The sequence below is a fragment of the Taudactylus pleione genome, unplaced genomic scaffold (assembly GCF_031769625.1).
Source record: "Taudactylus pleione unplaced genomic scaffold, aTauple2 ptg000092l, whole genome shotgun sequence".
NCBI lineage: Eukaryota > Metazoa > Chordata > Amphibia > Anura > Myobatrachidae > Taudactylus > Taudactylus pleione.
This window is the reverse complement of record NW_028284494.1, coordinates 5762476-6050833: the sequence shown is the minus strand read 5'-3', so window position 1 is coordinate 6050833 and position 288358 is coordinate 5762476. Positions and strand designations below refer to the sequence as shown.

Sequence of the window (288358 nt, the reverse complement as noted above, 5' to 3'; positions counted from 1 at the left end):
CATCAACAGGACCAATGCAGAATGGATCAAAGGCCGATCAAGTACTTACTAGCGAGCCTATATTAATATCCGTGTTATTTCACATGTATGTGTGCTATGATTTATTATGCACCATAGCTGTTTACTAAACAATCCCCTGTTCAAGGTCCTAAAATTAAAACTGCTAGCCTCCCGACCATGTTCTGGTCCTCATAGACTTCAGAGAAACATAACCATTTGAAACGATTCAACTAAATGGTTTCCCCAGTAGGATGATTGCTTGCTCAACACGGACTTGCAGTTGATATCATGCAGAGACCTGGAGAATTACAACAATATTATAGAATTATCTAATTTAAATTGCACTCTGTAAAGAAGTTATATTTGTATCCCCCCCAGCCCCCTCCAATATATATATATACCCGCCAAACACAAACAAGCAGCGGCACTCGGAAGCTAGTTATCAGTATAAATAATGTATTAAATACAATACATATCCTGTATCAACGTTTCGGGACACACACGTCCCTTTATATAATGTGTGTGTATGTATATAGAGAGCGATACTGTATATACATATAATCAAATATCAAAGGGCTTTTTTTTTTTTTTTTAATCATATAATTTTATTGGGGTATCAATACAAGAGAAACATAGAAAAAAAACAGTGCAGTCCCCAAGGGGGATTAAGGAACAAAATAAACAGTAAATATTCCTCATACAAATAGATATGTAACAAGTATAATGATATACTGATATTGAAAGTGAACTTTTCCCCTCCTTTTTCTTTGTAATTCCTTAAGAAAGTAGCACAGAACAGAGAAACAAAATATCAAGAGAAGAGAGAGAAAGAAAAAAAAAAAGAAAAAAAGAAAATAAAAAATATAATAATAATAATTGAGTAGGAAAGTAAATAAATAAATAAAAATTAAAAATTTTGAAATTATGTAGAAGAGAAAATAAAATAGAAAATAGAAAATAAAATAAAAAAAAAAATAAAAATAAAAAATGTATATAAATAAATATCTGGGAGTGGAGAGGAAGAGGAAGATAGCGAGCTGGGGGGATAGAATAAAGAATTTGAGAGGGAGAGGGAGAGAAAAGAGAAAGAAAAGAGAAAAAAGCAGAGGGCAAATAATTATGAAAGACCAGGAGGGGTCACACCCTGGGAGCCATACCAGGGAGACCAGATTGCGTTAAACTTGTCCACCGTGTTGTGTTGAAGGCTTGTGATATATTCCATCTTGGCCACAAACCAGACACAGTTGAGAAACTGTTGACGAGTAGGAGGGAGTGGTTGTTTCCAAGAGCTAGCAATCTGATATTTGGCGGCACAGGAGATGTGTAGGGCCAACTTATTCTCATGGTTGGAAAGTTGACAGATCGGGGCACACAGGAATGATGATGTTCGTCCATGCAAGATGACGTTTTGCCTCTTTCTGAGTTCCGTTTTTTTGGAGGGAAAAATCCGAACTCAACGTGCAAACTCGAACCTATCCGAGCCTGCACATCCCTAGTTATGATAAAGGGCCCTAATGGCCTGGAGAAATCTACCATGAAAACCGAAGCCAAGAAGAGTATTAATCATAAAGGGCCAAGAGACCCTATCAAAGGCCTTTTCGGCATCAAGAGCAAGAAGGAGAGAGGGGAGTTTAATAGAGTTTACATGATGTATAAGATCCACTGTACGCCTAGTGTTATCGAGGGCTTGTCGGGAGGGGACAAAACCTACCTGGTCCGGATGAATAAGAGAAGAGAGAATGGGGTTTAGTCTATTTGCCAATATTTTTGCAAAAAGTTTGAGATCCGTATTTAGAAGGGAAATTGGTCGATAGTTAGTTACCAAATGGGGGTCCTTACCCGGTTTCGGGATAACTGTTATTTTAGCCCTGGTGGTATCAGTGGGAAAAAAATTACCTTAAAAAATTTGATTAAAAGAGTTTGTGAGATGGGGGATTAGAGAGCTCTGGAATGTTTTATAGTAAGAAAAGGGGAGACCATCCGGACCAGGTGCCTTCGAAGGTTTCTGATGTTTAAGTGCACAGGTAACCTCTTCCTCAGTTATGGGGAGGTTAAGTGATTCAGAGGTGGAAGCATCGATGTGGGGTAGATCACAAGAAGTCAAGTAGTCAGTAATGGGGAGGGGGGGTGGGGACGGATCGTGATCTGTAAGGTTATAAAGATAAGAATAATAATCTTTAAAGATAGAATTGATTTTGGAGGGACAGTATTGAAGAGATCCAGAATGGTCCTTGAGCGCAGGAATCGCCATAGCAACCTTGCGGGCCTTTAAACGATTGGCAAGAAGAGTGTGCGCCTTATTGCTCTTTTCATAGAATCGCTGATTCAGCCATCTAAGAGATTTTTAAATTTTTTTCAGAAAGAATCGAGTTAAGGGCAGATTTTGCAGTGGTGAGTTGTTTATAGAGAGCATCAGTGGGCGTGCGCTTATGGAGAGACTCCAAGTGGTGAACCTGATCTGTGAGAGATCGGAGAAGATGCTTGTGTTCTTTATTTCTGTGAGAAGCGAAGCTGATGATGTGCCCACGAAGGACGGACTTATGAGCCTCCCACTCCATGGGAGAACATCCGGAGCAGGAGACATTAAGAGCAAAGTAATCCTTTAAGACACCTATAATTTTTGTTTGGAAGTGAGGGATTTTAAGGAGGGTCTCATTCAACCGCCAAGTGGGCCTGATAACCGGGGTATCTAAGAAATCGAGGGAGGAAGTAACGATAGAGTGATCAGACCAGGAATTAGAAATGATACTCGCATCTGTAAGGTGTTTGGAAATGGGGAGACTACATAAAATAAAATCGATTCTGGAATAAGTACGATGGGGGTTGGACTAGAATGTGTAATCCTTAGAAGAGGGATTGAGGGAGCGCCACGTGTCAAATAGACCAGCCGATTTCATATGTTTATTTAGAGTTTTAGATATAGGACAGGTGGAAGGGCGGGTCCGAGAAAGAGACTTATCCAACGTCGGATCCAGAACAGAGTTAAAGTCGCCACCAAGAAGCAAGTGACCAATACGATGTTTGTTCAGTATTTTAAAAAAAGAATTAAAGAAACGACATTGGCCTACATTAGGGGCATATACTGTGGCGATAGTCACCTCTGTGTGTCCGAGCCTGCCAGTGAGAATAATGTATCGACCGTCCGCATCGGTATATACAGATTCTTGGGAAAAAGGTAAGTTATTTTTAATGAGAATGGCCACACCATTATGTTTATACGTACTGGAGGAATACAACACGGTGGAGAAGTATCTGGAGGTAAGAGAAGGGTGGTTTGGTGAGCGGAAGTGGGTTTCCTGCAAAAGGACTATGTCGGCTTTTATTGATCGAATAGTGCGAAACAGGTGGGAACGCTTCTGAGGAGTATTGAGGCCGCGGACATTCATTGAGGCTATAGTGAGAGGCATATCGGGTCAGTTTTGTGTAGGCTAGAAAGGAGCAGAGGAATGGAAATAAGGGTCCCAGCTCGCAAGGGAAAATGTAGAGAAAAATAGAGTGAGGGAGAAAATAAGAAGGGGAGAGAATGAAAAAGGAGAGAAGAAGGAAGGGGAAAAAGAAAACAAAAAAAAACAAAAAAAAAAACCAACAACAACAACAGGAACTGAGTACGAAAACCCTACCTACAAAGAAGGAGGAGAATGTATTCAAAAGGTTGGACTTAGAAATCCAGAGAGGAGCAGGCTAAGAAAGCCAAATAACCCTCTAATAGAGTCGAACACAACAAAAATAACAAATGTTGACAGTGTCGTAATTAGAGAAAGATATAAATCTCCTAAAAAAGAGAAGAAAAGAACAGAGAAGGATTTGTATGGGATCAGAAGCATCCCCCGGGTGCAGAAAGGGGCGAGAAGGGGAAAGAAGTAACAGATTGGTAATTTCAATCACAAAAAGAGCAAAACTTAGAGAGACATACAAAAAAAAAACGAGAAGAAAAAAAAAAAAAAAAAGGGGAGGAAACATATATAGGGTGAAGTTATAGATTACAATTGTAGTAAGGAGAGCAAGGCAGAAAAACGCTACAATATTTCCATGCTCTAAACATCATAAAAGATAAGACATAATAATAATAAACAACTAGCAGCATAACAGATCTGTATTAGCTAGTATCTAAACTGAAAAAACAGCTAAAGATAATATACATATATGGGAAATAGATACACAACATAACACAGAGTTGTCCCAATAATAGCAACAAATGGTAACCATAAAGATTACTATAATTACAAAGAAAAAAAAGAATAAAGTAAATGAAAATATACAGTAAATAGCATCAGATCAATATTAGCTAGTAGCTAAATAAAGAGAACAGCTAAAAATATATGTAAAAAGAAAATAGATACAGAACATAATACCGAGTTTTTCAGATATTAGTAACAAATGATAACCATATCTAGAAAGTAAATAAACAGTCTACATCTCAACTATATTACCTAGAAGAGAGACGAGCAAGAAAGGGGAGAGGTACGGGGTGGGGTAAATACAGATCGGAAACCAGTAGTCAGATCATGGTTGAAAGTTAGTAAAAAAAAAAAACAAGACTTAAATGTGAAGAATAATATAGCAGAAACAAGGGACAATTGTTGATGGATAAGGCACTCACGAAACGTCGGGGTTCCCTTCAGGGGAGGGGCCCGATTCCTCTAGGTAGTGAAGCAAGTCCTTACATTCACGAAGATCTCGAATGATAACTGTCTTGCCGTTCAGGTCTACAATAAGCTTAAAGGGGAACCCCCAGCGATATCTGATTCTTCTATCACGAAGAGCCTTGGTTAAGTTCCGAAAGTCTCTTCTCTTGGCAATCGTCTGGGGTGAAAGATCCTGGTAGAATTGGAGCTTGGCTAATTCGAACAGGATGTGTGGTTTACCCTTTGTAGGGTTGAGAACGAGTTCTTTGTCCTTATACCTAAGGAACCTCATAATGACGTCACGAGGAGGATCATTGTCCCTGGGTTTCGGCCGAAGAGCTCGGTGAGCCCTTTCAAGTGGTAGTGAGCGTGAGCCAAGGTCAGGGAGTAGAAAAGCGAAATTCTATACAGATATGATTCCAGAACATCAGGAGAAACCGATTCCGGGATGTTACGAATGCGGATATTATTCCTACGTCCCCGGTTTTCCAAATCTTCGTTTTTAGAGCGAAGGTCAGAAAGTTCACTGACGACATGATCCAGGTCTCTGCTAGTTTCATTTAAGGCTTTCTGAAAGCCGTCCTGGCGAGACTCAAGTTTAGTGGTTCTTGCAGCCAGAGTTGAAACTTCAGCTTTAATAGAGGCAACTGCATTGTCGAGTTTGGTTTCAAGAGAGTCCTTAAAATCCGTAATGAGGGAGTGAAGAGCTAGAATGTCTTCTTTAGTGGATGGGGTGGGTGAGTGAGAACCATTCTTATCCATGGCAATGAAAGGGGGGGAAGGGGGACCCCTTTGTTGAGATGATTTCGTACCTCTCGTGAAGTTTTGCGAAATATCACTTCCCCCTTGTTTAGGAGTCTTGGTAGTAGATTTCTGCATGTGTGGGCCACCAGTGTCAGGGTTGCCGAGAGAAGAAAATATATATATATAAAAAATAAAAAAAAACAGAGAAAAAATAAAATATATAGGGGATTAAAGCACCCAGGGGATGGGGGACATGCCCACTTAATGTGTCATTTTATTCAATTAGTCAGGATTGAGGACCTGACAACTGAGAAATATAGAACCGTGAATAAGTTATATAGCCCTATTCAAGTGCAGCCTGTTAGTGGGTAGTAGGAGCTTAGTAAAGAAATACAATGGGTGGAGATATTACAGTGAGAAACCACAAGATGGAGCCTGAGTCTCCAGAATGGAATCTTATATTCTCATAAAGCTATTACTCCTATAGGCATAAAAATAGCTATATACACACACCCATAGATATAGATAATAATAAAAATGCCCCCCGACTGCAATATTCAGAGCTACCAGTATCACCATATAGTAAAAGTGCGTGGCCAGATGAAGTAGGATGGGCTGCAATATGGAGAGAGCACCCAGGGGCTAGGGGTGATCCAGCAGGCTAATAACCACTACCTGCACGCAGGGCAGAGAGGACACAAGCCTCTGACAGTGCCTTAGGGGTGAGCTGCGCTGAGGACAACAGACACAGGCCAGCCTACTATCAGTGAGCCCCAGGAGCAGGCCCCGACAGGCACACCGGGATTTAGCACAGCTGGGAGGACCAAGATGGCTGACAGTCCCCAGCTCCGGAGGTCAGCTCCGGCAGTGAGAGAGGGTCCAGATCCCGTGACAGGAGGCAAGGTACCTGGGGGGGGAGATCGCAGGTCTCTAATCAGGGCAGCCACAAAGAAGAGGGTGATGAGTTAGTGCTGCGCGCTTCAGCGCCGTCACCTCCGCGATCGTCAGGGAGGCTTCCAGACTCGAGGTCCCAGCTTGTGGAAGGGTGGAGGGCCGCAACCCGCGAGGAAGATAGGAGATCCTCCCCCGGCTCCGCGATCGCCACCACCCGATGCACGCCTGGTGTAGGATACCGGGGAGACGCTCCTAGAGCCAGATGGCAGCAGTGGATGTACTGTAGGGCGATAAAGAGAAGGTGAGCGCCGGGAGCCCCTGTGTTAAGCGTCTTCTCGGAATGGCTGCCAGGCCACGCCCCATCAAAGGGCTTTAAAGAGGAAAAATTACTGGGATAAGTTTTAGGAAGGGAGTGAAATAACTCCCCGACTATCGATGTAGCGTTAAAAGAAAGTAAAAAAACAGAATCAAGCCAAATGCTTCCACTTTACTTTCAATTAATAATATACAATAATAATTTGTGAAATATTATGGTGCTGCTAAATATACCATAAACATGAGAATACCTTTTGTATCTGTAACTAAGGAATTGGTTACAGGTACATAAAGTATTGTCAAGTGTGTATGTGTACATTTAGCAGTGCCATAGCATTTCACTAATTATTATTGTATATCAATTTAGTGAATAAACAGAAAAGAAATTAGATTGAAATAACACACAGCAATTCCAAAGAGAAAAGATATAAATGAATCTGACCTGGACCCCAAGCTTCATTTCACTATGGCTTCAAATCATTAAGTTTACATCATCGGCACAGACTAAAACTAACATGAATGCGGGGAAGGGGTGCATTAGGTTTTATAATGAAGTAGGAGGTGTTGGATATCTGGGGAAGAATTTCCATGGTTTTTAGTGGTCCACCAGCCACAGAGCGTTCAAAGATTACAGTAGGGAAGAGTTAAAGTAGGGTCAGAAAACTGGATTGCTTGGCCCCCTAATATACCATGGTTCCTAAAACAGACTTAGGCCTCTATTTACTACAATCCGCACATTGAATGCAGATTGTAGTGTGATATTATCGACTGAATTTGCATTGTGAATTCAGGCAATATCACAGGGATTTACTACAAATCCCTTGCAAGGACAGAGCTTGCGCTAAAGTTCTGTCCCTGCGAATCCCCTCTGCACACTAGTCACGGTATTTTCGCAAAAAATACAGTGACAAAGTGCCTGTGCATGCGCTGGCCGCCGCTGCTACCCCCACCGGTGCTAAGCTCTGCCCCCTCGATCGCGGACCCCTCCTCTCCCTTAATTACACTTACCTGCATGATCCGGGTTTCCGGTGATGTCCTCCATGCCTCCGATCAGGTGATCTCCCATACTGCACTGGGACCCGATCACCTGATGACTGGGCCGCAGTGCACTATGGGAGACCAGCTGACCGGAGGGGAGACCTCTCCGGAGGCCCGATCACCGGTGCCTGTCAGGTAAGTAAAAAATGTTTTTGACAATTTTTTTTCTGTTTTGACAGTAATCAGCTTGCAGTCTGTTTAGACCACACAACTGATTATTGGGACCGACTCCCGGCTCTGCTATCCTCGTTAGGGAGACCTTGGATAACGCCTCCAGGTGGCGTTATTATCACAGGGCTTTCCCCGATATTTTTTTACAACTTATTTTTTAGCAACTTTGGTCAGATCACATTTCCCATTACAATTATGGGAAATGCGACCTGCTTACTAAAAATAAGTGATACTTAGGGGTTGGAGTATAATTTTACGAATTCTACTCCAATTGCCCTTTAGTAACTATAGGTGATACTAAAATAATGTGAAAAGGGTGTGAAAACACCCTTTTTCACTTTATTTTAGTAAAAATAATGTTAATAAATAGAGCCCTTAATGTTTACTGTTATACCCCCTCCCCAACTAGCAGCATGTGGTCTTGGACTCCAAGGTACTCCCTCTTCTCTGTTAAGACTCCAAGGTACTCCCTCTTCTCTGTTAAACCTGTAATAATCTGTTGGTAGGTCTGAAATGCAAAATTAGTTTGCAATAGAAGAATGTATCATAACAGATGGGTCAGTAGGTCAAATATCTCGTGAAACATACTGTAGTAAGGGCCCTGGATATAGGCTATTTGCCAAGCAGTAACTTGTGGATAAGGGTGCTAGCATGAAATATTATGTTTAGTTAGACACAGCATTTGATCTGGGTCCCAAAAAAACTTTACTTACCTTTTGTATCCTTTTATGCTTAATACAAAATCCATGAAACCTTTAGACTAAAAATGTGGGTGTCTGCCCTTATTAACTGGCTGCACCTATTTTCTCTGTACTTTTACACTTGCCGTAAATGCCTTACATTTATTAGTACATGTTCAATATAATTTGTGCATGGTGACATTTAAGCAGGATCTTATTTTCCCTAATTCATCATACATAGCTGCAAGCTAATGTAATTTGCTACTCTTATTAGTTTTGCTGCTGTTTTATGCCTGCAATAGGTGTGTCTCATTAATTTGCAAGTACCTATTGCAGCGGCACCCTTGGGACACTTGCAGGGGTGCCTCAGGTTGGTGGTCCAGCACCAAATCAAATTATTTATGGTCAATGTTATGTAAATATGTCGACAAATAGAAGCGCAAATCTGTCCACCACCACATAACTGAGCCTAAGGATGATCGGTAAGCACAATTTACTTCACTTTTCTACTTCACTACATTTCTTTCTGAATTTCTCAATAACAAACATTTGGCTTAGGGGTGCCATGAATACAATGCTGATACACTGGGGTGCGTGATTCAAAAAAGTTTGGGAACCACTGACCTATTGTTAATACATTGCAGTTCACTTGCACACATAAAAGTAAACTAGCTTCTTGCTGGGGTGTTTATTAATATATTGGTAGCTACATATAATGAGTTAGAAAAATACATTAAACTTATATCAAATTCTTAGGTGTGCCAAACTTACATGGTCTAAAGCTGGGTACACACGTAAAGATTTTCTGTCCAACCATCCAACTAGTTGATTGGTTGGAATGAAAATCTGGTAAGGTATGAAAGCAAATGACAATCAGAAATTTGCTCCCAAATGCCGAAAATGGACAAAAACTGTTGTTTAAACAAATTGTTTAGATCAAACATTTAACAAACTTGTCAGATGACCATTTTCATCTGTTTTCTGGCATTTAGGAGCAAATTGCTGATTATCAGTTACTCCCATACGTTACCAGATTTGCATTCCAACCAATCAACTAGTTGGATGGTTGGACAGAAAATCTTTACGTGTGTACCCAGCTCTCAAACTCAGTCCTCAGGACCCCACCCAGTTCATGTTTTCCAGGTCACCAAGCAGGTGCACAGGTGTATTCATTATTCACTGACATAATTTAAAAGATCCACAGGTGGAGCTAATTATTTCACTTATGATTCTGTGAGGATACCTGGAAAACATGCACTGTTTGGGGTCCTGAGGACAGAGTTTGAGAACCTGCGGTCTAAAGCATAAATAGGTGCAGCAATTTTAAATATTTATCAGAGCCTTGACTCCTTTTCATACTGTGTTCTGCAGTAACATGGCCCAGACTTAAATGATCTGGATTATGTATAAAATTCTCCTACAGCCCCACACCTTACTGAAGGATAGAATAGGGATCTAGCATCAAAGGGGGACCGGGAAGAGTGGGATAAGTTGTTCCAAGTTATTACTGCATGTTCCTGCTGTGTTGAGATTCTAGAAACCCAATACAAAGTGCTCACCAGGTAGTATCGGTGCCCAGTAGCAATCCATACATTTGTCGAGTCTGGGTCCCCTCACTGCTGGAGAAGTGAGAAAGATACAGGTACTTACAGTATCTGGTGGGATTGTTCTCTTATTCTTTTCTGGACTAATGGGGGGCATCCACTAGACGATTTTATCCCTGTCCAACCTCTTAACTATTTTCCCTTGAAGTTTCCCTTGAAATATGATCTTCCACTCTGAACAATTTGCAAACGATTTGCAAAAGATCTAACAATAAACTATGTTGTTTTAATCTGTGATTGAGAGCTTTCAGCTATAGTGGGCAGACAGTGGTTCATCGTTTGATCGTTCAGCGTGAACAATGTGTAAACGATTTGTAAGCAATCAAGTGAAATTGACCTGCATGTTCAGTCGATGGAGTAGACAATCAAACGACCAGCGGGAGCGCGCATCGTACATCGTTAGAAACAATTACTGCACGATTTGCAAATGATGTTTGAACGATTATCGAATGATTTTATCATTATCGTTCAACTTTATTGTCTAGTGGATACCCCCCTTAAGATATTTGATCTGGCTACAGAAATCATTGGATGCTCTATTGCTTCTGGCCCTGGGTTTTGGATGTTGTCTTATTCAGACATCCCATTGGCCACATACAAAAAGTTATGTAAACATTTAACGCTACCAGTGTGGTTCTTCCTATTCGTTGGAGTTTACATACACCCCCACTCGCATGGGACTGGTGCCACACTTATACATGGCAATGTACCATATTTTTCTTTCAGCCTCAGATACCCCAAGTACCTTGCCACTTGTATATACTGGATAGAACTTAAGAGCTCTACCACCTATTTCCCGCTCATGTTAATCCTATGATCCCTAGCAATAGCAATAAGAGCGCTCTCTGTTCTCTTAAAACTTGGCCCTAGGTTGCAGTTTGCAATGATAGGGCCGCAATTGTCTCCTCTGGCAGAAACACTCTTTGTGCCTGAGAATCCAGAAATGCCCCCAGATGTACCATCCGCTGTGTTGGAGAAAGAGAGGATTTCTTCCAATTGATGATCCAGCCGTGCGTCTGTAGAGAGGCCATGGTTAGTTGGAGATTATGGTGTAGAACAGATGGAGACTGTACCAATATCAGAGGGTCGTCCAGATGTGGTACTATTCCAATTCCCTTATGATTGAGGTAGGCCATCATAACCACCATTATTTTGGTGAAAACCAAAGGAGCCATTGATAGACCAAAGGGCAGTGCCTGAAATTGGTAATGCTGTTGCAGGACAGCAAACCGCAGAAACTGTTGATGGGATGGTGTAATAGGCACATGCCGATATGCATCCTGAATGTTTAGGAAAGCCATAAAATCCCCAGGTTCCATTGCCAAAATAATTCACCGAAGAGTCTCTATACGGAACTTGGGTACACGGATGAACTTGTTGAGGGTTTTCAGAATTAGTCTAGGGCGATGAGACCCATCCGGTTTCTGAACCAAAAATAGATTGAAATAACAACCCCTTCCTTATTGACCCACAGGTCCTGGGATTATCACCCCAGCCCACAGGAGGGAGCAAATCGCCACCCGGAGGGCCAAAGCCTTGATAGAATATGATGGGAGAGTTGGGCAAAAAAAAACCTTCATTTTAAAACATTTAACATAGCTCTGAGCACAATATTACTATGTGGTGTTGTTCTGCACAGAAATTAAGAGTTATGGTACCCAAGATAAAAAAAGCTCCAACACATAATCAGGATAATAAAGATTTAATTAATAAATTGGAAAGTATTCTACAAGATTGCTCACATAAACTCATAGATTTGATTATTACTACTAGACAAAGGGAGTTAGAAACACTAGATTCAGAAATTGGGATACTAGATCAGAAACTAGAACCACATAAAACAGACGAGGAATATAAAACCTTAGAAACACTAATCTCAAATAGGTTAAAGAAAAGAGAGGATGACATTGTAGAGACGAAAAAATCCAAAATCCTAAGGGACAAATTTGGAGTCCGCAAACCCTCCCGACACCTATTGGGAATGAAGACAAATCAAATAAAAAAGAAAAACCCAAGCAATAGAAACATCAAAACGAGGAATGAAGGAACTCCAATATATAAAAAATTACGTTTAACATATCAACAATATATGACTAAATTGCATGCGAAACAACCAACAGAAATACCAGTAATAGACTTACTGAACCTCACCACACACAGTGAAGATGAAATAGACAGTTTTTCTATTTACACTATAGAGGATACCAGAGACAATGGAGATGACTATATAAACACGGTTAGATGTTCATTTGAACAAGGATGGAGAGATCTTCCTGTCAGCAACATTGAAACAAGTCATAGAAGACCAATAGACAAAGTTGATAAATTTGAATACGACATTCCAGGGGTCACCCACAAAAACACTACGCAAACTCTTTTTGAAACCATACAAGAAGATTCAAATACAGCTACAAAATGGTCAGATCATTTTTTAGAACTAGGGACCAGCATATGCATGACGGATCAAAAAACAATGACACCGAACAAAAGGAAATTAGAAGACATAGAAGGGGATGCAGGGGAGGGGAAAAAAAGCAGAACAGAAATCAAGGATTGAACAGCACTTCACCAATAGGTATTTTTAACCTGAGTAAGAAAACATTGACACCTTCCCAGATTACATTACTCAACAAAGGGTTGAAATTTGCCCCTAGTAATCAATTAGATAAGTTTGCCACATATTTAGATGTTAAGAACTTTACTCGGAAACTAGCTTTAAAAAAATATTTTATGGATCAGAATGCAGCTATCATGAGTAATCACCAAACAAATAAATATCAGCATACATATCTGAGGCCCCAATCCAAATTTAATCCGTCATCTAAAAGGGAATTTTGTGCAGACTTTTGAGAAAGCTGTTGTACAAGATTTACATAGACTCAACAATAAAAACACAGGAATGTGCAACAATTTAACGAAAAAAGAGATCCATGCATTACAGGAATTAGAAAAAGATAGCACAATAGTGATAAAACCCGCAGACAAAGGGGGAGGAATTGTGATATTGAATAAGGAGGACTACCTTAAGGAGGCTTACAGAATCCTTACTGATACAAACACGTACCATAAGATCAAGGGAGACCCCACTAGTAAATTTCAGGAAGAATTAGACAAAATTCTGCAGGAGGGGAAAACGAGCGGCATTCTGGACAAACATGAGTTTGAGTTTATTAGGAACAATCAACCCATGATCCCCGTGTTTTATTATTTGCCAAAAATACATAAGGACAGCAGCAATCCCCCAGGCTGACCCATTACATCAGGGATAAACTCACTAACAGCTTCACTCTCACAATATATAGATCATTTTCTGCAGAAATATGTCAAGGAACAGAAATCATATCTTAGGGACACTATGCAGACCCTGAACATATTACAAAATCTAGAATGGAGGGCAGAATACTGGCTAGCTACTAGCGATGTTACATCTCTATATACAGTGATCGATCATAAACAAGGTTTAGAGAGCGTCAAATATTTTTTAGAAGAAGATCCCGATCTTGATGAATTGCAGATTAAATTTATACTACAGGGCATAGAGTTTATACTCACCCATAATTATATGTGGTTTGAGGAAGAGTTCTACCTACAATGCTGCGGCACCGTGATGGGGGCCAAGTTTGCACCAAGCTATGCAAACCTGTTCATGAGCCTTTGGGAGATCAGGAACATATGGGTGCACATGAGCTTGGTGCAAACTTGGTCCTCTGGAAACAATACATTGATGACGTGTTGTTTATATGGCAGGGAGATGAGGAGTCACTACAAAAGTTCACACAATACATCAACTCAAATAATCAGAACTTGATATTCACCACCCAATATGATAAAGAGAAAGTAGAATTCCTCGATCTGGATATATACATTGAAAATTCATGCATTAAAACAAGAACACACTACAAGAAAGTAGATGTGAACAGTTATATCCTGGCTGCGAGTAATCACCATCCAAGTTGGATTCGTAGTATCCCCCAGGGTCAATTTACACACATCCGCAGAAATTGCTCAGATATAAAGGAATACGAAATACAAGGACAAAAATTAAAAGAACAATTCTCAGCAAAACAATATGACAAACAACAAGTGGAGGAAGCTTTTGAGTATGTAAAAAAGAGACCAAGGGAGGAATTATTAATATATAATGATAAAAAGAAGGAGGAGGACACAAATAAGAGCAAAGTGTATTTTGTTACCAATTACAGCACATCAGCCCCCAAAGTCAAAAACATACTTAAAAAACATTGGCCAATTTTGCAATTGGACAACAAACTGTCAACCATCGTGTCGGACCAACCAAATGTAGTGTACAGAAAAGCCCCTGATTTGAAACAAAAATTAGTTAGAAATCATTTAAAGAAAACCAAATGTGGAATACAATACACATTGGATGGTAAATCCATCAATACCGGTTTCTACCACTGTGGACAGTGTCATCCATGTAAATCCCAAGGGTACCATAGCACCATTCCAACCAACAGTTTTTCCAGTAACATAACTAAACAAGATTATAAAATACGACATAGTTTAAGCTGCAATAGCAAAAACATCATCTACATTCTAGAGTGCCCATGTCGGCTACAGTATGTAGGACGCACCACCAGAAGCTTGAAGATAAGGATTGGAGAACACATCCGCAATATTAAGAAAGGGTTTGAACAACATAGTGTGTCAGAACACTTTAAGAATAAACATGACATGGACCAAAGGGACTAAAATTTATAGCAATAGATCAAGTTGCACCGAACTGGATGGGTGGTGACCACAATGCTAGAATTGATAAAATAGAAAGCAGGTGGATTTTCAACCTACATACTTTAATACCAGAAGGATTAAATATAGATCCATAACCAGTAATGGTAATCCATGGTTCATAGCAAAACATGGGGGATAATATTTAGGAGGTTCAGTATAATCATATATACTGTATAAACATATACATGTTCATGCAAATCATATAGTTTCTGGTTACGTTCTTTATTCATGTATGTATCTAAGCAATTAATTGTACATCTTACAATATAGGGTTCAAATTTCCTTATATCCCTGCATGCAGGATACTAACCGCACCATATAAACGAATTGGTTGTGGTATATACACCTATACAAATACAAACGAGGCAATTAATTATGAATAAGTATGTAATAAGTTGTATAAAGTACCAATATGGTTCAACAAGTCTAAAGCAACTTTTATGACATAAGGGGACAGGTTCATCCAGAAATCAATAATTTCAAATATGGTTATCACCATTAGAAAGAGAAGATGTTTTAAACAACACCCCATTTATTACAGTGTATCCAACCAAAAAGATGGCCACTACATACACATTAGCAATAAGTCTACACAGGACTATTACATTAGGAAGATTGCCATTATATGAGGGGTAGATACATGGTGAGGAATAGGACCACTTATTTACTAACATGGCCACCTTTGAATATCCAGCTGTATTAATGCTAATAACCATAGACAAGATGGCCGCTGGATTCTTTTGGGCACAACACATTAAGTCTAGTGCCAGTGCAACATTACTGACACTAGGATGCATCGTTATATACAGCAGGGACGATGACAAAATGGCCACCGGAGACCGCGCATGCGCGGTAGCAAGTTGAGGACTCCTATGCACACTCTAGTGCCAGAACTCACATAAGCGCTGGTAGGCTATGATGCGCATGCGCGCGTGACCCGGAAGCGCGCAAGGAACACACAGCAGCCCTGGACATGGACTAATGCTCTAGCTATATAAAGACACTGAATAGGAGGGTGGGCACCCTTGAAAAAGTCTGCGAAAATCGGATGAAACGCGTTGGACAATGCCCCCTATTGACAGAACTTTCATGTGAGACTTTATTAACAATACTGGTTATCTATATAGCCTCATGTTTCCTATGTACAGGAAATTTTTATAGACGATAGGACTCATTTGAGTCCCTATTCCACTGGCAATAAAGCAGTTTATATCAGACTAGAGTCTGTAGTTATTTATAGCATTAATCAGTGTGAAGCAGCCATTCCTACCCATTACATCCGCTCATAAACATCCACACGAGCACCGGGACAAGGAGAACCAGCAGGAGCATTACAGCATATGGGGTAAGTACCATTCAATCTTACCTACCTGCAATATAGCGTTTACCAAGATCCCTGATACTGTGCTACTGTATTATATTTGAGGTGGAGAGGAGGTAAAGGCATTTCTAATACCTTGAAGCATACTGTAAGAACACCCATCCTACAGATATTACAACATATTAATCGCTGGGACCATCTAAAGACATTACTTTAGGAGAGACAGCATTACTTCTGACATACTTTATCCCGGTCAGGGAAAAGCACCGTACACCATCCAGCCAGCTATTTAACAAGGTTTTAAAGAACACCCTGCCTACAGTCTGAGAGTTTCACAGCTTTAGAGTCGGGACTTTAGAATTCACCTGCGGGACACTGGGTATCTCAAGTACCAGCAGAGTTGCACTTTCATTTAGTTACATTTGCTTATGCATTATTGCCCCAGAGCACACCACTAAAAATCATTTAACTATTACTCAGAGAGGGCGGGATACCTCTACTAGTGGCGCAGCTAGGGACAATCCATATAAAAGGCCGAGAGCGCTGTAAATCCTCACTTGACTATACTTATGGTATAACATACCTTTGTTAACTCTTTTTCTTAGAGGTCCATAGGGTCCACAGAAATTACCTTGGGGGTATGTGGTTGGAGTGATCCAGGCACCAAACTGTTAACAGCTCTCAGCTCCCAGGATGCACTGGGTCCTCCATATATATCCCGCCCCTGGCTATAGGCAGTTAGTTTGTTACGAAGTCCAAAGCAGGAGAAGGAAAAAGATGAGGACGCACAAATGTACTTTAGAAACACTCTCTCTTAAGAAGAGGGAATCCTAAAAAATACAAAAGAAAAGGATTACCCAATAAAACCAGGTGTGTTAGGGCGGGTACCATATTGCCTTTTGAAAAAAACTCCTGGGAGAGGGGAGAAACGCGTGAAGTAACACTGTGGACTGCTATTCTTGTTCATTTGCCTTTGCCACTTGAATACACAATTGTGTGGTTACAGTGCACGGTCGACCTCCCAGATCTGTGGGATCTATACAGTGGTAGCACCATTGGACCCACAGGAGAGAGTTTCTTACCACACTCCGTGTGCCGTTTGTGGGGCCTGTGTAGACGCTGGACATGTTTTGCTGGGTAGCACATACTAGCTTTTAATTACCTGGCCGGGCCAGGAGCTGCAATTGCGGCGCTGCCACAAGTCAAACGCCAGAGTGTAAAACAAGCCAGGATTCGTACGTGCAAGCCTAAAAAAGGAAACTCGTTGCAGGTACCCTTAAGCATTAAGGAGTCCGAATATTGGGGAACCTCCTACAGGGTACCTATCACAGCTTCTTCAGTTGGTGGCTATACCCAGTTTACTTAAAAGGAAACATTTTTTTAGTGCCGGAAGTCTTTTTTGTCTTCATGTAGACATTGGAGATTAAGGGGCATATACAATTGGGCACGAGGTTTAGCAAGTTAAAAACCTCGTGCCCAATTCTGGTATACTGCGGGTATGCGCGCTCACGCTACCCACGGTATTCAATTAAAAAAATAGTGGTCGCTAGGTTTTCAGCTCTGAAAACCCCGCACCATATAAAAAAGAAAAATAAAACACCTACCTGGCAGGGGGTATCCGCAGCTCCCAGTGGCTTCCCCTCTCTCTTCTTACTGGGGAGGGGGCTGCTGGGAGGAGCAAGGGCTGCTGTGAGATGTAGTTCTCCTAGCGCCCATTCCAGGACACACACACACACACACACTGACATACTGCAGAAGAGCCGGTTCAAGACGCTGGATGCAGAAGAAGATGCAGAAGACAGCGCTTCGGAAGGTGAGTTATTAAGGACTAATTAAGCTAATTGGATACTTCCAATTGCTTAATTAGTCCTCAGGGGGGGTGCCGCGGGGGTGTCAGAGCAAGTCCCGGTGATTTTTCCTAAAATCATCGATTTTAGGAAAAATCACGCTTGCTCAGGAGGTGCGTGGTAAAAAACCTCCTGGTGCGTGTTTTTAAAAAAAAAAACCCACACCTGCAGGAAAAACCTCACAGGTGCAGGTTTTTTGCTATTCTCACACACACTTGAATATGCCCCTAAGTGCATGAACTAAACCTATTACTATTAAAAGATGTTTATGTCCCACAACTATTGTGATTTCCCCTGTGCTTCAGTTACATTGTAGCACTTCCAACCAAGTCAGGAGATAGTATTTATGGTCTATTGATATGTTTCAAAAGGTGATCTGCAGTTCATATGTATGTTGAATACATTTTTATATTGTTTATTACAACAGCCTTGGGGATTTTTGTATAGACACTAGCGCAGACACCATTTATACTTCTGCGGTAGGGTGGGTGTCCTGTGGACCCTATGGACCTCGAAGAAAGAGCTAACAAAGGTATTTTTATACCATAACTCTTAATTTCTTCTTCGGGGTCCATAGAAATTACCTTGGGGATGTCCCAAAGCAGTTCTCTTAAGGGTGGGGACACTCCTGTGCTTCACTGGTAAGGAGAATCCTACGCCCAAAGGAAGCATCCTGAGAGGCAAATGTGTCAAATGCGTAAAATTTGACAAAGGTGTGGACAGAAGACCACGTGGCTGCCTTGCAGTACAGCAGAGGCACCACAACGGAATGCCCACAATGGTCCCACAGATCGAGTAGAATGTGCTGTCATTGTGTTTGGAACAGAGAGATCAGCTTGTGTGTAAGCTTGAGAAATTGTCATACAAAGCCATCTAGCCAGAGTTTGTTTGTTAGCTGGCCAGCATCACTTATGACAGCCATACAACACAAAAAAAGAATCTGATTTCCTAATTGAGTTGGTGCGATCCACGTAGATTCGTAGGGCGAGTACAATATCCAGAGAAGCCTCACCTACGGAGAGGCCTGAAGAGTGGAAAGCTGGAACCACTATTTCTTCATTTACATGAAACCGGGACACCTCAGGAAGGTAACCCGCCCTAGTACTAAGAACAGCTCTATCCTGATGAAAAATCAAAAACGGAGAGCAAAAAGAAAGGGCTGCCAAATCAGACCCTACGGGCAGAGGTGTTAGCAAGAAGAAAAACTGTCTTTGCTATCAACCACTTTAGGTCTGTTGGGGTTTGAATGGGGGAGCCTGTAGAGCCTTGAGAACCACGGCAAATCCCATGGAGCTACCGGAGGGACAAAAGGAGGCTGAACCCTCAGAACACTCTGAATAAATGTCCTCCCATCAGGCAATGGGGCGATCCTTCGCTGAAACCAAACTGCCAGTGCAGATGTCTGAACCCTCAGGGTGGCCAGACGGAGATCCCGGTCTAATCCAGCCTGAAGAAAAGAAAGCACTCGAGAGACCCTAAACACTTCAGGATCATATTTTCTATGCCCATACCACTGAAAATACGAGTGCCAAATTCTGTTATAAATGCGGGCAGAGGAAAGTTTCCGTGCCCTAAGCATCGTCTTAATTACACAAGTGGAAAAACCTTTGGCCCTAAAAATGGAAGTTTCCAGAGTCACGTCATCAAAGCCAGACGAAGAAGGTCCGGATACAGGCAGGGACCATGTATTAACAGGTCCGGCCTTAGAGGAAGAGGCCATGGAGTCTCCCACCCTCCTGCTAGAATTTCCTGACGACCCTTCGAAGAAGGGAAAATGGAGGAAACAGATATGTCAGTCTGAAGTTTCACTTCACTGCTAGAGCATCCACAAACTCGGCTGCAGGATCCCTGGTTCTGGACCCGTACCTGGGGACCATGTGACTGTGGCCATGAGATCTACCTCTGGAAGACCCCATCTGTCCACTAGGCTCTGAAATACCTGTGGATGAAGAGCTCACTCTCCAGCATGTATATCCTGCCGACTTAGGAAGTCGGCTTCCCAATTGAGGACTCCTGGTATAAATACTGCAGAGATTGCTGGAAGATGACATTCTGCCCAGACCAGAATGTTTGATACTTCCGCCATGGCAGCCTGACTCCACGTGCCTCTCTGATGGTTGAGGTAGGCTACTGCGGTGGCATTCTTGGACTGTACCTGGACAGGCCTGCCCTTTAGTACTTCCTGTGCCTGAACGAGCACTCTGAATACTGCACGTAGTTCCAGGACATTTATGGACAGGAGACTTTCCCTGGTCATCCATTTTCCCTGAAATGTGTGCCGACCCGTCAATACACTCCATCCGCGGAGGCTGGCATTGGTAGTGAGGAGCACCCAATCTGGAATCCAGAATGGGTGACCCCTGGTAAGACGAAACGTCTGTAACCTCCATGACATGGACAGTTGCCCTAATGGCGAGAGACGGATTGTCTGTGATTTTTTTGGGTGGTACTCCCCGTTCCAATGTGAGTATTAATTGTTGCAATGGTCTGGAGTGGAATTGAGCATATTCCACCATGTCAGAGGTGGACACCATGGATCCCAGAACCTGCATTGCTGAGTGAACAGATACTGACTGGTTGTGGAGAAACCTGCATATCCACAACTGAAGGGCCACTATCTTGTCTTCTGGCAGATATATCCTCTGTGCCAGAGAATCCAAGCGTGCCCCTAAATGTACCATCTGTTGTACTGGGAGAAGCGACGACTTCTTCCAATTTATGATCCAGCCGTGTCTGTGTAGAAGGTAATAGTCAGTCTGAGATGATGCTGCAACACCTGTGGAGATTGTGCCAATATCAGGAGATCATCCAGGTATGGCAGTATTCTGACTCCCTGGCACCTGCAGGGCCGCCATCAGGGGGGGACTGCCGAAACTATAGTCCCGGGCCCGGACTGAAAGGGGGCCCGGGTAGCAGCGGAAGCAGTGTAGTGGACATGTGCCGGTGGTATTTTCAATTTGGAGCTTTCCGCAAGCTGCTGCAGCTGTAGCTCCTGATTGGCTGCCGGTCTGCAAGCTCTGATTGGCTTGCGACCAGTGCTATATTCAAAATGTGTTGCCTGCCCCCCGGGTCCCTCTCTCTCTGTCCGGGTAAATGTACGCGGCATGGCTGGAGCAGGAGGAGCAGGGAGAGGCTGTGCAAGGAAGACAGCAGCCGGGGAGAGAGGGAGCAGCAGCTGTGGGCGGAGATGCTATTTACAGCCGCCGCGTGTGGTGCAGAGGAAGGACGGCAGGAGCAGGAGAGGCTGGAGACTGACCAGGTACATAGACTCCAGCTCTCACACCCTCCCCCTGCTATCACACACTCACCCTCAACCTGCTCTCACACTCACACCCTGCTTTCACACCCTCAACCTGCTCTCACACACTCACCCTCACCCTGCTCTCACACTCACACCCTGCTTTCACACCCTCACCCTAATCTCACATCCTCACCCAGCTCTCGCACCCTCACCCTACTCTCACACTCACACGCTCACCCTGCTCTCACACTCACACGCTCAACCTGTTCTCACACCCTCACCCTGCTCTCACACCTTTACCCTCACCATCATGCTGTTCACCCACATTATCCACAGTGACGCCCACCTCTGACAAACTGCCCCCCCCACCTAAGGGGAGGGGCCCCATCAATACTGATGGTAGCCCTGGGCACCTGAGACAGGCTGTCATTACCGCCATGATTTTGGTGAACACCCGAGGGGCTGTTAACAACCCAAAAGGCAGCACCTAAAATTGGAAATGTTTCTGCAGCACCGTTGATGGGACGGTGTAATTGGCAATGAAGATTATGTATCCTGAATGTCCAAAGACACCATAAATCCCCTGGTTCCATTACCAACACAATTGCCTGAAGGGTTTCCATACAGAATCTGGGCACACCCCTGGATAAATGTATTGAGGCCCTTTAGCTTCAGAATAGGCCAGTGAGACCCATTGAGTTTTTGGATCAAAAATAGGTTGGAATAATAACCGTTTCCTAGTTGATTCAATGGAACCTGGATTATTATCCCTGAAACCAGCAGAGAATTAATGGCTTGCTGGAGGGCCAAGGCTTTCGCAGACTCCGCTGCAGGAGTTGTGCAGAAAAAAACCTTAGCGGGGGACTTCTCCAGAAGGTAAGGGCGTACCCTTGAGAGACAACCTCCCGAGCTCAGGAATCTGTGAGATGCCAGGGGGCATATACAATTGGGCGCGAGATTTAGCAAGTTAAAAACATAGGGCAGATCTGACAATCTAGGACCCGATGCACTGTAAAAAGTCTGACTGCAGGAGAGATCGTTTGAAGATTGGACACCAAATCGGATGGAGATCGTGTGCTGAGCTGCCGGGGAGAGTTTCAAGGGAAATCGTACACATCGGCTGAGTGTGGGTAGATTGGTATGTGTGGGCACCTTTCGTTTATTTGGATATAACAAAATCACTAATGCTATGCAAAGAATTTATACAATGTGACAATATTTCACACCCAAAATAACCCACACACGTAGCAGAGGGCTTAAGAGGAGAAACAGCAGTGATAGCTATAGCTAAGGCTGGTTAACCACGTAAAGATTTTCTGCCCAACAATCCAACTAGTTGATTGGTTGGAATGAAAATATGGTAACACATGGGAGTAAATGATGATCAGCAATTTGCTCCTAAATGCCAGAAATAGATGAAAATGGTCGTCAGACAAGTTTGTTAAATATTTGATCTAAACAAATTGTTCAAACAATAATTTTGGCCATTTTCCGGCATTTGAGAGAAAATTGCTGATTGTCATTTGCTTTGATACCTTACAAGATTTTCATTCCACAGAAAAGCTTTACGTGTGTATGCACCTTAAGTTATTCAGGAACAAAAAGGCAGTATAACACACACACACACAGCAGATTTCACAAGTCACATGCAACACAAAAGATACATACATACATACATATATATAAATATATATATATATATGTAATAAATGGGGCAGCACTCCACGGACTTCACAGCAACGATAGAAAATAGTGCTGTGAAGTCCGTGGAGTGCTGCCCCAATTATTACATTGTTGAATTTATGACTTGCCTCTGCCTGCCATAACGGAGCTTGCACCCCGGCTGTTGCACCTTTTATACGGAGTGCCGGTCCAATTGCTACAAATTTATTTTTATATATATATATATATATATATATAAGCTTGTTTAGTCAACTACGAACAGCTTCAGGCCAAGTAGGACATCGAGCTCTGTATAACCTGATCACCTAGGGAGAGGCATACAGGGCTACAAAGCCAACCTCCCGAGAACCTAGGCTACACAGCCACTGAGAGCACCTGAGAGTTGTCTCTGGCTGACTCATATACAGGGAGGCTGGGCGGAGTAACCCAGACGTGGGAAACCTCGACTTTGGACCAGCGTCTGGGTTTTGGGAGGGGCCACCGGGGAGAGCATACCTCCCCTCTGCTGTATAGATCCTCCAGGCACACTGACATGGCCACTGCCATTTACTTTGCCCCTGGCTGTCAGGATCCATCAAGTCCCAGCGGTCTAGAGTGGGAGGCAGTTTACCTAGCTCCTCACTACAGTGTCCTCCGGTGGGTCTCCACCGCTGGAGGAACGGACTGCCACGGGGAACCACCTTACCTGCGCCCCCGGCTGCAGTCCTGGGCTCAGCTTGACACAACCGCCGAAATTACCACTGGTGTTACGGCACCGGTGGGGGAAGACGGAGCAGCAGCACGGGTGTCCACCCTGACCAGGGCCGGATTAAGGTCTGTGGGGGCCCCTTATGCAATGTCCCCAGTAGCAGTGCCCCTTATGCAGTGACCCCAGTAGTGCAGTGCACACTGTAGTAATGCCCCCAGTAGTGTCCCCAGACCCAGTAGTGGTCCCCCCCTATGCAGTGCCCCCAGTAATGGTCCCCCATATGCAGTGCCCACTGTAGTAATGCCCTTATGCAGTTCCCCCAGAAGTGGTCCCCCTATGCAGTACCCCTTATATAATGCCCCCCAGTAGTGGTCCCCCTATACAGTGCCCCCAGACACAGTAGTGGTCCCCCCCTATTGCCCCCAGTAGTAGCCCCCCCCCCTATACAGTGGGGCCAGTAGTTGTCCCCACTATGCATTGACCCTAGAAAACACCCCCCAGTGCCCCCATGAAGCGGCCCCCTATACAGTGCCTCCTATAGCGGCCCCCCTATGCAGCGCCCTCTGTAGTGGCCTCCTCCCCTATGCAGTGTCCCCTGTAGCTGCCCCCCCACCATGCAGTGACCTCTATAGCGGCCCCTTCCCCTATGGAGTGACCTCTGTAGCTGTCCCCCCCATGCAGTGACCGCTGTAGCGGCCCCCTCCCCTATGCAGTCTCCCCTGTAGCTGCCCCCCCATGCGGTGACCTCTGTAGGGGCCCCCTCCCCTATGCAGTGTCCCCTGTAGCTGCCCCCTCCCCTATGCAGTGTCCCCTGTAGCTGCCCTCTCCCCTATGCACACACACACAAACAAAAAAAAATAAATCACCACTTACCTGAAATCCCGCTCCTGACGCAGTCGGCGCTGCCCGCTCCGAGTCCCAGCTCTTCCACTGCACTATGGGAGAGACGTCAGCGTCATGACGTCTATCCCATTATCAGCAGATGCGGGGGGAGCCGGAAGTCGGAGCTCATGAGTGAGCTCCGGCTGGCTCCCTCCGTTGTGTCAGAGTCTGACCCTCATCGGCTGCTGTAACATACACACAGCTGCCGCCGGCGGCTGTGTGTATGTCACTGTATAGTGTAGACTGCGCGGTCTACACTACACTAGCGGAGGGGTCACTAGCAGTGGGTGCAGACAGCGCACCGCTGCTAGTGGGGGCCCAGGGACGACCGCTCCTGTCGCCCCTCCCTTAATCCGGCCCTGACGCCTAGTGCTGCTTACTCAATGAAAAAAAAAATAAAATAAATGGTTTGGGACTGCTGCAGCAGTCCCACTGTTCAGTAAGGTGCACCACTGCGCACCAAACAAAAAATTGCCTGTAGCCAGGAGCGGGGTATATATGGAGGAGGACCCAGTGCATCCTGGAAGATGAGAGCTTGTTAACTGTTTGGTGCCTGAATCACTCCAACCACATACCCCAAGGTAATTTCTGTGGACCATATGGACCCTGAAGAAGAAAATCAGCATTTCTAACATTTTATTCCTAATGTTCTAACAAGGCAGATCTAGGATTGCGGCAGACAATGCTGTAATTTTAGACCAAACAGACAAAGATATTTCTGCACATTTGGGCCCAAAAAATCCAGCAATACAGACCAACATCTATAGGTTTACCTGAGAACTATGGTTATTTCATTCTCTAGATATGAACAAGCAGATCTATGTAAACTTGACCCACCTGATGTGTTCCCCATCCCAATTAGACCAAACCACCAGAAATCTGCCAGGGTAAGGCTGCCACTATAGCATGAATCCGCTTAACCAAATATATGGAGACAGACATAACACCCAGATGATGGTTATACAGTCTAGACCAGGGGTGGGGAACCTTTTTTCTGACGAGGGCCATTTTGATATATATAACATTATTCGCGGGCCTGGTGCAGACCATGCCCCCCTCCAAGTGACGTCACCTGGGGACGGGGCCACAATGCCAGGGATTACAGAAATGTCCGGAGCACCCTGAGGATGCTCCGGGGAGCTGTATGGGCAGCGGTGTGACTGTCTGAAGCGTCCTTAGATGGAACTGCTGCATAGATTCTGGCTGCAGGGCGCCATTCTAGGCACCCTGCTGGCCAGATGAGACTAGCAGAAAAAAAGCTCAGAGGGCCAGACCAAATGATTCCGCTGACCTTATACGGCCCCTGGGCCCGAGGTTCCCCATCCCTGCTCTAGACAGATACTGGCAGTGATATGGACAAAATGACCCAATGCATTACATGTGTACCCCTTAAATAAACAGGTTACTCAAGAATAATTATAAATTAAAAAAAAAAAAGACCTTTCATCATCAATGACATTGTCCCGTGTGTGGTTATCTCCTGACTGCTGACTGCAATAACAGACATGGGTGCGATCTGGGCACTACACAACAATATCTAAAATATGCCACACATGGTTGTGAAGTGGTCATATGACGGCCCTCAGGCAGAGTGGCAGGATATGAGTTGACAGCTTAAAGCAGGGGTCTTCAACCTTGGCCCTCCAGCTGCTGTGGAACTACGCATCCCAGCATGTACTGCCATAGTTTTAGCATGCTGTTATATCAAAAAGGTGGCAGTGCATGCTGGGATGTGTAGGTCCACAGCAGCTGGAGGGCCAAGGTGGAAGACCTCTGGCTTAAAGTATTGCATGGTTGCTGTGCAATAAAATTTAGCAAAACACATGAAAACCCACTTTTTACTTTGATGATGCTGTGAAAAGGTCATGTAAATGCTGTATTTCAACCGTAAAGGAGCCTAATAACAATTTTAAAATAAAATTTAGGTGATATTAGTATAAATAATCTTAAATGTTCAAGCTGTTAATTTTATTTAATTCTGTTTAATGTAATAGCTGATTAATTACAATCTTGTTACCTTTGTGCAACAACATTGAGGGGTACATTTACTAAAGTGGGTTTACAAGAGTAGAGGTGTTGCCCCCATCAGTCAATCAAATTATACAGTAGCTATCATTTTATAGATTGCACCAGATTAATGATAGCAAGAATCTGATTGGCTGCAATGGGCAAAACCTCCAATTTTGTAAACTCGTACTTTACATTCTAAACCTTTACTAAAGGGTGAATTTACTAGTCATTGGAAAAGTCCTCCTACATGATAAATATATATCCCTTTACCATAAAATCTTATGTTACAAGCAATGACTGGTTTGTCCAATTGGAAAGAAGTGTTATGTCATACTGGAAGAAGCGCAATTTTTATTTATTTTTGGTTATTATATTGCAAATTTATTTCAGAATTTAATGTAATATATAGATTATGTTAACACAATAACACTGCTGTAACATTACATTAAAGGTACAATTAAATGTATTTATATTAATACAGTTAAAACACTATGCAAGAGTTAACAAATCAAATATTTAAAGGACCAATAAAACCAATTATTGAAATGTACAGAGATGAACTATGCAGGTAAAATAAATTGTTCAGTGCTACCCAGATATTACTTTTTAGTTTAGTTACAAAGTGAAGTTACCTCGCCCGCTCCATACCAGACCGTGGAAGCTTGCACCATATTTGTTAGGGCAGTGTCGCAATAGAATCTTAAACAAAATCATTTAGTCGCAAGGTTCTGTCATATTAACGTCCCCTCTATTATGCTGTACAGTCAGTGTTCTAGGTAATACTCTGATCATTTTTGGTTGCATCTCAGAGTTGTATGCAAAAATTAGAGTCATTACCATAATTCTGGCATTTAAGCTGTCCATCCACTATACAATTTTCTGTCAGATATCTGTCCAATATGGCTGGTTGGAATGAAAACCTGGTAATGTATGGGAACAAATGACAGTCGATCATATGGTTTTAAACACTGAAAAAAAGACAAAAGAAAAGTTCAAAATGGTTAAATTTGTGTTTTAACCAATTTGTCTGAACGACCATTTTTGCCTATTTTCCAGTGTTTGAGAAAATGGACGATTGTCATTTGCTCCCATACATACCAGGTTTTCATTCCAACCACTCAGATTGGACAGATATCTGACATAAAATTGTATAGTGGATGGCCAGCTTTATTGTGCATACACACAGTCAGATTTTTCTTCAGATCTGAACGATAACGATTTTAAAAATAGTTCATATCTGAAGGAAAATCTGACATATCTGAACGATGAGCGTTCCCGATGGTCAGATAACGATATCTGACATCTGATGTGTTTGCAGTCAGATTTGGACGATTCCATTCATTTTAATGCAGTAAAAAATCGTTCATAGTTCAAATAGTTGGTCAAATCGTTCAGATCGTTCATCTGACACATCTGACCGTGTGTATGCTCTATTAGATTACAAACAACATTGGCCCCTAATTGTAACAACACTAATTGAATCAAGTCTGAATTGAATCCAGACTGCAAAGCTGTAAATCAAATGCTGTCTGCTCTCTTGGTGAAGCACCTTCCTCTTAACATGGCAAACTGCTGCAGAGGGATTAAAGAAAGCATGGTGGACAGTTATGCATAACCACTCCACTCCACTGTATATCAATCAGCTCACTAATAACCAGCCGTTGCTATATATTCATTAAATTGTGGCATCATTTGCTTTTTAACTGGGAAGCAAAACAATTACATTATATTTCTTCTTCCAATGGTTCCAGACAGACAGAATACAATTGCTACACACAGAGTTACAGGAAATCTTAAAACCAGAAAATGGCTGCCAGACTTAGCGGTTGGGCATTGTACTATATAAAAAAAAAATGCATTCCTTGAGATATGTTTTTCAGGTGTCAAGGTTGCTATCGTTGTCTATGGAGAAATCATGCCACCAGCCAGGGGTGTAACTAGGTATTAGAAGGCCCCATAACAAAAGTGTGTAAGAGCCCCTATGTACCACCCAATGGTGACAAATGTATATAACACATGTAACTTTGACAAGGAAGATGGGCCCCCCTCAGCTCTGGGCCCCATAGCAGCGGCACCCCTTGCACCTATGGTAGTTACGCCCATGCCACCAGCCAATTGCTACTACTTACATTACCTCTGTAGGCTGGTGCACTTTACTGGGCTACAATATGATGCCATCAGCTGTACTTACTATAACAGAACACTAATACATTACAGTTAAATCTTTTTTAAACACAGTATAAAAAGTATATTACACTTATTTTGAAATGTCATTCTCATACAAACCTTTCCTTTATTGCCTTTAATGCTACGTATTATGGAGGAATATACATTGTATATACTAGGAGCAAAAATGTACAGTTCACTTCATTTAATAACAAATGCACAAATATTACTGGAGTTGTAATACAGTACTGAAAGCCTGAATATGCCATTTTTTTTCAAGGGTATTCATTCAAAGCAGGCACATATGGCAGATAGAGCAGACCAGCAAGTCATGCCTGTGGGCCTGATGCAGAGGTGTTGTGGTTACATCTTTGCACGCAGCGGTACAGAGAAAATAGGCTAAAGCCGCAGTCTCTGGAATTTGTACAGAGACGCTGGATGGCGGCGCCTCTAATCTGCTGCTTGCGTACAAAGATGCAGAGTCGGTCGCACCATCAAACTTCTGAACCCCTCTATGGTTTGCCCAAAATGTCCATTGCAACTCTGCCAGCCAGTGAAACAGCGTAGAGAGACGCAGTCGCTGGCTGCGACACGCCCACATTTAACTAGTTACCCCCCCTTCATCTCCCATAAACGCTCACTAAATGTCAATCACTCTGCGTCCTAATCTTTACTATGACCGCTGTCCCTAAGTCATCGCAAAACACACGCGCAATGAGTCTCAGAAGCATTGCGCAGTACAATAATAAATAGTCATTGCCACCTCCGTATCAAGCTCTAGTTTCTGCATGATGTAACAAATGGATTGATACATAGGCCCCTTGGAAACTTAAGAAATGAAAATTGAATATTGTGTGAATGGAAATGGTGCAAAGCACATTAATATTCATTCGCATACCTCTTGTATATGATCAGCAATTACTTTTGTTTGATATTTATAGATCATGCTGTATTGGAAGAAAATTGAATTTAAGGCAATTATATCTTTGGTACTAGGCAATTGACGTTGAACCAGTTCTACTTTATGCCCTGGATAAGTCTCCTCTAGAAGTCAAAATGTATGACCTTAGCAATAAAACACAAAATGAACAACAACATATGAAATAAAAGTCAATAGTCCAAAATTTGGCGACACTATCTACTGGGGCAAATAACCTCCTCGCCTCGCAGTTTGTGGTAAATAGCTTTTCATGTCGTCACTTGCCAAGTCCATCTGTAAAATTGTCGGTTGACCTTCAGAATCTACATTTTGCCCAGCATTACAATCCCGAAGGTCCTCTTCATGATTTAGCCCAGCTAGGTGCTGGTTCTGAGCCAACTGCTCCTGAACAGGAATAGCAGGATGCTCCGGGGATAAGGTCTGAGGTCTGCCTCCATCCTCCTGACTACAGTTCTGTTTAAAATACTGGTTGGGTGAGGCTGAGGGACTGACTTTTAAGACCTCCACCTCATCAGGTCTCTCCTCAGAATCGAGCAGAGGCTGGGTTGACTCGGACCTGGAGAACATTGGTGGAACCGCAGCAGTTGGCTGCTGGCCTCTGTATCCACTGATAATGACTGTAGAATACTGCACATTGCTGGATGTGTTCTGAGCGGATTCGACCTCGTCTCTTTCAGAGAGGCTCAGCCTTTGAGAAGACATGCACGAAGAGCCTCCGATGCCACTGCTAAGGCCCTCCGAGGTGTTTTCTTTCGTTAGATCCACAGACTTTAAGTCTTCTTCACTGTAAGACTTCTTCTCATCGTCAGCGATCTCTACCACACTAACATCAGTAAAGCTGCCATCTTGAAATGGATGGCTTTTTGAGTCATGCTGCAGATACAAAAAAAATAAAATAATGATAATGTATTATATCAACTGTATACCACCACAGACAGCACAGTGTTAAGCACTTCCACAAGCATAGTGCAGCTACATCTGGGAACAGGGATGTTGTAGAAGCAGCTGTACTGACTTACTTGTAGGACTACTGTTGGTTGACATGGAAGACAGTTCTTCAAAAAGGATTTGTGAGAACTCAAGAAACAGAGGGAGATGTACTAAGCCTTGGGGGTCAAGCCTTAGACAGAGAAAGTAAACGGAGATAAAGTACCAGCCAATGAGCTCCTAACTGCCATGTCACAGGCTGCATTTAAAAAATGACAGGAGCTGGTTGACTGGTACTTTATCTCTTTCCACTCTATCTGGTCTAGGAAACAAGTTATACAGCCTAAGTTCCTGCAGAATCTATCTACCCTCGACTATAGCACAGCGGCTGAATTATATATTAAGACCTCTTTGAAAAGGCCTTTATACAAGTCCAAAACAATTGAACGACATTTAAGGTGGGAAAGTGCCACTCATCACAATTGTCTTCTATTGTGCCATTAAGGGTGTTCACAGAGGACCCAAATAGTGGGTTCTGGAACATTTCTTTCTGTATTTAAATAGAAAAGTGTGAGGCCTAAGTAGGTTAGCAGCCTCTTACCCTGCTCGGCGTGTGAGGGGACCACTGCGCAATGTTACTTTTTGATGGATCTGGAACATTCGGCCAAATGTGCTTCTTAATCCTAATAAGTAAAAGGAAAACGTGAAATGAAAACATTGTATGACACTTTGTGTGCATGATGTGGGGAGTAAGACACTAATAAATACAGTGACACTACCCGGTTTTCAGTGTAGTGTTTACAAATGAACAAGGGCTAGCAAATCACAGTGTACTTACATTTCTCTCTTTTTGCAATACAAGAGGCCACCAAAAAGCAGGAAGAGTAAGAAACCGAGACAAGTAGACACCACGATGGCTTCAATATCTCCAGTGTCTATAAGCAGAAGAGAGGGGAAAAAAAAAAAAAAAAAAAAGATTATAAACTATATGTAAAAGGAGTGGACTAAAGTATGGTGAACATGTTTATTTGGAACAAGTTTACCAGAGTTATTCGGCATTACCATATTAGTTATACGTTACTGATTAATAATGACATAAAAACGTTTTGCTGCGTTTCATAATAGTTTGGCCTCTGAGTGGCGCAGTCCTGCCTATGAATGTTACATCAGTGAACAAAGCAGCGTAGAAGCTCACACTATGGGGTATATTTACTAAAGTGCGGGTTATTAGAAGTATAGTTGTTGCCCATAGCAATCAATCAGATTCCACTTATCTATCTAGCTGCACCTAGAAGATAACAACTAGAATCTGATTGGTTGCTATGGCAACAACTACACTTCTAAACCCACACTTTAGTAAATATACACCCTATGAAGGGTATTCAAGTCAAATAATTTTCGCCTGTCCGACTTTTCGTCTCATTCGCCTGTTTGAGAGGCGAAATCATTCCATGCGCATCCCCGCTTTTCGCCTATTTCAATTGCAAAAGAGTCGAAAACGGAAATAGGCGAATGCGAAACAGGCGAAAAGTACTGAAAGAATTGGGGAAATCAGTCTGTACCCCAGAAAAAGATACACTAACATAGGAAATCAATATAGATGTGTACTAATAGCCCTAATAAAACTATTTGGGTACTTAAGTTGTGTAAATTGCTTGCAGTATTTTTTGGGTGAAGATAAGTAGTCCAGTCAACTTAGGGTACTTGAAAATGGGTGCTAGCATATTTTTAGGTCTCTAAAGTTAACTTTTTAAAAACGTGAAAAATCCACCTGCGGCATGCACCTGCAATCCCAAAAACACCTGACCCATCCTTGCAGCCCCACGAGAAGCCTATTTCGCTAGTTTTTATACTTGTCCCCCCACTTTTAAAAATGTTACCCCAAAAATGACATGTCTGTTTAGGTTTTTTTTTTTGCAGATTCGTCTTTTGGGGGGCTGTCCCAAGGGTTCTGAGCTGTTTCCCCACGTTTGCACCCCAAAATAAAGATTTTGCACTTCTTTTCACCTGCTATTCATTTGAGAATTCAATGCACAGAGTTTCCGCTTAGGCGAAATTGTCCTGGAATTGAATTTGGCAAAAAAATTTTAGGCAAAATTTTCGGGAAAAAAAAAAAAACAGGCGAAAAAGGCTTTTCGTGTCTAATTAAATACGGCCCAATTTGTGTCAGGAATCTAAATTCTCAACAATCTTATTCAGAAAAACGAGGGAAAGATCTGGGCAAATGTGGCAATCCGGGCGGCAGCCAAACAATAACTGCAATTAGTAGATTTATTCAAAGAAAGGCTTGTAATCCAAATGGGTGACCAAGAAAATTCCAAAATGTTTTGGGGGGGGGGGGGGGGGTATTGAATACTTTCCTCTCTGTTATTAAGACTATCTGAGAGTGATTTTTGTGTCTATGTTTGCCCCTCGCCCAGATCATGGGGAAGTGGAAGAAAACTTGTTTTTAGCATTAACACTAGATTAACTTTAGGGGGTATATTTACTAAAGTGCAGGTTTTTAGAAGTGGAGATGTTGCCCATAGCAACCAATCAGATTCTAGCTATTATCTTCAAGAATGTGCTAAATAAATGTTAAGTAGAATCTGATTGGTTGCTATGGGCAACATCTCCACTTCAGTAGATATACCCCTAGTTGTCCTGCATTTTAACAGTTTGGTGCCTCTTACCCAACTCATGTGTTGCAAACGAACTGGGGATCCCCTCCTTTCCTCCTTTGTCGTTGTTTGCGGTCACAGAGACACTGTACATAGTCTTACCAAGTAACTTAGTGAGAGTATACTCTGTCTGTGTGGCGTTAAGTATGATACCTGAAACACAATACAACTGTATTATTTATCTCCTTACACATTATCACACAACACAACATTCTGCTTCCCCCCACACTCGCGGTTTTAGTGGTTTCCCCTGCTCTGTGTTTTCTCTCGAGCCTCCTTCTATACCTTAGAGCAAACTGCCAAGGTTACCGCACACTGCAGCAGATGTATGAAGCTCTGGGAAGTGATAAAGTGGAGAGTGATCAACGAATCAGCTCCTATCTCATGTAACATGCTGATTGGTTGGTCGTTTATCACTCTCCACTTTATCACTTTCCAGAGCTTCATACATCTGCCCCAGGGACGCAAGTGCACACTTTGAGGCAGCAAAGAAACATTGATGGCTGTATGTATATTATTCCTGCATGCTCACATGCTCTTGTATCCTTATTGTCACAGGAGGCTTTGCGTTATAAAGATCAGTACTGGCCATGACTGCAGGCAATACCTACCTGGTTGTCCCTACCAAATCTGCCAATCCTTGACATTACAATGTTGTGGCTACATTGATGTGAATAGTTTCACAATGGAATCGGCTTTTCTGGAGTTTCAGCGATACAATAATCCCAAGGGCATACTATTCCGCACTGTATTAGGTGGAATGCATAGGCCTAAGAATAAAGCGGTCGAGTTGTTTGGTTATTTTGGAGATTTCCATAATCTCCACTGAGAAACTATTTCCATTACCATATACAGGTGCAGATGTATCAAATCCTGAGGAGAGATAAAGTATCAACTAAATAACTCCGAACTGTCTTTTTTCCAGCACCACCTGCAACAACAGTTAGAAGCCGATTGGATGAAACTTTAGGGGGCGCTCTGTGCCCCTCAGCCTGGGGCAAATCCAGGAAAGGGGAGGGGTGCAATCCTTTCAATGGCATAATTAATGAATGTCACCATTTACTGTGTCTTATGCATGAATTCACAATCTTACTCACGCCAACAGTTTTACATACATACTGTACATACATGCATGGGTCATTCATACATACATACGTCATTTATACATACGTCATTTATACATACAAGGGTCATTTATACATAGGTCATTTATACATACATAGGTCATTTATACATAAATCATTTATATCTACATGGGTCATTTATACATACGTCATTTATACATACAAGGGTCATTTATACATAGGTCATTTATACATACATAGGTCATTTATACATAAATCATTTATATCTACATGGGTCATTTATACATACGTCATTTATACATACAAGGGTCATTTATACATAGGTCATTTATACATAAATCATTTATATCTACATGGGTCATTTATACATGCGTCATTTATACATACATAGGTCATTTATACATAAGTCATTTATACATACATAGGTCATTTATACATAAATCATTTATATCTACATGGGTCATTTATACATACATAGGTCATTTATATCTACATGGGTCATTTATACAGACACTTACTTTCTTCTGCGCCATTTGCAGCGGAATATTTCAGAGTATAATTTCTGATGAAGCCATTTCGTTTCTCTAGAGGAAGAGGATCCCATTTCAAGACGGCTCTGGTCTTCTCCACGGTCTTTGAAGAAACATTCGGTCCAACTTCTGGTGCTGCAGAGAGCATGGGAATTAGGAAGAGTTTGTTATTGGGAAGTAACTGCCCAGGGCCCTTGCAGGCTTTACCTTTTGGTTCAGTGCCAATTGCTGGGATTAAATAGGCAAGCTAGATGTATTTCATGTGGAGGATATCCTTTCAGTAAAAAGTATAGCCAGGCTAATAGATTAGTTACTGAACTGCTTTAATAAAGAAGATACCATAAAAAGCTACATACACCTCGGTGTGCTCTACCCAGAGCGGCCAACAATCTGCAAATACGCACGTCTGTGCCTTTCTGCTAACAGACCACCAGCGATAAACAACATGTTGCTGGCAATGTAACTGATCAGCAAATAAAAGTCATATATCTCACCAAAACTTTAGAAGTAATGTTATAGAGAACAAAGATGAGATAGAAAACGACAAACAGAAAAAAAAACAATACTTGAAGGGGTAAAGTTATTCCTGTCATGTTTCTGTATTTTCTACCTGATTTACTTACGTTTTTGTTCAACATATGCCCCCACATATCTCGGCCTATCCTGGCCATCATTATACAAAGGATGAACTTGGATCAGATAGTATGTGAACCGTTGCAGATCACCTGAAAACAAAAAGATAAAAAAAAGTTAATATTTAACATAACCTGTAGTAACTATAAAGCACTTTCTGAATAGCAAACATTATTTCTTCATCAGACTCCATGGCATCCCAGACATATAGGTTAACGCTTGGTCAGAGGGGCATAGACCAAGACAAAAAAAAAAAAAAAAAAGGTGACCCGAAACTCCCAAAGGCTGAACAGCCCTCCAACAGCCCTCGTGGGTAGCAGGTTGTCAGGGTATATGGAGACCTGGATGCTTTCTACACAGGACCTTCGGTTCCAGGATACAAGATAGAATTCCAGGTAGTACCAGATGGAAACTGTTTGTGCTGCACAAAGCACAGGATAGCATTATGCAACGGCACACAAACCCTATTTAGGAAACCGGTGATTTCCACAATGCTACTTCCCAGAACAGGCCAGGCTTATTATCTAACTCCTGTATGGCAGAGGACCAGTCAGGAGACTTTCAGGAAACTCAATCAGTTTAAAAATACAAAACATTTTTGCATGGAGTCTCCGTTTCATCTTTTAGGGCTACAAAAGTTCACTAACATATTAAAATGGGCATAGACACCTGGTCACAGTCACAAAGGGGTCTATGTACTAAGCCTTGGAGAGAGAAAGTACCAACCAATCAGCTTCTAACTCTCATTTTTTAAATACAGCCTGTGACAGTGAGGAGCTGATTGGTTGGTACTTCATCCCCCCACAGTGTGTCAGCATTTTCCTGCTTGTAGCACCTAGTGTAAGTATCCAGTAACCAGGGCTCTGATACCTAGGCACTGGGCACCACTAGCCCAATAACTTTACAGAGAGGATGAGAGGGTGGAGGACCTTGCATGAGGCAAATGCAAGATTATTTTGACGACTAGATGGACCAATTGGTACTTTACAGCAGTCAAATTCTATGTGGAGAAATATATTTTTATCTAGCAAACAATATTCATATACACTGTACAATTGCTTCACATTTACTGTTATTACCTCTAAGAAATGCTCCCTGTGTAGAAAAGTGCTCCCGTTGCCATTGAATGTCGCAGTCCATTACTTCAGTATTACTACACCACTCAATCGCATAACCGATTACAGGTGTTCTTGGGGCACTCCATTCAACCCAGAGCTTCCCATCCTTGGGAAACGCCTTTACAGCAATTTCTGCAGGCTGTGCAGCCGCTTTAAAAAGTGAAAATAAAAACCAATGAAAAATAAAATTAACAGTAGACGCCAGTAACACTTCAGAACCGAATAGTCACTTATAATTGTGTTTTAGGCCGTATCAGTAACATGTCCTGGTCCTAATGGTCATAAAATATAATAATACCAGTAGCCCCAAATCTTCAGCATAATGGAATTAAGGATAAGGGCCCAGGATGCAGCCCTGGAGGCGATGAAGATTTTCTTGTGACTACATTTTATTGGTGAATTAAACAAGGTTTTCATCATGTTGAAGACAATCTGAAACAGCAATTACAAATAAATAACCACAACGATCGATTAGCTTTTATAAAAAGGAGAATGGTTAGGACAATGACAGTCATTATCTATGTATTATCCCTTATTTATATGGTGCGCACATATTACCCAGCGCTTTACATGCACTATATATGAATACATACCAAGATTTGTAGGTGCAATAATTAAAGTGGTTGCAGGAGAGGTCCCATAACTGTTAGATGCGGTAACCCAGACTTGCAAAGGGAATCTAGAGACTGTAATATCGTAGCTTGTACCATTTACAATGAACGAGTCAATTGCCTTTGTCGCTTTCTTAATGGTAACATTGTATGTCAGTATTATGCCATTAGCGTAGGATGGTAACACCTAGTAAAGGAAAAAAAAGAATAAAATTTTGTTTTACTTAGATTATAACCAAAAATATGATATAAAATGTGTATATATATATTATATATATATATATACATATATATATATATATATGTGTGTATGTGTATATGTATATATATATATATATATATATATATATATATGTGTGTGTATGTGTATGTATATATATATATATATATATATATATATATATAATTTTCTGTGCTGTAATGCGCACGTTTATGTTACACCTGAAAATATTGTGATATCTTCTAGAAGTGGGAGAATTGTAGCATGATCTAGTTTTTGCTGGAATGCAATAATATTATTATTAAGTTATTTATATAGCACTTTTCTCCTAATAGGACTCAAAGTGCTTGATATTTGCATTTAAAACAAAAGAAATATTATTCTGTTCAGAAACAAAACCAAAACCATGCTTGGATAGATTTATATACAGACGTGTCCTCATACATTCTTGCTGCATCGAACCCCAGCCTGCAATGTAATGCGACTAAAATGCACCAGGATACTGCAATGATTCATTGGATATGTGACCCTTATTTGTACGCAACCAAGTCTGAATCTGTATACGAAGTGCTACGATGCAGCGCCCGTGGCTTTTTTCCACGCCATGTTCTAATTGTGCGACTGAGCCTGTGTACAAAGCACACAGATATACAAGTGTCGCATATCAAACTAATCCACACAGTCTCCTGGTGGATCTTAGTACAGCGCATTTCCACTAAGACGCATTTTCGGGTGAAAAAAGTTGCAGCGTTTAGCAGAGTCGTGCTACATGGCATATTGAGGATAGATTTATGCAGAAACATCTGTACATAAAACCTCACGATCCCACCAGATAGTTCCCATACACAGTAAAAAGACCTATGAAAAATAATACAGAAAAAAAAGCATCACTGTAGAAAAATAAAATATTTTAGTGCATTATAGATATATCCATATCATCATCATCATCATCTATTTACATGGCTATCCATGCATTTACATACTGCACTATTATGCACCCTCTACATATTATTATGATATAAAATAGCCTGCTTTAGTTGGGCTACAAGTAAAATAAAATGTTTTACCTTCCACATCAACCGAACAGCCCTCTTCCCTTCATTGTCTTCATCACTGATCTTTCTCCACAATTCTGGACCTTGAGATGGTGCTGGAGAATATAAAAGAACTAGGTTAAGGCTGCTCTTCTTTTTCTTACAGTAAAACCTAAAGAGTGTGGAGATCTATTGGTGGCAGCAGTAGTGTGCCACTGAATTGTCCATCATTAAATCGTAACATTTAGGAACTCTAAACTTCTTGGCTTCTGTAACATTGCTGTGTGTGTGTGTGATGAAGAACAAGAGGACGAATTAGGTCAGTGGTACATATGGGGGGGCCAATGACAAGGAAGCCATGGAGATCAAAGGAGGAGCTTGGTTGCCCATTGATAATTCATTAAATAGGGGCAGCATCATTTTCCCAGCTTCAGAATGAATCACCACCTAATGTTTATAGTATGTTCTGACACTAGGAACAGTGCAGTACTTTTACAGCTCGCAGCTTGTGATGAGCGTGTATAGCACTCCGTGTGACAGACGTAAAAAGATGGATTTCAAGTACAAAATGTTTTTTTATCAAGAGCTCATGTGAGGCTATAAGGGAGTGGTGCATCCAGCACCCGATCGCAGCATGTGGAGTGGGTAATGAAAATATGTAGGAGGAATTCCTGATTGCAGTCCTGTTATGGGAATTCCTGCTGGCTGTCTGGCACAAATCATGAAATCAGCAACCTGATCTTGCAAGTGCCATTACTACAATGATGCCCGATCACAGAGGTCATGCAAATAGATTAGTTAAACTTGGGGACACAGAATGGGTCATCAGCTCCAACATCCGCTCTTCCACAAAGAGTAGTGAGCAGGATAAGAATCCATTCTGTTATTTGAATTGACAGACACCAAGGACCGAGTAAGGGAACACACCAAGGACCGAGTAAGGGAACACACCAAGGACCGAGTAAGGGAACACACCAAGGACCGAGTAAGGGAACACACCAAGGACCGAGTAAGATTTTGTAAAGAAAATACAAGACCCTGATTGTTAACTGGCCGACTGTTCTGTGTTCAATACAGTTCTGTTACAACTAAAGTGCATGGAGCCTGCACTTTCTTCTGCTGGAGTTGTGGTCACATTTCATGGCAGTGATGGGATTTATCAAAGTGAGGATGAGGATCAAAAGGAGCCGATACCACTATTTTTCCCGGAAATTTTGCTGATGCTGCATCATCAGAGAGTGAAAATGGCTGAACCCGGCCCCACTGACCGGTCAGATCAAAGAAGTCCTAAGTACTGAGCAATATGGGGATCTTGGGAATTTTCCAATGATTTGGAGGACTGATTTCATTTCAGAGAAACAGACAGCAGAAAGGGGAGAGGACATTATGGACAAAGGAGTTTGCACCAATTACTAGTGCCCCCAACAGTACAAGACCTGGTTGCCAACGGCCTAAGCAGTGCATATAGCAGGACATTTAGATACAATGTAAACCTATCACCAATCAAGACATTTACTGGCCTGTATTAGCAAGTCACACACTACAGGTTGAGTCTCCCGTATCCAAAATGCTTGGGACCAGGGGTAGTTTGGATAACAGAATATTCCGTATTTTGGAATAATTGTATACCATAATGAGATATCTTGGGAATAGGACTCAAATATACACACAGAAAGCATTTATGCATTATATACACCTTATACACGCAGCCTGCAGGTAATTGTATACAATATTTTCCATAATTTTGTGGCTCAAACAAAGTTTGTGTACAGAAATTAAATTCATTTATGTTTCATATACACCTTATACACATAGCCGGAAGATAATTTTATACAATATTTTTAATAATTTATGCCTTAGATAAAGTTTGTATATATTGAACCATCAAAAATCAAAAGTTTCATTATCTCAGTCATGCCAAAAAAATTCTGTATTTCGGAATATTTGGATATGGGAGACTGTACCTGTATTGCTGTACATCTGTTTCTGTCTCACACATACTAATCATTAAGAAGTTTTTCCAAAGTAAGGCTGTCAATAGTGGGACCTCTCAGCTAACCATCTTCACCTTTACATAACCCAATATCCTGAGGTGGAAGACAGAGGTCACGATGGTAGCCGGTGCCCTCATCCAAGCATTCACTTTCACGTTTGTACAACAATAGAAACCAAATGTTTTTTTGTGCTATGTGGGAGATGTCTTTGCACTTTCTTAAAAATGACCCTAATTGTAATTACCAAAGAGATTTTCACTTTTTCTACATAATTCCAAAAGACATAGCAATATAATTAATGCATCATCAATTCATAGGGCACCAGAAATGCCATAGCGCTGGTCAAAGCAACATACAAATCCATCATGCATGAATAGAAAAGCAAAAACAGAAGCACAAATACAACTAAGCATAATAGCAAATACATAAATATAGTTATGCACAATAGCAACGTCAGGTACAAATTGAGAATGAACAAGCTGTGAGCAATACAGGCACAAGTTTGATGCGTGTGAGTAGACAAGAGCGTAGCACGTTGGACATGAGACCCATGACCGCCTACATCCATGACTTACTAGATTCTGGAGTGGTGGCTGTATATTCCTTACTCCACTTACTCCAGAACCCATTGTCGTTCATTTGCTTACAACGAAGAGAAATGACATAGTCTGTGTATGGCTGCAGACCTTGCAGTATGTAGGAGGTTCTGGTTGAGTCTATGTCACTTGATGGAACCTGAGAAGAGAAATCCATGTTTGTCAGTACCAGGTAGCAGCTGCTGTAACAATGTAGCACTTTAGGACATTGTGAAAAAACAGAAGAGCAGAGTAGGGGGGAGAAGGGGAGAGATACACCTTACTACCACCAGTTGCAGACAAAACTGGTGGGTGCACACTGTACAATATATATCGCTCTGATGCATATCGGAACAATATAATCGCACACGTCGTACAGTGTGTACGCCGGATCAGTCATTCACGATGGTCGCTCATCGCATCCCGCCATCTGGTACGATGCAATGAATGACGAGGTGTTGTTACATGCAGCACGTAATGACACATTGCGCTGTTGTACACCGGATCATGCAGTGTATAAGGCGAGCACGATGTATCATTACTGGGTCGCACCATTCTATGGTGTGTACCCATCTTAAGTAACAACACTTAAGTAACATCTATGCTCTGTAATTCCTGATCACCCAAACAAGATAGTAGCAGCTTAGCTTAATTGCTACAGGAAAGCCCAACTAAAAGCAGCTTCCCTCCATTGATTTGCTTTTCCTGCCTGCAGACAGATGTAGGGGTTGGGATGCAGGGAGCGTCAGACTGCCTCCCAATATGTTATTTTAGTGCAGGCAGAAAGCTGTGTAACACTATCAGCACACAGAGGGACAATGCAGGGTGGAGATTAGGTCTATGTATGTATTTACAGGTAAATTAATGTGTCTCACTGTGGATATGTTTGTATGTATATTTTTTTTGTTCAGTCCATGTGGTCTGCAAAATGACAGCCAACAAACATTCTGTAGGACATTAAACAATATAAGGGATTCAGGCACCTAAAATATAATTCATAAGCCATTATCACACCTCCAGGGGCTGCAAGAACATATGTGGCTGCCGCGGTTAATGGGTGTCTGGTTGGAGCAACAATTAGACGCCCAGCGCTAACAATTGAATTCTCCTTAAAGGGGTTTAACTAGTAAAATAATACAGGTAGTATGCGAGCATAGTACAGAATTAACCAGATTCTAGCTGTTCATTACTGATAGGTTGCTATGGGTTACAGAAGCTCTTTACACCACTACACCATGAATTGCAGCTAGAAACGACCACGGATTAGTCCAGTGTGCATTTAACTATCAACGTAAACAATTTTCTGTCTGTTATCAGACATTTCTGCTATTTAACTAAGTCATGAAATAAATGGCCTCCATTACATTACACAACCTGAAGGGAGACAGCTACCTCATCCCATTCTGTGCTGTCGCTGGTCCGATATCGGAGGTTATATTTTAGAAGCAATTTGTCGGTGACTGGATTTGTCCACTCAATTTTCAAAGCCTTTTGTAGCGCTGCTGCATCAGATAACACCCGAATAATTTTAGGAGGATTGGTCATAACTTCAGTTAGATAAATAAAATAAAAAAAAAGGAGATAAAAAAAAAAAAAAAACACATTAATTAGGAATTTTGCTTTGTTAAGCCAGTCATTACTGCAAACCTCAACTTAATTTGCTAAACATGCATATTTATAGGATATAACAAATACCATGAGCAGCCACTGAATAATAAAGGCCCTGTCGCCGCAAATAAAGAAAAAAAAATGTATGCGGGGGCACAGCTTGGCGGCACATGTTCTGGCCAAGCACAGTCTGATTTGCCTGCTAGGGCTACTTTGGATCCCCTCGCCCTCTAGACACCTGGCCCGATCATTCTGGGATCTATGACCAGTCAGGTGTCCAGCTGAGCCTTATTTGAGCCTTCGGGAGCCACCTGATGCCCTCGTGACTTAGCCTAGCACCCAGCCGCATGCTCTCAGTCACAGCTCTCGCAACTGGGATCACCGCAGGCTCTGCAGTGGGCACCGGGATAGTCCTCACACTTTTTATGGCTGGGATGCAGTCTGCCCTTACTATATGTCATCAATAAAGTTTAATACAGCAGCAATAAGGCAGGTCAGATTGCTTGCTCACAAATTACGTGGCCAGCATGCTTAGAATAGAATTAGATGCCTTTTGAATTCCCCAAACAGGTCTTTAACCTTCTTGAGATTGCAAATATTTTTGCTACACATTATGTTAAACTTTATAATTTATCCTGAGATACCTCAGCCTTCTAGTGAAACCATCACCTCCTTTTTGTCTGGCCTCTCTCTACAGTCTAAGTGCTGATGACCTAATTGCGCTCAATGCCCCATGTATTTGGAGGAGGATGAATGTGTTATCAAACATCTCCCTATAGGTGAGGCTCCAGGCCCTGATGGTTTTATGAATTGCTATATTACTTTTTGTGATAGTTGGCTCCTATTTTGGTTGTCCTCTTTAACAAGGCAATGACATTAGGCTGTTTTCCCATTAAACTTTTGGAAGCCCAAATAGTTACAATTCCTAAGCCGGGTAAAGCTCGGACTGTGCAAATTATAGGCCTATAGTGCTCCTCAAAACGGATATCAAAATCTATGCCAAACTTATTGCCAGACATCTGTTCCTCCTCTTCAACAACTTGTCCATCCTAATAAGGTGGGATTTGTATTTGACCAACAATCTGACAATACTCGTAGAGTTCTTTACATTATTGAACTTATGTCAGAAACACAGGAACAGTGTGTTGCTTACATTAGAGACAGAAAAAGCCCTTTTCATGGTACATTAGGAATACATGCAACGTGTTTTATCCCTTTTTGGCTTTCAGGGTGCTATCCTTAAATCCATTTTACTGTAGCTGTTCATAAGGGTCCCACAATGAGGGTCTTTAGCAAGGGCTTTCTGTCTGGTTTATTCCCCACCTTTAATGGAATTAGACAGGGGTGTCCCCTTTCCCCTTTTATTTTTTGATCATTGGTGTATTTCCCTGGTTTCTACACTGAAAGTGGAGCCCCCATAGGGCGTATAAAAGTGACCTAGGCCAAATGCCCAGAAAGTCACTTTTACTTGTGGCATGGCCAATCTGCCTGCCTAACATGCCCCACAGGCCTGATTGCACCCCCAGGCCTAATGCCCAACACCTGGTGGTCTAGAGAGGGGGGAGTGGTAAATTACCAGTTGCCAAGGCCGCCTATCAGTAAGCTGGGAGAGGCTGCAGTGGTGAGCTTAATTTAACTCTTTGCTTCCCACCACCTGCAGCACTCTCTGGTCCTCATCTTCTCTCTTCTGCCGGTGGCCCGTCTTGGCCAGCGACACTGTCTTCTAGCCTCTTCCACAGCACTGGGAACTGTTCACATGATGTTCCCTTCTATTGACTGCCGCCACTGCCATACTGAAGGCTCTGCTTGGCAGCGTCTGACGCGGTGAGCCACGATTGTCTTGCTGCGGCTGCTTCATTGGCTACTCTTGCTGCTTACTGGTCACCAGTGCATTAGCCGCTATTGGCACACGGCCGGCACTTGCCTGGCGTTTCTTAAAATAGTGATTGAGATGGCAGCAGGTCAGGATAGCACCTCTCCAGGACTCCTGCAATCAGGTGAATAGTGATCATTTTGGGGCCAGCACTAGTTTATGTCCTCAGGAAAAGCTTTGTATTACCTGGAATATGATATTGCTCACATCTGCACCAATGCAGAATATTACCCCAGCAAGTTGGACCTCAACTACAATAAGATTTGATATTATTGCGAAATTAAACGATGAAAAAAAAAAAAAATTAATTCACAAAAAACACCCTGATCATTCATGAATGAAGATTGTTCTGTAGGAAAATATAGCAGTATTAATAATAGGAACACAATTACACATGAAGAATATGCACTTATTTTCCTCCATCATCATAGTCCTAAAAGGCATTCACAATAGAAAAAAAAAATTGTCAATCAGCCAATCAGAAGCGGTTAGCTAGTGCTGGTGACCATAGTTCTCTTTAGCGGTTATTTGCACCTGTCACCAGGCACTCATGATTGATAATTTTGTGAAAGGAGCATTAGTGTCTCTGTGTAGGTCTGCGTCTGTGCCTACTTCAACTTCCTGGCTGGCCCCTTTATTGCCCCTGACAAAGTCTACACTTGCGGTTGGCTACAAGGCCACCCGCAAACCGAAATAGGCTGCAAATTTGCCACAGAGGAATAGAGAGCAGCTTGAGCATGCAGCTCACAAACTCCAACAAGATAGTGGCACATCATCCTAAGCACTGCAGGGAGGGGGGAGGATTCACCTAAAAGTCTCACCCTTAGAGTTGCTATTGCTGGGACCCAGGTGGGGATGGGGCTTGGCAATGTTATCACATAGGGGCCCACAATTACCTACTTAAGCTCCAAAATCTTTTTGTGCTTATGACATGGTTGGGTTTAAGTATATCTGATATAACCATGACAGAATGCTGGCGCATATTCCATAGGGGCAAACCATGACATCCTGAGAAGCGCCCAAAGGCGCAAATGCATGCAAATATGCTATGGTCACATTTTTATTTTGTTTTTATGCATAGAAGTCCAACTCCGCTCCAAAATCCTTACTACCTTACAAGAATTAGCCTGCTGGACAACAAATACAAATAACTACAACTTACATCTGTCAGAAGTGGTTATCAACCTCAACCCACAAGTTTTCCCAACAGGTCAAGTTTTTAGAATTTGTCTATTGAACCAGTAAAAATAGATTAACTCACCTGTGCACTGTTAAAGAAATCCACAACACCTCACCTGTTGGTGGTACTTCAGGATTGGAGACCCCCTGCTGTACACCATATATACTAAGCTCTGGAGAGTGAAACTACCAACCAATCAGCTCCTCTCATTTTTCAAACACAGCCTGTAACATGACAGTTAGGAGCTGAGTGACTGGTAGATTATCACTCTCCTCTTCATCACTCTCCAATTTATCATTTTCCAGAGATTAGTACGTGTCCCCCCCCTCCAAGAATGAACACTTAATTTCAAAATAGCTCTTCAAAAAGGGGGCTTAAATCCTGCCTTTGTGTAACTTAAGTGAGATGAAGGGGAGGCCAACCTACCTCCAAGCATAACTAGTGGGCCGATACGTTTGTAAGCATTCATATGGATTACCTATACCTAGCGCAAATACATAATTTGAAAGAAAAATACACAGGATTAATTTCACTACAGTACAACTCCATTGGGAAAAATCTTGAAACAATTATCCTTAATACACCTGCCATCAAGATCCTAATTATTATTATTATTTTATTTTTAAAACAAAACAAGGTGCTCAATGTAATAGTTATTCCGGCAGTCACTAGTTGAACTACATATTGCATTCTGATCTGGGTGATGGAGAAGTGTGTAAAAATTACTAATTTAGTGAAAAAAAACAAAGAGACAAAAACAGTGTGGCATGCAAGCGAATGGCGGCCTATTCTGAACGGACTAGGACAGTGTCCAAAAATTATATATGAACACAGGAAATGTCTTATAAGGTTTCAACATATTGACAGCTCACTCACCAGGGAGATGGGGGCTACGGTTGTAAAAATATCCTAAATGCCGTTGTTACAGGCATATTTGCCAATAGCTTAAGGTCTTTACAATATATATGCATACTAACTGAAAACATGTATGTAGCACACTAATCCTGTTTATTGATCAGAGAATACATATAAATAAATAAACTAAAAAAGAGGAAAAGACAGCATTTTACATCTACAGTATATATACTCTCACTCACACCGTTTATACCATGGTTAGGTGAATCCCACTTTAAAGAAAATGGCCCGACGTTACAATAAGTAAAAAATAAAACCTTTGTATTCATATGTGAGATACAGCATACCCCACACACGTATGTATTATGTGTGTACCTACATATGTACCCACACATACCGTACATGACGACTAACAGAATGGATATATAGGAGAGGAATATTTACCTATTTGAATAACATCTAACATTATCGGGTCTGATTCAGCTTTGCCAAGTTCATTCTTGGCTTCCACCCAGAAAATAGTGTCTATGTAGTGCTGGAAATTTGGGTATGTGAGTGTGCAGTAATTGTTCAGTCCTTCAGCTATGCAGTCCTTCTGTGGTTTATGGTCTCTCCTGCAAAGAAGATAAAACATGGAGAAAGTCTTGTTTGATTTATGCATTAGAGATTATTACATCATCAACACCAAAAAAAAAAAAAAAACTCACTCACAAAATGTACAGAATGGTTTATATACTGTATATTGGCTTCAGGGATTCATGGAGAGAGGAAATGAAGAATTCCTGCACCGCCCCAAAATACCTTGCTTGAAGTGAAGGTTGTACATATGGTCATGGGCAGCATGCCCCCTCCTATGATCGGAGGAAGGGAATGCCAGCAACAATGTTGTGAAAGATGGGAAATATTTAAATGTGCTAGGATCATAAGTGTGATTCCTAAACAGGGCCCTATCTGTGTGGGGTTTGTATTGTCTCTCGGTGTTTGTGCTAGCTTCCTCTGGGTCCTCCCACACTCCAAAAGATACTGGTTAGCCAATTGGCTTCTAAAATGTGTGTATTCTAGGGCACAGGTTCTCAAACTCAGTTCACAGGACCCCAAACAGTGCATGTTTTCCGGTTCTCCTCACTGAATCACAAGTTAAATAATTAGCTCCACAAATGGATTTTTCAAAATGTATCAGTGAGTAACGAATACACCTGTGTACCTGCTGGGTGACCTGGAAAACGTGACCTGTGTGGGGTCCTGAGGAACGAGTTTGAGAACCACTGTTCTAGTAAATGTGGGCTGTAAGCGCCAACGGTGCAGGGACTAATGTGAATGACAAATATTCTCTGTAAAGCACTGTGCAATCGGTGGTGTTATATAAATAAGTTTATAATGAAAATAAAGATACTTCCCAATCCAACAAGTCTTACTTTGTTGGGACATCTCACTAATTAGTAGAGATGTGCATGAACCCATGTGTTTTGGATCTGTATTCATCTTTGTTTATTGGCTTTGCAAAACCACCCTTGAGTGTTTTGGTTTCGGAAAAAAAAAAAAAAAATATCTTGATAAAAACAGCTAAAATGTCAATCTAAAACCAAAGTTCTGTTTTTAAATCAGAGATCCGAACCGGCAACACATTCGAACCGGGACTCTGTTCGAACTTAACAAAAAAGTGAATCCGAACCTTGACCTGGTTTTATTCGAAACCCCTAAATTCGGGTGTTACGATTTCAGAAATCCAGACCCGCATATCTTTATGATTACACATAGTGGATGCCCACATGATGTGGACTGAACTCCAAACACCTGCAGGAGGCACCTTCATTTCAGTAAAGCCTCCTGGACTTTGGCAAAGTAGCATGGGTTTAGATGGCAGCTTTTGGGAAGAGCAGGACTATTTGCAGGCAAGGGGTATCAGATGGGTAGAGTGTGCACATGGTAGGGCCGTGTACTGCACAGTGGAGAGAATAGGTGGCGAGCGAGCATTATTAGGGGTGTTTCTTGCTTTGTGGAAGGATGTACAGCGGTTTATACTCCACAAATAGATTTTGTGCTGGCTCACAGATTTGGGTCTTGTCATATATATATGGTGAAATTGTACCCCCTAATTTAAGGAATATTTCAATGTGCAGATTGAACAATGTTAATACATACAAAAGGTATAAGTTATTATAAAGAATAATTTCGGCCATAAATGTGGCACAATATAGTAATATTTTGAGAGATAAAAGGAAAGGTTTTATTTAATGAAAGTGGCAGCATAAATGGACTTTTCATGTGATATTTTTATTATTGCATGATGTGACTGCCTTTCTGCACACCTAGATGAGTCTGTACACAGAAACACCCGAGGGGAGAGCGGGCACACTGACCTGAGAGAATGACATGACCAAGGTGTACTGTAGTAGGCACCCTGAGTGCTTCATACATGAGACCCGGGGGGGAGATTCATCAAATCTGAGAGAGAGAAAGTGGGAAAGTTGCTCATGACAAATAGGAGCTGATTGATTGGTACTTGGGCACTCTCTTTCTTCCACATTATATCTCACCAAGATTTGATAAATCCCCCCCCCCCATGAACTAACACGCACCTGTCACCTACACATTATAGCAGCATTCTTGCCCACTTTCCAGGAACAAAACATGGAAAAACTTCTGCATCCCGACCACTTTCTGAGGGCGTGATGACGGGGCGCTCAACCTATCCTACCATGGACCACCCACACTGGCCCACTCCACCTTGCCACTGGTATAACCCAAAATGGCTGCCATCACTGAGCGTAGGCAACAATTGAATTTACAACAATATAAAAAAAGAAATGTCAGTCATTAATGTAAATAACTGGAACTGAAGGAATAAACACACACTTAATGGTCATGGCTCGCTTAGAAGCTTACATCCTGAGACCATCTTACCTTGGTCTCCGAGTTTTGGGATACTCATATTTGGAAAGGATCCTCCCTTTTGCCATAGCAGCAGGGTAGCTAGTTAGGTTGCTTTGCATCAATGCAGGGCTATTGTCCAATACCTTCCTATAGTACAGCAGCAAAGACAAGCACACACAAGAGGGAGACAGCCGAGAGGGTTAGACAGGCTACAGAGAAAGCATGGACAACATTGGTTACAGAGAAGGAGAAAAGTGCACGAGGTTAATAAAGAGCGGCAGGAAGCCCAAGCACGGCTCAACGTCTGATTAGAGGAGAACTAGAGAGAAGAGGCTGCTATGGCATACAAGCTATGGTAGGACAGTAAGGTCTCATTCCATCTAGGGCGGTCAGAGGATGCCCCAAGCTGCATTCTGTATGCAAAAACAAAAGGAAGCTGCAAGAATAGTGATCACTGGGTCCTCTGTATGCCGATCACATTGTAAGTAATAACAAAAACCTGAATGTAACACAAGTATGTTTTACCAGCAGTATGTTCTGACCCATGGATTTACGTACCACTCATGTGAACAGCAGAGATAAATAATCCCTACTCTACATGTAGTATTTCTAGAGGGATTTCCCACCTCAGCCGGAACACTTCATAACAGTTTCAGCTAAAAAGCACTGAGCCTGATTCAGACCCGCTCGCAAGCAGGTCGATGGTGGGGCACCGCGCACGCGCCACGCGTGCGCAAGCCCTGTAGCGAGAGAAAAATTCACTCGCTCCGGGGCTCGCTACAAACGGGGCGGCTGTCGATGTTGATCGACAGCTCGCTCCGTTTTGTAGGCTGGGTGGGAGGGGTGGCTGGACAAATGGAGGCGTTCCTGAAGGAACCCCTGTCGTTTGTGGGCGGCCCTACTGACATCATTCGTGATGTCGGTAGTGAGCTTCCTGCTCTATTAGAGCAGGAAGCTCACTGGGGCTTGCAGGAACGAGATCCTACCACAAGGGTCTCGTCGCAAGCCCGATGGTCGCGACCATCATCTGGCCGCCCGCTAAAGCTGTGGGTGGTCACGCAGAGCTTAGCGAGCGGTCAGGAGGCCGGTTTTTTTTTAAAAAAAGCGCCCGCCCTGATTCAAAGCGAGTGCTTGCTATTTGCTAGCGCCTCTGAATCAGGCCCACTGTCTATAGAAGCCCTGCATCCCTTTAATTATTGTTTAATAAGCAATATTTTTCTACGTTCTCCTCGAACAGTTGAAAAACTAATATCTGCTGGGTGGTGGGGTGGGGACGCCTTTTCGCTTCCTTGTCATATTTCTTCAGGTAATAATGGGGGATATTCACAGGCACGGTATTTATGGTGATGCGGGAAGCTTAGCTTATCCCATGCTTGCATACTCCAATCTCATATTCACATTATTAAATTTGGTTACTGTGCGTGCACAGCCTTACGGCTCACGCATGCAGTGTCTAAAATTGTCCGATTGTTTTTGTTACACGTGCGCAGGCCAAAATTGGGGATTTGGTAAATTTCTTAGACAATCAAAATTGAAATATTCAAAAAATATACCAAAATGTTGACAGGTACAATATTTAGACAACCAAAATGTCAACACGGATTATATGTAGACATTCAATATCGCGACATCCGCAATAAGTGATGGAGGCCCGTGGCACTCGCGGCCAGCACCAAAAACTACTGACTAATGCTGGGTTCACAGACGATGTGTACCCAGCCCAACGTTGCGGACTGGCCTGCGGCAAGGGCACACACACTTGCTGTTGCCGGATCCAAAGGGGGGGTGCAGTAGGGCTGACGTGGGTTGTCGCAATGACTCGTGGAAGCGCGTATATCATGGGTACACATTAGATGATGTACCTCATATGTCGCTCCGATCGGACAACATATCGTCTATGTGTACCCAGCTTAACTCCTGTCACTTTGGACAGGAGCTGCAGCCAAAATAAAACAAATTAATTCCCTCCAATGGGTCCGACTTAAGTGTTTCATGCAAGTGAATTTGTACGACGTAATGAGAAGTCTTGGAGCGGATGCAAATTATCCATGAAACAAAAGTAATAGTAGCTATTTTTTTTCTATCATAGTATGGAAATACACAAAATTATATTTAGCAAGAAGCTGCTTAAAATATACACATTGAAGGCAGCCATTTTGTGGGATGAGACAATATACATGAGTATGCAGATGTCCTAATAAATTATTTGGCTGCATTCTCATGAATACTTCCAAGACAAAATGGCCGCTTGTACAGTGTGTAAGAGGTCAACCATCTAGGACAACACGTCGCTTTACAATTCTGCTTCGTTTCACTTAGGAACAGTTTGAAGCTTTAATTATCAAATTATCGCATATAACAATCCAAATCCAAATCAATTGCATCTATAACCAAACTTTCATTACCATGTTTGTTTTACAGTATATTGCGTGTCAATTATTGTTGGTCTCCCTGGTATCCATGTACAGGTCAAGTTCTCTAGGTTATAACAAATGCAGGACAGATTCCTAGGCTTTTCTGGAGGTACTGCAAAATACAACAAACAGATATTAATCACATGGAGGAGTTTTAGAATTTATTTGTTTATTAACATTTATATTGCACCAGCTTTACAAGTGGGAACGAAAGAGTAATAAAATGAGACTGGGTAAAAATAGGCAAAGACATAGGAGGTAATTGAAGGTCATTTAAAGTTATGACATTTTATTATCTTCTCGCCGTATTCCATGTTTAAGAGAGTATTTATTCAATAGCTTGTAGCTTTAAACAAAGAATTGCATGATTTTTCATGCTAATCTTACTACAGATGGCACTGATCCATTGGGGCATATGAGTATTAACTCGTTTCTATGTTCTATGCAAATAAAAGCTTGCAGCCCTTAAAAATGTACCTGACAGCTACACACAATGGGGGCAGCCATTTTGTGGCCTGAGCTAATATTTACAAACACCATATTCTCTAGATTCAGTGACCTTTTGGAGACTTGACATTTGTAACAAAAAATAAGCAAAATAAAAATCACATTTATACTGTTGGGAATCCCTTTTATTATTATTGATAATTATAATTAGGTATAGAACTCGCGGTCAGTTCAACATAAATTAATGAGGCATGATGACAGTCTCCAAAATGTAAGTATCACTTCCGAAAAGCTGCTCGGTCTGCGGGGAGAGCTTTTTTTTTTCCATAAGTGGGTGTCCCTTCACCTTTTTCCCTGCTGTTCCGTGTGCCCGGAGCCCTTCACTACTTAACCCTCCCGGGATGGTGCCTAACCCTAATCCTCCCCTTCCTCCGACGTCTAAGCGCCTACACTGCCCTGCTTACCTTTGTTCTGGAAGCCATCTGTCTAGATTCCGGCGCTGGGATCTAGACGGGCGTTGGGATTTCGACGCCTGTCTTTAGTCCCGCGTCGAGATTTAGACGCCGGGATTTAGTCAGACTGGCATGTTGACCACTTCCTGTGCCCACATCTGCTCTCCAATGTCTCGTCCCCACTCCACCCCTCCCCCTCTTCCGCCGCCCTCTCCCATGACCTCTGCTCTGAAGGAACCTTCTCATGTCTGTCCGCACAAGAAACTGGCAGCACGCTGCTGGTGAGCCGAGATGATGGAAGTGCAGAGCAAAATTGATGGGGTGATGGGAGCTGGCATTGGAGGGGTGGGGAAGCGGGTATGAGACACCGGAGAGAGGACGTGGTGTGGGAGTGTGGACACTGGGGAGAGGATCTGAGTGCAGAGATCCCCCTGTCTGCAAGGGAAGGTCTCCCTGATGCCGTTTCTCCAACACTCCGATCACCGTGGTGCTCCATGTCTATGAGGCCAAGTCTGTCATTGCGTAAACGGCAGCTTTGCACGCCATTTCAGAATGGGGTACAGTAACACTAATAAGTTCAGGAAAAGATGCTTTTTCGGAACTTGAACTAAAGTATGGGGACTGTGGAAGTTATCGTGGTACAATTGTAACCAGAAGACATCAGTGATATCTCCTGCGTTACACAGTTAATGAATGGCCTTGGAACTTAATATCTACAAAAGTAGGTGAAAATGGTCATTTTCACCCACTTTTGTAGAAACTAAGGGAGGATGAATCATCTCCTAAGTCTAGAATACATAACGGAGACTGAATACCATAAAGCAGAAGTAGTTTGCATATATGCTTACAGCCCAAGGTGATAAAGATTCCATGAAGTGTGGTTTTAATCTGTCCATGAAGATCAATGCTGCATGTGAGTGCAGAGCCCATAGCCAGAGTGGGCTCAAAAGTCACACTAGAGACCGTCTCATTTATGATTGTGTACTGGCTCTCTGGAATCCTCTGAGAGTGAACTTCCCAGTATAGTTCATCGCTACGGGCCTTGTGGTTGTGCTGCTGTAAACAGGTCTGGTTTAGAATGCAGTAAGCTGTGAGGTTGGTGTAAAGCTCCACAACCGGTGACTGGGGAATGATATCAGCACACAGATTGACTGAAGATCCACCTGAAATAAAGTTTCAAAAGAAAATAATTTGTTAGGTGACATTATAATTACATTACAAGGGGTGGGGTACAATTCTTAGGCAGTCAAAATGTCGACAGTCATAATTTATACACCAAAATGGCGACAGGTACAATACTTAAAGCCCCTACACAGTACGATTTTTTTTAAAAAAGATATTGAAGTTTTCAACTGATTGGAATAACAAATAGTTTAAAAAGTGCCATGTGTAGGCACTATACCGATGCAGATGCAACGTGTCTTTCACAATTTGACGAACGATGGACGATACAGATGCACGCACAGATCACTGCAACCCGTGCACCTGTGATAAAAGACACAGAAGCATGGACGGCTCAGCGAGATCCGTTCGTGCATCTGTGTACAAAAAATATATATATATATATATATATATATATATATATATATATATATATATATATATATATAATCACTGACCACTGATCCACTGGTGTTCAGGGGCAGGCTAGGCCGGTGTGGGCATCTGCTCGGGCTGGTACAATTCTGCAGTGCTAGGGCCGTCAGGCACAGTAAGGGTTGAGCTTATTTCCCCTTCGCACTAACAACCTGAAAGGGACGTGTAGTGAGGGCGGAAGTGCGGGTTCATGCCCATAAAGTCAACCTAGAGTACAAACTTATCCCCTTCGGGCACTGTGGTGATTATATTCCCCCTCTATGTCCACGTAGATGGTAGGGAATGACGTTGGACAGTAGCTGATAACGTCAGGGTCCTCTCCATGAAGGGCATCTAGACACTACTGCACAGTAAGTGCTGTCACAGTGTAATACCCTGCAGCACCTGGCTTAAGCTTCACCCCACAATTATGCCCCACCTCCCAGTGCTGCTGCAATTAAGCCCCGCCTTTTGGTGACATCATCCATCAATCACCGAGAGGACAAGGGGAAGCAGGCTGCACAGGGGCGTGGCCTCACATGTCTAGAAGGGGCGTGACCTTGCTGCAGGCGCCATCATGTCCCGGCAGTGGCTGCAGAGAAGTGGATAGATCCACTTCAGTTTCTGGGCCCTAACGTCATCGTGACTGTCCAACGTCATTCCCTACCATCCATGTGGGCATACAGGGGGAATATGAACTGTGCCGAAGTGCGGCGAGCGAACTAGTTTCTTTTTTTGGTGGACTGTATGGGCAGGAAACCGCACTTCCTCCCTCACTGACGTCACTTCCAGGTACAGAATCTGAAGGGGAAATATACCTTTCTGTGGCTGCAGCCTGTGATGTCAGGGCCATTCTTTAAAGACTCAGGTTCCTGGCGTCCTCATGACGGAGGATGGGTATTTTGTGCAGGGGCTCCACTAAGCAAGGAGCCCCTTTGCATTCATTCCCCCAATGAAAAAGAATTGGGAAGCTCTGTATGTTAAAGGGCTCCTGTGAAGAGTACTATAATACCCAGTGCAGCAGCTACAGTAAGAGGTCTGCAGTGAGGGGGAGAGTCCCCTGCAAAAGACAAGAGGTGGAGTGATATTTGGCTGTGGCATACCTGCAGTGAGGAGGTAGCTCCTGTACAGCAGACCAGTGAGGATTCTCCTGTGAAGATACAGCCCATGTGTATAGAGGGGGTGAGTGTCTGATGTGTACAGTGGCAGTTCTAGACACGGGCTAGCAAGGCCGTCGCCCGGGGCGCAGCCCTGCCTGAACGTGCCATCACAGTACTCTGTGCTAAGCAGGGTTTCACAATACCACCGAGAATTTCTCTGGCCACTGCAGTTACGCCTCTGCCTGTGTGTCCCGAACCCAGCATCCTACGGGCACAACTCCTGCCAGCCTAAGTCTTTCTACCACGCTGTCACACACCTCCTTAACCCAGGGTGATCCCCATTGACTCAGAGCCCCGCCCTCTACTGTGGGAGGGCAGGAGAGCTGTCCCAACACCTGGCCGCAGCAACGCACTACCCGGCGGCATACGCTAGTGTGAGTTCTCTCATGACACACAAGGGGCAAATGCAAATTTTATGAGGAGGGGGAGGATGGGGGTCCTGCATATGTGATATATAGATCACCTTTCTGCTTGTGTTTCTTTCTTTGAAGTGAGTGCAGCCTAATGTGGGTATATACATGGAACTGTAATCTGCCTGGCAGGTCCATACACACTTGGACTGCAGACTGCTTGCCTCCACACTCTCCTCTCCTCCCCCCCCCCACACTTGGACTGCTGCCATTCCCCCACCCATACTTGGACTGCAGATTGCTACCCCACGCACACACTTGGACTGCAGACAAGCCCCACCCCCTACACACACTTAAAACTTGTTAATAAATGAGGCCCTATCACCAGAACGAGTGATAAATGTCACTGTGTATGATAATGGTGCTCCAACCAATCAGCTCCTAACTGTCAACTGTTAGAAAAATGACAGTTGGGAGCTGATTGGCTGGAGCACCATTTATCATACACAGTGACATTTATCACTCGTTTTGGTGATAAAACTCATTAGTAAATGGGGGCCTTAGACTGCAGAGTGCTACTCTCCTACATACCTGTACTGCAGACTGCTGCCCTCCAGCCCCACCCCCACTGACTGCAGACTGCTGGCCTGCAGCCCCCCCCCCCACACACACACATATACACTTGGGCTATCATCTACGGGCTGTTGTGTTATGTGACGGTCAGTCCGCACATGTGCATTACACTTTCACCTGCCAGGGGCACAGCAAAGAGTGCCCCAAAAAGGTAGTTTTTGTCTTTTGTTGTTCTCCGCGATTACTTTTTCCACAGCAAAGCCTGCAAGGCTTCCCTGAAGCCGGAAAAGCTGTTGCTGGGTCCTCAATGCCTGCTATGGGGACCGCATCACTATCGCCATGTATAGATGGTGCAGGCTGCTTGTTAAATAATTAAAGGAGACCATAACCCCATTAGTAACTGCTAAAGGGATTATGTTTCGTTGTTAAATGGATCCCCATATTGTCTCTTTTTCTGAGAAATATTCAACATTTTATTTACTTCTTATAATGTTTTATTTATATAAGTGTATGCAATGAAATGGACATCCCTATGCGAGTTATTGATTAGGACACTCATTGTTCAATTGTGCCGGTCGGTCCGTGCGCGAGATCTCGCCATCTCTATTTAAGGATGAGCCGTTACTTATGGGCCAGTGCTCTGGACTTCGCCCCCAGGCTAAAAAGTTGCCAGCCAGCCCCTGCCGCGTTAGTGACTATTTCTTCCCTCTAAGCCCTCCCTCTAGTGCCTAACCTTAACCCTTCCACCCGCAGCCTAACTCTAATGAGAATGTCGACAGTTCATAAGGTTAACATTTGAGAATGTCGTCATCGTAACTTAACATTAGGCATCGACATAGTCAGTGTAGACATTCTCAACCTACTGTTTACATCCCAGTTATGTTGTATGTATGTTTACCTTATTAGTCTTCCTTTAAAAAGAATTTAAATATCCGCATATAATTCTTACATATGAAGGCTGGGTACACACTAGGACGACAGCAATCAGTACGGTGGTTGGGACGAATTCCCTTCAGCCCGGACAAAGCGCGATGGCCCGTACACACTGTGCAATCCTATGAATGACGGAATAATAGCTCATTCAGTCCTTCATTGAACTGCACCACATCGTAGACAATATCTTCTGATTGGCCGTGCAACACGGTGAACCTGAAGTTATCTTACACGACCTGCGGGAGCGCGCGATCGGACGTACACACTGTACGATCCGCACCATATGTCGATCCAATTTGCCTGGAAACGACATATCATGCAGATATCGTCCTAGTGTGTACCGGGCCTAACACTTGGTACAGTTCGCACGATGAGGATACACGGCGATCACAAGAGAACAGAAAACACATACCAGTCCTGTCAGTGCAGAATCTTACATTTTTTATTCTTGCAAAAATAAGCTTCAGCCCAACCTATAATCTATTCAAATTGATCAGAAACCATAATCTATTAATTGTGGTATAATACACTCCAGCTAAAACAACCATAATGAGGACACAAGGAAGCCAGGAAAGGGGGAACAGACAAAAATTTCACAGTGCATGAACATTATTATCACTAACAGCCAGATAATAGTACAGATGATAAAGGTCTACGATTCAGACCCTCATACCTTCTCTTCTCCCTGCTAACAATATGTAGCAGCAATTCACAGGTTATCTGTTGAGATCTGCAAAATACTGAAAATCGCCACGTTCCACCTTACACATAAAATCATGGCATATAATGCAGTGCATGTCATATACTATTATAAATGAACATCCACCAACATTGGAATCCATTTGAACTGTGAAGTGATTGGTCACCATTCTGCAATATGCAATAAGCAAGAGAGAAGGGTTTGCTCAGAAGCCAGTATGCCCTGGAGCAGTTATAGTGCAGTCTGCTACCGGAAGGGAACTCACTACGTCTCTCTCTGCACTTCGGCTACTGTGATATCTGAAGATATCTGCCCGGAAGAGAGTCTAGGACATAAACATCAGACAGCTGGGTCGGGTTTGCGCATGTTTGTTTTCGAGCTGTGCATGCCTCTGAACCAAGGATATGCAACTACGGACGAGGAAGACTGATACACAACTCTGGGAGATATATATGAAACCTTAGAGATAAAGTACCAACTAATCAGCTCCTAACTAATTTTACAGGCTGTGTTTGAAAAATGACAGTTTAGTAGCTAATTGGTTGGTACTTTGGGGTCTATTTACTAAGCGTTGGATGGAGATAAAGTACCAGCCAATCAGCTCCCAACTTATATATGTACTGTTATCATGCAGTACATCAATTGTAATTATATGACCCAGAGTGGGTGCTACCATTATGTAGCAATAATTATTTAGGGGTGAGCGTTTGGGAGTGGGGACCCCTGGGGGGGGGGGGGGGGTTATGACTGGGCCTTTCTCATGGCATCACCACTTAATTCACATAGAATACTGTTTGTACATTATTTATGTCATTTTAATTCTTTATCATTTCATTAACACTTATTGATTTAACTTTACACATCTTTTCTTTATACTTCACTATCACCTTTTTCCCTTTTTCGTGTGATGCCCTGGGGATGGCCCTTGGTTGGAATTTTTTTGGGGTGCCTCGCTTCTCGGACGTGAACCCCTTAATGCTAGGGACGCCAGTATAGAGAAGCCTTGACGATTGGCCTGGCGCTTATTCATATATTTGCAAATGTGTGTAACTAATACCTCTAAATTTCTATTATCATGTAGGATTTAAGTATTGTTTTTGCTGCAGTGTGCTGGGGGGCAAATCTCTCCTTTTTTCTGTAATCAGCTCCCAACTGCCATATCACAGGCTGTGTTTGAAAAATGACAGTTAGGAGTTGGTTTGGCTGGTACTTTATCTCCGTCCACTTTATCTCCGCCCAAGGCTTTAGTAAATAGACCTCTTTATCTCTCTCCATGGTTTGATACATCTCCCCCTCTGTCTCATTTCCACTTCCGGGTAAGAAGGTGAAAACTCATTTGTTAACAGAGCATTCTCATATAGGCAAAGTTTTAACTGTAGTACATATCTCCGCTTTGAAGGCAATGTTATTATACAGAAGTGCAGTGGCGTAACTAGGGTATTTGGAGCCCAGGGCAAATTTGAAAATGGAGCCCCCCTATGTGCGCGGAAAAATGGGTGTGGCCACTGAAAAATGGGGCGTGTCAGCATGACACACACCCCTTTCTTGTCACTGGGAACATTTCTTTCCATTTGTACCTTAATGCAGTGCCCCTTATACAGTTCCCCCCCTATAAAGTGCCCCTGTAGTGGTCCCCCTTATGCAGGCCCCGATTAGTTCCCCTTATACAGGCCCCCAGTAGTGGTCCCCCATATGCAGTGCCCCACACAGTGCCCCCTGTAGTGGTCCCCCTTATACAGTGCCCCCAGTAGTGATCCCCAATATACAGTGCCCCCAGTAGTGATCCCCAATATACAGTGCCCCTTACACAGTGCCTCCAGTAGTTGTCCCCCTTATGCAGTGCCCCCTGTAGTGGTCCCCCCTGTGCAGTGCCCCCAGTAGTGAGCCTCTAGTTACGCCACTGCAGAAGTGTCAAGAGTACAAAATCAGCTTGGTCTTCTCTTCACATACCTTGTGCAATGTAGATTGTCGAGAGGACACAGAGAAAATGAAGCCGAATCATGTTGGCAACTGAAAGAAAAAAGGTAAAATGTCAGTAAAACTTTCCAAACATCTATAGATACATAAGAGTTACGCTTATTTTACCTGTGAAGATGGCTACAGTCTTCATATTAGTGCTTGCCCTCTACAATCAATTATTTATGAATTAATATCTTTTTAATCCCTATTACCAATGATATGTAGACAAAAGTGATTGGACACCGCCCGCATACCATGCGTACCATTGCACACGAATTCCAAATGGACACTAATGTGGCAGTTTTGGCAAGAAGACTTTGTAGGGAGGCCCATGCACTTGCAGTTCTATGGAAACAACAAATGTTTTTAAAAAGACGGCAATGCCAGCTGTCACGTTTCCAAGGCGACGCTGGACTGGTAAGAAAATTCGGTAACCTGGATGGTCTGGCCAGCTCAGAGTCCAGATCTTAACCCCAATGAGAATTTCTGGGACGAATTGGAGCGACAGGTGCGTTCTAGGCCGACTCAACCTTCTTCAGTGTCACAGCTGGTCACTACTTAAGGCGGAATGGCAAAACAAACTGCCTGCTGTTGTCCAGGAACTTGTGGACATTTTGCCAAGAAGGGTATCCGCTGTAACCACTGCACGTGGTGCAGGGCCAGCTCCAGGGGTAGCCGCGCCCTGTTTCGGCTCAGTGTAATGGGTGTGTGGCCTAACTACCATAGGTTATGCCCCCTGAGTGACGCTATTTGGGGGAGTGCCTGCATGGCACGCCTCCCATGTAATGTCAGGCTGGGGAGAGCCCAGCACTCAGTCACTAGCTGGGCTTTCCCCAGCACTGAATGTATGCGCGCTGCATCCAGTCAGCTACTCCGGGGTCCGGCACTGCCGCGGCGGTGGGGGTGCCCAACCTCCCAATTTGACCACCCGCGGGACACTTTGGCCCACGGGTGGAACAGCAGGGCAGTGCTGTCCCGCTGAAATCAGGATGTTGGGAGGGGTGCGCCCTCTGTGGGGTGGTGCCCGTTCGACTGCACTGGTCGAACACCCCTAGAGACGGCCCTGCCGTGGTGGTCCTACTGAATACCGATGTCAATAAAATCTCTTGATCTATTTACGGTCGTTGTCCAATCACTTTTGTCTACATAGTGTAAATAGATACGTACATAAATATCCACACTTGCCATGAGAAGCCTGTGGAGGAGTTAAGTGGAGCGAGTGCATGCGCAAATGGTAATGATATAGTAATTATTGCTAGTTGGCCTGTTACACCACTTCCCTCCTATCTGGCCCAAAATCCTTCATCACCTGAGGAAGCAATAATGTTCCATTTGTAAAAAATATCTGAGTTATATACAAAGATCATCAATATTACATATTGCCACAAAATAATACAGAGTGATTAAGTCAACAGACATGACAGGAACAAGGGGCCTAATTCAGACCCACTCGCGAGCGGGTGTCCGCTCGCAAGTGGGTCGATGGTGTGCACTGAGCATGCGCACGATGGAGGGAGCTCCGTCGTGCGCATGCGCGAGACGCGACGAGCGAAGGACTTTCCTTCGCTCGTTGTGTCTGATCAAAGGGGGCGTGCTGTCGATGTTGATTGACAGCACGCCCCCTTTGGTGGGCGTGCCTCCCAGACGGGGGCGTTCCAAAGGGAACGCCTACCGTCAGAAGCCGGCCCACTGACATCACTAGTGATGTCAGTGGGAGTGATTTTGGCTCTGATAGAGCCAAAATCACTCCAGGCCTTGCGGTTGAGAAACTCAACCGCAGGCTCCGGCTCGCAGTGGCGATGGTCGCGATGGTCAAGACCATCGCGACCATCAACCTGCACGCTCGTATAGGCTGTGGGTGGTGACCCACAGCTATACGAGCGTCCAGGAGGACGCTCCATAATTATGTAGGACGGCCCTCATTCAGAGCGAGCGCTCTGCTCAGAGCGTCCGGCTCTGAATGAGGGCCAAGACCTTCTTAGGTCCTTCCACACAGTAACGGATGTTAGCTTAGGCTGGTTACCCACTGGCACAGAAAAACAAGATCGCATTTGGTATGAGGTGGTAACCTGCACATTTACTTGATGTCAGGTTGGGTGGGGGTCACGGGAATATACTCCATTGCATTCACTTGTAGCAAACCTTAGTAAATAGCGGAGAAAGTGTCCAAACTATGAGTGTTTGGGATCGCTGTAAAAGCATATAAATATATGGGGAGTAACTTTACCAAACTACTAAAACCACAAAATGTATTAATTACGTCTGTATGTTAAGAACCTTAGATGCTTTGACTGGTTGCTATTCCCTTCATGTATGTGTGTGAAAGCATGTAGACAATCACCTTGTAGCCATCATTTATCTAGCACAGTCTATAAAATGACACATGCCGAGTGGTTGCTAAGGGCGACTTCTCCACTTCATCTCTCTCGAAGGTTTGATACATATCTCCCATACTGGAGTGGAAGTTTAGAGGTGAGGGTATGGATAAGGTGATTAAATTAAATGTGATATTTCTACAATTCAAACGGTGGGAGAAGTGGCTGTAGTACATACAGAACCACTTTGCGCACACACACATATATACATACACACACACTGTATATTTAGACACATACTGTATACTAGCGATGTGCAGGCTCGGATAGGTTCGAATTTTCCCGCCAAGTTCGGATTTTTCCTGCCAAAAATCGGGTCTCAGAAAAAGGCAAAACGTCATCTTTCATGCACAAACATCATTATTCCTGGACAAAAGTCCATGGAAGATGATGTTTGTCCATGAAAGATGACGTTTTGCCTCTTTCTGAGACCCAAACCTGCAGATCCCTACTGTATACATATATGCCTATCTAATTACTGGATTTTATTTCTACTAATCTGGCGAGTGCATACCAATTCTAGTTCTATTAATGGATGGACGAATGTTCTTCTCACATGTCTATTTTGTACTGCACCCCGCAATCTAATTTTTATACAGTATATGTTAGTGCGCAAGAGGAAGAGGATAAGGGAGATGTGTGTGTGTGTGTATATTATACATACTTACTTTTGTCATCTCCTCTCAGTCTATTCATCATCACTAAATTTCTACAATTGCAGGTGAAAATGTTATTGGGCCATTCATCAAGAAGGTAAGCAGGAGTTATCACAGATATCTCCTGCTTACCTTCCTCTGGCGGAATAGCCTGCTGTCACCATACACTAGTATCACAGATATCTCCTGCTTACCTTCCTCTGGCGGAATAACCCGCTGTCACCATACACTAGTATCTCAGATACGGTATCTCCTGCTTACCTTCCTCTGGCGGAATGGCATGCTGTCCCCATACAATAGTATCTCAGATACGGTATCTCCTGCTTACCTTCCTCTGGCGGAATGGCACGCTGTCCCCATACACTAGTATCACAGATATCTCCTGCTTACCTTCCTCTGGCGGAATAACCCGCTGTCACCATACACTAGTATCTCAGATATGGTATCTCCTGCTTACCTTCCTCTGGCGGAATGGCATGCTGTCCCCATACAATAGTATCTCAGATACTGTATCTCCTGCTTACCTTTCCCTGGCGGAATGGCATGCTGTCCCCATACACCAGTATCACAGATATCTCCTGCTTACCTTCCTCTTGCGGAATGGCCCGCTGTCTCCATACACTAGTATCTCAGATACAGTATCTCCTGCTTACCTTCCTCTGGCGGAATGGCACGCTGTCCCCATACACTAGTATCACAGATACGGTATCTCCTGCTTACCTTCCTCTGGCGGAATGGCATGCTGTCCCCATACACTAAGATACGGTATCTCCTGCTTACCTTCCTCTGGCGGAATGGCACGCTGTCCCCATACACTAGTATCACAGATATCTCCTGCTTACCTTCCTCTGGCGGAATAACCCGCTGTCCCCATACACTAGTATCTCAGATACGGTATCTCCTGCTTACCTTCCTCTGGCGGAATGGCATGCTGTCCCCATACACTAAGATACGGTATCTCCTGCTTACCTTTCCCTGGCGGAATGGCTGCTGTCCCCATACACTAGTATCTCAGATACGGTATCTCCTGCTTACCTTGATCTCGCGGAATGGCCCGCTGTCCCCATACACTAGTACAGGGCCAGGCTGGCCATCTGGCACATGCCTTCCCGGTCACTCAAACTAGACATACAGAGAGATCACTTAAAGCCCCGCCCCTTAGTGTATAAGGCCAGGAAGGAAGAGTCACTGCTCTGCGCTGTTCTAAGCATCAAGTTGGAGGGGGGAGGGGGGAGAAGAAGCCTGACCAACCCTCTCTGACATGCATCAGTCATTGCGGAGAACAGACAGCAAAGCAGGCAGGAGAAGCAGCAGAGTGGGAGGAGAGGTGATTAGGTGAACTATCAGTAAAATATGGGAAGGAGTCCCGGTTTTCAAAGAGGGATCCTCTCTGATCCCTCTTCCAGATGTCGGGGCTCTTGTGTGCATGCGTGACCTGTAGGCAGGGCAGTTTGTAGGGGCGGGTGCTCCGCCTCCGACCCCTGCTGTGGAACGCTGGCCTCTGAAGCGACCGGAGGCTAAAGAAGCCTCCAATCGCTTCAGAGGCAAGCGTTCCCATTCATGAAGTCACCCGCGACGCGAGGAGCCTGCCCTGCGCGCCTGCCCGATCTAGTTAGATACAGTCAGAGCGGCTGACATTCTGTGGTCTTTTGAGACCACACCCCTCACGATGAGGCCACGCCCCTCCCTGATATTACTACTTCTTCATGTATGCACAATGGTCTCACTGCTCAGTTATCCACACGTACACTATACAATTGTTTCTTCTGATCCTCCTATTTATCTGTCCCAGTGATCGGAAGGAAAGATCATGTCCCTGTACACACTGCACAGATTATCTGTATACAGTAGTGACGCCTAACCAAAATAAAATCTGTCGCCAGCGCATACACACTGCTAAATGTTTACAAGGGATGCGGTTAAAATTCCGACCGCAGCGATTTCGGCGCTCAGAATGACGGAATCCCGACACAAGTATCCCGAAGGTAAGTATCGGGGTTAGGGGTTAAGATTAGGCACTAGGGGAAGTGTTAGGTTTAGGGTGCGGGGAGGGGGAGGTTAGGTTTAGGCACCAGGGAGGGAGGTTTAGGATACCAACCGACTGGTGTCGGTATCCTAACTGTCGGGATGTCGGTATCGGGATTCTGACCGCCAGCATCCCGTACCCAACCCATTTACGATACCGTGACCAGCTTTATTGCATTTTATGAGCATCCTAGAAGATGCGATCATGTGATCAGAATGATTTACCCTAGATAAGTGGAGATTGTATGTGCACACACATTATACAATCCTTTGTCAGAGCATAAAATTCTCAGATGATCTGACAGATAATTGTACAGTCTGTACCCACCGATTCAGCAATCCCTCTCCATGACTTCACCATCCCTAATGATCCTGCACTCCAATCCCACCAGGTTTCCTAGCTCTCTATATCATAGGCAAACTATGAAGGTCATACTGAACAAAGCATATTCTGGCTGTGAGAGATTGCCAATTCATACTGTAGGTCAGCAGAAGTTACCTAATCTCTGTAATGCTGCTGAGGTGCACTTCTAATTGTGCCCAGCAGGCAGTCAGTGTACAGGTGTTAAGGTGCGTGCACACTTGACGCTGTGCTCACTATGCAATATCGTGAGCAATTTCCCTTGAACTCTCCCCGGCACTCCAGGATACGATGTGCAGCAAAAGCTACACGATGTGTCACAAGATCTATTGTGCACAATCTAAAGATTGCTGATCCTTAGATCGTGCAGGATAGCAGACAGATGCTTGCACGGATCAGGGATATCCGTGATGCATGCATCTGTAAAAAAAATAAACACAGATGCACAGATGGATCAGTACAAATCATTTAATGGCGCGTCTCCTGCCTGCCACAACCGCTACTGGGATATAATAACCAAGACGGTGTGTGTGCGTGTGACTAGATCAGGCTGGAAGTGAGAGGTCTGGCTAACCTTTGTGGCTTGAGGTTGTAATGAAGTGCTGAGAACACACACGACAGGCTTCTTTGAGATCAAGACAACTGTGTGTGCACCACACGTTATACGCACAGAGATATGTGTGCCCTGTTATATATAAACATATATGTACACATATAATACAAGATGGTACTTTACAAGCGCTAAACCCCAAGTGGATATCTGTGTAGGTTAATCTTCATTTGTAAAATCGGTCTATTCCACTATAATCCTGTAAACACGGTGGCAGCTCAATGTTCTCCAATAAAACCGTTGTTGTAAGGTTCCAAGATTTATTAAATAGAAAGGATGAGAACAAGCGCCATATAGTGTAGTAAATCTTACAAGTTCGGTGCAACGCTTAATACTAGAATATGTACTGTGTACACCTATTTATATAGGCATATAGTGTCTTTCCCTAGATCCAGCGATTTTTCTATCACAATTCTGCAAACTGCATGTGATCGAAAAATCGCTGGATCCAGGAAAAGCCACTAATTAAGGCCCATATTCAATTAGGAGCAATAATCAGAGGCCCGACTTTTCGCAGTCATCGGAGGTTTTGCCTGCGAAAAGTTATCGCACGCGTTCCCATATTCAATTGCAAATGTGTGAAAACGGGACCCGGCGAAACTGAAATCGGCTAAAAGTTCGGTCAGTTTTGGGAAATCAGGCTGACACCCCCCTAAAGATGCTCTGACATGGGAGTTCACTATGGGTACCCCGGAATAGCCCTGCTAAAGGTATTTGGGGTTTTTAAATGGTCTCAATAGGTGCTATTTAGCGTCTTTGAGCAAGTGGTGAAGAATAGCATTTTGCTACTTTTTTAGGAGAAAATAAGTATTCCCATCAAATTTGGGGTACATGAAAATGGGTGCAAGCACATTTTAAAAAGGTCTAAAGTCAAGCGTTAAAAAGCACCCAAAACACACCTTCAGCAAGCACCTGCAATCAAAAATACACCTCCCCCTTACTTACAGACCCCCCCAAAAGCTATTCCGCTAGTTTTTGATCCCCACTTTGATTTTTTCGCCCACTTTTTCAATGTGCTTTTTTGGGGTGTCCTTTGTGGGTTTTTTTTTTGCGCGTTTGACGCAGGTCCAAAAGGGTGAAGGGTGGTTCAAGCAACATTGCACCCCAAAACCCCAATTCTGTACTTTTTCCCGCCGGTATTCATAGGCAAAACTGTTTCGCCTATTACATTGCGTTATCGCGCCGGTAAAAAGACGCTACAATTGAATACGGGGATAAGTTGAAACCAGCGAAAATGACGTCAATGGCGAAAAATTTTATTGCTGAAACAGATTTTTTGCTTCTAATTGAATACGGCTCTATATGCCTATATAAATAGGTGTACACGGTACGTATTATAGTATTAAGCATTGTACAGTACTTATAAAGATTTACTACACTATATGGCGCTTGTTCTCACCCTATTTCATATATGTACAAATACTTTTAATCTGGAGAATAGTTCTAGTGCTGTGCAGATCTGATGACATCATTAAACAAGGACACATGTACATATTCAAAAGGAAAGTTTAAGTTTGATATCCAATATAGAAAAAATAAAAAATTATATATATATTTTAAAATAACAAAAACAGCATGCAATAGGATTGTTGAAAAAAGGCCCATCAGTTATACATGGATGTGTATAACTTGCCCAACACTGTTCAGAGATTTGTACGACACAGGAATTGTACTAGTACAAGGGGTCAAGCCCTCAAAATGCAAAATTGTCAGTATTCCAAGCACAATTGCGAGAGACAAATATAAAAATAATAAAAACAAACAATGAAGACAAACAATACAACAAAATAGTAACAGTCTGAATGAATTAGATACAGAAAGCACGGCGTGCATCATCAGGAAGTAGCAATGGAAAGAGATTTGCAGCTGATGATGCAATACAGATTTCTGAGAACAGGGAGGGTAAACAGCGATCAGCAGTACTAGTACTGACAGGGTCCATCAGAACTATTTACTACTGTAGGAGAAAAGATGAGGGACTGTGGGATTTCCCGTAGGGGAGATGCATTGGACCAGAATGGGGGGTTGGCAGTGCGGATCTCATGCTCATGGCCCCGTCTCTATGATGCAAATCTCAGCATCCTGCACATAGGGCAGGACCACAATGGCGTGATTGGCCAAGAATCGTGTCATCACACTCCCCTTTTCCTGCCCATTTCACAAGGAAGTGGGTGAGATGTGGGAGGGTGACCTGCTCTCCTAGGAGTCTAGCGGATGTTCCAGCAGAGAAGGCAAGTATGAGTCCTTAACCAGGGATCATAGAGTGGCAAAAATAATCTGTGTGCATTTTAAGTGTACACAACAGCCCTTCAACCTTTTGGAGCAGGTACACTGCAGGTTAAAGAAATAGAGATTGGATTTTCAGGTGTCCATTTACTAAGCCTTGGATGGAGATAAAGTGAACGGAGATAAAGTAACCACCAATCAGCTCCTGTCATGTCACAGGCGGAGTATGAAAAATTACAGTTAGGAGCTGGTTGGCTGGTCCTTTAACTCCATCCAAGGCTTAGTAAATAGACCCCTAAGTGGAGTAGTTGCCCAAAGCAACCAGTCAGTTTCTGTAATTTCAAAGACTGTGCTAGAAAAATCACAGATGATTGGTTGCTTTGAACAACTTCTTCTCTCCCTCTCTCCCTCCCTCCCTCTCTCCCTCTCCAGCCATAGTGCAGATATTGTCCCAGATATTTTTGGACAACGTCAACAATGTTTTTTTTTTCTCAATTCTTTTCCACACTATTCAGGAATAATCTTCTCAGGGACAGCGGTTGTGTTAACCGCTGTCCCTGTGAAGTCCCCCACAGGCAGTCTTTTTGGTTATCTCTACAAACGCCCCATCCCTGCACTATATATTCATGCATATGGGTACAGTGAAGTGCCAAAAAAGTCACAGGCTAGATAAGATGCCTAGTATAGTGTAGGAGTCTCTCTAGCCCGGCGAAGTGCAGCAAATCGATGTGGCATCGATTGCACAAGTGGGTGGAAGATGTCTGGAGAGAGGTTGACCCTTGCCATCTGGATAGCTTCGACAGCTCCCTGATATTTATAGGTGCAGGATCTTGGTGCGAATTTACCTCTCCACCAGGTCCCATGAACGCTCGATTGGGTTCATGTTGGGCGAACATGGTGGCCACACCACGTCTGAACTCTTTAGAATGTTCCTCGAACCAATTCTGACCAACTTGGGACCAATGACACGGTGCATTATCCTACTACAATATTGATTGTTATGGGGTACATGAAGGGTTGCAAATGCTCATCATGCAATGCAACGTAACGTAACAAACCAGCGGACCCAACCCATGCCATGCGAACATACCCCACACCATCATGGAACCACAACACCTTGTTGACAACTGGGATCCATGGCCTCATGGGGACTTCGCTACACCTGAACCCTACCACCAGCCTAAAACTACTGGATCTGTGACTCCAGAGCTGTAACTAGACTATTTGGTGCCCTAGGACAGAAAGAGCATTGGCAACTCCCTCCTCTATTTTTCAACTAGATACATAAGGCTCGCACCCAAAAAAGGGATGTGGCCTCATAGTTAAGGGCCATGACAAATCTGATTGGTCCTTGGCAGCACCCCCACTCATTATTACAAATTCCTGTTATGAATATATAGGATTGGGATTAACGGATTTAAATTACCTAGTGCAGTGGTTTCCTCTTCCCCTTCTCCCTTGATTTTGTACAAATTTGATTGGTCCCTGTGACCAGATAACCTCACTTTACCGGCCGATCGCAGATTGGGTTTTGATCCCCACTGGATCTTGGGGTATCAGGGATTCCCTCTTAAAGTCAGTAACAGCCTTTTACAGACTACACCCACTGAGCTGTGGGAGTGTAACGTTGCTGCCACCACCAAACTCCTTTAAATGGCGTTTGGAACCACTTATTGCTGTGTATGCGTTGACGAGCTGTGGCCACACTTCCTGATTGGTGTCGACTGATACCCACTGATCCCTCACAATGGACCAGGCTCTGCATGGTAGCTGGCAGAGGGCTTGAGCGTGGAGACGCTGGGCTCAATCTAGAACAGCCGGAGAATAGAATAGCGTTGGGCACAATTCTGTTGTTGCAGGACTCATGCAGTCGTTGTAAAGGCAAAGATGTTTATTGCTCAATAGTATTAAAAAAAAAAAAAAAAAAAAAAAAAAAGAGACTCTTCCCTCAGCTTTAAGGGGATACAGCATACAAAGATGTTACAGAAGTTCTTCCTTCTTGATGTACAAGATACACATACATAGGGCTCACATGCACTCTTATCCTACTCCAATACACATTACTACAGGGGGTAAGTCCGCCCGATGGTTTTCAACCAATCAACTTAAGTGCACGTGCTGCCTACATGCACGTTTACCATTGTCCCCTATGGACAGTGGGGAGTGGTCACTCCCCTGTGCCTGAGCCCACCTGGTGTTTTAGTCGCCACCCAGGAGTCGGCTTGTCTAGGGTTGGGGAAAGTTTTCCTCCAAAACGTACTTCCAGTAATCTGCTAAAGGGACAAAGCCTGCTACGTCTACCTGAATCCGAGCTCCAGATGTGGGCAAACAAGGTCCCCAGGCAGGGTTTCCTGGCCACGGAGTGAAAGCTCTTTGGGGTCTCCCTGAAACAATTAGCTGGCTGCATTATGCAGCCTTACCTCTACCTTCTGATGCCACTTCCAGTCATGAGGCCATAGAGGAAGGCATTTAATTCCCCTAGGAGGGAGGCTGGACGGACCCAGCAGCCCACATAGAGCTCCGGTTCCCCCTGGCCCTCCACAGACCAAAGGTAAGTGTATTTTGACTTTAAATTATACATTTAAAAACACTTTAAATCAAATACCATACATTTAAAATACATTCTCTGTGCCTGGCGCCCGATACCAGGCTTTTACACACGGCAGCATTGCTGCTCAGGACCTGCCTCCCTGGCTCCCAGTTCTGTTAAGTCTGCAGCCACGGGGCTCTGTCTAGGCTGCAGACACTGCTCTCTGCACTAAGGTACGGGGAGCGGGCTCTCCCGATCCCCCAGTGTGCTACCACTCTACCTTGGATTGCTGAGGTGCCAGGAGCTAATCTCCCTGCCCTCATCATTCAACGCCCAGTCCCCCCCGGGGCTAACTAGTTTAGTGCGGGGAACCGGCTAGCCACTTGTCCCGGCAGCAGCGACCTCCAGGAGCTGTGCTCTCAGTCCCCAGCACCCATCCCTGCAGCCCGGGACCAAATCCTGGCTGCAGTGGCCCCTTACAGGTGTGTGTATGTAATATAATATATATATATATATATTCCAATGGATTGCACAAATTACATTAATCCAGTTTCCACGGGTGCCAGGCCACAAACATAATACAAATTCTCCGTCCACTTTATGCTGTCACAAGGTAGAAATTTCAGCCAGCACACCATTTAAATAGTAACATGACACTTCCGGTGACAGGGAACCTTGGGAGTCTTCCCTGGAGCACCTGTGTGGGTACGCTGGTTCCGCCTGCCAGCATGTTATATGGTGTCAGGCAGCGTCTGTGGACACCGTGTGCTGCCGGAGGAAGCTGTCCCTGAGCTTACCTGGTGACACGGTTGGTGGGTGATTCATCACCCAGGTGAGTCCTCTTACTTGTCTAAGTATTGTGGGTTTATAAGGCAGATTATGTGAGTAATAGTTCACAGCAGTCCTCTGAGGAAGGAGGAAACAAATCAGCTGTTGGGGTTTATTTGACTGGGTTGAGAGTTTGACTCCCCAGTGATTACATGGGAAACTGCACGCTAAGTATTTGATTTGTTTTCCCTATCAGTGTTTATTGTGATGACTTTTCACCCTGGAATGGGACAATATTAAATGTCATGTTACTATTTAATTGGTGTGCTGGCTGAAATTTCTACCTTGCGACAGCAAGAAGTGGATGGAATATATATCTATATATATATATTATATATCTCCAATTATTTATATAGCACACACATACTCCGCAGCGCTTTACAGAAAATGTTTGGCCATTCACATCAGTCCCTGCCCCAGTGGAGCTTACACTCTATATTCCCTATCACATGCGCACACACATACACACTAGGGTTAATTTGTGTTGGGAGCCAATTATCCTACATACATACATACACAGATAGATAGATAGATAGATAGATAGATAGATAGATAGATAGATAGATAGATAGATAGATAGATAGATAGATCTATCTATCTATCTCTCACATACACTGAACAGCTGTCCATCTGTTCTTTGATGAGGTTGCTGGTGAATGCCTTGTGAAGTCAACATAGAGACTCCTCTTGAGTCCCTTAAGGTTTACGTCATACACCTGAGATGCTTAAGGGACTCAGGAGCCGCTCTGTAAGCTGCACTAGGCATTCAGCAGCAGGAGTCCCCGTACGGCTGCCGGAAATTAAGTAGGAGACTGCCAGAAAAGGCAAGTAGTAAGGAACTCTCTGTCAGACAATAGGGGAGTGTGTGTGTGCGGGAACACTTGGAAATATTATTATTGGGGGCACTAGGGTTTAATATTAATATGGGGGCCCTTTCTGGCATACTAAGGGGCCTAATGTTAATATGGGGATCTGTGTGGCATAGTTGGGGGTGGCAATATGTGGCATTCTGGTGGGCACTAGTACATAATATTAAAATGGGGGCTCTGTGTGGCATACTGGGAGGCACTGATGCATAATAATATAGGGCTTGTGTGCGCCATACAGGGGGCAATATGTGGTGTACTGGGGGACACTGGGCATAATATAAATATGTGGGCACTATGTGCCATACTGGTGGGCACAGGAAACTAATATTAACATGGGGCACTGAGTGGCATACTGAGGGGGCAATATGTGTCACAATGGGGGGGCCTCAAGGACATAATATTAATATGATGGGTTCTGTGTGTTATACTGGGGGGGGTGGTGGCAATTATAGGTGGATTTACTGGTGGCGGGTTTTGCTTGCCTCAGTGTCACACTTAGGGCTTGATTCTACGTCGGACCCATCCGCGGCGCCTTTCCATTCGATTGCGGCTTCCTACATACTCCCTTAAGCTAATATGGAAATCCATGGAGCTGCATGTGGAAGCCTATCCTGCCCACTGTTTTGCCTTCCACAACCATCATCATTAGTATCTGGACTAGAACCCACCTCAGGCTGGGGAAAAAAGATTGGTTTGAAACAGACGCCCCATCTCCATGCGGTAATCGAGCAAGGAAGTCCGCTTAGAGGCCCACAACACAGGACAGTTTTGTGCGACGCGAAAAATAAAACTAGAATCAAATTCAGTTCTTAGGCCTTTTTTGTGTGTAAAAACAGTATTTGCGCAGACTTTTGTTGTCAATATAAGTGGTCGGAGCAGAAACAAATTAAGGGCCAAATGGGCCTGGGGCTGAAAATGTTCAAGGGCCTATACTGAGAAGGGGAAGAGCTGTGACTTGTGCTGTGTGGGTGTGGCCAGAGCCACGTGGGTGTGTACACCCTCTGTATTATCAGTCCCAATGTCTCCCTAAATACATAAAAAGTGTATAATGTTGCGATAAAACTAAAAATACAATTAATACTTATGATTTATGGCCGAATGTGTGGCCAGCTAGGAAGATTCCACGATGAAGGGTCTATTTTTATATAGAGGACTAGAGCTGCAGCTCCATCCATCCAATTGTTAATCTGGCCCTGGGCCGGAGACCTGGCACACTTAGTCAAGATTGCGGCACGGCACTGAGGGGGTCAATCTCTTCTGCTGCAGCGCCATTTTTTTAAATTAAATATTAGAGCTAGGTGCCATGTACTGCAGATGTATATATAATAATTGAGTTTTAACATGTTATATTTAATGTGCTGTGTGCAGTTGTAGAATGTGAAAGCATGTTTAAATGTATGGGCTGTGAACGTTTAGTAATTTATTTCAAAGATATTTTATTGTATAAGGAATCACCTTGTTTTCTGACTGTAGGAAGTGATAATCATCCTGGCCTAGCCTGCAAATTAACACATTGATTCACCACAAGCGCCAGAGCATTTCATCATTGCTCTAGTGCGGAGACAGCTGACCCAAAGATTCCGCAGCACCTAACAAAGGATCAGACCAAGATAACAATGACTTACAGTACAAGACAATGGCGGACAAAAACATGGTTTATAAACATTGCTGCATCAGTGGTCATAACACTCAAATAAGCAGCAGGGCGGCAGATACCAACAGTTAGGTGCCATTGTAGGGAGTATGGAGTAGATGATGGTATAAGTAAGGGAAGGAAAAGCACAATGGGAAGAAGCCCCTGCTCGTGAGAGTCTGTATCATACTTGCCTACTTTTGCATTCCAAGGAGATTGTGAAAGAAACACCTATGAACGCAGCGGTAAGTGGGCGTGTACTGCTACATATGAGAGGTGTGTCATAAAATTGATTTATATCCAAATGTAAAAGAGCCCCAAAGCTGTTATAGTAAGACCTACTTCATACTTGCCAACTCTCCCTGATTACTACTATTTCTGGGAGTCTCCCTGACAATCTCCTAGTTTAGTAATCTCCCTGATTGCACCTTACCCCCATAATGTAGCCGTTACATACTTAAGGGGGGAAAAAAAAAAAATCAGAGATATACAGTATACATTCAAATGGTATAATCCGTGCCATTTCCCTGCATTGGTTGTACGGCACAGTGATCCCTATGGCTATATGCATTTTCATATAAGGTTTCTCTTGGATACTTATATGGAAGCCCTTGTAAAACACAATATATGTGCAAGCCCTGATAAGTATCAGTGTGTTTTCATCAACAAATAGATCTTACTAACTGCTCTGGGGCTCGTTTACTTATGGATGAAAGTAAATTTTTATGACACGCCTGATGTAGCCGTACACGCCCACCTTACCACCGCGCTCATAGGTGCTGCTTTCACAATCTCCCTGAAAGACTTTGCAAATGTAGGCAAGTATGGATTCTACTTTTCACGTCTTGCTCATGTATTGTGTATTACAAGTGGTTCAATATAAGTGGTCATGAGCAACCATATACAGTCTTCCCGCTAGGCTGTTTTAGCAGTGCGCCACGCCCTGCCCTACCTGCCGACGCCCTGCTTATTGCAGTCCCCCGGTGAGCCCTTCATGCCGCGGTCAGACACCGCTTTCCTCTTGAAAATATAAACAATTATATGGAGTTTTAGGTTCTTTTTGGTATATTTACACTGGAAAAAAAAAAACAGGAATAAAAAAAACTTTGAATTCCACCAGAAAGTTTATACTATAAACCATAAACCTATTTATAAGTGCATTGTGATCACAATGATCACTATACTAATGTAGGACTAAGCACATTTGCAAAAATATAACCCTAAGGCTCAGTTAGCCTCAGGGCCGAAACTAGGGAGGCTCTTTCTGGCACATGGCACCAAAAAGTCTAGTTACGGCTCTGGTTAGCCTACATTGTTATTTTGACAGTGTAAAAGAAGAACTACTAAAACACATTACAAAACTACACAATAAGCCACAGTGTGTCACGTCTTTCTCTGACACAGACAGCTCACCAGTAGCAGTATCCTCTATGATGTATGTATATATGAAAATGCTGATCTTGTTCACCAGTTATAGCATATTAGATATTAAATACATTACTTGTGAATAATATTCTAAATGTAGAGGACTCAAGAAACCTACCCTCCTTGACAGATGTATTAGTTACACAATATCATCCATCCCCCACCTTGTGTTCCTCTAGGTTAATTTTAGACTCATTAGTAACCATGTTTACTTAACAGTCACGCTGGTCAGATGTAGCAAGGCTTCACTCCGATAACTTACTAAGAAACTGATGCATGTGCAGGAAACTCCAGGAATATACTCTATTGTATGGTTAAAATGTTGCCAGACGCACCTGGATTTAAAAAGGACCCCCCAAGACATCTACCACACATACTTTCCTACTTTTTGGATCCTTCCCACCAGGAGAACCAAGGGGCAAGTGTGCCATTAATGCTCCTCCCCGTGCTGTGCAATGCTGTGATCAGAGATGGTAGCCAAGTCCCCTAGGAGACTCGCCAACATTCAGGAGTCTTCTGGACAATCTATATATGAAATCTTACTATACCAGATAAGATGACCAGAGGTGATATTTGTTGAGATCATGAAGTATCCAGCAATCCATAGTCTGGTCTTTTCTGTGTGTTTGTTAGGTTTCTTTTTGGTTATTCCCAAAATATTTTTAAGTGCAACAATAGTATTATTCTTACCCCCATGCATTCTTTCATTTTTTTTTTTTTTTTACTTTGATACAAAAAAAACTACTGCCTCCCTGAACCCTAATGATTATGGATATATTTTTTATCTCTAGTGTTTTTTTTTTTTTTTTTTTTAAAGAGCTAGATATTCACAATACACATTATGTAGACAAAAGTGATTAGACACCCCCACGCAAACGAAATGCATACAATTGCACACGAGTTCCAAATGGCCACTAATGTGGCAGTTTCGGCAAGAACACTATGTAGGGAGGCCCATGCACTTGCAGTTCTACAGAAACAACAAAATGTTTTTATCAGGATGACAATGCCACCCATCATGTTTTCAGGACGACCTTGGACTGGTATACAGAAAATTCGGCAACCCGAATGGACTGGCCAGCTCAGAGTCCAGATCTTAACCCCATTGAGCACCTCTGGGATGAATTGGAGTGACGGGTTGGTTCTAGGCTGACTCTACCTTCTTCAGTGTCACAGTTGGTCACTGTACTTAAGGCGGAATGGCAAAACATACCGTCTGCTGTTATCCAGGAGCTTGTGGACAGTTTACCTACAAGGGTGTCTGCAGTAATCACTGCACCTGGTGGCAGGGGCGGATCTAGACATTTCCTATCCCATCAGCATGCCATACTTCTTATATGAAAGCATACTGTACAGTGTATTACTCTGCAATGCATTGAAACAATGGTTGTTCTGTGTGTGTCCTTTTGTGTCCCGCCACAGATTCAGTCATATCATCAATATTTGGAGGACTCGGCAGCTTTTACTACGTGACTGTGTCAGGAACAGCTCTAAAATGACCTAAAAAACCTGACTGGGAACCAGGCCTACCTCTCCCTCTGCTACTGGAGTCCTGCTGCGCCCTTTCCTGCTACTCTCTACCCTCACTGCGAGGAGCTGTAATGAGTAGGACTCCGGCAGGAGAGGAAGGCAACCCTACCCAGGGGCAAATGCAGTTTTTGTAGGGAGGGGTTTCCATATACACCCTTCATCTATATAACACATATACACACGCCCATATTCCCACATTAGAAATCACACTCCCTCTCTCATTAAAATTTATACCATAGATCTGCCTCCCCACTCACTCAAACATCATACCCTAAATCTTCAATTTATCATCCATCATTGAAAAACATACCCCAAATATGCAATGCCCCCACTCACTGATTAAAAACCCTGCACTTCCTTCCCCTCTTGTTAAATTTCAGAATGTCAATCTTTAAACCTCACCTGGCTGCCTTTGGTTGGACCCACCATCTCTCAGTGTTGCTCTTGAGTCTTGACGCCTGCAGCTCCTGCGTTCTGATAGTTCCAGCCATCCACCAGTGTTTGACTACATCCCACCACTGTGATTGGTGGATGGCTGGAACCACTAATCAATCAGCATTGCACAGCGGCACCCACTGACTGCACTGCAGCCTAGCAGTCCACCGAATGCTGCGAATGCAGTGTAAAACAGCGCATTCGGGGGTGAATAACAGCTACCAGCTACTGCCACCGGGTACCTCTCCAGCACATCCGGCAGCCACTCTTCCTGTTCTGTTCCCACCTTCCAGAGATCCCGTGTGCAGGATCCGCTTCTAAGGGACTGAGGAGCTGGGATAGGGGTATATTGACCTGCTCCGGCCGGGTGCCACTGCCAGTTCCTCGGGCTGGGCTGACTGTACGTTCCCGAGTGGCCCCAGCTAACCTATCTACCCGGAGGCGGAGCTGCACTGCTGCAGCATCAATACAAGACTTTCATACTGCGGTAGCTGTGACTGTGTTATGGTCAGGGGGGAATGATCGCCCCCCCTTCCCCTGGATTCGCCACTGCCTGGTGGTCCTACAAAGTACTGATGTCAATAAAGTCTCGTTGATCCATTTGTTGTTAGTGTCCAATCACTTTTGTCTACATAGTGCAGATCAACAAACTTAATACATTTAAATCATCAAATAGGACAAAAAGACAAGGAAAAGACAGGGAGCGCTAGTATGTAATGCACTAGTGGACCTAATATTTGATAGATTCAAATTAAATCTGAATAAGTCAGAATAAACACAACATTTTATAAAAATTGATCTGAAGAATAATAAACATAGTATTTGTACAATGACACTGATAAAAGAACAATATATCAATGAAAGTAAGAAATTATACTCATAAATGAATAATGAAACAAAAGGTTGGTAAATAATGTTTAAATAATGGTTACCGTCCTGATGTGAGCACCTGCGCTATAATCACAGTTCGTCCCGGCCGGGAAAAAATGATGATGGTAAGTATGTGGAAAGAAGGGTATACCTTTTTGGCAGCTTGTAACAATGACAATTCTCTCAAGATGTATATGATGATCAGAACAAATGCTGGTAGCTACTATGAGATAGTCTTTCCCAATAGGAGCTATTCGTGATGGTGGTGAAGATCCGATATCCCACAGGTGTCGGACAAATTGCTGTGTGTCAACAATAGAGTGATAACACAGGAAGGCTGCTCCGTATATCCAGCAAGCCGCCCGGTGGACAAATAGGAGCAATAGTTAAAATGCCTTGAAATTCAATATGCAACTTCACAGTAGTAGAGCAGCTACATAATTAGGAGTATCTCAATACCAAGACAGCCCAATCAATCAGGTACAACACCATTCATTATTCACAGTCCAGCCGGTATGGAATGCAATATGGAAGTCATGTCTCTGTCAGGGCTCTCTCCCAGAATATGAAACTAAACTCTTAAATGGCCTAGTAGCAGCATCTCAGTGAGTGCTTAACCTAAAGTGGAGAGAGATAAAGTACCAGCCAATCAGCTTCTGTCATGTTAGAGGCTGTGTTTGAAAAATGACAGTTAGCCGATTGGTACTAAATCTCCCCCATAGTACACCAATGTGCGTTGAGACAGCATCGCACCATACATGCAGCTTAATCTGACAATGTGACTGACAACCGCATCCCGCTGCATGGAGTTGTCAGTCACATTGTCAGATTGAGCTGCATGTAGGGCAGACATATCGGCCGCTCGAGCACCGGATCGTGTAGTGTATACCAGCCACCCCATATGTTGGCGGGGGTCGTCAGTCACATCGCTGGGTACACATATCGTTAAGTGTGTACCCAGCTTTAGTCACTGCTTACAGTTAAAGCCAATACACAAAGTACAATACACAAGTACTAGACTAGGATCTGAGATTTTATCCTGCAAACTAACAAGCGCAGGATTCCATCTGCTCCAGAATAGTACTTCTGTAACCTCTGTTAATCTGCCGGATGACTATAAATTTAGTCAGAAGTAAACGGCTTCAGTCACACTTGATTGACACTGGCAGCACTTCGCGCCCACGCTAAACACTTACAAGAATCCTTTGCACAGGATGTTGTAACATTACTCTGACAGACACAAACGTACAATATAAAGACATGAGTCAACTCTAAAATACTGGAACTCTTAAGGGGGTATCCACTAGGTGATTTTAGCAAGCGATTGCATGATAACGACATCGTTACCTTGCAATCGCTTGCAAATCGCGCATGCATCGAGCAGGTGTTGGTCGGAAACAACCAGCGATGCGCGTGCCCGCTGGTCGCTTCCGACATCCATCCATCCATCGGCATACATTGCCACTTCATCAGTGTGGGGTTACTGTGGTATAATGTGAAATATGGCTTCTGTGTGGCAGAATATGGACTGTGGGGACTACAGTGTGTTAAACATTTGAGTACTTACATATTAAACTTTTTAATAACACCACCAGCATATTTTATCGGTAGGGACCACCACAAAACTTAATCCAGCCCTTTTACAATCGTAAATGGCCAAGATCCCTGATGTTTTTAGTTTCCACTAAGTGTGCCCTCAAAATCCATCTGAGACGCCTTGGTCGGAGCTGGAACACAGTGGGTCATGCACTAATGTGATCACAAGTTGGGTACAGGATCCCGGCAATCAGAATGCCGGCAGCGGCATCACGACTGGAAGAATCCCGACAGGGTTAGGTAAGTATCCTCACCCTACCCCTAACTCTCCTTTTTAAGCAGTCTAACCCTAAACCTCCCGTCCTACAGACAAACCCTAATCCTCCCCCCCTCCCCCGCAGGCTAATCCTATCCTTCCCATTAACCCTAATACTGGCTACATCTCGTGCATTAAATACACCTTTACCATACAGAGCAATGATTTCTATGGTAACGGTGATAAACACAGCCAACAGAGTATTTAAAGTATATTTAGTGGGCAATTCAATTGTTTTAGCGATCCCGCAGCTCCTGTCGCGCTATGCAGTGGACGCGAAAGCCAATGTTTTGGGCGGTGCAATTGGACGCGACATGAGCAAAAAGTAATGGGTGCCCACCGGCACAAAACAAATGGATCCCCATCCAAAGTGAAGGGAGATCACAGCGCAAAAACAATTGAATCCCCCTCAATGTTTTCCTGTACTCGGGTACATACATTGCAATTGTGTAATCAACAAAAATATACATGTACAAAAAAAAAAAAAAAGGAAGATAACTGCCCTCACATAAGCAAACAGAACACGATTTAACGGTTTGGTCGGCTAGCTCACTTTGTCTGTTCGCCCTCCCTACACTCCACAGAGCTTCAGGGTCCCAAAGTCTCATCTCATCTTTATAAATAAATACACTAATATTTCCAGTAAATATGGAGGATCATTGATTTTTATTTTACATACAGTATGCTGGCAGACTTGAATATAACCTGTTGCCCTTGCAGTTCTGCTGTCTCAGACCAGTGCTTACGTGGAATGAATACTTGGCTTTAGACAATGGAGAGCAGTTCTGGAAGTGGCAACTTAAGGATAGATGTATTTAATAAACAAAGGGGAATACTGCAACAGAAGCATAATATAATTAAAACAGAAAAAAAAGGCCTTTAAAGGAAACGAGGTCTTCCCCACCACAGCTACTGGAAGGTATTTAAAATGTACTAATTCCACAAAGTGATAATAAATAAGAGTGACTTTCTTAAAATAAAAATTATTAATATAATAAACAAATATTTTACAGCGCTTTACAGAGTATATCTGGCAACTCAGTACCTGCCCCGGGACGGAGTCAGTAGGTCAACATTCACAATGTCGAAAATTGGTGCAAGATTACAAAAAATCTCGCACCTGCTGGGTTTTTCTCGCAGATGCAAGATTTTAGGTATTCAATTGGGTGAGTTTTTATTTATTTTTTGACCGCCTCCAGAGCCTGTCCAATTTTTCCTAAAATCAATATTTTAAAAAAGACAAAATTGATGGCACTTGCTCTGAAACCCTTTGGACACCCCCCTAGTAACTAATTAAGCAATCGGAAGTTTCCATTTAGCTTAATTGGTCCTTAATTACTCACCTTCTGCAGCGCTGTCCTTCTCCAGTGTCGCAGTCAGCCTCCATGGACCAGCTGGACACAGAACAGGTACTAACCCATACCCTGCAAACTCTCCCCGCACACACTACCTACACTATACTACCGCCGCTAACCCTGCACACACTACCCTTAACCCTGCACACACTACTTACACTACCCCAAACCCTGCACCCGCTCACACTACCTACACTACCCCTAATCCTGCACCAGCTCCCCGCACACACTACCCCTAACCCTGCACCCGCTCACACTACCCCTAACCCTGCACCCGCTCCCCGCACACACTACCCCTAACCCTGCACCCGCTCACACTACCTACACTACCCCTGATCCTGCACCCGGTCCCCGCACACACTACCCCTAATCCTGCACCTGCACACACTACCCCTAATCCTGCACCTGCTCCCCGCACACACTACCCCTAATCCTGCACCCGCTCCCCCCACATACTACCTACACTACCCCTAATCCTGCACCCGCTCCCCGCACACACTACCCCTAATCCTGCACCCGCTCCCCGCACACACTACCCCTAATCCTGCACCCCACACACACACTACCTACACCATACTACTGCCGCTAACCCTGCACCCGCTCCCCGCACACACTACCTACACTACCCCTAATCCTGCACCTACTCCCCGCACACACTACCCCTAATCCTGCACCTGCTCCCCACACACCCTACACCTAATCCTGCACCTGCTCCCCGCACACAGTACACCTAATTCTGCACCCGCTCCCCGCACACACTACCCCTAATCCTGCACCCGCTCCCCACACACACTACCTACACTAGCCCTAACCCTGCACACACTACCCCTAATCCTGCACCTGCTCCCCGCACACACTACCCCTAATCCTGCACCCGCTCCCCGCACACACTACCTACACTAGCCCTAACCCTGCACACACTACCCCTAATCCTGCACCTGCTCCCCGCACACACTACCTACACTAGCCCTAACCCTGCATCCGCACACACAGTATCTACACTACCAGAACTAACCCTGCACCCGCTACTCGCACACAGTATCGGTAGCCGTCTGCAGGCAGAGTTACAAAATAAAATTAATAATAATTCCCCTCTGGCTGCAGTTTTTTTTGTGGGCAAAACCCTGCCAATTTTTTTTTGTCATCGGATACCATGGGCATCGGGAGCGTGCATACCCGGGGTAATCCAAAATTGGTAGCGAGGTCCAGGTAATTAATTTTTTGCGGGGAAAACCTTGCGACCAATTGGATGTACCCCATAATGTCAACAGTGCAATGATAACGACATTGTTAAAATGTAAACATACTCAGAATGTCGACTTAGGGTTAAGCTGCGGAGTGGGAGGGTTTGGCACTAGGGGGAGGGTAGGGTTAAGCACTAGACTAGAGGGAGGTTTAGGGGGAAAATACTTACTGGAACAATGCTCCATCAGATGTCTGCTCCACACATGACCACCGGGACTCGGAAGCCGCAGCTGCCGTTGGGAGCAGAGAAGTGACAGGGACTGTAAGTGAAGCTTACAGTTTTGATTCCCTACCACATGCATGCACACATACACAATACGGGTCATTTTTGTTGGAAGCCATTTAACCTACCAGTATAATTTGCGGTGGGAATTGAACCCAAGACCTCAGTACTGTGAGTCGGTAATGCTTACCATTACACCAACCGTGCTTTCAATAATCTCACGCTTTATTGCCATTATTAGGTTTCTTATTATAATGGTGCTGTGTAAATACTGCAGGTATACAATGCAATTACATTGCACTAAAATGTTGTAATTCAATAGGATATGTTAGTAAATTGGACACCAAGAAGGTAAAATTGCACAAATGTGAGACTGGGTGAGCAAACTACCTCTTTACTATATACAAATGTCAGCTATAGACTGCAGTCATGTGTCATGGCAGGTCACCACCTATCCGGATTACCAGCCTGCCAGATCAGTTCCAATTTCTATTGTAGGATGGGAAACGAACACACACACAAACACACAATCTATCTCTCGGCGATGTGCGTAGCCGCACATTGTGACCACACTTCTCTGTTAATTGAATAGTCCCCATTAAATAATAGGTTTACATCACTAAATAGGAACCATTTATTCTCTCATTCTCAGCTCTCCTTATGTAGAAAAATGGTCTTTGGGGGTGATTCAATTAACAGCAATGTAGGGGTGCACTGTGACTTTGTGTGAACTCTGACAGCAGCACCCTACATTGTGCATTTTACCTCGCACCCCCAGAGGGAGGTGCAGGAAAATGCATAATGGATGGTATGTTTCGGGTTATGTGTGCATTGCATATTGCCTTTACCTAGCACTGGATCATGTGACTAATCACATTAATCTAAACGGGATGTAGCGGAATCCCGGAAAGGGATTTAACATAGGCGTAGAAATACTGATGCCCATGTTAATCCTGACACCGGAACGGCGAGGGCACCAGCCCGAACGAAGGTATGTCCGGGGTGCCCTAAGTATTTAGGGGCTCTAGCGGGGTGTTAGGCTTGGGGGGAGATTAGGGTTAGGTACCCCTAGGGGAGAGGGTTAGGCACCACCGGGGGGGGGGGGGGGGGGAGGTTAGGGTTAGGCACAACCCCGGAGGGAGGGCTAGGTGTGGGTGGGGTGGGGTGGGGGGGGGTGGGAGAGAGGGGAGGGTGTCGGGATTTCATCCTCTCGGCCTCACGCGGTTGGGATTTTAACCGGCATTTCAATCCCATCCCCTCTAAACTGCCACCCTCAATAACTAAATACATAGCATCTGATGTTTAGAAAACTTTCACAGTCCGAGGGCCTGATTTGGAGATGTACTCTAATGCAATCACAACTGCACTCTCTCACGGATCGCAGTTGCTAAAATATGCTAATACCTTCCAAAGCATGGCTGAGCATAGGAGACACCCACTGCTGCCTTCCCATATACGTCCGACGGTGTGCAACTTGCTAAACATCGATAACATTGATGCAGAGCGGGCACCCAAGTCTGGCCAGCCGCAAACGCTGCAGTTCTTATCACGCGCTGAGAGCTCTCATGCTGAGGAGGAGATCGCAATGGCTAATTTACGCACGCCCGGGAAACGGCATTTAAACGGTCAGACACACCTACGTTTGCTTAACCATCCCCCGTTATTTCCCCCAAACGCTGACTACTCGTCACTCATTTTGCGAATGGATCCTCTGTGCAGGCGTAATCGCAAAACAATCGCTGCGTGTGCACAACGCGGATGACATGTGCAATGGCCAACAATCGCTCGATCTGCGTAAAAAATTGGCATTGCATACATCTCTTGAGTCAGGCTCTGGGTCCACCAAACCAATTACATTATGCTAATAGCAATCATTTGTAAAGGCATTACATGCATCAGAAAGTGCCACTACAATCAAAGCTAATCAAGGAGAATGACTTGCCAACGGTGTATGCATAATGAATAAACTACCCCTGCTGGTCTTAAGGACAAGTCATAAGCATTTTATGTATAATAAATTTAGAATATGATGCTTAAATCTAAATTTCTACATGTACTTTTCTAACTTGTGTCCAGTGCGTGCATAAATAATGTAAAATGAAGTACATTACTGCGCCAAATCAGCCAGTACATATTTGCATCTTACATGTGCTTACGTCGTGTTGCAGTGATGTTTTGTTAATGCTCCTTGTGCCATTGCAGTGTAACAGGCAGCTTTGATGCAATAAAAAATTAAATCAAAACTTTACATTTGCCTCTGAAGTAGCCCAGTGTAAACGCAATGAGATCTGGTTATGATGTTCATGTACATTTCCACAAGCATTTGGCTTTAAAAAAAAAAAAAAAGTTCCTGTTTTTCCACAGGCGCATGTTTAAAATATAATTGTAATGCACTTTAAAGAGGTTTTCGCTCACATTTTAACAAGCACCAATTTTTCCCCACGCAGGTTGGTTAGAAAATAACTTGTGATTAAAAGTTTAAAAACACACAGAGGAGAGGAGACAGCTCCTGCTGCTGCTCAGTGGCAGCAGTCTCCCTCAATAGGCCCTGATCCCACTGCAGCATTCGCTGGGCTGCTGACAGGTAAGGCGGAGGGGGGGCGGTGTTGGACCTGGGCCCCAGCTGGGCCCCTCCAACAAGCCTGGGTTATTAGTACCCGCTCCCTCCCCTCTCTGCTGCCCTGGTTAGGGGGAGGGTAAAGCTGCATACACACGTAAAGATTATATGTCAAACCAACCAACTAGTTGATTGGTTAGAATGAAAATCTGGTAACATATTGGAGTAACTGATGATCAGCAATTTGCTCCTAAATGCCATAAAACAGCTGAAAATGGTCATCAGACAAGTTTGAACAAATTGTTTAGATCAAACATTTAACAAACAACAGTTTTTGTCCATATTCCGGCGTTTGGGAGCAAATTGCTGATTGTCATTTGCTTTCATACCTTACCAGATTTTCATTCCAACAAATCAACTAGTTGGTTTGACAGATAATCTTTACATGTGTACGCGCAGCTTTAGAGTTAGGCTGCGGGAGGGGAGGTTAAGGGTTATAATACTTTAGGAAATTTTTCGGGATTCTGACTGCCGGGATTCCACTGTCGGCATTATGACTGTCAGGATCCCGTACCCAACCCATATTCCATACATCCCCACAAAGCTTTCATTATGCACATGAACATGAAGCATAATATCCCTGTTTTAATTATTCCACACACCCCTAATGCAAGGACTCACCCCAGTCAATTATTTACATAAACAGCCCTAACACTTCTATACTACATACAATACATCAAACATTTACTTACGTCCACAGAGAAGAAACAGAAAAGCAGCCATATAAATATTCCGGCTACAGAACAGCCTTTTATATTCGGGAGACTTTCTGGGAAAATGCATTGTACATGAGTCACAGACAGTCTACACTATTTACTGTATCTTACAGCTAGTAAAATTCCAGATAATCCTCACCCCCCCAAAGCGAGACCCAACTATGGAAAGATTGTGCTCATACTTCAAATGCCCAGTCAGGATTTACACTGAAACACAATATCTAAGGAACGGAACAGGTAAAATATAGCGCCTATAATACACCAACTACGGAATTAGTTCACCATGTAAGAATAAGGTCCTTAAAAAAGGGAAGACTACTTTTTTGTTGTGTCTCACAGTAAATTACAATCTCTGAATTAGTATGATAAATTAAGATTTAAAAACGTTCCTGCTGCCTTCTGGTGGAAATAGATCACATGGGAGCTTACAGGAACGTTTAACATGTTCCAGTTTTCAATGTTTAAGTGTTTATTAAAAAAAAATTCTTTACAATAAAAATATTTGCTCATGTTGAATAATTATAGCATTAAAAAATTGTGGTTTATCATCATTTTATTTTAACCAAGGTTGTCAGTCTTTTTTCTATACCCTCACCAAAATTATTCTATACTTTATTTCTTTTAATATACTACCTCCCTCTTTCAATGTAATAGAAAGGGGGTTTTTACTGCATACGCAATCACTTTACTTCCGGGTTCGGACCCCAGCCAGGCCACTGCTCAAGCGCAAGGCAAAAATATTTCTAGAATCACAAACAAGTAAGATCCCCTCTGGCATGGTTGGTCCAATGCAGTTAATGGGCTAAAGCCATCCGTAGATACATTGAGGGCAGACTTAGGGGGTCTATGTACGAATAATCGGTATTTTCATTATGAATTGAAATATACCCACTATGTACAAAGTGGAATAATATTTCTGTGAAATCTCCTGCATTGTGCTTTTAGTACATAGGAGCAATACATAAAATTATGCAGAAACTGCAGTTTTTGCATAATTGTATGTAACAAACAGACTGGTAAATAGGCCCCTTAACCTGCCCTCAAACATGCAGAAACACTCACTACCGATTACAGCGGCATTAGAGCAGAAGGGAGAACTGAGCCAGTTTGGGGAAGCCATTGGTATGGTCCTGGCATTCTTTATAGATACCACTGCGGTCAGCGGATGATGAACAGGAAGCAGATGGAATCTTCCAATCTGGTTTTTCTCTGAGTGGGAGATTCAATGAAATGCACAATGAAAAGATTGTTTGTTTTTTGCTCACGCTACGTGCAAAAATGTACAAGGTTATCCTGCCCAATAACCACTGTAGTATTAGCGTGCAAGGATCCAACATTAGTGGAGCAGTGGAGGTGGGTGCAGGTCATACTAAAGGGCCACTGAATGATGTGGAAAATCCACAAAATGCGGCGAGTGCTGATCCTTCCAAAATCGGTTAGTGACTGCTCCCTTGTCCTTAGTAAGCGTTTTGATTCTGCCCATATACAGTACACACTGACGTTTACAATTAAATTATTTTTGTGTTTACCGAACTCAATGTTTTCAACTGCAGAACAACGCAATGAAACGCAAATATAAAGAGGCACATATAGGGCAGGTTTCAATTGTTTGCGCCCACTTCGCGCCCGATGGAGCTATTCAATTGTTGCTCCTGTCATGCACGATCATCTGCTGCCGCTTCAGCTCACACCCCCGGGGTTGGCGAGCTGAAATGCGCGACAAGTGGCCCATTTGGGCAGCCAAACGGCACTTCACGATCGCGCCCATCACTTTGGTCGGGTATAGCTGTTTTATGCAGCTAAACCCGACCTCTATGGGCGCAATAATTGGCATCAATTGAATAGCGCCCCACGATCTCCCATCACTTTAGATGGGAGATCGGGCTAAAACAATTGAATTCCGCCCATAGACACGTATGTACAGTCTTATTTGCCACAATGATATATACAATACTGTCATTTAAATGTGCTGCAAAAGCATCATAAACAGAATTATAAGGTCAGTGTATAAGTAGCACAAGGTGCATTATATATGGGTGGTATTCAGCAATCTTGTAATGCCATTAATACCTACATACCCAGTATAGCTGAGGAATCATTGATGCTTATAGATACCATACACAGGATCTTAAAAAATGCATGGTATGTAAATAATGCTGCAACCAAGACTTTGTCATTATTGCTCTATTAGGAGTTTCTTTTCCACAAAAAATTCTTACCCACAGGCATCAATGTTGTGCTCATCTCATTGTTCACATGTGGATGAACAAGTATTATTATTTATGACTAATAGATAATGTATAGTACACCAATCAAATTAAGTAATGTTGTATACAGAATATCTATTATTCTATTCAGTCACAACTGTCCCTGCCCAATGGGAGCTTGAAGCGTAAATTGCCCCAGAACACGCACATATTAAGGAAAGTGTCTGTGATCAGGCAAACAGACGGAGAAACAATGAGAGGGCAGGTGACAGTGACCAGCTGGACTTTAGCCTGAAGTTTGGGAGAGCGGGGTGACCCATCGCCTGCAGTCTGGGGTAGGATCACTGCCAGGAACACCCACTTCCAAAACTAATTCAGTAGTTGTTGCCTCTCTAGAGCAGAGAGATACTGCGCGCAGTCAGGGGGTGGGAGTCCAAGCCATGCTGGGACTTGTAGTTTCCTGGCAGCTAGGGAGACATTATAACAACAATCCCTATTAGTAGCATCTACTGTACGTCCAACAATCAGGAGCTCCAGGCGAAGCAGCAGGGTGTGATCACCAGTCTGGCTGCCGGACACTGGCTTCTCCGGATGTTTATGGAGGCGCAGCTACTGACCAGCGACACAATGTAACAGTGCCCAGAACTCTCCGTGCTACAATGTAACAGCCATAGAACGTTCATGTACCTGACTTATACCCCAGACACGCAGCGCTGTATCCTTCCAGCAGAGTCCAATGACATGATCCCGAGGCCTTTCCCACAGCTGCCCAGCATCACAGTCACACAGCTCAGTCAGTCAGCGAGAGAGAGGAGCTATGCCAGCTATGGTCTCTGAGTGATTCCCAGCTCCCGAGCCTCCTGCCTGAGCGCACATTGGAGAACGCAGACACGTGACTTCCAAAACCTTAAAGCAAGAAAAATCAACCTCCTCCCCCTATTGCATCCTGCTCTGGCCGTCAGTCACAGCCTCAGCACACTGTGCAGCCTGTATAGCCGCCCCGCCCCTGGGCTGTCTCATCATCATTCGTTCACTTCCAGTAACACATCCTCATCATTACTGCAATGGGAGCACATACAGGTAGCAGTATTTCCACCCTGTGAGCTTTATCACTGACAGGAGATGAGCTCCCATTACAGGATAAAATGGGCTATTAATTATATCCCTAATAAAAGAATTAATATATGACTGTTATATACTATGATAGAGACAGACTCTTGCATGTAATTGTAACCCTGGTTAAGGGTTAAAATAAGTACCGTACTCATAAATGATTGTAATATTTATAAATGTACAATTTGTGAGGTAAAGTATATATTTTTTTAAATACATTAAATATATGTATATATGTATTTAATTGTATTCATGTACATGGCCCTTCTACAATTTAAGTATACAGGTATAGCTATTTCGTGTATTTACATGGAAGTTTATATGGTACTTCTTTCTTTGGTGGGGATGTGTCTCATTGTATGGGATAGTGATACATAAGTGGCCCATACACCAACGCGATCAGCATCCGATCCGATTCACATCGGATTACTCTGCAGTCCCGTCGTCACCATTTCTTTTTTTTCTTAGCACATGATCTGTCGTAAGATCGATCCTGTGCCTCTCGCGCTCATTAACATACAGTCATTGAACTGACTGTATTGCCACATGATGGATCGCATGTAAAAAAAAATGCCACGTTCTGAACACGATACGATGGAACATATGTGCTGCTCATATGATCATGAGATACGGTTGAAGGACCCACGAGAGCGCGCATCGGAAGAAAAATCGCATAGGTGTATGGGGGCCTTTACACACTAGATTAGAAGAAGGGGTGGAATGATCTAGCTGGGAATAGTTTGGTTCCTGTCAGGAAAAAAAGGGCAGGGCCAGAGAGATAAGAGGAGCTGCCGGCAGACTGAGAGGCTGGAGTGCTCACTCCCCTGTGTCCTGGGCCGGTTCTAGACACTGTGGAGCTCAGGGCGAAGGTTCCTATTTGCGCGACCCCCCCCGCAAAAAAAGTTTTAATAGATGGCGTTCCTTGGCGCGTGTGCTTATAGAAATGGGGTGTGTCCTTCCCCATGTGAATATCTATAGTGTCAGCCCTCCCCCTGTGTGTGTCTCTGTAGTGCCTGCTCTCCCCCTCTGTGTGTCTCTATACTGTCAGCCCTCCCCGTGTGTCTCTATAGTGCATGCTTGCCGACAATCAGTTCCCTCCTTCCCAGAGGGAGCTGATTGTCGGCTAACAGCGGGGGGCGTGCCCGGCCATGATGTCACATTTGGGGGCGGAGTTGGGGGTGGAGCTGCATGATCGCGTCATCGTAGCCCCGCCCCCTCTTCACAATGCCATTATTATTGGCATTGTGAAGCAGGGGGCGGGGCCACGATGACGCGATTCAGCGCGAATCGCGTCACCGGCCCCCCCGCTGCGGGGTTTTTTAGTTTATCCTGGGGGGTGGTCGGGAGGGTTGCCGGCTGCCGGGAGGCTTGTCTGCCTTTCCGGGGGGCCGGGAGCGGCACCCGAAAATCGGGAGGCTCCCGGCCAAATCGGGAGGGTAGGCAAGCCTGCTATAGTGTCAGCCCTCCTCCTGTGTGTGTCTCTATAGTTTCAGCCCTCTCCCTGTGTGTGTCTCTATAGTGTCAGCCCTCCCCCTCTGTGTGTCTCTGTAGTGCCTTCTTCCCCCCTCTGTGTGTCTCTATAGTGTCAGCCCTCTCCATCTGTTTGTGTCTCTATAGTGTCAGCCCTCTCCATGTGTGTGTCTCTATAGTGTCAGCCCTCCCCCAGTGTGTGTCTCTATAGTATCAGCCCTCCCCCTGTGTGTGTCTCTGTACTGTCAGCACTCCCTGTGTGTCTCTATAGTGTCAGCCTTCTCCCTGTGTGTGTCTCTATAGTGTCAGCCCTCCCCCTGTGTGTAAGAAGTGCTCAAGAAGAAGGCTGTGAGACAGTGGGGAGGAGGACCCTGCTCCTATGAGTTTACAATCCAGGATTTGGGCCCTAGCGTGTGGCATAATATGGATTTAGGCCCTAGGGTGTGACACAATATAGATTGGAGGCAGGTATGGGCATGTGGCAGAGTCTGATGACCATTGAAGGCACATTTTGGTCTGAAGGCATATGGGAAGGTTGAGGGGCATCGATGGGGCACGTGTGATTGTTTATAGAAGCTTTCATATATTTTGGTAGTGGATGATGGTCTGGCTCCTAAACTTTTAAGCTGGCTCCTAGAGTTAACAAAAATTTGTCAAGCCCTGGTATAGACTGTTATTGCTTGGATTTCAGCCAGAAACTCACCTTGGAAGAGATTCAGCATAAGTTAACCACAGAACCTAAAGCACTGACTTTATTTCTTATAGAGACCTGTATGTAGAGGTTATTGTAAAGAGAATATATAACTGTATATGTACAGATTTACTGGCAACACTACTGGAAGGAGCAGGAGAGCCAATGAAAAGGGCAGTAATAGAGGAAATTAGATGGAACAAATTTGTCAATGATTACTATCTCTAAGCTTTCAATATAAATTACACTCAGTTGGGTATTTTGTAAATAAACTCTCTATTCCTTTATTCTGGAGAATTTGGGCCTCATTCAGAGGCGGTCGTAGGATGTAAGCGGTCGCTCAGGGCGGCCGCTTGCATCCTGAACGGCCGCCTCCATGTAGGTCGTTAGGCTGTGGGTTAACACCCACAGCTCTAACGACCACTAAGGGAGATGGTCGCGATGGTCAAGACCATCGCGACCATCGGGGCTTACGACAAGACCCTAGGGTAGGGCCTCGTCAACCTTAAGCCCCAGGGAGCTTCCTGCTGTGTTTCAGCAGGAAGCTCCCTACTGACATCACTGATGATGTCAGTGCGGCCGCCCACAAAACGGTAGGCGTTCGTAAAGGAACGCCTCCATTTTGGAAACCACCCCCCGGCCCGCCCAGCAAACGGGGGCAGCTGTCGATCGACATCGACAGCCGCCCCTTTGGTAAAGAGCTCCAGAGCGACAGAGTTCCTCTGTCGCTCCGGGGCTTGCGCACGCGCAGTGCGGCTGCTGCACGTGCGCAGGCCAAACCATCAAGTCGGTTACGAGCGCATCGGCGCTCGCGACTGACTCTGAATGAGGTCCTTAGACTCATTGAAGGACATTGCTCTTACTACTACAGACTATTGAATACAAGAGTGTTTACCTTTATAACCCTTACTGTTATTTTAATTCTATTGGATGCAATTGATTAATTAATGTAGTCTGTTATGATATGTTCTGCTATTGTAAAGTGTGAACTGAGAAGTAGGAAATATACTGAATGTTATTATATAGTACATTGTACAAGTGATTGTTTACTAAAGGAACATGAAATATTTGTTAAACTAATAAAGGAATAGAGAGTTTCTTTACAAAATACCCAACTGAGTGTCATTTATATTGAAAGCTTAGAGATAGGGCATTCCTAGGCTAGCCCTGAAATACAGTCTAGGTCAGGGGTAGCCAACCTCGGTCCTCGTGAGCTACCAACAGTTCACGTTTTCCAGACCACCTAGCAGGTGCACAGGTGTATTCATTACTAACTAACACATTTGAAAAGATCCACAGGTGGAGCTAATTATATCACTTGTGATTCTGTGGAGACCTGCAAAACATGCACCGTTGGTAGCTCTTGAGGACCAGGGTTGGCTACCACTGGTCTAGGTGGAGGCGCTATAATAGTAATAGGGGGTACACCACCTAATAGGAGTTTAAGGCTGGGTAAAAGAGATAATGTGAAACCCTACTGGTAATGTGGTACACTTACATGGAGTACCTGAATACTGTCTCTTACCTCATCACGGTGACTCTCCTTTGTTCCGGCTATGGCGTGGGTATGGCATCCATGACCAGCAGGGTCCCCGAATACTCGGGTGCTTAGCACAAAGTACCTGATGGAGGGAACACATGTGGACAACAGGTGCAGTGCAGTAAAGAAATGTTGGGCGCCAGACCATCTCATGAGGCAATAACAGAAAAACTTTATTTACACTCCTCCATATTCTCCAGCACAAGAAGCGTAATGGTTACGAGCTCTACTTCACCAACTTCCTCCAGCACAATACTTGCAGCAGATGGTAAATGCTGTATTTTAAGCTTAATGGTTACAGAAGATTAGTTACGTTCCACTCCAAATGAACACCTCTAGCGCAGTCTTAAACATTTGACACAGCAGTGAAATAGTAGCACCTACCCGGTGTTACTGGACTCAGTAGTTCTACGCAAGTCAATCCAACAAATATCTCATACAGCATACAGGGGACTCCAGATTCGAAGTTCATTGCACTCGTCTCTATCCTCACGAGAGACTGCTAATGTGCGGCACATCCCATTACACAGGGACCCTTTCTCCTTCCATCACCCCACATACATCTTCTTCAGGCATACTAACGTCCTGTATATCCCAGGACTCTGCCCGGGAAATTTCTGGAAGCAGCCCTAATGGAGGTGGGTATGTTGAGAGGGGGCGGGGTCTGTAGAGGAGGGCAGAATACTCCCTTCTCTTAGGGGCCTGGAGGGGCTTTTGCAAACCACTGAGGGGAGCAGGGTCGGCAACATAAATCTTGGTCAATGATACACTCTTTTTGGGGCACCCCATCCCTCTGCACCAGGTCCAGGCCAGTCAGTTTTAAAGTCTTTTCTTACCCATATGGTGGTTTCTCGGCAACGGGGAATCTCTGAGGAATTTCAGCCTCACTGGGCAGCGCCTTCTGCAGGTATTCACTATTCATGTAGGAGATCACATTGAGTGGAAGATGTCTGTTTACGTAGAAACATAACCAATGTCATCATCATAACCAGTTAATATATAGTAAAAGAATGTTTTGTGCAGGGCAAAGTGTGAATTTCCCTGATCAAACAATTTCTGTGTCTCTCCAGGCCTCCCTATGTTACTCGAGACACCCTACGTCTCTCCATCCCCAGGTCCCCCTGTGGCTTTCCTGGACCCCTGTGGTTCTCCAGGCTCACTATGTCTCTTAATCTCCAGGCCTCCATGTCTCTCCATATCCAGGCCTCCTTGTATCTCCATCCCCAAGACCCCTGCTTCCCTCCAAGCCCCACTGCATCTCTACATCCCCGGGTCCACCTGTTGCACTAAGCCTCATTCCCCCAAACCCAGTGTGTCTCAGCCCCATTCTCCTGGCCCCAGTATGCATCTCTCAGCCCTATTCCCCCGACCCCGGTGTGTCTCTCTTAACCCCATTCCCCCAGCCCCAGTGTGCCTTTCTCAGCCTTATTCCCTTGGCCCCAGTGTGTGTCTCTCAACCCCATTCCCCCGGCCCCAGTGCACAACTCTCTGCTCCATTCCCCCAGGACCCTGTGTGTCTCTCAGCCTCATTCCCCCCCAGCCCCAGTGTGCATCTCTCAGCCCCAGTCCTCAGCATCAGTCCCCAGCCAGAGTCCCCAGCCACCAGCCCTCAGCATCAGTCCCCACTCCCCAGCCACCAGCACCAGTTCTCAGAATCAAGCCCCAGCCCTCAGCATAAGTCCCCAGCCACCAGTCCCAGCCCACAGCATGAGTTCCAAGCTACCAGCCCAAGTCCTCAGCCACCAGCCCCAGTCCTCAGCCACCAGCCCCAGTCCTCAGCCACCAGCCCCAGTCCTCAGCATCAGTCCCCACTCCCCAGCCTCAGTGCTCAGAATCAAGCACCAGCCACCAGCATAAGTCCCCAGCCCACAGCATAAGTCCCAAGCCACCAGCCCTCAGCCCCAGTGTCTGTCCGCGTCCGTCCACCCCCCAAGACTTACTACTGGTGCTCCTCTGTTTGGCTGCCCGCTGCTTCTCTGTGGCATGGCCGGCATTCCCACCATGCAGGGCAGGCTTGTTGCTGAGCTTGTCCTGGCGGCAGGGCCGGGACGCGAAGGGGCTAGAGATGGAGCCATCATCAGTGGTGACTGACAGGCTCCACAAAGGTTTGTGGGGAGCTGCTGTGGCTGGGGCTGGCATGTGCAGCAGCACCCCATAGCCAATTTTGTTTGTGCTATAGTGCTGCCCGATCGGAGCTCAGATCGCGGCAGCGGCCATGGGTGAGTGGAGGGTGGCCGCCAGTCACTGTAGTGACCGGCCCAGCGGGAACCGGCCCGGTGTCCAGGTGGCCCAATCTGCCCCTGTTTGCAGCAATAGCTCATAGCTCTAAAACTTACCTGAGCATAGGGACGTCCATCGCTGCCTTCTCATATGCGTACAACATTGCGTACCAGTGTAAACATCGGTATGATGGACGCACATCGAACAGCCATGCAGCCCTTGCGGAAGGTATCAAATACAGTGGCTCCCCTGACACGCAGAGAGCTCTCATGCTGCGTAGGAGATCGCGATGGCTAATTTATGCACACCCATGTAATGGCGTTTTAACAGTAAGACACACCTGCCTTTTTCTAACCCCCCCGGAACCTCCCCCAGACTCTGACTACCTGCCACTCACTTTGCGAATGGATTCTCTGTGCATGCGAAATCTCAAGACCATTGCAGTATGTGCGCAGTGCAACTTTGATGCATGCAACAACAATAATCGCTCGTCCTGTGTAAAAATTGTCATTGCGTACATCTCTGAATGCGGCCCATGGTACATAAATCTCACAGATGAACTGACTCTGAAATGTTTTTAAAGATGTATTACAGAGAAAACAGATCACATAACCAATGTTTCAGGACGATGAACTTTCCTTCAGCACTCACGCTAAGTGATGGAATTATGCCCTGGTGAATAATCGCCTGACTCAGAGGTGGACACAGTGTCAGTGTTTGCATAGTTGAGTGACTATTTGCTACTGTGCATTCTCAAAAAGTCCTGGAAACCCCTACAACACATATGCACCACTGAGTCTACACAGAGGCCCTGATAGCGAGCGGCCAAAATGATGGTCGCGATGGTGAAGACCATCGCGACCATCGGGCTTGCATCGAGACCCTGCGGTAGGGTCTCGTTGCCGCAAGCCCTGGAGTGCTTTTGGCTCTATCAGAGCCAAAAGCACTCCCACTGACATCACTAGTGATGTCAGTGGGGCCGGCCCCAGACGGTAGGCGTTCCCATGGGAACGCCTCCGTCTGGGCAGCCACGCCCCCGGCACTCCCACCAAAGGGGGCGTGCTGTCACTCACCATCGACAGCACGCCCCCTTTGGTGCGAGACCCATAACGACGGCTTGGCCGTCGTTATTCGGGTCTCGCGCATGTGCACGACGGAGCCGCCTCCTTTGTGCGCATGCACACTTGGCCAACATCGACCCGCTTGCAAGTGGTCAGCGCTCGCGAGCGGGTCTGAATTAGGCCCAGAGATCGCTGTTGCAAATGGAATCTCTCTGTTACAACTGCCAGTATTCCTCCTGCTCCTGACCATGCTTCTAGCTTGCCGGTTGCTAGGAGACACAGACGTCAGAGGATTTCACATGTTTCCTCCTTGTGTTGCCTGATTGGCAGCTGATCCTATTTGAACTTCCTGGACTGTCGCCGCCCTGTCGGCTATAGAGTTTTCATGTGGAATTTTTGGTTATGCAAGCTGCTCTCTGTGCATCCAGACTATATTTTCTACATGCTGCGTGTATTCTGCTCACCGGCTTTTAAGTGACCCAAGTACCCTGGGTCCAAGCATCGCTGCCTACAGAGCCTCCAGGCCATACATCTATCCTGCTTCTATACCACGGTTCAGGCATCGCTGTCTACAGAGCCTCCAGGCCATACAGCTATCCTGCTTCTATACCACGGTTCAAGCATCGCTGTCTACTGAGCCCTCTAGGCCATACAGCTATCCTGCTTCTAAACCACGTTTCTAGCTACGATGTCTACTAGGCCCTTCAGGCCATACAGCAATCCTGCTTCAACACCACGTCTCAAGCACCGCTGTCTACTAGGTCCTCCAGGCCATACAGCAATCCTGCTTCAACACCACGTTTCAAGCATCGCTGTCTACTAGGCCTTCCAGGCCAAACAGCAATCCTGCTTTAACACCACGTTTCAAACACCGCTGTCTACTAGGCCCTCCAGGCCATACAGCAATCCTGCTTCAACACCACGTTTCAAGCACCACTGTCTACTAGGCCCTCCTGGCCATACAGCAATCCTGCTTCTACACCAGGTTTCAAGCATCGCTGTCTGCTAGGCCCTCCAGGCCATACTGCAATCCTGCTTCTATACCAGGTTTCAAGCATCGCTGTCTACTAGGCCCTCCAGGCCATCCAGCTTCTTCACCACGTTTCAAGCATTGCTGTCTACTAGGCCTCCTGGCCATTTAACAACTTTAGTTTGGACTGTAAACCTACAGTATATTCTATTGACTGTCCTATGGTTTCAGCTCCTTATTGCACCATTGACATGTTGTGTTTTCACTGGTCCATCATATCATTTATTTAGTAAATTGCCATGATTTAACTATACTTCTTGTGTTTGTTCTTCGATGTGCCACGTATCTCCAACACCTCCATCTCAGTCCTAGCAATTGCTAGAGGATCGTAACACGCTCTCATTTGAGTTGGCAGTGGATAACCATGGGCATTCCTGGGCGATGTCTGGGAGGTGGCCTGAAGTGATCACAAAAAAAGGCTGTCTCATGGGCGTGTTATGGGTGTGTCAGTGAAAGCAGTGAAACACAGAGCCGCAGCCACAGAGGCCATGTTTAGAGAATGTTCAGAAGGAGACACTGTGTCAGCCATAGGCATCGTAAGCGTTGATGGTCATCGCGATAGTGTGCCGATGGTGGAATGTTTGAGTACACTGGTGCATGTTGCACAAATAAGAAAATCAGCTCATCAAAAAATGAGTGTAGCAAAATATATACAGGAGTTTTCCTTGTCACCCCAAGTGGATACAACATACAAGAAAAATGTATACTAATGCGCACTTAATTAGGATACAAATCATATGTTCCAAATGGCTGATGAAGGTAAAGTCATTTGACCCTTTGGGCAAAATAGCCATCTATAAACCAAGGAAAATAAGTCCACCAAGCATCAGATTTTGTGGTGTTTCTTCCAGTTTCACTTTCCCCTCCATTCTAGGGTATCTTGGTAAACACCCAAACACTCCACCTAGGATCAGGACATAGGAAACAAAACTGAAAATAGTGAAATAACGTTTTATACAAAGTGAAGAAATACACAGCATAAAGCACATAAAAAATCCACCATATACTGGTAGGGTTGGATTACATGCTAAGCGACCAAGGCCCCAGGGTGCACTGCTGCAGTGACAACTAGCGGGATAGAAGTTATACTTGCAGCAGGTAATCTGGAATCTCAATACACTGTTGCATGCCTCATGGTGCAGGGCCCTAGGGTCATCCTGGCCCACATGTGTACAGTTGGCCCCACCTCCTCTAGGGGTCAGGTTCCGGACTGTGCATCCATAGTCTACTCTTTGCATGCTATGTCCCCTCTAATAGTTGGCCAAGACACTCTGTGGTGGCTGGCCACACCCCCTCTGGTGAATAGTCACACTCCTTAAGCTTGGGCCCCTACCACTGCATTCTCTTGTGGGTCCTTTACGCTCCATGTCCAACACTGACTAGCCCCTCCCCCAGGACCAGCCACCAATACATTGCACTGTGTATCAATGATCTGTCCCTCTCCTCCATTCCCCATCCCTTCCTTTCCTCCAATAGTACCCATTGGATGGACACACACAGCTGTCTCCAGGGTGATGTTACCATGAGGAAAGTGAGCTTGAGCCCACTCAAACATTGTTACCTGAACATGATGTGCTGTAACTACAGGTGTAGCAAGTAGATCTTGAGTGCTGTTATTTTTCACACACACACATATACATACCCTCCAACATTTCACAGGGAAAACCCGGTACAGGGGTGTGGCCGCATTCAAAAGAGGGGCGTGGTTATATATAAAGGGGCGTGTCCACAGGGGGCTGTGCTCTATCGACTGAATTCAGAATCAATGGCCCAGGACTCTGGGAGAAGTGACACGCTTACCTTACCTCACTCGCTCCTACGTTCTTCTGTCTGCTTCGGGCGGCTCCTCACACGACACCACACACCCGCTGCGGCTCCTCTATCTCATTCAGTGTGTCCTCAATAAAGTTTTCCTTTGATCACTGAGGCCGATGCGGAGTGATCATGACGTCACGCCGTGCCGGCTTCAGTGATCAGAAGAAAACTTTATTGAGGGAACACCGGCCAATAGGTAAGGAAGCAGGCGGAGCGGGAGGGCTGCTGAGTGAGAAGTGACTCATGACGAGTCACTTTACTCACTCTATTGTGCAGCGGCGGGGGTGGGGCTTTCACTGTCTGTCTGTCAGGGGGGTAATAGCGGGAAGTAGTATCAGTGACGGATGGGCCCCCCTAGTGTCCGTGCCCGGGACACTGGCGGCCCTGCCCACCGGTACAAAATGGTACAGCCCCTGTTTGCCAGTACAGACCTTTAAAAAGCGGTACTGTACCGGCTAAATCGTTATAGTTGGAGGGTCTGCATATATACTGTGTGTGTGTGTGTGTATGTATATATATATATATATATATATATTACATTAGATTTGTGTATAATCAATGTCAGCAGTTTGTGTAACAAGGACATTTTAACAGGTAGGAGGGGACCTGAGCTACTGTTTTGTCTTGTTTAAGGCTCCCTTTGGTCTTTATCCGGCTCTGATGATAACAATTTAAAGGTCACTTTCAGTTTTGCAGCGATACAATTTGTATTTTGCAAGTCACATTCCTGCATGTTGCTGCTTTACACCACCATTAGGTGATCACATATCCTATATAACGACACACATGCATTATCCTTAGAATGATATAACTATTTAGTATTCAACACATACTTGCCTACTTTTGAAAACTAGTTACAGGGAGATTATAGTAGGTAGTAAAATGTGCCATACAAAGCACAATTGAGGGGGAGGGCCTGGCTACGCCCTAAGGGCGTGTCTAGCTCCAGCTATGAGTATATTTATGCCTTAATCCTTGTTGCAAGATATTTCTATGAGACATTAGTAACAATATATTTTGCAAGTATTAATACTAATATTGCTTCCTACAGTGTTCAAATTCTTGTTTGGAACTATTTTCTCGCTCACTGTTTTTTTGATGAAATCATTTTGGATAAGTTAAAATAGATGTTCCTCACCTAATTCACTTAAAAAAAAAAAGAAAATTTTTGGACCACTTTTTAGAAAAAAAAATCGTCAGTTAAGTGGTTAAACAGGCTGCTTATCGTCCACTACAAATCGCTATATTAACCAGCTCCATTAAATATAGCAATCCACACATACAAAGAAATCATACCATAGATGTCCATAAATTAAGTTATGTGTAATAATGTGAGATGACATTAGGGAAGAAGTATTGAACACATGAACAAAGGGAGGTGCAATAAGGCATGGAAAGCCAAGACACCAGCTGAAATCTAAAAGAGTATAGAGTTCCCCTTGGCGTTGAAAAGAGAGATTCTCACAGTGGTCAAGGTAAAATAGGGTTAATTAACCAGCAGCAAATGTTAGACGGTTGCCATCATCTAGAACTAGAATTATCTCAGAAAAAAAGAAAAAAAACACACTAGCGCTTAGTAATCAACCCTAGAGATTGCTCCAATAAAGGAGAAATATGATAGTAGATAAAAATCAACCACAGATGTATATAAAAAAGAATCATAATTTAATTGATACACAAAGAAACAAACAAATAAGGACAATTACATATATACAAATAAAACCACTACATTGTCTGAACAGTAGTACCACTGATTATAGGGGATATGCTTTTGAGGTAACTTCTATTTGCACAACAATAGATAAATCCTAAAATGTGCAATTTAGTTATCTCCTGGAATCATTTAATTGGTTGCAACTAAGTTTCCAGTATAAACGGCAATAGATGTATCCTGAAAGGGGAGCTGGCTCGTATAAAGCCGAGAATTCTCTAGACAGTTGTTGGTATAGTCTCAGATGTTAAATAGTAACTTTGTCAGCTATAAATCAACCCACTTGATGGTGTGTGGGGAATATTGAAAAAAACGCTCCTAAGCCCGGTGTTAATGTTACTGGAGTCACCCGCTGGTCCGTCACGTCTGAAACATCTGATGTCGGCTGAAATCTGTCAGCAGTTAGAAAGCAATCCTGCCCCTTGTCAATGCAAATTAATATAAACTGGTTCAGTCCCAACTGATAGACTATAAAAAGGTGTCTTATTACCAAGGTGTCACACAAGAAACATCTCATGATGGGTAAAAGCAAAGAGCTCTCTCAAGACCTTCGCAACCTTATTGTTGCAAAACATACTGATGGCATCGGTTACAGAAGGATTTCTAAACTTCTTAATGTTCCAGTGAGCACTGTTGGGGCCATCATCTGGAAGTGGAAAGTACATAATTTCACCATAAACCGGCCATGACCAGGTGCTCCTCGCAAGATTTCTGAACGAGGATGGAAAATAATTATCAGAAGAGTTGTCAAAGAGCCAAGGACCACTTATGGGGAGCTTCAAGAAAGACCTGGAATTAGCAGGTACAATTGTTTCAAAGTAAACAATAAGTAGTGCACTCAACCACCATTGCCTGTATGCACGCTCACCACGCAAGACTCCATTGCTGAAGAAAAAGCATGTTGAAGCTCGTTTAAAGTTTGCTGCACAACCTTTGGACAAGCCTGTGAAATACTGGGAGAATATAGTCAGATGAGACCAAAATTTAACTCTTTGGATGCCATAATACGCACCATGTTTGGACTTGAAATGGCACTGCACATCACCACAAAAACACCATACCAACAGTGAAGTTTGAAGGTGGGACCATCATGGTGTGGGGCTGTTTTTCAGCATACGGTACTGGCATACTTCATATAATTGAAGGAAGGATGAATGGAAAAATGTATAAAAACATTCTTGATATAAATCTGCTGCCATCTACCAGGATGCTGGAGATGAAATGAGGGTGGACATTTCAGCAAGACAATGATCCCAATCACACAGCCAAGGACACTCTCAATTGGTTTTAGAGAAAGAAAATAAAGCTGCTAGAATGGCCCAGCCAATCACCTTGCTTGAATCCAATTGAAAATCTATGGAAAGAACTAAAGATCAGAGGGCCTGATTCAGACCCGCTCGCAAGCGCTCGCAAGAGGGTCGATGGCCGGGCAGTGTGCGAGCCCCGGAGCGAGCGAGAAATCACTCGCTCCGGCGCTCACATCCAAAAGGGGCGGCTGTCGATGTTGATAACTCACTGCAGCATACACACAGACATAAGACACTGTGATCATCCTGGTGTGGCACCACCAAGGAGCTCGTGAACAAGGACAGCAGTCACAGTGACTGCAGAAAATTGCTGTCTTTGCTCAGAAACTCCTTAGTGGTCCCCTGGCAGGTTGAGTTGACCTGCCTTGAAGAACCCGGGATTATAATTTACAGTCCATGGCTGCAGGAGAGTAGACATTGATTCAGGAGCCTCCTGTAGGTAGGCACCTATTTATTCAACATAATCATAATTATACAACCCTTATCCCTGGCATACAGTAACTGGAGATTGGGCAGCTATGTAATGGCCATTTTATTTGCATGCTTCTATTTATATAGTGCAGAGGTTCCCAAATGTGGTCTTCAAGGCACCCCTACAGTTCAGGTTTAAGAGATATCCATGGTTGAGCATGGGTTGTTAAATTAAATTGACTGAGGTACTAATTAAGTCACCTGTGGTCAAGCAATGGATACCCTTAAAACCTGGACTGTTAAGGGGCCTATCCATTAGCAGATGTACTTCTGAGCGATGAAAGACAAAAGATATCCCTTGAAAATTCCAGTGGCTGTGCTGAAACATATCTGTCATGTACATGACAGATTTTGGCAAACGACGAACGATGAACAATATCGCATGACATCATTCAGGGAGTGGATTTTTTTCTCTGCAGCGCTCTGTAGCTGCTGCTAATATCTTTCGTCGTTCATCGTTTACCGCATATAAACTGCACGATATTGCTAATATCATACAGCTATATGCGATAATTGACCAACATGTTGGAGAGATGCTAGATGCGATTTATCGGCCGTGGGAGTGCGTATCTGTCATCGTTCATGGCCTATCCATTTGCAGATATAATGAACGATTGAACGATATATCATTCAATCGTTCATTTTATCTGCTAATGGATAGGCCCCTTTAGGGTGCCTTGAGGACTGACTTTAGCAACCTTTCATTTAGTGCATAAAACTGAATAAAAGCAACAATGTAAAAGTCCAAAATCATCCATTGCAGTAGTTATTGCCTGCCTGCATGCATGGTAGGAAGCATATAACTTTAAGGGGAGTTAGGCTCAAGGGAACTGATATACATGATGAATGTGAGAAAACTGTAAATCAATCAGTCAAATATTACTCTGATTATGCTTAGCAAATGCAGGTAGGTCACTGAACCAATTTGTGTCTGTAGAGTATAGACATTGCACAGCTCCCAACATTTATATAGGCAAATTCAGACCCACAGTTTGTGCAAGTTATACCCCCTTTCAGGGGCGGACGGACTCTATAATAGTTGGTAAGCAGCACACCGAGTACACTCCCCCCACTGATACTGGGAGAGGGATGCTATGTACTGTACCTGCGTGCAGGGAGCATTTGCAGGGTCCAGAGGCAAATTGGAGGCCCTGGGATCCTTTCTCTGACTCTTGCATACTGGGATGTGGCCAGGCTGCTCATTCAGGGAGCATTTGTCTTGTTCCAGGATGCACCCTGTGCAGCCCCTACACGCCAATGTAACCTGAGTGTATGGAGGGCCGGTCCTGCCCCCAGCTCACTTCAACAAAACAACAAAAGTTCTTAGCTGCTTACCATGCCTCTTTCTGATTAATGTCACACACTTTCCTTAAAGTTCAGTGCCTCTCAGGCCGTATACTTATGGCTGTCCAACTAGTGTTGGGTGGTATTAAGCGAAGGCTGAAAACAAAGTGCATCTGTCAGACAGACCAGGAGTAACTCACATATATTTGAATCCTCACACTCCACATTCAGGGGGCTGTTTCTGAGTCAGACACAAAAGGCGTTATTTGATGGTAGTGGTGGAAGCCTGATTTACTGCCTTATGTTAATATAAGATGCTGTGCAGCTAATGTGCCTGCAGCGTAAAGCCGGGCCGCCCACTGATCTTACGTCAACCACTGCAATCGGCAGCATTAGCATCGGTACTTACACCAGCCCCATGCTATGTGCAAGAGATTAGACAGAAACGGGCTTCCCTGCCCTGTACGCACGACTCGCATGACACTCCTATTACACTCCCACAAGTCTGACTAGTTCAGTGCGATCGCATTGTCAGTGTCCAGTTCACGTCCCAAAACACCCATTACATACAAAGACTGATCTGGCCCAATTCGGTCCCACTCACACTGTGCATGCACTGTATATATTATAACTCCACATTCGCATCAAGTTTGGAGAGGCATGAAGGGAGTCAGCATTAGGAGGAGGTGCTGATGCTTATAGTGCCATGTGGAGGTTTTTTGGGGTACCTCCAAGGTAAGTTAGCTCTCAGCTCATACATGTACTGTTATCATGCAGTACATCAATTGTAATTATATGACCCAGAGTGGGTGCTACCATTATGTAGCAATAATTATTTTGGGGTGAGCGTTTGGGAGTGGGGCCCCCAGGGGGGTTCTGACTGGGCCTTTCTCATGGCATCACCACTTAATTCACATAGAATACTTTTATCACTTCTCTATTTGTTTGTACATTATTTATGTCATTTTAATTCTTTACCATTTCATTAACACTTATTGATTTATCTTTACACATCTTTTCTTTATACTTCACTATCACCTTTTACCCTTTTTCGTGTGATGCCCTGGGGATGGCCCTTGGCTGGAATTTTTTTGGGGTGCCTTGCTTCTCGGACGTGAGCCCCTTAATGCTAGGGACGCCAGTATAGAGGAGCCTTGACGATTGGCCTGGCGCTTATTCATATATTTGCAAATGTGTGTAACTAATACCTCTAAATCTCTATTATCATGTAGGATTTAAGTATTGTTTTTGCTGCAGTGTGCTGGGGGGCAAATCTCTTTTTTTCTATGTTTCAGGACCTGTCTATCTCTTTGATCTGCCTTCCAGTAAGCACAGCCTCCCCCTCATTATCACTGTCTGGAATTGCTGACACATGCACACTGGAAGAGCAGTAACATCCTAGACAAGATTTCTTCTGCCTGTAGGTTGAAGACAGAATTGATAAGAGGAACTCATTCATGTAAGCAATAAAGTTAGTAAAATCAAATAACTGAAAATGTGTGATTTTGAACAGGGCCAGCGTCACCGTTAGGCAGCTGTCTAGGGGCGCCGGCCACTGGAGGGCACAGCTCGCTGCCCTGTTATATTGGTGACACAGACAGTGTATGGCCGTCCCCTGTGTAAATTACAAGCGGCTGCTGCGGCACGTGTGAAGCCAGTGGTGAAGTTACTGCGATCACTATAGCAATTTTATTTCTATAGTAATGCAGGCTTGCCGTCTTTCTGGCTGCCCCTCCTGGAGCTGAAGGGGGACGTGGTAGCAACAATGGGGTGTGGCGGAGGCAATGGTGGGAGGTGCAGGGGCGTGGCAGTGGCAATGGTGGGCAGAGCGGGAGCGTGGTGGCGAGATTGCATCACCACAGCCCCGCCCCCGCTAAACAATGCCGAGATTACGGCATTGTAAAGCAGGGGGCAGGTGTACGATTATGTAATTCTGTGCTAGTCGCGTCATCAGCCCCCTGGATCCCCCACTTTCTTGACAGCTGCAGGGAGGGTGGGAGGTTTTTTCCGCAGCTGGTGGCCGACTCTGAGACTTGCCCTCTCTTGCGGGTGACTGGGGGGACCACCCAATTTTCAGCCATTGCGGGAGAGTCGGCAAGTATATAGTAATGCACATGGATAGTTGCTTGCTGCACTGCACTACAATTTGGGCCAGTGATACCATTAGGTTAACCTAAGCTTTGGCTAGTGAGATGTTTAAGGGGTGCTTGGAACATTGAGGGCTATATTCAGAGTAGGAGGCGAATGCACTCACAAAATGCGTCTTAAGAAAGTCGCATTTGTATCACCTATTCAGAGTTGGTCGCATACGCAAGTCATGAACTGCAGCTCCCTCCCCTTGCACAATTCAGGGTCACATGACTTAGGAATAAAACAGTAGGTGCGGCTTCACCGTGAGTACAAAAAATTCAAAAAGTCACACAGTATGATATGGTTCTATGATAATCTGGCCTAATTACGCTTCATCAGCTGCCACCTGCATCTACCCTCCAGGCTCCTCATGAGGAGAAGAGTCATGAAGTCGGTAAGTATGAAGTATCCAAAAGGCTTGTAACATCAGAAATGCTTTTTTTTTTTTTTTTAAATGACAAACCTAATCAATAATTGGGTAGCCTTCCCCTTCCCTAACAAAGAATGAAATAAACTTTATTTGTCTATGGTAAAACAAGTGGTGGGATCACACTGGGGTATCACCCTCTGAGGAGGTGACACCTAACATCTCACTAACGGGACGGACCTATATCCCAGCGCAGCGGGCAGATGTGACCTAGTGACTGCCACTAGATCACGTCCGCCACTGCCGTCTGGATATAAATCCAGTCCGAACTTTTCTTTTCTCTTCTGAGAATGCCGGGACTTTTGTGAAGATAGTAACAAACGGTAATTTTAATACAATGCAGATTTTATCTCCACTTTTTTTTTCATAAGAAATGCCAACAAAATTGTAGTACAGTAACTGGGTGCTGTTAAAAACAATTATTGGTGTCCAAAAAATAATTGGACAGGATCTGGTTGCTGTTAAAATATCTATGCGTGTCCAAAAAGCAATGAGCAGTATCTTGTGCTGTTAAGAATAAATGTGTGTATGTCCAAAAAGCAATTGGGCAGTATCTGGGTGCTATTAAGAATAAAATGTATTTGTGTCCAAAAAGCAATTGGGTAGTATTTGGGCAATGTTAAAACATTTGTATCCAAAAAGCAATTGGGCAGTATCTTGTGCAGTTAAGAATAAATGTGTGTGTGTTCAAGAAGCAATTGGGCAGTATCTGGGTGCTGTTAAAATTTGTGTCCAAAAAGCAATTGGGCAGTATCTGGGCACCGTTTGTACAAAAAACATTACTAAGGGTTCTGTAAGTCCATGGGGAGGGACATCATGGGGTATATTTACTAAAGTGCAGGTGTTTAGAAGTGGAGATGTTGCCCATAGCAACCAAATCAGATCCTAGCTATTATCTTCTAGAAGGTGCTACATAAATGTTCGTAGAATCTGATTGGTTGCTATGGGCAACATCTCTACTTATAAAAACCCGCTCTTTTACCCCCCATGAGTTGCCACACCGGGTGACACCAACCTGATGGGCATACACTATACATTTATCTGTCGGGCATACACTATACATTTATCTGTCAGATATCTTTAAACAAAAAACACAACAATATACCAAGCGCTACTTTTTCTAGGGTTCATAAGACAACACAAAAAACCCTGTATATCTGGGTTTCATGTACGATCAGTCCAAAAGATAGGTAAAAGTCCTCCTTCTTTGAAGATCCTCTTTTGCTTGTTCCTCAAAGAAAAGGAAAATAAAGCATTGGAAGGATGTAGTAAGTAAGTATAGGCAAAATGTAATACTCCTACTCACATCAAAAACTTATTTGCCCATCTCCCCTTAATTTTTTTCTCAAGTGTTGTTTTCACCCAGAAATATAGGTCCTATTCCGGTCACCAGATCCCCTGCTGAGGAACCAGCCCTTGCAGATGTCACACTTGAACAGAAACCAGCCCATAAAGCAAAGAAAATGTGAAAAGCAGCTTTTCCACTTTGTCTTTTCTTTGCAAAAAAAACCTGTTGATACATCGGCCCCTTTCTCTCTTTGGGGTATATTTACTAAAGTGCAGGTTTTTAGAAGTGGATATGTTGCCCATAGCAACCAATCAGATTCTACTTAACATTTATCTAGCACCTTCTAGAAGATAAAAGCTAGAATCTGACTAGTTGCTAATACTTTAGTAAATAAGCCCCTTTGTGTTAACTTTTTCCAGAATCCATAATAGAATAGACTATTCTCTGCACAATTTCATTGGTGTCATATATACAGTATTAATGATAATAAATAATAAGAGGGTTTTTTTTACAGTTTGCAAAGGAGAATATGATTGTTTTCTGCAAATGATTCTTCCGATATTCTCTTTTCTTCCAATGTTCTAATTTTTTTCTGACAATACACAATGTTCGTTGTTTGCATATCTTCTTTTTTATTCAACACAATTGGAGCAAATAAGTAAAAAAAAACAACATTTAATTCCATATATAATTTAAACACTTTTTTTTTTCTTAACACGTTTCCTCTCTGACAACGTTCCTCCTGTTTTTGGCATGGAAGATCACAAATAAACAAATTATAAAAAATGATTACCTCTTTTTAAAATAAAAATAAATTGTAAAAACCTAGTTCATGTTCGTCATCATTCTGAATGAATGTAGAAAATGCTCACATGATGCTCGTCGTACAAACCCTACACACAGTAGAACATACATAACATACACAACAGGGATCGCTGCAGTAATGGTTATCAGTGTGTGACTAGTCATTAGTATCCGACTTGTCTGGCGATTTCATAAGGCTTTCTGTTGCATGGTGTCCTTTCTGGCTCGGGATAGCAGGGAGAACGCGAGTTGTCCTTAGAGGTTCTCTTCTTAGGACCGGTAGGAAAGAATACAATGAATGGCTCTGAGTTTTAGAGATGATTAATGGTGATAAATTATTACCAGTCCTTAAAGAATTTGAAGGCAGCGACATTGACTTCTTCACACCTTGACAGACTTGCCCAGATGGCAGCTGGACTGAAAATAATAATAATAAAAAAATTATATATATATATATATATATATATATATATATAAACTCACATAAATAGAGTATATCAGAATAGAAAATGATAACGAATCAGATTACTTTCTTTTGTGTACTATATTTTATTTTCCTACCCATTGCCAGGTATTGTATTCCAAATATGCGGTAACATACTGGAACATTGCCTTCCATCGACTAAGGGCAAGTTAGACTATCTAATTGGTTGTTATTGGTATTTAGGACTTAATTCAGAGCTGTATACAAGGGTTGGGTACGGATGCCAGCGCTCAGGATCCCAGCGCCGACACCTGGCAGTAAGTACCCTACCCCTTCTCCTAAACCTAACCCACCCTTCCCGCAGCCTAACCCTAACTCTTTCCCATTCCCCAATACTCACCGTCGGCGATCGGAATGCTGACGCTGGGATTCTGACTTGTGTCTGGATTCTGATGCCGGCATTCTGAGCGCCAGCATCCCCACCTCTAGGATCTCAACTACATCCCGTATGCGCCCCCACTGGTTTACATACATCTATTCTACAAGCTGCATAGTCTAACTAGTGCTTTGCAATCACTCAGATCAGCTGTTTGGATTTTAAAAAGTATGTTACCCATTCTACAAGCTGCATAGTCTAACTAGTGCTTTGCAATCACTCAGATCAGCTGTTTGGATTTTAAAAAGTATGTTCCCCATTCCCATCTAGCAAGCAACATATTGCTCTTACATTTCTGCATAATGGATTTTATTTCTGTTAGCAAAGATTTAGATGTAATGACTTGATTGTATTTTGTATTACCTGGGTGGGGGATGTTGTTCAGTGATGCCTAGTTTATGGTAGGATACTGCTTGTGTTTACACAAACCCAGTGCCAAATTTCTTCATTGATTAGTTAGCATTTGTGGTCAGCTGTAGCATGTCTCAATCAGACTTTCTTTAAGTTTAGAATCAGTATAGAGGCAGCCGTGGATGTCGATGGCAGCCGTGTATTATAAGCACTAAGAGTGTTATAACACAAAGTGTAATTATATAACAGTTAAAAAAAACAGTTGAACAAACAATGAACAACATCTACAACAAGGTAATTACAATATCATTCCTTACCAGTAGTTTGTGTGTTGTGCATTATTGAATGTATTGCAAAAATGTATCAAAAACTTCTATTAATGATCTCACTCCATGGAATCATCTCTAAGACTACTACATCCTTTACTCTCCCTGCAGCTCATCCTTTTGTACATATTGCTGCCTCAGTACTTTCCTCTTCTCTTACAAACACATATGAGCTTTTAACTTATCTAAACACATTGACAATAACATCCACAACCTCTCGCCATAACAAACATTCTGTCAAATCCCACAAATATATTTATATCTCGCTCCTGTTGCTTCTATTAGCTGGTGACATATCTCCAAATCCAGGCCCAACCCACATGCCACACCCACAACAAACTATAAATCCAGCTAACCTCATAAATATTGCATGCCTCCCTTCACCATCCAAGTCACTAAAATGTGCATTATGGAATGCACGCTCTGTCTGCAACAAACTAACATCCATCCATGACCTCTTTATTTCAACCAACCTCAACCTTCTGGCAATAACAGAAACATGGCTAACACAATCAGACACTGTCTCCCCTGCTGCACTTTCACATGGTAACCTACACTTCTCACACACCTCCAGGCCTGGCAATTGTAAAGGAGGTAGGGTAGGAATATTACTCTCCCAATCTTTCACATTCACAGTTCTCCCACAGGTACCTTCACTCACATTTACATCATTTGAAGTACATTCTATCAGGACTTTCACCCCTTTCTCTCTGCGAGTTGCTGTTATCTATCGCCCGCCTGGGCCACCGCACCAATTTCTGGAACATTTTTCAGCCTGGCTCCCTCACTTCCTATCCTCAGACATCTCCACCATCATTATGGGTGATTTCAATATCCCCATTGACAGTCCACAATCTCCTCATGCCACCAAACTATTCTCTCTAACCTCCTCTCTTGGCCTCTCCCAATGGACTGACTCCTCTACTCATACGGAGGGCCACTGCCTTGATCTTGTATTTACCAGACTATGCTCAGTTTCTGATTTCACTAATGCTCCTTTCCCTCTCTCAGATCACAATCTTATCACCTGCACACTTTCCTCCATTACATCAACCTCAATGTCAGTGAAATCAACCAAACCTCCTAAAACCCGCAGAAATATTAATGTGATTAACTTTCAACAACTATCTACCTCTCTACAACAACAACTCTCACCAATTTCTGCACTCACTTCTCCTGAGACTGCTGCATCACAGCTAAACCAGATTTTAGTAAAAGCCCTCGATGAAGTAGCTCCAGCTACCCATCACACTCCACGTAGACTCAGACGTCAACCGTGGCATTCTAACTTAACAAGGCATCTACAAAAACTCTCACGTAAAGTAGAACGTCAGTGGCGAAAGTCTCGCACTCCAAGTGACTTCCTCACATATAAGTCTATCTACAACTCTTATCGTACTGCTCTGGACACTGCCAAGCAAATATATTTCCAATCTCTAATCTCTGCTCAAGCCTCTAACCCCAAGCGACTTTTTAATACATTTAAACTGCTTCTTACCCCTCCCTCACCCAAGCCACCTGCTACTATCTGTGCACAAGATCTTGCTTCCTATTTCAAGGACAAGATTGATAATATCCGAAATGAAATGTTATTCTCTTCCTCAGCTAGTGACCTACTCAATTCCCTACCTGAACCCTCTGGCACATTCTCTTCATTTGACCCCACAAATGAAGATGAAGTATCTACACTCTTCTCATCCTCCTACTCTATTACCTCTCCTCTAGATCCTATACCCTCACAAATTAGTAAAGCTCTGTCTCCTGTGCTCATCCCAACCCTAACTAAAATCTGTAATCTCTCTCTTTCTACTGGCATCTTTCCATCACTGTTCAAGCATGCAGTGATTACTCCCATTCTGAAAAAACAAAATTCTGACCCTAACACTCTCTCTAATTACCGTCCTATCTCCCAGCTCCCATGCCCCTCCAAGCTACTGGAGAGACTTGTCTACACCCGCCTCACACACTTTCTTAACACCCACAACTTATTGGACCCACTTCAGTCTGGCTTCCGTTCCCAGCACTCCACAGAGACAGCACTGACTAAGGTAGTAAATGATTTGGTCACTGCCAAGGCTAAAGGCCATTACTCACTTCTAATTCTTCTAGATCTCTCTGCTGCTTTTGACACTGTTGACCACTCTCTTCTCGTACAAACATTACAATCCCTAGGTCTTAAGGACACAGCCCTTTCTTGGTTCTCTTCCTACCTATCTGATTGCTCTTTTTCTGTTCGTTTTTCTGATTCTGCCTCCTCTTCGCTACCTCTATCAGTTGGAGTACAGCAAGGCTCTGTCTTAGGTCCTTTGCTATTCTCAATCTATACCACCTCTCTTGGCAAACTAATCCGCTCTTTTGGATTTCAGTACCATCTGTATGCGGATGATACTCAAATCTACCTATCCTCTCCAGATTTATCACCATCTGTATTGGTCCGTGTCACTGAATGTATTTCTGCCATTTCATCTTGGATGTCATCTCGCTACCTGAAACTTAATATTTCTAAAACAGAATTAATTATATTTCCACCGGCCAATAACAGTTACCAATCTGATCTCTTTATCACTGTTGATAACTCAACAATCCACCCCACCCCACAAGCTCGCTGCCTTGGTGTCATCCTTGATTCTGAATTGTCCTTTGTTCCCCACATTCAATCTGTCTCAAAATCATGTTACATACATCTAAAAAACATATACAAAATTCGACCATATCTCACACAAGACACTGCAAAAACTCTAATCCATGCACTCATTATTTCCCGCATTGACTATTGCAATAGTCTCCTTACTGGTCTTCCCAATAACAGGCTATCGCCATTACAATCCATTATGAATGCAGCTGCGAGGCTTATCTTCCTTGCCAAACGTTCATCATCTGCTGCCCCGCTCTGTCAGTCCCTCCATTGGTTGCCAGTTTTCTACCGTATTCAATACAAAATACTGTTACTTACACATAAGGCCATTAACCGAATTACACCAACATACATCTCTTCACTCATCTCAAATATCTCCCAACCCGACCTCTCCGCTCAGCACAAGAACTGCGTCTCTCATCCCCACGCATTACTTGCTCCCATTTACGGTTACAGGACTTTCTTCGGGCTGCACCCACTCTATGGAATGCCTTACCACACACAATAAGACTTACCTCTACTCTTCAATCCTTCAAGCGTTCCCTGAAAACTCACCTCTTCAGACAAGCTTATCAGATTCCAGAACCGACCACATAACCTTCATAGCTTCCATGTCTTATCACATCCCCTCTCACAGTCCATACATAACCTCACATATTGTCTTTCTTTCACATACTCCTGACATTTTGCCGACATTCCTATGTGACTGGATCATGCAGCCCACCAAGAAACTCTGCATTCTGGCCAGACCAAATTGCAATATATATAGCACCTATCCTTGTGTATCAATGCCTGTTTCCCTATAGATTGTAAGCTTGCAAGCAGGGCCCTCTTACCTCTATGTCTGTCTGTTATTACCCTGTTTTCTTCTATCAATGTTTCCAATTGTAAAGCGCAACGGAATATGCTGCGCTATATAAGAAACTGTTAATAAATAAAAATAAATAAATCTCCGATGGTTGTTTAACTGCGCATGCGCAGGGCTTAAGGTTACTAAGGTTACATAATTAGGAAGTTCAAAATCACAGCACAAGGCTGATGTTCTGATTCCCACAAAATAGGAAACATAAGTTAGGCACATTTCTAATTAGTATCAACAATGTATTTCTAGCAACTACCTTAGGGGCCTATTTATCGATTTATCTATTTATTATTTGCGGGATATCCCCCCAAAATACTAATTTTTCGGGGGTACCTACAAATAATAAGAATGCCACGAATGTATATTGGTGTGAACTGCAGCAGAAATCGGAGATATCTGCTGCAGTTTCCCATTTTCGTTCGCAAAAGAAGCCCCCATAGCTTTCTATGGGGGCTGCTTTTTAGCCGAATTTACCAAGGAGAGAGTTGCGTAAGATCACCACTAGCGTATGTGTGGTCAGCAGACTGCGCACAGAGGCGATAAGCGGGGACTAATTACCCAGGATTGCTGGAGGGGCCTGGCAGGGGCTCGTGTCCAACACCGCCCTCCCTCCCACTTACCTCACAGCAGCCGCAGCAGTCTCCTATGCCTGTGGGTGGGAGCAATCATACTGATCGCGCCCCCCCTGGCCTTGCACCGGGCTGAGGGGCTCACAGCGCCTCCCTCCACAGCACGCAATGCCGCTACCTTGCAAAAAGGTTTTTAAATCACAAGGCGGCGTGGCCATGCCTTCCCACAATTAGGCATCGCCCCCTTACCCCGGGCTCTCTACGCCCCTGACTGCACATTTGTGTGTGCACCTTCTCCTGAAGATGTAGTGATGTGCGATCCCTTCACTACTTACACACTGCAGGGACGAGCAAATCATAATTTCTTACTGCAGCGAGTAGCTGTGATAAAAACGTATAACTGACATGTCTAAGACCCGATAATGAATACATTTTCCCCATAGTGATATTTTTATTTTCTTCTGTCTCCACAATGTACAAAGCATTACAAAAATGTTACTATAAAACACATTCTTATAAAAATATGAGCCATATTACTAACATGAAATGTAATTGAAAAACATGCGGTAAACATCCTGAATTCCTGGCTGGATATGGCATCAGGAAACAGGATTTCCTTAGTCCATGGTAAAATACACATCTTTGTTTTCTCAGTAATTATAATTTGCTGCTCTGTTTGACACTGAAAAGTACCTATCTATTTTGCTATGACCAAAACACATTTGTTCTGTAATTCTGTAAATATTGCCACCTTGAGTAATATTTTTTTTCTATAAAGCTGAAACAATGTGAGATTGTGGCTAAAGCTATTTAGGGGGTTATTAGAGGTGGAAATCCTGAACAAATTATATTGTGCCTACACATGGAACGATTGTACAAACGACCGGCACACGGAACAATGTGTGCCAAATCATGAAGTTGAAAGAAAGAGTCAGGGGTTGCGTTTAGTGGGCGCACAAATAAGAAATTGAGACTTATTAAAATATAACTTTTATTCGATATTAAACTAAGATTATCCCAACTCAAGGGAATTACATAGTGAAATATAGAGGTTAAAAAGAGGTTTATATTGACATAAAATTTACAATAAGTGCAAGGAAGTTAGAAATAATGTGAGTAAACACAATTAAAAAGCAGGATCCACTAATAAGTCTTCAGTATTATGGGATGATACCCTGTAACTAGGGCCCTGATTCAGACTCGCTCGCAGCCGCTGGCCGCTCGCTGGGTCTGTGGGCGTTTTTTTTTTTGTCTGCAGGCTGCTTGCAAAGCTGTGGGTGACCACCCTACAGCTTGTGCGAGTGGGCTGGAGACCGTCGCGATTATCGTGACCATCGGGCTTGCGACAAGACCCTGAGGTAGGGTCTAGCTGCTGCAAGCCCGAATGGACTCCCTGCTCTGATAGAGCAGGAAGTCCACTACTACAAACACCAGGCACTCCTGAGGGAACGCCTGCGTTTGTCCGGCCATCCCCCCTACCCGCACGCAAAATGGGGCGAGCTGTCAATCCGCATCGACAGCCGCCCCGTCTTGTTGCGAGCCCTGGAGCGTCAATACTTTAGTTGGTCTGCGGAGCACGCGCATGTGCACGTCGGATGCGGCGCATGTGCAGGGCTATAACATTGAGCCACTTGCGAACGCTCAGCGCTTGCTAGCGGCTCTGAATCAGGCCCCAGATGTGATGGGAGTTTATTAGGTGTCTACTAAAACACTACAGGAAATTCAGGGTGTTAGTAGGTTGAATAATTTGCTATAAATAATTTAATATGGACTTATAATTCCTATATATATATATATATATATATATATATATATATATCTATCTCTATAATTAGATTTATTTACTTCCCAATCTCACTATAATTATAAGTGCATGAGATACAGAAGCGATCAACAGATCAATCTTAATTAGGTATAATAGTATTAGATCCAGATCTGAAAATCACTAAGAAAATTAACACAGTCAGTGTTATGAAACTAATTAAATCATCATCATGTTTTCCCAAATAATATCCATCCAGGTAGAATCTTTATACCATTCATATAGGAGAAGTAGAGTGGTTTTATCAACACTGCATCATATTCGTGAATGTTGCAAAATGTATTGCTATTTTAAAGTGGTTACTAATATTGGATGTCAACAGTATCTTTTGTAACTGCTGCTTGTATATATCTAGGATAATTCCTTCCTCTTATAATTGCCATCAATTTACCACAAAAAATTCTCACATAATAAAAAATAATTAATTAGATATTATTAATGATGCCCCAGTCCCTGTAAGGATGTATTTGAGGAAATTTCTCACATACAGGAGAAGGAATTATCCTAGATATATACAAGCAGCAGTTACAAAAGATACTGTTGACATCCAATATTAGTAACCACTTTAAAATAGCAATACATTTTGCAACATTCACGAATATGATGCAGTGTTGATAAAACCACTCTACTTCTCCTATATGAATGGTATAAAGATTCTACCTGGATGGATATTATTTGGGAAAACATGATGCTGATTTAATTAGTTTCATAACACTAATACCCCTTTTACACCGGAGCTAAAACCCAGGTTATTGCAGGGTTAACCCGGGCAGCTCCCTGGTGTAAAAGGGGAGAGGGTTGGATCGCCGGGTTGGGTGACCCAGCAATCCAACCCTGGCAACTAGCAGGGTTTAACACGGGAGTAACCCGTGAAACCCTGCAGTGTGAACGCTGCACTCTGGGTCATGATGACCTGGAGCACGCCGCATGCCGGCAGATTGGTCCGACTTCAGTGGCACTTGGAGATGACGTCACCTCCAAGCGTCCACTTCAACGCCGCAAAAGCCGGGTATATGCAGACCCGACTCCGGTGTGAACGGCGCCAACTCGGGAATGTCCTGGGTCGGCGCCGGCTAAATTCCAGGTCTGATCCGGATTGGAACCCTTTTTTATTATGTGATCATTTTTTGTGGTAAATTGATGGTAATTATAAGAGGAAGGAATTATCCTAGATACTTAAAGCAGCAGTTACAAAGATACTGTTGCCATCCAATATTAGTAACCACTTTAAAATAGCAATACATTTTGCAACATTCACGAATATGATGCAGTGTTGATAAAACCACTCTACTTCTCCTATATGAATGGTATAAAGATTCTACCTGGATGGATATTATTTGGGAAAACATGATGATGATTTAATTAGTTTCATAACACTGACTGTGTTAATCTTCTTAGTGATTTTTAGATCTGGATCTAATACTACTATACCTAATTAAGATTGATCTGTTGATCGCTTCTGTATCTCATGCACCTATTATTATAGTGAGATTGGGAAGTAAATAAATCTAATTATAGAAATATATAGGAATTATAAGTCTATAATTTATAACCCTATAGATTGTAAGATTGCAAGCAGGGCCCTCTTATCTCTATGTCTGTCTGTTATTATCCTGTTTTGGTCTATAAATGTTTCCAATTGTAAAGTGCAATGGAATATGCTGCGCTATATAAGAAACTGTTAATAAATAAATTAAAAAATAAAATAAGTCCATATTAAATTATTTATAGCTAATTATTCAACCTACTAACACCCTGAATTTACTGGAGTGTTTTAGTAGACACCTAATATACTCCCATCACATCTAGTTACAGGGTATCATCCCATAATACTGAAGACTTATTAGTGGATCCTGCTTTTTAATTGTGTTTACTCACATTACTTCTAACTTCCTTGCACTTATTGTAAATTTTCTGTCAATATAATCCTCTTTTTAACCTCTATTTTTCACTGTGTAATTCCCTTGAATTGGGATAATCTCAGTTTAATATCAAATAAAAGTTATATTTTAATAAATCTCAATTTCTTATTTATGTGCCCACTAAACACAACCCCTGACTCTTTCTTTCAACTTCATGATTAAAATTGGTTGATCAGGGCTGCACCCCCATTACCTAATATATTACTTATATGATTATATATGGGACAGGTCGAGATCTTTCTGCACGTTCAAGAGATCAGTGACCACGATCAGCGGCAGCGGGAGCGCACATCGCCATCATTATCATCCCCACACACGCCACTTTTTAAACGATTGGTCGTTCCAATCGATCGAAAATGGCCAAATCGTGTAAAAGAATTGCACCACGGGTGTGGGCCTTTAGTCATAAGGCTATTTTATATTACCATATACATGTAGGGTTTACTACTGTACTTTGCATTATGGACCTTAATTTTCAACTGTCACTGAGATGCAAGCACTGCAGACATATATTCAGTTTCTATGTTTCAGTTTTATATATATTTATATTTTTTCAAATAAATGGGGAAACATATATTGGTGTCGACATTTAGATCCAGTTCTGGACATTTGTCAAGACCCTACAACAGAATCTGATCAGAGAAGAGTATTTAAAGTGCAAAACTATTCTGTTATAATCAGGCTCAGCAAACACATCATGATGGCATTTGACCAATGGACTAAGGTCCACTTACACAGTACACAGTGTGACTTACATGTATTTGCTTGACAGAAAAGTGACCCTGTAAACTATGCATAGTTGGCAGCACTTTAGAATAATGTACAAAGGTGTGCCTTATACTGGTCAAGCAATAAACCACGCTTAAGTTCTAGTCCCAATATACTGTATTCACTATCTGGGTTCCCCTGGCGAAATGACCAGGTAACCTATGCTTGATCAGGAGCTCAAGGGTGGAGAACTGGAGATGCCTCATTTTATAGCCAATTGTATTTGAGCTTCAGTAAATATTACCCGGGGTTTACAAGTAAATAAACGTGTAATGCCACAGTTTAGAGACTGGTGCACACCTATGCATGGGCAATAATATCGGCTTATTGCACAACATTTGAAAACTCCTCTGTTTATTTCACTAGAGCCGGGCTCCACGCTATTGACCGAGACACTACACAATGCTGGAGTACACAAAGCAGATATGTTCTGTCCGCAGCTTTGGGATGATATCACCGGTGCTGTATTTGGATGTACAGTACGGTGATTAGTGCGGTAAAGATGTGGATTGAAGGGAACAGAGGGCCTGATTCAGACCTGGTCGCAAGCGCTGTGCACTCGCAACCGGGTCGATGGTGGGCCAGTGCGCACGCAAAAAGCGCTCGCTCCGGGACTCACTACAAAAGGGGCGGCTGTCGATGTTGGTCGACAGCTCGGCCCCTTTTGTAGGCGTGGCCGGGAGGTGGCTACACAAACGGAGGCGTTCCCAAGTGAACGCCTGCCGTTTGTGGGCGGCCTCACTGACATCACCAGTGATGTCAGTGAGAGAGCTTCCGGCTCTGTTAAGAGTCGAAAGCTCTCTGGGGCTTGCGGCTATGAGACCCTACCACAAGGGTCTCGTTGCAAGCCCGATGGTCACGATGGTCTTGACCATCGCGACCATCATCATGGCCGCTCGCATAAGCTGTGGGTGGTAACCCACAGTAATGCGAGCGGCCAAGAGGCCGCTCCGAGAAAAACAAGCACCTGATTCAGAGTGAGCGCTTGCTTTTGCGAGCGCCTCTAAATCAGGCCCAGAGAGGGGTATTCGTGAAAGCTGGAGGGAGAAAAAGTGGAGAGAGATAAAGGGGTCTATGTACTAAGCCTTGGAGAGAGATAAAGTGGATGAGGATAAAGGGGTCTATTTATTAAGCCTTGGATGGAGATAAAATGAACTGAGATAAATTACCAGCCAATCAGCTCCTAACTGCCATGTCACAGGCTGTGTTTGAAAAACAACAGTTAGGAGCTGTTTGGTTGTTACTTTATCTCCGTCCACTTTTCTCCATCCAAGTCTTAAGGCAAACATCCACTACACGATTAAAATGAGCGATTGAACGATAACGATATCGTTCATTAACCATTCGCAAATCGTTCATTAAAATGTCTAAAACGACCAGCGATGCGCGCTCCCGCTGGTCGTTTTAGACATCTATCATTGGCCAAACATGCTGAACAACCTGACGATAACGTCAGGTTGAGCATGTTCTGGGGGTGATTGATGTGCCTACACTGCACGACTGATCATTCAGTGTAGGCACAGTACAGACTGACAAACGACTGAACGATTACAATGTCGTAATCGTGCAGACATTTGTCTGTCTTCTAGTGGATGTGTGCCTTTAGTACATAGACCCCAAAGTACCAACCAAACAGCTCCTAACTGTCACTTTACAGGCTGTGTTTGAAAATGACAGATGCTGATTGGTTGGTTTGTTGGTTGGTACTTTATCTCCATCCACTTTATCTGTCTTCAAGGCTTAGTACATAGACCCCATAGTACCAACCAATCAGCTCCTAACTGTCATTTTTGAAACAAAGAGGTCCATTTACTAAGCTCCTAATTGCCATATCACAGGCTGTGTTTGAAAAATTACAGTTGGGAGCAGATTGGTTGGTAGTTTATCTCTCACAATTTTATCTCTCTCCAATCTTTCTTGAATAATTCCCAAAAACCGTACTGCCACAAGCGGCGCTGGCAACAATTACCAGAGTGTTACGAAGCAGTCACCGGAGTCAACCGAAGAGCCCACCTTCTCCTTCAGACCAGGGGAAACACTGCACATGTGCGTCCTATGCTGTGCGTCCCCTGGTCCTATTTGTAAACTTGGACTGTTGATGTCAGACAGCCAATCTCTATTTAAGGGAGATCAGCCCAGCACTCCAGCGTTTGATTATTGTAGAGGGGATACGTTTAATATCCCATCAGCAGGGATTCTGACAGTCACAATGCCGACGCCGGAATCCCAACACCTATTGGAATACCAGTGCCAACATCCCGACCGCCGGAATCCAGAAGGTAAGCAGTGGGGTTGGGGGGAGGATTAGAGTTAGGATTAAACGTTAGGCACTAGTTGGAGGGTTAGGGTTAGGCACTAAAGGGGGAGGGTTAGGTGTAGGCACCGGGTAGGGAGGGTTAGTTTTAGGCACTAGGGGGAAGTTAGGTTTAGGCACCGGGGAGGTATACTTTTCTTCAACTGTCGGGATGCTAACCTAGTCGGGATTCTGGCTGGCGGGATCCTGAATGCTGGCATCTCGTACCCAACCCTTGTAGAGCCTACAGTACTGCTGTCAGATTGTACTTGTGAATTCTCTCAAGCTCCCTGGTCCCTAGTTAATCCTTGCTACTGCCATGTTTTCTCAATTTAACTCCACGTGTACCAAAGACTTGCCATCTAGTCTGATTGCACATGTACCAAAGACTTGCTGTCTAATCTGATTGCACATGTACCAAAGCCTTGCCATCTAGTCTGATGGCACATGTACCAAAGCCTTGCCATCTAGTCTGATTGCACACATACCAAAGACTTGCTGTCTTGTCCCTGCCTGTATCTTCATCAGTCTGATCCATGTGTACTAAAGCCTTGCTATCTTGTCCCTGTATCTTGCCATTACTTGCACTCAAGTCACATTGGTTCCAGCAAAAGTAGTCGAGCTCCATAAACAGGAGAAGAATAGAAGAATGCTTGCAGCCGTGACACTGTACTGTACCTCTCATAATATTTTTTTACACTTGCAAATCTTTCCTCTTTGTTGTTCTGGAAATAAAAGAAGATGAAAACAAAATGATCAGGGAAAACTCCAGGAGGGGTAAACGCAGGGAGTATAAGTGGACTGACAGCAGAGGAAATTTACTGAGAGGACAAAGCGGGAGCGAGAGTTGCAAGTATAAAATAGTATTGTGAGCGTGGGCAGCCCACATGGGTGTCAGGAGGGTCTCATTCATGTGCTGTGGATTATGCTGGAGTTATAGTAGGAGACGGGAAGTTCAGTCACCTTGGGAAAGCTGCACCATGTACGATGTTGTAGGATCTAGCTGAGTGTGACCTCAATGACGTGTTGCAGATTTAAGTACTGTTGACACCAGGCTCCTTTATTGTATACAATGTATATAATTGTTTTACAGCATAGCACAAGTATATAGATTAGCTGCTTACTTAGTTTTAGGGGTGCTATTCCTCACTCATTATATAGAATTATTTGTTTTGGTTATTTTCTAGTATCTATTATCTATTTCTACTATATCACTTAATATACTTTGGGATGTAGTTGCATATACATATGAGTCTATGGCCCGTATTCAATTAGCTGCGAAAAGTCTGTTGCCGGACTTTTAGCCATCATCGGAGGTTTTGTGTGCGAAAAAGTAATCGCAATCGTTCCCGCTTATCCCCGTATTCAATTCCAAATTGGCGAAAACGGGACACGGCAAAACTGAAATCATCGAAAAGTACTGTCAGTTTTGGGGAAATCAGCATGACACCCCCCAAATGATGCACTGACATGCATGGGGGATCACTATGGGTACCCCAGAGTAGCCCTGCTGAAGGTATTTGGCCACTTTAAATGGTCTCAATAGGTTGCTATTTTGCCTCTTTTAAAAAGTGGTGAAGAATAGCATATTTGTAGAGAAAATAACTAGTCCCATTAAATTTGGGGTACATGAAAATGGGTAGTAGCATATTTTGAAGTTGATAGTTTTAAAACTCATGAAAATCCACCTACCTCAACCACCTACAATCAAAAAACACCTGGGGCATACAAACCCCCCCCCCCTGGAGTCTATTTCGCTGGTTTTCAACTTTGTACCCCAACTTTGTTTTTTTCGCCCCCAAAACAAAAGTACTTTTTTGGGGGTGTCCAGAAGTCTTTTTTAAGATTTTTTTTAACGCAGTTATCCTTAGGGGGGCTGTCCCATGGGTGTTGGGTGTTTTTTTTTTTACTTTTACCCCCAAACCCCAATTTTGCACTTTTTTTCGACACCTATTCATTGGTGATAACTTATCGGAGGTTTCTATGCATTTACTTTCCGCACCTGCGAAAAGTGTCTGAAATTGAATACGGAGAAAACTGGCGAAAATTACGTCATCGGCAAAACTTTTTCGCAAAACCGGACTTTTCGCTCCTAATTGTATACGGCCCTATAACTTTCATTGTTGGAGGGTTATGATAATGTGTGAGTGTTCTATACAATTTAGACTTTTCTAGTGGCTGGCAACAGGATGTAGTTTACATCTTGGCAGATGAGATGTTGGTGGTCGATATAGCGCCGCCGGGTAAAATACAGATGCCAGTATCCCCATATGCATCAGTATACCGGCGTCTGAATCCCAACAGCCAGCATCCCGATTGTATGACACCAGACACAGGTAAGCATTAGCCGTGGGGGGGGGTGTTAGGCTTAGGCATCCCCAGGGGAACTTAAGATTAGACACCCCCCGGGAGTGTTAGGGTTAGGCTGCGGGGAGTGGGGGTTACAGTTAGGAACCATGTGGGGGGTTAGGCACTCCCCCCTGGGATACTTAGGTTTAGGGTACGGGGAAGGGAGGTTAGGGTTAGGCACCACCGGCGGGGGGGTTATGGTTAGGCACCCCCCAGGGAGATTAGAGTTAGGCATTACAATAGGAGGGTTAGGGGGGGGGGGAGGAGGGAAGGGATAGTATACTTACCAGCCAGTCAGGGTTCTGTCCTAGCCGGGCTTCCAGGGTCTGGATACCTCTTCATCCGCAGGTATTTCATACCCACTCCGCTGGCAACACCTCTCTAGTGGATGGCCACACTCCTATAGTGGCTGTACAAGCCCTTTCAGTGGCACGCTGCAGAACAAACATTATTTCATGGGCTCCTACATTACATGCCCTCGATGGGACTGGGGCCTTTCATGCCTAGTGTGTCCTGTTACTTATTCTTTCTAAAAGATTAATAGATTTTTGTATATATTGGGCCTGATTCCGAGATCGACAAGGTACACACTTTGGACGCAGCTGCTGTGTATTAAAATGCTAATACCGCAGGAGGCGTCTTGTGTAAATACTATAGAAGCCTCCTGCAAGCTTCTGGGATTTGCTACTGCATCTGAGGGCGCAGTATCGGATAATCTGCGAAAACATTGGCCATTGGGGTAACCCTCAGGGCAGTGGCCAATGTTTTCACTCTGCTGGGGCCAGTGAAGCTGCATCGGAAGACTGGCCTCGGCATGCGTTAATAACGGGGCCGAACGCTGGCCATCATCATGCCTTTCCCACCCCAAATGGCTACAGTATGTCAGTCCTGCTCCAGCTTAGGGGGAACTGCGACCGCTGTATCGGTCAGTGATCGGCACATGCCCAGTACAAATCCAGCATGTGCGCCGATTGTTAAACATCAGAATTGTGCTTAAACCATCGGGTTTACGTACAACTCTTAATCAGACCCATAGTTAATATTAATGTAAATGCCATTTCGGAGCGCCCTTATTTCTGTATACACTGGAATGTTACTATATTTACTGGTGAGAGATAAAATGAAACCAGACCATTAAAATGTTCATAACATCAGCTACTTTCATTTTCCATAGATAAAAAAAACTGAATAGGAGAAACGAAAGAGAAAAATATCGATTTTTTTTTTTGCAACATACCCTAGGCTCCATTTCAGATGATAAAATGTAACATATGTACTTACTTTTCTTAACACAGTGATCCGGTATTGGGGCCAAGTTATTCCGTGTTAGACGGAATTCTCTTGTTCTTGGCATATCCTGGGATAGACGGGGAGAGTTATGACCTGGAAAGAATTATAAATATTATTGATAGTGAATCACATATTAAAGGCATGTTCTCACATTATTACTTAAATAAAATGTAAAAACACATTTCTATTGACAGATGGATTTGCACCAATTTGTTTAGTGTAATATACACATCTCGGATTCTCGGTATGTGGTCAGGAGGTTGGCAGTGATAATGTCACCTCACCGGGCACCTGGCACAGATGAAATGCTTCCTACAGCATTTTCAATATATCTTTAAACATACCACGAAGCCGCTGACTGGCATGATTAAAGTTATAACACCCGCACGGGGCAAATGCTTTTAGAAGCATCTAACTCATGTCAGAACCCCAGCACATGCAATTTCCAAAGTGGATGCATCTAGCGAATCTTAGTAAATTGCACATCAATTGCAACATACATACTATACGCACCTTGACAGGCTCCGTGTGCAGCTGTTTCTTTTGGTGCATGAAATGGACAGCTCTCTGTGTCATCTGGGTTGCTACCATGCACACAATGGAGCTGTTTTGGGGGAGTGACGTAGCAGTGTCATAGGCATGTAGCCAGAGTTCTGTGCTATTATGAATTGTTGTGCGTATGTCATCGGGATGCCTTTTTCTGATGGATCTTTTGCACCCAGCATGGGGGAGGTGTAAGTGCAGATTCTAATTGTGATTGTTAAGGCTGCGGGCCCCATAGTGGGTTCACTCTAGTAGTGGCTTCCCATTGGAAGCATTATCTGCTAATGACAACCAAGACAGGCAGTCCTATGGAGAGGTGTTTTCTACTCCTGGGACTGCCAATCCGAGCTATGATTAACAATAGGAAGCCAGTCCTATGCCTAGCCGTCAGTTCTACCTGGCTTCTAGGTGCTGCAGCCAATGCAGTCCCTAGAAGCTGGTGTTTGCGCACATGTGCCAGACTCGGCACCTGCCAGAGTTATTACACAGGTGCCAAGACTGTCTCCGAGTCCAGACTGCAGCACGGGCAGGCCCCTTCATCTGAGAGGATAGGAGCCGCAACTGGTGGTAAATCTGGCTGCCACATTCGTCTGTAGTTGTGGCCACTTGGTGTCCAACACAGCATCTGACTTTTACAAAAAAATTGTGTAACCCATAGGAACCAATAAGACTGTAAATGTAATTTTGCTACTTCAGTTCTGAAACTGAAAGCAAAAGTCTTGCTGTCCCGTGATTTGCAGCAGTTTGCCATGACTGGGCGGAGCCTAATGACATAGAAGCTCGGCCCGATCCATGCGGTGGCTAGCTGCGTCTCCTCTTTGGGGGTTCTCCCGGAGAGGAGTTTTAAAAAGTCGGCAAGTATGGTTATGTTTTTTTTAGGCACAAGTTTATAAAATGTCCAATATTGTTCTTGCACAATATCCTATGTATTCTTAATATTATATTCATAGACATAGGTGTAATTAGTAGAAAACTAGTGTTAACCCAATCACCTCTGTGTTGTTAAAATATAGGCCTTTTGTGTACACCCTCCCCCCCCAGTCACATGAAGCCCACCAAAAAGCCACACAGGGCCTTACTGCCTCCATCCCCGCCCCTGATTACTCACCTGTCTTCCCGACTCTGGCAGAGCTGCTCTTTAGTCCCCTCATCAGCATCACTGACGTGATGTGTCATGGACATCCATGAGTGGACTCAGTCGGGAGCCGCTCTGCGCTGTATGCAGCAGCACTGATTGTGTTGCTGCAAGCAGTAGAACATAACCGCGGCAGCTGAGCCCCCATCCGGGAACAAGTGCCACTGGGCACCTGTTCTAGGCAGGAGTGGCACCTGTTCCCGATAGGGTCACACTGACCCTGTGTAGGCCCCGAGGATGCCGCTCCTGTAGTGACCCCCTTAAAACCTTCTCCAATGTAGCGGAAACAATGCTTTAAAGCAACAACTACTGTTCCAGTCCCAAAAAGTAACACACCAAAGTATTTAAAGGATTGCCATCCGATTGCCCTGACTTCATTGGTAATGAAATGTTTTGATGGTGTAGGGGCACATTAAGGGCCTGAGTCAGGGGTGGACGCTGCTGCATCCACTCTTGCGTCTGTTGCTGGAGTTGCGGCTGTGATAATATGCAAATCGCACTTATCTACTCTCCTGGAAGTTGCAGGAGACTCCTGATTTTTTGTGTAGTCCCCCACGCACCCCCGGAAGAGTGGGTGGATCTCCTGCATCCATCCCACTTCCCATTGAAGTTGGCAGGATTGAGAGATAATTACTGTGAGTCTGTAGGGAGGGGGTGGGGATAAAATGTTGTGATAGGGCGGGGCCTATTCATGTAAAAAGACTGACGACGACGCCCCCTACATGGTCAGCTACTGTACATCAGCTCTCTGGGCTTCTCCCAGAGAAAATAATTAAAATGCAATGCTCATATGAGCCTTCCCCTGGTGTAGCAGCTTGTGCCTGAATGAGCGAGCCCTGAAATGCCCACGTCAGCATCTCTGCACACTGTAATTACCGCAGGTGGTTCTGGCTTAGCATGGCAACAAAGGCGCAGCATCGCGTGCACCATTGACACTTGCACCAGCCCCATCTGTGGCTGCAGCTCTGCCTCTTTTACATTCTGTCTAGGTTATCAGTAGCATGTAGCTGCATACACACTTACCAATCATCAGCACGATCTGTCGTGCCTGACGTCACAACTGGTCAGGCATTTAGATGTGCCCGCCCAACTGTGATGTCATTCACTGGCAGCCTCTGCAGCAAGTGTATGGACGGACGGATGGCTGACCGCTCGGACACACAGCACGATGTGCCAATATGTCTGCAGATATACCGCCCATCAGCTGTGCTGCACAGCTGACGCGATATGTCTGAATTTCAGTAGTTTTGGCTTTTGTGTACTGAAGTTGCTAGACAGCCATATTTCACCTCGCCTTCCTGAGCTGGTAGAGATTCTTTTGCAGCTGGTTCATTTTGGCGGGAAGACTAGACGATGTGTGTACCCAGACTATGCACGATGCGATGAAAGACATATTGTGTTGTTGTTTTAAACACTGCTCGATCTAGTGAATGATTGTTCACCAGCCGCCTCCACAAGCATGGGCTCGATCTGTCGATGTAAAGAACAACCCCGTGGGACCGCATAGTCGGTCATAGCAGCTGGGTAAGAAATTCCGGCTGTCTGGATGAAGCTGGTCAGAATACCAACAGCGGCATCCCGACAGTCAGAATCCCAGCATCCATAAGGAATGAAGGTAAGTGGAACCATAACCCCTAAGCTAACCCTAACCCTCTCTCCCTGGTACCTAACCCTAACCTCCCCCTCCATGTACCCTAAACCTAACACTCCCTTCCAGATGCCTAAATCTAACCTCCCCCCTAGTGCCTAACGCTAACCCTCCTTCTAATGCCTAACCCTAACCCCGTTACCTAACCCGAACCTGTCAGGATTTCAGCACTGGTATTAAGACCATCGGTATCCTGCACGCCTACATCCAGGTCATAGTGCATACACACTTGCCGACATGGGCGATATGTCGGCCCGATCAGCCGGATCGGGCCACATATCATCTAGTGTGTACTCAGCTTTAGCCTGACTAGGCTCCTTATTGCTCCTCAGTAACAGCTGATCAGCAGCACTTGCAGTCATGTGTTGATCACATGATTTCTACCCAGGAGCAAATTGGCTATTACTAACATAAATACATTTAGTGCCATTCCCCACTAGCTGGTGTTTGGTTCTACCTAGTCAGTCTTGTCCTTGTTCCTGTATTTTGGATTTTTATTATTGGACCCTCTGTGTATGACCTCTGATTGTATTTTGGATTAACCTTTTGGTTGCTGCCTGCCTTTTTGAACATTGCCTGTATTTTCCACGATTACTCCAGTCTTCAGCCTGCCCAGACCTGTGCCTGTCATTTGACCATTCTCCATTCTAATGTCCTTTTGAACTCGGCCTGTCCTTGACTACTCTCATCGTGTTTTGTTCTGTCTCGTTGGTCTTTGTGTGCTCCGTCTCCCTAGACTGTCTGCACTGGTGCTGTTAGCAATGTTGTCCTACTGGGATCAAGTCCGGTTGGCATCTGAGTACTAGTGAACTAGTGTAGAAGGGGGGATGTAGGGGGCAGCCGGTGGCGCAGGTACAGTGTCAGGGTATTTTTTGCGAAAAATACCCTGAGAATTGCAGGGACAGGAGTCGCAGGGACAGAGCTTTCTCGCAAGCTCTGTCCCTGCATGTTATATTTGATATATCCTTGTGATGTATTCAAATATTGCATTGTGAATTTGGGCGATAGTATCACATCCCATCCGCATCAAGGATGCGATTGTGATAAATATGCCTCTAACTCTAAGTTTTCTACCAATTTTGATCCATTTGTTTATAGGGCTAATTGTTCTACAGATGATGCTATTCTCACTGTCTTACACCACGTGCTGACTCATTTAGAGCAGAAGTAGTCTTATGCAGAGTTTTATTTGTAGATTTTAGTTCTGCTTTTAATACCATTATCCTGATTTCTTTACTATCCAAACTATCAGCTCTGGCCATACATGGGTATACTTGTAAATGTATTTTTTTATTTTTTGATAAACAGGCCTCAAGTGGTTAAATGAGGTCATTTTGTTTACGGGAGGTTATGTTAAGTACTGGAGTCCGGAAAGGTCACGTCCCTAGTCCCCTTCTTCATTCCTTATTTATCCACGATTATGTGTCATTATCACAAACGGTAAAGATTGTAAGATCTGCAGATGACATCGCCATCGTTGGTTTGATAAGCAATAGGGATCAGGGTGCATATAGAAATGAGGTAGTGAGGCTAGTAGATTAGAATAAATATAACAAGACAGCAGAGCTGGCAGTTGCTATTAGGAAGGAAAGTAAAATGTGTAAGCAGCCGGTAATTTTAGAGGCTGTGACCATTGCTGTGGTAAAAGTCTTTTGGGGATCCAGATCTCCAGTGACTTTTCATGGTCGTTAACCACTATGGTCCAAATGTAATAGGGTGTCAGTTTTAGTAACAGTACAAATTCGCACCTTCTCACATTTTTTAAAGATGCAAGTTTGTGCTGTAACTCGCAAATGTAATAGCCTGTGAACTTTTCAGCTCCAGGCTACTACATATGCGAATTAAGGACTATGTAAACCGACACCTTTTAATGCGACTAGCAGTCAAAGGTGCGAGTTATACAGAAGCCATCACAGATCAGTGAGATTCGTGACAGCTTATGTGTGTGTTTAAAAAAAAAGAAAAAAGACGTGCAGCCCCCCCCCCCCAAAGCATAACCAGCTCCGGCCTTTTTTGGAGGTGTGTTGTACCACAGCTATAGACAATATTTAAACATCGATTTTACACTACACAATAACACTATCAACCTGGCACCCACTGCCCAGGGGTGCTGGGGATAGCCCTGAGCTATCAGCCGAGGCCTGGAGTGCCCTGGAGAGGAGGACCCCTTTATTGGAGGGGTCCCCAACAACCCAGGGTAATGCTGTGGCCGGGAAACCGGTGAAAGGTTTTCCCTGGCTGTACCATTACCCCCCCCCCCCCCCCCCGCTTGAAAGAGACTGGTGCTGGTTATGGAGATTACAGGGGACCCCTACTCATTTTGTCCCCTGTTTCTCCACAACCAGGGCCGGTTCAGCAAAGCCCTGTGCTGGTTCGTGATATACAGGGGACCCCTACCCATTTTGTCCCCTGTATTTTTAGAACCAGGACAGGCTTTATAAAGCATAAGTACACGCAGAAACAATCACGTATCTCATGGATATGTGCATGTTTCTGTGTTAATCTGACCTGCTCAGGATATACTCTCTATCCTGAAGCTGGTCTATTATTTAGGGACTTTTGGTTATCTTTTTTTTGCGAGTCTGAAACTCGCACCTTATTATATTGGGAGAGTTGATAGTTTTCAATGGGAAAACATCTGGATGCGAATTTGAGAATGGAGATTTTTAGTAACTCTGAAAAAATGCGAGTTTACATGAACTGACACCCCATTACATTAGAGAGTTGTGAAAAAGTGCGAGTTTAGCACAAAACTCGCAATTTACTAAAACAGACAACCTATTACATTTGGCCCTATGTTCGTTTAAAAAAAAAAAAAGGAACAGCAATGTTTTTCTTTTGAGGCGGCTAAGGGCGATACGTCTTAGTAAAGTTAAATTTTTACTGATGTATAATTGAAAGTGTTTTCACTTATGGTATCACTGTATGGTATGGGAACTGTACAGTTGCCAAGCGAGGTGCTCTTGAACGTTTAGTCAAGACAGCTGGGAATGCGATCAGTGGTGGCTCCAGAGGTGGGGCTGCACCGCAGTCCAAAATTCAAATAGGGGAGCCACACCAACTACCAGTCAGTCCTGACCGGCAATGTTTGGGGTGGCAGTTGGACTGACTCCCCTATTTGAGTTTTGGACTGTGCTGCAGCCCCATCTCTGGAGTCACCACAGAATGTGATTGTCCTAAAGTTGCCCTGTGTTCAGGAACTTTGAGTGGAGGATTTTAAAGAGGGCATGGGGGGATTTTATTTGATAGGAGTCATCCAAATGATATCTTATTTAATAGATTACCATCAGATAGACAGTTTACACTCCTACTGACTCATACCAAGCACTGACTTCACAATGGCTTTTATCCCACAGCCAGTACATATGTTATATTGTAAAACAGCTCTGATCTAAGGTTACTGTATGTAAGTAAGAGTATCTGCTTGTTTACTATTATTGGGGGTGACTTATATGGATATTTCATTGACAGTTCATTGTATTGATTTGCTAAATGATAAATAAAGTTTTGTATTGTACTTGTATTATATTGCCGTTACACTTAAACACACACAATAGCATAATATATCAGAGTAATGATCGTTGTCTGATCGTCCCGTGCGTACGGGCCAATAGACCAGTGGAGGCTATGAGCGGTGGTAGCTCCGGCACCCGAGATTAACAGGAGAAAGGAGGGCTGACAGTCCTGTGCAGTGACTGTAGTCCCCTGTCGCTAGGTCAAGGTGGAGTATCCTGGTGGGTACACCCGTGGGCACAGGCTTGGGAGAAGCGTGAGGTTGTGTGCAGTGGCGGCTCCAGAGGTGGGGCTGCAGCACAGTCCAAAATTCAAACAGGGGAGTCACACCAACTGCCATTTCAAACGCTGCCAAACATACATGGCTAGGACTCACTGGCAGTTGGTGTGGCTCCCCTATTTGAATTTTGGACTGTACTGCAGCCCCACCCCTGGAGCCGCCACCGGTTGTGTGTATAAGCTGCTCTGAAAGCCCGGATTGCAGGAGTATGGGATTGCTAACGAGAGGTGGGGGCGGCTTGACTTGATCTGTGCTGCTGTAAAGGCAATTAGGAAACCGCATGTGGGTCTTTGAATGAGGTGCTCTGGAGACCCACATGGCGCTGCTTGTCACTCAGATATGTACAGCGGAAGGTGGCGACTCAGACCTGATGTGTGCAAGGAATAAATGCGAGAGTCAAGCCCTGCCCATGTCATATATAGTTGCAGTTTTAGGCTACAACTTTACCAGTGACTGATTTTGAACTAACAAGTTTGATACATTGTGATCATTCCATATTGCGCTGCAACATGCAGCTATTTATTAGTGTGTTGCGAGTAGTGTCATTTTCTTCAGTTATTATCTGATGCTCATGTATTATTGGTTTTACACTGTTATTGTAGGCATTTAATTCATATATCTATATTTTATGCATTATGTTTAGTAAAAAATATTTTATACTAACTATTTGTGCTCCCTGTGACTTTATCTTCACACGAGACACACTGCACACTACATAGATCTGCTTAGCTGCAATGGTTTAAAGTAAACTAACAATTACAACTTGCTTTATATTGTTAGTATTAAAAGATAAAAAGGAAAATATTCAAATGGAGATTCTCTATTCTAAGTAATTAAACAAACAGATGATTAAATCCTGAGAACACCAGCTGCTGTCTGAAAAATAAACCTGTGTGGTTTACCAGTACAACAAATTTAGAGAACCGAGAAGCTGTAACTACTTCACATTTCTCTAAATTTATTGCTAGAAATACCAGGCTTCCTACACATGAGCAAATAGCTCCTTGTATTAGATGTCTGGATGCAGTGTATGAGCTTTGGAGTTCAAGTCCTTCGTGTGCTATGCTGGGCAATGTGTGTGTTAAATAGGGGGATTTAACAGAATGTTATTATTGACTAGGGCCCTCATTCAGAGCCGCTCGTTAGCGGCAGTACGCTCGTTCCGAGCGATGTTTGCACATCTGCGCATGCGTACGGTTTTTAGTACACATGCGCGAACCAGTCAGTGCGGCCGAAAATCGTTGGTTCGCAATATAGCGAGTGCCTGCTATTTTGAGTGACAGAATGAGGCGTATGTGGGTGGTAACAGGGGAAGGTGCTTGAAAATGGGGAGTGGAGATCCGAACGCAGGCGTGCTTAAAGGTCAAAACGGGCGTTTTATGGGTGTGCATATTTAAAACAGCAGCGTCAGTGACCACGTCACTGGGTTATTTTTTAGCCAGAACTGCTCGCAAATTTGTGGTAGCAAACACCAACCACAAGAATAGCGAGCAGTTCATACGCTGGTCGATGTACTCGATTAATCTAATAAATAGCGGACATGACGTAGGATGCGAGCGGCCAGGGGGCGTTTTTAACAAATAAACGAGCGTATGTTTTGCTCGCTCGTTCAGACTTAGAGGTGTGAACAGACTACAATGTGCGTACGGATCATTTGAATAGCCACCCCTTGTTTTTAAACGAGCGACCACAAATAGCGAACGGCTCTGAATGAGGGCCTAGGTGCACAGAAATCACACTATTACTGATAGCTCACAAATTAAGTGCATGTAATATGGTTGCTTGGAGTGGTGTTCAGTAGACATTTTACTTTAAACAAGTGAATCCAGCAGGGTCCCCCCAAATATTTGTTTACATCTAAACAATGTTTTATGACTAATGTTAAATAAAAATCAGTACTACTGATTGTTTTCTTTTCGTTCCATTAGTGTTAATATTCAGAGAGGGCAGGTAATAAGTACCCAAGTGGCTTATTGTGAAACAGATGCATTTAACAGATGCGTTTTCAAATTTCCACATTTATAAATATATGCGCATCCCCCAATTCTGCACAAATCAGTATTTGTTTCTGAAAAACAAAGCTTCTTTGCAGTGTAAAAGTACTGTTTAATAGGGATGGCTATCAACCATCGATAGTTATCAAACATCGATGGTTAACTACTGATGGTCAATAGTTTTGCTATCGATGGCAGAGATCCACTGGTTCTCTGCCATCGATGTCAGAGTAGAACCCAATTTTTTATTTTTTACAGAGCTTAGCACCGCCCCTGGCGGCCGCTAAGCACTGCTCCTATTTTGATTGGCCCGCAGCCCTCCTTGCCCTCTAGCAGTGATGGCCATCAAGTGGTGCAAACCATTGATGGTTCACCATAGATGGTTTAGTGCCATCGATGGTAAACACCAATGAAACCATCAATAGTAACCATGGATGGACAGCCCACAGATGGCCCATCTAATGTTTGGATGCTGTATTACTTGAATAAATGGGTGTGTTTTCAAACTTGCGATCAATCACACACAGTCATCATTAGCTTCACAGTCATCACCTATCAACTTTACACTTACACCAGGTGTGATGCAAGTCAGACCCATTCAGGTGGCTTCATTTAGACTTTTCAGTGACCACATTAGTCTCAGTTTGTGATTACACAGCCACACCACACCCTTACTGCAATTAATTTTTGTATATTACATATATTGTATACTTTACCTGAATGTGAATTTTCCATATGAGGAAGATGAGGAGGATATAGACTGTCAATAGGATTAGACTTTTTAGGCAAAGCAAGATCCTTGAACTTGTCTGGGTGAGGCGAAGTCCATGATTTATGGGGCAGGATTTGGTTAGCAGCTATATTCCATGGATTGTCTTTCAAAGGCTGGCAATTACTTCTGTGGTCAAACAAGTCATGCTCGCTCTTGCTTTTTTGAGATCTGTGTGCAAAATTGAAAGGGTTGATCTGTGGGACATCTGACGTAGTTTGCAAAGTCGTTAAAAAGGCGTTTCCAAGAGTTATTGGAGGGAGACTCTGCGTTCTTATGGGTGGAAGACCTTTACAGTTCTGCTTGTCTGACAGTAGATACTTCTGTGATTCCACTGTCCTTTTTTTACAGTTCACAGAGGCCACTCGTTCATCTGCTGGATCTTTGCAGTTTGTGTCCAGGATACAGTCAAACGTGGTGATGATGTCATCAACCTCTGAGGTCTCTTCTCCGTTATACCTGAGTTTGTCTTTCTGGTGAGCTTTCTGCTCCATTTTCTTCTTCTTGCATGAGAAGATCTGATTTAGCACAGTGAGACGTCCTTCTTTCCTGATGGCCTTAGAGCCTGGAGAAGCCAATGGCTGCAATGGATCTGGTTTACTACAAATGCAGAAAACATTGATGTTATCTAAAAGAACTGCACCAATACAACTAGACTCTCCGACTTTACTTTCAGCATAGTTTGAAGTTAAAAAAAACAGGAACATTGCTTTTTCTGCTTTTAGCCCCAATATTATCATGTGATGAAAGGAATAATGATGCAAAAAGACCAGGGGCGTTTTAAGAGAGGAGTGGACCCGTGTGCACTCCTCGTACGGGGCCCCCTCCTCTCCCCCTGGTGGCCGGCAGCCGACTGATGCGGCTGGCCAGCCACCGGAGCATTAGTAGACTCCGGGCACTAGAGTGTTTTTTCTTCTATTCTTTGCAGATTTTACAGTCACCTCCCCAAAGGTGCTATTCAATCATTAGTTGAAGCTGGGACTGGGACACAGTAAATATAACATTTTATTGCAGGGAAGCTCAATATTATTCTTTGGTTCAATCTGGTAAAAAGTCCATGCATATTGTATAAATTAAATTGTGCTGTTAAATGTTTAACATTTGAAACATCTATTATTGGTCAATTATCAAAATAGCAAAACAAAAACAAACGCGGTATAAGTCAATGAATGGGGTCTCCATCCCATAGCAGATCAGAAGATGCGACTAACGACTCACGTGAACGCGCAATAGTGCGTACACACTGAGCGATGTGGCCGAAATATCGTTCCGATGCACATTGGAAGGATATATCATCAGATATATCGCTTAGTGTGTATCCAGTTTAATACAAAAGACCCTCAGTGTCTTTAGCAAGCCTTACAGAAAATAAAAAGTTATATTAAACATAGGAGCAGCGCGATTGATGGCAGTGGCCTCTTTCAGCAGAATAATGCTCCTTTCCACACTGCAAAAAATGTTCAGGTTTGAGGAACATGACAAAGAGTTCAAGGTGTTGACCTGGCCTCCAAATTCTCCAGATATCCATCCAATCGAGCATCTTTGGGATGTGCTGGAAAAACAAGGCTAAGCCAGGTAGGCTCCACCTCGCAACTTACAGGACTTAATGTATCTGCTGCTGCGATCGGTATGAAATCCCACCAGACATGAGCCCGGCGGATGTAATACCGACGCCGGAAGCTCGACAGGAGTAGATCCCGACAAGGTAAGTATCTCATCTATCCCTAACCTTTCCCCCCTTAACCCTAACCTCCCCCCCAAGTGCCTAACAATAACCTCCCCCCAGGGGTTCCTAAACCTAACCCCCCTCCCCGCACCCTAAACCTAACCCTCCTGTGGGGGTGCCTAAACCTAACCTCCCCAGGGGTGCCTAACCCTAACCCACCCTTCCCCTAGCCTGACCCTAACCCTCCCGGTGGGGGTGCCTAACCCTATGTCCCCCCCAGGAGCTCCTAACCTAACCCTCCCCCCCTGCGGCTGTCGGCTGCCGCCGCCCAGCTTGCCTTTGTTCGGTATGCCGGGCATCGGTCTCGCAGCATAGGGCTAATGATAGGTGTTGGGATTTCGACGCCTATCATTAGTACCTTGCCAGGATGTGACAGTCGGGAAGCCTGGCTGCATACCCTGCTGCTAACATCTGGTGTAAAGATACCACAGGACATCTTCAGAGGTCTTGTGGAGTCCATGCGTCAATGAGTCAGAGCTGTTTTAGCAGCACTAGGAGGACCTACACAATATTAGGTAGGAGGTTTTCATGTTACGGCTGATCGGTGTATATGGCCTATTTCAACCAAGGCCAGAGCAGGGCTCTATGCCGCTCTATGCCAATCCCATCACTGAACCAGTGACAGAGAGGTCTCCCAGGCTTTGCGGAGTTCCTGTCGAGTGAAAGTGTAATATATAGCCACAGGTGGCCATCATGCATGCGAATTACTCAGCGGACGATGCAGCTAAGGATGAGGACACCGTATCACTGTGCTACTAACCGAATTATGCTGCTGGTAATTAGGATAATTATTAAATGGAGCCAATAGTGTAGTGTATGTTATATACTGTAGCTGTTACCTTTTAAAAGTGTGTTAAATATGATTTTTATATAACAGAACAAAGTTATTTTATATATTTTGGAATATTCCATCACATCTGAGCCTTTTGGTATTTCCTTTCCTTGGTCTACCTTCACCTATCTCCAGAATCGAACTGGCTCCCCGAGATATTGCCGAGACCCGCTGCCAGTCTGTGTATGCCGTGGACAATGGTTAGAGGAACCTACCACCTTAGCAAAACTACCAAAATATTATATGCACAAACAAGGCTTATATAATGAATTAGGTGAAATGTCCGGGACTACTAACTCCCAATGCAAATAACGGTTTCTGACAGAAAACACCTAATGAAAGTCGCCCATGAGTATTACTCAAAAGTTGTAGGAAACTCGACAAGTTATAAAGTGCCGGAAATGCTCAGTCTATTTCCTGCATAATGTTATTCAAAATAATGCCATTAAAGGCAGTTTTTGATGATTAATAGTATTTTTAATTAAGTATTATTTATTAAAATGATAAAATAAAATAATAATATGGTAATATAGAAACAATATTTAGAAAACACCAAACTTAGATGCAATATTTATTATTGCGTAATGCCACATATTTACCTGTTCTCCTGAGAAAGTAGTTTGATGCATATAGCGTGTCCACAGTACATGGCGTAGGTCAGGGGTGTATTCTCATTGATGTCCCTGGGGTTAATATCTACTCCTAACTTCAACAGAGTTTGAACGCAGTCAGATTTTCCCGCTGCTGCGGCCCAGTGTAAGGGAGTTCTAGAGTAGAATATGTAGAGACATCAATACACACACATATGCAGTATATATCGCACATTTTATTACATACAGATGAAAATATGAGAGATGAACATTATTTTATCTCTCTGGTTATATAAACCCAAATAATGGCCTTAGTAATCTAGTCCTAAATCCACTGTCATTAAAACGTCGGCTGCCACTAGGCAAAGAACAAATTCAGCGGCGGCGGGCGAAGGACGCAACGTGAAGCGCTCTGGTGGCCGCGGAAGAGGCCAGAAGATGCTGGGCTCAAGAGAGATTTCCAGTGGCGGCGCCTCTGGTCAAGACGGACCAGTGGCAGAAGAATGCGGCTGAGTACCGGAGATTTCTGCGTGGTGGGAAATTAAAAGAGCTGACGACGCTCCCCACTGCAGCCTCTCCCAACAGACAGGTACGCTCTCTATGAGGCCTTCCCGCCATTTACCCCCAGGTTGTCGGGCACTAGGTCTAAGGAGGTAATCAGGCCTCAGACCTGTGGAACTGAATGGCGGGCATTTGTCCCATGCCCCTGTAAGTGACCCTGGGCAATAGGCCCAGGTCACAAAAAAAGGGGGGGGGGGTTCAATTTGCCCTAGGTGCCATAACCCCTAGTTACGCCCCTGCAAATAACAAATTCTGAAGCAGAGTTTCCAAAACTCCGCCATTACAATCCATGCTTGAGTCCAGATGGTTTAGTCGAATTGACTTGGGTACTAATTAAGTCACCTGTGCTCTATCATGTATATCCTTAAAAAATGGACTGTAATGGTGGAGTATGGGAAACTCTGATCTAAAGAATAAAACATTTTTAATAACTCTTATCTGTTATTGCCACCTTCAGATGTTACAACAGAAACATTTCTAGTTACCATACTTTCTATTTGCTTTCCCGGTTGGACATCACCACGTGGGCCTGACTCTGAGGCACACACAGCAGGATCTATGGTGACTTTATGCAAATGCTGACACAAACGCCTTCCTTTGTGTTCATTCGTGCGGCCGTATGTGCAAGGGCTGAGATGCCTACATTTAGCGCCCGTACATTCTGTAATACCGATTGGTTTGTCCTTATATGTCACCATTGGTCGCAGTATCTAAATTTGCATCAGCCCTATCAGTGGCGTAACAGGGCTCTATGCCGACCTTGCCAACTAAACCTGTAACGTCATGATATCACGCCTAGGGGACGGGGGCAGCACCACAGGTTGCAGGGTGCCTGTCTGTAGTGTCCCTTGGATGCTCCAAGCGGCTCTGCATTAGCTTGTGCCGCGGCCGCCGGAGATGATCCAGGGCTGCGGCGCCATCATACAGTCCCCACCCCCAGCCCAGCACTCCTGGGGTTAATACAATCATCGCCACTCTGCCGGAGCTTACTTCCGGGAGCATGCGGCGCTTAAACAGCAGCCTGAAACACGATTTTTTTTTACACACCTGGCGCCTAGTGCCGGTAAAACATTAACAAGATGGCGCCTAGCGCCGGTAATACATTTTAAATATGGCGCCTAGCGCCCATTGTCCCTGTAGAAAATGGCGCCGCAGCACAGGGGTTAATCCCTTCAGTGCCGCGGCAGCCATTAACCCTGTGTGGCCCCCCTCCCCCTTATCTGTCAGCTGAGCGACCAGTACATGCTGCTGTGTGCTGAGCTGCAAAAGGAGTCTCCTTTGCCTGTGGGGGGAGCGATCATCTTGATTGCACCCCCCTGGAATGGTGCTGGGCTGAGGACATCACAGCGCCCCCTTCCCCCACCCCAACTAGGTTTTTTTACTTCTTTCTAAGAGGGTGTGGTCACGCCTTCCGGGATTAGGCCACACCCCTTCACCCGTGCTCAGGCCAGCTTTTAGTGGCCCTGCTTGCGTCTGTGGATGCAGCCTCTTGCATTGACACACCCGCGAGGGTCCCATAACAGGCCCACTGAACGGAATATTTTTGTGTGCACTTCCAGACACCTCCCAGCTGCCGCCCATCACTTTTACACAACATTTCTGATATTGTCTGTCTCCATCACCACAGCGTGTTTGTGCGTGCTGTGCGTTCTGGGTGATGCATGCACAGTAAGAGCCTTTAGAAATTTTGGGACATGTGCAGTTGCAAACAATTGTTCAACTACATGAGCGTCAGCATTGTGTGCGGATTGCGTGCGTCTCTGAAACAGGCCCTGTGTGCACTTTATCATTTTATTATACATTAGGGGACGTTTACGAAAATAGTTCTACAGGTAACTGTGAAGAAACTGTCATGTTAATTAATAATTATTGTAAGGAAGGAGCATAAAGTAATTTTGACACCATCCGAGGGGGTGACACCAAAACAGCAGAGCTGCTCTGCTATTTCGCTGTCCCTCCCTTGGATGGTGTCACCAAGCAGCGGTGATGGATGACAGAGACAGGGCCGGTGCTATGCATACGCATGGTACGCAGCTGAGTAGGGCGCCACATAGTGGAAGGCGCCTCAGCTGCGACCATGCGGGCCGTGGGGGTCATTCGGACCCGGTCATTAGCGCTCGCTGCCGGTCGTAGCGGGTCTCGATCCAAAGGGGGTGAGCTGTCGATGTTGATTGACAGCTCGCCCCATTTGGAAGGCGGGCCGGGGGGTGGCAGCCCAAACGGGGGCGTTCCCATGGGAACGCCTACCATTTGGGGGCGGCCCCACTGACATCACTAGTGATGTCAGTGGAGAGCTTCCAGCTCAGACAGAGCCAGAAGCTCTCCGGGGCTTACGACAAGGCAGACCCTACCCTAGGGTCTCGTCGTAAGCCCCGATGGTCGCGATGGTCTTGACCATCGCGACCATCACCTTAGGCGGTCGTAAGGCTGTGGATGTTAACCCACAGCCTTACCACCGCAAAGGAGGACGTCTTGAAAATTCAAGACGTCCTCCCCTCATTCAGACCGACCGCACACTCTGTGCGACCGGCTCTGAATGAGGTCCTGTGTCTCTGTGACACAGGCTGCACCGCGTGTGTAGTGCTGACCGGAGGTCAGTCAGCACTACACAGTGACAAACACACAGCCGCTGGCACCGGCAGCAGTGTGTTTGTTTTAATTAGCAGCCAATGAGAGTCTGTCAGACTCTCATTGACTGCTGCGCCCACTGCCGGGGCCAGGCTGGAGCTCACTCATGGGCTCCATCTTCCGGCTCCTGCAGTGGGCAATGGGAGAGACGTCATGACGTTTCTCCCATAATGCAGAGCAGGCCGGCCTTGGAGGACGGACGGAGGAGCGGATGGCGGCGGCGGGAGCAGGAGCCGGAGTGGGGTTTCAGGTAAGTGTTTTTTTTTTAAATTATTATTATTATTACGTGTGTGTCTGCTGGGGGGGTGGGCACTACAAGGGGGGGACTACTAGGGGTACTACAAGGGGGGGACTACTAGGGGCACTACAAGGGGGGGACTACTACTAGGGGCACTACAAGGGGGTGGACTACTACTAGGGGCACCACTACAAGGGGGGACCACTACTAGGGGCACTGCATAGTAGGGGACTACCACTGAGGGCCCGAGGGACTATATATAGGACAATACTGGGAGTACTGCATAGAGGGGGGGACTACAACTGGGGCCACTATTTAAAGGGCGCTGCATAAGGGATACCACTATTTGGGGCACTGCATGGGGGGGACTACTACTGGGGGCACTATATAAGGGGCACTGCATAGCGGGTACCACTACTGGGGGCACTGCATAGGGGGGACTACTACTGGGGGCACTATATAAGGGGCTTACTACTGGGGGCACAAGGGGCACTGCACAAGGGGGTCCACTACTGGGGGCACAGTATGAGGGACACTGCATAGAGGGGATCACTAATGGGGGCACTACTGGAGGCCTGCATAAGGGGGACCTCTCCTGGGGCACAAGCGGCACTGCATAGGGGGGACCACTACAGGGGGCATTATATAAGGGGCACTGCATAGGGGTGACCACTACTGGGGGCACTGCATAGGGGGGACTACTACTGGCGGCACTATATAAGGGGCACTACTTATACTCCCTGCATAAGGGAGACTACTCCTGGGGCACAAGGGGTAATGGACAGGGGGGACAACTACTGGGGGCACTGTATAAGGGGCACTGCATAGGGGGGATCACTACTGGGGGCCTGCATAAGGGCGATCACTACTGGGGGCATTGCATACTGGGGGTACTGTATAAGGGGCACTACTGGGGAGACTGCATTAAAGTGCATATGGAATGGAAAGGATGGTTCCTAGAGTGACAAGAAAGGGGTGTGTGTCATGGTTATGGCTTTTTCCATGAGACCACGGCCCCTTAATTTGTTTGGGCATGCACAACAATATGTCTGGGGGCGCCACAAAATATACTCGCTTACCAAAAAAATTTGGGCTAGGGCCAGCCCTGAACGGAGCAGATATATATGTCATCGACTGTCACAATCAGGGGATTTGGAAGCTGTGTTCCCGGACTGGGCCTTGGACCTGTATTACTTGGCGCAGACGCTCGCTGGAGGAGACTTGGCTTAATAAAGTTTCTCCGCATGAGAGGGTGCAGCGAACTGATAGGAGTTTGAGGAATGTAGAAGTAGCGTGGTAACTTGGAAGCTACGTGGAGCGGCTGGACAGCCGTGGATAGATGTTAGTAGCTGGGCGGCTACGTGGAGTGGCTGGATAGCCGTGGGTAGATGTTGGTAGCTGGGTGGCTACGTGGAGCGGCTGGATAGCCGTGGGTAGACGTTGGTAGTGGAGTGGCTACGTGGAGCGACAGGATAGCCGTGTGGAGACGTTGGTAGCTGGGTAGCTACGTGGAGCGGCTGGATAGCCGTGGATAGGCGTTGGTAGCTGAGTGGCTACATGGAGCAGCTGGATAGCCATGTGGAGACGTTGGTAGCTGGGTGGCTACGTGGAGTGGCTGGATAGCCGTGGATAGGCGTTGGTAGCTGAGTGGCTACGTGGAGCGGCTGGATAGCCATGTGGAGACGTTAGTAGCTGAGTGGCTACGTGGAGCGGCTGGATAGCCGTGTGGAGACGTTGGTAGCTGAGTGGCTACGTGGAGCGGCTGGATAGCCGTGGGTAGACGTTGGTAGCTGAGTGGCTACGTGGAGCGGCTGGATAGCCATGTGGGGACATTGGTAGCTGAGTGGCTACGTGGAGCGGCTGGATAGCCATGTGGGGACATTGGTAGCTGAGTGGCTACATGGAGCGGCTGGATAGCCGTGGGTAGGCGTTGGTAGCTGAGTGGTGAATACTAGCAGGAAACACCTTCGGAGCGCAGTGGGAAGGCTCACTTAGTAGAACTAAGAAAGTAGTTGCACTGGCAACTTGTGTCAGCATTGGGGAACCTTTTATAGCGGATGCTGGGAGCTGACAGGCTGAGAGAGAAGGAGAAGACTCCTCATTGGTTGTAGTGGAGTCACATGGGCAATCCAAGATGGCCGCGCCCATGGACCGGAGGACAGCGCTTCTCAGAAGAAGTCAGCGGTTACCAGCGACCAGCAGGAGCCAGCGTGGGAGCAGCAGAGCAGCGGGACCCTCCATAGGACAGCGGAGACCGGCCAGAGAGAGAAGGAAGCAGCGCACAGCGCGGGAGCCGGAAGACAGCGCGGGTCAGCGCCCGCAAAGGTAAGCGACGGGGTCTGATTCTGGGGTCTCCAGGGCGGCGTGTGACAGCACCCCCTTCTTCATGAGTGGCCACCGGACACTTCCTTGGTTTATGAGGAAATTTCATATGGAACTCTTTGACCAGACGGGGCGCATGGACATCGGAGGCATTTATCCAGATTCCTTCTTCCGGACCAAAATTTTTCCAGTCGATGAGGTATTGAAGACGATTGTATCGACAACGGGATCTAAGATTCTGTCAACTTCGAACTCCTCTCCTTGTTGTGTTTGAACACTAGAAGCTTTGGGAAGGACCTTCTGAAATCGGTTTAAGATCAGTGGTTTTAGAAGAGAAATATGGATAGAACTTGGAATGCGAAGAAATGGAGGAAGTTTTAGCTTGTAGGCCACAGGATTCAAGACTTTGACGATTGGGAATGGACCAATGTACTGCGGGGCAATTTTAATTGAGGGAACTCGGAGTCTTAGGTTTTGGGTAGAGAGCCAGACCATATCCCCAGGCTGGAAATTGGGAACTGCTCGTCTTTGGCGGTCAGCAAATCTCTTGTACCGGGCTGAGGTTTTAGTCAGAGAAGATCGAACCTTCTCCCAGATGTTGGAGAACCGTTGAAGAGACATCTTGGCCGCGGGCACATCTAATGTTGGAAGAAGAGGGAAATCTGGCACTCGAGGATGATGACCAAAAACTGTAAAAAAAGGAGTTGAGTTGGTGGACGTGTGATAATGATTATTGTGAGCAAATTCGGCCCAAGGAAGAAGTTCAATCCAGTCATCTTGGGAGGAGGAGACAAAAGTGCGCAAGAATTGTTCCAGGTCTTGATTGACCCTTTCGGTCTGACCATTGGTCTGGGGGTGATAAGCGGTAGAAAATTTGAGTTTTATTTGAAGGGCTGAGCAGAGTGACCTCCAGAAGTTCGCTACAAACTGTAGTCCCCTGTCGGAGATGATCTCTTGAGGAAGGCCGTGGAGCTTGAAGATCTCTTTTATAAAACTCTGGGCGAGTAGAGGTGCAGACGGAAGCCCAGTAAGAGGTACAAAATGAGCCATTTTAGAAAAGCGATCCACGATAACCCAAATTGTGTTGTGGCCCCGAGATGGAGGAAGATCAGAGATAAAATCCATAGAGAGGTGAGTCCATGGCTTAAATGGAATTGCAAGAGGCTGGAGTTGACCGTGTGGAACCCGTCGAGGTATTTTGTTTTGGGCACATTTGATGCATGACGACACATAAGACCTGACATCCTTTTTCATCGAAGGCCACCAATAGGACCGCTGTATGAACTCAAGGGTTTTATCCATACCCAAGTGACCAGAGAACCGGGAAGCATGGGCCCAATGCAGTAACCTCTTGCGGAGTTCTGGAGCGACGAAAGTCTTCCCAACCGGGGGTATAGAAGATAATTTGGTAGAGGCGAAGAAAGCTGGATTCAGGATTGGTTGGGGCTGTTCCATGGGTAGATCAGGGTCGCTTGTCATGGAACGGGAGAGTGCGTCAGCTTTGAGATTTTGTGAGCCGGGACGATAGGAGAGTTTGAAGTTAAATCTGGAGAAAAACATGGCCCACCGGGCTTGACGAGGGTTCAAGCAATTTGCAGATTTAAGATAAAGCAGGTTCTTGTGGTCTGTAAAAATGGTAATGGGGTAGTGAGCTCCTTCTAGAAGATATCGCCATTCTTCGAGGGCTAGTTTCATGGCGAGTAACTCTTGATCTCCGATGGTGTAGTTCTTTTCTGCAGGCAAAAACTTCCGGAAAAGAAACCACAGGGATGAAGTTTTTCATCTTCAAACCGCTGGGAGAGCACAGCACCGACACCTTCGGAGGATGCGTCCACCTCCAGGATAAATGGCCGGGTGGAATCCGGTTGCTTTAAGATGGGAGCGGAGATGAAGGCTTGCTTAAGGAGTTGAAATGCTGAGGTAGCTTCGACGGGCCACTTAGTTGGATCTGCTCCCTTACGGGTAAGGGCTGTAATAGGAGCTACCAGTGTTGAAAAACCTTTCACAAACTTGCGATAATAGTTGCCAAACCCTAGGAACCTTTGTATGGATTTTAAGGAAGAAGGGAAAGACCAATCAAGAATGGCTTGTAATTTTGAAGAATCCATTTGAAGACCTGTTCCGGAGATAATGTACCCCAGGAATGGTACACTTGAGACTTCAAACAGACACCTCTCTAATTTGCAAAAAAGTTGATTGGACCGCAATCTCAGAAGGACTTCTTTCACATGGTCTCGATGAGTTTGGAGGTCTTGAGAAAAAATCTAAATGTCGTCCAAGTAAATGACCACGGACTTGTACAAAAGATCACGGAAGATTTTGTTGACGAAAAACTGGAAGACGGCTGGAGCATTACAGAGGCCGAAGGGCATAACGAGATATTCGTAGTGCCCATCCCTGGTGTTGAAGGCCGTTTTCCATTCATCGCCTGGACGGATACGAATTAAATTATAGGCCCCTCTTAGATCGAGTTTGGTAAAAATTGTGGCTCCCTTGACTCTATCGAATAACTCTGTTATGACAGGAAGAGGATAGCGATTCTTAATAGTTATTTCATTAAGACTCCGGTAGTCTATACACGGGCGCAGCCCACCGTTTTTCTTTTTTACGAAGAAAAATCCAGCCCCGGCTGGAGATGTGGAAGGTCGAATGAAGCCTTTACTTAAGTTTTCCTTAATGTACTCCGACATGGCTTGAGTCTCAGGGAGAGATAGAGGGTAGGTTTGGCCTCTAGGAGGATTCTTCCCGGGAATCAGATCTATGGGACAGTCCCAATCACGATGGGGAGGTAATAGATCTGCGCTCTGTTTGCTGAAGATGGCCAAAAACCCATCATAAGCTTTGGGCAGGTCTGTAGAATCCTGTATGACGGAAGATCGGACAGGTACTACCCGCTGAAGACAGCCTTTGAAATAATTGGAACCCCAAGAGGTTATTTGCATAGTGGTCCAATCAATTTGTGGTGAATGTCTCTGTAGCCAGGGTAGCCCGAGGACTAAAGAATGAGAGGCTTTGGGAATCACTAGGAAGGACAGTTGTTCGGTATGAAGCACCCCAATGGTAAGTCTAAGTGGTGCTGTACGATGGGTGATGGTTCCACTGGTAATGCGACTACCATTGATGGCGGTTAAAGTGATGACTCGAGGCAACGCTTCTATGGGGATTTGATATTTCTGCGCAAAGTCCGTAGTGACAAAGTTCTCTGCTGCTCCAGAATCCAGAAGAGCTAATACAGCTTTGGAACCTCGAGGAAGCTTTAACTGAGCCTGGATGGTGGAATCAGACTTCCTATGTGATTCGATGGCAACTCCTAACTTAACCTCTCTGTCATAAGTTAGGAGGAGGCGTTTCCCGGACAAATTGGACGGATGGGACAGGATCTAACTAAATGTTGAGAAGATCCGCAGTACATACAGAGGTTCTGTCTCTGCCTTTTCTGTCGTTCCTCAGCCGATAGACGAGAGCGGTTGACCTGCATGGGTTCCTCGCCCATAGGAGGAGAGGGTAAACGGGAAGCTGGACGTGGCCTTCCGCGATCAAGTCTGCCTCTTTCCAAGGCACACTCCCTATGACAAAGATCCACCTTGTTCCAAAGGGAAATTAAATCGTCCAATTTGGTTGGGAGGTCACGGGAAGTCGTCTTTGAGTCTTTCTGAAAGACCACTCCAGAAGGCAGCGATGAGAGCATCCTCGTTCCAATTGAGTTCTGAGGCCAGAGTTTGGAACTGGACTACATATTGACGGACGGTCCTGCTACCCTGACGGAGGCGTAGAATATCAGCTGATGCGGAAGTGGTTCTTCCCGGTTCGTCAAAGATCTTGTGAAATGTGGAAATAAATTCGGAATAGTTGGAGAGCAGAGGATCCGACTTTTCCCGAAGGGGCGAGACCCAGTCCAGTGCTTGGCCAGAGAGCAGAGAGATGATATATGCCACCCTGGTTCTGGCTGTCGGAAAATTGGCAGATTGTAGCACGAACTGGATTTCGCATTGGTTTAAAAACCCACTGCATAATTTGGGGTTGCCATCGAACTTGCTCGGAGGGGAAAGCTGAAGACGAGCAGGAGGTAGAAGGGGGGGGGAGCAGGTGACACCACAGGAGGAGAGGCGGCTTGGGAGCCAGCGGGAGCGGGATGAGCCAATAAGGACTGAATGTTGTCCAAGCGTGACGACATATCTTGGATGAACTGGATAAACTGGGCCTGAGAGGTCTCCTGTCATTCCAGACGAGATAGTACATCCTGCGAGGGATCTACCCAAGATCCTTGACCACTTGCCGAGTCCATCTGGCCAGTGCAAACTGTCACAATAGGGGGATTTGGAAGCTGTGTTCCCGGACTGGGCCTTGGACCTGTATTACTTGGCGCAGACGCTCGCCGGAGGAGACTTGGCTTAATAAAGTTTCTCCGCATGAGAGGGTGCAGCGAAATGATAGGAGTTTGAGGAATGTAGAAGTAGCGTGGTAACTTGGAAGCTACGTGGAGCGGCTGGACAGCCGTAGATAGATGTTGGTAGCTGGGCGGCTACGTCGAGCGGCTGGATAGCCGTGGGTAGATGTTGGTAGCTGGGTGGCTAGAGTGGAGCGGCTGGATAGCCGTGGGTAGACGTTGGTAGCTGAGTGGCTACATGGAGCAGATGGATAGCCGTGGGTAGACGTTGGTAGCTGAGTGGCTATGTGGAGCGGCTGGATAGCCGTGTGGAGACGTTAGTAGCTGAGTGGCTACGTGGAGCGGCTGGATAGCCGTGGGTAGGCGTTGGTAGCTGAGTGGCTACGTGGAGCGGCTGGATAGCCGTGGGTAGATGTTGGTAGCGGAGTGGCTACGTGGAGCGGCTGGATAGCCGTGGGTAGGCGTTGGTAGCTGAGTGGCTACGTGGAGCGGCTGGATAGCCGTGGGTAGGCATTGGTAGCTGAGTGGTGAATACTAGCAGGAAACACCTTCGGAGCGCAGCGGGAAGGCTCACTTAGTAGAACTAAGAAAGTAGTTGCACTGGAAACCTCTGTCAGCATTGGGGAACCTTTTATAGTGGACGCTGGCAGCTGGCAGGCTGAGAGAGAAGGAGAAGACTCCTCATTGGTGGTAGTGGAGTCACATGGGCAATCCAAGATGGCCGCGCCCATGGACCGGAGGACAGCGCTTCTCAGAAGAAGTCAGCGGGGCCCAGCCACCAGCAGGAGCCAGCGTGGGAGCAGCAGAGCAGCGGGACCCTCCATAGGACAGCGGAGACCGGCCAGAGAGAGAAGGAAGCAGCGCACAGCGCGGGAGCCGGAAGACAGCGCGGGTCAGCGCCCGCAAAGGTAAGCGACAGGGTCTGATTCTGGGGTCTCCAGGGTGGCTTGTGACATCCACACTGTGACGGGAAAGGCTGGGGGCTGCCCAGTAGCTCCCGGAGAGCTGGACAAGCCCCCAGCGTGGCACATGGTCACATCCCTTAAATGTTATATACCAGGGGGCGTGGCATCGGAAACATGAGGCATGGATGACAGCAACCCTAGTTGACCCCACTGCACCCACCTGTTGCTTTGTATTTGCTATATTTCATAAATAAAAAAAATGGACAGATATACGCAGGGACCCCACCAGCACAGCAACCCGCACCCCACCCTATTACAACCTCAGATGACCAATGTTCATGCAGGTGATCCAATGCTGCATCCTCATATGCAGCACAGATCAAAGATGCCAGTAGAAGCCATCTATTTACACAAGATGCCTCATGTGGCATTAGCATATTACCACACAGTACAAAGACATGGCGGCTCTGTGATTAGCGTACCTCTCTAAACCAGGCCCCATGTTGCTATTAGTAAGGTGCTATTATTGCTAATGATAACCCTGCCAGCTGTAGGGCCCTTGCTGGAGATAGCCTCCATATGTTTGTGCATAGGAAAGCCTATTACAGTAGGTCAGTGATTTTCAACCTTTTTTAAAACAAGGCACACTACACAAGATATTAAAATTGCCAAGGCACACCATCCGGCGATTTGGCGTGCACGACCTATGAAAAAAACACACTACATTGGCCCCCGCAGGAAAAAAACAAACAATCACATTTTTGGGCCCCACAGAAATAAAGCAATCACATTGGCCCCCACAGAAATAAAGCAATCACATTGGCCCCCACAGAAATAAAGCAATCACATTGGCCCCCACAGAAATAAAGCAATCACATTGGCCCCCACAAAAGTAAAGCAATCACATTGGCCCCCACAAAAGTAAAGCAATCACATTGGCCCCCACATAACTAAAACAATCACACTGGCCCCCACATAACTAAAACAATCACACTGGCCCCCACATAACTAAAACAATCACACTGGCCCCCACAAAAGTAAAGCAATCAAATTGGCCCCCACAAAAGTAAAGCAATCAAATTGGCCCCCACAGAAATAAAGCAATCACATTGGCCACCACAGGCCAATTTTCGGGGAGCACTCCCAAGATCCATTAACAGTAGACACTCCATTCATCCATTCTGCAGTGAAATGAGGGTCTGATTCAGAGCCGGACGCTCTGAAAGAGCGCTCGCTCTGAATCAGGGCGTTTTTTGTTTTTTTTGGAGCCACCCACAGCTATAGCGAGCGGCCAGGTTGATGGTCGCGACCATCGGGCTTGCGATGAGACCCTTCTCGCATGTTCGGAACTCGCATCTAAAACCGGATCTCGCATGTCTTGGATTGCATTTCAGTCCCTCCCTCGTGATTTAAGGTGCTGTGAGGTGGTCAAAATTTACTGGAAGTAATCTTTTACAGAAAACCAAAAATCGAACCAAAACACTTGAGGATGGTTTTGCCTAAACCAAAACATGCCGATGATTTAGAACCAAAATCAAAATGCAGGGTCTGTGTACATCTCTAGTATAAACTAGCAGTTACTGAGCATCAGAGCCGTAATTAGACATATTGGTGCCCTGGGCCAGAAAGAGCATTGACGCCCGCCTCTAATGGGGAGGGTTAGGTTGTGGGGGGGAAGGTTAGGATGCAGGAAAGGAAGGTTAGGGGGTGAAGGGAGAAGGGTTAGGATAATTATGGAGCCCCTGTCAAGATTCTCAGCATCGGGATGCCGCTGTCGGTAATTTGACAGTCGGCATCCCGACTACCGGTCTCCCATACTCAACCCCTTTAGGCTGCCATCAGAAATTGTGAAATTGTGCCGGCATGAAGACTCTTTTCATGCAGCGGTGAGTGCAGTGGAGCCGGGAGAAGGGATGGGGGAGCTGGCAGCTGCAGGCATCCAGAACACAGCAGGGAGGGATCTGAAAAGATCCCTCTGCTACACAAGCAGCTGTGTAAGCTTGTGAATACTATCGGGAGCTGTATGCCATCTGAGGATGGCATACAGTTACACATGCACTTTCCGAAAATCTACGATTGTCGTAAGTTGATGAATATGCTAATTTCTACATCCCCATACTAAAGTATAGAGCGTGGGGAAATAAACAAAGCTGGACTGTAACCAGGAGATATTAGTGATATCTCCTGAGTTACAGGTTACATTAATAGCTGGGATACTTCAAATGGAGATAAGTAAGTAAAAACTGTGCTTTAAACTTTACTTTAGTTACGATGAGTAAGCCACATAGAGGTGTATCTTGTTATCTCCGACACTGAAAGGGGAATGGTAATGAGGCGTAAGGGATTGTTTAGTCATGGTATTGTCATTGCTGTAGCTCATTACCATTCCCCTCTCAACGCCAGAGATACCTCCATTTCTTATTGCGGCAATGAGACGTTATTTACCGCAGGGATGTGTTAAGAATCACATCCAGGGAGAGGGGATCAGACAGGAGCCCGTCCCTGTGATATGTAAAGTAAAGTGATTGCTGATGTGATTACCTTGCTTTGTGCTGCAGGACCACCCGCGTATGGCCATTACCGGGGAAAGATCCTACAGATCCCTTTCCCAGTAAATTCTGTGACCTGTAGCCTATCGGCTACAAGGGCTACTGTTTTCAGGGGATTTCCCACAAAATGTATTTAATAAATATGAGCCTCACTCAGAGTTAGTGCAAAATCATGGTGGGGCAAATTTACAATCTGAGTTGAGGGGGTCCTGGCTTAACTTGATCACTGTGTAAAAAGAAAGTTGCCCAATGTTTGTGTACTACATGTATAACCAGGCAGTAGTTTCCCTGCATGTATAAAAAACCCAAATGCATTTGCACCCCTTGCATCACAACATAGTAGTGTCCAGGTGCACCTTCCAGCTTCTAACTCTAAGCGGCTGACTCTGAGTAGCGCTGCTGTGACAGCTTTAGTGTCTTTTGCAGTAGTGGCATCTACGACTTTATGCTAATGCTAGTATCAGCCCTTCCCCTGGTGTACAGCCATACATCTGACTGTGCAAGTACTGAGATGCCCACTTTGTGAGTCTTTAGATGCTATAATACCGCTTGGTGCGTCTTTACAGGCAACCATCGGTCGCACCATCCAAACTTGTGCCAGGCCCACGCTAGGTGTAGATTCTCCATCAGAGTATGGTCTCCAATGTGAGCCATTATGCGTCATGGGCGTGCATAAATTAGCCACTGCGATTGCATAAGCAGCATGAGAGACCTTTGTGCGCGAGGAGATATGCAGTGTCTGCAGCTGGTCAGACCCGCGTGAGTGCCCGTGAGTGCCAGCAGTGGGCGTCTTTATGCCGACTGTGCTTTGGCAAGGACTAACATATTTTCGCAGTTCTGTTCCGTGTGAATTTGCAGCTGCGAACGCATTAGTGATCAGGCCCTGATTTCGCAACCAGTTCAGCAACGGCTCGTGACACTCCCATAACATGTCTATAACGGACCATCTTCATGTGGCTGAGTAGCCCCCTCCCAGTCACCACCCAAAACATTTCTGATACAATGTGTCTCAACCCCCCACAGCGCCTTTGTGTGTGCATTCAATGGAACGCATGCACTGTGCGATTTCCTAGCGAATAGCAAAAAATCTTTCTACTCCATGAACATTGCGCGTGACTTAAAGTCAGTACCTAAATAAGGCCAGACGCGTGCCTAGTTATCCACCTCACTCAGAACATTGTGGAATTGCCCCTGATCTTTTGTGGGTTTGCAAATTTGGCTGGAAATGTGTATGGTACAAACCATAAAAAAAGGACACACCAAACGTGGAATGCTCGCCATTATTTAAATAATTATGTCACAGAAAGAATAAGCATTAGAGTGTACAGAGTGATGCAATCATGTAACTAGCACATACAGAGGAAGTCCTTTCTCCGCCAACCCTCTATCCAATCAGAATATAGCTAAGTTTCGCCTTAGCAGCTACTGTCCTCTTCATGCGTAAGATAAATAAATTCAGCAGGCACAAATGCCACTTGTACTGCAGGAGGCACATATATAAAGGGCCCTTAATACCTTTATATGTTTACCTGTCATCCACATCGAGGGCCTGCAAGTTGCATTCTGGGACTCTGGCCAGCTCGCAGATGATGTCACTGTATCCGGCCGCAGCTGCTATGTGCATACATGTTTTCCCATTCTCATCGTCATAGTTGATGGTAGCCTGTCCCTGCTGATGATCCAATATTATCGAGCACAGCACCCTATTTCCACTCTGAAATCAAAGCAGAATACTATTATATATTGGGTATTGAGTCATACATATGAAGAAATACAGCCAAGTTACAAGAATCAGAGTACCATTAGGTGTAATTTTATATAGATTAAATGGATCCTCAGGGCCAAATGTAATAGGGTGAGAGTTTAGAAAATTTGAGAGTTTAGCAGTAAACTCTCACATTGGTTGAGTTTTATCTTCAAAATGGGAAAATATCTGAATGAGATTTTAAATCGTGAGAGTTTTCTAAGTCTAAAAAAACATGCAAGTTCGCTCTGTTACTTTGTGTTTGGACTTAAAAAGTGTCAGAAACTCTCACTTTTCTATACTCTCACCCTATTACATTTGGCCCTCACTGTTTGAAGACAAGGACCAATAAATAGACTCTTAAAAGGCAAGTATAATATCAAGAATACATACCTACTGTATATTTTCCAGAATACATACCTATATTATCCAGAATACATACCTATATTATCCATAATACATACCTCCCAACTGTTGTCCTTGGTATAGGTATTCAGCACCAGTGGTGGCACCTGAGGTGGGCTGTAGAGTAGTCCATATTCAAATAGGGGAGCCACACACCATAGGAAGAACTAGTGAATTCTGGCATCCTGCACATGCACCACTTAAAGACAAAGGTGACTGCGCATGTTTCGAATAAGGTATACGGGCATGAATGGAGAGGGCTAGCACATACTAATTGATTTGTCCATCGACAGACCACTCTTTACGTGATATAGGCTTTTCTGAACAGTGACAGGGTGGTGACCATCCAAATGCACGTTAGTGTTCTGTCTTATGGAAGTGACATGGGCCTATATACCGATTTCCTTGCTCGTTCGTAATGTGCGGGCGGAGATGGGATTCCTGTTTTTGACGGTTTCTTTGTACCCATTACAGGGCGGGTGCAAGCTTACAGTCTATACCTATGATAACAGCTACGGCTGCAGGCAGAATAACAGTAGGCGGGATAGCCTTCCACATGCAGATGCACAGATTTACTGCTTATACACTGGCGGATTCTTGCATTAGCATAAAGATGTAAGTAGCCAGAAAAATGGCCGCAGATGCATCTGACTCAGAATCAGGCCCTATAGAGGTAAAATTCGCACTACTCACCCAGTCTGTGCGTTTCCAATTTCAGCGATATATATATGAATAAAATATTGAAGAAATTATATTTTCTAAATGAATAAAATTATTTACACTATACAGGCCATCAGTAGGTACAAATAGGTCTTCCAATATGCCTTTCTGGTTGGGAACTGATTCCAGAGGGTAAATTTACTAAGTTTCAAATTTGGTCGAGTTAGCATTCTCTGGAGAGTTTGGCCATTTTTTCCACTTGCAAATTTTGCCACAGGAAAAGTCTGGAGAGTTAGCAAACTCTCTTTAATTCACCATCGACCAAACTCTTGTTACTTTTCACTAGTGAAGATAGGATACGGGAATTTACCAAGATGAGAGTTTGAAAACTGGGATTTCCCAAAGAGGCCCCCACCTCCCCTGAGATCCCATGCTTAGGCTGACTGGCTTGGGGTGCAAATGCTTTGGCTGGGGAGACCTGGTGATAGGGTCCGCTGGCTGTGGCATTACACCCTGATCGGATTTGAGTCCGATGCTGGTTTTTAATATAGGGGGACCCCTACAGAATTCCCCCCCCCCTATTTTTAAAACCAGGACTGGCTCCAGGTGCTGGTACCTAATATACAGGGGGGGGGGGACCCTATTCATTTACCCCCCGTATTTTTAGGAACCAGGACCGGATGAGCAGCCAGGGGCTGGTTATGCTTTTGGGGATGGGGGGACTCTATGTCATTTTTAAAAAAATTATTAACTCTTTATTTACAAGTAGAACACACAAGAAGTCTTCACATATCACACTGATATGTGCAGGCTGCTTGTTCGGGAGAGTTTGGCAGAGAGAAAACACTGCAATCTCAGGTGAGTAATCTCTATATAAAGTAAACTTGCTACTCAGGGGAGAAATCTCGATCTGCTTCACCATTGGCCAACTAGCCCTCAGCTAAACTCACTTCTTTATAAATTTGCGAGTTTCAGAAGCATCAAACTGAAAAAATAAAACTCGATGAGACTCGATTCTTAGTAAATATACCCCCAGATGTCACTGGCTGAGGCCAAATTTATCCAGCTCAGAACATGTTCACTTGTTATTGGCCACAGACTGATGACATTGGTAGCTGTTGTTTTAGACATTTGGGGGAGAATGGATCTGCCGCCATTTGTTATAATCGCTGGTTCACTAAAAAAAATTTAAAGGCAGTTTCAAAAACTGCTCATATATGAGAGGGCGGACTGATTGCAAAACTACTTCCAAACCAGCGGCGTATCTTTAATGGGTGCAGGGTGTGCGATGCACATGAGCCCTGCATCATTACATTCACTTAGCTGGTGCCATTTTCCTGGAGATATTGCACCTGCGCTCTTAACTCTGGCACAGCGCCAGCGTCTTCAGCACAGACACGAGGTGTTGGGTCTTACAAAACGCTACTTATGGTATAAACATTGGGTAAATTCATTATTAGGGCACAATGTGTCCTCCAAGTATTCAGCAAACTCTGGAAACTGAACATTTTCTTAGTTTGCCTGCAGGCAGGAGCGACTCTAGGCACGGGCAAGCCGGGCCGTCGCCTGGAGCGCCACTGTATCCGGCGGGCGGAAGAAACGCCCACCCTCCCTCCCGGCGCTATTGAGAATGTAAGCTCAGGGGGAGGGAGAGGAGGGAAGGGGCGGCAACACCGGACGGCGCTGGGCGCAGCAAAGCCTAGCGCCGGCCCTGCCTGCAGGAACCTACACTATCTTCAATAATGTTGGTTCCCAGAGCCCCACTCCTTCCTATGGGAAGAAAGTCCTACCAGATCTCTCCGCCCCCTCCTGCCCTTTATCCCTACGTCCTCTCTGACCCAACTCAGGTCACACATGTTGGTCCCGGCAGTGTACAATTCCGCCGGTGGTAATTACCAACAAACTCATTTGTGGCTAAGTATTGTGGAGACAGCTGTATCTAATTATCCAACTGCGCAACTCACAGAGAGTTGGACACTTCAATTTGGAAAACCAATTGATAATGAATAGGCCCCTTAATGTTGTACAGTATATACAGAAAAAGTTACAGAAAATGACAGTATTCAGTTAATGTCGTGGAAAGCAGGTGTCTCTGAAAGCTTTCATTACATCATAATGTAAAATCAAAAACAAATCTTAGAATTCAATACCTGAACTGCCCAGTGAAGAGCTGTCTTGAAGTCTTTATCCACCAGAGTAGGATCAGAACCCTTTTGCAACAAGAGCTGAACATGCTGTGGCCGGTTGTGAAAGGCTGCCCAGTGCAGTGAGGTCATCCCCTGTCATACACACAACCAATAAAGAAATGCAGACGCAATAGTATGAGGAGTACAGCTGTTGCCTACATATAGAGATGAGAAAAATGTTTTAAACTGTTTTACGAACTATTTGCCAGTTGTAAAATACTGTACGTTTCATCAGCAGAATGTGGCCTTAGTTGTTCTCATTCCTACCCAAACACGCCACGCAGCACAATGCATTTGTCGTCCAAGCTCTATTTGAATATAAATTCTGCAAAATAAGAAATGTAAAACTACAGCGTAGAGCGACATGCAATGGCATTCAGCGGAATGATGACACAAAAGAAGAATTTAAAGACTATATCGCTGAGTCATTGCAATGCTGAGAGACAACCTGATCCTCTGCGTAACACCGTTCACGCAGAATGTCACAGCAGTTCCTCTAATCTCTTAACTACACACAGGCCCGGCGATGGGCTAGGGGCACAGCCGGAGGACGGAGCTCACTCCTGAGCTCCAGCTTCCGGGTCCCGCAGTGCACTATGGGAGTGACGTCATGAAATCACTCACATAGTTACGAGGAGCAGGCGCCGGGGACGGACGGCAGCAGGCACTGGAGTGGGGATAAGGTATTATTTTTTAGTGTTTGTATGTCGGTGGGAGGCTTACTACTGGGGGCACTACAGGGGGCATTACAGGGGCCTGCCTTACTACAGGGAGTATAATATGGGGGCACTGCAGCGGGCATTACAGGGGCCTGCCTTACTACAGGGGGCATTACAGGGGCCTTACAACTGGTGGCATAATATGGGTCACTACAGGGGGCATTACAGGGGCCTTACTGCTGGGGGCATAATATGGAGACACTACAGGGGCCTTACTACTGGGGGCATAATATGGGGGCATTACATGGGCCTCACTACCGGGGGCATAATATGGGGGCTGTCACTGCTGGCATCGGCAAGGGGTCGGGGTCGGGGGGGGGGTATGGGTCAGAAATATCTGTGTAACGGGCCCCAAGATTTCTGTTGCCGGCCCTGACTACACCCAGTGAAGAAAGTGCTTTTTAGGCTGAATACAATTTTACATGGGCAAGTGTAGGATTTGTACTGTGTAGGCTTCACACTGGCTTTATAAACAACCTAAATCCTGCTTTATAAATGTCTACAGATCTCTCATTACTAGCAAAGAAAAGCCAGTAATAGAGCTTTTAGTGCTAAATATCTCATATAACAGCTTTACTTCATCCTTTCTGATAGAGAGGGGGATAACATTAATCTTCTACACATTTAAACCCCTATACACTTATCCCTGATTTATGACAATGCAGAATATCATCATACGCCAACATTGCATGGATCAGGAAAGGGAGCATGTCCACCTATTAGGGGCGGTGTGGTCCATAATAAAAAGAATAAAAGCAGGGGCTTGCCTAATGCTAAAAAGCGCGCTAGGCTGCGCCTCATTCCCCTCCGGCCCCATCCAATGAGCCTTTTAGTCCCAGGCTGCACCAGTGTCAGATTGTCGACAGTTGACATTCTTAACGTCAACACCGGAATGTCAACATTTATGATGTCGATATGGTCCAAATGCTGACGTCATAAATGTTGAAATCTGAAAAATTGTGACATGGACAAAATTTCAACATATGACATGTCAACATTGTCGCATTACGGTCAGGCTCAGGTTTAGGGTGAACGTTAGGTATAGACTTACCCTAAAAACACATTGATGACATTCTGGCCATGTCGGCATTTAATCACCGTCGACATGAGGAACATCTCAACATGTTCATTGTCATCATAATGAAGGTTGACATGATGGATCTCTAACTAATAGACCGAACCCTCCCCAACTGCCCCGCCGATCAGTACAATGCAGTTACAGTCATGACCGCAGCACAAAGGTCCTCATTCAGAGGCTGTCGCACGGAGCAATTGGTCGTAGCTAGCGATGGTTTTTTCAACTGCGCATGCGTGTACATGGCAGAGCGCCTGCGCAAGCCTGTCTTTCCGACCGCAATCCTCTTGCTCGTTAGTCACTACGAGGTCGTAGCTGTGATTGACATTTCGTGCTGTTTGTGGGTGGTTACAGGGGAAGGTGCTTGTGAACGGGGGTGTGTTGGTGCGGACGCAGGCGTGGTTGACCTTAAAACGGGCGTTTTAAAGGCGTGCATATATTACTGAGCGAGTCATCACACAAGTCATCTCATTGGAATAGCGACGCTACTGCTCGCAGAGCTAAGGGTAGCCCAGGGTCTACCTTAAGCATTGCGAGTGCAGGCGATGGTTTCTGCCTCAACCGATGTCTGTAGGCAATTAACAATGTAACAGGTGTTAATCGTGCTGACGTAGTTTGCCCATACTTGCCTACTTTTGAAAAAGCATGTCAGGGAGATTGTGAAAGCAGCACCTATGATCGTGGCGGTAAAGTGGGCGTGTACTGCTAAATCTGAGAGGCGTGTCATAATACTGACTTACATCCACATGTAAATGAGCCCCATAGCAGTTAGTAAGATCTATTTGTTGATGAAAACACACTGATACTTCTCAGAAAATACATGTAACCATAGGGATCATTGTGCCTTATAACCAATGCAGGGAAATTATAGTATTGATCCCATTTGAATGTACATATCTCTGGTTTTTCTTTTATATAACAATGTCATAATGGGGGTAAGGTGAAATGAGGGAGATTGGCAGACTCTTCAGGGAGACAGGGAGATTGCTGCTGTTTCAGGGAGCCTCCCTGACAATGAGGGAGAGTTGGCAAATATGAGTTTGCCGCCTGCGACCGACTCTGAATTAGCCCATAGAGATAGGAGGTGTGCTTTCATTGTTGTGGGTGTTTCCGCGCTTACGATGTGCGTTGCGATTGAGCACTCGCTTTGCATATTCTCGATCACTTTGGGTGCGACCGATTGCTCCCGAACGACCGCCTCTGAATGAGGTCCAAAGTACTCACATCAGGACTGTCCCACCGTAATTGGGACAGTTGGGAGATATGTACAGGATCAGTTCACTAGAAAATAATGACAACTTTTGAAACTTTTCATGAGACTTTAGCCTGCCCACCAATAATCGGTGGCATCAATTTGACACTCTAACAATAAATATTGGTTAAATGCACAAAGTTGCTGCCTCTATCCATAAGAATCTAAGAGATGCAAAAATAAATAAATTCTAAGCTACCATGGCTAATTGTAAGATGCAATCACAAGTACTTTATCTCGAATAACTAAAAAGTAAAGTGTTCATTTAATTATATTGCTACTCAGTCACAGAATTCGGTTCAGTCAGTCTGAAAGGCTATGATTAAGCATGACAAGTTTAGCTTGCATATTAGATTAAGGTTCCAAGGACTTTGGAGTTAAACACAACGTTCCACAGAATTGACCCAGGATTAATAATAATAATTACTATAATTAATATTATTATTAGAATTATTGTTGTCATTGATGTGCCTCAGTGCTCCTCAGAGCTGGGCATACATAAAACAGAGATAACCAAGAGATAAACAAAGTAGACAAAGTATTGTTATGAAAGAGCTGACATTCTAACAGGAACAGGGCAGTTATTGCAGGCGAGGGAGAAACTGCAGTAATGAATTCTCTGTACTGGGAGGGAACAGTGGTTCTCATTCAGACCCGCTCGCGAGCGCAGGACGCTCGCAAGCGGGTCAATGGTACCCAAATGCGCATTTGCACGACGGAGGCGCCTCCGTCGTACGCATGCGCGAGACCCGGCGAGCAACGGGGAAGCCGTCGCTCGGGGTCTCGCACCAAAGGGGGCGTGCTGTCGATGTGATTGATTATTGGTTAACTGCGCACATTCGTCAAGGGACATAGTCATAGTCTCTCGCAGGGATTATTTACTCACAGTGTGATTGACAGTCAGATAATGTGGAGTGATAGCAAAAAATGCAGATGTGTTGTGATCGTTTTGTGGGGCATACGCAGTAAACATGGCTCCGGTGTCTAAGTACACACGCGTATTCTGCAGGAACATAGGGTCACTCAGGAGGCCAATTATCAAAGCATCTGCGAGTGATGCTGCTTCGTTGTACGTAGATGCAGGTGAGCGTCTCAATGCATTCGTCAGCCTCTGCGACATTTGCATATTTATGCATATCCACTGCGTACACAGACGCGGCGGCATGAGCATACAGCTCTAAATCAGACCCACAAACCACTGTAACCTCCATCACTCTGAGGTTATTTGAAGATTTCTATTAGATTTTTTTTTTGTGTGCAAATGATAAATATGTTTCTATTAAGTAAACAGGTAGGCAGTGGCAGTTATTGGGGAACTACAAGTGCAGATATGCCCTGCCAGCGCTACAACATGTAGTCCCACAACAGCTACAGCTACGCAAGTTGTTCGAGTAACATGAATGTAGCAATAGATAGCAAATATAATAATAATAATAATAATATACTACTAGCTGTTGCCCGCTGCTTTGCCCACGTGGAAATAGCTTCTGACAAAATTTTTTTTAATTGAGGTATTATAGTTGTATAGTGCCCTGTCGGCCCATGTGACCAGCAGCGCTATACAGACTGATGGCAGCAGCGCCATCATCCACCACTCACACCAATGTCACTGTGTGCCCTGTGCAGACCCTGTGCCCTGTGCATAGCCTATCCTATTCACCCACCACTTACACCAATGTCACTGTGTGCCCTGTGCACAGACTGCTATGTAGCCTTATCCTATTCACCCACCACTCACACCAATGTCACTGTGTGCCCTGTGCACAGACTGCTATGTTGCCTATCCTATTCACCCACCACTCACACCAATGTCACTGTGTGCCCTGTGCAGACCCTGTGCCCTGTGCATAGCCTATCCTATTCACCCACCACTTACACCAATGTCACTGTGTGTCCTGTGCACAGACTGCTATGTAGCCTTATCCTATTCACCCACCACTCACACCAATGTCACTGTGTGCCCTGTGCACAGACTGCTATGTAACCTCTCCTATTCACCCACCACTCACACCAATGTCACTGTGTGCCCTGTGCACAGACTGCTATGTAGCCTATACTATTCACCCACCACTCACACCAATGTCACTGTGTGCCCTGTGCACAGACTGCTATGTAGCCTTATCCTACTCACCCACCACTCACACCAATGTCACTGTGTGCCCTGTGCACAGACTGCTATGTAACCTATCCTATTCACCCACCACTCACACCAATGTCACTGTGTGTCCTGTGCACAGACTGCTATGTAGCCTATCCTATTCACCCACCACTCACACCAATGTCACTGTGTGCCCTGTGCACAGACTGCTATGTAGCTTATCCTATTCACCCACCACTCACACCAATATCACTGTGTGCCCTGTGCACAGACTGCTATGTAGCCTTATCCTATACACCCACCACTCACACCAATATCAGTGTGTGCCCTGTGCACAGACTGCTATGTAACCTATCCTATTCACCCACCTCTCACACCAATGTCACTGTGTGCCCTGTGCAGACTGCTATGTAGCTTATCCTATTCACCCACCACTCACACCAATATCACTGTGTGCCCTGTGCACAGACTGCTATGTAGCCTTATCCTATTCACCCACCACTCACACCAATATCACTGTGTGCCCTGTGCTCAGACTGCTATGTAACCTATCCTATTCACCCACCACTCACACCAATGTCACTGTGTGCCCTGTGCGCAGACTGCTATGTAGCCTATACTATTCACCCACCACTCACACCAATGTCACTGTGTGCCCTGTGCGCAGACTGCTATGTAGCCTATACTATTCACCCACCACTCACACCAATGTCCCTGTGTGCCCTGTGCGCAGACTGCTATGTAGCTTATCCTATTCACCCACCACTCACACCAATGTCACTGTGTGCCCTGTGCGCAGACTGCTATGTAGCTTATCCTATTCACCCACCACTCACACCAATGTCACTGTGTGCCCTGTGCACAGACTGCTATGTAGCCTATCCTATTCACCCACCACTCACACCAATGTCACTGTGTGCCCTGTGCACAGACTGCTATGTAGCCTATCCTACTCACCCACCACTCACACCAATGTCACTGTGTGCCCTGTGCACAGACTGCTATGTAACTTATCCTATTCACCCACCACTCACACCAATGTCACTGTGTGCCCTGTGCACAGACTGCTATGTAGCCTATCCTATTCAAGTGAACACGGGCCCAAAGCACCTCTCCCCCCACATCTTATTTCTAGGAGTTTCCACTACACAATGATGCAGTTTTCATGAAAATCGGTACAGTAGTTTTTGCGCTAACGTGGAACAAATAGGCACAATGTTCTTATTATATTAGTAGTATAGATGAGAGCTGTAAGTCCTTGCTAAGTAGAAGCTACTATCATTTGTGTCACTTATTTATAGTATTATCTGTTAATTCTATGTGCAGGCAAACCAAGTTCCATTAATCGCTACTCACCTCATTGTCCTGATGGTTAATCTCACTTAGGGTTGACTGTTGTAGTAATACAGATAAAAGCCTATGTTATAACAAACAAACAAAAATAGTTGAAGTTAAAATAATATCAGTAAAAATATGTGACTTAAAAAATCTGTACATACAGAGCAGGAACCAATCTAGTGAATCGAGTGAAGAAGAAAATTTGTACAAAAGTAATAGGGTGCAGTAGGTATTAATTAAAATCCTAACAGCGGCAGCCCGGCAAGGGTGAAGATCCCGATCGTCAAAAGGTAAGTATCGCTAACCTAATTCTACCCCCTAACCCTAACCTCCCCCTGGGGGTGCCTAACTCTAACCCCCCTTCCCCTAGCCTAACCCTAAACTTCCGGGGGTTGCCTAACCCTAAGTCCCCCCCGGGAACCCTAAACCTAACCCTCCTCCCCCTGCGGCTGTCCGCGCCCGGCACCCGGTTTACCTTCGTTCGGTATACCGGGCGTCGGTCTTCCGGAGTATGGATAATGACAGGCGTCGACTTTTCGACACCTGTCATTAGTACCATGCTGGGATTAGAGAGTCTGGAAGCCGGCGGTCGGCATTTAGACCGTCGGCTTCCAGACTACATCCCGTGTAATACCCAATAGTCAAGGGGTATAGGGAGTGAGGTACATACAAACAAAATAAAGTGCAGTGTGCTCCAGTGCTTAGTGTAAGATGTCTGCGTGTTAGACGACTATAGTGCAAATTTCCTTGTTTTTCACACCAACTACTTTTGGACTATATTACATCACCCACGGCTGACCCTGGAGTAAAGCAATCTAGGGGCCGATTCTTTCTTGGGGGAGAATCTCATCTATTAAGGCTCACAGATAAGCACTTTTTCATATAATTGTGGTACGTAGCCTATACTTCCACCTTATAAATATCACTTATTGGGGTAGATGTATGAAGCCCAGAAACGGTATCAGCGCACGTTAAGTGCGCTGATACCGTTTCTCTCCGATGTATGAACGGGGGTCTGGGCGGTAAATGACAGGGGCGCTGTGCGCCCCTGTCATTATCGGTGCTGCTATCTACAAGATAGCAGCGCCGACAGCCTGGGCTATGTACGAACGGTCAGATCGTCTAACCGTTCGGCCGGCTGTAGCTGTCGTTATCGACAGCTACAGCCTGGCGCTAGCCTATACCCACAGCAGGGACAGCGCTGTCCCTGCTGTGGCGGCTACCGGCTCCAGGGCTGCACGCGGGGATCTCGCGATACTTGCGAGATCCCGCGCATGCTCAGTGGAGCCGGCCGGGCCTGACACACATCGCATCAGCACTAGGCTGATGCGATGTGGTCTGTAGCAGGTAGCGCCGGAGGGGGGAGTTAACGCTCCCCCTCTCTGGCCGGTGAGATGTTCACACATCTCACCGGTAGTGCTTCCTGCTTCGCCTCGGTAAAGAGGCGAAGCAGGAAGCGTTATGGCGGCACTTAACGTGCCACTATAATACATCTACCCCATTGTATTCAAAAATATATTGCACTGTGAGGCGCATATCTTATCTATCTATCTATCTATCTATCTATCTATCTATCTATCTATCTATCTATCTCAGGGCTCGACATATCCCGGGGGCCAGGTCGCCATGGCCACTATACTTTGTTGCCTGGGGACCAGATTTTTCAGGGAGGGAGGAAGCAGTGCCCCAGCGGAGATTCATGGGCGGCCATTTCACAGGAGTGCATGCGCTGATGGTGTCTCCTGCGCTGACCCTCTTACTGGAGGTTCTATGCATGGCCGGGGATTGTGGCTGCGGAGGGTGCGATGTGGCCACCGTGATCAGGGGGTGATTTGCACAAGGGGGGAGGTGGGGTAGCGGCACTGAAGGGGTTAACCCCTCCCCGTGCTGCGGCACCACATTCGAAGGGCACTAGGCACCATGCTTTAAATGTATTAACGGCGCCGGGTGTTTTAAAATAAAATATTATATTGTTGCCGCGCTGCAGGGCTAAGTGGTACACAGGGGACCGGGTTAGCCGGCTCCCTGTGTGGTGCCGTGCGCTGACGATGGGGACCGGGAGCCTAGCTCCCGGCGCCCCCAGCTCAGCGATGCAGAAGGGGGCTGTGTGCCGGCTGCTGGGGAGCGGGAGCTTAGCTCCCAGTGCCCCAACATTAAAGGGCAGCCGAATTCAGTGCCACACTGGGGGTGGGAACCGGGTGCACGAAGCTGCTCTGCGCTCCCAGCTGGGGACCGGGAGCCTAGCTCCCGCTGCCCCCAGCTTCACAGGGTCGGTTGTGCACATGCTGGGGGAACGGGAGAGCCTGCTTCTCCGATCCCCAGCGTGGAAGGCGGCAGGAAAACGCTGCTGCTGGCACGAGTGTCCAAGCGCAGCAGGACTGAGAGTCGCACAAGCCGGCTCCCTGTGCGGTGAGGCAGGGGCTAGGTGCCTGCATACAGGGGGACAGGGAGAGCCAGTTCCCTGTACTCCCAGCACTAAGAAGGGAAACAGCAGCTGAGCGCTGCTGGAAGTAAAGGTGCAGCTGGGGCAAGGTCCCAGGCTGCAGAGCTGAAAGCCCAGTGTCCCAGCATGGCAGGGCTGATTTAGTAAATTATTAACTGTTTTTTTTAGAAAGGTGGTTTGGCTCCTACTCTTTCATCCTGGCTCCTAGATTGTAGAAAAATTTGTCGAGCCCTGATCTATCTATCTATCTATCTATCTATCTATCTATCTATCTATCTATCTATCTACACACACTAAGTGAGCAGACAATTATGACCACCAGACTATTTTGTGCACAGTAGCCAGGGCCTGCTCTTGGGGTGTTCGACCAGTGTGGTCGAACAGGGGCGCCCCTCCCCAACATCCCAATTTCAGCGGGACAGTACTGTCCTGCTGTTCCACCCGTGGGCCGAAGTGGCCTGCAGGTGGTGAAGTCGGGAGGTTGGGGACCCCCACTGCCGCGGCGGTGGTGGACCCCAGAGTAGCTGAATGGATGCTGCTCGCACTTGCACGCCATCCATTCAGTGCAGGGAGAGGGCTGGGGGAAGCCCAGCTAGTAACTGAGTGCTGGGCTTAACCCCAGCCTGACGTTATTTGGAGGCGTGCCATGTGGGCACGCCTCAAAATAACGTCACTTAGGGGCGTGGTCTATGGTAATTAGACCCCCCCCCCCATTTTGGTCGCTATTAACTGAGCGGGCACAGGGTGCTCCGACCCCTGGAGCCGGCCCTGGCAGTAGCTATTCCGCAGATAGTGCTGGCATACTGTAGGATGTCTGAATTTGTATAAGAAGGCATGCATAGACTTATAAGTGTTATCACTCATTAAATAATGGGTCTACTACACCATCTGATTGACTATGAACATGGAATGATTTCTGGCGCTCGCAGCAGCAGTGTGAGCATTAGCAAAAAGGCCGCACTGGTGAATTGTTTGATGGTGAATTGTTTGATGACAGACTACTGTGCACCTGGGTCCAAGAGGCCGCTCCATTTTTAGGTAGGAGGGCCCTGATTCAGAGAGAGCGCTCTGGTCAGAGCGTCCGGCTCTGAATCAGGCCCAGAGAGAGGTCAGACTTGTTCAGTCCCACAGACAGGCAACAGTGCATCACATTACAGATAATCTGACTCAGGGACCAAATCAGACAGCCTCTCAATGAGCTGTACACCGCACATTACATCGTATGGGCTACAGAAGCAGAAGGACTGTCCACATGCCATTGCTCTCTACTGCAAACAGGGTGAAATGCCTCCAGTTTGCTCAGAAACACAGGAATTAGACAGTAAATGATTGGAAACAGGTCATGTGGTGTGATGAATCATGTTTTGATAGCTTGGTGGCATTATAATTAAAATGTATTATATTTATAAAAAACACAAACAACCTCCAAAACTTCCAACACTGAGCTCATGATTATATGGTTTCATGTTCACTACATAGCATAAAAGTGATGCTACAAGTAGATAATGAAACAAGAATAAGTACTGTAGCACGCTGCATATACTGTACCTGACGTCAGCTTCAGCAGTGGCTGCATGCAGAGGAAGTCTTCCATTTTTATCAGGTATATTCTGCTTGGCTCCATTCCTGAGCAGACTGACGCAGCCTTCCAGCCACCCCTGCAAGTAGTGGACAACATAAGATAGTTTCCATCATTTAAAGCGAAATATACATTATTACATTACCTACACATTGATTTTCACAGTTTATGTCTGAGTTTTCCACTTTCTTGTTCTTGTTAGATGGACATCAACTATACGTTCATTATATAGTATTCACAATTGTAAATATAAAATAATTTATCATTTATGAAACTATTGTGAAAAGGGAGGCACCACAGTCTTTTTACTAAGGCCTCTTTCCCGGTAGTCCAATATTTCTCTTTGTAAGGTACTTTCCTCAACATGCCGTAATTCAGTCCATCCGTGACCTGGCTAACTGGCTAGCACATGTGCAAGGGGGGGCTGAAAGCACAAATGTGGGACTTTCAGTTCAGCAAATAGTAAAAATGAATAAATTGTAAAAAAAAAAAAAAAAAGATTTCAAATGTAAAACAAACAAAATTATTATTATTCACCACTAAACAAAATTCTTAATTCTAATAATAAAGCATTTGTTCATACATTGGTGGGATGTACTAACAATAAAGTATGGTCAAACCTCCTAAAACTGCAGTAGTCACAGTTGTCAGAGGTTTGACTGCATTTCCCATATTTATCAAGCTTCGGAAAGCGAAACCTTCTGGAGCTTCCACTCGATAGACAATGCCATCTATAGATTGTGTTGCCTAATAGAAGCCTACAGACTTCTTTCTGCTGCATTCCCCGAGAGGGATCCAATAGGATCCCTCCCAGTGTTCCCCACGTCTGTGCATGGCAGAGGGAATCCCGGGACATAAATCCGTAAGTCCTCACATAACAAAGGACAGCTCTTATCGGAAGAGCTGTCCTTTGCGGTTTTAAATGCAAATGTACATGCACGCTGTGCTAATAAAGGCTGCTATGCACGCAGTAAGTGACGGGATGTATTGCATTCGAAATATGATGCTTGATGCATCCAGCCCATTGTCTTCTGTTATCACCATCACCAGTGAGTCCCCTTTATGTATAAGGACACAAAGTGATAGTTTGCAGTGAATATCTAAAAGTTGCAACGGTGGCTGGCATTGCAGCGTCTCAGTTCCGAGTTGGTGTTCTGAGTTGGTCAGATATAAATTGATGAAGGGGTTGGGCTGGGAGCAAGTGGTGGCCCCTTTTGATCAGCCACCTTTGGAAAATTAGGTTCATCCACTATCTGGATAACCAATTTTATTAATGATGGTATTAGCGAGGTGGTAGGTTCTGTGTCACACATCCCACCTGAGTCATTTACTAGGCGGCTAGGGCGCCTGCAGCAATTCGCACTACTAGCCATGGCCGATAATTCATGTTTCAGCTGGTTTGGCATGGGTGTTAGAATCTGTAGTTAAGCAGATCATTTTGTTTTTAGTTTCAAGCCTTTGCTACTGAGGCACTGCACTAATTACTGCATGTCTGTGTGCAGTATCAGGTGCACACTAATTGATTCTCCTGTCTGTGCACAGCCCAGGTGCACAGTAGTCTGTCATTAAGGGAGGCTTGCTCTGGTTGGGTCCTGTTCTGTTAAATTCCAGCCAGCCCTTCACTCCATGCCGGTGATAGAGTTTCTCATACTTCTGGTGCTCCTGTCTCCTGTTTTCCAGTCGAGTTTCAGAGCCAGTCTAACTGTGTTTTTCTACTGCCATTTGTCTCATCCAGGCAGCGCAGTCTGCATTCCACCTGCTCATGCTGCTTGTGTCATCTAGGCGGCATGGTGCGCTTTCCTCACCTGAAGCACCAGTCTATGTCCGGCGGCTTGTGTCAACTCGGCGACATTGGCCGTCACTCTGCATCCAGATTGCGCGATCCTGCGACCCGTCGCCAGTATCAACCCGGCGACATTGGCCGCAACTCAGCGGTCCAAGTGCGCAATCCAGTGCACCATCGCCAGTGTCATCCCTGTGGCACTGGTAGTAACTCAGCGTCCCAAGTGCGCAATCCAGCACACTGTCGCCAGTGTCATTCCGGCGGCACTGGTAGCAACTCATCGTCCCACGTGCGCAATCCAGCACACTGTCGCCAGTGTCATTCCGACGGCACCGGTTGCAACTCAGCATCCTCAGTGCGCAATCCAGAGCACCATCGCTAGTATCAACACGACGGCACTGGTAGCAACTCAGCATCCCAAGTGCGCAACCCGACGCACCACCACCAGTGTCAACCTGGCGACATTGGTAGCAGCTCTACGTCTCTGTACCCACTCCGTCAAAGACTCTTCAGCCCAAAGGCTGCATCAAACCCTTGGGCCCCAGGTCACAACTAGCCAAGGCAAATCAGCCCTCAAGGCTGCTTCAACAGCCCATTGGCTGCATCTCATCATTAGCCCCTTGGCCACAACTAGTTAATGCATATCAGCCCTCAGGGCTGCTCCAACAGCCCAAAGGCTGCATCTCACCTTTAGCCTCTTGGCTACAACTAGTCCATGCAAATCAGCCCCGAAGGCTTCTTCACAGCCCAAAGGCTGCGTCTCACCCTTATCCCAGGGGCCACTACTGGTAAATTTAAACCAGCCCCAAGGCTGTCTTCAAACCGGCTCTAGCTAACTACCCTGTGTGCATAACAATGGGTCCACTAGTTGTAATGCATGGTCACATTAACTTTGAGAAGTATAGAGATGTTCTTGATAACTTTGTGCTCCCTACATTGTGGCAGTTCTACGGAAACAACAAATGTTTTTTATCAGGACGACAATGTCACCTGTCATGTGTCCAGGGCGATGCTGGATTGGTTTACAGAAAATTCAGTAACCCGGATGGACTGGACAGCTTGGAGTCCAGATCTTAACCCCATTGAGAACCTCTGGGACAAATTGCAGCGACGGGGGCATTCTAGGCCAATCGACCATCTTTGTTGTCCCAGTTGGTCACTATACTTAATGCAGAATGGCAACAGTCTGCTAGGAAGGGTGTCTACAGTAATCATGTTGTGGACTTACAAAGTACTGACGTCAATAAAATCTTGTTGGTCTATTTTCTGTTAGTGTCCAATCACTTTTGTCTACATAGTGTAGGATGGCCTAAGAAGACAGTAGGTGTATGGGCTCCACATAACTTTATCAGGATAACTGAAGCAAAATGGATGAATTCCAATATGTAAATGTAAAGAGAATTTGTTTTAATAGTTCGCAATATATTTAGACACTGATATATGTCAATCAAGCCCTAAAACATCAAGACACAATAAAACGACATAAAAAATACATAAAGGACATACAGTGCATCCGGAAAGTATTCACAGCGCTTCACTTTTTCCACATTTTGTCATGTTACAGCCTTATTCCAAAATTTAATAAATTAATTTTTGTCCTCAAAATTCGACACACAATACCCAATAGTGACAACGTGTAAAAAATTATTTTGAGATTTTTGCAAATTTAATAAAAAAAACCCTAAGAAATCACATAAGTGTTCACAGCCTTTGCCATGAGGCTCAAAATTGAGCTCAGGTGCATCCTGTTTCCACTGATCATCCTTGAGATGTTCATACAGCTTAATTGGTCCACCTATGGTAAATTCAGTTGATTGGACATGATTTTGAAAGGTATACACCTGTCTATATAAGGTCCCACACTTGACAATGCATGTCAGAGCATAAACCAAGCATGAAGTCCAAGAAATTGTCTGTAGACCTCCGAGACAGGAATGTCTTGAGGCACAAATCTGGGTAAGGGTACAGAAAAATATCTGCTGCTTTGAAGGTCCCAATGAGCACAGAGGCCCCATCATCCGTAAATGGAAGAAGTTCGGAACCTCCAGGTCTCTTCCTAGAGTTGGCCAGCCGTCTAAACTGAGCGATCGGGGGAGAAGGGCCCTAGTCAGGGAGGTGACCAAGAGCCCGATGGTCACTCTGTCAGAGCTTCAGCATTCCTCTGTGGAGAGAGGAGAACCTTCCAGAAGTTCAACCATCTCTGCAGCAATCCACCAATCAGGCCTGTATGGTAGAGTGGCCAGACGGAAGCCACTCCTTAGTAAAAAGCACAAGGCAGCCCGCATGGAGTTGCAAAAATGCACCTGAAGGACTCTCAGACCACGAGAAACAAAATTCTCTGGTCTGATGAGACAAAGATTGAACTCTATGGCATGAATGCCAGGTGTATGTTTGGAGGAAACCAGGCAACGCTCATCACCAGGCCAATACCATTCCTAGAGTGAAGCATGGTGGTGGCAGCATCATGCTGTGGGGATGTTTACCAGAGGCAGGAACTGGGAGACTAGTCAAGATAGAGGGAAATATGAATGTAGCAATATACAAAGACATCCTGGATGAAAACCTGCTCCAGAGTGCTCTTGACCTCAGACTGGGGCGATGGTTCATCTTTCAGCAGGACAATGACACTAAGCACACAGCCAAGATATCAACGGAGTGGCTTCAGGACAACTCTGTGAATGTCCTTGAGTGGCCCAGCCAGAGCCCAGACTTGAATCCAATTGAACATCTCTGGAGAGATCTGGAAATGGCTGTGCACTGACGCTTCCCATCCATCCTGATGGAGCTTGAGAGTTGCTGCAAAGAGAAATGGGCAAACCTTCCCAAAAATAGGTGTGCCAAGCTTGTGGCATCGTATTCAAAAAGACTTGAGACTGTAATTGCTGCCAAAGGTGCATCAACAAAGTATTGAGCAAAGGCTGTGAATACTTATGTACATGTGATTTCTTAGTTTTGTTTTTTATTAAATTTGCAAAAATCTCAAAAAAACTTTTTACACGTTGTCATTATGGGGTATTGTGTGTAGAATTTTGAGGACAAAAATGAATTTATTAAATTTTGGAATAAGGCTGTAACATAACAAAATGTGGAAAAAGTGAAGCGCTTTGATTACTTTCCAGATGCACTGTTTGTCCATATAGAAAAATCAATGTGATCACCCCCCAAAAATCCAATAAATTATTTTATATATAACACCACCATCACTGGTAGACCTCTTGGTCGATGTTTAATATACTGATGGTTAATCAATGTCTGGTCTGATGATAATACAATAAATATGTATTTATTCCCAGAAAATTATAATTGTTATGGAAACAATATTTGAAGGTTCAAAAAACTCTCAGGCACCTAAACGTCACTCCACCAAAGTGATTGCTGTCCTTACTTACAGTTGTTGTCGGAACACAAGATAGTATTCGTTCGGTCAACACAGGCTATTGCAACAATGTACCTTTGATTAAATATCTTGTAAAATAGATGGTGGATATCTGGCTCTTGCAATGTTATCCGAAAGACAGAGTATATATAAAAAAAACTGTGGTGACCACACAGGCTGAACAGTCCAAAAGCCTCACCAATGTTTGGAGATGACTACCCCGGCAAGTGTATTCAACAGCTCTTCTGATAGAAAGTTCCAGAGCCCACACCCATGCCCGCTGTCTAATGAGGTGTCAATAGTTTCTCCTTTCTGTCACCAGACTCCACAGTATTCTATAGCGCTGGTAAATGGAGAGACCCACTCTTCAGCCTACGATACTACAGTGGCTATTGCATATATAGGCAGTAATACAAGAATAATAGAAAGACAGTGTTACATTTTCACTGCAGCATTTTACAAACTATTTGATTATTTATGTGCCGGGAAAGAAATCAAAGGTAGATTTTCATTTGTATGGAGCACAATACTTTAGCTGGCCCGCAGTTAGGAATCCCTATTTATTTTTGTGGGAGGGAGCAAAATATTTTTTTCCTTTGATCCCCATAATAAGCCGCACATAGGCGTATTTACAATGGGTGCAGGGTGCAGGTTGTGTGGTGCACATAGGCCCTTGGTTCCATGGGGGTCTCACATACCCTGTACCCAGAGTTATATTTACCTTGTGTGGTAGGGTCTCTCATCCTCCCTGGCGCCATGTTCTCAGTGACATCTTCAGGAAGATGGTGCCGCGCAGTGAAAGCAAAGACTCTAGTGGAAGCTAGAACTCATTGTGCCTCTGAAGAAGCTGTCAGTCGACAGGGAAACGCGTAGGCATTCCACCAGTATTCACTTTCACAGCTGGATTTGCCCATTTACAACGGGATTACCACCTGCCGCACTAGAAAACCGGACCACCTGATTTCAAGTCCTGTTTGGATATATTATTTGTGGCAGTTGGACAACAGCATAAGGGACTACCCGAGCTGCAGGCTATTCTACACCCTGCTGGAACTGCTTTTTACCATCTCTAAAACTCTGAGTGGCACTGGTAACTACTAGCTATGTGTGCATATTGGAGCTCCATTCATTTTTTCAGTGACTATATTTATCAGGACATTAGTCTTTATCTGATGGATAAATTATGTCCCACAGACATAAATACATATTAAAAACTCAGCACTTAGCAGACCAGCTTTTATTGGGGATACGGTTAATATTGACGACTGCCAAAATCCCGGTGCCGGAATCCCGATCTTCAAGAGAACAACGGCGTCAGAATCCCGAGATGACTGAGGATGCAGAATCCCGGCAGCTGACATACCGAACGCAAGGAAACCGGGGCAAGGTAAGTATTAGTCATGGGGGGGGAGGGTTAGGTTTTGCTGCCCCGGGGGGACTTAGGGTTAGGCTGCGGGAGGGGGAAAGTTAGGGTTAAGCTCCAGACAGGGGGGGGTTAAGTTCAGGTACCACCGGGGGGAGGTTAGGGTTAGGCAATAAAGGGGGAGGGCTAGGCACTTACCGGGAGGGTTAGGGTGCAGGGTAGGGAGGGTTAGTATTAGGGTACAAAAAAGGAGGGTTAGGGGGTAAATAGAACAGGGGAACAGTACTCACCATTCCCCTGTTGGTATTCCAACCATCGGGATGACGCTGTCATTATACTGATAGCCGGCATCTCCTCCTTTTATTGTGTAACTGTTTTATATTGTTATTTCTATTGTGCTATGAAATACTTTTTATTCAATTATTCACACGGTTCCTTATCTATTTTTACTTTAAGAGCTACATCTGTACTGAAATTATTGTGAAAATATATGCACTATATGCGTTACCCAATTTTTCTTTTTTCCTCTGCCTCATGTCTGCATTATGACTTGAACATATATGACTAATATGGTTTGAAAGGGAGGTAGTTAAAAATCAACAGTCAAAATGTCTACAGTGTAATGTCAAACGCAGAATGCCAACAAGGTAGTAATATTAATTAAAGCATGTTAACTTGCTTAAAGTTATAATGTTGACATGGTTAAATTGCTTTAAATAACATTACTACTGCGTCAGCATTCTGTGGTCAGCATTTTGACTGTCGACAGCACAACTGTCGAACAATCCTACCAAACCCCTTTGAAAGACATCTGTTCTTGTTTTCATTCACTCTCTAGAACAGGGGTTCTCAACTCCAGTCCTCAAGTAACGCCAACAGGTCATGTTTTGTGGATTTCTTTAGTCATGCACAGGAGGGAGATGTACTAAGGGCCATATTCAATTTGGAGCGTGTAAGGGGAAATACAGAGTTGTGTAATTTTATAAATGTATAAGGCAATAGATATCTGTGTCAGACATTAGGTGTTGCTTTTAGCTATATACATCTGAGTTCAGCAATTTCATTTATGTGCAATGCCCAAAGTTCACTGTTAAAGTTAACTCTTTGCATCCAAGAATTGTATTCTTGTTCCACTGAGACCATTAGTGGTGTCAGAAGTGGGATACAAAGGGTTAATAGCCATAAATTTGCTTAGAATGTGTAGTCGATGGTTTTAGTGTTGTGCAAACGCAGGGTTATGCAAACCCGTGTAAAAATCCTATGTCTCATATTTAAATGAGGGAGGTGCAAACCCGTAAAAAATCCTCTGTCTCATTTTAAATGAGGGAGATGCAACCTGATCAGTCACAGAGTGTATACTGTATGCCACAGTATATCTGCATGTTGTCTGTTTACTGTCTTTGTGTTTGTGTTACTGAAACAAACAAGGAAAAATTTATTTTAAGAATCTTAAGAAATATTGTAAAATTGTAAAAGATAAATTGGAAGTTCAGCTGGCTGATTTCCAGAAAAAGCATAATGTTGGTTTTTCACTGCCTGAGAGTAAAATTAGTGAAATTTTACGTAGACCCATATATGTTGTGAAGAAAGAAAGTGTAAAATCTGTTCAGAAGAATGCAGTAAAAAGAAAACCTGTTTCACAGATAGATAGAGTAAAGCTGGCCACACACTAGACCAACTTACATCCAACCATCCAACTAGTTGATTGGTTGGAATGAAAATCTGGTAAGGTATGAAAGCAAATGACAATCAGCAATTTGCTCCCAAACGCCGGAAAATGGACAAAAACTGTTGTTTGAACAAATTGTTTAGATCAAACATTTAACAAACTTGTCTGAACGACCATTTTCATCTGTTTTCTGGCATTTAGGAGCAAATTGCTGATCATCATTTACTCCCATACGTTACCAGATTTTCATTCCAACCAGTCAACTAGTTGGATGAAATTTGGTCTAGTGTGTGGCCAGCTTAAGCCTGAATCCACATTGTCTCCTGAATTCCCAAGGGAGGGGCAGTGAGGGGATTCATTTAGCAGTAGCTGCTAGTGCTAATGAGACTGAACACTTTACAAGCACAGCCGCCTGTGAGAAAAAAAGTTCAGATAGAAACTTTGAATGTATCTGAAGATTCTTCTGACATTGCAGAAGATCTTTATAGTCACACAGTGTTAGAACGAGAGTATGGTTCTGAATTGAATGGCAACAAATGTGTGCAAGATGTAGTAGAAAATGAGGTTTCTGTCAACATACCACTGAGTTGAAAGATGTTACACCTGAATTACTACATATTGCCCCTGCATGTGCTGGATTGAACAAGAACCAGGAACTATCTGAGTGCCCATTAGAAAAGTTTGGGCAAAGTGATGAAGGGGGAGTGGTTATGATGCCCAGTGATGAATGGGAATTACCCAGAGCCAGGGGGTGGAAGATGGGCAGGATTGCAGTCAAAGACCAAACCCCTGAGACAGAAGACTGTCCCCATGATGATAATGATTATCAAAGAGTTACTGTGAAGTTTCACAATACTGAAAATGCATGCTTTGCAAATGATGTTTATGAGTTATCAGTTATTGATGAGACAGTAGTGGTGGGAAACACACTGATACTGATAACCAGTGAGCCATCACATATGGCAATGCACAACAGCTTTGCACCCACAACATGCCAACTCATTAGGGGAATGCTGTTTCAAAACAGAGGAAAATTTGGGATGTAAAAACTGTGTTTTGTATTGCAGAAAGGCTGAATATGAATAGTAAGAAAGATCAGACCCCAGTGTATTCCCTGATAAGACCTTATCAGTCAATTGTTTTAAATCAGCTGAAAGATGCACAGTCACCAACAGGAATTACCAGAGCTGACATGTCGATTGCTGAGGAGTTTAAAGCAGAGAAATGGATTGTGCATAACAGAGACTTGCAAGATCAGAATTTAATACATGGACGATGGTACTTACAGGAAAGAATTCACACGAAGCGACAAGGCCCTTACGTTGTACCAGTTATTTCACAGCCGACTGTTGGGCTTGTCAAGTTTAAGCCATTGCTGCCAATGTTATCAGGACTGGACTATAGTGCTGCCTGCACTGATACAGAACTTTTATGGACTCTTTCTGTAGTGATGCAGTCATCTTTGCAGACTGTCAGGCAGACACGTGAAGGAAAGGAGCTACCCCTGCTGCAAATAGGTTGGAGACCAGTATAGGTGGCAGAGTCGTATGCCAAATTAAAGGAGCACCAGCTGCAACTTGTGTGGATCACAGATGGATCAGCCACACTGACAATGCAAGGACACTCCTGGACAATGGCAGCATTCCAGCCCGTTACACAAAGTCCTATAGTTCTTTGCGCAGACAGCTGGACTGTGTTGCAAGGCTTCACCACTTGGATGCCGACATGGAAGCAGAACAACTGGCAAGTCCACAGCAAAGTTATCTGGGGTGGCACTGCCCTGTACGTTCGTAGGCCTGTGTCTGTGGGCCATGTCAATGCCCACACTGGACTAGATGGCAATGAAGTTACGGATGTACAGGTTCAAGGCAGAACAGTGGCACTTACCCCTGAAGAGCGAAGAGAACTGTACACTCTGGGAGAATGGGCTCATGTGCAGTGTGGCCGCAGAGCAAACAGAAGGCCTGTATACCTGGGCCCAAAGAAAATAAATTCCCATGACACAGTTGCTGGCAAGAAACATTGTGGAGAAATGCAAAACAGATCAGCTGTGGAACTACAAGGAAAAGCGAACCGAAGACATGGGCTCTATATACAGAGGAGAACGAGCAGGACAGGTGTGGCAGATAGCTTTTATTGGCCCTGTGCCCACTGGACGTGGGGTATTCAATTCTGCCGCACTGCGATGAACACCTACTACCTTTTGGTGATTGTTGCGCGCCCTCTGTAAATGCTAATACACATGCCCATAGACTGAATGGTGTGAAATACATTGCAGACGCAGCACTGATTATGCAAAGACTTACTATGAAAAAGCTGATGTCACATTACAGTAAGCCTTAATTCAAACAGTGGACAGAGAAAATGCAGAAGACGTTCATGTTTGACAACAAACATCTTTAAGACAATTGAGAAGCTTTAAGCAAACACAGCACGGAGTACACAGGACAGTCATTTGTATTTCTTACTATCCACAAATAGCGAGTGTGAATATTTTGTTTACGGGAACTGTAAATTTCTGTGTTACATATAGCTTAAATATTACAATAGGATGTATATATCTGTTATTACAGTATAGCAGCTGATTAAAGAAAATGTTTCATTCTGTTTGTTTAGTTAAACTTAACAAGAGTTAAGGTGTATATTTTGCTGTTAAGCAAATACACTGAAACAGTTAAGTTGAAAATTATATCTACAGGACTGATGTATTATATTGTATTAGATATTGAGACTCACCTTGTTTTGCTTTCCATTTTCTAGATGAATTATCAAGAAAGATGATGTCCCTCATATTTATTCCGGGATTGTGATACAGAAGCTTTCTTATGATATTACTGTATATCAGAGACGGCATTACAGTGCCCGATGACAACAGGGGAAAGACTGTTAAATTGTATGGATTCAACCACAGTGCAAGGGTGGGGAGATACTGACTTTAAATCCATTGGAATGTGGTGTGATTCTGACACAGGACAATTACCATCGAGGACTCAATATGTTCAAGTGTCACTTGATTGTGTTTATACATGTTTGTTTACCTGATAATGTGTATTGCCTTCGTATATTATAAAATCATGGGTGGATTGTACTGGGAATACAGAGTTGCGTGATTTTATAAATGTATAAGGCAATAGATATCTGTGTCAGACATTAGGTGTTGTTTTTAGCTATATACATCTTTGTTCAGCAGTTTCATTTATGTGCAATGCCCAAAGTTCACTGTTTAAGATAAGTAAATAGTGTCTTATTGTGTCCAGATATGTGAATAAATATGGCATTACCTTCAGTTAAGCTAAGTACACATCATAAACATAGTCAGATGTCTTTGACATGTCCAACTTTCTTAATTGAGGCAACAGTGCCCCTACTGTCTATTCTTTCCTCTTTCTTTTACTTAATATTTTCAAATTACCTTTAAACTTGTTAAACTGCTTAATCATGGGTTTTTCTCCTTATATAATATGTAACCTGTCAGTATACAGTTAGCCTATTGCTCGATGTATGAGATCCCAGCTTCAAGGTGTTGGAGGAGGCTCCTGGGAATGAAGCCATCTATGTTTTAAGTAGATCTTGCGCTCGTCCCCGTTATTCCCCGTATTCAATTTCAAATTGGCAAAAACGGGACCCGGTGAAAAGTCATGTCATTTTTGAGGAAGTCAGCCTGACACCCCCCAAAAGATGCTCTGACATGGGGGTTCACTATGGGTACCCCCGAATAGCCCTGCTAAAGGTATTTGGGGGTTTTAAATGGTCTCAATAGGTGCTTTTTTGCGCCTTTGAGATAGTGGTGAAGAATAGCATTTAGCAACTTTTTTTAGGAAAAAGAAGTAGTCCCATCAAATTTGGGGTACATGAAAATGGGTGCAAGCATATTTTTAAGTGGCTAAAGTGAACTTGTAAAAATTATGAAAAATCCATCTTCCGCAAGCACCTGCAATCAAAAAAACACCTGCCGCATACTTGGGGACCCCCCTGGAGTCTATTTCACTAGTTTAAAAGTGTGTCCCCCAACTTTTTTTTTTATTCACCCCCAAAATGAAAGTACCTTTTTTGGGGTGTCCTGTGGTATTTTTTTTTATTTTTTTTGACACAGAATACCTTTAGGGGCCTGTCCAAGGGGTGCACGGTGGTTTGTAGAAGTCTGCACCCCAAAACCCCAATTCTGCACTTGTTCTCGCCCCCTATTTAATGGGGATACTTTTTCGCTGGGTTCGAACCTCTGACTTTCCGCACCTGCGAAAAGTCATCCAAATTGAATACGGGGATAAGTGAGAATAGCAAAAATGACATCATCGGCGTAAAATTATCGCCGATAATGGGTTTTAGCTCCAAATTGAATATGGCCCTAAGCCTTGGAAAGAGATGAAGTGGAGGAGTGATAAAGTACTAACCAACCAACTCCCAACTGTCACTTTTCAAACACAGCCTATAAACTGACAGTTATAAGCTATTGCTTAGTACTTTACCTCTCTACACTTTATAACTCTCCCAGACTTAGTACATCTCCTCCCAGGTGAGGTCATGTATTTCACTCGGTCAGTAATTATCTCACCTGTTTCCACGGACAGAAACCCTATAAACACGACCTGTTGGGAAAATTTGAGGGTTGAGAACCACTGCTCTAGAAGACAGAAGTTTGCCTACCAGATACGTTGCTAGAGATAGGCTTGTTCGTCCACAGGCATCTTGAGTGTTTATATTAGCTCCCATTTTCAGTAATAGCTTCACTGTATCAACCTGACGTCCCGATACAGCGTGCATCAAGGGGGTGCAACCTGGAGAAAATAAACACAATGCATTCAACATTTGGTTAGAATGGAATCTAAATTTGCCTTCATTCACGTCATTCCAACAAGATTATTCTTTCAAAATCGTCACACTTCATGAGTGAAAAAAGCAGAGGTTCTCAAACTCAGCCATTACAGTCCAGGTTTTAAGAATATCCAGGTTTGAGTCGAGATGGTTAAATCAAATTGACTGAGGTACTAATTAACGGAGCCTTAACTAGACTTTTTGGTGGCCTGTGCCAGAGAGAGCATGGCGCCCCTTGCCCCATTTTTAAAATAGAGACATAAGATAGTGCACCTGAAAAAGGGCCATGGCCTCATGGAGAAGGGCCAGGGAGGAAATAAGGGAGGCCAGGAGATGCTGGGGATAGAAGAGGAAGCTACAAGTGAGAATGATAATAAACAGGAAAATTGACAGGCCCAAACATCGCCCCCTGCCCTGCGGTGCCCTGTGCCATGGCACTGGTCGCACTACCCTAGTTACGGCCCTGCTAATTAAGTCATCTGTGCTCAAGTATGGTTATCCTTAAAATGTAGTCTGGTAATGGCGGAGTTTTGGGACCTCTGACTTAATGTAACTTCTAATGTGGCAAACAAAATAATTATTTTCCTTAACATAGGACCATTGAATTCATGGCGGAAAAGAACAGGTCCATCTAATCTGCCCATATGTCTATTTAACGGTTACTCTTGGTTAAATCTTCAACTCTTTCGCAATTTGTCTACTAAAGGCAAATCGTCATGTAAATATCGAATCTTTCACACCTACAAAACAAAATTGCTATAAGCCTCACAATGAAAGGACTTCTGCATTGTGAATAGAAGAGCAGGGATAATCTCCAGTAAGGTTTCAGACACCAGTGAGATGAGTAGAGAGCATGGCACTCTCCATATAAGTGTATTTTTTATTCAGTTGTTTTGGTTGCTGTTTGCTATAGTTACTATGTCAACATTCAGAATGTCAACAGATGCGGTCAGAATGTTGACATGTTTATAACAAGGACATGCAACATGTCAACATTATGAAAATATTGAGATTATGCATGACTACAGTATGAACATATGACCGACAGGGTTAGTGTTAGGGCTAGGCTGCAGTCACTGCTAGGGTGAAATAGTGCTGTTGACATTCTCACTGTCAACATGCATAATGTCAACATTATGTCAAATCTTGATATCATGACCATGTCGCATGTCGGCATCCTGAATGTTAGTATTCAGATCATGTAGACATCCTGTTATTGACATTTGACATGGTATACCACACCCGTTTTGATCTGGGATTGACACTGAAAATCGATAGTTAGCAACTATTGATGTTCCCGATCCGATTGGAGCACTTTTTTTCTTTTAATCCCAGGTCTTCGATAGTTGCCAGCCATGGCATGCAGCTTTCCGATGCCCATCTTGTATGTAGCTGCGGACACCCAGGAAGTGGCGTCCGCAGTTCAGTGCATGTGCGCATGCACGAAGCTCCGGCTGCTCGTGTGCATGTGCATATTGTAACCATCGATGGTTATACCATCAAATGGTTTCATGCAATGGCTCATAGTCATCACATCACTTGATTTGATGTCGGAAGTCTAGCAACCATTCAATGATGGGCTTCCAAAGTCCATCCCTAGATGCATAGGAAAAACTGAATGTATACAGCAAGCATTTAAACTAATTGCAATGCAACTATGCCACAAGTGTAGTACATGTATGTCCTGCTGGGTGAAATATATATAACCCTATACCTAATGCCCTTCATCTCACTCACATCTACTTACTCTGCGCTCAATTATTTCCTAATCACTTGTTAATGAATGTTTATTAAATGTCTTTTTCTGATCTCAAATGAGAGAATACAGAATTACTACCGCTGAAGTTGATAATACAATTATAGTTCAGAGTGTAGAATAAAGCAGATTGATTACTGCCAGTGTTACATCTATTTTGATAAACCAGAGAACGTAACTAACATCACATGAAATCTCCTGAATTGCTCAATAAACCACGTGATATTTTACTCCTGCAACCTTCTATGTTGTGATATTAGAGAATGTTATTTCTAAAAACAAAACCTGTGTTTTGATTAGAGATGAGCTGTCCGGATTCCAAGGAATCCGAACTGCTCCGAACACTGGGGATCCAAGTCTACCTGAGCCTATGCTCGGGTGTTCCCGCCAGACTCAGATCCCACTTCAAGGCCAAACGTCATTCTCCCAGCATTGGATTCTCAGGGGACTTGGATTCTATATAAGGTGCCGCGACCGGGACTCGGCGCCATTTCACCGTGATGCACGCTGCTGTTTGCTGCGCTATACTGTAATGGCTCAGGCTGTGCTGCGTCCTCGAGTGGCTGTACTCTAAAGTGACTGTGTATAGGGGGCACACTGCCTGCTTCTGTGTGCTGCGCTATACTCTGCTGTATTGGCTGTGCTGAGACCCCGGACTCACAAGTGGCTGTGCTATATATAAAGTGACTGTGTATAGGGGGCACGCTGCTTTATGCTGCGCAGTAAATTGTACTGTTTTGTGCGCTTTGCCGCTGTAAACCCTGTGATCCACACAGTTTAAGCAGAGCTGCAAGTTCAAAAACAGAAAAATTAAATATATAGTAATTCTATTGTTTGTAATGTTTGGTATACTTTACCCAAGTGTGCTCTCTTCAAGTGCCGCTATAAGCCCGGGGATCCACGCAATTGTAACCCGAGCCGCAAGTTAAAAAACAGAAAAATACTGTACTGTTTGGTGTGCTTTACCCTAGTGCGCTTTCTTCATGTGCCTCTATAAGCCCATACTTGCCTACTTTTGAAAACTAGTTTCAGGGAGATTGTAGGTGGTAGCAGAATGTGCCGCGCTTCATGTTCCGCCCAGGGGGTGTGTCTAGCTCCACCTATGGGTGTGTTTATTGTCATTTAGGTGCATGTCCTGCAGTGGCAGGTGAAAACTAGTTTTAGGGAGATTGTAGGTGGGTATCATACTACCATATTATTGTTTGAGGACATTTTATGGTTAATATCAGGCTTGCCTACCCTCCCAATTTTAGCAGGAGGCTCCTGAAAGTACAGCTGCCTGTTTAAAAAAATATATAAATCAAATATTGACTATTGTTAACCATAAAATGTCCTCAGACAATAGTTTCCAATGATTAGGGGCAGCCATATTTTTATTCAGAGCTCCCTTATTGTGATATATATCCAGTGACCAGTCACAAGCATTAACTGCACTCTGAAACGGCACTCACTGACAGTCATCCATTTATTGGCTGTCAATGAGTGCCCTTTCAAAGTGCAATTAATAATGCCTGTGACACTCAGCCCCCAGCCCCCATCAGTGTATATGATGCAGGTGACAGGTCTCATTGGCCGCTTATAATTACATCGAGGCCACCGTGGGGGGAGAAAAGGCCACCACACCTGTCATGCGCTGATATCCCTGTACAGTGCAGTGCTGCTGGCTCGGCTGGCTATTACGTATCATGGCGTCACGCGTTGTGACGTTCCACCTTGCACTCTCCGAACCCCGACAGTCAAGTTTTGTGCATGCACAATCCAAAGGGTTGAAGAAACCGGGAGTTCAAGTAATGTTAGCGGGGGAGCGGGAGGGTGTATTAAAAACCGGGAGACTCCCGCTAAAATCGGGAGGGTAGACAACCCTGTATAAGCCCTGTGATTCACACAGTTTGAGGTATACTATACTCCCTGAAATAATAGCAATCCTCCCAACTCCCTGAAGCCGGCCCTGTATATGTGTGTATATATATATATATATATATATATATATATATATATATATATAGTATATATAAAAACAAACATTCAAATGTGTCACAATCGTGGGATTTAGAGGCTGTGTTCCCGGACTGGGCCTAGGACCTGTATTACTTGGCGCAGATGCTCGCTGGAGGAGACTTGGCTTTATAAAATTTCTCCGCATGAGAGGGTGCAGAGAATTGATAAGGAGTTTGAGTAATGCAGAAGTAGCGTGGTGCGGCTAAGGAGCCGTATAGAAGAGGTGGTAGCTTGGAAGCCACTTGGAACGGCTGGATAGCCTTGAGTGGACGTTGGTAGATGGGAAGCTGCATGGAGCAGCTGGATAGCCGTGGGTAGCCGTTGGTAGCTGGGTGGCTACGTGGAGTGGCTGATTAGTCGTGGGTAGACGTTGGTAGCTGGGTGGCTACGTGGAGCGGCTGGATAGCCGTGGGTAGACATTGGTAGCTGGGTGGCTACGTGGAGCGGCTGGATAGCCGTGGGTAGACGTTGGTAGCTGGGTGGCTACGTGGAGCAGCTGGATAGCCGTAGGTAGACGCTGGTAGCTGGGTGGCTACGTGGAGCGGCTGGATAGCCGTGGGTAGACGTTGGTAGCTGGGTGGCTACGTGGAGCGGCTGGATAGCCGTGGGTAGACGCTGGTAGCTGGTTGGCTACGTGGAACGGCTGGATAGCCGTGGAGCGCAGTGGAGAGGTTCACTTAGTAGATCTAAGGGACTTGTTGCACTGGCAACTTGTGTCAGCATTGGAGATCCTTTTATAGTGGACGCTGGGAGCTGATAGGCTGAGGGAGAAGGAGAAGACTCTTCATTGGTGGTAGTGGAGTCACATGGGCAATCCAAGATGGCTGCGCCCATGGACCGGAGGACAGCGATTCCTAGGAGTAATCAGCGGGGACCAGCGATCAGCAGGAGCCAGCGTGGAATCAGTACAACAGCGGGACCTGCCGTAGGACAACAGCGGAGGCCGCCCTGAGAGAGGAGAAAGCAGCGCACAGCGTGGGAGCCGGAAGACAGCGCGGGTCAGCGCCCACAATGCTAAGTAACGGGGTCTGATTCTGGGGTCTCCAGAGGGGCGTGTGACAGTACCCCCTTCTTCATGAGTGGCCACCGGACACTTCCTTGGTTTATGAGAAAATTTCATATGGAACGCTTTGACCAGACGGGGTGCATGGACATCGGAGGCATTTATCCTGATTCGTTCTTCCGGCCCATAATTTTTCCAGTCGATGAGGTATTGAAGATGGTTGTAACGGCAACGGGAATCTAGGATTCTGTCAACTTCGAACTCCTCTCCTTGCTGTGTTTGAACACTAGAAGGTTTAGGAAGGACCTTCTGAAATCTGTTTAAGACCAGTGGTTTTAGAAGAGAAATATGGAATGAACTTGGAATGCGAAGAAATGGAGAAAGCTTTAGCTTGTAAGCCACAGGGTTCAAGACTTTGACGATTGGGAATGGACCAATGTATTGCGGGGCAAATTTCATTGAGGGAACTCGGAGTCTTAGGTTTCGGGTAGAGAGCCAGACCATATCCCCAGGTTGGAGATTTGGAACCGCTCGTCTTTGGCGGTCAGCAAATTTCTTGTACCGGGCTGAGGTTTTAGTCAGAGAGGAACGAACCTTTTCCCAGATGTTGGAGAACCATTGAAGAGACATCTTGGCCACAGGCACATCTAATGTTGGAAGAAGAGGGAAATCTGGCACTCGAGGATGATGACCAAAAACTGTAAAAAAAGTTGAGTTGGTGGACGTGTGATAATGATTATTGTGAACAAATTCGGCCCAAGGAAGAAGTTCAATCCAGTCATCTTGGGAGGAGGAGACAAAAGTGCGCAGGAACTGTTCCAGGTCTTGATTGACCCTTTCAGTCTGATAGGTGAGTCCATGGCTTAAATGGAATTGCAAGAGGATGGAGTTGACCGTGTGGAACCCGCCGAGGTATTTTGTGTTGGGCACATTTGATGCATGATGACACATAAGACCTGACGTCCTCTTTCATCGAAGGCCACCAATAGGACCACTGGATGAATTCAAGGGTTTTATCCATACCCAAGTGACCAGAGAACCGGGAAGCATGGTCCCAATGCAGTAACCTCTTGCAGAGTTCTGGAGCGACGAAAGTCTTCCCAACAGGGGGTATTGAAGATATCTTGGTAGAGGCGAAGAAAGCTGGATTCAGGATTGGTTGGGGCTGTTCCATGGGTTGATCAGGATCGCTCGTCATGGAACGAGAGAGTGCGTCGGCTTTGAGGTTTTGTGAGCCGGGACGGTAGGAGAGTTTGAAGTTAAATCTGGAGAAAACATTGCCCACCGGGCTTGACGAGGGTTCAAGCAGTTTGCAGATTTAAGATAAAGTAGATTCTTGTGGTCTGTAAAAATGGTAATGGGGTATTGAGCTCCTTCTAGAAGATATCGCCATTCTGCGAGGGCTAGTTTCATGGCGAGCAACTCTTGATCTCCGATCTCTGCAGGCAAAAACTTCCGGGAAAAGAAACCACAGGGATGAAGTTTTTCATCTTCAAATCACTGGGAGAGCACTGCACCGACACCTTCGGAGGATGCGTCCACCTCCAGGATAAATGGCGGGGTGGAATCCGGGAGCTTTAAGATGGGAGCGGAGATGAAGGCTTGCTTAAGAAGTTGGAATGCAGAGGTAGCTTCGACGGGCCATTTAGTTGGATCTGCTCCCTTGCAGGTGAGGGCTGTAATAGGAGCTACCAGTGTCGACAAACCCTTCACAAACTTGCGATAATAGTTGGCAAATCCTAGGAACCTTTGTATGGATTTTAAGGAAGAAGGAAGAGACCAATCAAGAATGGCTTGTAGTTTTGAAGAATCCATTTGAAGGCCTGTTCCGGAGATGATGTACCCCAGGAATGGTACACTTGAGACTTCAAATAGACACTTCTCTAATTTGCAAAAAAGTTGATTGGACCGCAACCTCAGAAGGACTTCTTTCACCTGATCTCGATGAGTTTCGAGGTCTTGAGAAAAAATCAAAATGTCGTCCAAGTAAACGACCACACACTTGTACAAAAGATCCCGGAATATTTCGTTGATGAAAAACTGGAAGACAGCCGGAGCATTACAGAGTCCGAAGGGCATAATGAGATATTCATAATGCCCATCCCTGGTGTTGAAGGCCGTTTTCCATTCATCTCCTGGGCGGATACAAATTAAATTATAAGCTCCTCTTAGGTCGAGTTTGGTAAAAACTGTGGCTCCCTTGACTCTATCGAATAACTCTGTTATGAGAGGAAGAGAGTAGCGATTTTTAATAGTTATGTCATTAAGACCCCGGTAGTCAATACACGGGCGCAGCCCACCATCTTTCTTTTTTACGAATAAAAATCCAGCCCCGGCTGGAGACGTGGAAGGTCGAATAAAGCCTTTACTTAAGTTTTCCTTAATGTACTCCAACATGGCTTGAGTCTCAGGGAGAGATAGAGGGTAGGTTCGGCCTCTAGGAGGATTCTTCCCGGGAATCAGATCTATGGGACAGTCCCAATCACGATGGGGAGGTAATAGATCTGCGCTCTGTTTGATAAAGACGTCCAGAAACCCATGATAGGCTTTGGGCAGGTCTGTAGAATCCTGTACGATGGCAGATCGAACAGGTACTACCCGCTGAAGGCAGCCTTTGAAACAATTGGAATCCCAGGAGGTTATTTGCATGGTGGTCCAATCAATTTGTGGTGAATGTCTCTGTAGCCAGGATAATCCGAGGACTAAAGAATGAGAGGCTTTGGGAATCACTAGGAAGGACAGCTGTTCGGAATGGAGCACCCCAATGGTAAGTTTAAGTGGTGTTGTACGATGGGTGATGGTTCCACTAGTAATGCGACTACCATTGATGGCGGTTAAAGTGATGACTCGAGGCAACGCTTCTATGGGGATTTGATGTTTCTGGGCAAAGTCCGTAGTGACAAAGTTCTCTGCCGCTCCAGAATTCAGAAGAGCTAATACAGCTTTGGAACCTCGAGGAAGCTTTAAATGAGCCTGGATGGTGGAATCAGACTTCCTATGTGATTCAATGGCAACTCCTAACTTAACCTCTCTGTCATAAGTTAGGAGGAGGCGTTTCCAGGACGAATGGGACAGGATTTAACTAAATGTTGAAGAGATCCGCAGTACATACAGAGGTTCTGTCTCTGCCTTTTCTGTCGTTCCTCAGCCAATAGACGAGAGCGGTTGACCTGCATGGGTTCTTCGCCCATAGGAGGAGAAGGTAATCGGGAAGCTGGACGTGGCCTTCCACGATCAAGTCTGCCTCTTTCCAAGGCATGCTCCCTGTGATGAAGATCCACCTTGTTGCAAAGAGAGATTAAATCATCCAAATTGGTTGGAAGGTCACGGGAAGCTAGGTCGTCTTTGAGTCTTTCTGAAAGGCCACTCCAGAAGGCAGCGATGAGGGCATCCTCGTTCCAATTAAGTTCCGAAGCCAGAGTTTGGAACTGGACTACATATTGGCCGACGGTCCTGCTGCCCTGACGGAGGCGTAGAATATCAGCTGATGCGGAAGTGGTTCTTCCAGGTTCATCAAAAATCTTGCAAAATGTGGCAACGAATTCAGGGTAGTTGGAGAGCAGAGGATCCAACTTCTCCCAAAGGGGCGAGACCCAGTCGAGTGCTTGGCCAGAGAGTAGAGAGATGATATATGCCACCCTGGTTCTGGCCTTTGGAAAGTTGGCAGATTGTAGCTCAAACTGGATTTCGCATTGGTTTAAGAACCCTCTGCATAATTTGGGGTCGCCATCGAACTTGCTCGGAGGGGAAAGCTGAAGACGAGTAGGAGGTAGAACCGGGGGAGCAGGTGACACCACAGGAGGAGAGGTGGCTTGGGAGCCAGCGGGAGCGGGATGAGCTAGTAAGGACTGAATGTTGTCCAGGCGTGACGACATATCTTGGATGAATTGGATCAACTGGGCCTGAGAGGTCTCCTGTCTTTCCAGATGAGATAGTACATCCTGCGAGGAATCTCCCTGAAATAATAGCAATCTTCCCAACTCCCTGAAGCCGGCCCTGTATATGTGTGTATATATATATATATATATATATATATATATATATATATATATATAGTATATATAAAAACAAACATTCAAATGTGTCACAATCGTGGGATTTAGAGGCTGTGTTCCCGGACTGGGCCTAGGACCTGTATTACTTGGCGCAGATGCTCGCTGGAGGAGACTTGGCTTGATAAAGTTTCTCCGCATGAGAGGGTGCAGAGAACTGATAAGGAATTTGAGTAATGCAGAAGTAGCGTGGTGCGGCTAAGGAGCCGTATAGAAGAGATAGTAGCTTGGAAGCCACTTGGAATGGCTGGGTAGCCTTGAGTGGATGTTGGTAGCTGGGAAGCTACATGGAGCGGCTGGATAGCCTTAGGTAGCCGTTGGTAGCTGGGTGGGTACGTGGAGCGGCTGGTTAGTCGTGGGTAGACGTTGGTAGCTGGGTGGCTACGTGGAGCGGCTGGATAGCCGTGGGTAGACGTTGGTAGCTGGGTGGCTACGTGGAGTGGCTGGATAGCCATGGGTAGATGTTGGTAGCTGGGTGGCTACGTGGAGCGGCTGGATAGCCATGGGTAGACGTTGGTAGCTGGGTGGCTACGTGGAGCGGCTGGATAGCTGTGGGTAGACGTTGGTAGCTGGGTGGCTACGTGGAGCGCCTGGATAGCCGTGGGTAGACGTTGGTAGCTGGGTGGCTACGTGGAGCGGCTGGACAGCCGTGGGTAGACGTTGGTAGCTGGGTGGCTACATGGAGCGGCTGGATAGCCGTGGATAGACGCTGGTAGCTGGGTGGCTACGTGGAGTGGCTGGATAGCCGTGGAGCGCAGTGGAGAGGCTCACTTAGTAGATCTAAGGGACTTGTTGCACTGGCAACTTGTGTCAGCATTGGAGATCCTTTTATAGTGGACGCTGGGAGCTGATAGGCTGAGGGAGAAGGAGAAGACTCTTCATTGGTGATAGTGGAGTCACATGGGCAATCCAAGATGGCCACGCCCATGGACCGGTGGACAGCGCTTCCTAGGAGTAATCAGCGGGGACCAGCGATCAGCAGGAGCCAGCGTGGAATCAGTACAGCAGTGGGACCCACCGGAGGACAACAGCGGAGGCCGTCCTGAGAAAGGAGGAAGCAGCGCACAGCGTGGGAGCGGGAAGACAGCGCGGATCAGCTCCCGCAATGGTAAGTAACGGGGTCTGATTCTGGGGTCTCCAGAGGGGCGTGTAACAAAATGAAATCATTGGTATCATTTCCCTGCATTGGTTTTAAGGCACAATGGCCCTCATTCAGAGCCGTATGCTCTGAGCAGAGCGCACGCTCTGAATGAGGGCCGCCCTCCATAATTATGGAGCGTCCTCCTGGACGCTCGTATAGCTGTGGGTCACCACCCACAGCCTATACGAGCGTGCAGTTTGATGGCCGCGATGGTCTTGACCATCGCGACCATCGCCACTGCGAGCCGGAGCCTGCGGTTGAGGTTTTCAACCGCAAGGCCCGGAGTGATTTTGGCTCTATCAGAGCCAAAATCACTCCCACTGACATCACTAGTGATGTCAGTGGGCCGGCTTCTGACGGTAGGCGTTCCCTTGGGAACGCCCCCGTAAGGGAGGCACGCCCCCGGCACGCCCACCAAAGGGGGCGTGCTGTCAATCAACATCAACAGCACGCCCCCTTTGATCAGACACAACGAGCGAAGGAAAGTCCTTCGCTCGTCGCGTCTGGCGCATGAGCACTGACGGAGCTCCCGCCGTCGTGCGCATGCGCAGTGCACAACATCGACCCACTTGCGAGCGGACAGCCGCTTGCGAGTGGGTCTGAATCAGGCCCAATGATCTTTATGGCTACAGTACATACATTTTCAGAAAGTATCAGGGTGTTTTCATCAACACGTAGATCTTACTAACTACTGTTGCTGAATAGGGTCCTACAGCACAGTGCATTGTGGAAGATCAGACAGGAAATCTTTGATCTGATCTGAGGAGCAGAACTGACGATCACAACTAAAGGTAAGTAAGAGGTGGACATGGAGATGGGAAAATGGAAAGACATGGAGGGGCAAATGAAGAGACAAGTAGGGGGCAAAGGGAGAGACATGGAGGTGCAAAGGAGGAGACATGGAGGGGCAAAGGGGGAGACATGGAGAGATCAATGGGAGAGAGACGGAGGGGACAATAGAAGAGAGACGGAGGGGACAATAGAAGAGAGATGGAGGGGGCAATAGAAGAGAGACGGAGGGGGCAATAGAAGAGAGATGGAGGGGGCAATAGCTAAGAATAGCACAGTTTTTCTCTCTTTTTTATAATTACATTATTTTGACCCAACTACTTAAAAAACGGGATTGTTCAGTAAGTATTTGGCTTAGGGGTGCAGTGAAAATATTATGGAGAACCTAAGGGTGCCTTGTACTGAGAAAGTTTGGGAACCACTGCCATAGCCTAAGAAAGTATAATAATGTATTTTGCTGTTTATTACTTACTTGCTACATTTATCACCAAATAAACTGCTAAATATTGTATTTATTGATGTAATCTCAATGACCTGTGATACTCATTGATGTGGTTTAGTATAGAGAGATGAGTAACCAAGTAACAGGTCTTTATATTGATGGAGATCATTATATTGCTTTGTCTGGTAAATCATCCTCAGGAAATAAAATAGCAGGAATGATTCTAGTCTCATGTAATGTAATAGCAAGGCTTTTGCATGCTGTGCATCATTGTGTCTAGAGTCAGCCATGAACACAATGTTCCTCACTTCATCTTTTTAGCAATGATTATTCCACCTGATATGCCCCAGTCTCTGGGCTTTGTGTAAATTGTGTAAAACATATTTGTCAATTTTTCCTTTCTACTTTTTTATTATATAAAAGTTTTTTAAAACAGTGAAAAGCAGAACATGTTCATCAGGATTTACTTTTATTTATAAAATCCTATTATTTTTGTGACTGCGCATTAACCTCATAACCGACATGGTCGCATGGGATGTGACAGCAGCCTGCTGTACTTCAGCGGACACTGGGCCTGATTCAGACCCAGTCGCAAGCACTGAGCACTCGCAAGCAGGTCGATGGTGGCCCAGAGCGCATTCGCACGACGGAGCCGGCTCCGTCGTGCGCATGCGCGAGACCCGGATAGCGACGGGCAATCCGTCGCTCCGGGTCTCATACCAAAGGGGGCGTGCTGTCGATGTTGAGTGACAGCACGCCCCCTTTGGTGGGCGGGCCGGGGGAGTGGCTGCCCAAACGGAGGCGTTCCCATGTGAACGCCTCCTTTTGGGGGCGACCCCACTGACATCTCTCTGGGGCTTGCGGCAACGAGACCCTACCACAAGGGTCTCGTCGCAAGCCAGATGGTCGCGATGGTCTTGACCATCGCAACCATCTTCCTGGCCGCTCGCTATAGCTGTGGGTGGCCACCCACAGCTATGCGAGCGGCCAGGAGGCCATTCTAAAAAATTCAGATTTTCAGCGTCCGGCTTTGAATCAGGGCCTCTGTTGCATCTCATGTGACCACAACACCCTGCTGTGTCCCCCGGCTTTTGAAAAGGAGATCTCCTTTGACTTTTTGGCCGCCCCCAGGCAATGCCTCATGGGGGTGTGGAAGAAAGGGATCTCTCAGTGGGGGATGGGTAAAATAAAATGGAGCAAGAGGGGCCAGGGTAAAAACAAAGAACACTGGTCACAGGGGAGGAGGAGGTGGGAGATGGCAAATAATAGGCAGGAGTGTATCTAGGGATCCGAGCGCCCCTGGCAATGTAATGGACTGGTACCCCCCTCCCCCCATAATTTCACTAACAGAAAAAAAAACCACAACTTACCTGATCCCCGCTCCTGCCAACGACCGCCGCTGTCCGCTCCCCCCAGCCCGGTCTACACTATGGGAGAGACGTTATGACGTCTCTCCCATCACCCGCTGCGGGGGGAGCCGGAAGGCGGAGCTCATGAGTGAGCTCCAGCCGGCTCCCTCCGTGGACGCTGCAGCCAATGAGAGTCTGTCTGACTCTCATTGTCTGACTGCTATAACAAATACACAGCCACTAGCAGTTACTGTGTAGGGCAGACCGCTCTCACTGCGGTCTACCCTACACTTGTGGTACCCGGGGAACTAGCGGTGGCTGCTCCTGGTAGTCCCGGCTTGATTCCACCCCTTGGCTACTGGTGGCACTCCCGGACGGCAACCCCCTTTGCTGGCACCCTGGCGAGTGCCATTCTGGCCAATGGGTAGATACACCCCTGATAATAGGGGACAATTTCTGATCAGTTATGGGGGGGGGGGGGGGGAAATGTCAGTTAAGTGGCTAAGCACTGTTGAGCAAGGCATGTTGGGAGTTTTTGCGGGCACAGCAAGTGAGCATAATGCCAAGCAATGAAAAGAGAAAGCAGTTTGTCGCCATAACCATCACCGATCTCTCCACGGAATGTCTTATGTTAAATATTGAGAAGGGGTAAAATACCCTATTATTGTTGAATACAGCAAAAAAAAAAAATGGTTTAAATCTCCCCCTTAATGTTCATCAATTCTTATGGATCTATTTATGTATAATCAACAGTGGGACTTGTTTTCTATTGTTGGCTTTTATCTCACCGAAGCTGCTTAGTGAATTTCATCTGCCCGGTAACAGTAAAGTTGCGTACACATGGGATGACTGCACGACAATCAGATAACGATCGTTATCTGATCGTTCTGCATGTGTTGGATGATTGTTATCGAACATCCAACACATGGATTAACCTATAACGACCCGCGATTACCGATCGCGGGTCCTTATAGTAAACAGGCTAACATGGTCAAAATCGATCATGTATGCCGGTTTGCCCGGGCGACGGTCGATAACGACCATTCGTGCCCGTGCATCGACCATCGTATGGTCGTTTGCAGGAGCCAGAAACTGGACGATTTGAATCATCCACTTTATCTGACCGTGTGTACGCAGCTTGAGAGTTATCGTACTACTTTATCGATCCAGTATGAGGAGAATTACAAGTGTAAATCGGGTTGCTGGTTCACACATGCACAGCAGAAATGGAGGACATATATTTTAATAGTGTAATTTATATGATAAACGGTGAAGGTCTGTCTTGTCCCCGACATGTGCAGTGCTCCCACCGCAGCAGCAAGACAGGAGGACCATTGGGCTGGGAATAGGGAGTGAGTATAGTAGGGCGAGACATGGCGGGGAGTGGACGTGCAGCAGGGGGGCCGGCTGTCCTGTAGCATATGTTGGGTCCATTTACTAGTATTTTTATATATTAATTTATTATTATAATATATAATTGAATAGTAATCAGATTTTTTTTAAATGCATTATTAAAATAAATAAATAGATAAAGCAATTTTTTTAATCTATTACAATCCAGTTGAATCACAGCCTGTGATCCTTTGGTAGGTAGGGAACAGTCGTACTGGGCTTTTCGTCCTTTGATAAATAATATACAGTGTATACATTTTTTTATTAATGCTTCAGTTTTCTCCCTTTTTTCTTTTATATTATTTTTGTCCAAAGAGAAATGTTGTGTAGCCAGCAAGAATAGCAGAAGAAGGCAGCACTGGAGGGTGGTGGGGACAGAAGGGAGAACTTGCTGTTAGATCATGCACCCCCATCTTTATCATGGGCATCCCCTCTATTTTCTTTGCATGAGGTACCTTTGTCTGCTCACACTTGGGCTCATGTAGAGTTGCATGCCAACTGGGATGTATTTTGCACTCATGGCCCATGTACTTACCTCCACTTTTCATTTATAGAAGCTTTAGTAAATCTACCCTTTGGAGAGAGATAGAGTGGAGAAGTTGCTCATAGTAACCAATCAGCATACTGTCATTACACAGCCCAGGGCAGTAACTAGGGGCGTAACATGTGTCACGACACAGGGAACTGCAGGGCAGTGGGCGCTGCTCAGATTTGTCAATTTTTTGTTTATAATAATTCTCACTTGTAGCTTCCATTTCATTTATTTCCTCCCTGGTTGAGGCCGACTACCCCTCCATTTGGCCATCTCCCCAATGCACCTTCAATAACATTATTTAACACAAACATTTTAAAATACTGTCATACCAGAGACTCAAACTTATCAACTCTCACATGGCAGTCAGACAACTTACACATGGAGCTTTCTGCACCACAATTAACCCTTAACACTGCCACCGATTCCCAACCCGGGTGTTACCAGCACACCTTGAGTACCTTTACCGGTGAGTTCAGCTGCCAGCAAACTGTACATATACAGATCTCTCAGCCACGGATATTTGTTGCATAAACACCACAAGTAGAACGCTTTCTATTACTTCATTTGTTGATCTACACTGCTGGCTCCAGGCTTGTGCGCGGCTGTTCTGATGGACAAATCCTGCTGCAGGTGCAGCTTCTCCAGTGCTCTGTGATAGAGTTAAAGCCTGGATACTGGTTTGTTCAAATTTATGCTGAGACAGGAATGTGCACCTGTTGATAAGAAGTTCTATGTCTATTGTGAGCAGTGTTGGAGATGTATCAACAAGTGTCTAGAATGCAAGAGATATTTGACATTATTCTCAGAGATAATGAGCAGAGCCTTTTAATGATGTGTGAAAGAATACAGTCAGGTCCATAAATATTGGAACATTGACAGAATTTTCATATTTTGGCCTCTATTCACCACCACAATGGCTATGAAATGAAACAAACAAGATGTGCTTTAACTGCAGACTTTCAGTTTTAATTTGAGGGTAATTACATCCAAATCAGGTGAACGGTGTAGGAATTACAACGATTTCTATATGTGCCTCCCACTTTTTAAGGGGCCAAAAGTAATGGGACTATCAACTCAAAAGCTATTTCATGGACAGGTGTGGGCTATTCCTTCATTATTTCATTATCAATTAAGCAGGTAAAAGGTCTGGAGTTGATTCTAGGTGTGACATTTGCATTTGGAATCAGTTGCTGTCGACTCTCAATATGAGATCCAAAGAGCTGTCACTATCAGTGAAGCAAGCCATCATTAGGCTGAAAAATCAAAACAAACCCATCAGAGAGATAGCAAAAACATTAGGTGTGACCACATCAACTGTTTGCAACATTCTTAAAAAGAAAGAATGCACCGGAGAGCTCAGCAACACCAAAAGACCCGGAAGACCACGGAAAACAACTGTGGTGGATGACAGAAGAATTATTTCCCTGGTGAAGAAAAACCCCTTCACAACAGTTGGCCAAATCAAGAACACTCTCCAGGATGTGTCAAAGTCAACAATCAAGAGAAGACTTCACAAGAGTGAATATAGAGGGTTCACCACAAGATGTAAACCATTGGTGAGCCTCAAAAACAGGAAGACCAGATTAGAGTTTGCCAAACAACATCTAAAAAAGCCATTACAGTTCTGGAAAAACATCCTATGGACAGATGAGACAAAGATCAACTTGTACCACAGTGGAGAAGTAAAGGAACTGCTCATGATCCAAAACGTACCACCTCATCAGTGAATCATGGTGGTGGTAGTGTCATGGCGTGGGCATGTATGGCTGCCAATGGATCTGGTCCCCTTGTATTTATTGATGATGTGACTGCTGACAAAAGCAGCAGAATGAATTCTGAAGTGTTTCGGGCAATATTATATGCTCATATTCAGTCAAATGCTTCAGAACTCATTGGACGGCGCTTCACAGTGCAGATGGACAATGACCCGAAGCATACTGCAAAAGCAACCAAAGAGTTTTTTAAGGCTAAAAAGTGGAATGTTATGCAATGGCCAAGTCAATCCCCTGACCTGAATCCGATTGAGCATGCATTTCACTTGATGAAGACAAAACTGAAGAGAAAATGCCCCAAGAACAAGCAGGAACTGAAGACATTTGCAGTAGAGGCCTGGCAGAGCATCACCAGGGATGAAACCCAGCGTCTGGTGATGTCTATGCGTTCCAGACTTCAGGCTGTAATTGCCTGCAAAGGTTTTGCAACAAAGTATTAAAAAGTGAAAGTTAGATTTAGGATTGTTTAGTTTGTCCCATTATTTTTGGCCCCTTAAAAAGTGGGAGGCACATATAGAAACCGTTGTAATTCCTACACTGTTCACCTGATTTAGATGTAATTACCCTCAAATTAAAACTGAAAGTCTGCAGTTAAAGCACATCTTGTTTGTTTCATTTCAAAGCCATTTTTGGTGGTGAATAGAGGCCAATATATGAAAATTCTGTCAATGTCCCAATATTTATGGACCTGACTGTATATAATACTGGTATTTTCTTATTAATAATGCAATGCTGCCTCCTGGCGTTAATACAAATAGAATTTACAGTGTGTACTAGACTTAATCCTTCCCCATGAGGCCATGACCTTTTTTTCGGGTCTTATGTCCCTATTTGAAAAAAAATGGGGGGGTATTGACAATGCTTTTTTGGCCCAGAGCACCAAAATTTCTAGTTATGGCTCTGGCACAGCCTGTAAAATGACAGTTAGAAGCTGATCGGCTGATTGGTTGGTATGGGCAACTTCTCCACTTTATCTCTCTCCAAGGTTTGATTAATCTCCATACAAGACCCTGGGGTTAATTGGGCAAGTCCAGGAGGCTGCTATGCGCTCTCTGGAGTCGGGAGAGCTCCCTGAAATCCCTGAGCCTGCTGAACATCTGGGAAAGTAGGCAACTATATTTATCCCATTCACACATTCTTTATACGTATTTTAAAAGAAGCTGGAATTAAGGTTAAATTGTCATATTGATGACTGTATGAAAGGGCTACGATATGTTTTTGTCTATTAAACCTCTATTTATTACAAATTATTTGGAATATTTAATTATTTTTATAAGTCACTCTCTGAAGTGGTTGTAATTTAACTTTCTTTAACTTGCTAGACTCACTCTGAGTATAACAACCTCCCCCCCTCTGGCCTTTCCCTCATCCCCTTCTCCTCACTTCTATCCAGGGTTGCCTTAAGAGAGAATGGGCCAATGTGCAGTCTACTTGTGGGACCTTCCTCTCTCTCCGGCAGCACAGGTGACTAGACTCTGGCACTGTGAGTATACTACGTATGTGCAGGTCTCTAGAAACATGGCGTGGGTACCATGTTCCTGGAGATTTTTCTACAAAGCATGCGGAAATCTAACCCCAACACCATTTTCCCTATGATTTGTGCAGAGCCACCGCTGCAGGACTCCGGAGATGTAGGTTCTGTATAAAACATGAGTGTGCAGTGTGGTCCCCCCTGTACCCACTGCACACCCTGCACTTATTAATATAGATACACCACTGCATCTATCCATCCCTAACACCGCTGCTTGTCTTACTTTGTCTTCTTTGCATGAACCTGCCCTCTCTGCCAGTTACGTTAGTGGCTCCCTATTCTCTAGAGAATTTGGTTAGAACTCCTCAGCCTCACCTCTAAAGCTTTCCATCACTCCTCACCTCCCTACATCAGCAGCCTCAATTCCAGTCACACTCCGGGAGGTAAATTTACTAAGAATTGTGTCTGGCTGAGTTTAAACCTGCTGGGCATGGCAGGGACTTGCATGAGATAATTGTGACAAAAATCTCAGATTTACTAAGAATCATGTTTGCCTGTCTATTTTGATTTGATGGTGATACTGATCGTGATGTGTATCCCCCTCCAACGGCATTACCCCCAGGCTGGTTGAGCCCAGTGTTGGTTCCTGAAAATACGGGGGAACCCCACACTGTTTTCCCCCCGAATCTCCAGTTCTAGAGTCCACTCAAAAGTCCTGGGATGGTTATGATTTTGTTGCGGGGACCCCACGCCGTTTTTTTTATCGTTTTTTAACTCTTTATTTACACTACAAATAAATGCACTGCACAGATCACACTGATCTGTGCAGTGTTTCGGTAGAACATGCAGCTTACAGGCTTCTGTTCTGCTCCATGTTCTATCATGTTTTTAAACACGGTTCGTGAGTAGTAGTCCTGTCTATGGAAAATACTTGTGTGTTGGTTCGATGGTCTATTAACTTCTATTTGCGTATTTGGTTGTCTATTTCTGTGCTGGATTGTGTTTTTGCACTCGTATTTGCCTTTAGTAAGTTGCAAAATCAGGGGAAACTCGCAAGGGAATGATATCTCAGTCAGACACAATTCTTATTAAATTTACCCCCCTTCCCCCTTGTGTAGTCACAAAAGTTGACATTCAGAATGTCAACGTGAACTGAATGTTAACATTCTGAATACAGAATGTCCACACTGACGTAATGTCAACACCTGATTTTAGGGTTAGGCTGCAATTTTGGTTGCATTAGGCTGAATCACACAAAGTATTCACTATTAGGATGGTGGAACAGTCCCATAAATAGCGGCATTTTTAGCTGGATGTATTTAGATGTTATAAATAACAGCCCCTGTCGGGATTCAGGGCATCTGGAGGCCGCTGTCTGTCTTTTGACAGTCAGCATCCCGACTGCCGGTCTCCCATACACAACCCATAGTGATGTATGAGGCTATATAGAGGTATACAGGTTACTGTATGTGGTGGTGTATGATGCTACATAGAGGAATACTGCATATGTGGTGATATATGAGGCTACATAGAGGTATACTGGCTAGGTGGTGATATATGAGGCTACATAGAGGTATACTGGCTAGGTGGTGATATATGAGGCTACATAGAGGTATACTGGCTAGGTGGTGATATATGAGGCTACATAGAGGTATACTGGCTACTGTATGCGGTGTTGTGTGAGGCTATATAGAGATATACAGGATACTGTATGTGGTGGTGTATGATGCTACATAGAGGAATACTGCATATGTGGTGATTTATGAGGCTACATAGAGGTATACTGACTAGGTGGTGATATATGAGGCTACATAGAGGTATACTGGCTAGGTGGTGATGTATGAGGCTACAATTGGGGTAAGTAATGCTATAAAGAAGCTTATGAAGGTAAAGCTGTGTCTACAGGGTATGTTTTTGCCATACTCTGCACATTAAGGGCTTCATTTCAAATGTTCTGCTTTGTATTTCTGTGGAATTGAAGTGCAACAATGTGGAACTTTCTGTGTACCTGCGGCTGCCTATGCCTGGAGGTGCAGATCCGGGTCATACTGTACTTGTGCAACTGAAGGGCAGTAAGTGTGTGCATGTGTAGTGTAGCAAGTCTCCTGTAGCCTATTCTGAGTAAGCTGCACCTCCGGTTATGGCTGTTTCCAGGCAAATCTCTGGTGGGAACTCAATCCCTGGTGTAGAGACCTGTGCTGCTGCTTATGATCAGTCTATGGGGGCGATTCAATTGTCTTATCGCACCCTGTCTTATCTCCCATCTAAAGTGACAGGAGATCAGGATGCTATATTCAATTGTTATTGGGCGCCCATGCATATTGCGCATATCATGTCCAAATAGACAGGGTTTAGCTGCGTAAAATGGCTAAACCCGTCTAAAGTCCTGCTTTGTGCACCCAAAGTGCCGACGTATCGCACATATATGTTCGTCTGCCCAGGGGGCTTAAGCAGAAATGTGTGCTCCCACAGATGTACACGTCCTGACAGAGCAACAATTGAATAGCTTTGTCGGGTGCCCGGCACCATCAGTTGGGGGTGAAAAAAATTGTAAAATCAGCCCCTATGAGTGTTTGGCTCACTCTGTTGGGGGTTATACCAGTTTTTATTTATTTTCTAATTAAAATTTCGGGGACCCGAGCCACAAGGTAAGTCTTCCACCAATTCATGGAATACATTAAACTTCCTATGCTGCAGCACCATCAATGGGAAGTGTCAGCTGATTATATAAAGTAGATAATGTTATGCAAATATGTTTAAATATGTACATCGTTAATAACATGTTATATTTAATGGAATAGCTAATGCCCAGTGCTGAAGTGTGTGTGTGTGTGTGTGGAGGGGGGGGGGGGGGGGGGGGGGGTTGGTGGAGGGAGAGAGAGAGAGAGAGAGAGAGAGAGAGAGAGAGACTGAGGTGAAGTGAGTTTGTTGCTTTCTGACACATTGATGCTAACAATTAGAGCACTTTATTGTTTAACCTTGGAGGCTGCTGGATGGAGACCCTTATTTTGCTCACATACACTAGTTACTGACAAAAGGCTGCAGCCTTTAGATATATAATACCTTCATTGTCACAGTATTCTAGAATTGAAGGGTCTTCACGGATGATTGCTGTCAGTGTGTTGACATCGCCATTAGCGGATGCTTGGTATACCACAGTCAAGTCAATCTCTTCTGCTGAATCACCTTCAAATACAAAGGACAAAGCCTTGTTACAGATTGTTTCTTGCCCAGGACAATTGCATTTAGTTATATTTATAGTAAAAGATTACATAAGTTTGCAGATTTCATGCATTTTCACTGTACTCACATTCAGGCTCCCTTTTAGTGATGTCTGAGGCAATGCTGTGAAAAAGCAGGACAGTATTTGCACACAACCATTACAGAGGTTTCCATTTGTGTTCCATCTTGCATCCCCTGTGTATTCAACTGAGAGTCCATGTGAATGGCACCTGGATCACACGAGTCAATTATCTATTTTTCAATCCCTGCCTGAGAGTCACTTATTGTGGCACTTTAACAAAATATAATGCAGCTGAGCACCATGTTACTTTCTGTTTGGTATGTTGGGTTGACATATTCATCATGTCGACATGAGAATGTTGACATGATTGTTTTGGCGACATTGAACATGTCGACATGTTCATAATGTTGACATTCACCTTGTCGATACTGATACAATGTCGACATGGTCAGAATATCAACATGAGTCTATCCCTAACCTTAACGATAACCCCCATATCGACATTTTGACAATGTCGACATTTCACAAGTCCATGTCGACATTTTCCTGGGATCGACATTTGTCATGTCGACATTTAATCATGTCGACATAATACATTGTGAATGTTGACATTGTCAATGTTGACTTTATGACTCCATCCTACTCACTTACTTAAACAGGGCTAATGTACTGTTTTGCTAGGCCACCATCCCTGGTTACGGCCCTCGGTAAGAGTCGGCTCGCTGCTAAAGGCCAATTTTCACCAGAATAATGTACACATTTTCACATCTAAATGTGTGAGGAAAATATTTTGCAGAGCAGCTTTGCAAATGTTGTTCATCTATAATTGTTTCCTACGTGGGCGCAAGTAGTGATTTTCCAATACCACGCATGTGTCACGGGCTGCATACCCATCTTTGCAAATGTACACACAAAGCAGAGTCGTACGCATCTCAGCTGCTTCCCCAAATGGGTGTTTCTGGGTCGCAACTGGGTGGTAACAATGAGATCCATTTTGTGGGTCTGCTATAGGCTTGTTAGATGCATTTTATTCTGGTTAGTGCGGACACCAAGGGGACGCCAACGTCAGACCGATCTCTTGCACCTAGTATGGGCTGAGTGTCAGCGCCAATTAAAGTGATGACGGCTGCTGTTGAAAAAGGAGCAGTGAGGATGTGAGCTTTACGTGCGATGCCGCATCAAGATCTGTATACACAGAAAACATATACTGTACATGTCCAGCTCTAGATACCTATCATTGTCCTGCACAAATATGTCAGTGTAAGCACTTGTGCAGCCATTTTTACTCATCCTGGGCAGGCTGCGCTGTCCTACGTCCTCTTGGCCAGTGCAGAACATACATAGAGAAATAGTGAGAGATCATCTAGATTGCTACATTCTAATCACCCTTATATATAACTCTCAACCAAAACAAAATCATCTTTTAAGATTCTACCTTCAAGTTCACTAAGCATGGAAATTATTAATTATGCATTGGTCAAGCTTTACATTAGTGTAATATAAAATATCAATTGGGGGTTAAAAAGTTAATACATAAATTATATTATGTGATACATAAGTTGTAGTGTAAAATAAAAGCTGGTTTTGAATGTTTATCAGTTCAGAATAAATACATCCAGAATAAATCCATTTAGTATAATTTTAGTATAATGTTCCTTTAAAAATCGAAAGTTCTAAGAAAATCTTCAGTCACCTTACAAAACTGGCCTTGTTATTATAATACATATCGTGGGTATATTTTTTTTCTCACTTATCAAAAAGTTGTTAGGTCCAAGACATAGGGCCGGATTCAAGGCGAAAAGTACCATTTGCAGAAAAGTTTCCGCGGATTCAGACTTTCTGCCTGTTTTCAAAGTATCTCCATATTCAATTCCAGGACGATTTTGCCTAAGCGGAAAGTCAATGCAATGTAATAAGCGGAAAAGTGTCTCCTATGAATAGCAGGTGAATAAAAGTGCAAAATCGTTATTTTGGGGTGCAAACGTGGGGAACCCCCCAAAGAACAAATCAGCCAAAAAATAAATAAAAAAATTACCTCAGAACACCCCAAAAAAGTACTTTCGTTTTGGGGGCTAAAAAGTAAAAAGTGTCTTTTATCTATAACCAGTCCCTACTCATTGGTGTTGCTGCCCCTCAGCAGCTTCTTTTGTCAGTGTGACACGTCCGGTGCCCCCCTCACCCATAACTCTCTGTCTCACTACTCCCTAGCGAGTGTATCTGCATGCAAAATGCTACGGTACAGTGTCAGCAGTTTTGACGGGGGCACCAAATTATAATTTACCTCCGGGCATCTGGGATGAATTTACGCCACTGTACGCCACTGTCATGGGTGCTGCTGACTTTGGCCCAGGAACCTCCTCCGTGCACAATGCACTGGCAGTAGTATATTTATGTTAATGGAAGGTCCCGATAGTACACTCACAATGTCAGTCTATCCTTCACTCTGACATACAGTGTCATAGAGAAAACAGGATTGTGATGGCACCTCCGGCAGAGAAGTTGGTTTCCACTGTCCCTTTTTAAGACTTACACTGTTCTATATCAGTGGTTCTCAAACTCCGTCCTCAGAATCCCACACAGGTCACGTTTCCCAGGTCACCCAGCAGGTGCAGAGGTGTATTCATTACTCCCTGACACATTTTAAAAGATTCACAGGTGGATTTCATTATTTAATTTGAGCTTCTGTGAGAAGACCTGGAAAACATGCATGTTTGGGGTCCCGAGGACCGAATTTGAGAACCTGTGCTCTTTATAATACACTCACTGTTCAGACAATTGTAAAGTGCTTTCACTGGGGAATTGATTTGAACCCGCACACCCTGCACCCATAATATTACTTACTTCTCCGGAGTCCCACGTCGGCGCGGGGGACCGGCGCTGTAAAACGTCTGGAAAATGGGCGCGGCATTTGCGCGGCCATTTTCCCGGTGACCTGTGCATTCATTATAGACTCTGGGCACACTCTAGTGCCCAGAGTCTATAACTCTGGTGCTGGCAGCACACAGCTCATTTCACTGCCGGCCGCCGGGAGGAGAGGAGGGGGCCCGTGTCAGAGACTGCACACGGGCCCCCTCCTCTCTAGAAACGCCCCTGATTTGAACTGTAAACATTTTAAAAGAGATCTGAGGAATGTGCAGGTAAGCAATATCTCAGCTTAAAGCTAACTACTCCCCCCCATATCATGCAGGGAATGACTGTAACACAAAGACCTTTAGTTGATGAACTGGAGCTTTATCGTTTAACAATCTGTTCCTGTCATAGGCGAAACTAGACATTTGGTAATGGGTGGTCCCAGTTCCAACCCCTCGCCAGAACTTGTGTTACTTTGGAAGTTGTGTTCATTGTAGTTCCAGTGCCGGGCACCAGACCTAGAAAGAGGGACCCCTGTGCGCACCGAAGGCGAGCCGCCAAACAAGTTGCAAGGCCACAGGAATGGGGGCGTGTCTTTATGGCACGTCCCCTTTTCATCGCTCTTGGGGGCGTGCCTGGCACTTATGGACCTGAAGGGCTGCCCCCAAGCACTGCTGTGCGTCCGGCAACCATACACTGGCGGTGACCGCTGCACTGCTATTTTCCCCACCCGCGGGGCACTGCAGAACGCTGGTGGGGACAGCACCCACAGGCTGTTTTAGTGGGGCACCGCTAAGAGGGGCAGAGCACATTCTGCCCTTTAGAAATCGAGCAGGGTGCGGTGCCCCACTAAAACAGCCTACCAGGAACACTATGGAAGTATGACACTTTGTTTCGTGACCATTAGTTAGGCAGCAAAGAGATTTGTCTGTTTAGTTGTGGATGGGGTACAGTGTGCCTGTGTAGGGGCAGGGGTGGAAAGTTGTTTTTGTGTAGTGGTGGAGGGGGTACAGCGTGCCTGTGCAGGGACGGAGGGACGAGAGATGTGTCTGTGTAGTGGTGGAGGGGGTACAGTGTGCCTGTGCAGTGATGGAGGGACGAGAGATGTGTCTGTGTAGTGGTGGAGGGGGTACAGTGTGCCTGTGCAGTGACGGAGGGACGAGAGATGTGTCTGTGTAGTGGTGGAGAGGGGTACAGTGTGCCTGTGCAGTGACGGAGGGACGAGAGATGTGTCTGTGTAGTGGTGGAGAGGGGTACAGTGTGCCTGTGCAGTGACGGAGGGACGAGAGATGTGTCTGTGTATGCATGCGCCCGGCGTCTATTCTCCGACGATGACCGGTCACCGCACATTTCTCCACCCGCGGGACACTGCGTCCCGCGGGTGAAGTCGGCACCCGCAGGCTGTGAGGGCAGGGCGCTTTTTGCCCTCCTTCTGGAGGGCAGGGTGCTTTTTGCCCTCCTTCTGGAGGGCAGGGCGCCGCGCCCCGCTAAAACAGCCTAGCGGGAATGCTATGTAGTAGTATTGAGGTGAGTATAATGTGTCTGGGGACAGGAGGGTATAATGGGCCTGATTCAAGTGGGTCGATGGTGCGCATGCGCGAGACGCGACGAGCAAAGGACTTTCCTTCGCTCGTAGTGTCTGATCAAAGGGGGCGTGCTGTCGATGTTGATTGACAGCACGCCCCCTTTGGTGAGCGTGCCGGGGGCGTGCCTGCCAGACGTAGGCGTTCCCAAGGGAACGCCTACCGTCAGAAGCCGGCCCCACTGACATCACTAGTGATGCAGTGGGAGTGATTTTGGCTCTGATAGAGCCAAAATCACTCCTGGCCTTGCGGTTGAGAAACTCAACCGCAGGCTTCTGCTCGCACTGGCGATGGTCGCGATGGTCAAGACCATCGCGACCATCATCCTGCACGCTCGTATAGGCTGTGGGTGGAAACCCACAGCTATACGAGCGTCCAGGAGGACGCTCCATAATTATGGAGGTGGGCCCTGATTCAGAGCGAGCGCTCTGGTCAGAGCGTCCGGCTCTGAATCAGGGCCAATGTCTGTATGGGGATGTATAATCTATTAGTGGAAGGGAGGTGTATAATTTGTGTATGGGGGTGTATAATCTTTGAGGAGAAAGGAGGTGTATAACGTGTGTATGGTTGGGGAGGAGGTGTATAAGGTGTGTATGGGTGGGGGGAGGGGGTATATAATGTGTGTATGGGTGGGGGAGGGGTGTATAATGTGTATAGGTGGGGGAGGGGGGTATAATGTGTATAGGTGGGGGAGGGGGGTATAATGGGGTAGATGTATTATAGCGGCACTTAACGTGCCGCTATAAAGCTTCCCGCTTCGCCTCTTTACCGAGGCGAAGCAGGACACACTACCGATGAGATGTTTAAACATCTCATCGGCTGGAGAGGGGGAGCGTTAACTCCCCCCTCCGGCGCTGCCTGCTAGAGACAGCAGCGCATCAGCCTAGTGCTGATGCACTGCGTCTCTGTCCCGGCCTGCTCAACTGAGCATGCGCGGGATCTCGCAAGTATCGCGAGATCCCCGCGTGCAGCCCTGGAGCTGGCAGCAGCCCCAGCAGGGACAGCGCTGTCCCTGCTGTGGGGATAGGCTAGCGCCAGGCTGTAGCTGTCGATAACGACAGCTACAGCCAGCCGAACGGTCATGCGTTATGACCGTTCGTACATGGCCCTGCCGTCGGCGCTGCTATCTTGTAGATAGCAGCGCCGATAATGACTTACCGCCCATCATATATCGGGGAGAAGCGGTATCAGCGCACATAACGTGTGCTGATACCGCTTCAGGGCTTCGTACATCTCCCCCAATGTGTGTATGAGTGGAGAGAGGGGGGTATAATATATGTATGGGCGGTGGAAGGGGGGTATAATGTGTATATGGGTGGGGAAAAGGAGGTGTATAATGTGTGTATGGATGGGGGGAGGGGGTATAATGTGTGTATGGGTGGCAGAGGGGGGCTATAAAGGGTGCTGGGGGTGTTAGGATCAGTGTACTGTGTCACCAGGGTCTTGCTGTTCCTCCCACCCGATTACCGACTAGTGCAGTCAGACTCTCTCACACCAGGCCCCGCCTCCCCAATTCTCCTCACCACTCACATATCATCTGTCACTGTTTGTGCCGTGTGTGGAGGTGAGAGGAAGCCGGCTGCTGCCCCTGGTAAGTCCCCTTCACCGCAAGCTGCAGCATTGGTAAGGCAGCAGGCATCGGGTCCTCCTCCTCCAGGTGTAGGGCATCTCAGCAGCTCCTCACAAGAGCGCTCAGCGCACCGCCCGACGTCATGATGTCATCGCGCGCGCTGCCGCAAGAAGAATTAATCTATTGGTTCGGGCAAAGGGGAGGCGGAGCTGCAGAAAATGTCCTCCCGGTCAGGTGGGCGCTGTGTGCAGAGCAGACTGAGCAGCGTTAACGCCTTCCTGACCAGGAGAGGACTAATTACAAAAAAAAAAATAGCGATTTGGCGGCAGAGGCTAATGGGTGGTCCTGTGCACCCCCGGACCACCCCCTAGTTTCGCCTATGGTTCCTGTGACCTTTTATACAACCACGAGTAGAAGTAGGAGGTTCAGAGTCCACCTACCAGCACAGCTGACACGGGGCCTGATTCAGAGGTGTGCGCTAATACCATCACAACAGCGTCTTTGTACGCAGCGGCACTGAGAAGCAGGGCCGGCAACAGGAGTCTTGGGGTCCTGTACATTGATGTCTCTGGGGGCTCCTACCCCCTGCCAACACTACCACCCTCAACCCCACCACCCTCAACCCCTGTGTTAAGTGCCCACAGCTATGGTATTACCCACTGCAGTAAATCCCAGAGGGTACACTTAACACTGAATTTTCATGAGGCTGCAAAGAGAAATCAACATTAATTGCTCTGGCTGGGGCTTATCACGCTGGGTGTCGGCAGTGATTGAATAGCTCAGGACAAAGCTGCATCTGCACGGTAAGTTCTGTGGCCAATTGAATCTGCCCCTGTACCATTGAAAATGAGTCAGAAGCCTACTCTGCCTAATTATTACCTGGTCCAGGCCTTATTTTCAGAAAGATGTTATGTGTATATATATATATATATATATATATATATATATATATATATAGTGATAACTTGTGGTAATTAGTTCGGTAGAGGGTGGATTGGTGCAGTGATAAGGTGCTTAATGAGAGTCCACACATAACTTCCGTGAAAATAAATGGAATGGTGCTTTAGTTTTCATCATGGACATCAGGAAGCAAAAATGAACTGAAAATAATAAACAGCCTAGCCCCTATTTAGGCCGTCTAACTCACTTCTTGACCCCTGACTATCATTGTGCAGCTAGTCTGCCAATAAAGTCTGCCTGCTTCACTGCAGGTCTATTGCCGGCTCCAGCCTGGCTTGGCTTGGCTGCCATAGCTATACAAAACACAGTCAGTCTTGGTGGCCTTCCCTGTCTCCTCCAGGTATAGGCTCTGGCTTTCCCAGCCTACAGCGTAGCTGCTTCAATATTACACAGACTGAGAAGTGTGTGGTCTCCCCTGCCTCCTGCAGGTCCGGACTCAGGGCCCCTGGCCCCCAATAGCTTGGCTTAGCTTCACTGGGCTCTCTGGCTGCCACAGTCCCATTTAAAGACTTTCTCCAACAGCAGCCTGACTAGTCTGCCTTCTAATCAGCCCACACCTAAGCTCTCTCCACAAGGCAGCACAAAGGTGTGTCACAACAGTTTTTCTACCCTGTGTGGGCGGATCTCTCCAACCCGATACAGAATCTGCTGCTCACCAGCGCCATCTCTGGTGATGCTGCCACAATATATATTTATTACACATGAGGGCTGATTGAAAAGTAATGAAACTGATTTTTTATTTTCAGAATCAGATGCCTCCACATTATCTGAACATTCTTCTTTTTCAAAGTAGCGTTCTTCACATTTAATAAATTTTTTGCAGCACTTCAACAACGATTCAGTGTCATTCATTACAATAATGCATGCATGCGTGATGGGGGAGGGGTCACAGGGGGAGTGGTCACAGGGTAACAACTATTCATTGTTAGTTTTCTATTCTACCTAGTTCAGTGGCACCGGACAGACCATGCAGCCTTTATGTAAATCAAAATTAACTGCCCGTTTAAACCTCAGGGGCCCCTCTGAACCTCGGGCCCGGGATGTGTTTACCCTTTGCACCCCCTTGTTGCCAGGTCTGCTCAGAAGTTATGCTGATGCCACAGCCACTGTAATTTGTACAGAGACTCCCACTGGCTACGTCTTTAATCCTCCGCTTGCGAACAAAGACGCATCATCGGTTACACATTGGCTGCACCCAGAGGCATCACTGACCTCTGTGACACCCGGTGCGGCAGGACTGAAATGCTTTGCTCACCATAGGCGTACACTCAAAACAAAGATAAAGTCACTTACAGTTCAGGTCACTGCAGGTCATGGACATGGTTTATAAACAGTGCTGCATCAGCAGTCATAGGGGGAGATGTAAGAAGCTCAGAAGCGGTATCAGCGCACGTTATGTACGCTGATACCGCTTCTACCCGATGTATGATCGGGGGTTTTGGCGTTAAATGACAGGGGCGCCATGCGCCCGTCATTACCGGCGCTGTTATGTACTAGATGACAGCGCCGATAGCCTGGGCCATATATGAACGGTCAGATCGCCAACTGTTCGGCCCGCTGTACCTGTCTCTATCGACAGCTACAGCCTGGCGCTGCCCTATACCCACAACATGGACAGCGCTGTCCCTGCTGCGGTGGCTGCCGGCTCCAGGCTGCACGCGGGGATCTCATGCTCAGTGGAGCCGGCCGGGACTGACACACAGCACATCAGCACTAGGCTGATGCGCTGTGGTCTCTAGCGGGTAGCACTGGATTGGGGAGTTAACGCTCCCCCTCTCTGGCCGATGAGATGTTCATACATCTCATCGTTAGTGCTTCCTGCTGCGCCTCGGGAAAGAGGCGAAGCAGGAAGAGTTATAATGGCACGTTAAGTGCCGCTATAATACATCTCCCCCATAATACCTAAGGGAAAGGTCCTATTGTAGACTGCGGGGAGCAGATGATGGTGTAAATGAAGGAAGACAAAGTACATTAAATAAGAGGGCCCTGCTTGTGAGAGCTTACATCCTAAAGGGGAGGACATTTATATGTAGGGTGGCTATCGATAGTCTATATCTATTTTACCATCACAAATGTCGGTGGTGATGCCCCGATGTTGAAGAGGATCGGTTGTGCCGGTCCCATGTCTGCGAATGTGCAGCACTTAGCCATCGATGGTTTTCTGCCTATGGTTTAAACCATCAATGACCATCCCTATTCATATGTACAACCAACATCCATTCAGCTGTGAAAGGGCAGGCAATGCAGGGATTGGTTACTCGATCACACAGTTCTACATTGTGAGTTCTCACCATCACCGTCACCCCTCATACCTCAGATAATGCTGAAACTCCTCTTACGTTAGTTAGAGAGAACCTTTATCTAAACCAGACTCTCTGTACTTAAAAATCAAGCAAGAGAGAGCATTCTGCCCTTTATATACTTCCTGAGCTTCTTTTTGAACTGACACTGAACTCCACTAGTCAGACTGCCATTAGAAATAGCACTAATTTTCAATAATCTATTCAGCCTTCTGGAGCAGTAGTTAGCACTGCTGCCTCACAACACTGGGACTAAGGGCCATATTCAATTGCAGGCAAAAAGTTTTCGCCGATGACGTCATTTCGCCTGTTGGAAACTTTCCGCACAATTCAATTGCAATTACTTTTTGCCTAAGTGGAAAGTCAATGCATTCAGATAGGCGGAAAAGATTTGCCTCTGAATGGAGGTGAAAACAGTAAAGTTTTGGGGTGCAAAGTTGCAGGAACCCACCGTGCAGTGTTAGAACAGTCCCCCAAAGGTAAACTGCGTCACAAAAAGTAAATAAAAACCATTAGAACACCCTCAAAAAGTACTTTCGTTTTGGGGGCAAAAAAGTGTAAAGTTGGGGGACAAACATAAAAACTAGCAAAATAGACTCCAGTCCCCAAGTATACCCCAGGTGTTTTTTTCTTTGCAGGTGTTTGCGGCAGGTGGTTTTCCCATGATTTTTAAAACTTCACTTTAGCAACTTTTAAATATGCTAGCCCCCGTTTTCAGGTACCCCAAATTTGCTGGGGCTAGTTATTTTGAAGATAAAAATTTGCTAAATGCTATTCCTTACCCCATATGCAAATACACTAAATAGCACCTATTGAGTCCATTTAAGTACCCCAAATACCTTCAGCAGGGCTATTCGAGGGTATCCATAGTGATCCCCCATATCAGTGTATCTGTTGGAGGGTGTCAGGCTGATCTCCACAAATCTGACAGGACTTTTCGCCGATCTAACTTTCGCGGGACGCGTTCTCGCGTCCTTTGCAATTGAATAGAGCGAATTTCGTGACGAGCACGATACTTTTCCGGAGGCAAAACTGGCATTGACGGCGAAAATTTCGGAACTTTTCACCAGCAATTGAATATGGGCCTATGAGTATAGACCAGAACTGGACAAGATGTACCTTTCTTTATTCATTCTTCAAAAGCCACTTTCATGGCAAGCGGTTTCTTATCTCCCAAATCATGTTCAGCTGGGGAAAGCTATTGAGCGTAGAGGGTGCAACAAATCATTTGAACCATATGAATAGGGTTTTCTATTGAGATAAAGTGGTCATGCTAGCAGCCACTGTAGAGATATCTTCTGGATAAAGCATCAGTAATAATTGTTAGTGGAGTGTACGGAACGGTCGCTGCCCCAAAGCCCCTGCATCTGGCTATGAGGATAACTGGAAGGGTAACAACATGAAAATAAGGTAGAAAGAATTTCCACCACAAGGCGCGCATCACGTTTATTGAACACAATTGTATATTTTAATAAATTGATTTTATTTACAATAATAATAAATGTCTTAAAACTGCAATATATATATATATATATTTATGTGTAATAATTTAAATAAAAAACACAATTAATGCATATTAATATAAACATTAATTAGAAAAAAACAAGTGGTTTACAAAACAAGCCTCCAAAATAATCAGTTGTAGATAATTATCTTCAAAGATGCCAATAAATAGTGGTTAGCCTTATTGGAGATATTAATAATAAGAGGTTAATCCAGGTAACTGACAGAGGAATATATCCAGGAAGAATGTACCCTCAGCTAGGGGTAATTACTGGTCCCCGATCATCTCACTGCTCAAAACAGCTCAGTCGGCTGGGGTAGCAACCCCATGGAACACACCATCCCAAGTTCTAATCCTGGTGTTATCATTTGGTCACAGAGAATATATAATTTATATTTATTTGTATGGTATTATCCAATTACTGGTCCGGCTTGTTACTCTGGAGAAAATAAAGAGCTCAATTGCGGCAGTCCTTATGTATAGCAAAAGAGGTGGGGAGAGGAGCTTCTCTTATTAGAGATGTGGTATTAGCTGTAAACCACAAACAGCTCCATAAATCATCCTTAACGTGTTTCTTTGGTGCTATGCTCTGCCAGGTTCCTCAGAAGGTATGGAGTTCTCAACACCACTTTTATACACATATGGATCATGTTGTTGCACTTGTCTGAGTATTCTAGAGGTACTCAGTAGGTTGCTGCTTACATAATTCTAGATACAATAAGGCTTGTTTTTGATATAATCTTGTGCTAGCGCCTGGTAAGGGGTTTATTTGTTAACCCACAATTTATACCTGGAAGGGTACTCTGTAGCCAGTATCTCTGTGATAGTGCAACCCAGCGTGTCCTTTGGACGCTCTGGGATTGCAATCCGTAGTTTGCCGTACTTCTGGGTGCTGGCATAGGGCGCACTGCCGCCCTGGTACGGTACTGAAAAAAAGGTATTTGGCTTCACAACAGTTCTTGTCATATTTGGCAAGTATGTTGGAGTGGACGTCTCACTGATTTCTGGAAGAATTGGGCGCCCTCACACCTCCACTTCCTAATGACGAGATGTGCCAGCCCCACTTCTCCACAGCGGCCATTCCCGTCTCCCCCCAGGGGAAGTCTCAGGGAAGGGAGTTTAAAATATTGCCAAGTATGATTCTTGTTGGGAACATAAATTGGGATTATGCAATATAGAAAGCTAAGTGTTGGTGCCCATTAAAGGGCCTCATGTAGAATTGGATGCATGTTACATAAAAACTCATATGTAAAATGTATCCAAAATGATACACGCAGTGATGTGTGTATGAGCTGCAGCTGATGCTGATGACTAGCTATGGCAGACTGGGGATGTAGGCATATGACCGTCGGACGCAAGCCCGACGCAGGGCCAGCTCCAGGGGTTGGAGCACCCTGTGCCGGCCCTATACAGTGCACCCGGCATGCGCGCAGTATACATTCAGACTCCGGGGTCCGGCACCGCCGCGGCAGTGGGGGTCCCCGACCTCCCGATCTGACAACCCACTTCGGCCCACGGGTGGAACAGCGGGGACAGTACTGTTCCACTGAAATCGGGATGTTGGGGAGGGGTGCGCTCTCTATGGGTGGCACCCCTGTTCGACCGCACTGGTCGAACACCCCTAGAGCCGTCCCTGGCCACCGGTCACAATCCCGACAGTGGAATGCCGGCTAGGGATTTATGACAGATGTCGAAATATCGACGCCTATTATAATCCCGACGCTGGAACGCCGAGGACGACATCCCGAACGAAGGTAAGTCTGGGGGCCGAGAGGGGGGAGGGTTAGAACTATGGAGTCTAGAGGGGTTAGGGTTAAGTGGGCGGGGGGGGATTAGTTTTAGGCCCACCTAGGGGGGAGGGATAGGATTAGACACCCCAAGGGAGAGGTTAGGGTTAGGCACCACTAAGGGAGGGCTAGGTTTAGGGAGCGGTAAGGGGGGGTTAGGGTTAGGCACTACTGGGGGTAGGTTAGGGTTAGGCACCACTAAGAGAGGGTTAGGGGGGGCAGGGGAGGTTAGGGTACTTACCTGCCTCTGTCGGGATCTTGATCCTGTTGGGCATCTGCTGTCGGGATTTCAATCCCATTCCGGCAGACTGGGCTGGTGATACTATACCAAGAAAACCCACAACATGTAGTCCCCCTGTGGTAATGTCACAATGGTTTTCTTTTTTTTTTTTTTTTTTATAAAGCCCTTGTTTATAGCCCAATTTCTGCTTTTATATATAGTGGCACCTAAACATTTGATCTAATAGAAATTATATTCATTACAAATGTTTTGCTTTGCAAATGTTTGGTGTACAAATAACACATATGCCAGGCGGTATTCAGGTAGAAAATGATTGAAAACCGCTACCTTAGGGGAATCGGGCCAGCAAAATAGATACTGGTCCACCAGTTGAAATATACAGCCATACACTGAAAGCACTAATACACCTCCCAACACCCGCCACTGGTGGGTGCTGTATCATAGTTAAAGTAGAGAAATTAGCATGTTTCTTGTGGCATTGCTAGTCCCAGCAAGCCCTGATAACCATAACCTGCTTGAGTAGAACTACTAGTACCTGCATATCCGGGTAGACATGGCCTGCTGGGAACTGTAGTGCACCAGGAACAAAATACTGTTAAATAAAATCAGTGATACATGGCTTCTTAGTAACTGACTAAACAGAGCGGCTTCAAGTGGCAGCATGATTTTGCAGTCATTGGTATGCTGGCACTTGGAAGTAACTTATGTCTCTAAAGATATACGCTTTTGCTCTGACAGCTGAATGATAATACTGTATATAAAATAAAAAAATCATGATAAAAAGTATTTTTTTATCACTTTAATAAGTTTATTTTTAATCAATAAAGCCCTAAAAGCCTATACTAACAAGGTGTATACAAATCTATTAAAAACATTTTTTAAATTATATTTTATTAGCTCTATACAGAATCTTATATTAGGCTTAAAGTAGGACAAATGTGGGATCAAAACAGAGACCCCTGGGAAATGTGGTGTAGCCGGCATACAACAGATCAAGCAAAGACAAATCAATTCTCACAGGAACCAGATGCCTAGATATATGCTCTTACGACACACGTTTGCATGGTCGGCTTTCCAGTAATGCAGAATTAATTACCTTACCTTTTCCAGGAAAATCTTATCTGTTCTCATTGGTGACCTCCCAAGGCTGCTGACATCCTTGAATTTAATTAGGGCCTTGTTACATCTTGTGTCCCTGTGTGTTTGCGTGCAATGGTTGTCTGTTTCATTTGTATATTTACCAATTACCAGGCTCACCATATCCACACATCTGCCTAAACATTTACAATGTACTAATATAGACATTTCTAGCTTCAACCGGTATTTATAATTTATAACAATTGACAGCTGCAATATGTTTAGATTGACGGTTTTGCTTCAGGGAAAGAAAAGAAAACCCCTTCCCAGCAAATATCAATTCTCAGAAGTGTAATAGAGTTACTGTAGGATTACCATCCCTTTAAACTGGGACACTCATGAATTACACAGGTTCTGTGGCTGATTAAAACCAGGTGAAATGGAGACTTCGGGGTAAATTTACTAAAGTGAGAGTAGAAGTGAGTTTTAAAAGTGATGTTGCCCATAGCAACCAATCAGATCCTAGCTATTATCTTCTAGAAGGTGCTAGTTAAATGTTAAATAGAATCTGATTGGTTGCTATGGGTAACATCACTTTTAAAACTCACTTCTAAAAACTCTCACTTTAGTAAATTTACCCCTTCAAGTCAGCCAGCCTGAACCTGTGTAATTCATGAGTATCCCCGTTTAAAGGGATAGTATGGTAAGCCTACACATAGCAAGTCAATTTTGGATCAGTCTTTAGCCCATAAATTCACTTTACCAGTAGATCAGGGGTATTTAACATCTCTCCAGCTTCCGCATGTTGTATACCACCTGCTGTAGATCTATGTTATTTACTTTTTCAAGTGCATTAAGTTTATTGCTCCACAAAATAGACTGTAAAAATTCTTATAGGCACTTAAATACCCATACTTATGTGCATATGTTGAATCCGACGTAAAGTTATCATCTCTAAATTTTCAGATTACGGCGGATTTGTTACCACTATGTACTAAATAAAGGCTATTGGAGTCTTGTGGAAATCTGGTGACTGCTTCCTTCAATTTCTACTATATATATATACTGTGTGTATGTATATATATATATATATGTATATATATATATATATATAATATATATATGTATATGTTAGAGATGAGTGGTTCGGATTCTGTGGAATCCGAACTGCTCCGAAAATTGGGGATCCGAGTCCACCCGAACCCACGGCGGCCTCCTGATGTCGGATTCTCGCAAGAGTGTAGGGCAGACCACAGTGATAGCGGTCTGCCCTACACAGAAACAAACACACGCCCGCCAGCGGTAGCTGTGTGTTTGTTATAGCAGCCAATGAGAGTCACATAGACTCCAAATCCAAAACCGGACGACGAATTACAACCAAATCCCAGCGCACATCCCTAATATCCCTAATATCTATCTATCTATCTATCTATCTATCTATCTATCTATCTATCTATCTATCTATCTGTATGTCAACTAAGTATTTCTTCACATTGTTGTTTATTATGGCATTGTCTTTCCTGTAGCAAATTATGTGGATATGATAAATAAGCGCTGATGCGAATAGACAATGGCTAATGTGGTTAAATGATATAATATAGCTGCAATGATGAAGAATGCAGTTCTACAACTGGAAGTCAATCTGTAAACAACCAATCGGAGACTGCATCATCTTCACCTATATATTTGCACCTGCTCTAACACCTAAAAGAGATCCACCTTCTGCATATCTGTGCCCATATCTAATTACATTTGCCTAGGCCTGACTGTCCCTTCCCTCCCCTGTATCTCCCCTCCATGTGTTAAGAGCCATAAGTTGAAGATATACAAAAACATGATAAAAAAAAATGTATGTAGACTGTTTTTGTGCACATATACAGTACACAGGGGCAAATTCATTGTAGGGTGGGGTTTCCGTATATATACAGTATGTGCTTTCAGGCCCGTCAAGAGCCACGCCGGGCCCCGGTAAAATGGGGGCGTGGCCTAATCACGGGAGGCGTGGTCACGTCCCCTTAGGTAACAAAAAAAGTTTTGCAGTGCCACGAAGCGACGCAGTGAGCCCCCTCAGCTTGATCACTGCCCACACAGGCATACTACAGCGCGTGTGCTGGGCTGCTGTGTGATGTAAGGGGGGGGAGCGGTGCCGGACCCGGGCCCCTGCCGAGCCCCTCCAGCAAGCCCAGGCCTGGATAATTTGTACCCTCTCCCCCCCCCTCTCGGCGCCCCTGTGTGCTTTAACTAATTACAATTCCGCAATATTTCAAGGCATAAGTGGAGCTGCTGTGGTTGGGCAGCTGAACCTCGGCCACCTTCTCGTATACTGTGCTCTACAGAGAAATACATGCATAAATCTGACCCCAGATCTTATCATTTGTCTCTCATCAATCTTCATAATCCAAATCTAATGTAACAACTGCCATCCCTCACTAAATATCATACTTCAAATTATGCAACCCTCCTCTCACTGAAAGTCATGGACAGATCTGAAATCCCCCCCAAATACAAATCAAACTCCATGACCAGACCTGAAACCCCCTCATTGAAAACCTTACTCCACATCTGCAAACCCCTATTCACCCCCCACTGTTATAAATCACATCTCAGATTAATGGGGGAAACTGCTCATATAGATGTCTAAATTGCCTGCGGCTGCCTGTCTTCAGTCAGTGAGTCCCTCGCAGTCTCTCTCTTAAGAGATACATGTACTCTGATTGGTGGATAGCTCCAACCATCCACCAATCAGTGTGTGCAGACATTCCACCGCTGTCATTGGAGGAAGGCTAGAGACATCTACCAATCAGCAGTGTTTAGCCACTGCTTTGCATGTACCTGACAGGCAGCAGAGACACAGACAGAACATGCTGCATGAATACTCAGTATTTATGCCACAATCTGAGTGCCTGGGGAGCATGCTCAACATGTCTCCCGGTTGCCTGCCATAGATATACAGAGCGCACTAGGGGCTCTAAGGCAACAGCTTATAGCAGCCTAGGTAAAGAGTTAAACATCCCTCCATTAAAAAATGTTTTGGGTTCAACAAGGGGGGTTTCTGGGTACTCAGAACCCCCCCCTGCGTGCGCTACTGGTTCATCCATCTTTACATAAGCCCTTTAGTATAAACAATTAAAGAACATTTTAGTGCTGACTAGTACTGGCAGAACCTATGCTGATAGGTGTCAGCTGTGTGTGATAGAAGTGTGGGCCTGATTCAGAGCCGCTCGCAAAAAGCGAGCGCTCTCTCTGAATCAGGGCGTGTTTTTTTTTTTTTTACCACCCACAGCTTATGCGAGCGGCCATGATGATGGTCGCGATGGTCAAGACCATCGTGACCATCGGGCTTGCGACGAGACCCTTGCGGTAGTGTCTCGTTGCCGCAAGCCCCAGTGGACTTCCTGCACTATTAGAGCAGGAAGTCCACCTACTGACATCACTAGTGATGTCAGTAGGGCCGACCACAAACGGAGGCGTTCCTGCAGGAACGCCTCCGTTTGCTCAGCCACCATCCCGCCAATCAACATCGACAGCTGCCCCTTTTGGATGCGAGTGCCGGAGCGAGTGCTTTTTGTGCTCGCTCCGGGGCTCGCGCACACGCAGTACGCACGCAGCGCGTGTGCACTGGGCCACCATCGACCCGCTTGCGAGCGCATAGCACTTCTGGGCTAGCACCCTACCTTATTGGTTTAAAAGCATGTAGTATGGTAATGTATATGCACACTGTATTAGGCACAATTCTAGGTAAGTCCTAAAAGTTATATACTGTAGTGCAATTTTGGTTCATTTTTGGGGCGTGGGTCCCCCTGGATTGCATTGGCTGGTTTGTCTCAGGGCACTGCATTATAACACATTTTCCATTATAACACATTTTAACCCTTCACTGTGTGTTTAATATATATGTACTTCACCTTTTTTTATTTTCATTCCTTATATGCAGCTGTAGCTGCTCTTAACTATCTCTTTACACTGCACTTTTCTTACTATGCTGGTGCCCTGGGGCAGCTTGGCTGCGGCATTTTTGGGGGGTCCTGCCCTCTGGATTTGAACCTTGGTATGTTAGGGACCTACCCGAAAGAGGTTACCTGGATATTGGTGGGTAGGCCCATAAGCTTGGCCATGATTATGCTAAAAACCTCTATTGATTGCAAAATTTTATTGCATTTATATATATATATCATTAATAATTTGGAGTTGTGCACCTGAGATTTGTCTGTTTCTGTGTCTGCAATTAGTCTCATCAGGTAGCACCTCCCTTAATATATAGAGTCAGGTTGTGCAGCCCAGAAATCCTTCCCATAAACAGTTAAAGAACATTTTAGTGCTGACTAGTATTGGCAGAACCTATGCTGATAGGTGTCAGCTGTGTGTGATAGAAGTCAGTCCGCACAATGAATAGCATAAGCAGTGATTGGTTTATTTATTAACTAGGTAGAACAGCAGGGTTAATGCAGCACATAGAAGAATGCAATGGGAGACAGGTCCAGCCAGGGACAGGTTAATGAAGGTGGTGTATGGTGTTTGTAGTGTTCATTTGCAGATACCTGCAGTGTATAATGCGACCACAGTGGTGTATAGTGTCACTGATGTTATTTGTGGCATTGGTACGTCCGGGGCACAGTCTCTCTAAGAGACTCTGGGGCACTTCCTATCTTACTGGAGGACAGAGGGAAAAGAATGTGTGGCAAGGCGCGCATGCACAGAAGGCGCATTAGTTTGGGGGACGCGCGTGTGCAGCAGTTTACCTCCATTACTACGTGTGCTCTGTCAAACCAAGGAGACATTGCAGAGCACACTCCCTTACATGAAAATAATTTAACCAACAAGTTCCTGTAACTTGTCCTGTGATGCGGATTGCATATTACTATGAAATTGCTCACTCAGGTTATCTGAGGATATGTACTGTACAAGGATACAGCCTTGCTAAGTCACCTTAGTTACCACATTATATATACTACAAGTCTGGCTACAGTGTCTGCTCCCTAGCTCATATTCAACACAGATATGTGTTGACTTGTGTTATTGTTACAATGGACACTATCAATGTTTTTATGCTAAACCTGTGTTCAATTGGATTTTCTTTTAATTGTTCTGGTTTGCACCCATTGTAGGTTAATTGTGGGTCTGCCTAATGGGGTTCTGGGATGTGCAAACTTTATTAATTGTTTCAGTAATACCGCTTTTATACCTATATTCCGGTGTCCTACCCGAAGGTTGCAACAGGGTTCCAAACCAGATCAGACACGGAATTTAGCCGGCGCCGACAAAGGATATTCCCGAGTCGGCGCCGTTCACACCGGAGCCGGGTCTGCAGTGACCCGGCTCCTCTGGTGTGGATGCGAACGCTTGGAGATGATGTCATCTCCAAGCGCCACTGAACCCGGCGTGCGGCGTGCTCCAGGTCATTGTGACCCGGATCGTGCCTCTTACACTGCAGGGTTTCACGGGTCATTCCCATGTTAAACCCTGCAAGTTACCTGGGTTGGATTGCCGGGTGAATCGACCCAGGAATCCAACCCTATCCCCTTTTCCACCAAGGAGCTACCAAGGTTAACCCTGCAATAACCCGGGTTTTAGCTCTGGTGTAAGAGACTGCTCTATAGAACATCACATACTCATCACAAACCTCTATCCCCTTGTGCACTGATGAGGTCTAACAAAATTGAAAGTATTCCAAGTAATTTGCATTCCCAGAATCCTTGTCTTCAGATGTATACTAGATATAGTATAGTCACATACTTTGTCCCGAGGAGCTTGTATCACATTACACTTTAATTGTTTGCCGATAAAGAAGCCCTTTAGCTAGGAACAGATTAAGGACTTCTTTACTTGCCTCCGATATTAATGCGGAAATGGCTGTATCCGCATTAATATCCCACATTTAGAAAGCTGAGTTATACCCCTTTTACACCGGAGCTAAAACCCGGGTTATTGCAGGGTTAACCCGGGCAGGTCCTTGGTGTAAAAGGGGTGAGGTTTGGATCGCCGGGTCGAGTGACCCGGCAATCCAACCCAGGTAAATAGCAGGGTTTAACACGGGAGTAACCCGTGAAACCCTGCTGTGTGTATGGCGCACTCCGGGTCATGATGACCTGCAGTGCGCCGCAAGCCGGCCGATTGGTCCGGCTTCAGTGGTGCTTGGAGATGACGTAATTTCCAAGCGTCCACTTTCACGCCGGAAAAGCCGGGTCTATGCAGACCCGACTGCGGTGTGAGGGCGCCGAATCGGGAATATCGCGAGTTGGCGCCGGCTAAATTTCCGGATCTGACCCGGATAGGAACCCTGTTCCAACTCCGGGTCAGACCCGGAATTTTGGTGGAAAAGGGGTATGTTAACACAGGTAATATTGCAGATATCATAGGGATGGACATCAGAAGCCAGGCATTAAATGGTTGACGGGTTCCGACATCAAATCCAGCAATGCGATGGCCACTAACCATCACACAGCAACCATTTGAAGGTATAACCATCAATGGTTTTACTGCGTGCATGCGCACATTAGCTGAGCTGCGGACGCCCCTTCTGAGCCCACAGCTGCACAGAAGCAGCTAGCCATTGGATGGGCTTAAGACGATATTTCTGAATGATATGAATGATAATGATATTGTTTGACGATGCAACTCTCATATCGTTCATTTTTATGCAGTGAATGACCAACGAACGACCAATGATGCGCATTCCCGCATGGACGATAACGATATCTATGGTCGTCCGCACATGCAGGCCAACTTGGACGATTTCATCATGAGTTGCATGTTCAGAGATGTGGCAGGATGACTTCAATGAAAGATATCTATCATAGATATCTTTCAGTGTGTACACCCAATATCGTTTGTCCTGCACTACAGGAAGTTCAAGGAAAATCGTTCAGCGATATCGTTGGTTATGCGGATCGTACCGTGTGTACCCAGCTTTAGTCCGATGGCTGGCAACCATCAAATACCCACAATTTGATGGAAAAACAACTACCATTTAATTGGAAACATCGATGGTTGCTAACTGTAAGCTTCTGATGTTACATCCCTAAGATATCCCAAATCTATGTAGTGCTGAATACTGTCGTCCCCATGGTCCTGTATGGGAACAGCAGTCTTCTTTAATTTAACAGTCTCTGAAAAGTTTAGCATCTTCAGATGGCTTTATCAGCTTTTTCCTATGGAAATGGGTATTGGATATCAAAGGGGATCTCTTCTGATTCCTTGCTCCTTCCTACTCTTTTTCTACGCTTACGTATGCATAAGAGCTCTGCTGGCGCATTTTAACAATATAGAATCCTGACCTTTCTATGCCTAACTTCTCCTACTTTTAGGGGTATATTTACTTAAGTGCTAGTTTTTAGAAGTGGAGATGTTGCCCATAGCAACCAATCAGATTCTAGGTTTCTAGGTATTATCTTCTAGAAGGTGCTATATAAATGTTAAGTAGAATCTGATTGGTTACTATGGGAAACATCTCCACTTCTAAAAACCTGCACTTTAGTAAATATACCCGTTAGTCTTAGTACTCGTATACAAATATAATTAAAACAACATGCACGTGTACATCATACCCTGTATTAAAATACATAGATCACAGCTCATCCTGCAGGGGATTAAGGGATATAAGTATCAGGATACTTTAAAGAATAAAAAAATAAAGTATGTTAAAATGGAAATCAGTTACTGTACATATTTGCTATAAATAGGTATCGTCAGAATGTAAGAAACAGTTTCACTCATATGGAATTATGTTGTAAACAAAAAAGTGTTTAAAATATAAAACATATTTTGATTTGTTTGATTCCTCAAAGTAGCCCCCTTTGCTTGGAAGACAGCTTTGCACACTCTTGGCATTCTCTCAATCAGCTTCATGATGTAGTCTCCTGGAATGGTTTTCCAACAGTCTTGAAGAATTTCTCAGATGTGCTGAGCACTTTTTGGCTGCTTTTCCTTCACTCTGCGGTCCAACTCATCCCAAACCAGCTCAATTGGGTTTAGGTCGGGTGATTGTGGAGGCCAGGTCATCTGATGCAGCACTCCATCACTTTCCTACTTGGTCACGTAGCCCTTACATAGCCTGGAGGTGTGTTTGTTGAAAAACAAATGATAGTCCCTGTAAGCGCAAACCAGATGGGATGGCATGGTGCTGCAGAATGCTGTGGTAGCCATGCCGATTAAGTGTGCCTTGAATTTTGAATAAATCGCCAACAGTGTTACCGGGCAAAGCACCCCCACACCATCACACAGAAACCATCCGCTCACCTTCTCTGCGAATCACAAAGACACGGTGGTTGGAAGCAAAAATCTCAAATTTGGACTCATCAAACCAAAGTACAGAATTCCACTGGTCTAATTTCCATTCCTTGTGTTTCTTGGCCCAAACAATTCTCTTCTTCTTGTTGTTCATCCTCAGTAGTGGCTTCTTCGCAGCAATACGACCATGAAGGCCTGATTCACGCAGTCTCCTCTGAACAGTTGATGTTGATATTTGTCTGCTACTTGAACTCCCGTGAAGACTTTATGTGGTCTCTAATCTGAGGTGCTGTTAAGTGTTAAGTAGTGGTTTCTGAGGCTGGTAACTCTAATGAACTTATCCTCTGCAGCAAAGGTAGCTCTTGGTCTTTCTTTCCTGGGGCGGTCCTCATGAGAGCCAGTTTCATCATAGCGTTTGATGGTTTTTGCAACTGCACTTGAGGATACATTCAAAGTTCTTGAAATTTTCCGTATCGACTGACCTTCATGTCTTAAAGTAATGATGGACTGTCGTTTCTCTTTACCGAGCTGTGGTTGGTGCTATAATATGGATTACAACAGTAGTCAAACAGTGGTGTCCACTGTGTACTAACCCTACCTCTGCACAACACAATTGATGGTCTCAAACACATTAAGAAGGCAAGTAATTCCACAGATTGACTCTTGACAAGACACACCTGTTAATTCAAAACCATTCCAGGAGACTACCTCATGAAGCTGATTGAGAGAATGCCAAGAGTGTGCAAAGCTGTCATCAAAGCAAAAGGGGGCTACTGTGAGGAATCTAAAATATAAAACATATTTTGATTTGTTTAACACTTTTTTGCTTACAACATAATTCCATATGTGTTCTTTCATAGTTTTGATGTCTTCAGTATTAATCTACTATGTTGAAAATAAATGAAATAAACAAAAACCATTTAATGAGAAGATGTGTCCAAACTTTTGACTGGTACTATATATATATATATATATATGTGTGTGTGTGTGTATATATGTGTGTGTGTGTATATATATATATATATATATATATATATTATAGACAAAAAATAAATAGGTGCGCACAAAGGGCCTGATTCAGACCCGTTCGCTAGGCTGCGTTCGCACGTAGCCTGCCGATGTTTGCAATCTGTGCATGTGTATAAGACGCAGTGCGCGAACTAGTCCATGCGATCGCGAAGCGTTCGCACCCTGTTCATAGACACTCCGCTAGAAAAAGTGACAGGACGTGCCGTTTGTGGGTGATCGCCAACAACAATGTACTGCGTGTGTCCAATAAGAAAGCTTAGTATGCGCAGTTCAGTTTTCTTTATCTAATTTGTTTATCTAAACTACGCTGTACTTTTTTCTTTATCTGAATCATAAACTATAAATGCAAAGATAACGTATTTCAGGTTGTTTTCCGCGTTCTTTTTCTCACTGAAATATACTTTATACACATGCAAGAAATGTTGTCATAATGAACACGATGTTTAACGTAAAGCATCGGTTCTTTACCAAATTTTTTTTAATACATATCCACCTAAAACTCTAAACCATGTGTTATGATCAGACATTTAACAATAAAGTTATCAGCAATTACTGTATGCAGTATGTGTTGTACTATGATAATGATAAATTTGGAATTTACTGTAGCCCAATCTTTTATGATGCCATTCTTCTAGATTCTACCATTAGTACTTGTGGATCAGATGGAAGATCTTTGGTCGGGGGTGTTATTTCTTATAACACATCTAATGTGATTCCAGATGTCTAGAACCTGGCAATTCATGGTATTCTTCTATAGCAGTCTCCTTTCCTTTAGAACTGGATATGCTCGCTGGTAGCTGGAGATTATTCAGAGAAAGAAGCTGGCATCAGAACTATTGGAGACACTGATGAAAATATTCAGAGGCCTGTAAAACAGTATGAACACATGTACTGGCACAGTCTGGAAATAGAGAAAAGTAGCTTCAGTGTCCAAGCTGAGGTGAGTGCAGGCGGCAATACACGAATAGTCGAATTCCAAGCAAAAGTTGCGGACAGGCATCAATCCAGATAATAGTCAGTGTCAAAGCAGAAGTTCAATTCAGGGAAGGTGGTGATCCACAGAATGGTCAGTATTCAAGCAAGGTCAAGGCCAGAATCAGGCAAGACCTGATAGTGCATTTAACGAATCAGAACGCTACTATGGAACTAAGCTCTTGCAGCTGAATTCAGTGTGGTGCAATCACTTCACTGCAGCTACCTGCCCAGCTGCTCTGAGGTATATATACGTATAATAATTGAGCAAGCAGCGGAGGACTTGGTATGACATCTCATAGTCTAAAATCAGCTTCAGTCACCAATTTGTGAAATGTATGAAGATATAGTTTAACACCTTTATCCTAAAGGGACAATTCCCAAATTATTATGCTTTAACAGCTACATTAAATATTGATAGATTTTTGACACTAAAGATTGACACTACTATGGTGTCATGCTCCGGCCCTTAAAAACCACTTACCTCTCCGGTGCCTGTCCAGAATAGCACAGAGGTCTGCTTACGCTGCACATCGTCCCGGCTGGTGCTGAGGTCTGTCTGTGCTGCCCCTGCCTCGTCTGCTCAGCGTCCTGTCACTGAGAGCGGAGATGGCTCTCCACAGCCCCTTGCTCACAGTAAGGGCGCAGCCATGTTGGACTCTGTCACCTGATGCTCTTTCTCCACTCAGAATGCTGCTCCCAGACCAGCTGATCGCAGCATCCAATTCCTGGGGATACTCCCCTATAAATTCCATTTCCTGACTGGCGTCTGTTGCCAGTACAACATCACTTCTTTCACAGCTCTGTGCTGAGCACCCAGGTACTCTGTATCTCTACGGTCCCAGTCCATTATATCCAGTTCCTAAATCAATTAAGTTCTTCATTTCTTCAACATCGGTCCCAATCGATCAAGTTCATCAATTCATCAACATCGGATTCAAATCCATCAAGTTCTTTAATTCATCAACATTGGTCTCAAACAGATCCAGCTCTTAATCTAACATCATCAGTCCCAATCCCATTCTGCCAATTCCTTCAGTATTATATATCCAGTCCCATTCCAACTTGCTGTTCAATAAATACATTCTATTCCTGTCCTCGCCTTTGGGCCAATCATCCACTGCCATATCTCTACCTCCTCACATCAATACATGAGGAAGTCCTGGCTCAAGCCACCTATGTTCCTTTACGCCTCTCAAATCTCCTCTTCAGTCTCCATGCCTGTTCCAACCCAAACCAACCCTCAGGCGTGACACATGGTCATCAGCGAGTAACTGCTATCTGCTATGCTCTTGGCGATGATAGACATGCAAGTTATTGGTCAGTTTAATATTGTTGAAGGCTTAGGAGAATATTTTACAAACTCCAGCTACATGCCCCAAAAATAAGCATTCATGATTGCCACATATTGCGTCGATTTGGAGTGCTTTATTTGGTCAATGTATCAACGATTAGATGCCAGGACACAGGGCTCCGATAACAGTCCAATGCCAGCAAATGGTAAAGAGTAAAGTAATTGACCGGCTTCGCATGTGCAGCGCAAAGCAGTTGTGATGCCCATCAGGTTCGGCAACACCAGGGAGGGATCACAAGATCCTTCTCTGGCTGGGCTGTACCATACAGGTAAGCAGAGATTATTTCATTAAAGCATAAATTTAACAATGTTAAAAACAGATATATTACTATCTCCCACATTTAACAAAAAAATTGCAGCATACCACAATCCCCATATGTTGCAATAGTGCAATTTAACAGGCTCCAAAAACCAAACGTATGCTGCAAATTTTTGCTAAATGCGGGAGATATCTGTGATATATCTGTAAATAAAGTAGAACCTGCTGTTTTTGCATCATATACTGTATGGGGCGAAATGGCTTAATAAATAGGCCCCATAGTCCACTACTCTATGGGATACCTTAATTGTAGTCCCTCCAGGAATGGCTCATCACAAGGTTACACTGAACATTATGTTGCTGCGGAACCTCAACACCGCACAACTCTGTAACCGAAGCTGACTGTCTGATAATGTAGGCCAATATACTTAAAGGCTGTGCCAAAGGGCTTCATGCCACACATACACTCATCCCCAGCGAGTATTCCTTTTAGTTCAAGCAGCTTGATTCCCCATCAAGCCAGGTTTTATCATGGTTTGTCCTTCTGCATATCTGTACCCTTTAGCTCTCTTCGCTCCTACCTTTAAATGAGACCCTATGTATTTTATTTTACAAAATATTAATAGGAAGAAAAAAGTGACTAATCTTAATTTATATTTCACCTGAAAAATCCTGTATACAAGGAAACTGACACAGACCTGTCTGCAATGCAGTCTATGGTGCTGGGGGGCTGCCAGAATGTTGTTAAATATGATACTGCCGCAACTGCTCTCAGTGGTCCCACTATGACCTGGCGTGCCCATCCCAACTGGTACAAAATGCATAGTGAGCACCTATGCATACTTCCCAGCCGGGGCAGATTTTACCTATGGGCTGCAGCCCAACACAGTAAAATCTGCTACCCAGGGCCAGCCAGAGCCTATTTTTTTCTTAAGCGAATACAGATTTTGGCTCCCCTTGGTGGTGTGTGTGTATATGTATATGTGTGTATATATATATATATATATATATATATATATATATATAACACCAAGACATTAGGAGGGGTATTCAATATGAAAGATTAACTTCCCTGGCGAAGTTAACGTTTCATATCAGAGTTTTTTTCTGCGTAAAGGTATGGTGCGCGCTCCCGCTTATCCCCATATTCAATATCAAATTAACGAAAACGGGAAACTCCGAAGTTGGATTTGCGTAAAGTTACGAATTTTTCCTTAAAATAATTGTAAGACCCCCTAAAGTTGTAAAAACATGGGGGAACACTATGGGTACCCCCGTTTTAGCCTTTAATTGAAAGTCGGGGCTTTAAATAGCCGCAGCAGGTGTTTTTTTCCTGACATTGAAGAAGTGATGCAGAAGAGCACTTAGGTTATTTTTTTCGTTTTTTTAAGTGGTCCCATCAAATTTGGGGTACATGAAAATGGGTACTAGCATATTTTGATGTCCCTAAAGTAAGTTTTTAAAAATTCTGCATTTGTGCACCTGCCGCTATAATTCTATTCTAGAAAACACCTGCCGCATACATGCAGAATAGCCCTGAACCTATTTGCCTATTGTTTAACAATTTTTTCCCATTTTTTTTTTTGCACCCCAATTTTTAAATTAATTTTTTGGGGTGTCCCTATTTTTTTTTTAAACTTTTTTTGACACAGTTCTTTTTTAAATGTCAATCTCAGGGGTGCAGGCTATTTTTTTTAAGCCTGCACCCCTAAACCCCAATTCTGCACTTTTTTTCGACACCTATTCAATGTTGAAAAGTTATCACCGTTTTTTATCAAAGACTTTTCAAAACTGCGATAAATTGAATATGGTGTAAAACTAAAACCAGTGATATTAACGCAAAAAAGTTAAAAAGTGCGATATTAACGCAAAAAACGATGTTATCGCACCCATATTGAATACCCCTATATGTGCTAAGTGGGCAGGCCAACACAGTGTGATTTTAAAGGAAGTATATAAGTGGTCCAGTGCGCTCTTCAACAATAAGCTTATGTTAATATTTATGTTAATATTTGACTATTGGTAATCTATACCCTAGTGCTGCCTCAAATACCTGTGGCTTTCCTGTACCACTTGCTTGAAATAGATAATAGAGATCGTATAGGGCGCAAAATAGAGTAAAGATAATGGTGTGTAAAAAGGGATAACAAATAATTTATTGATGGTTACATGTATGTTAAAAGATGATCCTGGCAGGACAAGGATTAAAACAAAAAAATTAATATGAACGTTGATTATAATGGTGATATTCTATTATTCCTAATTAGATCAGGATTTTAAATCCTGTTATGTCTCTGCCTAGAAGCAAGTGTTTGTGTGCAAACACAGATCCCACAGCTGCTTGTGCGCATGCAGAGTCTGCCAGATCCAATGCCCAGGCGCTGGGAATGTGACCGCTGCTTGTGCGTCGGTCCCGGAGCCTGGTAGCTGTATGCGAAAAATCTGAATAGATCTCGCCACTACACACACTGCTACACAGGCTGCAGGCAGCTTGTTTTCACATTCGGGGAACTGAACGCTATCTCAGGATGGCGTACAGTTTCACTATCAAATTCTGAAAAAAAAAACATTTTTCGGAATTTGATGAATCACACAATTTCAATTACTTAATTTCCACACTCATACTCATCAGACCAGTTTGGTAACAAAGAGATATAAGTGATATCTCCTTTGTTACAGCCTTGTTAAATAGCAAGAACACTACAAATTGAGAAAAATACATGCAAAGATTGTAAAAAGGGCTGATTTAGTGATGATGAATAGAGATCCCTTAGTAAAATATTTTTTTCATTAGTTGTGATCACCTCTCACTTGTTCTCACTGACAACAGGATGGACGAGGCAGCAATTTGGTTGTGGCTCAACGATAATTACATGTGTTAAAACCTGAAGAAGTGCTATGGCATGTGATGCAACAAGGATTTTCATGTCGGTAATATATCCTGCTAAATCCATAAGAGACCTGAACCTGGCCTCTCTATCAAATCTATACAGAATGTACCTAACAGTAATTGCTGTGCTAGTTACAATAAGATCCATTTTGCACTCTATCTATTAGTGCTGAAAATGTGCCTCTTGTACAAAGGCAATCTGGGAAACAAAATTAAAATACATAAATAAATTTGTAGCATTACTCACAGGGGTATATTTACTAAAGTGCGGGTTTTTAGAAGTGGAGCTGTTGCCCATAGCAACCAATCAACTTCTACTTAACATTTATCTGGCACCTTCTAAAAGATAATAGCTAGAATCTGATTGACTTGTCAGATAAAGAGCGCTAGTTGGCAAGAATAATATGACAATTTATTAACATAATATATATAGATACACATATATGTGCAACATAATTACATAAAAATCATATAATACATGAAATGAAGACACACACACAATAAAAAAGAAATTAAAATCAATTTGGTAAAAAATGGTTGGCTTAAATACAGGTTGAGTCTCCCATATCCGAAAATCCAAAAACCGGAATATTTCAGGGCATCTGTGACGTCATGACGTCACTAGTATAGTGGCCAATGAATAGCGGCGTGGGCGTGGTCCACATTCCAGGCCACCCCCCGCAGCACCCGCCGGACCCCCAGTGGCAGCCGCCGGACCCTTCTGCGTCACCCGCCGGTACCCTCATGACACCCGCTGCACCCTTTCACCTTACCCGCCGGACCCTTCCGCCTCACTCGCCGGACCCCTCACGACACCTGCTCCACCCGCTGGACCATCGCAACATCCACAGCACCCGCGCGACACCTTCCGGACCCACCTGCAGCACACACCAGGCCTCCCGCTGTGCTCCCACTCAGGTATTCCGAAAACCGTAATAATCCAAAATCCGAAATGCTCCTGGTCCCGAGCATTTCGGATATGGGAGACTCAACCTGTATAGCAATCGCCAGAAGAAATTCACCCCTGCAGTGGGGTGTCTCTTACATAAAAAATGGTTTGGTTATTTAAATAGCCATATCTGCTCCAGCTCCACACAGCACAGATCAAATTGTGGAAACAAGAAATCCGTCCTTTCCTCTCATACAAGAGGGATTTTAGTATATGTCAACTCAGTTTTTAAGCACATGTATTTGTTTCCACTTAGAGCATATTGCCCCCATAATTTATATAAGACAGTTCTTACGGCAGTATATATTTTGATCTTTATAGTGTTGTAACGGAGGGCAATCTGTTTTAATACGAATAGCAGGGTTCGTCTATCAGCATATTGAGCCACAGTCAGTTCTCCCCCGCTAGTGCAGAGTATTGTTGCCTACCGCCGGCCGGCTGGTGTGAGGGATGATTTTTTCTTTCTGTAACAGATGATCCACGGTCATTGAATGCCAAAGTGTGGATAGTTGTTCCTCAAGCTGTGTATCCTTCACAGACACTGCTATGTTCAGATCGCTGCTGGCAGCTGGAGCAAAATAAACCAAATTGGTGTATTGAAGGGGAAACCCTTACGCGTTTCTCCGCTATAATGGATGGCGGTTTCGTCAGAGGGTAGGTTTCCGTCTGATCCTGTGGACACTTTTAAACTTAAGTCATCCAATAGAGGACTCATAATAATTAGATCGCATCAGGATCACCTGTATGGGTGTGTCGCAATCTTCCTTAGTTACTGATTCAATGAACAGTTATTCCATGAAAACTCTTATGTCACAAAACATTGTTGTGTATTCACAATAACATTTATATAATGTATATACGACATACCATCATCTTCCTAAGATCCATAAATCATTAATAGCACCACCTGGACGTCCCATTATATCGGGCATAGGGTCTTTGACCACTAATCTGTCAGAATTTGTGGATTCCTTTCTTCAAATATATGTTACCTTTCTGAAATCCTATATTAGGGACACTAACCAGTTCTTGAATAGGATAAATAATATCAAGTGGTGTGATGACTATTTATTAGTCACCTGTGATGTTGAGTCACTATACACCAACATCCCACACCAGGGTGGTATATAGGCAACAAAATTCTATTTACAACAAGACCCTAATATAGGACAAATGAGACGTGATTTTATTTTGGACTCAATGGGTTTTATTTTATCACATAATTATTTTTTATTTGATAAACATTTTTAATTACAGACACATGGTACTGCCATGGGCACCAAGTTTGCCCTGAGTTTTGCTAATCTATATATGGGACGCTTTGAAGACCTTATGATTTGAGATGGTCCATTTGGGGCAAACTTGGTGTACTATGGCAGGTACATAGATGACTTATTTTTTGTTTGGAAGGGTGATGGGAGATCTGTTAGTGAATTTATTTGCCACTTGAACATGAATTCTTTTGGTCTCAAGCTCACAAGCACATTCAGTAGTTCAAGAATCAACTTCCTGGATATTGCTCTATTAGTGGAAGAAGGGTCCATTAAGACAAGTACCTACCAAAAAGAGGTTGATACCAACAGCTTTCTAAACTTCTCTAGTTGTCATTTACCCAGATGGAAGGAGAATATCCCTAGAGGGCAATATATAAGATTTAAGAGGAACTGTTCTGATCCTGCCATATATAAACTGCAGGCAGATGAATTGACAACAGCCTTTGAAAACCAGGGGTACCCGACGGATCTATTGAATAAATGCAGGAGAGAAGTGGATCTAATTAATAGACGGACTCTCCTTGCAAGTAAAGTTGTGACTGATAAAGAAAGGGATAGAGATAGTCCTATCTTGCCCTTTGTGACAGAGTATCACATCTGCAGCAATAAGATCCAAAAAATTGTTTCTACTAATTTTTCTCTATTAAAACTACATACAGTATTATCACCCTATTTGGAACCACAAGCAAAAATTGTATTTAAGAAGACATCCAATCTTAAAAACAAGTTATCTCCCAGTTTTTTTTAGCCAGCAAAGATTAACTCAAACACGAGTAAAGATAAAGGTACAATAACAAATAAAATGTGGTTACCTACTCGTTTGAAAGGTTGTTATAAATGTGGAAGAAATAAATGCATTATTTGTGAATATATCAGCCACAAAACACATTCTATTTTTTCCTATTCCTTAAAACAAGAATTTAACATTGATCATCTTATTAATTGTTCATCCAACTATGTCATTTATATGATAACATGCAAGTGCGGCCTACAGTATGTATGTCGGACCACGCGTAGTATGAACACTAATTTCTTAGAACATAGGAGGAACGTCATCAAAGGCGTAAAGACACATAGTCTCTCTAGACATGTTTGGAATGAACATAATGGTAATGTAAAGATGCTGACGATTACCAGCATTGAACATATCCCTGGTACGAGTAGAGGAGGTGATAGATACAGCATATTATGTAAACGGGAAGCTTATTGGATCTTTGCCCTGGGGACACTTTTTCCCCAAGGGTTGAATGACAACATAGAACTTAATTGTTTTGGATAGTTTCCAAATATTATCAATCAGGAGGTTCCAGTTGCAATTCCTAATAGAGGTCTAGTAACGCTCTACATACGAATGTTCTCTGTGTAGGATACTATAGAATTTCGATACATCACTCTATCTCTAGGTAGGTTGCTGTAGCTGCATGTAACAAATTGATATGTGAAGATTATATTGTAATCATTAATAACCGCGGTACCTGGATCTATAGGGATGTATGCAGTAACAACATTCCTGTCTCTTTCTTTATCATTGCACTGATGAGTAGTGGAATTCATCTCAAATCATTTAGATGTTCTATTTTTATCTTTATCTGATTGATCAATATTGTAATAGTTCCAGTATTTTACTCCGTATTTTCATATTTTTTCATTAATGGTAGTTTACTGTATTTAGAGACTATATGTTATAATAGAATTGAGTACATAGATAAATTGATGCATTATTCCCATATAAACATCTAATAGTATTTTGAGATGTTAGTGCATCGAATCTGAGTTGTTAGGATGGTAGAAAGATGCCCTGCGTCTGAGCTAGCAGAACAAAGGAACATAGTCCTTTTTAATTTATGTTTTGCTTACTCTTAGTTTACTTTTATGTTGACCACATTGATATGTTTCTAGAAATTTGTTTTAACAAAGAGATTATCAAAGAGAAGAATAACATAAACTAAGTCATTAAATTGTTTCCATATATGAAATTACAAAATTGTTCTGTTGAGACCAGGAATCGAACCTGGGTTGTCTCAGTGCTAATCGGATGCTCTGTCTCCGTGCTAAATGTAAGCTGTGCTTACTGAATAAGTAAGTACAGTCCTTTTAACATATGCCTCATGTATTTTTAAATATAACTATTTTTGATGCTGACTAATCTGATATTAATGCTGAATATCGTATATACATTATATAAATGTTATTGTGAATACACAACAATGTTTTGTGACATAAGAACTTTCATGGAATAACTGTTCATTGAATCAGTAACTAAGGAAGATTGCGACAAACCCATACAGGTGATCCTGATGCGATCTAATTATTATGAGTCCTCTATTGGATGACTTAAGTTTAAAAGTGTCCACAGGATCAGACGGAAACCTACCCTCTGACGAAACCGCCATCCATTATAGCGGAGAAACGCGTAAGGGTTTCCCCTTCAATACACCAATTTGGTTTCTTTTGCTCCAGCTGCCAGCAGCGATCTGAACATAGCAGTGTCTGTGAAGGATACACAGCTTGAGGAACAACTATCCACACTTTGGCATTCAATGACCATGGATCATCTGTTACAGAAAGAAAAAATCATCCCCCACACCAGCCGGCTGGCGGTAAGCAACAATACTCTGCACGAGCGGGGGAGAACTGACTGTGGCTCGATATGCTGATAGACGAACCCTGCTATTCGTATTAAAACAGATTGCCCTCCGTTACAACACTATAAAGATCAAAATATATACTGCCGTAAGAACTGACTTATATAAATTACGGGGGCAATATGCTCTAAGTGGAAACAAATACATGTGCTTAAAAACTGAGTTGACATATACTAAAATCCCTCTTGTATGAGAGGAAAGGACGGATTTCTTGTTTCCACAATTTGATCTGTGCTGTGTGGAGCTGGAGCAGATATGGCTATTTAAATAACCAAACCATTTTTTATGTAAAATTCACCCCACATTTCTTCTGGCGATTGCTATATTTAAGCCAACCATTTTTTACCAGATTGATTTTAATTTCTTTTTTATTGTGTGTGAGTCTTCATTTCATGTATTATATGATTTTTATGTAATTATGTTGCACATATATGTGTATCTATATATATATTATGTTAATAAATTGTCATATTATTCTTGCCAACTAGCGCTCTTTGTCTGACAAGTCGATAGTAGCTGATACTAGCAACTATTATTAGTGCTATATATTGTATGAATTGACGCCATATTCAGACTTTTTTTTATTTTTTATTAGGTGGGAATCACAGATATATTTCCTATTAGGAGCAGCTATCATATATTATTCTGCGTTTATTTCATATTGTCAGCTATCATTATTGATTGTGAGCGCCTGAAAGTTATATGATTTGTATAACTACAAATCATATTAGTTTTTCTAGAATCTGATTGGTTGCTATGGGCAACATAAACATGCACTTTAGTAAATATACCCAACACTCCTATAACTAACCCTGAGAAAGTGACATATAACCGTCATTCCCATTACATTTGTTGTCATTTTCTGGGATTGCATTTACTGTATAATAACTATAGAAATAATTCAGGAAAAGCGTGTTGAATTACATTGGGCCAGTCCTTACCTATATAATGTAGAGATGAGTGGTTCGGTTTTCCTGATATACAAACCCACAGGAACTTAGGAGTTCCGAGTCGTTCGAGTCCTAGTTCAGAATCACTCTGGGGTTCCGTGAGAAACTGAGTGCCAGTTCGGCTCAGCTGTTCGGAACTTAGATTTAAAAACCGAACTCGGGTTTTGGATTGCATGTAAACAGGTCCAAATTACAGTACATGATTTAACTGTTTTTCTCAATTTTATTCTCAAATTTTCTTGATTTTTTTTAGGAATCCAAAACCAAACCGAATCTGAATCCAAACACCTGAGGTTGATTTTACCAAAACCAAAACGCACATCTCTAATATAATGCATGCATAACTAAAACATATTGAATCCAATATGGTACAATGTGAAAGAGTGATCTCTTATAAATAAAAGTAATATTTGCCAAGTTAGACAAATTGCAAAAATGGTGCAAATTAGGTCATGGATAGGTTAAATATATTTTAAACCTTTTATACTATATTGGCGATTTTAACTACATAGTAGAAACACTAAACATTACTTTCAAAAACAACTGCTTTTTAATCTAAATAGTTTTGATTAAATATTTTGTTAATTTCACACTACTTAAATATTCATCATCACTTAATTTTCACCTACGTTTTGTAGAAATTAAGTGCCAGGGTTATTCATCGTTCTTGTAATGCAGAAGATATAACTGATATCTCCTGGTTACAATTGTCCCCCAATAATATGGGCATGTGGAATTTATGAAAAAAAAAGTTTTTTCGGAACTTGACGCCACTCTGAGATGGCGTACAGCATCTGATAAAGAACCCTCCCTGATGTGTCCTCTTACCTTTCTGATGCTCCCTCCTGGCTTCCCGAGCTCTCCTCCAGTGAGCCGGGACGGGAGAGGACACAGCAGCGGTGGCGGGGGACTGGCGCTGTGGGGGCTGCAGCTCTGCGGCGGAAGGTGGACACCATCAGCGGGGTTGGCCGGGGGTGAGTCTGTCTTCAAGACAGACTGCGAAGAAACAGTGAAGCAGGAGAAATGTCCCATTTTTCTGAAAAGTAGTCTCCGCAAAAGAGGCAGATTTTTTTCGGAAGTGATAATTAAGTATTGGAGGCATGATGAATTCGCAGCAAGTTCAATCCTTTCAGGGGATACTTTTCCCTTCATGAATAGGCCCCTAAGTTTTTCTAGCAAAATTCCTTTGTTGGCTTCTTTGAATGTTGTAACAGTTATTCAATTTTATCACATTATATATACTGTATATGAAATAGATATATACAGTATGTCTTGTAATTTGATACGGTACTTTAGGCATATTTTGGCTATTGCAAAGTTGAATGTAAGCCTGTTTGCAGGATGTATCTTGTGAAAATTCACACTGTACATCAGTGGTTCCCAAACTCTGTCCTAAAGGCATTCTAACAGTCCAGGTTTTCCATCTACCCATGCCGGAGCACAGGGTCAGGGGCAGAACTATGGGAGACAATGGAGGCGCCTGCTGCCGGGCTCCAGCTCTGAAGGGGCACCTCCTCCTTTGTCCACAACATATTCACCCCACTTAGGGCTGTAACTATGTACCCGGAGTGTACCGTCACGGCTGCCCAATACATGGCACCCCTACCCGGCACCTGAGAAGCCACCATACACTAGTGGAGAGCTCCATGTCAGACCATTAGCTGCTGCCTTCGTCTATCTATAGCCTGTGAGCATGCAAATTGCTACATTACAGTGTCAGCGGCTGCGACCGGGGGGCACCAAATTATAACTTGCCCTCGGGCGTCTGGGATGAACCTATGACACTGCACAGGGTTAGGGTGCTTTGAGGATCGAGTTTGGGAATCTCTGCTATACATGATCAAAATCTGAGAGTACAATAGTATGGGCGATGCAGACATTTTTACGCGTTTCGACTGCATCTACTCTTACACCTGAAGAGCCGTAACTGGATTGTATTGTGCCATTCTCATCTAAAGAAAATTCATATAGAGCTGGACATAAGTAAAATATGCTTGTTTGTAGATGTAGACTTGCCATAATATCCATTCAATTTGGGACATAGATGAATTACACAGGTTCTGTGGTTGTCAAAATTCAAGCCTGGATTCCACCTGGTCAGCCACAGAACCTGTGTAACTGATAGGTGTCCTGGATCTAAAGGATATTATGGCAAGCCTATGTACAGGTAGATGTATCTTTTGCACCTACAGTAATATAGGGTAAGTGCCAGCTGCACTCGCACATGTGGTTGCATCTTGTGTAACTCGGCACACTCATAACATTATGTGGGTTTTTCATGCACGCTTCTTATGAGCAAAGTACAGATGTGCCCACGCTCATCTTTTTATGCCACTGCGTCGTGCTGCATCATGTGTACCACAAGTCATGCACCCGCAAATGGGCGCACGTGTCTTGTTCGATCCCGCGATCCATAGGATTGCATGGTGCAATTGCTGCCGTGGCCTGGCATACTGTGGCATACTCGTGCGCAGCAAATCATATGGCGTGATGCCTGTCCACGTTTGACACATGGGCGGCAAGGATGAGCATGGACACATCTGTATGTCCGACTTGCAAGTCTGCATCAGACCATTCATGTTTTGTCTAATGCAGTTAATGCTTTATTGATATTATATTGTAGTCTTAGACCATGTCAGCTATGCAGAATGAATAAGAAATGCCAAACTGTCCTGATGGTTTTGTACATAAGATATTCCATGGACATTTGAGTGTTAACTCTTACTGTAATTCATGTGACCAGTATTTCTGGGAATGACATTTTGATAAGCAGGTGGAACTGGAAAGATTCCTGCTGAGTGAGGCCTTGTCTGGAAGTCCTGTCTCACACATTTATGTTGTTAGAACTGGGTCCCCACTGTGCTTTACAGATCTCAGAGCCACAGACAAGAGTGTTATAGGTTTCATAACCATAGTATTCAATAGACTGCAACAGGACATTGACAAGTGAAGGAAAAATTGTACTGAAAGTTGTATGAAGCATGGCGTTCAATGAGTTTGGTATAAAAGATCTACATGAAAAAGATAGACAATGTCTCTAGATAGACCCCACATGGTAGACAGTCAATAGGTCAACAGGGACAAAAGGTTGACACACAAAAGGTCTACATGTATGAGGATAGGCAGGTACAAAATGTCTACATGGTCAAAAGGTCGACACATTTTTATTTTTTTTCTATCCCTAATCTTCACCCTAACCCTAACCCTCCCCTTGGTGCCTAACCCTAACCCTCTGTCCTGGTGCCTAACCCTCACCATCGGGGTAAGTGCTTAACCCTAAGCATCTCTCCTAGTTCCTAAACCTAACCATCCTTCCGAGTGCCTAATCTTAACCGTTGGGGTAAGTGCCTAACCTTAACCGCCCCTCCTAGAGCCTATCCCTAACCCTCCAGTAAGTGCGTAATCCTAACTCTCTGTTCTGGTGCCTAACCCTCACTGTCAGAGTAAGTGCCTAACCCTAACCATCCTTCCGAGTGCCTAATCCTAACCGTTGGGGTAAGTGGCTAACCTTAACCGCCCCTCCTAGTGCCTATCCCTAACCCTCCAGTAAGTGCCTAATCCTAACCCTAAAAAACCATGTGTCGACCATTTCAGTGCCAAAATGTAACCCTTTCAACCTTTTGTACCTGTCTATTTTCATCCATGTCAACCTTTTGTTCCGGTTGATCTATTGACTGTCTACCATATGGTGTCTATCTAGACACTGTCAACTTTTTTAATGTAGATCTATTGAAGGAACCCACGTTCAATACCTTGCCTCAATGCAAGGCGTCTTAATGGTTTCATGTCATAGGAACTTTCCTATGATACCTTCTGGTTTATCTGCCTAGCGGGTCTGGGTCTTCGATTTTGATTCCAACCCTGTGTGTTGAATATGTGGAGTTTTATGTTCACACAGTGCCTGCTGTGTTTGTTCAGTGTGTTTGGATGTCCTTCTATGGTCACTGAACAGGAAGATCAGACAGGACACGATTACAGAAGTTAGACATTTTTGTATTTGCATCTGTATTTGTGGTAAATGTGACTTGTATTAATTATTAAAACTGTCCAGACATATGAACAGTTTTAGGGCTGTAATATTAAAGGCATGCACAGGGTCTCAGTGGTGGTGCTGTGGCTACCTCGTTGCACCTGTATTTGGCTTGCAGGGAGCCTGGAACAGCACTTTGTAGTCAAGAGAGGCACTGAGCTTCTTCCTGTTTCCATCAGCCCCTCCCCCTAGTCGTCAGTCACAATGTCACCTGTGTGGTTGTGGTAAGTGTTTGCAGTAGCGCACGCAGGGGAGTTTCTGAGTACCCAGAAAACCCCCCCCCTGAAGCTAGAGAGCAGGCACTCTTCTTATTAAGCCCCACCCCCTAGTAACAAAATACAGCAATTTGTAGGTCAATCAGGAAGAGGCGGAGCCAATATGTCACAATTCCATTAGAATTGCGTCATTTGGCTCCGCCCCCTCCCGATTGACCCACAAATTACTGCATTTTACCACTAGGGGGAGGGGCCTAATGACAAGGTACCAGCCTGCCAGGTCCCATCCCCATCAGGTCTACAGCTCGCAATTGCTGCAAGGTACCGTAAGTGTGCAGTGTGTGTGTGTAATGTATCTGTGAGATATGTGTGTGTATAAGGTATGTGTGTGTATGTATGTATGTATGTATATATATATATATATAAACCCCCTGTAAAAAGTCTGCGGTTGCCCCTGGTTTGTAGTGATCCCCTGGCAGTGGGTGTATGGGGGTTAGGGCAATAGTGCATGCACATTGGGGGTGGACTGGGCTGAGTGTAACAAGTAAAGGAAGGGTTCCTGCAGTACATACATGGGGGATGGAGTGTAAGTTTGCCTGACACACATGCACAGTGAAGGGTGAGTGTGCCCAATAGTGGGGGGCAATGGTGTGCCCAGTGGGAGTGGGAAGTAAGTGTGTCCAGTGCGAGGGGTTAAGTCTGCTCAGTAAAGGGCAGTTAAGTTTGTTCAGTGTATGTGGATCCACGCTACAACTTTGCCAAGTATTAAAGTACTTGTCTCTATTGTGTATAATTTGTGTATTATAACTTTACCATTTACTAGTATCATAGTCAAGCCATATCTCCTAATTCAGGGCCATAGGGAGAGTGGTGCGGCCATTGCGGTCTCACAGGGTGGGATGCCCTGGGGGCAGTACCAGCTGTACTCACCCTATGCAGCAACCAGCGCCATACTCCGGCTCACAGCTCTCCCACAGTGCTGTAGGATACTCTGAGCAGTAGACTAGTGCTCTGGAGAAGGCGTCCCCGCCATGGGGCTGGTGCGGCACAGGGCACAGCGCCACCCTGTTATGGTGCTGTCCTAGTGTAAACCACGCATATATAATAATATTTTATCCTAGCATTTTTCTGTCGCATTTATCAATATTCTCTCCTGGCATAAAATAGGCACATATGCTATGCTGGCAGAACTGGGCACACTCTGAGATGCATCCAGCTCTGCAAGCTGCATCTATCTTTCTGCACAATTTACACCTGCGTTTTTGAGCCTAAATGCACCATTCCCTCTACATAAGCCCTACTATATGTAAACCCATTTTAGTGGCACTCTCCCAACTTCCTATTATGTTGACATTAACAAATGATTTCTCATTAAAAATCTTCAATGGCTATTTAGATGCTCAGCTCTTGAATAGAACCCTCTGCACTTCTGTTTAGGTCTATATCCATATGTGCCACACATTGTGACCCTTTCTTGTACAGTTTGCAGATTAGTCTCAAGTCTATAAATAAAATCAAAACAATTTCAACTTTGACGGGGGGAACCCGATCCATTCATTGGCGCAATAGAGTGCACCCGGTTGCTGCATTATGTTTCTGATGAATCCTTGCACTGCAAAAGGCAGCTTCGCTCCATCTGGATTTCCATAGCAACCTAAACATGTGAAATTGGTTCCCCTAGTGTTTATTCTGCCAGAAGCTACTCTAAGCATACAGTATATTTCCTACAATAAGGTACGGGGAGGCCCATCATTGATATAAACTCAGACACTTCTCTGTTCCAACGATACAACATATCTACATTGTTTTGCTAATATAAATGATTTTAGTGAAGCCCTGAAGCAATACATCAGGCCAGAACAGCATGCACACCACAGCAGGTCACTTGTAGTATCATTGTTGAGAAACACCATTCCTCTTTCCTGCGTCCACTTCAGGGATGTCAGACACGATTCAATGCTGGGCATAATGTCATGTGGATGCTATTGACGCCAATCAAAATTAATACTAGATTAGGGGAAATTGTAGGAGAGATTTTAGTGCATAGCGCACAATTTGTGCCATACGTGATATAAAAGCATGGTGCAGTCTAAATGTAAACACAAAATAAAAAATAAATTAAGTAACAAGATGTCATATGGAGCATAGTCGGGTATTGTAGATTTAATAAATAGTGTTTTAACTTAAGTAACTACTGTAGCTGATAAACTATTCATGGGATTCAAAAAAGCAAAACATGGATATGACAAGACATTAGTAAATACAAAAATAAGGTTAAACAATTTTTATTATTCAATAAATGTGTTTTTAAATATACATATAAAAAACCTGCATGAATACATGACATACTTTTCCGTAACTGGCAAAATCACTTTACGTGCCCAACTCATGAGATTATTATTACACATATATCATGAATCGGAAGCAGGCAAACGATTGCTGAATTAAAATCACATATGCAGCAGAAATTGTAAATGCACTTAATGGTTGACTTACCTTTATGTTGATCAAATACAGAGGAGTTGCTGAAATCCATGTTTTCCTGTCTATATGGGGAAAGACGGCGTAAATGTCATCAGCCAGGATTCCAATTGACGGATCCGGTGTTTTAAGGTAATAAATACATGTGATTATAGCATAGTCTTTCTATGTGACATTACAGAATTATCTTTATGGATGCTGATGGGTGCCTGGGATAAATAACATCATTATGTTATTCCCATCTAGTTGAGATGCTTTTTAAATGAGAGTCACTCATTGCTAGTTAATGGCAGACCTTATTTGTGGATGTCTATGGTGTTCTGTCGGGTGAATCATATCTTTTGTTATAGCTGGTACAGAGGCAATGCAGCTCTCCAGCATAAGAAGCAGGAATGCTGCTATAAGCAAATAGAGATCTCAATGGGTGAATGATTGCCGTATCCACAGAGGCTTGCACTGAGCATGTGCAGGATATCTGTGCAGCACTGGTTGTAATGTACACACAGCACTCACTACAGAGTTCGAGAAGGAAACAAAAGACAAAGCTGATTTATTAAAGAACAAAATGCCACTGTGTATAAAACTTACCATAGGCTTTTCTATTTTGCATATGATTTTTAAATCATTATTATCTCCTGTTAGATTAGGGATATAAATGTAAGAATTCCGTGCATTGTAAAATCTGGTGAATTCAATAGACCAAAACATCAGGAATAAAATAAAACTAGCAGTTATTGAATTTGGACAGAGCCTGTAACAGTTTCCAGTAGACGGGGGAAGGTCGTGCTTTAATTCTGCCAGGTCTTTACTGCGGAATGTTTTGGGGATTGATACAGAATTTGACCTGCGCTAATTTGTATAGTGGAGAATAAGTAAAATCGCTCATGCCCAAAAAACAGGCCTGATGCACGTGTGCCCATGCGGATCCATTAATCTGACACTTAGAGCCGTATTCAATTAGAAGCGAAAAGCCGAGATCCGCAAAAAAGTATTGCCAGTTGCGACTTTTCGCCAGTCGGAAACTTATCTTCGTATTCGATTCCAAATACTTTTCGCATACGCAGAAACGCAATGCAATGTAATAGGCGAAAAGTGCATTTTTATTATTTTGGGGTGCAAAGGTGGGGAAACCACTCAGAACCCTTGGAACAGGCCCTCAAAGGATAACTGCGTCAAAAAAATCCCTAAAAAAAAAAGTGAGGAACACCCCTAAAATATAGTTTGAATTTGGGGGCAAAAAAGTACAAAATGGGGGTACAAACATAAAAAGTAGCGAAATAGATTTTTTGTGGGTCTGCAAGTATGGGTGAGGTGTTTTTTTTGATTGCAGGTGTTTGCTTCAGGTGCGTTTTTTAAAACTTTACTTTAGCGACTTTAAAATATGCTTGCACCCATTTTCAAGTACCCCAAATTTTACAGGACTACTTATTTTCTCCCAAAAAACCAGCTTAATGCTATTCTTCACCACTTGTGCAAAGACGCTAATTAGAGGCAATTGTACCAACTTAAGTACCCCAAACAGTTTTATTAGGGCTAATCGGGCACTACTACATTCATCCCCAATGTTTCTGCATCTTTTTGGGGGTTCAGGCTGATTTCCTTGATTCTGACAACACTTTCCGCCTGTTCTGACTTCGCGTGTCGCCGTTTTCGCGTCTTTTGGAATTGAATAGGGCAAATAGTGGGTTACGCGCACGATAACTTTCCGCGGCTAAAAGACGTGATGTAGGCGAAAAGTCCGGCAGGCAAAACTTTATCGCGTACGCGAAACTAATTGAATACCTCCCTTAGGAGCAAATTCAAATAGAGACAAAATGTCCGGTTTGGCAAGAAGTTTTCGGCGATTTGCGCTTTTCGCCTGTTTTCTGCTTTTCGCCCTAATCAATTCCAGGACATTTTCGCCTGCGCGAAAACTCCATAGTCGAAAACAGACGATTAAGTTTCTCCACCCAGAGGCAGTCGAATTTAGGTGCAAAATCTCTATTTTGGGGTACAAATGTGGGACTTGATACACAACCCTTTGGACACCCCCTCCCAATGACTAATAAGATAAAACCCCCAAAACTTAAAATACCCTAAAAATGGCGTCATTTTTGGTGCGAAAATGTAAAAAGTGTTGGAAAAATGGGTAAAAAGTAGTGGGCCTGGTATTTTGGGGGGGCTATAAGGTTGAGACAGGTGTTTTTAGGATTGCAGGAGGCTGCAACAGGTGTATTTTTTAAATCTTCACTTTAGAGAAACCAAAATATACTAGTATCCATTTACATGTACCCAAAATTTAACTATGGTACTTAGGGCCTGATTCAGACCCACTCGCGAGCGGCTGTCCGCTCGCAAGTGGGTCGATGTTCTGGACTGAGCATGCGCACGACGGAGGGAGCTCCGTCGTGCGCATGCGCCAGACGTGACGAGCGAAGGAAAGTCCTTCGCTCGTTGTGTCTGATCAAAGGGGGCATGCTGTCGATGTTGATTGACAGCACGCCCCCTTTGGTAGGCGTGCCGGGGGCGTGCCACCCTGACGGGGGCGTTCCCATGGGAACGCCTCCCGTCAGAAGCCGGCCCACTGACATCACTAGTGATGTCAGTGGGAGTGATTTTGGCTCTGATAGAGCCAAAATCACTCCGGAGCTTGCGATTGAAAACCTCAACCGCAGGCTCCGGTTTCGATGGTCGCGATGGTCACGACCATCGCGGCCATCAAAATGCACGGTCGTATAGGCTGTGGGTGGTGACCCACAGCTGTACGAGCGTCCAGGAGGACGCTCCATTTTCATGGAGGCAGGCCCTCATTCAGAGCGTGCGCTCTGCTCAGAGCGTACGGCTCTGAATGAGGGCCTTAGTTTTCTCAAAAAACATTGATTGTATCATTTTTCCACACTTATGCAAATATTCATATAAGAGCCCTTTGACTCAATATAAGATCACTACTTTTATTAGGGCTACTAATACTCTTCTATATTGATTCCCATGGGTAAATAGGTGAAAATATAACTTTTTTGCGAATCAGGAATTTACTATCATTAAAGTCGGGTGATTTGTTAATCTATTGGGGTTGAAATCGGGTGAGTTAATGCTGCAAATTCGGACGTTTTTTTCATCGGCTCAAATCGGAAGTACTTTTCATTCATTTCTGCCTAAATCGGGAATTTGCCATTATTCGTTTTGCTATATTCGTTCGTTTTACAGCCAAATCTGGGAGTCAATAGAAGTTTCAAATGCACCACCTCCTGAGCTGCGAGTTGCCATCCAACATACACAAATCAGTATGATTTGTGTATGTTTACTAATGATACATCTGTTTACGATGTACATCTGTACATCGGTCCCCCCCCCCCCCTCAAAAGGCTAACCAGCCCCAAACTGGTCAGCCAGTCCTGGTTCCTAAAATTACGAGGAACAAAACGAGTAGGGTTCCACCATAATTTAAGAACCAGCACCAGGCTGCAGGGCCAGTGCTGGTTTTAAATATGGGGGGAAAAAATGCGGAGGGGTCCCCTATATTTAAAACCAACACCAGACCCAAACCGACCGGGGTGTAATGCCACAGCCCGGAGACCCTATTACCGGGTCTCCAGGGCCAAAGCATTCGCACCCCAAGCCAGTCAGGCCAAGCTGGGGATCTCAGGGGAGGTGGGGACCCCCCAAAAAAGGGGTCCCCCCTCTCCTGAACCCCAGGCTTGGTCTGAAGCCCTGGGCTCTTCCCCGCACCCCTGGAGCCATGGGTACGGAGGTAATAAACTGTTAAATAGTATTAAACTGTTGTACCTTACAGTGGAACTACAGGTGCCAGCATGCCAGCCCTTTGGCACTTGTGGAACTACAAGTGCCAGCAGGCAGACAGCAACCATACCCCCACTGTAAAATAGTTAAATAAAGACAGAACACACACACCGTATATAGTACAAGTTTAATACATACACCTATAGCATTCACACATACTTAGCTTCTGCCAGATGTTTCTGTCCCCTTGTCCCCATAGAATCCAATGGAAGTACCTGCAACAAAGATCCTATACTCACCTCCATCCTTACGCTGGTCTCCGTAGCATCCAGGGGGGTCTTTGCAAAACACTAAAACGATTACCTGAAACAAACGGACAAGTATTGGTATATGTGTTGTCACACATAGCAATACTACGCGAATGCCAGCTGACGGGACGTCACGGGATTTCCCACGGTCTGCCAGCCAATCAGAGGCCGCTTCACATATAGTGGCCACTCATTGGCTGGAACCCACTTTTTTAGGGGGTCCCCACCTCCCCTTAGATTCCCGGCTTGGCCTGATCGGCTTGGGGTGAGAATGCTTTGGCCATGGAAACCCGGTAATAGGGTCTCCTGGCTGTGGCATTACATATTCGCCTGTCAAAGCCATATCAGATGTGGGTCTCTGCGGGTTCAAGTACACAATGGTAATAACAATTGCTAGCCATAGCAAACCACTTTCAATTGGTTGATTGTGAATGTTCCGCTTTTACGATCTGCTTTCTTTGTTGTTGTGCATATTATCAGAGGTATCACAACGGGTGGCTCACTTCAAAGAATACCCCACTCCCCCCAGGCCACACATAACCTACCCCCTCCTCTCCCCCCCAGGCCACATGGAGCCTACTGCCTCCCTCCCCATCCCTGATTACTCACCTTACTTCCCGATTCTGACAGTGCTGATCCCGAGTCCCCTCATCTGCATCACAGACATGATGCATCATGTGACTCTCATAAGGGGACTCAAAAGCTGCTCTACATGCTGACTGTGCTGCTTGGTGCAGTAGAACTGAGAGTCTTGGCAGCTGAGCCTCCGGGAGCAGGTGCCCCTAGACACCTGTTTTCGGCAGGGTTACACCAAGCCTCTGTGCTAGCCCCTCTGTGTGTGGGGGCCCCGGGACGACCTCCCCTATTGCTCCCCCTTAATCTGGGCCTGGGTATGATCTCGTGCCAGTGGCATAACGTGGGGGGATCGTGCGGGGCATTGTCAGACCTGGCATTGCGGAGGGCGCCGCCAGCCGCAGTCCAGGGCAGTGCGGTCCATGGCACTACAAACTAAACAAACACACTGCTGCTGCTGGTGTTGTGTTTGTTTTAGCACTGCAGCCAGTAAGAGTCAGACAGACTCTCATTGGCTGTGCACCCAGGGCCGGAGTTGGGCTGGAGCTCACTCATGAGCTCCACCTTCCGACTCCCACAGTGGGTAAAGGCCGAGACATCATGACTTCTTTCCCATAGTGCCGAGCAGGACCGGAGGAGCGGACGGCGGCGGGCGCAGAAGCGTGATTCGGTAAGAGTTGAAACAAAGAAAATCTAGGTGCAATAGAATGTCAAGTTGTCCACTATGTATACAGATAAACCTAAAGCAGCCACCCGCAAAATAGCTAGTAAATTATGTGTGTCTGTGTGTGTTTTATGTGTATGGGGCACTACTACTGGGGGCACAGAATAAGGGGCACTGCTGTGGGCACTGTATAAGGGGCACTGTGTAAGGGGCACTACTGCGGGCACTGCATAAGGGGCACTGTATAATAGGCACTACTGGCGGCACTATATAAGAGGCACTAATGGACGCACTGCATGTCACCCCCCAATTGTCCTTCATGCTGGGGTCTTGTCCAGCTCTCCAGAAGCTGCTTGGAAGCCTCCAGCCTTTCCGGATACGTGGGGGTGCGTCATCCATCACCGCTGCTCGCCGATCGGTGACACCATCCGAGCTATTTTGGTGTCTCCCCCTCGGATGGTGTCAGCCGGTGCAGCCCGCATTCCCCCAGTGACGCCACTGTAGATTTTTTTTTTTTTATATGCATATTTTACCAATTTTATTTTTCTTACATGAGATCAGTGCATTTTTGTGGTGGTACTCAGGGGTATGCAGTACTGCCACCTTTTATTTTGCCTCATTTTTAATTCTTATAACTAGTTCCAGTAACAGAAAAAGATCAGTGAAATCCTTTCAGAAATGAATAAGATAATCATTTGCATGCTTATCCAGAGGGTGGAATCTACTATAAATCTTGTGTCAACTTGCAACTTTAGGTGAGCATTAAACACAAAAAAAACACTGCAGAGGATGGAAAGTTGTATCTGATATATAAGGCGTTCATACATATATTGTGATAAAAACATAATAACCTCTTATGCTAAGCTTAACTTCTAAATGAAAGAACCACACAGACAACAATAGCTTAGATCGAATTAGAATTGGTTTATTTATTAAATTGCTAATTTATTTTAATTAAAGAGGGTGGCAAAAGAAGGCGCTACCACTACCTAGCTCTAGCCCAGATAAATCTTAACACAAAAATTGGGGGACAACTAAAACGCCCTCACCTCTCAAAAATGCGTAACCTGCGCTGTGCAAATCTCACCGCCCCTTACTTTGGCACAGTCTGGACACTTCCGCAAAGAATAGTGCCCCCTTGTCCAACCCACATAGGTAGGACCCACTCGCCGTCCTTCAAAAGGGCAAGTGCCTTGCAACGACCGCTTACGCCACATGTGGTCGCTGGTTAGTAGCGCCTTCCTGCCAAGCCAGGTTCCCTGAACCGCAGCCTGCCACCCAACAACAAAATAGCTAATCAAAAGCAGTAAAAATACCTTTAAGAAAAATTCCCATCCCCAAAGGCGATAAATGTACCCCATCTGACCTAAAATTATGTGCATTCTCCAGAACCAAAAGAGGGCCACTGGTCCCAATGCAATCCTTGGACTCCTAACCATCTAACTGTGCGGCCGCCCATTAGCATAACCGCTCTATTGGCTAGAGGGTGTCTTTTAGCCCAAAACATATAGGAGTGGCCCACCAGCCATACTTACTCCGTAGAGCCCATGGATGCTGAAAAGGAAGACGCCTAACCGTCAGATAATGTACTGTGAACCCAAATCCAATGTAAATGAACAACACATGCGACATACAATGTTAGTACATAAACCCGGGCGAAGGAGAAAACGTTAAAATCCTCCCGTAAACCTCTTGCATAGCCAATTATAATCAGGGCCCCCTTGGAGGAAAATTTAAAAAAATCCCTTCACACCCCCAGTTTTTGAAAGCTAGTCTTTCAAAAACTGACAGATAAGCAGCGTTTCTGGATTGGCGCAACAGGCGCAACTTCACAACTTATCACAACGTACATAACTTTTAAAAGCAGCGGATTTCCACCTCCCCATCTGCTGAATAGCAGCAGCTGGCAGTCCTTCCGCCGCAGCGCACGTAGCAGCGCTAATGCGAAAAGAGTGAGTACCATACTCCTCACTCTTCAAGCCTAAAGCAAGCAAACATTGCCTAAAAACCGCCGCAAACTGAAATTTCTTAAGAGTGGAAGAATCTACATGAACTAAAAATTTGAAACCCCCCGCCGGCTTTGATTGACTGTAAAGGGCTGCAAGGAGCAAAGGGCAGATGTCAGGTATGGCATGGGATTTAAGGGAAACCCACTTCCCGCGGCCAGTCTGAGCCATTTTAGAACGGGGAATTTTACACATGACCGACTCCTTTTTAATCAGCACGTTTCATGACAGCAAGCCAGTGACCCCTGAACTTTTATTAGCCACAACCAGCTCGCTGACCCGATAAGCACCGAAAAATGCAAACGAAAAAGCACACCGGAAAAGCAAGGCTTCAAAATCACTTGAAGCCACCGATGGCAATATTGACATAAGGTCCCGTAATAAGCTCAAATCAATGGGCCTGCGGCCATCCGCAGGGGCAGGTCTCTCTCTGGCCCAACCTTTAAGAGCCTTAGATAGCACAAAGGTCTTGGTGGGATTAGGTATCTGATAAATTTTCGAGTAAAAGGAAATACCCGCTAATGCAGCAGCCATGGCTGCCTTAGATCTACCCCTTTCATAGTGACCCCAAACAAATGTTAACAAGCAATCCTCCTGGGACTTACCCGCATCCCCATACTTAACCCTGTAAGCCTCCCAGTCCTGCTACGCAGATGTGTATGCCCGTAATGTAGATGGGCCCTCATTCAGAGCCGTTCGTTAGCAGCAGTACGCTCGTTGCGTTCCGATGTTGTGAAACCACGCATGCCCCGGTGTTACACTGCGCATGTGCGTACGGCAGATTGCGAGTTTTTTTTGTCTCGTTCGTCAAATAGCGAACAGGAAGTGACATGTCAAATGTGATTGACAGAACAGGCCGTTTTTGGGTGTTGACGTGGGTGGAGATGGAAAAACGCAGGCGTGGCGAGGCGTTTTTGGGGCGTACATAAATTTTCAGATGCGTACGTCAAATGTGTTCGTACCAAGTCATACGTCACTGGCTGATCCTCTTTCCTTTCAACTTGCTCGCACAGCTTGGGGTGTGGATTACTCGATCACAATGGCGATGGCCTTGTCCTCCGGTCCGGGCCTCCTCGATGTTTCATCGATTTATCACGGCTTGTCAGAAAAACAATCAACTTTGAATTGCAAACCAGCTTGTAATGTGTTTTGAAAAGAGTTTTTTGGGTTAGCACAAAACCGTACGCAGGTGAAAATCTCAGCTGCTAATTTCAGGATTACACAATCAATTAGCGTACATTTGTTTGAATGTTTTTATTTTTGGATTTTGGTTTTGTGCTATTGTAACAATAATGTCATCATGTTTGTGTGTATTTTACCATTTTGATTTGGCAAGGAGAATTTGCATCCTTTTTTTAATTTTACAGTGTTCCTTAAAGAAGCCTTTTTTTAAAAACACATTTTTTTTATTTTTGGGAGGACGTTTTTGGCTTGTGGGCCAGGATTAACTCTAAACCATTTTTTAAATAATATCACAATACAATGGAGAACATTTTTCAAATTTTTAATTTCTGACACAAATTTTTCAAGTTTTGGGGTGCATTTTGCAAATACACTTTTTGGGCAGTGTTAGGCAATAATAACGTAAATAAATCTGAAAAACATATTACCAGTGTTGGCCAACTTAAACAAACACATTAAAAACAATTCACAAGAAAGGAGAGGGAAGTTTTGGCCCTAAAGGAATATGGGGCAAGCACAGAAGGAGTGTGGGAAAAGTAGCCAGTGCTGTCATCGTTTTTTCCCCCGTTTGGCTGGGGTAGGGTGGGCGCCAGACCGGGTCCGGGATGTCCTCTGGCTGGCCTGTCCAGAGGCAGATGTTGTGGCCTCTGGACTAGGCACAGGGCTAGGCACATTTGGAGGAATGGCTGTTGTTGTGCCCGAGGTGGAGGATCCTGATGTTCCGGCAGGAAGGGAGGTCGGCTCCACCATGTGCTGGCGAACGAGCTGCTCCAGGGCATTGGCTATTCTGATGTTGGCCCTGGTATTTTCAGCCAGGGCCTGACCAATGGTCACGTTGGCCGCAGCATTTTGCTCCAGGGCCTCAGCCACCCGTAGCAGACTGGCGTCCATCCTCTGCAGAATCTCCGTATGGTAATCCGATTTAAAATTGAGGTCTGAGGAGTGCCACTGCCTGCGAGGGGGATTGCCCTGGACTGGCTTCTGCAGGGTCCTCAGCCGGATGTACTGGTTCCTCCCCTGCAGAGCCAGCAGAAATTCTACGGCCAAGGCTCCCCTCTGGAGCAGACTCATCCGCCTGTGTCTCTGTGAGAGAAAAGAGGAACATTACAATCTACATATTGTCACAATAACATTTCAGAGTTGGTTACATCACAACATTTACCTGGGACAACATGAGGAGCCGCAAAGTCTGGCATGTCCGTATCCATGTTGGACACGCCAAACACCTCCACATCCTGCACACACCCCTGTGCCAGCTCTTCCAAATCATTCAGCTCCAATGACACAGGGGTGGGACCCCCACCTGTCCCCCTTGCATGCCTAGCCCTGTCTGCCAGTTTTTGCTTCAGGCGATATTTGAAGTCTTGCCATCTGTGGGTGAAAAAGTAGGCATTATTCGACCATGTTTTTTTTTTACTTTTTGAAGTTTTTACTTACCGGCGTTTGACATCCCGGGCTAGACGGACATAATCACCCACCCTATTGACAGCACTGGCTATCTCCTCCCACATTCTCCACTTCTGGCTTACACCCATATTCCTGTCTGCCTGTGGCAGGATGTCCACACACTTCTGAACCAAAACCTCCATCTCCTTTCTTGTGAATTGTGGCTGCCTTTTCTTTTTGCCAGCTTTGGACGGAATACTGGGCCCAGCAGCCTCTTCCATGTCATCCTCAACACCTATTTACATTAAATTAATTTTAATTTAGATGTCAATCTTTCACTATATTCTGGTTCAAAATAATCCTTGATTAGAAATGTGAGAAATACTTACCGGCCGCCTCTTGGCCATTGTTTGGCTGGTCTGTAGCCATTTTTCATGCAAAAACTTGAACTACACCAGACCGTTTGTTTTTTTCCGTGACATATTTATACATGCGTCCTTATTATTCGGCCGCATAATTGATTGTGCGTTCCTATGATCTGTCCTTAATTTGAGCTGGAAAAGAAACACTATTTATGGCTTTTGGCGACTCGAGTCGAGGTGGCGGGTGTTGTTTGTTGGAGGTTACATGGTTCGGAGTGTATTGTTGGAGGGAGTTGTGTTTGGAGGAGGTTTTTTGGATTGTGTTAGAGGCGTTTTTTTTTTTTATAACTTTCCGTTCGCATTTTTTGGTGTGGTTCTTTTAGTTGTGGTGTTTTTTTTGTGTAAGTTTTTTCCCGTCATCCTTGTGTAAAATATGGATCTCCTTTTTTTGGGGGGGGAAAAAAATAATAATTTGTTTTAATTTTGTTTGTAGGTTTTTTTTGGCTGTGCCCCAACAACGTTTTTGTTCTGTGACTTATTTATCGTGTATTGGTAAGTTTTGTTTTTAACTTGTTTGTTAAATGTTCATGTATTGTTCTTCGCATATTTTGGGGTCATTAAGGTTTTTTTCAGGGTTTTTGGGGATGTTAAAAATGCGAACCATTTAGCGCACTTTTGTAGGCTTAATTCCCCTTGTAAAAATGCAAACCATTTAGCGCACTTTTGTAGGCTTAATTCCCCTAGTAAAAATGCGAACCATTTAGCGTTCAAATTCTTAGTTGTTTTTTTGGGCCAAATTGTGGAAGTCCTCTCAATGTCGGTTTACTATTGTTCGAAATGTGTGTTTACCCACTTTATTTTTGTGGATTTTCAAAAAACAAGATTACAAAATGGCCACCCCAAATTCTAAACTTTTTTTGGTCTTTTGAAATGTAGGTTTTTGAAATCATGACAATACCCCGGCATGTAAGCATCTTTGGAGTGTATCGTAAAGATAAGTATTTTTTTGACTTTTTTGGGGGGCAACATACCTTAACTACAATTCTTACCATTTCAGGTTGATGTTGGTTGTATTATTGTGGCCATGCTGCCGGAAGCCGACCAAACTCAATCTCGTCCCAGGCGTAGGCATCGTAGGCGTGCTCGGCCCCAGATATATAGAACACGTGTCACCCTTTTTGGAATGCCCGATGATGAGGTGTTAAGGCGCTACCGTCTTCCGCCCCAAATCATCATAGACACTCTCTCATTAATAGAGAGTGATCTTGAGCGGCAAATTGACTGTCCTAGAGCAATACCACCACTTACGCAATTTATGGCGGTGTTACATTTCTGTGCCTCAGGATCCATTCAAACCACGGTGGGAATAGTTGCGGGAATCTCCCAATCCTCCTTTTCAAGGATCCTGAGGGCAGTGATGGAGGCCCTTTTCAAGCACCTCAATCATTTTATTAAAATGCCTTTGGATATGGGTTCCCTTAGTGTGGCGAAGGCCAATTTTTACCAAATTGCTGGCTTCCTACACATCATAGGGGTTGTGGATGGTACTCACATACCACTTCAGCCTCCAGCACGGCTGGAGGCCATTTTTCGGAACCGAAAACACTATCACTCACTGAATGTAATGGTGGTATGTGATGCCTCCCTCCAGATCCTGTCCCTGAATGCAAAATTACCCGGGAGTGCACATGACTCATTCGTCATCCGTCAATCAGGGATTTGGCATAAATTAAACAACCTACAAGCTGGTGATGCGTGGCTTCTGGGTAAGTGGAGACCTTTTTTAGATACCAATGCAAAGCTTGATACATAGTGATCCTGATTTTGTAACTTCTTGTTCACAGAAGACAGTGGCTACCCTTGCACGCCCTGGCTGCTCACTCCTTATTTGGCTCCCACACCAGGGCCACAAAGTGAGTATAATTCCGCACTTACAGCGCTCCACCACTTGCCTGGTGGCTGTATCGGCCTTTTAAAAGGCCGATTCAGATGCCTCCACCGCTCTGGTGGCAAGCTCATGTATTTGCCGGATATGGTTTCGAAAATTGTGGTCCTGTGTGGGATATTTCACAACATCGCCATAAGGAGTGGTGTCCCAATGCAGCCAGAGGATGCCTTGCCTGAGGATGGCCCCCCCGAGGTTGGTCGGAGGTCTGTATGTGGGGGGGCCATACGCGATGATGTTGTGGCCCGTTTTTTCAGGTAATTATTGTCCCAAATTAAGTTAGATCACACAATGTAGACATGTAATAATGTAATTACCAATTTTAATTTTTGTTTTGTTTGTGTGTTTAATTCCATAATATTTTTCGTGAAAACCATGACTACTACCTGTTCGTAAAAAATTACTTCATGTGGACACATTGGATTTAACTTCTGGACCAAATTTGTCGTCAACTCATTTGTGGAATCATGTTGGCATGCTACTTTGTCAAACAGTTCTTGATTGTTTTGTTTTTGTATATTTTGGGTGTCGGCTGATTTTTGAAGAGTGTTTTCACTATGTGTATTGATTGTCCTTAATCACTTTGTGTTTCTAAATTTTTATTAAATAAATTTTTGTTACGTTAAAAAAAACATTTCCATTCTAAATTACATGCTAGTGTAACCTGGTTCCCAAAATGGAAACTTGATTAAGGGCTAATCCAGTAATGATTTAAATTGTGCAGTATTTTACCATGCTTAGTGGCTCAAATCAAACACCTCAAGGTATTATGGTGAATCAGTATGTTTTGGATTCTCGGACTAAACAGGTTTCATTTAATATTTACCTTACCCCCCCCAAAATAAATTAAAATAAAAAAAAAACTAAAAAAAACTAAAAAAAACCTATTGGTATTGTTAGGCGTTGAATGTGCCAGCTTACCTAATTCAGCTTTCTAGAATCTAAGTTACATTACTTTAACAAACTTGCTGCAATAGTCGACTTAGGTAAGGTTAAACAATATAATATTTACACAGAAGGAATGAGACTTCAAACGAAACTTTTTTTTTTTTTAAACTGACAAAATTTATGAAAAATGAAAAAATTAATGCTGCAGGATCCCTGCCATGTGATCGAGGACCACCAGCATGCCTATAACATGGCTCCTCAGCCTCTGCACACACGCTGCTGCCTCCGTCAGCCGCCTCTGGTCCTCTGTGGGTTAAAAAATTGAGGTTCTTAATAAAAAAAAACGAAATTTTGTTTGAGAAACAACTGCCAAAGGAAATGCAACTTTACAAAAAGTGTCAATTTGGACAAACATTACAATTCAAAGCCAACATTCTTTGCCCAAGTAAATTCGAAATAAACACTACAAAAACTCGAAATTGTAAAAAAAGAGAAATACGCCGAAAAACTACTTTGGTGGGTACCGTAAACAAGAGATACAAGTATGAGTGTTTGGACGTGTGTGATATGTGTAAGGGCCAAACTTCATAGACATTTATAAAACAAGATATATATAACAAACATTAAAAAAAAGTACAAATTTAAAAATGCACAGGCAAAGGATAACATCCCCCCAAAACATAAAAAAAAAAAAGGTAAAAGGGAAACATACCGTTGACAATGCCGCCTGGACCTGTAGCCCCACCATCGTCCTCCTCGGAGGTAGGCCAATGCAGGTCTGTAGGAGGAGGGGTGATTTCTGAAGGGGGGGGGGTGGAAAAGAGAGGGGTGGTTGGAGGGGAGGGTGATGAAAAGAGAGAGGGGGGTTGAGGGGAGGGGGAATTTGGAGGGATGGGAAGTATACTATAGTGAGGGGCATCCGGGTCTGGCCATGCTGGGTTGGAGGGTGAATTAGGGGTAGGGTGGGGAGAGGAAGATTGGCTGGGAGTTGGGGATAGGGGACGTGGCCGACGGCGTCGCTGCCGATGACGGCATATTCTGCGCTCTGCCCCTAAATGATGGATAACGATTTAAGGTTGGATTCATTTTTAAACTTGAAAACATCTTCAAAAAATATTTAGAGCCGAAAAAAATAAAAAAAATAAAAAACCATGCACACGCAGATATGTAGTAAATAAACAAACAGGGCAAGAAGGAAAACATGCACACACAGATATGTAGTAAATAAACAAACAGGGCAAGAAGGAAAACATGCACACGCAGATATGTAGTAAATAAACAAACAGGGCAAGAAGGAAAACATGCACACGCAGATATGTAGTAAATAAACAAACAGGGCAAGAAGGAAAACATGCACACGCAGATATGTAGTAAATAAACAAACAGGGCAAGAAGGAAAACATGCACACGCAGATATGTAGTAAATAAACAAACAGGGCAAGAAGGAAAACATGCACACGCAAATAGGGCCACAAAATAAAAAAGGAAAGCGAAAAAAACAAAACTTACTTTCAGCTATCCGCTGTCAGAAACATGCCAGCAAGCGTGGCGTGCGGCATTGAAGATCCGACCACCTGCGCTCCAGCTGGCCAATCTGTCGGCGTGAGCCGAAGGAGCACAGGCGGCGGCGAACCTCCGCATAGGCGGATCGCTTCTCTCTGTTGGTGATGGAGGGAGGCTGGCTGGTTATCCGCCGGTCCATTACCTCCGTCAGGAGTAGAAGCTCCCGCCTGGTGAACGCAGAGGCTCTCATGATGGCAATGGTGGATTTGGGAAAAAACAGTTTTAATAAAGCCAAGAAAATAATTTTGATTGGCTAATGTATTTGGAAAATTAACAGGAAACATTCTATTGGTTAGTGTATGAGTCATGTGTTCGACAGGTTTAAAAATCTAATGTGAGTTATGATTGGCTTAATGCAGTGACATGCGTTAGCTAATTTAAATAAAAAAATGAAACAAGTAAAATATGCGTCAGACAAAACACGGAAAACAATATGAAAAATGACACAAACATGTATTTTGGATAAAGGAAACCATTGTTTAATCCGTACGTATTCTGCGTGAAAAAACAAACACGGACAAGAGTAAAGTTTATTGAAAATGAAAAAAAATTAAAAAAAAAAACATGTGAAGAGCAATTAAGCTAATTGATCTCTTGATTGGCATGATACGATTAAAGGATGTATGCAGAATGAACGAGCAGGTAATCGAAAACTGACAGGCCCACTTCCGGTTTGGACTTGTGCGAGTGTTCCCTGCATGCAAAATTGGAGATGTACGGTCGCAATTTGGCTCACTCGTTAGCTAGAGGAGGGGTTGGGAGACTATGGGGCGGAAGATTAGCTGCGTACCAAATTACGAGCGAGCGCTTGAATTTACATTTTTCTGCACGTACGCCGAACGTGCGAACGCCCACTTGCGTCCGGGTCTGAATCAGGGCCTTGGTGCCAAGGATTTACGCGCCAGCCCAGCTATGCCTGTTCGATAATCTGCCAGACATAAGGAGGACACATTAAGCCAATAGGAGGAGCCCCAGGCACCAAACCATGAAATCCGCTATGTCATTTGCGACCCCTGGTACGTGCTTCGCTGAAAAATTTATGTTAAACTGTAAACACCTCACCACCAAATGCCTCAGAAGCCGCAATACCTCAGGGGAAGAGGAGCGCTGATTGTTAACAGCGTGTACCACTCCCAAATTGTCACACCTAAATACAACGCTCTGATTTGCTAATCTGGTGGCCCAAAGCTCCACAGCCACAATTATTGGGAATAGCTCCAGTAGCAATAGATTGGCCGTGAAACCCTGTGCGAACCATGCCTGCGGCCAATGCGCAACGCACCATTCTCCTGGAAAAAATGCTCCGAAACCCGTAGAACCGGCTGCATCGGTAAATAATTGCAGAGCGGAATTAAAAACTGCACTAGAGGGCCGTATGAGTTCCCGATTAAAATTTGACAAAAAGGAAAACCACGCTCGAAGGTCGTCCTTGATTTCCCTAGAGAGGCGGATGGTATGATGCGGCTTTGGCACAGCCGCTGTTGTTTTCTCAAGCTTTCGGCAAAAAATATGCCCCATAGGAATAATCCGGCAAGCAAAATTAAAAGAACCTAAAAGGGACTGCACCTGCTTCAACCGGAGCCTTTCTAGCTGCAAACATTCCTCTATTTGCCCCAAAAGCTTCTGGACCTTGGGCCTGATTCAGAGCCGTTCGCTATTTGCGGTCGTTCGTTCAAAAACAAGGGGTGGCTATTCAAATGATCCGTTCGCAAATTGCAGTCTGTTCACACCTCTAAGTCTGAACGAGCGTGCAAAACATACGCTCGTTTATTTGTTAAAAACGCCCCCTGGCCGCTCGCACCATACGTCATGTCCGCTATTTATTAGATTAATCGAGTACATCGAACAGCGTATGAACTGCTCGCTATTCTTGTGGTTGGTTTTTTCAACCGCTATTTTGCGAGCAGTTCTGAGTTAAAAAAAAACAAGTAACGTGGTCAATGACGCTGCTGTATTAATTATGCACTCCCTTAAAATGCCCGTTTTGACCTTTAAGCACGCCTGCGATCGGATCTCCACTCCCCATTTTCAAGCACCTTCCCCTGTTACCACCCACATACGCCTCATTCTGTCACTCAAAATAGCAGGCATTCGCTATATTGCGAGCACATGAATTTCGGCCGCACTGACTGGTTCGCGCATGCGTATAACGATCCGTACGCATGCGCAGATGTGCGAACATCGCTCGGAACGAGCGTACTGCCGCTAGCGAGTGGCTCTGAATAAGGGCCCTTATCTGCCGGGAGGCGGCAGCATCCCGCCCTGGTATCGATCTCGATACCCAAATAGGACAAACAAGAAGTGGGACCTTCTGTCTTGTCCTGAGCAACCGGAACCTCCAAAACATGAAACAATGCGCTAGCTGACATCAAAATTTTTTGACAAATGTTGCTGTTTCCAGGACCCATAAAGAGAAAATCATCTAAATAATGGGCAACACCATGTCGGCCTGTGCCCGTGACAATGCACCAATGAAGGAACGTGCTGAATTTCTCAAAATAGGCACAGGAAGCAGAACACCCCATGGGCAGACATTTATCCATGTAGAACTTACCCTCCAACTTAAAACCCATATAGCGCATAGAATCGGGGTGCAATGGCAGTAGCCGAAAATCCGATTCAATATCTAACTTTGCCATTAACGCCCCAGGGCCAAAACTGTTCCTGAAGGGCCCGGAAGCTCTGAATCCTCCGATATCACTCCTGCCGTCCCCGCAGTATTGCTCCCTGATGCCGCAACTTCGTCCCAAGATACGCGCCTCTTCCTACGTACTACCATGTCTGATACCGCAGCAGTCGCTGAACCACTAGGGAGAACATCATGTGTGGCAAAAGACGTGTTAAGATCCATGGAGGACACTGACTCATCAACTGGGGGAGGAGGGGGGAGGGGGGGTGGGGTCGGAGTTATGGGAGGCGCCTGCGGGGCAGTAACCGGAACATTTTGACTCAATAAGGAAACAGAGCTAAAATAAGGAGCGGAAACTACTGTTGACTGAGAAAAACTCTGATGCAGAGTGCTTGGCAGGGGGTATGCTGGCAACCAAGCCCCGGGTGAAGCGTAAGCATGCTGCCAAGAGCCATATGGGCTAAGTGGCTGTTGTGATCCCAGAAAACAGGGCTGACCATAGGGAAATTGGCTAAAAGTAGGAGCCGAGGGCGTGTAGGAGGGGTAAGAAACTGTCATGGGGGGAAATAGAATGCTGGGGAAAAAACCTGATACGCACCTAATGACCATGTGGTTTGCACAGCCTGGGGAGAGGAAATCACAGAAGGTAACTGAGAACTGAACGCATTTGACCCTGACATCTGAAAAAACGGCTGCCGAGCCGTACTAACAGCAGGCACAGCCTGAAACAAAGGGGCATTAACGGGCAAAGTATTCACAGCATAACCCGCAAAAGTATTTTGAGAGTTTAAAATAGTGGGCTGAGGGTGTAAACTATAACTTGGTGACCATGAGCTTTCAGTGCTCATGGCCTGTACATATGCAGCTGAGACAGCAGGTGGCGCCCTAAGCAAATGTGTAACAGGCTCAGCCATCACAGGAGCTGCAAAGCTCTCCCACGCAGCCCCCAAAATGGTGCCCGTGGAGGTAGCGGCTGGCAAGGGCCCTGAGACCTCCGCAGAGAGGCCAGGGGTCCCTATACCACTTGCCGCTTCATTACTGATGCTCAGCACAGCCGGGGATTCCCTGTCCCCGGCATGCGCCTCGCCACATTAGCCCTCTCCCGCCCCAGTGTCCACCGCGCTGCTCGGAAGGACACCCGAGCCGCGATGGACTCCAGGACTGCCGGAAGGTAAGGCCAGCAGCGGATCTACCGCTGCCGGGGATTCTACATCCCCGACTCGTGGGGGGTCATCACATCCCTCCGTCGGCGCGGAACACACGCTCGACTGGAGCGTGCGCCCGGGCCACCAGGCTCCACCACCGCACGCACAGGCAGCAGGGGCCCGAAGGAGGAAAAATGGGGAGCCACCTCATCTCCCGTTTGAAGAACGGGCTGAATGCCGGCGGGCTCCCCAGGTGAAGGAGGGCACGCCAAAAGCACAGGCCGGCGGTAGCCCACGGCCGCGAGTGGGCGGGCTGCCTCCGCTAAACGGGGAGGAGGGGGGGAGGGGGTGCAGAACGTTTGGGACGGGGCATCCTGACTGGGAAAGGGAGGGTAAAGGAAAACACAATGCAGCAATAAAAACGAAAAGGAGTGGTAAATTAAAGCAGACAAGGGGGGGCTTAAACGAGGTTTGGGTTAAAATTAGCTAAAGAAAAAATGCAAGATACAATATTAAATAAACAAGAAGGTGAAGAAAAGTGATAAGGGAAAATGAGGCTTAAACAGTGGAGGACAGAAAAACTGGCACAACTCCTGAGGTAATACAAGAGCTATACAGGTTGCACTTAGCTGGCTTCCAACTGAAAAAGAGGCAGAACCTTATTCAAATTCAGCCTTAAATAGTACAGCCTAAAAGCACCCGCCCCCATCAACCTTAATTGGCTAACCCTAAACAATAACAAAATACCTCACAAACTAGAATCTGCCTAGCAACAGCTTCTCTAGGCTATCCATCACAAAAAATGTAGAACTCTTAAATAGTCTCCAGCTTAGGAAGCCCTCGTCTAGTCTAAAAAAAAGGGTTTGTACGTTTTATTGACGCGCAGAAAATGCAAAAACATTGGAGAGTTTAGGATCGGGACATTGTGTGCGCGCGCGCCATGAAAAGGGGGCATGACCCTGCAATCCAGAGGAGTGGTCCAGGGGCGTGGCCATGCAGCACACTTCCAGTTTTTTAAATGTTAGGGGCATGCCCAGCGCTTCCCAAGTTGCTGAGTTGCACCCAGTCCCTCTCCAAGTGTTACTAAGTAATTTAATCCCAAAATGATAATGCCGGTTGTTACAGTGGGGCAACTGCATTAGTGAGTTTACTTGTAGTTGTGGCAAGTTGTTATTTAAAGCTTCAGAGTGGTAAACTTTATTCTTCATTTTTGATAGGAAAATTAATATAGTCAAGATATTCAATAGGGTTGCCAATTATGTGTAAGAGCCTGTGTTTCAGAGCAATAGGTGAGTGGCGGATATTGCCATTTTCCATTCTCTACCACCAACCCATATAAGTTAGGACAATTTCTTAGAATATGTAGAACAAGGACATATCGCAGCTACATCTTGTTCCAGAAAGCTGCTTATTCCCTTTAACATATGTTCCATAAATTTGAACTGCCCCATGAGCCCGCTCTATGCTTTTCCAGCATCTGTTGATAGAATCATCATGCAAACGTTATTGTGATTGGCATATTGGATTAAATCTATTGTACTGTTTCTTACTTTACACATACTGTATGTACAAGCCAATCTGGTCTAAATACTGTATATGAAACTAGGTATTGCCAGCTTCAGGTTGGTTATAAATATATGCCTAAAGCTTCAAGTCTATATACAGAAGCGAACTCTTGGCCTCATTCATAGATTTATGCCATACATGCCTACCCTCCCAGAATTCTCGGGAGGCACACGTTTTTTCGGGTAACCTCCCACACCCCCGGAAGGGTAGGCACTTCCTAGTGAAGTGGGCATAATAGGGAAAATTTCTGTGGCGATCGCTGGTCTCTGTGCAGGGGGCAGGGCTTTTGGGGGAGATGTATTAACGGCAAAATGCGGTAAAACCCCCGAAAAAGCAGTTTTCGGGGGTTTTACAGCATTCCCCGTATGTATTAAGCAGCAGAATGCGCTGCATGCTGCTGCTTCGCGTCGCTAGGTAACGCCACCTTTAGGTGGCGTTATCCAATAGAAGCCTATGGGCTTCTTAGCGCGACGCTTGGGGCTGGGAGGGATCCGATCGGATCCCTCCCATGAGCCCCCGCGGCCCGCGGCCTTCTGCGCATGCACAGAAGGACTTCTGGGTGTTCAACCCGGAAGTAACTCTGCCCAGCAGCATCGCAAAGGACAGCTCTCATCGAGAGAGCTGCCCTTTGCGAAACCTTGGTACATACCGCGGTAATGAACCGCGGTATGTACGCGAAGTCGCCGTTAATACATCTCCCCCTAAATACGCGATTCTGCATGATTCGTGTCATTTGTCCCCGCCCCCTATTTAAATTTGATCGAATCACGGCAATTTTCCGCGAGGGGGTGGGGCTTAATGATGCAAATTGTCAGGCCCTGCCCCTCGTCTTTCCCGGGCATCTCCTGGGAACGCAGATTGAGCAATTTATCGGCATTGCGCATGCATGAAAGCCATACTAGGCATGTGGAGCGATTGGTTTGCGATTACGCTCACACAGAGGATTCACTTGCAAAGTGAGTGGCAGGTAGTCAGCATTTGGGAGAGGTAACGGGGGGTTCCTAGGCCAACACAACCATGTCGGGAGAGAGGCAGTGTTTGAGACAGGTCAGAAGCTGTGTGGCTGCCTGATCTGTGTCAATGTTCCCAATGCTTATGCTGTTGCATATTCAGGGCCGGATTAACAATGGGGCGGGTGGAGCTACAGCTCCAGGCCTCCCATTGAAAATAGGCCCTCACAGACAGCAGTGCATACAGGAAAAAAAAAAATTTTGTTTTTTTTTCCTGTCAGTCAGCTCTCTCACCCAATGGCTGCCAAAATCAGCTTAGTGAATTCTGACCTCCCCACCTGTTCCCCTCCACTTGAAGCGGATCGATAGGCCAGGCCAAAGGCCCACTCACCCTCGGACCGATGAAGCCCCGCCCACCTCCGATGCCCCGCCCACCACAGACCCGTCGAAGCTCCGCCCCATTATACCGAGGCTCCGCCCCTGAACCGTTCTACTCCACTTGAAGTGGATCGATAGGCCAGGCCAAAGCCCCGCTCACCCTCGGACCGCTGAAGCCAAGCCCACCTCTGATGTCCCGCCCACCACAGACCCGCTGAAGCTCCGCCCCATTATACCGAGGCTACGCCCCTGAACCGTTCTACTCTAAAGGCAGCTCAGCCCAGCATGTCAGGATTTTTACTCAGGTCAGTGTAATGTCTGGCCCCTGTCTATATATGCATGTAAATATATATCTACTACCTATCTATCAATCAAATTAGGTGGGTATAACAGCTTATGTGTATAAGCTCTTATACCCACCTAATCTGTTTATAAATGTGTGTATATATGCACGTACATTTGTGTATATGTATGTATATATATATACACACACACGTGTGTGTGTGTTTGTATATGTACTGTATGTATACACACACGCGTATATGTATGTACGTACTTGTGTGTGTATATATACAGTATATAAATATATATATATATATGTGTGTGTGTATATGTATATACACACACACACTTGTGTTTATATACATACATAAACACACATATATATATATACAAATGTACATGCATTTATATATATATATATATATATATATACACACACACGTGTGTATATATATATATATACACGTACGTGTGTGTGTGTGTATATATATATATATGTGTGTGTGTATATGTATATATACATACACACACACGGTGGTAAATAGGGATGTACAGGAGCTTCAGGCACATTTAAGGGGACTGTGGCAGGTGTGGAATGATATGTAAACATTCATCATGTTGATAGGAGAATGTCAACATGGTCATAATGTTGAAGTTGTCCGTGTCGACATTCATGTAGACAGTGATGGAATGTCGACATATCATCCCTGTTGGCCCAGCGCTCACTGACCTGCTCCTGATGGCTGCAGTGACTCCAGCACGGCTTCCGGGTCCCAGCGGTCATGACCTCTGCGGCTCCAGTCTTCCAGTGAGTATCCCCCCCTAACCCTAATGCCTACCCCTAACTTATAGTACCTTTCCCTAACCTCCTCCCGCGCAGTTTAACTGTAACCTCCCCCTAGTGCCTAACCCTATCCTCCTCCCCCCGTAGCCTAACCCTAACCTTTCCCTAGTGCCTAACCCTATCCTCCTCCCCCCGTAGCCTAACCCTAACCCTCCCCCTAGTGCCTAACCCTAACCTTCCCCTAGTGCCTAACCCCCCCATGTAGCCTAACCCTAACCTTCCCCTAGTGCCTAACCCTCCCATGTAGCCTAACCCTAACTTTCCCCTAGTGCCCAACCCTATCCTCCTCCCCCTTTAGCATAACCGTAACCTTCCCCTAGTGCCTAACCCTATCCTCCTCCCCCCGTAGACTAACCCTAACCTTCCCCTAGTGCCTAAACCTATCCTCTTCCCCCCGTAGCCTAACCCTAACCTTCCCCTAGTGCCTAACCCCCCCCATGTAGCCTAACCCTAACCCTCCCCCTAGTGCCTAACCCCCCCATGTAGCCTAACCCTCCCCCTAGTGCCTAACCCCCCCCATGTAGCCTAACCCTAACCTTCCCCTAGTGCCCAACCCTATCCTCCTCCCCCTTTAGCATAACCGTAACCTTCCCCTAGTGCCTAACCCTATCCTCCTCCCCCCGTAGCCTAACCCTAACCTTCCCCTAGTGCCTAACCCTATCCTCCTCCCCCCGTAGCCTAACCCTAACCTTCCCCTAGTGCCTAACCCCCCCATGTAGCCTAACCCTAACCCTCCCCCTAGTGCCTAACCCCCCCATGTAGCTTAACCCTAACCCTCCCCCTAGTGCCTAACCCCCCCATGTAGCCTAACCCTAACCTTCCCCTAGTGCCTAACCCCCCCATGTAGCCTAACCCTATCCTTCCCCTAGTGCCCAACCCTATCCTCCTCCCCCTTTAGCATAACCGTAACCTTCCCCTAGTGCCTAACCCCCCATGTAGCCTAACCCTAATGTCAACATTTTCATGACTGTCAACATATCACACCACACCTGCTTCGGTCCCCTTAAGTGTGCCTCAAGCCCCTGTACCATCACAATTTACATGTATATGTGGGTGTGTATGTGGGTGTGTAATGTATGTACACACCCACATACACATATATATAGCAGTCAAATGGGCGGCACTCTGGACGGCCTGTATAAAACACACTAATACTCAGTTTAAGTTATCAACGCTTCAGAACTTGTATTCATTCTTTTGTCAGGATTACTGAAGGGACGAATACAAGTTCTGAAATGTTGATAACTTAAATGGATTTTAATGTGTTTTATACAAGCTATCCAGAGTGCCGTCCATTCCACTGCTACATAGTTCCCTCCCTTCACAGGCAGTGGTAATTAGGAGGGCACCAGACGCCATAGCACTATCCTTTGCACAGGAGTGCTGGCCTACACATGCACAGTCAGCGGCATAGCAGGGCTAACTCCAGAGCGCCCTGTGCTGACCTCGTTCCCCTTAAGTGTGTAACGTCATGCCATTGCATAGATGTGTTGAGGCCACCGGCACCTGAAAATGCAGCACTGCCCGGAGTGTCCTGGGAGAACGCTGCACTGGCCACACACCTATGTAAACCAACACCACACCGCACTGGTCATGACCCCACATTACCAGTCACACTGCAACGGCACTTGTCACCTCCCCTGCAGTGACATACAATAGGCTCATCATAAATTTCAGCTCCAGGCCCATGTGGACATTAATCTGGCACTGTGCATATTGTCCGGCGGATATGAGATGGCAGCAGTGTGTGTCTTTATGCTCAAGAAAACTTTGGAAGACATTAGCATATTTTCGCATTTGTGATTTGTGAGAGATCATAGTTGCAATTGCATTAGCGTAAATCTCTGAATACGTCCCTCTGATTGTACAGTATCTATGCATTGTGTAGCATCCTTTTCAATTTTGTTAACATAGGCTCCTGTGGCATAGGCCCCTATTTACTACAATCCACATTTCAGATGCGTTTGTAGTGTAATATTTTCACCTAAATTCGCATCGCATTGCGAATTTAGGAAATATAACAGGACTATATCAAAATCCCTTGAATGGACAGAGCTTGCGATAAAGCTCTGCCCCTGCAAATCCCCTCTGCACACTTCTCACCCCGGTCAGCTGCTCTATGCTGCAAATTGAGATACCGGCATAGAGCTGACAGGGGTCACAGTGCAGGAGCCCGGAGACCAGCTGACTGTAGTCCCAGAGCACCTCACTGCAGCACTGATCACCAGGCCGGTAAATGTAGATTGAACAGGAGATGGAGTCACAGGTTGGGGACGATTGCAGGGGCGCGATCATGTTTGGGGGGTTGGTGTGCTGGTGGCACATACGTGGACACCTTCTCACTGTATTTTTTTTAAAAAACAGGTCACCGGTCCTGGGATGCAAGTAAGTGTTTGTGTTTTTTAACTATTTTTTTTTTAAGTGATCAGCTTGTATTTAGACCACACAGCTGATCGCAGGGGCCTGCTCCTGGCTCTGCTCTGCTTGTCAGAGCAGTGAAGGAGTCAGGGAACCTGGGGAAAGCCCTGATAACACCATCTGAAAATGGCGTTACTGTCACAGGGCTTTCCCACTTATTTTTTTACAATTTATTTTTAGTAGATTTCAGGCAGATCCTGTTTTCCATTGCAAGTATGGGAAATGTGATCTGTATACTAAAATTATGTAAATTGAAAAGATTGGAGTAGTTTTTTACAAAAACTACTCCAATTGCCCTTTAATACATTTATGTGATACTAAAATAATGTGAAAAGGATGTTAAAACAGCCTTTTTTTAAAAAAATTTTTTTTTAGTGAAAATGATATTGATAAATAGACCCCATAATCTGGGAAGGAGTTATCATTAGAAATGTGACTGAGGGGTCTATTCATCATCACTTAATTTCTACAAAAATGAAATGTTTTTTTGGCCATTCATCAAAAAGATACAGCAGGAGATATCACAGATATATCCTGCTTACCTTTCTCTCACTATGTGACCTGCTGTCCCCATACACTAGTAGGGGGACCTAAACTCATCAAGCTCCGAAAATATATTTTCAGAGCTTGACTGCAGGAGCATTAGCTATCTTGAGAGTCCCGGGTTGCGAAGAGGGATCCTTTCAGATCCCTCTGCCCCTGTTCGGCTCTTTCTGCTGGATGCCGGGGATTTTGTGCGCACAAGCACTGCCGAGTCAAACTTGGCAGTGCTAAGTTTTACTGCTTCGAAAGGAACAGGGAAAAAAGTTGAGGAGACAGTTGATTTTCAGATCAGCTGTCTCTGCGCCGGAGCAAAGATGTTGTAACCAAAGGTCTGCTAGCTGCAACAGCAGGTCACTTACAGTAATTGATTTTCCCTGTGCTGCTTGATTAGTGTGCATTGTAAAACCTCTAAATTTATGATAGGGACAGTGTCTTCTGGAAGGTTGTCGATAATAAACTCATCAATTGTTTGTGTCATCTTTAATTGAGAATCTGTTAGGAGACTTAATGGTTCTACAATCCCATTGGGGCTTTCAGAGAGAACAATGGAGATAGTCTGAGAGCACGATTTGCTCTGCTGAGACAGGTACTAAAGGATGAAAAGTACTGCAAATAAACCAATAGTCTGTTCTTCAATATGATTTAAGTGGGGGAGAAGAAAAAAAGCAGATTTCTGATTGCTTGACATGCCAGGAGTCAATTAGCTGCAGGGAGTGAAGTGAATGTCCAGTCTTGGTTAGTGAACCAGACGCCAATAAAGAGAAAAGATTTCAGGTGTCTTTTGTAGGTTCTAATGCTACATTTAGATCTCCAATGAGTGCCCTGCAGCCTAGAAAAGAGCCGCAGAGTGAGTCGCTCGCAGATCTGTTCTGAGTGTCCTCAGAATCTTCGGGAAGTCAGCTACTTTCTCGTCCTGGCAGCCGTACCACCCTTTCATGATGATAAGGTCCTGCCTGAGCTTATCATTGTTATGATACTGGGATTTCTAGTGGACTCTAGTCTCAATCTATCCTTTTGGGGCAATAATTAGCCCTCCAGCTGTCGTTGAACTACACATCTCAGCATGCCTTGCAACAGTTTTAGCATGGCCAAATAGCAAAACTGTGGCAGGGCATGCTGGGATGTGTAGTTCTACCACAGCTGGGGGGACCGCTTATTGCCCACCCTACAGTATGTTAAGAGCTGCTAGTCTGGACACGTGTAGTCTAACGATGCTCACCAAGAACCACAAGGCATGATGGACTTTGCAGCAGAGAGCTCACAGGTTGTGTCCCCCAAGACTAGGTTGAGATTAGTGAGGAAAGTAGATATGCTCCCTAACTTGAGCAAGTAGCAGAAGTTATTTTGGTATAGATGAGGCACTGAAGAGCAAGTGAGGGTTAATGCACAGATAATGCTGCAGCATTGCTGAAGTAGTGAAGGGTAATGCACAGGTGATGTTGCAGGACTGATGGATCAGTGAAGATGTTAAAACACAGAAGTAGTTGGACTGCAGGAGCAGTGCGTGAAACTGCAATGGAGACACGTATTGCAGGTCTTCTGGAGCAGTGCAGGAGTTAAAGTACAGGTGTAGCTGCAGAAGCAGTGTGAGAGATTGTGTGCTGGAGATATTGCAGGTCTGCTGGAGTAGTGCAGGGGTTAAAGCACTGGTGTAGCTGTAATACTGCGGAAGCAGTGTAAGAGACTGTGCACTGGAGATACTGGTGGTCTGCTGGAACAGTACAGTAGTTAAAGCACAGATGTAGCTGCAGGACTGCATAAGAAGTGTGACAGACTGTGTCCAGGAAAGGCTGCAGCCAAGTCACAGGGTTACACAAGGAGATTTCCAAGAGGAGACCAAGAAGTAGCTTGAGCACTTAAAGCCAGGCATCGACTGCGCAGGAGTGCAAGAGACTTCCAGAAGTATTCCATAGAGTGACAAAAACAGCTGTCAAGGGAAATTATATATATTTATCAGGTCTTTAGCTTCTGTCTGGTAGACAGAAGCTGATTAGCAGCCTTGATTGCTAGACCACCTGTGAGAGGCTGATAGAGGCTGTCAGTCTCTGAAGTCGGTCTCTCACTGCCTGTGGAACAGGTCAGAGACATGTGCTTGTTTGGGCATCCCAACTTGGACAGACACACTGCATCTCAGACTTCTAGCCATTTGTACAGAGGACCAGTATTCAACTTGAAGGTCCACACCATACATGCGCATCTACACTTGGACTTATTGCACAAGCACCTAGTGGCGTAACTACAGTGGATACCATTGCTATGGGGCCCAGTGTCTTAGGGGCACCAACTCTGTGACCCACCTTCCTTGCAGCTGGCAAGGTAGGAACAGATGACACTGGGCCTGATTCAGAGTTGTACGCTATTGCATTCTGAGTTGCGATCGTGGTCGCAATTTATGTGCGACAATATGCTAATGCCTACTAATAGACTCCCCACCTGAAATACTGTGTGACGGACTGAGCAAATGTTGCAACACCCACTTCCCCTATCTACGTTGTGTGCAGATCCTCTGGGGGTTGAGAACACACCACGATCGAAGCAACATCAGATGCACATTAATTCCTCGGGTAAGTCCTGAACTGCACAGATTCCGGGTCAACTTTCTCTCAAAAAATGTCCTCTGAGACTGTGGTTCTGTGATTGGGAATGCAGCCGCGATTGCAGACACACCCCTGGAACTCCCACAACACGACCACGGACTGGCCTCCTTTAGCTAAACTTTTGGCCACCTCCTAGACTCCACCCAGGAACGCCCATAGATCGCATTGGTCTGGAGACAATGATGTGTAAAACTATAGCTTGTGAGCTCACAGTCAGACTTTCCTCAGCAATTTGCACATGTGCAGTAGCAAAAAAAATCACTTGACTGTGTGAACATCAGCATAGGGTACATCTCTGAATCAGGCCCACAGTATTGAATACAGGCAGCCTGCAAACTCCTCACCATGATGACAGTGTTTTAGATACAGTGTATTCAATACACTAGACTGTAGTAGCTTGTAGACTGTCCCTTTCTACCAGCCCACTGCTTTGCAGTAATTCACATGCAGCAAATTCAGCGTACAGAGCATAAGGGGTAGAAGAAAGTGACCTAGATTAAGAAACGTGGTAAGCAAGTGTCTGCAAATAAGAACTGTGGCACACTGTAGCACAATGTGAATTTGGGGCACTGTGGTATAAAAGAAACTGGGGGTGCTACAATATGGTGTAATGGAAATTGGGGGAACTACAATTTGGCATAATATGAACAGCTGGCACTGTGTGTCATAGAGTGAAGTGGAAGCACTATAATGAGGCATAAAATGAACAACTGCTGAAGAGAAGGTAGTGTCTAGAAACATTGTGGTCTAGGGATGGCCAGCAAAGGTTTGACACCGATGGTCAATGATTTTTGATGACTGAGAGACAGCAATGGATTTTTTTCCCCCTTAGCACAGGGATTGGCGCATAAGCCCTTCTCAAGGCCGCACTACTGTGCTCTGCCCCCCTTTCCTGATTGGCCCGCCCTACACCACTGCAAGGATGACCACTGATACGATTGGTGCAGTCGATGGTTTCATGCCAGCTCTATTGTGGACCCCTTGAAAAGGTTGTTATAGAGCCCACAAAATTACGCCCCTGGAAGAACCAATTTGTTCCTAACCCCCGAACAAACTCCAAAGCTGTTTTCCAATATGGCTTAATCATTTAGGCTCTGGCTACAAAGTGTTTGTTAGAAAGATAACTGTTCTTCCGTCTACTTTTCTATGTAATGGATCTCCCATCCCCCATATGCACAGTAAGATTTATTTTCTACTTAAAAACAAAAATGCACTTCTTGTATGAATTACTGTACAAATATGTTCCAGAAAAGCTCCCTGCTGGGAAACATATTTGCATGTATTTGCATTTATTACAGTAATGCCTAAAGTTATCAAAAACATGTTTTATAAGATAGTCTGAAGTGATTTGGAAATAGAAATTGGATATCTGAAAGAAATCACCCAGGAACTTTCAACCTTTTTTAAATTAGTTTGTTAATGCTCCACTCTTGAAAATCTCGAAACAAATCAGAAAATATACAGTATGCTTTACTGTAAGTGAAACTGTATTACTCTTGCTAGTGGCAGGACCTATTGTAATTTGCATATTTATATAATTGTAATAAAATTTGAATTTCTACTATGTTTTATTATTGCTCTATTCTTAGCAAAACAGCCATTGCATCTGTAGAAGGGTGGTGGTTATTAAACTTGATGCAGTATAAAGTCAGAGCTTTACTCTTTAAAAATAGCTAGAAAGTCCCAAAAGTTACAGATATAGGGGCCTATTCACAAAAACATAATTATCACATTCATCATGCCTCTGCCCTAAACTAAGACTTCCGAAAAACTTCTGTTTCTTTGAAGCAGTTTTTCATATGTGTGAAATATTTCACTGCTTGTCTTCAAGCAGCTTGAAGACAGGCTGCGGACTTCACAGCACCCACGCCGCCCCCACACGGGTGTACGCCTCTACGCCTCTCCCCCTCCCCCCGCGGGTGTACGATCTGCCCTCCACCGTGTCTTACCAGCCTCCTTTGTGCGCTGCATCTCCTTAGACTGACCCACCTGTCTTCTTTCGGTGAGGCGGGCCACAGGTCTGCAGTCAATGACTAAATGTGAAATTATGTTTTTTTCTTATCCCTGACAGCATGGACCTTAACTCTGCCCCTGGCTCCCTGCTAAGCCCTGTCCCCAATGCTGATTGGCCAATCGTGCCTCCTCATTAGGGGTGGACATTGGGGGGGTTCAAACCATCAATGGCTCACTGTGGATGGTGTTGTGTCATCGACTGCAATAACCTTTGGAACCAACGATGGTGACCATAGATGGGCAGCCTGCCAATGGCCATCCCTAGGATAGATGCATGAATGTAGGACAGCATTGGAGAAGAAGTCCTGAAAGATGTTTAGATAATGGAGGAGAAGATAGGCATCGCTTTCAAAGTATCCCTGGAGTGCAAACAAAAATGCATACAGTAGCATCTTGAAGGATTAGACTGACCATCTCTGGTTTCTGCTAATTATTTTTTAAAATTAGAAAGTTCATTAAAGGTGTCAGATTTATCAGGGAAACTGAAGGCTGCACAATGGCTAATAAGTCATATGCAAACAGATTTTTAGTGTTGTGAGTGATACACTGGTTAACCCCAAAAGGTTTGAATTTGGACATACGAGGTGTGGCTATTAAATAACGAGACTGTACTTGTAAAAAATAAACCATACTGCATGAGTTAAAAGGCAGTGGGGAACATTGACTTTGGATTATCCCAAAAAGGTTTTGCAAGTTTCACCCCTCTTGCGCAGATAGATGTCACACAGCGTTCGAAGAAGTTGTGTTTTTCCCATGCATCGCAAAAATACTTAGGGCCTGATTCAGACCCACTCGCGAGCGGCTGTCCGCTCGCAAGTGGGTCGATGTTATGAACTGAGCATGCGCACGACGGAGGGAGCTCCGTCGTGCGCATGCGCCAGACGCGACGAGCGAAGGAAAGTCCTTCGCTCGTTGTGTCCGATCAAAGGGGGCGTGCTGTCAATGTTGATTGACAGCACGCCCCCTTTGGTGGGCGTGCCGGGGGCGTGCCTCCCTGGCGGGGGCGTTCCCACGGGAACGCCTCCCGTCAGAAGCCGGCCCACTGACATCACTAGTGATGTCAGTGGGAGTGATTTTGGCTCTGATAGAGCCAAAATCACTCCGGAGCTTGCGGTTGAAAACCTCAACCGCAGGCTCCGGCTCGCAATTTCGATGGTCGCGATGGTCTCGACCATCGCGACCATCAAAAAGCACGCTCGTATAGCCTGTGGGTGGTGAGCCACAGCTATACGAGCGTCCAGGAGGACGCTCCATGAAAATGGAGCCCGGCCCTCATTCAGAGCGTGCGCTCTGCTCAGAGCATACGGCTCTGAATGAGGGCCTTAGTTCACAAATAGAAATGTCACGGCTGAACCACCATTCGAGAATTACCGTCCTTAGAGGACAGTACTGTGTCCAGTGGGCTACTCACCAAGTACTGACATAAAAAAGAACAAAACAAACATACATTTACAACACAAATATTATAATAATACAATACAATATAACATATCCCAAAATAAAAAAAGACCTCCTAGTTAAAACAAGTCAATAATATTGGCCAAAGTATTCCCCCGTTAGATATTTAACAAAAGAACCACACGTAGAAAAAAACTTTTAAGATGTTTAGATGTCTTTACAGTACGCGATCTATATCGCCTACCTGATGGGAGCAATTAAAAAAAATCATGACCATGATGTGTACTGTCTGCTATAATATTCCTTGTCCGCTTCCCAACCCCGGGGCAAATAAAACTCCTGTACGAAAGGGAGTTCAACACCAATTATTCTTTCTGCAGATCTAACTACTCTATATAGTCTAGCCCTATCCTGCGCACTGGCGGCACCAAACAACACTATAATCGAGGTACATAGCACAGACTCAATTATTGCCGAATAAAAGAGGGACATCAACTCCTTCGGTATGTTAAACTTCCTAATCTGTCGTAAGAAATACAACCTCTGTTGTGCCCTTTTTTACAATAGCATCAATATTTGACACCCACTTTAAAACCTGGGAGATTACAGAACCCAGAAATTTAAATGAATTCACTACAGAGAAGATGTTGTGAGTGAGGACACAGTAACTAAAAGTCTTCTGAAATCCATAAGCGGATTCATCTCCAAGTTCTTCTGACTGCACCACAGCACCAACCGTTCCACCTCCCTCCTATAAGCAGACTCCTCCCATCTTTAATTAGACCAATAACCGTAGTATCACAAATTTTAGGAGTTTATCAGATGGGTCACCAGAGGTGCAGTCGTTTATATACAAGGAGAAAAGAAGAGGGGAAAGGACACATCCTTGAGGGGCCCCTGTACTAATCCTCTGAACACTTGAAGTAAACTCCCCCATTCTCACATACTACTTCCTGTCCACCAAGAAATCTGTAATCCAAGAACAGGTGGATTCCGGAACCCCCAAGTTGACTAGTTGAGTATACAATATTTCTGCAACGATTGTGTTGAACGCTGTCTGAAGTCCACGAACAGGATCCTCGCATAAGTACTCGGCAGATCAAGATTTTGTAAGATATGCAGCCCCATATTGACCGTATCCTCCACCGATCTATTTGCCCTATATGCAAATTGCAAGGGCTCCAAAATGGTACCTGCCATCTTCTTCAGATGGTTCAACACTAATCGTTCAAGCTTTTTTATGAGTTCAGACGTCAAATCATTCGGTCTGTAGTCATTTAAACCTGTAATGGTGGATTTCTTTGGAACCGGAACAATTTTGAAACAGTGAAAACAAGAAGGAACCACACACATGTCCAAGGATTTGTTAAAGATCCCTGTAAAAATGGGGACCAACTGTTTAGCACTGGATTTCAGAATAGATGGTGACACACCATCTGGACCAGGTGCATTCCTGGACCTCAACCCTCTGAACAGCCCCGCCACCTCCTCCTGTCCAACCTGCAACCTCGGTAAAAACTTCCTGGGCACAGATAAGGTAGTAGTAGGACTTTCCTCCATTTGAGAGGCATAATCAGAACCAGTACAAAAACAGAATATTATCAACCCCTCATCCACCAGCCAGGGATACAGGGGATAGCGCAGGGCTTCAGCCCCGGCCTGGGGTACCCTGGAGAGGTGGTACCCCTTTACTCAAATGGGTCCCCACGTCCTTAAGGATCCCTGGCCTTGGCTAACTAGTTTGGGGTGATAAATGCTTATTTCTGATGGGTGTATGATGGTAATTCTGTCTATATAGACCACATTAATTCACTGCACATGTGGTAGGGGATCTGGTACCGACCAGCCAGTGTCTAAAATGCAATGAGAACTGCATTAGGTCGTGTAAAGGCGAAATACAAGCCATTGTAAAAAAAAAAAATCAACTAATCTCTAAGCTCGTACCACTGGGATGTGTTAATTGTAAGTAAATGAATAAATGCAGAGCGACAATGCCATTCTAATCACTGGCAGACAAATGGCTCATTATGCTAAAGGCCATAGCCAATAAGAGGGGGGGCCAGCGTTGTGTCATAACCTCCCACTATCATTGGCAGAAGGGTGAATCTTGTTGTAGTTTCTAGTGAACCAAGCACCCATGTTCATCACTGGTCCTGCTCCACCAAGTAACTGAGCCCCTAATAGAGTAACAATGTATAATTCTAGTGCACAGTCTGGAACCTGACCCCTAGAGGAGGGGGTGTGCCCACTGGGAGTTCCCCCTGTTCCCCTGTAGGCCTGTCCGACCTAGGTTTTAGCTGTTGTTCTTTATTTACTGTTCTGTATTTACCATTTGTTACTATGTTACCAAGTTTTGCCTGGTTGATTTACAGCTAATGTACTTGAAATAGTTTAATATTATTATTTCAGAGGTGTTATCTAATTATTATACCAATATGTATATCTGTAGTATTCCCCATGTACCTGATACATCTTTTTATGCAATGTTCATACTGAGATTTCTAATATTAGTATATATATTATATATATATTTATTTTAATATTTTTTATTTTTTTAAGGCAGACATTCTGTCCCTTAGCTACCAGATGGCTCAATAATACTCCTGTGCCTAAACAAACACAAATGCTGCCAAAATACATAGTCTGTTGTTCATTAGCTATATGACCAAACAGAAAAACTGCGATAATGGCAAACAGAATAGAAAGCTGGGATTCAGTCTGTGTTATATTTTTAACCTAATGCCAAATTCCCAAGAGATGTAAATGTTGAAATTTAAAATATGTGCAAATGAGCTGGTAAATAATACTAAACAGCAATTGGATATGTACAGTTGGATGTAACAATGGGATAGGATTAGGTCAGGGGCGTTTCTAGAGAGGAGGGGGCCCGTGTGCAGTCTCCAACACGGCCCCCTCCTCTCCGTCCGGCGGCCGGCAGCGCACTGAGCTGTGCGCGGCCAGCGCCGGAGTTATAGACTCTCGGCACGAGAGTGTGCCCAGAGTCTATAGTGTATGCATAGGTACCCGGGAAAATGGTCATGGTGGCCATTTTCCTTGTACTGCGCATGTGCAAACGATGGGAAAATGGCCACCGTGGCCATTTTCCAGTCGTTTTACAGCGCCGGACCCCCGCGCCGACGTGGGACTCCGGAGAGGTAAGTAATATTATGGGTGTAGGGTGTGCGGTGCGGGGCCCCCCTGGACCCAGGGGCCCGTGTTCCCCACACACCCTGCACCCATTACAGATACGCCCCTGGATTAGGTCCTGTTAATAATATTATATAAACCCAAAATGTCATTAGGAAGCAAAGCAGCACCACATAACGTGAAAACACGATGTGAGTGACAATGGGCTTGACTCAGAAATCTATGCTACGTCGATATGTTTGTAGTTGGGTGATTATCGGTGAACTGCGCATGTGTCGAAGTCACACTGAGCATGCATCAAGGTGTATTACTGTGGATGCTCGCAATACTCATATTGTGATTGACAGTCAGGAGCGTTTGTGGGAGGTAAAGGAGAGAGGTGACAAAGAATGTAGACGTGTCACCGCCGTTTTCGTGGTGTGATCACGTATGCAGTGAGAATAAATGGCTCCAGCGTCTCAGTTCCTGAGACAATTCTGAGTAACCATAGGATTACTCAGAACTGTGACAATGGAATGATCTGCGGCCCATGCTACGTCTAGCCGCTAGGATTTGCACAGCCGCCAGTGGGCTTCTCAGTACAAAGCCAGGCAGGTGCGATATTTGCATATTTTCGCACAGCATCTGAATACGCAGAGGTGGTATTAGCATATAACTCTGAATCAAGGAGCTCATTCAGACCCGCTCGCTAGATGCATTCGCTCACACCCTGCGTATGCAAATCCAGCGCACTCCCAGCAAGGCAGGCGACCGCACGGCAAGGCATTAGCATGCCCACTATGTCTTGGCATGCAATCACTTAGTGTATGCAGATGCCCACCAGCCATTCATAAGACGCCCACTTGCGCACATCATCTACTGGAAGTGCATGAAAACATTGGTACATCAAGCACCATCGAATGTGATCGCAGCGCTTGAGGTTGACTATACCCTGCAGCAAGCAAACGGAGTTGGAACACTCAGACATGCGCAGTGCGATTGCTTCCCGAGCATTCGCACTGGTTTGCGCATGCGTATTTCGATGCATGCGCAGATTGCAACTACCGGACAGCTACGAGCGATCGCATCCTAGCGAGCGGCCATACTCATTTTCGCCTGTTTCAGTTATCCCCGTATTCAATTTCAAGGACTTTTCGACGGTGCAAAAAGTCTGTGTTACAAAACGGGGATAACTTTTCTCCATGTATTACATTGCAAAAAAAAGTGCAGAATTGGGGTTTAGGGGTGCAGGCTTAAAAAAAAATAGCCTGCAGCCCTGGGAGGGTCCCCTAAAAGTAATGTCTAAAAAAATGATAAAAAATCCTCAGGACACCCCAAAAAATGTGCTTGAATTTTTGGGGTGAAAAAAAAATATATTGGGGAACAAAGTTTTAAAGTAGAGAAATTGATTCAGGGGTTCTCATGTATGCGGCAGGTGTTTTCTAGAATGTGGGCGTAGCGGCAGGTGCATTTTTGAAGAATTTTCAAAAATCACTTTAGAGACTTAAAAATATGCTTGCACCCATTTTCATGTACCCCAAATTTGATGGCCATAGTTATTTTTATTAAAAAAAGATAAATGCTCTTCTTCACCCCTTCTTCACAGGCGCATTTATGCACTTGCCGCGGCTATTTAAAAACCTGACTTACCCATAGTGATCCCCCATGTCAGGACATCTTTAGGGGGGTCCCAGGATGATTTCCAGAAAATTGACAGTACTTTTCGCCACTTACCTTTCCGACGGGTCCCAATCCCGCAGCTTCTGAATTGAATACGGGGATAAGCGGGCACGCGCCCGATACTTTATCCCCTGTCAAATCTCCAATGTCGTGCGAAAAGTCCGGCATGCGAAAAGCCCAGACTTTCGCACCTAATTGAATATGGCCCATAGTTGTGGAGTAGGTAGATGCACTGGGTGTGGGACGGGTGACTGCAGGCATCATTGACAGTGTATGTGTGTTTGTTTGTCTCACACGCACAGCACACTCATACACTGCAAACAACCAGGCTACTGTGTGTGGTGCAGCAAAGAATAAAATAGGCTCTTGATTGTTAAAGTGAATCTGTACTTTTTTTTTCTCAAGGAAATCTATCACTACAGTATATTGTCTGTATGAGGACAGAGACCATGTTGATTTCAAGATTATCTGTTCAACAAATACTCTACTGACCTCTTTTGAGTCTTTTCCTGTTATATATAAAAAAAAGTTGCAAAAAACCCCAATTTTTTTCTTGTCTAAAAAAAACCTGTAGCATTTTCTAATTCATTGTAAAAATATTGTATATTTCAAGAAGTGTGTGTTGAGCTGCAGCATATATTACTGTTCTAAATTATGTGGTGGTATCCCCCATCATCTGCACCCCAAAACTTTTCTCATAAAGGAGACCTGTTCTTGGTGCATAAAAAAATTCCAGTATATTGTAAAGGAATTTTAAAACATTTGCATACTGTATGGTGTTTTCCAGTAGCAGCTACTGTGTGTGGTGGCATCCCTCCATCATATGCACTCCAAAAATCTTAAGTGAAAAAAAAAAATGTATTTGCTGATATAAAAAAAATCTTCAGGCTTGTAATAAGACTGCATGGTAAAGGTAACACTCCCTCTTTTCCCTATCTCATTGTACGTTCACTTGGTGTGGAGACAGTTAAGTTCATCAACAGTAGCTTTACTTCTGTCTTGGTGTAAAGAAGAAAACCATTCATGGATCAGTTGATATGGAGCAACTCAGCACTAGTGCTGCGGCTGCTGCCAGTCATAGTACTTCTTCAACATCTACTAAAGGTGGTCAAGAGGAAAAAAGGTTTAAGAAAAGGCATCTAACATCTAAACAGTATTTCACAATATTAAAGAAAACATCACCTTTGCGTATAAAGGGAAAATTTACTGCCGAAAACTGTAAAATTGCCAACATGCCATGCACCACACACAAATTGCAAGGAAAGGTTCAGACCATGGCCTTTCTTTGTGAACGGTTGTCCTGTTACTGTTGTTTTATACCGTAGAATGACTATTGTGGAATCCAGGGCCAAACAGTCAAACATCATCTGTAACCTTGCATGCAACATCTCTCTCTCTGAGTCTACATGTGTCACCTTTAAAACAGGCAAATCAGTGCACATAAATAACACTAAGCCTGAAGAACAAACTGTGTTCACAAACTTTACAGATTGCTGAGGAGATTCTAAGCATGTCCATTAGTGCTGTATGTGAGTAGTAGTAAAAGTAATGATGATGACATAGAAATGGAGGATGCTACTGTGGAAATGCAGCAGGGTGAGAGGGATATTTGTGTATCTGACACTAATGAGGATGTTGATGATTAATGTCTTGGACAAGAAGAAGTTGAAAAATTCAGGAGGAGGATGTTGTTTGCCTCAAAGTAAGTCATCCACCAGTGCAGCAATTCTTGCCAGTGATAAGGTTTGTCATGTCTGGGTTTAAGGCCAAAAAAGCCACCCCTATTGTGTGAGTTCATGCAAATTAGTTATCAAAATCCTGTAAAATAATAACAACAGTCTTCCATCAGCTACAGGCAGCATGGATAGATCCCAGCACATGCAATCATTACCGCCAACACCTTCATCATCAACCTCCTCATTAATGATCAGAGGTAGTCCTCCTGCATCCAATTTGCAAGGGCTAACTGACTCCTCCCCTATCCAGGATTTCCAAGAAGAATCCTTGCAAGCTAGGGTGGCTGCTGCTGGGGGTAAATCTTTATCACATAATGGGATCAAGAAGACTAGCAATTTAAAACAACAATTGACTGTGAAACAATCATTTGCAAGAGGAACAAAGTATGACAACCCTCATCCTGTTGCACAGTGGATCACTGAAACCGTGATTACTATGATAGCATGGCACTCACACACCTGCTGTACAACCCAGCATGCAACACTAGTACTCCCTAGGCCCAGAGTACTATTAAGGGTCACACTCTACTAAACTCTTTTAGCAGTTCTGGTGTAAAGACAGCTGATACCAAGATTAAAGACCATAATGACATGGAATAAGAGGATATGAGTGAGTACAGGTAATCCCTTATTCACCTGTATGAAAATATACAGTGCAGGAATCATTATGAGTCTTGTAAAGCTGACAAGTGTTACATGGAAATTTGTTAAGGAAATGCCGTTAAAGCGGGAAAAGCTATAGACAGTTACTAGCAACCCTGGTGATAATCCAAGCTCAGAAGAAGCACACGTGTATTTAATTATCCATGTGAAAATGACTGCACATATGTGGGAGACTTTACAAATGGCTTATGAAGATAAAGGACTAATACAAAGAATTAACTTGAGGTGCACAATATATGCAACAAAGCTTAGAGCATTTAAGATCATGAACAAATATATTTTGACAGAATGTTATCCAGCTCTCAGCAATTAACTTCAGTGGGCATCATAATAAATTATGAGTATGTTGCAGTGGCGATGCTGGAAAACCTTACGCAAGAGTACGATGTCTTGGTAGTGTCATTAGAGTCTAGAACTATGAAGCTAACCACAGAGACTGTACATGCTAAATTATTGCAGTTTTAAAAGTGTATCAAATGCTGAAAAATCTGTTCTTCTACCTAAGGGCCTGATTCAGAGAAGTCAGCTAAAAATATGAAGATATTGCAGCCGCCGGGATTTGTATTGAGACGCCCACCAGCAGCTTCGCAAATCCAAGTGACTGCATACAAAAACGCAGCATCGATCACAGATCAGTCAGTAAGACTTCTGTGTAACCATATGGCCATGCAGAATGGGCACAGGAACTGAGACGCTGGATCCATTTTTACTGCATACAGGATCACAGTCACAGGCTGAGACACATCCCAAAAACGGTCACAACACTCTTGCATTTGAGTCTCCACTCCCCGTTGTTGCCTTAAATGGTCCCTGTCTGTCAATCATAATCCTCACTGTGAGCAACAACGGTAATGAAACTTGATGCATGCACAGTGTGACTTAAACACATTGCATCCATCTCTGAATCAGGCCCTAAATGTGAAAAGCCTAAATACTGTATAGATGTTTCAAATGTCACAAATTGGGACATAAGGCCACAGAATACAGAGCGTGTATTAAGTGGCACCTCATCACCTAAACGTGACAGTGGGAATGTAGCAGATAGCCACCACAAGTATTGCTGGTACATGGACTCAGGAGCCACAAGGCATTTTAGCTGTAATGAAAGTTGGTTCAAGTCATTAAAGCCATGTGAAGAGTGCACTCATGCACTATTTCTGTTCTCCATCTGCAGCATATACAGTGAGCTCTAGGACCCAGTCACAAAGGAGGTGCAACCTCCGACCTGAGACTGTACTGATCATGTTCAGCTACAGCCATCTTCACTGTGTATAGATGACACAGTACTGTACACAAGTGCAATACTTAGCTCCCTGAGACAAAACATGTATTACCTACTGTTAACCCCTACTATCACCGCTGTATATATATTATGCACACTGTTACCACTGTATTAACTCATGCATCACCCACTGTTACCTGCTGTTTACTAATAAACTCAGTATCTTGATTAAGAACTCTCTTAATTACCTGCTGTTAACACCTATTATCACCGCATCACAAACTATCACACACTAATGGGCAAATTTACTAAGAATCGAGTATGGGAGAGTTTTTTTTTTTTTTCAACTCAATTAGCTACTCCAAAACTCGAGTGATTTGAGGCTCCTGAGACTTTCAAATTTACCAAGAAGTGAGTTTAGCTGAGAGTGAGATGGCCGATGATGAAGCAGAACAAGATTTTTCTCCCGAATAGCAGGTTATGCAGGAGATTACTCACCCGAGATTGCAGTGTCTTCTCTCTGCAAAACTCTCCTGAGCAAGCAGCCTGCACATATCAGTGAGATATGTGTAAGCTGCTTGTGTTCTAGGCTGTAATTAAATGGGTTAAAACTAAAAAAAAAATGACATAGGGTCCCCCACTAAAGCCTAACCAGCCCCGGACTTGCCAGCCAGTCCTGGTTCTTAAAATTACAGGGAACAAAATGTGTAGGGTTCCACAGTAACTTAACAACCAGCACCAGGCAGCATGGCCAGACCTGATTTTAAATATAGGGAGAAAAAATTTGCGTGAGGTACCCCTTATATTTAAAACCAGCTCTGGACCCTTTCTAGTGGTGGACTGATGCCACAGCCAGGAGTGCCCTTTCACCGGGCCCCCCAGGTGCAGCATCAGCCCTGACCACTAGTCAGCCCAGGCCAGGGATCCCTTGGGAGTTGGGGACCCCCAATAAAGGGGTCCCCCTCTCCAGGACACCTCTGTCCTAGGCTGATAGCCCAGGGCTATCCCCACCACCCCTGGGCGGTGGGTGGCAGGTTGATAGTGTAGGTGTAGTGTTAAAAATAGAATTAACAACATTGTCTTTACTGTACAACTGCAGGTCCCAGCAAGCCTCCCTTGCATGCAGGGTTGTCTTAACAGCAGTGTGGGCCCTGGGCAAAGCAATGCACTGGGGCCCCTACTCATCCATTGACAGGAAAAAAATGTAAATGGTCAATAAAATTAAACCCTCCTGCATGTCCATTAGACCTCCCACACATGCAGAGAGACACTGTCTGAAGCCAGCGGATGAAGTGAAACTGGGAATGAGGTGAGTACTCATCACTGGGGGGATAGGGTGGGGGTGGTTAGATCAGAACACCGTGCAGCGGCGGCCAGCTTATAAAAGTATCACAAAATTACCAACTAGCCAAGCTGCAGGGGGCGGGTTGGTGGGTCCCTACAAGCTTCAGGCCCTTGGGCAACTGCCCAACAAGCCCAATGGAAGTGATGGCCCTGCCTGCATGCTGGTACTTGGAGAACCACAAGTACCAGCATGCGGGGCATTAAGGGGCCACTGGTATGTGTAGTTCACCTGCAAAGAAATGTGTAAAAAAACACAAGACACACACACCATGGAAATAAAGATTGATTACATCCATACACACTCACACATACGCACCTGTTCCCAGATGTTCACGTCCCCTTCTCAACGTAAAGTATCCAATGGAAGTACCTGAAAAAAAGATCCAATACTCACCTTTTGTCCCACAATGTTCTCCGCAGTAATCCAAATAGGGCCCCAGACACACTGTATCAACATGCTACAGCATGTTGATACAGTACGCTAATGCATGAACAGACGCAGACACAACTTGTCAATGTTAATGATGTGTGATTTTTGGAAACTCTAATATGGAGCAGACAAAATTCTAAATTATCACAGTGGGTGGGGAGGGACAGCTAATGCGTGGAGAAACAGTATTTTTTCATATAGGGAAATCAAGTCAACAACAGGATATCTGAGGACTGCAGGCAGATCAGATGGAATAAAAGACATCAGATTTGGTAGGAAAGATGGAGACATTCAAAAGTACTAATATCTCAATTTCTTACTCAGATGCTGATGAGGCCCAGCTGCAGCCAGACAATATTCCTGGCAGATGACTACATAAACCCTAAGATGATCGGACGGAAGGACTGGGATACAGATCATCCAAAACAGATGTCCAAAATGCCTACATCCCAGAAGTGTGCCCTCACTCCATTTGGCGAAGATGACATAGGAGCAACTATAGGCTTTTGATTCCAAATGTTAATAAAAATTAGGAAAGGGTTTGTTTCACATATGAAAGATTTTTTATCCTTGCATAAATCCACATATATATACAAAAACAAGTTTTTTTCCATCCAGATATGCAAAGCATGGGAGAACCATTAGTTCTCTGCCCTTTCATTACTTTTTATTTTGAACTGTGAAAATTACATTGTTATGATCCTCTCCAAACTGAATTTTCTCTCTCTTCACCAACTGTACGATCAACATACATACACATATGCTAATATGATGATAATACAAAAGCTTATGTCAGTTCACCTGTCAGATGTCATCAAACTCACACAGGGGGAAATGTTAGAGTGTGTATATTAATATCAACATATATAGTATAATAATCAATATATAAAAATGAATATTAATTCCTTATATAGCTATGGCCAGATAATATTAATCACTTATTCCAGAGTCAGGTTCCAAAACTAGTTTGTCTGGGCCATTGACATATGAACAGACGCAGGCACAGCTTGGCTAGCTCAAAATACAATCTAATTAGCATTTGTATACCTCTAGTTTCAACTGAGCATTAGTTTCAATCGAACAATAGGATATTCCCTTTTGAACAGACTTATCAGGTGGGAACAAGGAGGGGTTGGGTTCACAAACAGAGCTCAGAGCTCTATGATACTAACAGAAGGACATATTCATTCAGGATGTTGCAATCAGATTAGAAGGATGAAATTCCAACACTCCTCAATGGAGAAGCAGGCCTCTTACCTACCTGGTGGTTAAGTATCTGTCTCTCAAACCACACATGGCTTACAGGGCTTAGTTGAAATCATGTGTTTTAAGGGATATGGTTAATTAAGCTTTGGTTTAAATAATGGATTAATGGATTATATGGTTAATGATATTGTGTAATAAGGTCTGTACTATAGTTACTAATATGGTGATGGTTAAGTAGTCAATGTAAGTCTGTAGCAAGTTTGTGTTATAACATGCAGTAGAGACTATAGTAATTGGTAAAAGTGATTTATAGTGTAATCTTTATCTATTTCCTGTGCTTAATGGAAGCTACAGTTTGTTAATATAGCAGTCACCATGTGGTTTAAACAATAGGTTTGGTTCCATGTGTTGTTCCCTTTGTGATAAGCCTGGAACCATGTGCTTGGTTCCATAGCACGGCCTGGAAAAGATAGGTTTGGTATGTGTTGTATACTGGTATTTTAGCTATTATATGTTTCTTACTAGAGATATTTGATGGAAATGGCATAGTTGAACATAATAGAGGACAGTGGAATCAGCTCATATGTATTATACAATGTTATAGTATCTGAATAAGTTTGTATAGTATCATGGATGTAATCATAGGCTAGTATCAGTGTTATATCATGGAAGTTGAATTAATAACAGCTTTGAATGGGATAAGGATGACCCCCACATACCAAGATGGAGTCTGCAGTTTTGTTAAATATGGCTGCCACCATGTGGGTTAGACAATGGCATTACATGTGATACTCCCCTTCCCCCCCATTGAATACGATGGCTATATTAGATACTGGAATACAATATAATGTAATGTTTTGTCCGAAGATATGACACAGTTGTGGTGTGTGAAAATAGTATAACAATCTGCAGACAATATCCAGTTTGCATATTTATGAGATAGTAAGTGTGGATAGAGATGTGATTTACTGGTTGCATTATATTGGTATTACAGAACATAGCCATGTGAGTTTTATAAATGGAGTTTGTCTAGGGACCATGGAGCTTGTAAATAAAGGAAGTCCATGTGTTTCTGCCCTCCCCCCCCACGGGGATTGTGAGGTCTTTGTTGGGATGATATTGTTGGACATTGGAATCAGCTTGTGTTGTGCATGTTGGAATATTAAATAGTGCAGTGTTTGCCTGATGTATTAGCAATTGGCATACAATATTCAGTTTGCATTTTCCTAATAGTAGTAGGAATTACTGGATGAATTACGTGGATATTCCAGAGCTAGTTTTAAGTGAGTTTTCTTACATTCAAAATGGAGTCTGCAGTCAAGATGACTGCCACCATGAGGTCAGTCAACAATAGGATCTATGCGGCCTTACCATCCCCCTTACATTTCTCTGCATATCTGTACACACACACACACACACACACACCCTTAAGTATTATTTTAGGTACGATGAGCTCCACATCTAATTCTTATCCCTATTAACATGCATAATCAAAGCACAACATACATAACTCTCACCATGCTTTCTTAGCAACCATCTTGAATTCTCTCTACATCTTTACTTTACTACATCTTGTGTGCATCATTCTTATTGAAAGGAAATTATCCAAATGATTTAAATTATTTAAAAGGTATATAATTCTGGTTAACACTTTGCAAGTTCATATACTGTATATTATAACCTGATGTTAGTTAAATGAAAAATAGAATATTTACTTGAGAAATATGAGGTTTAAACTGGCAACTGTCGGCAGGTACAAACAAAACAGAATAAGCACAAGAATATAAGGATGGAAAATAACGTACTCCTCAACAGTCTACAACAAATTCTTCTCGTCTGTGGCAAGGTGAAGTATACCGCGTTTACTAATAGCCATATCTGTCATGTAAGATTTACTGCTGTACCAGTTGGATTTTGACTCAGCTTTCTTGAATTGAGATTTAATTGAAGAGTTATATATGGATCCTTCTAAGCATTATACTGATGACATGTTCCAAGAGAGGAAAGTCTGTTTATGGAAGAAAGCATTGTACGGTTTGAAGCAGGGCAGTCATTGTTGGTACATAAAATTTGATGATGAACTTATGGAAATGGACTTTGCACATTCAGAGACTGATCACTGTCTATACCACAAAACAATAGACTTCATAATTGATGTATAGGTACATGACTTGTTATTAGCAGGTCAGGAGAAGCACATAGGACCTGATTCACTACGGATCTCAATATTGCGTAGGCACACAGTTCTACTGTGATAGCAAGCTAATCCATTGCAATCACAATGCAAACTCAGCCCTACATAAGGACACCCACTCTCCCTTACACACAGAACAGCGAAACCATTGGTACAAACGAGTATCATTGCAGCCTCACGCAAAGTTGTACAAGTGCTAACAACCACGCATGCTATGTGCCCTCAGACTGCGTATGGCAATTTTAATTGTTGATGAATAGGCCCCACAGACACCACAACAGCTTGGCTAAAAGGTCACAGCTTTTATTATTAATTATTTAATTAACCTAACTGAGGTGGCCAAGAGACGCTGCAAGCTCAGTTCTAACATTCAAGATCTGAGACACTCGGGGGACGACTGAAACCTCTAGACTAGAGATGTGCACTGACCCTCATGTTTTGGTTTTGGATCTGGATTACCCCTGGTTTTGGATCTGGATTGGTATTGCCAAAACCTCACCTCCGTGTTTTGTTTTTCGGTTTTGGTTTTGGATCTGGATTTTTTCTTAAAAAATCATAAAAACAGCTAAAATCACATAAAATGGGCCTTTTTTTGTTCCTACAGTATTATTAACCTCAATAACATTTATTTACACTAGTTTCTAATCAATTTTGATTACCTCACGGCTCACAATATTGATTTATTCATCTAGTTTAGGCCCAAAATTTGCACCAAGATAACTGGCTGACTGCAGCAGTGGGTGGCACAAACACATGGCAGTTCAACTTCAAACATGGCACATCAGGAAACACTCTTATTATTCAAGAGAGGCCTGAGGGAGTTGGAGTATGTATGTAGTTGATGGCAAGGCAGGGACAGGGAGGGTTGATTGGTAGTAAATATAATTTCGTTTTTTGATTCCGAAGAAAATTTATGAAGGAGAAGGGAAGGGGAGGAGGCATTTACAAAAAATATGTGATACATTCACATCAGTAATTGCCATAGAAGAATCCTTGAGCATGACTGCTGCTGCTTCTGGGAGTTGATTTTCTCATCCCAGAAGGGGACAAGGAAGAGTGCTTTCCAAAAACAAATAAACAATTGACTTAAATAATCCTTTGCAAACCTTCTATAAAGGCATTTCCCAACCTGTGCAGGGACATAAAAAAAAACATAGTTAGTTAGTGGCCTCAAAGTGCCACTTAACCAGCACAGATATGTGCACGAGTTTAAGAACTATGATTTAAGGCAGGGGTAGCCAACCCTG

General features: G+C 44.5%; 2 protein-coding genes across 11 annotated transcripts; both read right to left on the bottom strand.

Moving 5' to 3' along the window:
• Nucleotides 1-28896: 28896 nt before the first annotated feature.
• IL6ST (interleukin 6 cytokine family signal transducer) lies at nt 28897-89470 on the bottom strand. 4 transcript variants are annotated; one of them, XM_088469399.1, is made up of 17 exons: nt 89217-89470; nt 59933-59992; nt 53540-53854; nt 51784-51904; nt 49409-49525; nt 46949-47118; nt 42363-42535; nt 40989-41148; nt 38453-38535; nt 37148-37352; nt 36516-36704; nt 35427-35528; nt 34792-34938; nt 33201-33341; nt 31367-31463; nt 31130-31211; nt 28897-30474 (listed from the first exon to the last, which is right to left on the bottom strand). In XM_088469399.1, exons 2-17 carry the CDS (start codon nt 59982-59984, stop codon nt 29800-29802), a joined length of 2829 nt encoding a protein of 942 aa, XP_088325525.1. In that variant the 5' UTR covers nt 59985-59992; nt 89217-89470; the 3' UTR covers nt 28897-29799. The 4 variants fall into 4 exon arrangements, with proteins under 4 accessions (XP_088325525.1, XP_088325526.1, XP_088325528.1 ...); XM_088469400.1 differs by having other exon boundaries at nt 42381-42535; XM_088469402.1 differs by lacking the exon at nt 49409-49525.
• Nucleotides 89471-108740: 19270 nt separating this feature from the next.
• ANKRD55 (ankyrin repeat domain 55) lies at nt 108741-242531 on the bottom strand. Of its 7 annotated transcripts, none has more exons than XM_088469473.1 (12): nt 242446-242531; nt 242166-242215; nt 200824-200946; nt 179893-180023; nt 167027-167136; nt 163054-163114; nt 156518-156646; nt 153088-153272; nt 137978-138145; nt 134768-135420; nt 124930-125031; nt 108741-109308 (listed from the first exon to the last, which is right to left on the bottom strand). In XM_088469473.1, exons 1-12 carry the CDS (start codon nt 242529-242531, stop codon nt 109049-109051), a joined length of 2058 nt encoding a protein of 685 aa, XP_088325599.1. In that variant the 3' UTR covers nt 108741-109048. The 7 variants fall into 7 exon arrangements, with proteins under 7 accessions (XP_088325599.1, XP_088325593.1, XP_088325595.1 ...); XM_088469472.1 differs by lacking the exons at nt 242166-242215; nt 242446-242531 and adding exons at nt 121978-122024; nt 203286-203386 and having other exon boundaries at nt 109233-109308; XM_088469467.1 differs by lacking the exon at nt 242446-242531 and having other exon boundaries at nt 242166-242426.
• Nucleotides 242532-288358: the final 45827 nt, after the last annotated feature.

Excerpts from the sequence above, each read along its gene's own strand:
- IL6ST (XM_088469399.1), bottom strand. The coding sequence starts at position 59,984 with ATGATTCGGCTTCATTTTCTCTGTGTCCTCTCGACAATCTACATTGCA. Across the intron at positions 51,905-53,539 it reads AATCTTTATCACCTTGGGCT|TACCTCCAGAAAAGCCTAGG; the intron begins GTAAGCATATAT and ends TGTATTTTGCAG. Across the intron at positions 35,529-36,515 it reads ACAGGGAGCATTTCTTAGAG|GTGATCTGCAACGGTTCACA; the intron begins GTAATAACAGTA and ends TTTTGTTTTCAG.
- ANKRD55 (XM_088469473.1), bottom strand. The coding sequence starts at position 242,531 with ATGCTGGAGAGCTGCATTGCCTCTGTACCAGCTATAACAAAAGATATG. Across the intron at positions 163,115-167,026 it reads ACTGCTGAAGCTGACGTCAG|GCTTTTATCTGTATTACTAC; the intron begins GTACAGTATATG and ends GTTATAACATAG. Across the intron at positions 156,647-163,053 it reads TTAACCATCAGGACAATGAG|GGGATGACCTCACTGCACTG; the intron begins GTGAGTAGCGAT and ends TGTGTATGACAG.